At 35.9% G+C, this 255,033-nt stretch overlaps 3 protein-coding genes across 8 annotated transcripts; 2 read left to right on the top strand and 1 right to left on the bottom strand.

The window, feature by feature from the left end:
* The first annotated feature begins 14,472 nt into the window (after positions 1-14,472).
* Positions 14,473-108,677, top strand: LOC127795046 (MMS19 nucleotide excision repair protein homolog). Of its 5 annotated transcripts, none has more exons than XM_052326466.1 (21): positions 14,473-14,607; positions 14,825-14,887; positions 15,003-15,057; positions 15,854-15,951; positions 47,950-48,108; positions 48,289-48,348; positions 55,132-55,320; positions 70,675-70,728; positions 73,684-73,770; positions 73,859-74,570; positions 75,847-76,226; positions 77,320-77,390; positions 81,192-81,297; positions 81,405-82,288; positions 84,060-84,135; positions 84,223-84,334; positions 99,849-99,925; positions 100,602-100,682; positions 100,940-101,019; positions 101,124-101,188; positions 108,381-108,677. In XM_052326466.1, the coding sequence occupies exons 1-20, from the start codon at positions 14,536-14,538 to the stop codon at positions 101,140-101,142; spliced, it is 3,435 nt and encodes a 1,144-aa protein (XP_052182426.1). In that variant the 5' UTR covers positions 14,473-14,535; the 3' UTR covers positions 101,143-101,188; positions 108,381-108,677. The 5 variants fall into 5 exon arrangements, 4 of the variants coding, with proteins under 4 accessions (XP_052182426.1, XP_052182425.1, XP_052182427.1 ...); XM_052326465.1 differs by having other exon boundaries at positions 100,602-100,723; XM_052326468.1 differs by lacking the exons at positions 14,473-14,607; positions 14,825-14,887 and having other exon boundaries at positions 15,039-15,057; positions 47,954-48,108; positions 100,602-100,723.
* A 211-nt stretch (positions 108,678-108,888) lies between these two features.
* LOC127795047 (protein PAF1 homolog) lies at positions 108,889-139,989 on the bottom strand. Its single transcript, XM_052326469.1, has 12 exons — positions 138,156-139,989; positions 117,583-117,651; positions 115,495-115,602; positions 115,202-115,385; positions 115,038-115,114; positions 114,802-114,921; positions 111,354-111,459; positions 110,018-110,104; positions 109,829-109,897; positions 109,667-109,738; positions 109,433-109,576; positions 108,889-109,290 (listed from the first exon to the last, which is right to left on the bottom strand). Exons 1-12 carry the CDS (start codon positions 139,163-139,165, stop codon positions 109,168-109,170), a joined length of 2,169 nt encoding a protein of 722 aa, XP_052182429.1. The 5' UTR covers positions 139,166-139,989; the 3' UTR covers positions 108,889-109,167.
* A 13,788-nt stretch (positions 139,990-153,777) lies between these two features.
* Positions 153,778-157,799, top strand: LOC127795664 (uncharacterized). 2 transcript variants are annotated; one of them, XM_052327474.1, is made up of 6 exons: positions 153,778-154,119; positions 155,889-155,967; positions 156,036-156,201; positions 156,296-156,419; positions 157,230-157,334; positions 157,434-157,799. In XM_052327474.1, the coding sequence occupies exons 3-6, from the start codon at positions 156,062-156,064 to the stop codon at positions 157,491-157,493; spliced, it is 429 nt and encodes a 142-aa protein (XP_052183434.1). In that variant the 5' UTR covers positions 153,778-154,119; positions 155,889-155,967; positions 156,036-156,061; the 3' UTR covers positions 157,494-157,799. The 2 variants fall into 2 exon arrangements, with proteins under 2 accessions (XP_052183434.1, XP_052183433.1); XM_052327473.1 differs by having other exon boundaries at positions 155,889-156,201.
* Positions 157,800-255,033: the final 97,234 nt, after the last annotated feature.

Below are 255,033 nucleotides of genomic sequence, written 5' to 3'. Positions count from 1 at the left end.
TGGGGTGAAAGCCTGTGAAATAAATTTTTCGGTGGTAACCTAACCCAGTTGACTGGAGATCCCAAGATCTGGGTTAAATAGGCAAACTGGTTGGAATAATTCGTAGTCTACACACTGAGGAACTTATAGTTCCTTCCCCAATTCCTGATAACAAGAGTGTGTATTATGTCCATGGTACAAGTAATATTGGTATCTTGTTATAAGATGAGTAGTGACAGAGTGCTCTTAATCAATGATTACCTATGTGAGAGTAGAAGTGGGTCGCTTCTATGAGAATTGTTCTAAGGGCTTGGGTTCTCTAAAGCTCTCATGAATTCATGTTTCTGTCCAGGATCAAAATGGACACAATCGTATAGAACTCAAAAGTGTAAGACGAGTTGTGTGTGATATCTGTTGTCTTGATTTTTCACCATGAGGGTAGTTCAAGAGCTGGGCTCACTACTTCTTTGGTAAGTTCGACAAATACTCATTAAGGGAGGTTCAAGCTCAAAAGACACATTGCCTGATGCACAACTTGTTGCTTGCTCTCTGTGGCGTCGTGTTGGTCTGTTTGGTTTAGCACACTTACACTCATGTGGGGGATTGTTGTGTTTTATAGTGTGTGAGTGTAAGTGTGAGTGTGTGAGTGGTTGTCCCACATTGGTTGTGTAAAGAGATGGAGTGGGTATTTATACTCCACCTTCCCACTTGGGTTTGGGCCCTAAGGGGCACCCAAATTTTGTGAGCGGGCAAACCCCTTGCGCCTCGCGAGCCGCCGCCATCCGTCCGGTGGGACAAGCGAGTCTGGTCGACATGTAGATATTTATATATCTTTAATTTTATTTTTGCTTCTTTCTAGAAGCGGTTCTGGATACCCGAAGCGACATCCTTTATTTTGTGTTGCATGTTCGTCTTCCTGAAGCGTGGGTGTTCAACCCAACGATTAATGTCGCCTTAAAAGCTGGGACCGTTTGGTACCCCATCTCAGCCTATAAAAGGCTGGCCGAGCCTTGTTGTTGTAGTCAGTCTTCCAAAGTTCTGCCAGATCCAACCGATCGTGGTTTCCGTTCGTCGGAGATAGAGCCTTGTAACCTGTGTTGACAGTCGTCGTAGCCTGCCAGTAACCAGAGCAGGGCGTATCTGTTTTCAGGCCAGCGCTTTTGGGCATGTCTCGGTCGTTCTCGCCTTCTAGCCTTTTGCCGTGTGTGTTTCTCTACCATTGCCAAAAGCTGGGTTTGAGTCTCTATTACTCCTTGCTTGCTATTGTTACTTTGGAGAATATATTACTATGAGTTTCTTGTGTTCTCCGTTTGTTATAATTGGAAAAACTTTATATATATTTTGTTGCTGTTGGGGGGTTTTGGTAGCTCCAATATAATTATTATTTTTCCTTGTTGCTGTTGTCTTAACAACCTGCATATATTTTGCGCTATAGTTCTTACAAGAAGAAGAGAAGAAAACGAGACAAAGACGCTGAGAGAGACGCACACCCAACGTGCTTTCTGAAATTAAACGAGAGTCAGAGCTCCTAGTGCATTCCACGCACACTGAAATGGGAGAAGAAGGTGAAGCCATGGACATGAAATTCAATTTAAAATTAAAATGAAATGAAGGCTCAAGCCTGCTACCCATAAATCCCACATTTATTGTTTCTTTTTTTTTAATATATAATATAATATAATATCAATCTTCTTAGTACATAATATAATCCATTTTCTCTTGTTATATAATATATATATATATGCACCCTATTATAGATATATATGTGTGTGTATCACAGCAGTCTTCACCAAAATGCCTCCAATTTCCCAAAACTTCTTACTAAATGGTGCATTTGATGATTAAATAATTAATTTAATTCATTAATTATTTATTTTTATAATAATAAATATATATTAATTAAATAAATTATATATCACATAAATATATATATATATCATCACTCGGCAGCCCTATTTTTCAATTTCCATTTCTCAATTTAATTTTCACTATTCAAAATGCCAACTTAAAATCTTTAGCTTGACTTTTCCACATTTTAATACCTCATTTATTTTTACTTTCCAATACACATCAAATTTTATTTATTTAACTTTTCAAGCATAACACATTTAATCCCTCATTACTTTAAAATAGTAGAAGGCCTAAGAAATTAACCTAGTAGAAAACAGTCGACAGATTAAACGAAAACGAGTGATCGTTCATAACCAATCGACAGCTCCTTGCCATTGGTTGACACCTTGTTGTGCCTTTTTCCTCATGTCTTTTCATTTCAAATCCCAAATTTTCTTTAATTGATTGTCAACTCAATCATCATCTTTACTTCCTTTTTACATTAACTCCTCAAACATATTATATGCATAATCTCCTATTTATATGAGCATCAATTAATTAATTATATATTGAACTAACTCTCAGACTCCAAAATTATACTTAGATTTTGAAAATTCCAGAAACTTCCGACCACCGCTCTATTCACAATTACAATAATATAAATTTTTCGTCATTAAGCTCCTTAATCCACAAACCTCAAATAATCAAATCATTTCAAACTTAGAAATCAATAGTTATTATTTTTTTCCAAAATATAGGAATATTACAATTTGCGAGTGACTTGTCTCCCCTGAAAACACCTAGGAGACCTTTATGGGCCACCTAAAATCGGGAGCCTCTTTCTAGGCCATGCAAGAGACCCTCTTAGGGGGCTACAAAACCCATGGGACCCAATCAAAATCACTTCCTGGATGCTTATCGAAAATATTGGAAAATATGCTATTTGTCGATCTTTTCCACCTCTATAAATAAGAGTGTCGCCTCCTCACATAAGGTGCGCTCACTCTCATATTTGAACTCTTTCATTGCGTTCTTACACTCGATATTTTTCAGAGACTAACTTAGGTATTGGAAGGTTTACGTGAAGACAGTCATCCGCGCCCCTAATCAATTTCTTTCTTAACAGGTCACTCATCATGAGAAAGTCACCCATCATCCAAGAAGGTCATTTATCATCCACGAGGTCACTTTTCTTTTAGCTTGAGACGGTCTTCCATATCATAAATTTATTGTTGTAGTCAAACAACAACAAAAATAATAGATATTTTTTTTATTGTTAATCTAATTGTCGGAACTACTCGTCGTTGGTTGACAACCACATGGAGGAAGGCCTTATTGGTTACGTGGGTAGGAAAAAAGAAGATGATGATGACTTTTGAGCAAAGATTAAAAATTGAAAAAGAAATGAGTTTAAAATCCATTCTATTATTTTCATTTATTTCCAAAATTTATTGTCAACATTTTAAAAAATAGAACATAAAAACAAATACCAATTCCACTGTTTTCATTTCAAATTTTTGAAAAATTGCAACATTTTCAAAATTTTATATTTTATCAGAAAGCGTGTAGTGAAAAAAATATGTGTAAGAAATAAAATACACTAAATAGAGGGGTGAATTTGCTGCTTTAATTTTTTTAATTTAAAATTCTTTTATAAAAAGAAATTTTTTTGACCTTTTAGAGTCCTTTCACACAAGATTTTATTGAAAACTTTAGATGGTGTTCTCTTTGTGTTTCAGTTTTGAGTTTTGAGTTTTGAATTCATTTTCAATTTTGTGTTTTGAGTGTCTGTTTTGAAATTTTTAAAAACACATTCTTTTTGTCATTTTGAAAAATCATTTCTCAAAATAGAAAACTGGAAAACGTGTTTACTTTGGAATTTTTTTAAAAAAATATTTTATAATAATTTATTCAATAAATTTTATTCAATAACAAAAAAATTCAAAATCTTATAAATATCATACTTTAAACATTAAAATCTGATAACAAACTTTAAATATTTATTAATAAATTATAAATTACAAAATAACAGAATATTTAATTTATCATATGTATAATCCAAAATCTTAAAAATATCTTTAACAAAATTAATACAAAAAAATTACATTACATATTTAGTTTAATATTCAAATAAAATAAAACAAAAAAAAAATCAAATCGCAGAAAAGAAGGGTAGCCGCAACAATCAAGAAGAAACCATTGTTGAAAGGGAGACGATGCTCGGTTGTTTGGCGGTGGGCGGTGGCAGATGCTGGGGTTGTTCGGTGGTGGGCGATGCTGGGGAGTGGAAAACGAAACCAAAACAGAAGAAAGTTGCAGCTTGCCGGGTCTCGTCTCATTCTGCCATTTGTTCCGTTCTTTCCAGAATCCACTCTTTTCCCCTGCGCCCGCCTATACATACATATAATCCCATCACAACTTCTACAAATTTTAATACTCCACATAAACCATAAAAAATCGTTTCCAGATTGAGACTTCATCTCTTGGTTTGCGTTTCGCGTCTCGATTGATCGTCCGAGGTTAGTTTCTCCAGCTAATTCTTTAGCTCCAACAGCTTTTGCTCTTCTCGATTTTAGGGTTTAAGAGATGGGGGCGATCGATGGCGGTGGTGGAAGCGATTAACGATTGTGATGGTAATGGCGATCAACGGCCAGAAGAGAAGAGATGAGAGACAGAGAGAGGAGAGATTTGGGTGTGTGTAGTGAGAAGATAGGGGAAAGGTGAGAAAAGATAGAGATGTGGGTATGTGCGCCGATGGGGGGGCCGTTTTCCGTGTTTTGGTAATTTGGCTGTGTTTTCATTGAAAACACCCAAAACAACATTTGTTGTTTTGGGTTTCCTTTACAATTTTTTTTCTTGTTTTTGAAAATATGTTTTTGAAAACAGAGAAGAGAACGCGTTTTCAGTGTTTTGAAAAACTGAAAACTCAAAATGGGTTGAAAACAGCAAAGAGAACAGGCCCTTAACTTTTGGTGCTTAAAGAAATAATTATGCAAATATGTGTTGAATAAGAATGAATTTTACAAGATCAAATTATATAGTTGTGACCGCAAACTTTGAATGATGAAAATAAAAACTTGACTTGTTGAAATAAAAAGTGAAAATAAATAATGTAACGCACATAGATTTTATAATAGTTTAGTTCACACAATCTACTCTACTACTTTAGTTTCTCACCAAGGATTTCAACCAACACACTAAATAGCTTTTTAATTGGGTTCAATTATAACCACTTTACAACAATTTTTCAAGATTCAACTAAAACCCTGCCTTTTAAATGATGAGGCGTAAACGTTATCTTTTTAAGAGTTAGGCGAAACCTCTTACCATTTAGTGATCAGGTGGAACCACATAAAACTATTGATCCCTTAAGGTATGACCACTCAAGAGGAGGTGAACTGAGTGACTAATTTTTTTTTAATTTTAATAAATATTATTGATTAATAATTTTATTAGAGAATATATATTTTTGATAAATATAATAAATGTAAGACACAAAATATAGAAAAAAATAAATAAAATGAGACAGTAGGCAATTTTAAGTGGTTCGGTGTCTCCACACACACCTAGTCTACTCTCTAAAGGTCTAACCACTCTTGGAGTTCCACTAAACCAATCTCATGAATGTTTTCACACTAGTTCACATTGAAAACTAGATACATACTTAAATTACAACGGGTTCTAAGCAACGATTACACCAAAGTTTTCACCCTAACTTACCTTGAAAACTAGATTCACTTAAATTTTAACTACTCTAGGAAACCTATACAATTCACAATGATAGTTTAAAAGTTTATAAATAATTGTCCACACTTGGACACAAACAAATAAGCAATTAATAACAAATTATATAAACCAAATGAAATCTAAATAAAGTAAATAAATTTGTAATCTCAAATGGAGAAATTCAGATTTGTCATAGAAGACTTGAACTATTTTTCTCCTCTTATCTTGTGGCTCTTCGGTGGATGTGTAATAATACTTCAAGAGCCTCGAATTGCTTTGATATTTTACTTCAGAGCATTTTGGTGCTTTTGATATGCAATGGAAGTACTTGGATATCTCAAAAATGAGTTTAAGGACATAGATATTATGGAAAATACTGTTCAAAACGATCGAATTACTGTTCACAATGGTCGAAATATTGTAGCGCACTGTAGAGTACTATAGCAATAGTGAAAAAAATTAATTTTTGGTCCAAATTTGGAAGAAAAATATTTGTATGAATTTTTACTTATTTGAAAAATAATTTTAATGAAAAATACTAATTTTGATATTACATATATTATGCCAAAGTATTTTATAAATTAATAAACAATAATTAGGTTCAAAATATCATTTTTATTAATCATCAAAACTCAATTGAAAATTAAATAGAGTAAGTTGGCTCAACAAAAACTTACAAGAACTAAAGGTGAAAATGATACAAATGAACTTACAAAGAAAACTCACAACAAAAAAATAATGCTTCTCTCAATCAACAAAGATTTAAGTATAGGAAGTTAAGGTCACTCTTTCTATTTGTACAACTTAATTCTTTAGCTTAAGATTGGAGTAAAATAAATTATAACTGCTTCTTTTTGTAACCTATTTTTCCTTTGATACTTGTTAATGGTCATATACAGAAAAAACTTTTTGTTCTCTGTCCAAAAAATGATTAGAATATTGAAATATCATGGTAAATGTGTGAGAGAAAAATTAAAATAAAATATGTGTCTTATAGTCAAAATTGTACATTTAAATGCACTTGCAACAACTAATTTAACGGCTAATTCAATAGTTTTTTTTTTTTTTTTAAGTTTCATCACATTTTTACTCAAGTAAACAAAATTTGTAATGAACTAATCTTAACAGTTACTCGAGTACATACAATTTGTAATCGACTAACTTTAACCGTTTATGTAACATCCTGAAATTTGAAAAATAAATAATGATTATTAATTTTGGTGTTTGAAGTCATTATGGAGTATTTGAGGATTATTTATGTTATTTTGAGAAAATGGATAAATAAGGTAATTAATAATTTTTGTATTTATGGAGACTATTGGTTAATTGTGAATTTAAAGAAAATATTAAATTGTTGTATTAAAAAAAGAAATTAAGGCAGTTAATATTCTTTTTGGGAGTATTTATGGAAATAGTAAAATAAATTACTTTAGTGGATTTTCTGGAAATTATGGGGTAGAAGTGAAATAAGGAATAAAAGAAGTAGGGGTGTGAGTGTCAATTTCTGGAAGTTATGGGGCTTTAATGTAATTTTCAGAAATGACCGAGGGTTCACTTTAAATTTAATGCACGGTGTATATATGTTGAAGATGAGCGCGGGCACGAGCGGTCGCACCCGAGGGCGGTGTGCGACAAGTCGCGGGATCGATTCCGCGTGGGAGTGCACGTGAGGTTGAGGGTTTTGCTAATTTAATTTAGCCAAGAGAGGGACAGAAACGATGTTGTTTCGGCCCCAAAGGCCAGCCTTTTGTGCAGCCCAGCGGCTGCCACATGGCCGCATCTTGGCCGTTCATTTTTGGCCAATTTAAGGCCTATTTCGGGCTGATTTCGCCCACAAAATAGAAAGAAAATGGAGAAGATGCAGCATGCAAAATGGAGGAAAATAGAGAAGAAATTGAAAAGTAAAAGAGGTTTAATCGCAATTTAATTAGCAAGTAAGTAAAGAAATATGTAATAATTATTTTGTACAGTTGGAATTTTATTTTGGGTCCGATTTTGTTAATTTTGGGAGTTTATGTTAATTTGCAGTGTGTATTATTTTGGTGGTGTTCAAGCATAAAAACGTCGTAAACAACTAATTAGAGGCAAGCTCTCTTCTATCTTTGCGATCTCCTTTTATTTTATGAACCCCTCGCCTTCTCTTAACTCATTTCGGTTCTGCGTATTAATTATACGAGACGAAGATTTTATTAGCGTGATTTAATTTACATTAAATATGAGACTCGTTGGGATTTTATTTGTGGTGTGCCTACGTGGGTAAAAATTACTCGAAGCCGTATATGTTTAAGAATTTTATACGGCTAAATTATTTATATTACATGGTTATATTCACTTAATGGAAGCTACGATTTTATTTATTGTCAGGAAACATTTTACTTCGCAGCGAGAGTATAAGAAAGGTAAGGAACGGCCGTGTAAAGGTAAGTTCCTAACCCTCTCCTCATGTTCTTTAATTCTCGTGAGAGACTCCGTGGTTGCTCATATTTTATCCCTTTCCTTACTCTAATTCGACGCCTAGCATTATTTATTGAGTTATTATTCATTTGTTTTAATTTAAATTAAATCCGGAACTTTTAGAATTTTATTTGTTGTAAACCTACGGGGGGTTGTACCGCCCCTATTCTTTTCAAAATGATGTCGGACCCAGCTTGGAGACTAGGTTTTTAGAGGTACGGGTTTATTTATGGATTTCTCGGGTTTATTTATGGTTCAGCTAGAGCTATCGAGTAGTGGGGCAAGGGTCGACTATTTGGTGATGTGGAGCAGACTATTGTACGGCCCTGAAGTGGACTGTTAGGTGGACACTCCTAGTCACTGACCGTCGACCAGTGTTGGGCACTGCTGACTAGTTCTGCCATTATGTGACTTACTGCATGATTCAATATGTTGTTTTATTGTTTATGGTTTGATATGCGCATGGGTACGAAATGCATGTCGGGATATTCATTTATTGAGTATGTTTTAACATGGGTATTCTAGTTTGGTTAGATTGCATCCGGCACGAGCATATGCATCGCATGTGGTTTATTATGTGAGCAAAGCATTGCCTAATGCCTGGATGTATGTGCGCTAGTATATCACATTAATGCTCATTACACCATTGCATTTTATGTGCATTGCATGGTTACTGGTTGTACTCAGGTCTCGGACGGGAAGACCGTTCCGATGGAGCCTATGGCTCGATTATTCTATTGCTCGGGTGTAGGGAGGACCGACGCGAGCATTCGGGTGACGAGAGCACCAACCCGGGACAACATGCACATGTTTGTTGGAGATATATGTTGCCTTTCAAGGCAGCCGCATGTTGGTATGGGAGTTGGATGCCGTGTATCTTATGTGGGCCCAAATGATCGATATGTGCTTTATTTATGGTTTTATATTGTGTTGTGAGTCTCATGACTTGTGTGTACTTTACTTTTCATCATTCTAGATAATGACAATGTGGGTCAAGGGCATGGGAATCAGCTTCTAATGGCAGTGTCGGTATGGTGTACAAGCAGTCCCGTTAGTCCCTATCAATTCTGATGGTTGAGTAGGATTTACTCTATTATTTTTATTGTGCCAAGTCATTCCTCGAGTCTCATGTATGTTGGCACAGGAGTCTGAATTCATTTATTTATCTTGTGACCGCTGTGCTAGCGGTGTTCCCGTAGTGCATGCATGTATATAGCTTCGCTTCCACTATTTTCATTCTTGTGTATGCATGCCAGGGTGGTTTCTGTCTTAGGTTTCATTCTTTCTCCTTCTGTAGGCGCTCCCGTTCTGGTAGTTCGGGTGGTTGAGATATCCAAGCGAGGGTGTTTACAATTTACTTGATTACAAAGCATTTATACTTGATTACATTTATGGACAAAAATATGAAATAATTACTTGATTACAATTTTAATTTAATCGATTATACTTTAACATTTACTCAATTACAAAAGAATAATACTCGATTAATTTTTACATTTACTTAAGTGAATTAAAATTATAATCAATTAAACTTAAATTCTTACTAGATTACAAAATTTACATAATTGATTAATATTTCAAATATAGAGACCAATCTTTGTCAAAGTAAATTTACTTAACTATAGTATAGAAATACTCGATTAAGTTAAGATTTTACTTGATTATGTTAACTTTTAGTCGATTATGTTCAAGTGATGAAACTTGACATTTCTCTTAGATTAATTACTTGATTACAAAAACATATTTAATTGAGTATGTTCTGGTATTCACTGAATTACAAATTAAGTTTACTTTGTGTATAAATAGACATTTACTCGATTATAAACTTAGGCACTGATTACTTTTGCTCTATCAAAAATTTGCAATGATCACTCAATTACAAAAACATATTTAATTGAGTACAAATTCATAAATACTCAAATACATATTAGCTTGTAATCGATTATATATCATGTATAAATGAATTACTTGATTAATTACAATATAATTTTACTCAATTGAAGGATAAGCATACTTAGCTAAAATCGATTCAGCTCACTTGCTTACTTCAAATGAGATTCTTATTCAAGTAAATAAATATTTTACTTGATTATATAAAAAAGTACAAAGATGTACTCAATTACAATTTTAATATGCTTGATTAATTTTATGCCTTATTCTATTAAAACTCTATCAATCTTCATCTCTAATGTATTATTATTTAAATATCATAATCAAAACATCAAAATCTAATATATGAGTTAACATAGCACAACAAACCCAAATATTTATGACATATAATATACAAGTATTATTTGTGAAAGTTGGTTCAAACTAACTTTTCAATCACATTCACTAATTAGTTACATAGAAAATTTTAATGTATCAAGATAATGAGATATTCTCATATAATTGAATTTCACTAGATTTTCAAAAAATAATAAGTTAAGTACATTGCTTTATACTCAATTAAAAATATTCCTTTCTTGATCAAAGGAATATCATTTTATTTAATATACAACACAACATATTTCATAAAAATACAATTATCAAAATAACTTTTCATTCATATTCGCCTTATCAAATACACTCTCGTGAAACACGCATAATTCAAATAGCTTACTTGTTAGTACATATAAGATTTTTATTTTACAAGATCTAGAACATCATACTCATATATCAATATTACATATTTTAAGTAATACCTAAAAGATGGATATTCCAAAACATTACTACTCGAATGCATTTAAACTTCTACTTCAAGTGATTTATAAAACATCACTTGATCGACATATTTGACTAGACACTTAAGAAGTCACAAGAGCTTGATCAAATATTACTTAATTCAATAAAGTCTAAATTCTTTTAAATACTTGAATAATTTCGCTTATCAAGTAACAAACATTCAATATTATAAGTTTTTCAAAAGTTTCTTCTTAAATTTCAAGATTTGAGAACTTTAAAAATTTACTATTGAATATCAAATAGACAATCTAAGCTCTATGGATCGCAATTCAATAAGTATCTAACGAGTATATGATTTACTATCATGACTTTGATATGAGTTCTTTAAACATGAGATTGGCATATAACATACTATTTGAATCAAAACACAAATATTGATCACATAGGATAATAAGCTTAATGCTGAGCTTACTCTAAGAACCATACACAACATGGGTATTTAGAATATCCATAGAGAAATAAAACAACTTTTGACATATAAGATATCAAGCATATATCTACTATTAATATTCTTTTAAAAATATTAATAGATAAATTTATCAAGGTTCCTTGAACTTATTTTCAAAACATTATTAACATATTTTATCGAGACATTGTTAACATAGAATATGTCTTACATTACAATTTTGTATAAAATAATTATTATCAAAACATTTAAGAACAAATTCAACAATATGAAACAATAAATGACGGCTGATAAAAAAAATTTGAAGTCAATAACAAATTTAAATTTTATAAAGTTAAGGTTGTTTAACACAAAAATATAAATTTTCATTATACCGATATTCAATTTAAACAAAAATATAATATTTTAGAGAATAATGGATAAAAGGTAATTTCACCTGTTTTTATCTCGAATAATAATAATGAATATTTTTAGAATAATTATATTAACACCGTATAAAAAGCACTCACCTATTACTAGACATGATAATGACTTCCCTTTAATTTTGTTAAATTTTATTCATTTTTCAATTACATTATTTTGATACATTTAATTTTTTAAAATAGTCGAAATACTCTTAATTTTTTTATCCCATATTGAATCTTTTATTTTTTTCTCTCATTCTAATAGATGAAACTCTCACTATAAATTTTCTCAACAAAATCTCTGTCCATCTGTCTTCGAATAAATCCCATTTATCTCAAATTATTGTTATTGTTATTTTTAGAGTAATTACACCAACACTCTTGATATTTAGTAAAAATACATAAATTACTCGTATTTTTGTAATTGATAAGATTTCCTTTGATTTTATTAAATTGGGTTCACTTTTCAATATCATTATTTTGCTGCCATACAAATTTTTAAAATGGTCAAGATGTTCTTAAGGTTGCGTTCTCTTTACTTTTTAATTTTTAGTTTTGAATTTTAAATTTATTTTTAGTTTTCTATTTTGATAGTCTATTTTTAAAAAATTAAAAACGCATTTTCTTTCTCATTTTGAAAAACTATTTCTCAAAATAAAAAATTAGAAAACGAGTTCTCTTTTAAATTTTGAAAATAATTTTTTAATAATATTTTATTTAATAAATTTAATTATTCAGTAAATTAAAAATATTTAATATTAATATATTATTAAAAAATATATATTTTAAAATTAATGAATTTTGTAATATTTTTTTATTACAATAATAAAATATAAATAAATAAATATGTTTTTCACCCCATCCCATCTCTCTTTTATTTTCCTTTCATTTTAGCAAATGAAACCTTTATATGGTTAGATTTTTTATTGACAAAATCTTTCTCCTTCATCTTTGAATGAAAACCTTGTTATATCAAATTATTATTATTTTTATTTTTAAAATAATTACACCAATATCCTTTTATATTTAATAGAAGTATAAAAAATGATCGCGTGTTTATGAAAAAGGGCTTTATTTGATTTTATTAAATTTGGTTCACTTTCCAATGTTATATACATTTTTTAAATGGTCAAAATATCCTAAATTTTATTATTTTTTTATCTATATCTCTCTTATATGTTTCTTTTATTTTAACAAATGAAACCTCTATCCAGACTTTTTCTCGACAAAACTTATTTCCGTTCATTTTTTAACCAAAGTCGCAATTGTTATGTCAAATAATCATTATAATTATTAGGATAATTACACCAACATTTTTTATATTTGGCAAAAATATGTCTTTAAAAATTTTATAGGGCTTCCGTTGATTTTATTAAATTTGATTCACTTTTCAATGTCATTATTTTGAAGCCATACAAATATTTGAAATGACCAAAATACCCTTAAGTTTTTTCCCCTTATTTGTATCTATTATATCTATTTTCCTCTTCATTTAACGAAAAAAACCTCTTTTTTATTAATTTTTTTTGACAAAATCTCTGTCTCTTAATCTTTGAATGAGAACCCTCATTGATGACGATATCTGATTGGGATGTCGGCTAGCCACTGTTATTTTTATTTAAATTTTATATACTTTATATATATTTGTTTATATATATGCAAATTATATATATATTTGGTTTATATTTGTTGTTAGTTTATGTTTTTTAGTTTTTTTAATGTTTACATATTTTGTGTAGAAAATATATTTATATATATAGTTTAAGTTTATATATATTTAATTCATATTTTTGGAGAATATATAGTCTATGTTTATATTTATATTTTAGGAACAATATATTTTAGTTTATATTTATATGTATTTAGTTTACTTTTTTAATTCATAGAAAATTTTAAGGCTTGTTCTCTTTCCCGTTTTCGGGCCGTTTTCTATTTTCAATTTTTGAAAATACTGAAAAAACGTTCTCTTTGTTATTTTCAAAAACGCGTTTTCGAAAATAACTAAAATTTTTGTAAAGGAAAGCCAAAACAATATTTTTGTTGTTTTGGGCGTTTTCAGTGAAAATATACTAAAAACACAAAATAAATGCAAAACGCGAAAAATAACCCCCTTCCCACCCGCGCACACACAAACCCACTTCTCTCTTTCTCTCTCCCATCTTTTCTCCTCTTCTTTTCTGGCCATCGACAACCACCGCCACTGCCACCGCTGTCGACCTTCAACTCCATTGCCATAGCGACCAGCGTCCCCTACCGCAACCACGGTCATCGACCTAGCCCCCCACCGCCACCGTGACCAGGTCCCCCCATCACCACCGCGACCAGTGCCCCCATCGCCATCACGACCAGTACCCCCACCACCATCGCGACCAGCGCCCCTACCGTGATCGTGACCAACACCAACGCCTTCCACCGCCACCACAACCAGCGTCCCCCACAGAAAACCTTATATGAAGAAGATGGGCTGCGGCTCCCTGATTTTATTATTTTTTTTGTGTGTTATTTGACTTATTTTATTTATTTATTAAACTGAGTATGTGATATGTTTTGTTTATATTAATTTTTTTAAATGATATTTCTAAGGTTGTTGATTTTTTTTATTTTATTTGAATTTTATTTTATAGTTTAAAATATTTGAATCAAATTTATAATTTATTAAATAAAATATCCTAATAATAAAAAAAACTGTTTTTAAAATTTCAAAACAAATACGTTTTCTAATTTTTTGTTTTGAGAAATAATTTTTCAGAATGATAAAAAGAACGCATTTTCGAAAATTTCAAAACAAACACTCAAAATATAAAATTTAAAATAAATTCAAAACTTAAAACATAAAATTGAAATACAGAGAATACCACCTTATATATTTTTAGAAAAGTTATTTAAATACATATGTTTAGTTTATCTTATATTATTTTAGACGGGGGCGAGAGAAACAAAACCCCAAAACCCCAAAACCAAAACCCTTGCTCGTCTACGCTGTACCGCTCTCTCTCTCTCTCTGCCCATCCAATGGCCGACTCGAATCAATGGGTTAAGCACATCGAATCGTTCGTCGGCTCTTCTAGCTCTCCTTCCCAGCAGGTCCAATGCTCACTATCTTCACTGCTCCAATTTTGGTTTATAATGGGAAGTTCTGAAAAGCAACTCAAACTATAGATTTTGGTTGTTGAGATGGTGAAACATATATAAAACATTGAAAACTCAAGATTCTATCTTTCAAAGATAAGGTGAATGAATTTCCACTATGTAAAGTGCTGAATTTGGACATTCTTTGATTTTCCTTTGCGTTTGTCTGCAGGCTGCTAGTTTAGATGCGATTGCCGCTCTTTTGAAGAATGATGTGATAACTATGGAAAAATTTGTAGGCGTCTTCTAAATTTGTGCTATTTCTTCAGTTATTCTGTTAATAGTGGTTTTCTTTTTTTATTTATTTATTTTGTATACTCTCTCTATGAATGTTGTTACTTTATTTACAGGTTAGAGAGATGGGGATGTATTTGACCACTACAGACAGCATCATTCGGGCAAGAGGTACTTAATTGTTTGTTTTTTTCTTATGTATTAATTGTTTGTTGTTTGCTTGTTTTTCTCAAAGTGAATCAAGGAATTTGTTAATGAACGTATGTGCTTTACATAAGCAACTTCTGTAGTTCGTTGCTTTCATAAAATTGTATTTGTAGGTAGATTTAGTGGCTTGGTCTAAGTATCTTTGCTGACATTTTTACTACATATTTTTGTTGTGGTACTAAATTAGACCTGACTCAGTTGAACAACCACATCAATTGTTTTCCTATACTTGAATGGAGCAAGAAAATATCTATTCTTTGTTGAATTTTTAGATGAGAATAACATATAGTCTATGGGATATGAAAACCTAAACGGAAAAGCATCCAAAGTTTAGGTAAAAAGTGTCAAATGTGTTTGTACATAATCAAGGTCAAGTGAACATAGACTTTCATGTTATGTTATCCTATTGAATACAGTTGAAATGTAATTGATCTAAAACTAAAAGGACCTCAGATTGGATTAATAATCCTTATATCTCTAGCCAGGTCAAATCACCTTGTAAAATCCATCGTGTGCCATGTTCTTGTTCCTATTCCCGGTTGACATACTAGGATGATTTGCTTTCTAGGTAACATAATGTGCGTTGGTTTGCCTTTTTTGAGGAAGTAGGATACAATGTAAACTGAACATTTCAAATTTGCTATTCCTTTTAGCATGTATCTACCAATTCGAAATGTATATATGCGCATATATATTTGTTTATGAATTATCTTATAGTTTCTAGGATTTATTATGTGTTATATATCCTGTTGCACTGCAGGTATGCTTCTTCTTGGAGAGCTACTGACGCTCCTTGTATTAAAGCCACTTGATGATGCTTCCCTGCGTAGCTTGATAAAATTCTTTGCAGAAAGGCTGGTAAGTGGGCAATTACATAATGAGTTACCATGCATTAACAGGAATGGCTATCTGTTTTATTATGTCTTTGTGCTTCAGTTCATCACTTTGTTGCTTTACCTTTTCTGGTCTATATCTAGAGTGCTAATTGTTTTTTTCCTTTTGTTAGCTGGTTAGGTAGTCAAAAATCCTCTCAAAAATGAATAGTCAGACAATTTCCTAGATGCCATTTTGGGCACCTGTCAACAAGCTTGCATAAATTCCATTAAGCTTTGGAAAATATATGAAGAATTGGGTTTAGTTTCGCCAGAATGCTGGCTCAATATTTAGAATTCCTCAGCTTGCAAACAGATGCCCCATGGAGATTCTGGATTATTACACTATGACTGCCTCTTAGGCAATGAAGCCTTTTTGTCATCAACCGTCTTTAATACAAGCATGCCTGTCTTTAGACTCACAACCTTGTTTCATGCCTCTAGATGAATCTTCTTGTCTCTCAATGACTTCCACAGATAATCACACTTGTTCAGTTCTTTCCACTGTTTAAGTTGAAAGGATGGTGTCACTAATTTGAATCAGAGTATCCTTTGGTGGTTTATTAATCTCTTATACTTACTAATATGGGAAATAATGGCCTGTCCCATGAATAAGAACTTTTACTATCAATGGGTATTTTTCCATAAACTTCTTCTTTCAATGGGTACGCTTCTCTGGGGACTGCTGATAGGTAGGAGGAAGTAGGAACTCCAATGTGATGGGAATCGACAAAGTTCTCCAACATTCTTTTAAAATCGTAACAAAGTTTGGCAAGGCTAATTTTGTTCCCATTCCAGTCTGAAAAATCCTTTAGATGCTTTATGACTGCTGCTGCTTGGTTACATGACACTTCTGCAAAAAACATAAAAATATCTGCAAGAGGGATGTGAGGAGAACCTACCACAACACTTTCTGATATTTCCATTTCTTTTCAACTGAAAGTTGCATTAACAGTCTGTCCAAGCTTTTGAAGGCAGAGACAGAGAGAAAGAATCTGCAAGGTTTACCTTACTGGTGGCTCCCCTTACCTTACTGATGGCTCCCCTAAGTGACAACAAAGTATGTTAGTCATCTCCCTATTCCTGAGAAGAATAAATCGTGTAAAAAAATTTAGACCATAGTCAAATAATTCCATATCTGAGGTAGACCATCTTATCCGTAACTCTTCATAGGAAGTCCAAATCAAGTCTGTCCAATGCCTAGTGTTGATTAATATTACTTCTAATGTTTCTGATTGTTTGTGGATGTTGTATTTACATATAAAGCTAACATGAAATTAGTCAATCTAACTTATTTAAGTCTTCCTGACAACCAAAGGGTTGGCTAAAAGCTTCCTCTTTTGCCATCCTGCTTAACCTAGTGCCATAGGTTTGGTTAGGCTGTAATGCATTATATCTTTATTTATTATCCATAATTTATAAAACTGTACAGATGCAAAACTTATTTTTTAATCCCAGTCATATGTCCACATCTTTGTTTGTGTCAGTGACTGTCCGTGCTAATGTTAGTGACATGGTGCTTGTTGGCCCTTCATCCATTTAGTAGAGATACCAGTGCCTTTCATTTTGCTAATTGAATCCTGCAAACCTTGCAAGGTGCAGTCTTTCTCGTATTTAGATGTGGAGTTGGACTTAGAATATTGTTCTTGGGCCTGAACATTTGCCCAGAATATTAGGTAGTGTTTTTTCGTATTTCAGTTTTGAGTTTTGAATTTATTTTCAGTTTTATGTTTTGATTGTCTGTTTTGAGATTTTTGAAAATGTGTTCTTTTTGTTGTTCTGAAAAATTGTTTCTCAAAACAAAAAACTAGAAAATGCGTTTGTTTTGAAATTTTGAAAAACTATTTCTTTTTTGTTATTATGATATTTTATTCAATGAATTTAATTATTAAATAATAAAATTAACTCTTTTTAATAAAATTCTACTATTAAAATAAAATAATAAATTTGATTAATAAATTACTAACATAAATCTTAACAATAATTTATATTAAATTATACACTTAATAATATAATATATGTTATCTTATATTTTTAATTATAATATAGATATACTATATTTTTAAAATTTTAAATAAATATATAATTTTATTTCAAAATTTAATACTAATTTTTTTAATTCTTTTTTTCTCTTCTTTTATTTTTTTCCCTTTACTTCCTTTTCTTTTTTTTTTTTTTTTTATCTTTTCTTCTTCTCTGGTGCCTTGCATCTTCTCTGACATTGACCACCGTTGGCCGGAGATTCACACGATCAGAGCTTACCATTATAATCTCCAAGTCAAGGGGGTTGACATACACAAAAATGAGCCAGATTTAATGGTTGGATTTGTGTAGATCTAATATTTAATTTTCAGCCACAAACTCAAAACAACACTGCCAGTCGCCACTAGACACCGTGGCCGGTGGTTTCCGACTATCAGAGGCAACCACCTGACACCCAAGGGCCCATCGACCATCATACCCAAAAACTAGCAAGATCCAACGGCCAAATCTCCTTAGATTTAATGGCAGGGGCGATCGAGAAGATAAAGGATAGAACTAGCAAGATCTAATGGCAGGGGGCGGTTGATGGTGGCTTGTGGCGGTGACGGAGATGACGGGGGGTAGTCGAGAGAAGGGAGGAGACATGAGAGAAGATTGAATGGCGTGGGGGAGCGGGGCGATCCACGGCGGCTTTCGGCGGTGGCGGGCGAGGTCATCGACGACGACTCATGGCAGCGACGGAGATGGCGGACGCGGTATTTGGGCGAGGCTTCATGACGGACGCGTTTTCAGTGTTTTGAAAAATTGAAAACTCAAAATAGGTTGAAAACAACAAAGAAAATAGGCCCTAAGATTTTGCCACTTGCAATCACCCACTCTCATTCCATATCCACCTCCTATTGTCCCGTCACATGGATAACCTGCCATTTTAAATAACATAAGTAATCAATTTGCAATTATTGTCATTGTTAATAATGAGTGTTCTAGATGAATTTTTTCTCTTAGCTTTATCTCTCTCATTAATGAACTTCTTATTTTTTTAAAATAACAAAACAACAACACCCCCCCCCCCCCCAAAAAAAAAAAAAAGAAAAAAAAAAAAAAAACTGCCTTGAGGAGCCAAACCCTTTATGATGATTACCTCAAAACTATTAAAACTATTTACAAGCAAGACATCTCTAAGAACTTTACAAAAGATTCAAAAGAACAGAAAATTTGGCTTTGGCCCACAAAAGGGAAAAGGATAATGATGCTGATGGGTGAACCCAACTTATGTTGCTGAACCGGAGAAATGACATTTCTACCCTTTCTTTCAATTTCCTGTGCCCATCTTTTTCTCTTCACTGCCATGACATCATTGCTAAAAAATGGAGTGGGGACACTTGGCCAAATCCCAACACACTGCTGCCCCACACTTCCACTAAATTGCTAATATTAAGCAACACAAAAGAAAAATCATATTTTATTTACAAAATACTATTAAAATAATTATATTTTTATATTTCAATGAATGTTTATTAATATCTAATTATCAATAAATGATATTTTAATATATTAATTATTCAAAATTGCATTCTATATATTCAAATACCATTCCATTTACCCAAGGTGGTAGCTTCACTGTTGACACCCTTTGCACCGAGACTTGAGGTTTTAGGTTTAGATAGGCCAGTTCATTTTGTTGTTAATTTTACGTATTTATTTTTGGTTTAAGTTCTCAAATTTTTGTGTTTAGCTTTCACTCTTATAAATTGAACATGTTTGATTTTTTTTGTCATATTAAAGAATTTGAACACAAATACACAAATTGTCATTTGATCATCTATTTGTGTTATTTTTTCTCATATAAGGACAAAGCTTTTGTAAATTATATAAATTTATTTTTTTACTTAATATATGTAATTATTTATGAAAATAAAATTTTGAAAAGTTATTAAATAAAGCAAACTCAAAAAATGGAGGAGACAAAACAAACAACACAGAAACACATTTTGTTGCCAGTTTTCAGAAATGTGTGCATTTTTATGGAAACAAAAAAAATCTAAGAAAATTACATTTTCTATTTTCATTTCACAGTTTTAAGAACAAAGACATTTGGTGGACCATATGGCGAGCAGCCACCCAAGTAACCACTAGACAATATACCTGAAGTTATAACCTCAAGTCTGGGCACAAGGGTTGTCACCAGTGGAGCTACCGCCATGGGTAAATGAAATTGTATTTTAATATATGGAATACAATTTTTAGTAATTAATATATTAAAATATCATTTGTTAATAATTAGATACCAATAAACATTCATTGACACAATTTTTATGTATATAATCATTTGAATAATATTTTGAAAATAAAAATGTGATTTTCTTTTATTTTTTTTTTGTTGCTTAACACCAACAATTTTGTGGAAGTGTGGGACTTGACAATCTATTGGGATTTGACCAAGTGCCTCCACTCTTGTGCAATGGTGTCATGGTAGTGAGGAGAAAAAAGATGGCCACTGAAAATTGAAAGGGTATAAATGTCATTTCCCTAGTTCGGCAACATGAGTCGGGCTCCCTCATTGGCATCATTATCATTATCCAAATGAAAATTAGAATGGCCGCCCTAAGATAAAAAGAACTTTTGAATTATCAAAAGCTCTCTTATTTGTCTCTCTATACCACTTCATAACACAAGAAGGAATAAGGTAAAACTGCAACAATCTTATGCTTATAGTTGCCTTACCCAGGAAGAAAAATGTCTAAAAACAAAGCTGACCCACTGGATACCAAGAAATGAAACAAAGATACTTCAAATATTGCGAGCAACAAACAACAGGGAAGCAAAAGATCATTTGATTTCCCATCCTTCTACAGAGTTCGGACCAATTAGTCACATAAGACTCCCTTCCCCTAGATATCAGTTCTAAGCTGTGAGCATGGTGTTGAGTGGGGCAGTCAAACAAAATGGCACTTAGGGAGAAGCTTTTGACCTTTATGAAAATATCCAAAGGAAGTTCAATCTACTTTTGTCAATAAAAGCCTCAAAAAATGGGAGAAGTGAGAACATTCCTTGATCTGATGAGGTCTAGACCCATTTGTCTTCCTTTGCCTACCATAGGATGAATGCGAAGAACTTGATCAAGACCAAAGGGAATGAAACTTCTAGACAAGAAGATTACACCTAAAAATAGGGAACCAAACACACTACCAACTTGCTAGTTAATTGATTCAAATCAAGGAATAAGTCACTAAGGGGACTAGAGTTGTGCTTCCCTGCTTACCCCCGTCTCCTATTTGAAAACAGAAAAATTTAAGAAATGATCCCAAACTTTTTTAATGCCTCTACGTAATCTCATAAACTAATCCCATAAAAGGAAACCATATTTGATTTCAATGATTTTTTCCCCCCAAAAAGGTCATATTCATATGTTAAATACCTTTAGATTTCTTATTCCTAAACCACCTCCCTACTTAGATACACAAACCCTTCCCTAATTAATGAAATTTGAATTTCTTCACCTAATCCTCCCTTGAGAAATTCCACCATGTAATTCCTCTGATCTAGATGTGACTAGAGTTGGTATTAGGAACAAAGACAAAGTAAATAAAAATACTTGAAATGGTTCTCTTACTAAATGTAGTTTTCTTTGATGTACCAAGGGTTAACCTAGGGTTTAGAATGGAATTTGGGAGAAATCGGGGAAGATAGAACAACAAGATAGGGAGAATTAGAGCAGAAAAGGGAGAGATAACAGACAGAATTGAGAGGTGATCAAGAGAGAGAACAAAGAATTGAGAGGGAAGAGTAGAGAAATCAGAGAGGAAATTGCGGAGAGGGAAAGTTTGAAATTCAAATATCATTCAACAACATAATATTCTCTAAGTGATACAACCTATTTATAGGTTGTTTCAACCTATTCAACTGAAAGGTACAGACTGTTACAACAAAGTACAACTAAAAGAAATACATATAGTACATATTACTAATATATCCTTGGGGTCGTGACAATTCCCCCCTCCTTGATGGTTATCCCTTAGGGTATGGCTACTTAAGGAAGGGGGGGGGGGTGAATTGAGTGGTTATCCTTGGGGTCGTGACAATTTTAATTAATATTCTTGATTAATGATTTTATTTAAGAATATATATTTGATAAATATAAGAAATTATGTTTGAGATTAATAATTAATGCAAGTTACAAGATATAGCAAAAATAAATAAAATGAGGTACAAGACTATTTATAGTGGTTCGGTGTCTTCACACACACCTAATTCACTCTCCCAAGATCTAACCACACTTGGGGGTTTCACTAAACCAATTTCACCAAGGTTTTCACACTAGCTCACCTTGAAAACTAGATACACACTTAGATTACAACAGGTTTTAGGCAACCACTACATCAAGGTTTTTACCCTAGTTTACTTTGAAAACTAGATTCACCTAGATTTTAATGGTTCTAGAAAACCTATGCAATCCACAATGATATTTTAAATGTTCACAAATAATTGTCCACACTTGGACACAAATAAGTAATTAAACACAAAATATACAAGGCAATAATATTTAAATAAATAAATAAACGGTGACCTCGGTTTGAATGGAGAAGTTCGGATTTGGCTTTGTGATATCTTTTTCTCCTCTTGTCTTGTGGCTCTTCGGTGGATGTGTAACAAATCTCTGAGAGTCTTGGAATGATTGGAAATTAGTTTGAGAGCTTTTGGGAGCTTTTGAGTGCTTTGGATAGGCAATATGAGCAATGAATGATCTCCAAAATGAGTTTGGAGATATTTATAGGCATTCTGAAAATTACAGTTCACTGTCACTGTAGTACATTGTTCACCAACGGTTGGATTACTATTCCAACGGTCTGAATACTGCAGAGCACTGTAGCAACAATGAAAAAAATTGATTTTTGACCCAAATTTTAGAAAAAAATATTTGTATGAATTTTTACTTACTTGAAAAATAATTTTAATGGAAAATACTAATTTTGATAATACATATATTGTGCCAAAATATTTTATAAATTAATTGAAAATAATTAGGTACAAAATATCATTTTTGTTAATAATCAAAACTTAATTAAAAATTAAATAGAGTAAGTTGGCTCAACACTTGAAAGAGTTCTTGTCCCTAATAACTTACATCGATTGGCCATTGCTCTTTGTCACAGGACGTAAAGGAGACTTAATTTTGCTGCTGATTTTTGTTGCTACTTATTGTATTGCTAATATCTTTTACTGCTTTTAATTGTATTTTCCTTTTCCGGTTGGGTAGTTTGTTAGTTAGTACCGCTAGGTGTAAAGGTGACTAGAATATGACTAAATAGTTGGTTATATGAGAGGTGATTTGCTGTGGCAGCACCCATAGAACAAACTATATATGTTCTTGAATCCAACTGTAAGAATCTATTGAAAATCAATCAAGAAATCTGATCTCTTCTTTTCTCAAACTTTTCTCTCTTTCTCCCTTCTGCATTCTCCCTTTGTTCTTCTTCACTGTTCTCCCGCACACCCTTCTAATCCACACTGAATTAGAAAAGTTGCTATTGTCACAGCATAGCAGTTACATTTGGTATCAGAGCCTCGATTCCGGCAAGAAGCTTGTTAGCGACATGAGAGATGGCTGAGGGGGCTCACGTGAAGAATATGGAGTTACAACTCCAAAAAGTTAATTCGGCCATGGGGGAGTTCCAGAACTAGGTTGACCGATTGGAAGGCACCAAGAAGAACTATGATGCGATAGGCGGACTAGAGCGGAGGCTAGAAGGCAGACTAATCAGATGAGGGAAGAGATGGGAAACCAATTTCAACAGTTCATGTTGATGTTTACCTAGCAAAATCAAGTAAGAATGGCCCTTGACTTTCTCCCTAGATCTAGAACAGAGCCGATTTTACATAATGAGAGGGTGAACCGGGAAAATGGGACATCTGAAATTGAATTAGAACAGGAGGATGAGGTTGAAACTATGACAAGAGGTCATGAGGACCGGGTTAATCCACCTCAACCGGGGTTTCTCATACCCTGGATGGAAATACCCGTGTTTGAGGGAACTAATCCTAGATGGTGGGTTAGGAAGTTTGAACGATTGTTTGAATGGTACAATGTGCCTGAGGAGAGAAGGGTAGCTTTGGCTGTGCCTACTTTAATAGCATGGTTCCAAGGATGGACACAAACAAGGGAGAATTATACATGGGGGGAATTCACTGCAAAGCTATGTGAGAGATTTGGAGAAAGGAGCATGTCAGATACCATAGAAGAGTTCAACAAGTTAAAACAAGTTAGGGATGTTCGGTCATACTTGAGGAGGCTCAAAGAGTTGAGGTCATTAATGAGAAATCATGACCCTCACTTGTCTGAAACATATTTTGTTTCTAGCTTCCTTAGTGAGGATTTGTGGCCTATGGTGAAGATGATAAGATCGTGAACAGTGGAGCAAGCAATTGAGAGTGCCAAATTGTAGGAGTTGGTAGTTGAGGCCCTGATGAAAAAACATAAGTAGCAACAAAAGGCTGTAGCTATGGGGAATTGGCAGCAAAGGGGAAACAAGAGGGGGTTCAACAGAGATTCGATCAAGGGAAATGCAGGGGGAAGAAATTTTGGAGGTCCATATTCTGGGGGGAGGCCAAATGAACCAAAGAGGCAACTTGGTGTGTGTTACAAGTGTGGGGATAAATACTATCCTGGGCACCAATGTAAACGCCAGTTGTTACTGTTAGAAGGAGATAAAGAGGAAGAACTAGAGGAGGAAGAAGGAGAAGAGGTGGAAGGTTTCGGAGAAACTGGAGGAGAGGACAATGGAGAGATGTCTCTCCATGCACTCAAAGGAATCGCCAATAACAAGATAATCAAGGTTGAGGGCAAGGTGAAGGAGGGCAGCTTGCTAATCCTTATTGATAGTGGAAGCACCCACAACTTCCTAGATGAGAGCATCACCAAGAGATTCAAGTGTCCACTCACAGGCACACCGCCTTTGAGTGTGACTGTTGCTAATGGGAACCGAGTATTGAGTAACTCGGCTTGCCTTAGATTCATGTGGGAAATGCTAGAGGAGAAGTTTGAGGCAGATCTCAAGTTGCTTCAACTAGGGGTGTGTGATGTTGTTTTAGGGGTGGATTGGATGAAGGGGGTGAGCCCCATAAGCTTCGACTTCAACCAAATGAAAGTGTCCTTTGAAAAGGGGGGTAGAAGAATGACTCTTACTGTCAGCAGCTGATATGGAATGATTCAATCATTGATTGGTGATTGATTAATTGATGATTGATTGATTGATGATTCAATCATTGATTGGTGATTGATTAATTGATGATTGATTGGTGATTGATTGATTGATGATTCAATCATTGATTGGTGATTGATTAATTGATGATCGATTGGTGATTGATTGATTGATGATCGATTGGTGATTGATTATATATGTTTCCTAGATTGATTGATTGTATATATTATTTCCTAAAAGAAAAATTGTATCCTCTAGATTAGATTATGTTTTCTATCTTGGTTGTATCCTAAATTGTATAGATTCTAGGATTCTTTCCTAAAGTTAGTTGTTTCCTATTTTTGTAAAGAAGCTTGTATAAATCAAGCTTTTCTAGTGAATGAAAGGTTGAGACAGTAAGGTTATTTTTTTTTCCAAAACTTAACACTTACAAATGGGAAAGAGACTGCTACCTACAAAATGATTACATGTAAGAGGCTGTAGAGAGTCCTTAAGAGCAAGTGGAGTTAACTCACACAACAATTTTCTATTGTGGAAATAAAGGAGAAGCACAACAGAGGAGAATATGGGGAGCTACAATTGGCTGCCAGCCACCAACAAGGTGGCCCTAACCAGGTATACACACTACCCCTTATTGATGAACTATTGGTAGAATTTAAGGACCTTTTTGTGGAACCAAACATCCTTCCCCCTAGCTGTGTCTTAGACCATGCAATTAACCTTAAACCAAATGTTGAACCGATTAATATCAAATCCCACCGTTATGCCCCTTTTCAAAAAACAAAAATTGAAAGAATGGTGAAAGAAATGTTGAACCAATCATTTATTAGAACAAGCCAAAGCCCTTTTGCTTCCCTAGTCCTTTTGGTAAAGAAAAAGTATGGTTCTTGGCTTTTTTTTGTGGATTATCGCCAATTTAACACCTTGACCATCAAGGATAAATTCCCCATACACTTTGTTGAAGACCTAATGGATGAGTTACACCAAGACAAATTCTTTTTAAAACTTGACATGCGCTCGGGCTGCCATCAAATTATGATGAAGCCCGAGGATATCCACAAAATGGCTTTCAGAACCTACCATGGCCATTTTGAGTTCTTGGTGATGCCCTTTGGGCTCACCAATGTCCTGGCCACCTTCCAATCCCTAATGGGCCAAATATTTGAGACCTACATAAGAAAAGTCATACTTGTGTTCTTTGACGATATCCTTGTCTATAGCCCAACTTTGGACTAACACCTTACCCACCTACGAACCACCTTTGAGGTCCTTAGAAGCAACCAATTATTCATCAAAAGGTCTAAGTGTGCATTCGGTTAGAACTAGGTGGAGTACTTGGGACACTTAATCTTAGTGGAGGGGGTCAGTACTGATCCAAGAAAGGTGAAGGCTATGCTGAATTGGCCCAAGCCCACTACAATACGAGCTCGTAGGGGTTTTCTTGGGCTCACAGGGTACTACCACATATTTGTTAGGGGTTATGGAGTTATTAGCAAACCCCTCACAAATTTATTGAAGAAAGGGGAACTTCCATTGGGGACAAGAGGCGGAAGTGGCTTTTGAAAAGTTGAAAGTGGCAATGAGTAGGGTACAACGTTGGGGCTGTTTGACTTCGACAAGCCTTTTGTGCTTGAAACAAATGCATGTGGAGTGGGTGTTGGGGTTGTCTTGATGCAGGATGGCATGCCATTGGCTTTTCTAAGCCAAGCCCTCATTCCAAGGCACTTAGGCCTAAGGATATTCGAGAAGGAATTCTTGGTTGTCCTCATGGCCGTTGAGAAGTGGTGACATTACTTGGAGATGGGGAGGTTTGTAATCAAAATTGATCATGAGTCTCTAAAGTTTTTGTTACAACAAAAGTTGCAAACTCAATTGCAAAAGAAGGGAATGGCCAAGTTAATGGTTTAGATTACTCCATACAATATAAGAAGGGTAAGGAAAACTTGGCAGCGGATGCCTTATCGAGATGCTAAGAAGAAGGGAGTGCAGTCGCCATGACTGTGATAATTCCAGAGTGTAGATCGGAAGCTATTAGGCCGAGCTGCCGAGCTAATGGAGGGCCGAGCTGATGAAGGTCGAGCTGCCGAGCTAATGGCCGAACTATCAAGCTATTGAGCTCGTTATCTGCTGATTTATCCTCCATGATTTATCTTGATTTATATTACTATTATATCTTATCTTTTTTTGTTATTTTTGATTAGATTTGTTTGTTTTTAAGGTTGTTGTAATCTAGTCCTACAAAGTAGGAATCTAATCTCTAAAATGTAGGAAAAGTCTTAGGGTCTATTGTGTATATATTAGTGGCATTCCTAAGGGAATCTGTCATGACTCTATGAACAATAAAAGGGTATTATTATAATAGGATAAAATAGTTTGTTAGAGATATTTTATCAAGTGGTTAGAAGCACATGGGAGCATGTGCTAGGCTGTTAGAAGGCAAATATGCCTATAAAAGATTGCTGTAATGGTTTGTTTTGTTATCCAAGAAATTAATGAATTGAATTATGATTTTCTCCTCTTCCAAATTCTCTCCCCTTTCTTGATCTTCATTCTCCCTCTTTTTCTGTTCTCTAATCTCCCTAACACTTCTTCTAATCTCTCCCTCATTCTTCCCATTTCCTCCTTAATTCCCTTCTGTTCTTGGCTTAGCTGAATCGAATTCTTCTGATTCCCAAACTGATCCTAGGTTAAGCCCTAGGATCATGACAAATTGGTATCAAAGCGGTTGTTCTTCGGTTGTGGTTCGTGCAATTTTGGTAGTCGATTCTCAGCGGAATTGATTGAGTAGAGTAGTACCATCCTGGCTGTGTTTTTGTTGCGATTCTCATTTGAAGGTGAATCCGACTGGGGCTTGGCGGTGTGCTGCTCACTTGGGTTGGAAGGTGATCTCGACTAGAGCTGATGGTCTTGCAGTCGAACGAAGTTGGGTCGACTGGCGAGCACGCCAAAGAAGCGGACAATGGGGTGACGCGAACGGACGTCGTTCGTGAGAAGCGGTAGTCCGTCAGAGAGTTAAGCGGACCACCGAGCGTCCGCGACTATAGAGGACGTCCCGAAGAGGGGTGAGTCCAGCGAAGGGTGAAGCTGACGACCTATGCGCGTGCGACTGAAGCGGAAGTCAGGTTGCAGGAGCTCTGCCGAAGTTGACGACAAGGGTGAGGAAGGCTGTCGCAGCCAGTTCAAATAGATTCGGTGAGCAAGCCCGGGGGGGGGTCTTTGCGGCTAAGTCGAGATTTTGGTGAGGTCGGCTAGGATTTGAAGGAGACGTAGGAGGAGTGACCTCCAGCTAAGACGCTAGTCACTTGTTCGACATTGAAAACGAGCAAGGTAGGATGTTCCAATTGATCCTTGGTGGAATTCCTTAGTCACGGCTAATAGCGAGCAGTGATTTTCGTTGGTGATTTGGAGGCAACTACTAAGAGGTGAGATACGGCCATGACTCTTGGTGTGAGGCTCTGGATCGAACTCTAGAAAAGCTTCATTGATCTATCAGAGACGGATTTGGTGAGAATCAGGAAGCCTTTTAGCAGTGATTAAGGAAGAATTTGAAGGTGACTTCCAGAAATGAATTCTGACCTAGACAGACGGTGATTGGTGGAATGTAGCAGAGATAGCCAGGTGAGTTCCGACCTATTCTAGGCTATTACTTTCCAACGTGATTAATTCTCAAAATAAGAGTCTCGATTTAAATTGTGGAGGAGGAGTGGAAGCTGCGAGTAAGGCAGGCGGTCTAAATTGAAAGTAAAAGCAAGACAAGTGACTGCCATTGAACTAGATAGTGGGTGCGGTGACTTTCGGCATGAATCTGAAAAAATTATAGCAATCGCATGGTAGTCGACTAATATTGGAGGCGAATTTGGAGCAGCCAATTATAAATCAGTAAGCAATACCAGAAGGGAAAGCTGTGGAAAAATATCAGAGGGGGATTCTGCTTGAGAAGCGAATTCTTCCAACTTATTCTGCTCGTTGAGTGTTGGTGCTTTAAGCTGTGAGCAAAGGAAACAAGAGGTAGATTTTAGCTGTAGATTCTTCCAGAGGTAGATTCTTCCAGCTAAAATCTACCTTTTGTTTCCTTTGCTCACAGCTTAAAGTACCAACACTCAACGAGCAGAATAAGTTGGAAGAATCCGCTTCTCAAGTAGAATCCCCCTCTAATATTCAGACAGAGGTGTCATGGTATATGCTATTTGTAGACGACATAGTGTTGGTGGATGAAACAAAAGAAGGAGTGAACACTAAGCTTGAGTTATGGAGAAACAATTTAGAATCTAAGGGATTTAAATTAAGCAGAAAGAAAATAGAATATATGGAATGTAAATTTAGTAAGAATGCAAGAGTGGAGGATGTTATAATAAAATTGGAAGACCAAATCTTACAAAGAGAAGACAATTTTCGATATTTGGGATCAGTGATTCAAAAAGATGGAGAAATTCACGAGTATGTCACACATAGAATTAAGGCAGGTTGGCTAAAATGGCGAAATGCATTGGAGGTGTTATGTGATGGTAAAATCCCATTAAAATTGAAAGGAAAATTCTATAGGACAGCTATAAGACCAGTTTTGTTGTACGGCTCAGAATGTTGGGCAGTCAAATACCAACATGAGCAAAAGACGAGTGTAGCGGAGATGAGGATGTTAAGATAGATGTGCGGCCATACAAGAAAAGATAAAATTAGAAATGAAGTTATTCGTAATAAGATAGGAGTAGTGCTAATAGAGGAGAAGATGAGAGAGACTAGACTAAGATGGTTTGGTCATGTGAGAAGGAGACCAAGAGACGCTCCTGTGAGGAGAGTTGATGAAATTGAACAATTAATCAAAAAAAGAGGTAGATGCAGACCTAAGAAGACTTTGAGGGAGACATTAAAGTTTGATATAAAGTGTATGGATCTCAATGAATATATGACAAAAGATAGAAATACATGGAAGTCTAGAATTCATGTAGCCGACCCCACATAGTGGGATAAAGGCTGGATATGTTGTTGTTGTTGTTTGAAGAAGAACAGTATGTATATAGCTCCTTGGTCTTCAAAGTATGTTGTTGGTGAAAAGGCAGCCAAGGGGAGTAGTGCATATATGAGACCATTAGAGTCTCAATTGCAGCCGAAGGATGCTGCGTTTTCAGTGGGATGGCCTGCTCATGAAGCCTTGGGAAGCAGTGCGCACTTGAGACAATTGGAGTCTCAATTGTAGCAGAAGAGTGCTTCATTTTCAGCTGAAATGGAGTCTCAATGGCAGCCAAAGAAGGCTGCATTTGCAGTTGGCAGCAACAGGGACAAAGGAACAAGCAATGGGATATAGGATATGAGTAAGGAATTCAGTCGAATGTTCTGCGAGAAGCTGCAAGAATTTGCAATGATACTTATTAAGAAGTATCATTACAACTTTTCGGTGGAATATTTTGATGATTATCATGGAAGCTTTAACAAGGAGGAATTCCTTAGAATGGAGCAGCAGGAGGAGAAGCTGGAAGAAAGAGCAAACAAGGAAGCAAGGAGCATTGATCATTTTATGGAAGAGTGGGAGCATGAATAAGAAGTGAAGGAAAGGCGGAACCAGAAGCAGAACTACTATGAAGATGGCCTACTTGTAGATGAAATATCTTCCAATGTTGTGAAGGTGTGTAGAATTGATCCTAAAATGTGCCACAATGTTGCTGTAAATTTTGAGGTTGAGGAGCAACAACAATTGAAGGCTGAAGGATTAGATAATGTGGAGGGATTTTTATCAAAAGATAAGAGGGAGACAGCCCCAGTAGAAGGAAGACTTGCTGATCTTAAACAATGCCACCATATTGCTGCCAATTTTGGAGATGATAAGAAGAGGGGAACATATGTGGTAGCTGGTTGATTAGAGTTTCAGAATGATCGACATTTGAAGGCTGTAGGGTTGCAGATTTCAGCTGCTACCTGTGACAAGGAGTGGCTAAATTCATTGAAGGCATTTGATGTGGACACTTTGACAAGTTTTGGCATTATATTGGATCCCCAGACTATGAGTATTAGCAACCTTAATTTGGTAGCTATTACAAACCCAAGGGAAGTAGTATGTTACTTTTTGGAGGAAGATGCAGCCTTGTCTACAATGATTATCATTTTTGTTTCAATTGAGAACCTAAAAATGAAGAAGAAGAGACCTAGAAGGAGGAAGAAGGAAAGAAGGATGAACTAGATGGAAAAGGCTGGAATTGGATGAAGAGCCATGGCTACTTGTTGCAAGTTCTTGGGGACAAGAACTCTCTTAAGGAGGGGAGAATTGTCATGACCCTATGAATACTAAAAGGGTATTATTGTAATAGGATAAAATAGTTTGTTAGGGATATTTTAGCAAGTGGTTAAAAGCACATGGTAGCATGTGCTAGGCAGTTAGAAGACAAATATGCCTATAAAAGATTGCTGTAATGGTTTGTTTTGTTATCCAAGAAATTAATGAATTGAATTATGATTTTCTCCTCTTCCAAATTCTCTCCCCTTTCTTGATCTTCTTTCTCCCTCTTTTTCTGTTCTCTAATCTCCCTAACACTTCTTCTAATCTCTCCCTCATTCTTCCCATTTCCTCCTTAATTCCCTTATGTTCTTGGCTTAGTTGAATCGAATTCTTCCGATTCCCAAATTGATCTTAGGTTAAGCCCTAGGATCATGATAGAATCAATAGAGAGAATTATTCTCCCCAAAAGGGGATTTCTCCACAGAGTGGTGCAAGGAAGTGGTGGATGGCTATGAGGGAGATGATGAAATAAAAAGCATGCTGGAGAAACTTGCTTTGGGAAATAAGGAAGTAGAGGGGTACACTTTGATGGATGGTCTGTTGAGATATAAAGGCAGGGATGGTCTGTTGAGATATATAGGCAGGATAGTAGTGGGAAACAATGATGAACTCAAGAGGAAAATTTTGCAATCCTTGCATGAGTCCCCTTTAGGGGGACATTCGGGCTTCCAAAATACTTATTTGAGGGTGAGACAACTATTCCATTGGCCCTAGCTCAGGGTGATAGTGAAGGAATTTGTTTTGGGGTGTGATACGTGCAAGAGATGCAAACATGAAAATGCAGTGTACTTAGGGCTGCCGCAGCCCTTACCAATTCCAGAACAGTCACGAACAAGTGTGTCCATGGACTTCATTGAAGGGCTGCCAAAATCCGAAGGGAAGGATTGTGTAATGGTAGTGGTCGACAGACTTACTAAGTATGCACATTTTGTAGGATTGGCCCACCTCTACATAACCCAAGAAGTGGCAAGGGCATTCATGGATCGGGTGGTAGCTCTGCATGGGGTTCCTAAGTCCATTATATCTGATCGAGATAAGGTGTTCACGAGCCATTTTTGGAGGGAGTTGATGAAAAGCATGGGCACTAAACTCAACCTATCAATAGCCTACCATCCCTAATATGATGGGCAGACAGAGAGGGAAAATCAAAGCCTAGAAACCTACCTCTGATGTATGTGTTTGTTGTAGTCCAAGAGTTAGTCCAAGAGTTGGCATAGGTGGCTGGCTTTGGCACAATGGTGGTATAACTCCAGCCACCATGCCTCTATTAAAATGTCACCATTTGAGGCTGTATTTGGGTATAAACCCCCTATCCTACCAGCCACTGAAGGGCATACCATGACCACAACAGTTGAGGAGTATTTGCAGCAGAGGAGGGGGGTGTTGCAGCAACTGAAGCAAGAGCTGGCATCAGCTCAAAACTGGATGAAGCAATATGTAGATAGGAGGAGGAGTGACTGGGGTTCGAAGTTGGGGGAAATGTTTACCTAAGGCTCAGGTACCCTCATCTAAAGTCCATCTCCTAAGGGCAAGTATCTAAGCTCAGCCCTAAGTAATTCGGCTCATTCACCATAACTAGGGTAGGCAAAGTGGCTTACTGCTTGCAGCTACCTGAGGGATCCAAAATCCACCCAGTCTTTCAAGTTTCTTTATTAAAGAAGACAATCGGCAATGAGCTGGTTAATCTGGAGCTACCCGCACTTCCTAAGGAGAAGGAAGCCACAAAGGAGCCAGAGGCTATAATGGAAAGAAGAGTAGTCTACCACTAAGGAGCCTCTCTCATCCAAGTGCTTGTTAGGTGGCAAGGAGGATCTTTGGGGGAGGACACCTAGGAATACCTTCCCCAATTGCTACAACAGTTTCCAAGGGTAGCCAACCTCTTAAATATTTCTTGAGGACAAGAAATTGTTGAAGGGAGGGGTATTGTCACAGGACGTAAAGGAGACTTAATTTTGCTGCTGATTTTGTTGCTACTTGTTGTATTGCTAAAATCTTTTAGTGCTTTTACTTGTATTTTCCTTTTCCAGCTAGGTAGTTAGTTAGCTAGCATCGCCAGGTGTAAAGGTGACTAGAATAGGATAAAATAGTTGGTTATATGAGAGGTGATTTGCTGTGGCAGCACCCATAGAACAAACTATATATGCTCTTGAATCATGTTGCAAAGATCTATTGAAAATCAATCAAGAAATCTGATCTCTTCTTCTCTCAAACTTTTCTCTCTTCAATCTTTCTCTGCCAAAATCAGCACCAGAAATTGTTTGATGCCTGTTTTAGCCAAAGCTATAACTCCTCAACTTTCACCGGAGCCAAAGAATAAGGAACAATATTCTCTTGTCGTTCTCAAAACCATTTCTCTCAACTGAAGCTATCTCCTTAGACATTCCAGAATCCTTTTTCATAAGAATAGTTTTATCTCTCTGAGTTGAACTCTGAGATTTGACAATGGATTTATGATGGAATGGACTGTTATTGGAATACTGATTCCATGGATGATTAAGGTAAGGATCTCTGACTGAAACAAGATTTGATCCATTTCTTTGAGGAGAGTAAGGATTTTCGCCAATCACAGGATCTGGTGTTTCTTTATAATATTTGGATCAGAATATTCTCTAAAAAGCAAACAAGTAGGTAGTCTAACTTGATTCTATCTAGCGATCATTATCATGAAATTTTGCATTTGTTCCCGAATCTGATTGTTCTATTTGCGCATTTGATTATCGATTTCCTCACGCAACAGATCGACTACTCTGTCCAATTTCTTCTCCACCAATTCTATAGATCCCTCTATGGATTTGCATCTCTGACTTCTTCATCGACACTTGCTGCAATTGCAACTCCATCTATTTCATCCTGGTGCCGTCCACCATCAGGATTAAGATTGCTAGTAGAATTACCAGCTAAGGAATTGCTCTGAACAATTCTCTTGAGGATGGAATAACAATCATTGATGATCACTATCGCCAGAACCTCCTAAACTTGCTTTGCCTTCCTTGATCGATTGCAAAGATGTGTAGAATCTCAATCGAAAGCTGCCTGCAATTTCGAGACTAGAATTGCTTCTCCCTCTCGGTTATGATCGGTCTTTGATTTCAATAGCCGAGACCAATTGAAAATGCCAAAATTCTTGAATTTGCCGCACAGGAATCACATGAATCACTGCTCGATCAATTCGACCAAGATTCATTGGAATTCACTTGGCCTTACATTGTTGCTAAGATAGCCTGAGTTATCTACCAAAAGTGCAGGAATTGTAGCCAAGGAGTGTTGGCTTTGATACCAATTTGTCATGTATCTAGGGTTAACCTAGGGTTTAGAATGGAATTTGGGAGAAATTGGGGAAGATAGAACAACATGATAGGGAGAATTAGAGCATAAAGAGAGAGATAACGGACATAATTGAGAGGTGATAGAGGTGATCGAGAGAGAGAATATAGAGTTGAGAGGGAAGAATAGAGAAATCATAGAGGAATTGAGAATAGAGGAATTGAGAGATAATTGATGTGAGGGGAAGTTTGAAATTCAAATATCATTAAACAACATAACATTCTCTAAGTGATACAACATATTTATAGGCTGTTCCAACCTATTAATCTGAAAGGTACGGATTGCTACAACAAAGTACAACTAAAAAGACATACATATGTCACGATCCAAGGGTTTAGCCTAGGGCTAAAATGGAAATCGGAAGGATCTGATACCGTTGAAGTTAAGAACATATTGTATAGAAGGGAAATTGAAGAAGAATAGGGGGAGAAAATTAGAGAGAATTGAGGGAGAATGGCAGAAGAACGAGGGATAGAGATTAGAGAGAAATTGTAGAGAGAAATATTGAGATTTCAAATATCATTCAATATGTAAAACCCATCCATTTACAGCAGCCTTATATAGGCATATTTGTCTCAAAACAGCCTTGCACATGCAGCCATGTGCACCTAACTTATTGCTAAAATATCCAAAACAAACTATTCTACCCTATTACAATAATACCATTTATTGCTCATAGGGTCATGACAATTCTCCCCTCCTTAAGAGAATTCTTGTCCCCAAGAACTTGCAACAAGTAGCCATGACTCTTCATCCAATTCCAGCCTTTTCCATCTGGTTCATCCTTCTTTCCTTCTTCCTCCTTCTAGGTCTCTTCTTCTTCATTTTTAGGTTCTCAATTGAAAAAAAATGATAATCAATGCAGACAAGGCTCCTCCAAAAAGTAACATACTATTTCCCTTGGGTTTGTAATAGCTACCAAATTAAGGTTGCTAATACTCATAGTCTGGGGATCCAATATAATGCCAAAACCTGTCAAAGTGTCCACATCAAATGCCTTCAATGAATTTAGCCGCTCCTTGTCGCAGGTATTAGCTGAAATCTGCAACCCTACAGCCATCAAATGTCGATTATTCTAAAACTCTAACCGACCAGCTACCACATATGTTCCCCTCTTCTTATCATCTTCAAAATTGGCAGCAATATGGTGGCATTGTTTAGGATCAACAAGTCTTCCTTCTGCTGGGGCTATCTCCCTCTTATTGTTTGATAAAAATCCCTCCACGTTATCTAATCCTTCAGCCTTCAATTGTTGTTGCTCCTCAACCTCAAAATTTATAGCAACATTGTGGCACATTTTAGGATCAGTTCTACACACCTTCACCACATTGGAAGATATTTCAGCTACAAGTAGGCCATCTTCATAGCAGTCCTGCTTCTGGTTCCGCCTTTCCTTCACTTTGGATTCATGCTCGAACTTTTCCATAAAATGATCAATGCTCCTTGCTTCCTTGTTTGCTCTTTCTTTCAGCTTCTCCTCCTGCTGCTCCATTCCAAGGAATTCCTACTTGTTAAAGCTTTCATGATAATCATCAAAATATTCCACCGGAAAGTTGTAATGATACTTCTTAATAAGTATCATTGCAAACTCTTGTAGCTTCTCGCGGAACATTCGACCAAATTTCTTGCACTCTTCATCAAACCCACTGCTGGTTCCTTTGTCCAATTGGCTGATCCCCTTCTTATGTTCCTTGTTGCTGTCAATTGAAAATGCAACCTTCTTTAGCTGCCATTGATGCTCCATTCCAGCTGAAAGTGAAGCATTCTGCTTCATGTATGCACTGCCTCCCCTAGCTTCATGAGTAGGACACCCTATTGAAAAGGCAACCTTCTTTGGCTGCCATTGAGGCTCTATTCCAACTGAAAATGACGAATTTTTCTACTGTACTTGAGGCTCCCATGGTCTCCTACATGCACTGCTCCCCTTAGCTGATTGTTCACAATCAGCATACTTTGAAGACCAAGGAGCTATATACATTTTGCTCTTCTTCAAACAAGTTATCCCAAAATTCAAAATTAACCTTTGTTTACCTTACTAGCAGCCTAGGATTTGATTGGAATTACCACCTGAAATTACTACTTCGTTAATGAAGTCGGATCAGAATTACAGCAAAAGAGTGCTGGAATTCACAACCAATAATCACCCATCCAAATTCACCTTCCACAATCCACTCCCAGCTCCAAACCTTGCTAGAATCAGGTACCGAAATTGCTGGGCTTCTTAGCCGAGATCCAAGACCTATTCCGCCACCTTTAGAGCCATCAAGAACTGGTCGGAGGACTTGCCTAACCTACTTCACCTCCCAACGACAAACAAGAATTGCCACTTCCGTCGAACCGGCTTTGATTACCCTCGAAGCCAATTGGCTAGTGCCACTGTGGGTTCTCTATCGCTGAAATTGCCTGGCCTTGTTCTGTTGCCACAAGTTGCCTGTCTCCGCTTACCGCAACGATCACTGGAATTTCTCGCAACTCCCTGATTCTTCTTCGTCTGCAATTTTCGATCAATCTGAACCGCTCTAAGAGTCGCTGGAAGCTCTGTCGGAATCGGCCCAGTCCCCTTCAAATTCCAAACAGAAATGACAATCAATAATGGATTGGAATTCACCAGCGAAATTGCCTTGGCTGCTCGGTCAATAGTTCCCAGATTTCTCAAGCCGAAAGCCAATCCTCCTGCTTCACGTTCAAAATGCACCCATCCACTTTGAACAAACTTACTGCAATTCACGGCTGAGCGTCAACCTTCTGCTCGCTTCCAAGAAAAGTCGAACAACTCTTCCAGATCACAAGCCGTGATTGCTTGTACCTTAGCTTCCCAACCGCTCCCTACAACTTGACCGGTTCCGTGATGCCCGAAAGTTGAACTTGGTTCCGTGACGCTTGCAAGTTGAACTGGATGTGAACGACAGGGCCTGCACCTTCTTCGATTGGTTCTGTTACCAGAATTCCGACATTGAACTCGCTGCTATAAACAGCCTACCACAGTTGCGATCAACCAGCTTTAGGACTTCCAATTCCGTTGGATTCACCGGACCACTTGGATCGTCTCAAGCCCCGCTGCCTCAATCACGTAACTCCTTGAGAATTGGTCGGATGTTGCTTCCCTCTTAGATTGTTGACAATCGCGGCCTATATCGTCGGAATTGCTTCACCTTTCCCTTTCGAACCGTCTCACCGGATTTCATCACCGAGAGTCCTTCGTTGGAAATTACCTGCGTCCAAAAGCCGTAACCCCTTCCCAATCGAAATTCGTCTGGCTAGCTCGCTGCTAAGATCTGCCTTACCACAATCGCCAAGGGAAACTGCTCACCTCACGGTAGTCGCCTTAACTGGAATCAAATCCACAGTCAAGGATTGACTGCTCCGATACCAATTGTCACGATCCAAGGGTTTAGCCTAGGGCTAAAATGGAAATCGGAAGGATCCGATACCGTTGAAGTTAAGAACAGATTGTATAGAAGGGAAATTGAAGAAGAATAGGGGGAGAAAATTAGAGAGAATTGAGGGAGAATGGCAGAAGATCGAGGGAGAGAGATTAGAGAGAAATTGTAGAGAGAAATATTGAGATTTCAAATATCATTCATTATGTAAAACCCATCCATTTACAGCAGCCTTATATAGGCATATTTGTCTCAAAACAGCCTTGCACATGCAGCCATGTGCACCTAACTAATTGTTAAAATATCCAAAACAAACTATTCTACCCTATTACAATAATACCATTTATTGCTCATAGGGTCATGACAACATATAATACACATTACTAATCTATCCTTGGGGTTGTGACATTCTCCCACCCTTGCACAAATATTACCTTGTCAACGGTGTCATTCTTGATCCTTACTTTTCAGTAACACCATGCAGCTTTAGATTTAAATCAAGCCAAGAGGTACACACCTAAGTACTTGGTTGGTAAAGTCCTCACTTTACAAATAAGAGAACAACAACAACAACAACAACCACAATTCTTAATCCCAGATAAGTAATGGATGCTGCTACTCTTACACATAAAAATGATATCTTATTGTAGAACACAATAAGATATTGCTCAAATAATTTAATATTCTTTCACTAGGATCACAAAACATAATCTTATCATGTTATGACAATTCCTATTCACACTCACTGTTAAAATACATTTGTACTAGATTAGGGTTTGTAATGTAAGAGAAGTGTCATGTTGTATTTTTTGTATTAGTTTTTCTAGAAGGGTACGTTTTCTAGAAGGCTGACCGGATTTAAATTTAACTGCCATCTTGGGGCAGTCGGTTAGATTGTAATTTCCGCCCTTATAGCTTATAAATAAGGGCTGGGAGGTAGGCTTTTAGAGAGCGCTTTTAGTTGTGGTTTACAATCTATCTTGTGCGAGTATGTGCTGTGTGAAAGAGGGGACATCTTTCGGGCTTACAACTCTGTATAGCTTCCAGGTTTATGGGCTGTGAGAGAGTTGGGTTTTGTGGCACATGTAATCAGGTATTGACATTCAAAGATAGTGGAGAAAGCTAAGGCCAAAGCCAATCTGGATGTAGGCCTCATTTGAGACTAAACCAGGATAAATTTTCTTGTGTTGTTTGCTGTTCTTGATTATTTCTTGTTTGTTTTCTGCTCTATTGTTGTGTTGCGGATCAAAGAGATTGTCAGGGAGTGTTTTGAGTGATCATAGTGAGAGGTGAGATCTAGTTTAACAACTTGGTATCAGAGTCGGTCACCTCTGGAATTGATCAAGAATTCAAGAACCTCAAGACAAGGGAGATGATCTCGGGGAAACAAGAATGACACCAATCACTTCTCGATCAGACATTGACAAGTTTGATGGGAGCAACGATTTCGGACTATGGAGCATCAAGATGGAAGCACTCCCTTGCAGTCTGAGTTTGGAGGAGGCGCTGGAACAAGAAGATATGACCAAGGGAGAATCAACCGGGAAAGAACTTCAGGTTCTAACCGTAGAACAAAATGAGGCACGAGTACAGATTAAGAAGAAGGCCTACAGCCTTTTCATTTTGAGCTGAGCCAGGGAAGTGCTTAGGGAGGTGTCAAGGTTGAAGTTTGCGGCAGAAATCTGGAAGAAGTTGGAAGATTTGTATCTCAAGAAGACTCTCTCAAGTCGGTTATTTCTCAAGGCTAGGTTTTTTAATTTTAAGATGCACGATAATTAGAAACTCTGGGATCATTTAGATGATTTTAACAAACTATGCTTAGACCTAGAAAACATAGACATTAAATATGAGGAAGAAGACAAAGCCCTAGTTCTCCTATATTCATTACCTAAAACCTATGAGAATTTTGTAGATATTCTCTAGCATGGTAGGGATAAACTCTCTTTAGAAGATGTAATAGGGGCATTAAACTCTAAAGATTTGAGAATCAAAATGGATAGTAAATCCTCACCAGCTGATGCTTTAACAACAAGGTGAAGAAGTTCTAAGAAAGATTCTAAGAAGAGAGGTAAATCAAGATCTAAATCTAGAAATGGAAAAGGGCCAATAAAATGCTATTATTGTCAACAAGAGGGTCACATTAAGTGGCACTGTCCTAAGAGGAAGAAGGACTATGCTGATAAAGAGAAATCTGATGGGGGGTTAATATATGTGATAGCGGGTATGATAGTGCAGATGCACTAATAGTAAGTGACAAAACAGGCAACCAAGAATGGGTCATGGACTCAGACTGTTCTTTCCACATGACTCCTAGGAAGCAATGGATCCAAAACTTTAAGGAAATTAATAGGGGAAAAGTCCTATTAGGAAACGATTATGAATGTAAGGTTCAAGGGGTGGGGGATGTTAGATTAAAGATGCATGATGGAACCTTTAGGACCCTCACATTCGTGAGAGATGTCCTTGAACTCAAAAGAAACTTGATTTCCCTTGGGGAATTGGATAGGAGTGGATATAAATTCAAGGGTGAGGGTGGAGTGATAAAATTAAATAAAGGCTCCCTAGTATGCATGAAAGTTGTGTTAAGGAATGGAATTTATTTCGTGCAAGCAACCACCTTATGTGGTGAAGCTGCAAGTGTAAGTTCGAATTCTCGTGATAAGGCAAGATTGTGGCATCTAAGGATGTCACACATTAGTGAGCAAGGGCTCAGGGAACTTGCTAAACAAGGGATATTGGAGTTAGGTCAGTCCCTAGATTTAGCAAGTGTGAATGTTGCATTTATGGGAAAGCAACCAAGAATAAATTTAACAAAACAACTATCCATTCATCAAAAGCACCCTAGACTACATCCATTCAGATCTGTGGGGCCCAGCCCAAACCATGACTCATGGGGGCTCTCGGTACTTTCTATCCATAATAGATGATTTCTCAAGAATGCTATGGGTATATGTTCTAAAGGCTAAGGAAACACCTTTAAAACTTTTAGGACTTGGAAGAAAATGGTAGAGAATCAAATATGCTGGTCAGTGAAGGTTATTAGGACTGATAATGGGTTAGAGTTTTGCAATAGGGATTTTAATCAAATGTGTAAGGAGGGAGGCATAGTTAGACACTTAATAGCCCCTGGAAACCCTAAGCAAAACGGGTTGGCTGAGAGGATGAACCAGACTCTTTTGGAGAGGGTAAGATGCATGCTCTTTCATGCACACTTGCCCAAATCTTTTTTGGGGGAGACTGTTTCCACAGCAGCCCATATAATTAACAGGTCACCCTTTGTAGCAATTAATTTTCAGATTCCATATGAAAGATGGACGGGGCACAAATCGAGCTTAACACACCTTAGAATATTTGGATGTTTAGCCTATGCCCATGTGAAGCAAGGAAAATTAGAACCTAGAGCCAAGAAATGCCTATTTATAGGTTACCCTTCAGGTGTTAAAGGTTATCTAAGCTTTGGAATCTGGAATTAAAGGGACCTAGGACTATAGTCACAAGAGATGTGACATTTGATGAGTCATCTACCATAAAATTAGATAACCTTCAAACCCAGCATAGCTTAGGAGAGGAAAAAGAATCTGTCCAAGTCGAAATCTCAGGATTTAACCCATCTAATACCTCAGAACCACCTGAAACTGCATGTGAGTTTCAAGGTAGTGACCATTTAAATGATCAAATCCAAGACCAGGCCCAAGAATCTTCTCATCATGAAGAAGATGAAGTAGATAGTGATGTAGACTCCAGCCTAGGTGATCAACCAAATCCGGACAAATATAGTGTTGCAAGGGATAGACAACCTAGGGTCCGCAAACCACTTAAGAGATTCGGTTATTTTGATCTGGTAGCCTATGCTTTTACTAGTGCAACCGAAATAGGAGGGGAAGAACCACTTACCTATGAAGAGGCAATGTCCTCTAAGGATGCTAGAAAATGGCAAGAAGCCATGAAGTCTGAAATAGATTCTTTAAAGAAGAATCAAACTTGTGAATTGGTTGAAAGGCCAAAAGGGCAACGCATAGTAGGTTGCAAGTGGTTGTTTAAGATCAAGGAAGGGGTAGGAATTAACCCTAAGCCTAGGTTTAAGGCTAGGCTGGTTGTTAGGGCCAGAGGGTTTACCCAAGGTCAAGGCATTGATTTCAATGAGGTATTCTTCCCAATAGTGAGATATACATCTATAAGGGTTCTATTAGCCATAACAGCCCACTTAGATCTAAAACTAGAGCAGATGGATGTTATAACTGCTTTCCTCCATGGGGACCTAGAGGAGAAAATTCTAACGGATCAACCAAAGGGTTTTGAAGCTAAGGGAGAGGTGGAGAAGGTATGCTTGCTTAAGAAGTCCTTATATGGACTTAAGCAGTCCCCAAGGCAATGGTACCTTAAATTTGATACAGTAATGGTAAGCCAAGGTTATTTTAGAAGTTCCTATGATAGTTGTGTGTACTACAAGCATGTTACACCTAGCATTTCAGTGTATTTACTATTATATGTGGATGACATGCTTATTGCAAGTCAATCCTATCAAGAAATCTAGCTTCTCAAACAAAGTCTGAAAGCTGAATTTGAAATGAAAGAGTTAGGTGAAGCTAGGAAAATTCTAGTAATAGAAATTTCTAGACATACACAACATAGGAGGATATACCTATCTTAAAAGTCCTACTTAGCCAAGGTTTTATTCAAGTTTAGAATGTCAAATGCAAAGGCAGTTAATGTGCCTTTTGCACCACACTTCAAGTTGTCCTCTGTCCAATCCCCTAAGAATGAGGAAGAAAGAAAGGAAATGAGTGATATTCCATACTCAAGTGCGGTAGGAAGCCTAATGTATAGTATGGTATGCACTTGACCAGATCTAGCTCATCCTATTAGTGTTGCAAGCCGTTTTATGGCCAATCCAGGGAAAGATCACTGAACAACATAGTTGTTAAATCGAGATTCGAATCGAGAATCGAAATCCTTATTTTATAAATCGTGAATCGTATCGTAAGATTCGAACACATTCTCAATTTCAACTATAAATAATATATATCCATAGAAAATAAATAATGTGCCCACTATGATCAATTCTTTTAAATGTAAATAGATAAATAAACTTCTAAATATATTTGCTAAGTTTAAAATTATACCAAAAGGAAAAAGTATATTAATGTTGCCTTTAAATTCAAATTGCACCAAACCAAACCACTTTCAAAATAACAAGCTAGAAAAAAAAAAAAAAATCCTACAACTATAAGGTTACTAATAAACTCCATTGTCCATAATCTTCACTAGTTATCAATCATCTTCATCTTTAAGTTCAAGAGCATAATCATGTTTATCATTTTCATCATCTTCTTTGTTTTCAAAGATAGCCAAATCGAACGAATATTTGATTAAAGCGCACATGCAGACGAAGTCGCACGAATTGGATGAATCAGACGAATCGAGCTATTCATGTGATTCACGGTCGATTTGTCCGATTCATAGTTGATTCTAAGGGATTTTTGATTCACCTTATAAATTTGACTCGATTTCTATATGAATTGAGTTGAATCGTACGATTTGAATCGTGAATCGTACGATTCTAAGGGATTTTAGATTCACCTTATAGATTCGACTCAGTTTCTATATGAATCGAGTCGAATCGTACGATTCGAATCGTAAGATTCTAACAACACTGTTGAACAATAGTTAAATGGATGTTTAAATATTTAGCTAGAACCCTATGTGTAATATCTCGTTCGAGCGATAGGAAGGACCGGAACAACTTACCCTGATGGACCTACACGAACTTCCCAGGGGGGTCACCCATCCCTGGATTACCCCAGGTCAAGCACGCTTAACTTGGGAGTTCTTTGCCAACATTCAGTCCAAAAGGTATCCAGCTGGTGTTGTTTCCTTCCTTACACTATCCTCGATATATACTAACTTCTCTGGGCTCTCGGGGTATTACATTCTCCCTCCCTTGAGCACATGACGTCCTCGTCATGCGACCTTACAACCGGTCCCAGATCTCCCCCCGATGCATGGCCGATGTGGGATTCGCCTAAGGTGCCTACACGCACCCCCCTTCGGGGACTCAGTGTCATCGTTGAGGTTTGCCCCACCACCGCGCTCAGAGGCTCGGGGGTCGGCTCTGATACCATTTGTAACATCTCCTTCGAGCGATAGGAAGGACCGGAACAACTTACCCTGATGGGCTTACACGAACTTCCCAAGGGGGTCACCCATCCCTGGATTACCCCAGGTCAAGCACGTTTAACTTGGGAGTTCTTTGCCAACATTCAGTCCAAAAGGTATCCAGCTGGTGTTGTTTCCTTCCTTACACTATCCTCGATATATACTAACTTCTCTGGGCTCTCGGGGTATTACACTATGTCATGTCCTAACATATGGTGGTGCCAAGATAGGAGTCCAACCTAGTATTCTAGGGTATTCGGACGCAGACTATGCTGCTGATATAAACAAAAGGAGGTTCACAATTGGATGGGTATTTAGGTTGTGGAACTCCACAATTAGTTAGAAATCAAGTCTCCAACACGTAATAACATTATCTACAACCGAGGTAGAATACATAGCTTTTTCGGAAGCTTTTAAAGAGGCTATGTGGCTTAAGGGATTAGTGAGTGAACTCCTAGGTTTAGAAGTTAAGGCTACCTTATTATGTGATAGTCAAAGTGCCATACATCTATTTAAGAATCAGGCACACCATGAGAGGACAAAACATATAGATGTGAGATTTCATTTTATAAGGGAAATGATTGAAAATAAATCTGTTTTCTTATCTAAAGTGGCAGATGAAAATAATGCAGCAAACATTTTTACAAAAGCAGCTCCATCAACCAAGCTTCAACATTGTTTGAAGATCCTATAGATGGGACAAGTAGGTATCTGAAGATTGCAGGAACTGGGAGAAGCCTAATCAAGTCAAATAGGTGAAGAATTTGTTAAAATACATTTGTACTAGATTAGGGCTTGTAATGTAAGAGAAGTGTCATGTTGTATTTTCTGTATTAGTTCTTCTAAGGCTGACTGGATTTAAATTTAACTGCCATCTTGGGGTAGTCGGTCATATTGTAATTTCCGCCCTTATAGCTTATAAATAAGGGTCGGGAGGTAGGCTTTTAAAGAGCATTTTCAGTTGTGGTTTACAATCTATCTTGTGCGAGTATGTGCTGTGTGAAAGAGGGGACATCTTTCGGGTTTACAACTCTGTATAGCTTCCAGGTTTATGGGCTGTGAGAGAGTTGGGTTTTGTGGCACATGTAATCAGGTATTGACATTCAAAGATAGTGGAGAAAGCTAAGGGCAAAGTCAATCTGGATGTAGGTCTCATTCGAGACTAAACCATGATAAATTTTCTTGTGTTGTTTGTTGTTCTTGATTATTTCTTGTTTGTTTTCTGCTCTATTGTTGTGTTGCGGATCAGAGAGATTGTTAGGGAGTGTTTTGAGTGATTGAGTGATCATAGTGAGAGGTGAGATCTAGTTTAACACTCACACTCAAATCTCCCTCAAGATGGATATAATCTCTCACACATGAATAGGACAGAAAGTAGGATACAAGGAAAACAATACAAACCAAAGCACTCTCTCACAAGACAAGAGATTTATCCTGGTTCGGAACTCCTAATGGAGAATCTACATCCAGACTGGGATGATCTCGTTCTTCACTATCTTGAAACTAGAAAACCAAGATTACATGCACTGATTACACTTGCAGCCTTATTACCAAGCTGCCTTGATCGGAGATTACAAAGCAATAAACACTTTCCTCTCTCGCACATACACACAACACATACTCTTTCTCAAGATAGAATGAAAACAGATTAGGAGAGAATGAGACCCTCCTGGACCCTCTATTTATAGACTATAGTGGGCTGGAATTACAAGGACACTAACCTCAGTAACCGCCTTATACACATGGTGGTTACCGTTACAATCCCTATCGGTCTTCTAGAAGCCTTAATCTAATTCCTTCTCGTCGGCTTTCCTCTCCCGTGACCATATGTCTAATCCTTAGGCAAATACTTCAAAATATCATTTGCTAAAAAGTAGATGTGAAATCTCCATCTTAATTTGACAAAGTATAACCCACTTGAAAGCAATTAATTGTCCTCAGGTTGTCAGGTTCTCACCTCTAAAAACCTTAATGACCATTGTGAAAAGGGAAGGGGATAAGGTTCCCCTTGCCTTAATGTGAAAAATAAACTGTTCTTATTCTTTACGTAAGCAATACAGCACTATTTATAGGGTCTAAGATTACATCATAGGAAAGATTACACTTGCTAAAAAACTAGGAAAGATGTGGCTGTACAAACATAGGAAAGGTTGACTATACAAGAATAGGAAAGTATCCTAAAACTGATTTAAAGGATAATTTTAGCAGTTTCCAAAAAACTAAAGATAATATTAGCTTCTAAACTAAGGATGATTTGACTAACAAATCTCTTGAGATTGTAGCCAATCTTCTTTATCTTTTACCTGGGAATCAACACTTAAACCTCTTGTGCTATTAAAGAAATTGTTAGGTATTTCATTTACTAAAACATGGGAAATCTGATGGTTGTTACACAAAACTTAATCCAGGAGCATGATTTAACCTTTAAACATATTCCATTGATAATATATCATAAAACTCCAACAAACAAGGTCATAAGCTGTTTCTATATTCAACAGACAAATTAAACCTGGAATTTTATCATTTCTTTTTTTTTTCCCCTAAAATCTAAACATTTGTTTTCCTCCAGAATAACATCTGAAATTTAGCTGTCCACAAAATCATTCTGGAAATCAGAAATTGCAAAAATGGATGATTGATCTTGCTTTCTTTGAAAGAATTTTAGCTGTAATTTTGTACATACTTTGAATCAAACTATTAGTTCTAAACTTTTTAAGCTATTCATGCCCTCCTTTCCAGGGAACCAGAGCAATAAATTTGTCGTTAAGGCTTTTTTCAAAGGAGCAAGAACCATAGAATTCTTTAATTATGGCTAAAACCTCAACACCTAGAATATCCTAACAATATTCCAATACCTCCCAAAGCCTTAACAACCTCCTTGTCCATAAAAAGGCCTTTCCAGTCAAGTCCTGGAATCTTGGACAGCATTCTAAGTCTAAACTTTGAAGGGCTGGTCTTCAACTTTCCTCTTCCAGATAAACATGACTACAAAAATCAACAATCTTAGAAGAAATTACATCCTTCTTAATGATCTTGATTTTCTATGAAAGATTTTGTATTTCTATCTCATATTTTTTTAGTACAAGTTTTTGCTTCCACTAACCATGTTCTTTAGTATCAAATCTCTTAACTTCCTTAGAGGAAATATCTATTCTAGATTAGCTCTTCAAAACATCCCTATTCCATTTCTTCAAAAAACTCTTTTAATAATTTAAATCTTTAGTAGGAAGATAGCTCGAGGCACCAGGCACCTCATAACTAGTCCACCAGTTTCACCACATTTATAAAACCCTTTTCTCTAAGTCCATATTTTCAAATTTGAATGGGGTCAATCTCAACCTTATACCACCACAATCAAGTAAAATGGGAGAACAATCAGACACAACAATCAATTAATGTTCTTTAGCTCAATAAACTTTAATTAGGATTTTGAAAAAGATCTGTTATTGGTACTACAATTCCACACAAAACTTTATGGGTGATTGACAAGTATGAGGTGTGGTCAAATATTTTACATTGTATGGAGGGTCGAAGTTTGTATTCATGGACTTGAAATCTACAGTCTCTGCCTTTTACTTTCAAGCATTTTTCAATTTGTTATTGAGGGCTACTTTTTTGTTGCTTAATTTATTGAAACTACATTGTAAATATGGATGATATTATATTTATGCCAGGCAGATTGGAAGGGCTTGCGTGGTGCCATTGTTGGTTGCTTGGCACTAATGCATAGGAAAAGTAATGTTGGTATGATTAGTGTTGATGAAGCAAGAGCAGTTGCCCAGTCTTATCTACAAAACTTACAAGTTCAATCCCTGGGACAGCATGATAGGAAGGTATGGCTACTTCTTGCTAAATGTTAATGTAGTGTTGTTCAGTAATTTGATTACCTATCAGAGTTAGTTATATTGCTATCATGACATTTAGAAAGCTGGGGAGGGAGCTAAAAGCTATTGTTTTAACTAATTTTGTCTGAATTTTGTCATTCAACATTAATATCTTAACGGTTCTTGCAGCTTTGCTTTGAACTTCTGGAGTGCCTATTAGACCGCTATCCTGATGCAGTTGTCATACTGGTATTCTTTTCAATCATGCCTCCTTGCTATTTGGCTTTTGTAGCAAATAATTTCCATTGGGAAAGATCCAGTATATTTTTTCCCGAACTATTGTCTATTTAACTGTTCTTTCTTTCTTTCTTCTTCTTTTTGTTGTAAGCATCTGATTTAGTCCTGTTAATGCTGGGTTTAGTATGGATTGGATACAAACTGCAGGCATGCAGAACCAGAGGGGTGAAGCCAAGAAATATAGTGATCAAGTCTGGAGTTGACTGAGATCCACAGCTGGTGTGGTTTGCTTGGATTGAAGTTTGGAGATTAGGATGGGTCTTGGAGCTGTTCCATAGGTGTGAACTTTAATATGCAATTTGAAACCTTGGTGTTTTGAGACTTTGTAGTTGGCACTGTTTAATTATAGTGGAGGGGGGATTAGATTTACTGGAGTAAAACTGAATACATAGAGTAACTATCCATAAGGATGCAGGATACCATGAGTGCAAACATAGTTAAAGTAAGAAGGGATTCCATGAGTCACTTGGCATGGGAGATTGAATCTCAAAGAGACATTGACTTTTGTGTTCTTTGTTATTGAAAGATTATATTGAGCAAAGTAAGGAATTTGTAGCCTTTTTTTTTTTTTGATTGATTAATTAATTGATTGAAAGATTACAGACACATTGATCGAAAATCCTTCATCATTGTGGAAGATGAGGATGCCCCCTTCACAGCCATGTAGAGAGAGCTGGGTTTTAGATTTCATTGACCAAGTCAGAGGTGTTGTGGTATTGTAAGGTGTTAGTAGATATTTCTCAGTTAGTTTGTAAAGATGGCATTAGAGGTAGGCCTGACCACTGTTTGCGTCGAATTGTGAATCGAACCGGAACCGTTTTTCTAAAAACTGAACTGAAACTGTCTTTTCGATTTTGGTTCAAAAACCGGAACTAGAATTGGAACCAAAGACTTATGGTTCGATTTCGGTTCTTAAAAAATAAGGAATCACAACCAAAACTGGTTCAAACCATTAAAAAATAAATTAAATAAATATAAAACATATAATACTATTGAATTAGAGAACTTGAGAGAGCCAAATCCTAGTTGGAGGAAATAAATTCCTCAACAAACAAATACATTGTACACCTATTTATACTAATACTAAGTGAGTCATGACATAAGCATGACATAAGTATAAATCTAACACTCCTCAAGCTAAAACATATATATTATATGTTTCAAGGTTGTTACAAATGTAATTTATCCGAGGGCACATAGAGATATTGCTGTAGATGACGACTTGCTTTGGGTTGGTTGCAAACGAGTAATAGAGGCAGCCGGTGATTGGAGGTAGATCTTAGTGACGACAACGATGATGGCAAATCGACGATTCAACGGTGACGCAAGATCTGTGCAATGCACAAGATCCGGAGAAGAGGCCGCAAGATTTGAGAGACGCGTTGGAAGGAGAAATAGGTGTGAGATTTGAAGGCACGTCGATTTGAGAGCTGCGCTGGAAGGAGACGAGATCTGAGAAACCAACCACGAGATCTGATAAGTAGCTGCGAATTTTGAGATGGGAGTGGCTGGATCTGGACATGAACGACTGGATTTGGACGGGAGCAACCGATCTAGAGAATTGACTGCCGGATTTGAGAGATGATGGCTGGATCTAAAGGATTGACGGCCGGATTTGAGAAATGATGGCTGGAGGGACAGTAGTCGAGGAGGCAGATTCGATGAGAGACCAATGAAAGAATGAAGAGGCAGATCCGGTGAGATCTAAAACAATAGATTAACGGAGATGGTGTTGGCGGGAGGCGGCAGCGGAAGCAGGTGGCAATGACAGAAGTTGCAAACGCAGATTTGGGTAGGAACTAGCACGACTGGATCTGGGAAGGAGCTAGCATGGCCGGATTTGAGCATAGTAGATAGGGGTAGCCGGATCTGGGTAAATGAGTCACGGTTGGATTTGGAGGAAGCGGCGGTCGGAGCTGGGCAACAACGGCAGTGACGGGAGCAAATCTGGGTGATGAGACTGATGAGGCAAATTCGACGAGAGACGAGGCGGCCAGTTGACGGGATCTAAAACGGTCGTGATAGACCATATTTGAGAAATGATGGAGTTGCTGCAAACGTAATGGTGGTCGGCTGGAAGTTTTGAAAAATGGGTCGATTGTGAGGAGGGCAGCAGCTGTGAGCTGCTAGAAATGGTTGCAGGCAATGACATTGGAAGCCGCGAGCAGCAACGTGGGCGGCGACAATAGCGGCGGTCGGATCTGTTTAGATTTGGTTGGATCTAGTTGGATCTAGGCGGTGCGCGGAGGAAGCCACGAGCAGCGACGACGATGGATGGCTGTGGCAGTGGAAGATCTAGAGAAGGCAACGGTGATGGACAGTTGTGAAGCGACAGATTTGGAGAAGGCAGCGGTGATGGATGGTTGCGGGGTGGCAGATTTAGAGAAGGCAGCGAGATTTGGTGGCGTCGGCGAGATCTGCGGTGGTAGATATGGAGAAGACAGCGAGATCTGGTGGCTGATGCGGCAGCGACAGACAATGCAACGAGGAGCTAGAGGTTGTTGCGGCGGGAAGGGGATGCACATCGGAAGCTGGTGGTGGAGATTGGCAGCGGTGTGGTATAGGCGGTGTTGAGGTAACGAGGAGGCTGCGGTTGCAACTAGAGTTTGAGTTGTGGCTCTGATACCATGTTGAATCGAAGAATTTGAGAGAGAGAGACCTTAGTTGGAGGAAATAAATTCCTCACTCAAACAATAGATTGTACACCTATTTATACTAATACTAAGTGAGTCATAACATAAGTATGAGATAAATATAAATCTAACAAATACAATGCACAATAACCGATACTTTCGAAAATAATTTTGATTAAGGTAAAGGGGTTATAAATTCAAATGGTAAGTGAACTGCGTGGACTTTAATTCCTTTAAATCCCAAAAGACTTGATTTATATAAATTAAGTCCAAGCCCCCCCCCCCCCTGCCCCCTCTTTTTTTTTTCTCTTTTTATTAAATCGGTTTAGTGGGATAAAGGCTAGATATGTTGTTGTATTAAATCGATTCGAACTAGAATCAGAGCCGGAACTGTTGGCAACTAGAACCGAACTATCAAGAAATTGGAATTGGAAGAATCAGAACCGGAACTGTTGGGAACTAGAACCGAACTATCAAGAAATTGGAATTGGAACCACTTATAGACGGTTCTGTGAAGTTTAGATCTAGGGCGGAATAGAATTACAAAAAAGAAAGAAACTATCCAAGAGCAAAGAAACTTGAATTACAGAAAAACAGATCACAAGGATCAAACATACATACTAAACGAATATAGTTGCTCTCCTTATATAGGCGCATAATACCGCATATCAGCTAAACAAATAACTGAGTAAACCATACTAACTTAAACATAACAGAATTAACAAACAAACTGACAGCATTAACTATTTAACTCTTCCACACTTCTCTTCAATTTAGACTCCTGTTGCTGAAACATTCTTGTAGGTGTCTTTGTAAGGCCCAATTTAGTGCACAACAAATGAAACCGATCTCTAGGCAGCCCCTTAGTGAAAACATCCGCAACTTGTTCAGCAGTAGGAACATACCTGATCTCCGCCTCACCATTTTCTACTTTCTCCCTTACTAAATGAACATCAACACCTATGTGTTTTGTCCGTGAGTGATATACAGGATTTTCTGCCATACTTTTGGCAGCTAAATTGTCATACCACACAATAGGAGTAGCTTTACAAGGATATCCCAGCTCTTGCAATAGATTCTTCAGCCACACAATTTCAGTTACTCCCAAGGCAACAGCTCTGTATTCAGCTTCACCCACTGAACGAGCGACAACCGACTGCTTCTTTGATCCCCATACAACAAGATTTTGTCCAAGATAGACACAAAACCCGGTAGTAGATCGGCGAGTTACTTGGCAGCCAGCACTAACTATTTAACTCTTCCATAGGTTCAGTTCCGGAATCGGAACCGCCTGTTTCGGAATTGTGGTAAAGGCCTAATTAGAGGCACCTTTTGAATTGAGCCTGGTAGATTAGAGGCCGGAAGTTTGGCCAGCAAAGATGGCTAGTATTTAGCCTTTTTTTATGGTTTGTTGATAGCTGATGAACTTGGTTGCATATCGAAACTTGGTACATATGGTTGGGAAGCAGTGGCTAGCCCTAGAATGGAGCTTAATAGAGTCATGGTTGGGACATCTTTCTAGGAAGTAGAGACTACACTGTGTTGGGGCCTGAGCTACCTCTGGAAGTGCTTCCTTCTCCTAAGGATAATGTTTGTGGTGCAATGTTTTCTATGAGGATAAAATCTGTGTGAATTTCTTGGAACTTTCTGAAGGTTCAACCAACACAGATACTTGTTATGGGCAAGGATTCGTGCCTAGGGACGTAAAGGTGAGATTTTGGTGTGATTGAAGTTCTAGAGAGGAACTATGTATGCAAATTGCCTTTCCGGATGAGTAGAGGTTGCCTGGTGATGACAGCGGCTGGATAGGGGTTTCTGAAGAAGGGAGAAGAGTCTGCATGTTTTGACAGAGTTTTTTGGAAGATGATGGTCAGGGTTCAAAGCTGCATGGGGGACAAGGTGACAGCTGAATAAAATTCCACCAATGTTAGCTTAGAGACACGTGGAACTCTGGGAGAAGGGCTTGTATGGTGTGTTCTGCAAAGGGGCTGCCGGATGCTTGAGGTTTGGGGCAAAAGGTTGGGGTTTTGGCCTGGTGCATGGCCAAGACCTTTCATTCCTGGCCCTTATGAGGCTCACTGAGTGCTCTTCATGCATTGGGCCTCCTATGAACTACGGAAGGAAGCATCTAGATGGCTACTGGATAGAAGCCTAAGCCTGTCATTTAAAGGGCCCGTTAGGCCTCCTAGGCAATACAGAGGCAACTTAAGACCTTATGGTTTCTTGTAGGCCTTCTAGCACTGTTGGAGTGACAAGTTGTCTTGATTGAAGATTTTCTTCATAGTTCTTGCTCCATTTTGAAGAGTCTTAATGCAACCCTTCTAACCTCATCCTTGAGAATGAAGGTGCCAGGGTCATAATGCCACCTTTACAGTTCTCATCCCTATGAAGGTAGGGCCTAGGACCATAAATATTTGAGACCTATTAGCTTAGTGTCTATAAAATTTTAGCAGAGGCTTTTCAAAGAGATCAAGATAGGTTGTATTAATTTAGAGATCTTAGTTCAAGTTGGACTTTGACTTTGTAGTTTCGAATTTAAGTCTTATGAAAATAGTTTAAATAAACTATGAATAATTTTTAAACATTTAGTGTTATAAGCTGTGGATCATGCGGCAATCATCACTTTTTTAGCTTCCAAGTAAGGATTTGTGAACAGTGAATACTGGCTTTCTTTTGGAGCAGCAAATGAAGATATTGATTGAAGCCTGTCACTACTATAAGTTTATTTTATGTTCTTTTGCTTTATGTGTTGATTTTGTGGACTTATATATCATGTCAACCATTAAGTTTTGCCCCAATCTATTTATTTAAGCCTCATCAAAGTGAGAAAGAAGCAGATCCTGTATTTCTCAAACTGTGTCACAACCCTCAGTAAGCTTTCACTAGGACACTAGATTTAAGCCTCATCAAATTTATTTATTTAAACCTCATCAATCTATTTATTTAAGCCTCATCAAAGTGAGAAAGAAGAAGATATAGTCTAAAATTGTTTCACAACCCTCAGTATGCTTTCACTAGGACACTAGATTTAAGCCTCATCAGAGTGGGAAAGAAGCAGATCCTATATTTCTCGTCACAACCCTCAGTATTATTTCACTAGGACACTAGCTTTGGACAGTATGGCAAAATCTTAAATAAATAAGATAGCTGATATTAGCATCCTTGCTTTGACAATCGCACTCAATGCCAACATTTTTTTGGCAAAAATACCAATATGAAATAATTCAGATTAGAAGAAAATCAAGGAGAATTGAGCGTCACTGAAATAGTAGAAGAGCGGCAGGGTCATTTCCACAGCGAGGATGTTGTAATTAATGTGCTGTTTATATTGTTTGTTGACTACTGAGACTTAGAATTAGTTGTGTAATTGACCTTTTGAAGCAAGTTTTTATAGCAGCTCAAAATAGGCATTTGAGTGAATGCCATTTTAGCTACTATCTGCTTGTATGCTTCTGGACTATCACAAGATGCATCTTAATGATGGCTAGCATTATTGCAGGTCTTGTAAATAAGGCTGGCATCCATGAATTTATCCTTTTTCTGAAGCTTATTTTTTCTCTCGCTAGTTTATCAAAAAAACTAGGTGACTTAACACTGATTGATGTAAATATAATATCTTAATGTGTTAAGGTTTGGCCTTAAAATGTTTCTGGTGTTTTGCTTTGTCTATTTTTCTTCCATCTTTAATGATTTCCATGGTGACTCACCACAGTATCCCACTTCTGGGGTTTCCTCTTATAAATATTGTTCATGGCATTTTTATTGGATTTTAATAAGTCCTCCTTTTACCTGGTTTATGATGGCTAGCATTATGCAGGTCTTGTAATGCAATGAATTTATCCTTTTTCTGAAGCTTATTTCTTCTCGCTGGTTTATTTACAAAGCTAGGTGACCAACTCTGATTGATGTCAATGTAATATCTTAATGTGTTAAGGTCTGGTCTTAAAATGTTTCTGGTATTTCATATTGTCTATTTTTCGTCCCACTTGCATGGTTTCCATGGTGACTCATCACTGCGTCCCTTTTCTGGGGTTTTATCTTATAAATATTGTTCATTGGAATTTTATTTGACTTTAATAAGTCCTCCTTTTACCTGGTTTAGGGTGATGACCTTGTCTATGGAATCTGTGAAGCTATTGATGGAGAAAAAGATCCCCAATGCCTAATGATCACATTTCATATAGTGGAAGTTTTGGTGCGACTATTCCCAGATCCATCTGGTCCACTAGCAAGTTTTGCTGGGGATCTTTTTGAAATTTTGGGCTGTTACTTCCCCATCCACTTTACACATGTAAGATTGTGGATACTACTAGTCATTTACTATTCTTTTCCATTTCTGTTTTACATGTATGTGCAGTTGCCTTAATACTAGTAGTCATTTGTTATTCCTGTCTATATCTTTATTTTTATGCATAATTAGTGGTTTCTAGGATCATGTATTCTGAAATGAAAGTGGATCTGTTTTATATTGTCTTCTAGATTCCTCCCTTATAACTGAAGATTGATAATTTTTCAAGTTACTAGCTGATGTAGGATACTTATTCTTTAGTTTTTGGCTTCTTCTTAACTGAATTATGGCACAACATGAGGTCATAGGACAAAGCTATTCTTGTCGGTATCCAATAAAACTTTCATTTTTTTTTTTAAACTTTGGGTTCACACTTTTTTTCTTTTTCACTGTCCTTTTCCTCTTTTATTAATAGATAATGATAAAATTAGAAGGAACCATCATAAAGGGGGAGAACATATAGATAAAAAACCAGCTCAGAAGATGTATATATAGGCAAGAACAAATTATCCAAACATTGAGAAAATATGTAAATGGTTCATCCTTCCTAAATCACAAAATAGGGAAATGAGAATTCTCCCTTCAAGCAATGAATAGAATGCTCCAATCTTTTGTTAGGCCTTACTGTTCCTCTGGGGCCAAATTCACCTTATAAAGCAACAAGGAGTGTCATCTCTGACACTTCTTTGCCCATGCCTTGAGCAACTGCAACCCCATGAGCAAAGAGAAACTAACACTCAGAGTCTGAGACTGACATCAGCTGTTTGTTTGCCAAAAGCATAACAAATATTCCTCTGCTTCTCTTCGTCACTTGGTAGATAAGAATAAGATCAGTTAATTCTCCACTCTCCTTGTACACATGACCTCCAATTTACTGTCACGTGCCTAGTCCTTGCCAAGTGCTGTACAAGAAAGGTTATCCTTTGCAGTGCTGTTAATCTCTACAAAGCTGTCAAAGGGAAGTCCACCCTCCTTTTGTCATAATGTGCCTCATAGAAGAAACAAGAATAAAATATGTCACATAGGGGATACTTCTGCAAGCCACATCCTTCTCCCTTGCAGATTGAGAAAGGTCAAGGGACGCCTAAAAGAAATGGCATATGACCACAATCTATTTTAAGCAGAATCTAACATTTTACTCTTGCCACCTGGAAGAAGATAATTTGTTGAACTCATTTGACATCTGTCCTTCTCGGAAGGAACGTCTCACAACCATACAGGATTTTAGAACTAATTCGTCCCTGTTTAGTCAATTTGGAAGTGGATAACATTCTCTCTTGTTACCTAAGTTACGACATTCAACAACCATAACAACTTATCAAGCCTTAATCCCACCATGTGGGGTTGGCTACATGGACTCTAGCTTACCAATTCTATTTATGGTCTTATCTTTTATAAGCCCCTTATAATTCATATCATACCTAAGTCTCAATATGTTTTTCTTGGTCTTCTTTTACCTTTTTTGCTAGAGACTTCTTCCATTCCATCCACTCTCCTCATATGCACTTCTATTGATCTTTTGACATGACCAAACCCTCTTAATCGTATCTTACACATCTTATCCTTAATAGGAGCCATTACAACCTTATTACAAATATTCTTATTTCAAGTTTTATTTTTTCTTGTATAGGAGCACATCCATTACATTATCTTCATCTCCATACAACCAACTTGATATTATAGTTGCCTTATGAAACTTTCCTTTTAGCTTTAATGGTATCTTGCTATTACATAGAACGCTAGATGCCCTATTCCATTTTAACCATCCTACCTTAATTTTATGGGTAATATCCTTATTAATCTTCTCATTTTTTTGGATGATTGATCCAAGATATTTGAACTATTCTTGGGATGGTGATTTTCAAATTTACCATAATATCATCCAAAATTTTATTTTTTACTAAACTTGCATTCCATATAATTGATTTTCGATTTGCTTAACTTAAAACCACCAAATTCTAAAGTGTTCCTCTATATCTCAAGTTATCCGTGCCTTTTTTTTTTTTTTTTCTCATTCGTGAAGACAATCTCATCTCACTCATTTGCCTATAGCATACATCAAGGCACCTTTGCGTGGATATTTTTGGTGTGTTCATCCATTACTAGAGCAAATAGATTAGGGCTTCATTGAAGTACTTGATGTAAACCAATTGATGTTGGAAAAGCTTCAATATCTCCTTCACATGTTTGTCATGTACCTAGGGTTTAATCTAGGGTTTGGATTGGAATCTGGAAGGATCTGAGGGGATTAAGACCAATAATAGAATTGTATTGAGGGAGAATTGGACAAGAGGGAGATAATAGACGTAAATGAGGGAGAGTTGTAGACAGAAGAGAGAGGGGTAGATAAATTAGCAGAAAGGGAAGGAGAAATCAGAAAGAACTGAGAAAGGGATAGAGAGAATTAGAAGGAAAGGGATTTCGATATCATTTCACATAATAATCCCATCCTCTTACAATAGCCCTTTTATAGGCATAGCTGGTTGCTAATTGAATTCATAACACCACCCATGTGCTCCTAACAAATTGCAAAATATCAACAAACTATTTTAAATAACCCTATTACAAAATTGCCCCTCTATTGCTCCTAGTGTCATGACAATGTTCTAACCATAGTTGTCAAATAAAGGCTCAAGGAACATTGAGGTGCACAAGTGCTTGGAGTTCCTTGAGCCTGGGCTTGGTGAGAGGTGCAAGGCACAAGTGTGGGCCTTTTGGATCCGAGGCACACATTTATTAAAAATCTGTGTAAAAATATACATCATTATTTTCAATATCTACCTATAAAGAGTTAAATGTACACTCATAAAATCATAAATGACAAAAATCCAATACAGTATTATTATAATAACGACTAATATTATTTCAACCACTATAATAAGTTAATAACAACTAATATTATTCCAAAAAAGTACTAGATGTCTAAAATATCACCAGAAAGAATTGTTTCAGATTCAAATTTCATCATGAGACAAATTCATAAAATGATAAGCAAGTATTGCAAACGTAACAAATCACAAGTAATATTTAAAGCATCCTGACATAACAAAACATTAACATGAAGCATAACAAATTAATAAAAGTTGACATACCACTGTTGGGGATCTCATACGGTATGAAGCTTAGGTGTTTTAGCAATATGCAATAACATTGAACAAAACTGAACTATTCAGTAAATGTTACCTCCTTGAAGAACCAGTGTTTGATGTAGAATATGCTGGACAAGCTGACCTTTTCCTTCTCAAGTGTGAAGGGCCTAGTTGGTCCACACCAAGCAAGCTTCCAAGACCCTTGAAGATCCTTTAGTTCTAGCTGAAGACTACAAGGGGATGTACAGGCTTGAATCTGTTCTTGGTTTCAGAAAACTAAGCTCATCACACAAGAAAATTGAGAGAAGAAAGAAGAACAAGAACAAGGAGCTGGCAAGAGAGAGTAAAAATAACAAAAAGAGCAAAAGATCCAGCATTTCTTCTTCTTTAATCTCACTATTTATATGCAAAAGTGGAAGGGATTAATAGAATTCTGGATTAATCTGTCATGACCCAAGGACATAGTAGTAATTAGATAATAGATGAATTTCTTTTAGTTGTATTGTAGTTGTAGTGATTGGTATCTAAAAGACAACTGCTTTCAACTGTACTTGATTTGAATATTTTGCAGTCCTATTGACACCAAATCTTAGCTACCAGATCAATATATAAAGCTAATCCAATCTAATTCAAGACACACAAGAATATTATTGAATGAAATCTGATTTCAAACTCTCTCAATTTCCCTCTCTTTCTCTCGGATTCTCCCTAATCTCTCATTGTTTCTGTTCTTCCCTCATGCCCTCCCATTTCTTCTGATGTATCTTCCCAAATTCCTTCCAATTATATCTTAAACCCTAGGTTGAACCCTGGTACATGACAATTTGGTATTAGAGCAATTGTTCCTTAGTGGAGAAGCAAATCTTGCACTAAGATTTTAGGTGAATTTAGTTTTAGAATTTTGATGAGCTAGGTGGTTTTTGGTGTTTTAGATGAGTTTACTTTGGTTGGTAATCGAAGCAGATCCACGCAAGCTAGGCGAATTTTCGACAGTTCGCGTTCGAATTTTGTAGGTGAAACAAGAGGTGATTTTCAGCTGCATGTTCCGACCCTTCATGATGATTGTGAATTTTGGTAATTTGGTTTGGAATTGAAAGGCAATGCAGACTTCGATATTCTTGGAAGCTGGGTGTAGACGATTTTCAAGGAGTTGCAAGAGAGGCTATCAATTTTAGGAGGTGCGATCAATTTCAGGAGACTACTTTTGTAGATCTAGGCGATTTCAAGAAACAATTTCATAGGCGAATTCAGGTGGCTCTAGATCTAGGCGATGATTAGAATTAGTGTCAAAAGCAATTTCAATGCCATAATATAGGTGATTGCTGATCTCAAACGATCAAACAACCAATGGTTGACGACATCCAAATGAATCAAATGGGGTCTCAAAAGCAGCAGGTGACGATGATAGTGGCAGAGATGTAGGCTCGTATGGGATCCATGGAGGAGACGATTGGAATGGTGGTGGATAAGAAGCTGGACGATGTCATAGATTGGTTGCACGGGATATGTGCAATCAGATTCAAGAGGAGATGCAGGAGCATAGCAACATACTGCATGAGCAGATGCAACAATTCATGCTCGTGTTCTCCTACCAGAATCAAACAAGGATCTCACCTGTTTCCTCTTGGAGATAGGCTGGAACTAATCCTCCCAAGAATTGGAACCAGCCACAGGGCGACGAGATCCTCAGAGTTTAAGGTTGAACTGGCCACGGTGGGAGAAAATGTGGTGGAGAAGAGACAAGAGATACAGATGACCACCCACCAATCCAGTTTTTTGGTGCCAAAATTGAAATTTCCTCTATTTGAGCCTCTATTTGATGGGCAAAACCCTAGATGGTGGGTGAGGCGATGTGAAAAAATTTTCAGCATCCATCAAGTGCCTGATAACCAGAGGGTTCCTTGGCACCTGCCTACCTAAACGATGTTGGAGATGTGTGGTTCCAGGGATGGTCTAGAGTTAGGGACGGTTGCAATTGGGATGAATTTGTTGGAGGTTTGTGTAAGAGGTTTGGAGATTGTGACATGATGGATATAGTAGAGGAATTTAATAAGTTGAAACAAGATGGGACAATATAGGAATATCTACTTAGATTTGAGGAGTTGAAATCACTCATGCTGAGCCGTAACCCCTAAATGACCGAGGAATATTTCGTCCCAAGCTTCATCAGTGGCTTGAGCGATGACCTTGGGCCTATGGTGAAGATGTTGAAGCCTAAGATAGTGCAGGAACCAGTTGAGGGTGCTTCATTGCAAGAGCTATCGGTGGAAGCCCTTATGATGAAACACCAGCTCCTAACTGAAATTCATCTTGCAAATAGTTTGTAGCTGGAAGGAAATCCCAGTCATAGGGTTTATACTAACCCTAATTCAGTCAACCCTCTTTTGATAGAACAAATGAGACAAACAGGGCTGTGCTACAGGTGTGGAGGACAATTTACCCCAGGTCATAGGTGCATGAAACAATTACTATATTTGGAAGGATTAGAGGATGGAAAAAAAGAAGAAGAAGAGCGAGCCGGGATTGGGTGAAGAAACGAGACCAATTGTAGTAAGTTCTTGGGGATAAGAACTCTCTCTAAGGGGGGGAAATTGTCTTGACCCAAGGACATAATAGTAATTAGATAATGGATGAATTTCTTTTAGTTGTATTGTAGTTATAGCAGTTGGTACCTAAAGACAAATGCCTTCAGCTGTACTTGATTTGAATATTTGGCAGCCCTATTGGAACCAAACCTTAGCTATCGAATCAGTATATAAAGCTGATCCAATCTAATTCATGACACACAAGAATATTATTGAATGAAATCTGATTTCAAACTCTCTCTCAATTTCCCTCTCTTTGTCGAATTCTCCCTAATATCTCTCAGTGTTTCCGTTCTTTCCTAATTCCCTCATATTTCTTCTGATCTATTTTCCCAAATTATTTCCAATTATCTCTTAAACCCTAGGTTGAAGGGGTACATGACATAATCCACTAACTCCCACGCCACATGTCATTCTATTTAATCACACTAGCTATACAATTGTGCTTTCATATTGACATGAAAAAAAAAAATAAAAAATCTCCAATGATAATCAAGCTAAAACCTTTGGGAAATAAAAAACAAAAAAAATACCTCAAGTTTGCGCTGACAAATTTAGTACTGAGATTTAATTGTAGAATCTGCTTTTGAATCCCTTACAATCCTTTCCCCATTCTCATTTTAGGGTTTGGGGTTTTATGTTGTATAGCTTATGGGTGTTTTATTGTTTTATGAAATTCCTTTTAATTTTTTTTTTTATTATTGTTGGTTAGGTTTTAACAAATCCATCAATATATAAATATATATACCTATTTATGACATAAGCGCATGTCATGTCTCTAAGAGCAATAGAGGGGCAATATTGTAACAAGGATATAATACTTATTAGGAGTACAGTTGTATTGCACATGAGTGGTTGTGTTGCACATGCGTGCAATGGCTGTGAGGCAATAAATAAGCCACTATTGTAGGGGGATAATCATGTTTGAATTGTTGAATGAAATCTCTCATTTCCCTCTCTTGAATTCTCTCAATCTCCCTGCAATTTCCCTCTAATCTCTCTTAATTTCCCTCTCTTACGATTCTCCCTAATCTTCCTCTCTGTTTTGTTCTTCCCTAATTTCCTCCCTTTTCTTTGGATCTAACTCCCCCAATTCCTTCCAATTACCTTTTAAACCTATCATGAACCCTAGGTTCATGAGAATTTGTATTAGAGTAGTCGCTCTGCGACTGTAATTTCAATCGATTCTAGACATGAAGACAAGGCAAAGGCGTTTGCGGAAACTAGTAGTAGTAGACGAGTTCGAGTAGTGATTTTTTTTCCACATTTCTAATCTCAGTTGGAAGGAAACAAGGATTGATCGAAACCGAGATTCACTGGTGAATTTCGATGTTCGGGACAAAAGCAACCAGACAATTTTTAGTTGAATCTCGGAATTTGATTCCAAGACTTGAGGAGGAAATTGTTGCAGCAGGTTTTACTTGAAGAGGAACAACACTTGCAGTTCGCCACTCTTAGAATCAAAGTCGGAGGTGAGTTAGGTTGTTGAAGGCGACTTTGAAGGATCGAGGGAATCACATGAAGTTGATTCTTGGCGGACCGGTTGCCGGTGGTTGCTATAGTGTGCGATTCAGATAAAGGCGCTTGAATTCTGAAGCCGAGCTAGGGTCCTTCGGCCATTGGACGGTGATTGGGTGTGGGTTGTGGCCGTTGTAAGTCTTGATTGGTGGCGGCAATTACAACAATTCTTAGGCTGTTGATTCTCCATTCCATTGCTGCAATGTAGTTTCGGCTCGAAGCTGTAGGCGGATTCTGTTCGGAGAGACGGATTCCTTCGACTTCGTTTGCTTGTGAGTTCCGACACCCTAGGTTGCTAATTTCCAAATCAGAAGGCATTTGAGGTGAGAATAGGAGACTTTTGCAGCAGGCGAGCCAGGAGGTGGAGTTGGACCTATTGCCTAACAGTTCATTTTGCTGGGAAAATTGAAGATTGTTGATCCATAGTGAAGCAAATCTTGAGCGATAGTTGATACATAGTAACTAGCTGCACTAATTTCCAGAGATCAGCTTGGGATAGGAAAATTGTGAGTTACGGCTGCTTTTAGTTCTGATTGGCGATCAATTATAGATAAAAGAAAACACCAGTTGCAAATCAGAGGAGGCTGATTGAGTTACAGAAGGAGTTTTAGGAAGCAGTTGTAGGATTGATCGAACAACTAAGTCGATCAAGTGCAGGTGGGAGTGAGCTGTAGGTGGAACGAACTAAATTTAGGCGTATTCAGTTTCACTGATTTTGACGGAGGAAGTTTGGAAGTGAGTTTGTAGGCGTTTGCAACAATTGCTTCTCAATTTCGATGGTTAATAGTGGCCATTCGATCCTCTGTAGAATCATCCAGAGTTGTTTCTCGGCCGACGATCCCATCAGTGATTTGAATTCTGATGGTGGATGACATCAGGGTGAAACCGAGAAGATCTCAATTGTAGCAAATAACAACAACAATGATGGAGAGGCAGATCCATGTTAGATCTGTAGAATCGGCGGTGGATAGGAAGCTAGACAGTGTTGCCGGTTTGCTGCGAGAGGAGGTCAGTCACAGGCGCGAAAATATTGATGAATTTAGAAATTGGATGAGGGACCAGTGCATGATAATGTTAGCCAAACGGGATCAGGTTAGACTACCTGCTCGTTTGCTTTCCAAAGAATATTCTGATCCAATTATTATAGAGAAGCTACTAGATCCTACAATTAATCCTTACTCTCCTCCAAGAATTGGATTAGATCCTATTCCAGTTGGTAACCCTTACCTTACTCGTCCTTGGAATCGGAACTCCATTGATAAATCTTAAGAGTCCGATGTAGGATGACAAAACTGTTGTTTCAAAGTGGGATGTTGGAATATCTAAGGCATAAAATGATAATAAGAAAGAGGCGGTTAAGGAAGCATGACTGCCTCAGGAGTTCCCTAAAATATAGGAGCCTAAGGAGGGGTCAAAACTGTGGGAAAATGATTCACTGCCTACTTTAGATTTTGGGTTGAAGAAGAAGTACTCTAATTTTGGCAGCCATGACAAGAAGGATGACTGCAATATCGGGAATAATTGTGGCGGTGAAAAGCATAATCTCAAGGAAAACTGTAACGACCAGGTTGCTAGGGCAGCAGATCCAAAGGAACCAACTGATCCTTTTGAAGGAGAAGCTCATGTAGAGGGACATTTCGGCAAACACAAAGAAAAAAGAGTTGCTGAATTGTTTGCATGGAACCAGGAGGTTCCAATTGAAAATTTAGTCTATATTAATGAAGTTGGTACTGGAACTTAAGTAAAATTATCAAGGGTAACTCAGGATCTTGAAGAAGAAAGGAGATGGGATAAGGAAATCCAGGTAGACCACATTTTACAAGAGCAGGAGGCTAAAGATTTGGTTGAGAATCATTCTATAAATTGGATTGGGGATGGGAACTGCTGTGAAGATGGCTTCCATGCAGCTGATATTCCAGTTAGGGATATTGTTCCATTGGATAATTTGATTATAAATCATGTTTGGGATGAAGGTAGTGATGGAGGCCTGGTTTTAGCTATTGAGGAACCTGTGGGACTTTCTCATCACTTTCTATGCAAGCAGTATGTCCGGACAGGAAGGGCAAGGAAATTTGAGTCCCTTAATATTGCTGGAAATGGTATGTTTGGAGGTATGTTCTTAGCTGAGATATTTTCTAATGTTGTGAAGGTGTGTGGATTTGATAAGGAAGTATGGGGACAACTTGAAATTGAAGGACAACTACCAAAAATAATTGATTCAAGCTGCATGGTCGGAAATGAGGTTTTGCATAAGTTGGACAATGCCAGTTCTCAAGGAGGGTTATATAATATTTTGTACTGATAAAGCAAAATACTGTTTTGCAAATGCAAGAGAGCATGGCTTCAACAAATAAATTCCTAACAAGATTTCAGCTAAGGGAAAGGGCTAAGGAAGCCAAGAGTTTTGTGGTGGAGAACAAAGCTCCTGCTGCTCTGTTCGTTCCTGCTACAACCAGTCGCTTAGGATTTCTGTCACCTCTGTTGAAGGGAGGATTGAGGACTGGAGTTTGTGTTGCAGCAACTTCTAAATCTGACATTTCTACATTGCTGTATTTAAAGGCATTTGTAGATATTGTTGTGAAGGGTGATGAAATATTAAAGGACATGAGAACCACTGCAAATTTGTTATGCATACAGAGGTTTTTCAAAACTTCTCCATCCAAGCTGTGGAAGAGAAGGAAAAAGCATCCTAGAAGCTGTGGAGGTTTGGCATTTCTTGGGAACGAGAAATGTTTCAAGGCAGGGGGAATTGTCATGTCACTAAGAGCAATAGAGGGGCAATATTGTAATAAAGATATAATACTTGTTAGGATTACAATTATATTACATATGGGTGCAATGGTTGTGAGGTTATAAATAAGTCACTGCTGGAGGAGGATAATCATATTTGAATTGTTGAATGAAATCTCTCATTTCTCTCTCTTGAATTCTCTCAATCTCCCTCTAATTTCCCTTTAATCTCTCTCAATTTCCCTTTCTTACGATTCTCCCTAATCTCCCTCTCTGTTTTGTTCTTCCCTAATTTCCTCCCATTTCTTTCGATCTAACTCCCCCAATTCCTTCCAATTATCTTTTAAACCTGTTATGGGTTCATGACAGTGCAATGCCTTGCGCCTCAAGGTGAGGTGCATGCCTTAGAGCCTAGCGCACACCTCAAAGAGATAGAGAGGCACCCTCGACTGTTCCATGATATATGCCTTTAATAACTTGTACATAAGCAATTTGGACTACTAGCTTATCTAAGATATTCCATAAGACTCCTTTAGGAATTTTGTCATAAGTTTTTCGGTGCCTCGACTGGGTCGAGGCAAGGTGTTTTCCGGGAGGCGCGCGCCTTGCATAGCGAGGCGCACCTCATGAAACCAGCTATCAAGCAGCCCGTTGCCCATCGAAATTAGCTGCCATTCTCGGTTCCAGCTTCCCCTTTTCTCGATTCCAGCCTGCTCTCATGAGTTTTTTACTTGTTTTATTTGATTAGAATTAGAATTAAACAAACTCGATCACAATCGAGTTCAACTTTGCCTAGGGCTACTCCATACCATGGGGGGTTCCCCCCCCCCCCGAGTAGTGGTGGGCTTTGGGCTTGGGCCATTAGCTACCACCACAGCTCTCCCTAAAAAATCCACATTTGTGTCTTGTCCCAAATTATCCGGGCCAAGTCAAATAACGAGTTTCATTTTGGAAATCAGGACATACTTCAACAACTTCTTTATTGATTGTAGACTTGTAGTGTTTATATGTTTGTTTAGAACTTTGCATAATAATTGGTACTTGTTTAAGTTTGAACTTTGATGATATTTCTAGTTTAGAATTTGCATGATAAATGAATCAACTTTGATGATGTTAGTTTAAAATTCGAAGATGATGAATCATAAATGATATGCATGTGTTATTATTGATAATTTGATATTTGTTTATGATTTTGCAAGATTTTGAGTTTTTTTTTCTAAAAGGCGCGCCTTGTTTTGCAATGGCGCGCCTCAGGCTCTAGGACCCTTTGCCCCTCAATGCGCCTATCGCCTTTTAGAACTATGAGTTTTTTCTAAATCTATAAATGCCATATGCAAGTCCTTTTATTTATATCGATATCTTTCCATCAAATCTATGGCTTCCATTGTTAACCGACCAAGCATGAAACACTCTCTGCCCAATCACTCTCTGTCAAAGTTTTAAGATATGAATTAGCTTGATTCCTCTATCAGTTCCACTCTTTTGAGCATTTCCTTTATTCTTGTAAATAGACACTAAGGCCCTGTTCTCTTTGTCGTTTTCGTGCCATTTTCTGTTTTCAATTTTTCAAAACACTCAAAACGTGTTCTCTTTGTTATTTTCGAAAACACATTTTCGAAAACAAGTAAAAATTTTGTAAAGGAAATCCAAAACAAGAAAAACTCGTTTTGGCTGTTGTTAGCCAAAACACGGGTAAAAAATGAAAACACGGAAAACAACATTTCTTCTCACGCAGTGACAGACGCTCCCCCTCCCCCCCCGAGCCCCAACCTCTATTCTCGAATCTCCTCTCTCTCTCCTCTCTTCTCTTCTGTCTCTCTCTCAAACCTCTGCCAAACACTGCGCCCGCCATCTCCGTTGCAGCCAGAGCCGCCGTCGACCTCGCGTGCCATCTCCGTCGCTGCCAAGGCCGCCGTCAACCTAGCCCGCCACCACCGAAAGCCGCCATCGACCCACCCCTCTCCCCCCAAATCTGGTAGATCCCATCCATTCTCTCTCTCTCCTCTCTTCTCTCCAAAACACCCAAAAATCGCAAACCCAAAAACAGAGCACCGTCTCCGCCACCGCCGTCGACCGCATCAGCCACTACCACCGCGACCACCGCCGTCGACCGCGCCCGCCACCGGCCGAGAGAGTCCCCGTCTACCCCCCACTGTCGCTCCCCTTGCATCTCGCGTCCACCATCATCGCCTCCCCTCTGTGCGAGACCCCATCCATTCTGTGTTCTTTGTTTTGAATTCTTTTTTTATTTGATTTTTGTTTTGTTTTGTTTTGTTTTATTTGAATACGAATGTGTAATATGATATGTAATATATTTTTTTTATTAATTTATAATTTATTAATAATTGTTTATAATTTATTTTAAATTAAATTTATTGAATAAAATATTACAAAATGATGTTTTTCAAAATTTCAAAGCAAACGCGTTTTCTAGTTTTTTGTTTTAAGAAACAGTTTTTCAAAATGACAAAAAGAACACGTTTTCAAAAATCTCAAAATAGACACTCAAAACACAAAACTGAAAATGAATTCAAAACTCAAAATTGAAAACTGAAACACGAAGAGAACACCACCTAAATTACTCTTTTTCTACTTGTCTATTTTAGCTTTATTTCAAATAATAGCAGCCATTTCGATTCGTGTTTGGTAGCCTCTCAATCTAATGTCCAATCTCTTTTATAACAAAATCTTTCCTTGAAAATAGCTTTTTTTTTCACCTTTTAGGTCCCGTTATCTAATTTTTGTGCTTCACTTTGTATCCTTTTTTGTCTTCTATCTTTTTGATATGGATGCCAATGACCATAAGTCTATGGTGAGTGGTCAACCATTCTATTGGTATAACTTCAGAATCCTGACAACATAACTGGTCCTCTTGTCTTATAAGAAAGTACTCTATTTGGGTAGTTGTTAAGCCACTTTTATATGTGATGAATTGTTGCTTCCTATTTCTTAAACCTAGTGTTGGTTATTATGAGATCATATGCCGTGACAAAATAAAAAATAGCTTTACCCTCATTATTTTTTTTTCCCAAATCCATAATCTTTGTGTACATCTTTATACCTTTCCCTTCTCTACACAAATGGCTATTTAAGTTATCTCTTGTAATGATTTTTTCTCTCTTTTAGGTATTTCTTGTACCAACCCCTCTAAATCTTCCCAAAATTTTGTCTTTATCTCTTCTACTATTGCAATTTGTGGTTCATATGTACTAACAATATTCATAGCCTCATCTCCTAAAACAACTTTATCTACAATAATATCCATAGTCTCATCTTTACTTTAGAGTACCCAAGTTTACATCCAAGTCTATCAACCTTTTAGCTTTATCTCCAATCCATATTGTCTCCTAGAGGCGCATAATTTTAATATTCCTTGAGTACATCATGCCCATAGATTTTCCTGTCAATGTCTCAACATTTCTAAACTTCCATCTATCCATGAAAAGATGAGAACTTTTGCAGATTTAACACCATATCCAAGCACTATTAAAATGGCCCTAGCTCATTTTTCACTGCACTTATGAAGGGAGTGTAAATGATAGAAGATCTATAAGTAGTTTTTGTGTGTTCTTAGGAGGAAATCTTGTGTCCTAGAGAAGTAAGAAGCAAAGTGTCGTGGCGAGATCAAGTGCTGAGGCGGAGTTTAGGGCTATAGCTATTAACCTATGTGAAATCTTATGGCTGAAAATTATCCTCGAAGATCTAAGGGTTCCAATCCAAGGCACAATTGAGTTTTGGTGTGATAACCAATCTGCAATCAGTTTAGCCCATAATCTAGTTCAACATGACCGTACCAAGCATGTTGAGATAGACCAACACTTCATAAAGGAAAAGTTGGAAGTATGCCTCATTCATCTACCATATGTTCCATTTGAGGAACAAATTGCAGACATATTGACCAGGGGATTGCCGGTAAGAAGATTTGAAGATCTAGTAGGCAAGCTAGGAATGTGAGACATACATTCTCTAGCTTGAGGGGGAGTGTTGAAGAAATAAAATAAGACTAGATCGGGCCTTGAAGATTCCAAGAGACGCATCCATTATCATCTTTCTATTTATTTTGATATTTTGCTTATTTATTTTGCTTTGTAATATTTTGTATTATTTCTTAGATTATCTTCGTATTATCTTTTAGTGTTGTAATCTAGTAGAATAACATCTAATCCTAGATAATGGGGTTGTAATCTAGTCCTAAATTTTAGGAGAATTCTTGGGAGGATTCTTAAGAAACTTCTTGTATAAATATTTCTGATTCATATCAATAAAGTGTGTGGGAACACCACTTCCCTTTCTCCCTTTCTACAAATTGAAGTAACAAAAAGTTCAGGGGTGCAATTGATTTCAAAATTGCATAGTTTAGGGATGTCTTTGAAACAACAAAAGGTTCAAGTGTTTAAATGAAAAAAAAAACGTACAAGTATAGGGGTTAAAATATGTATTTGGCCGACGAGTTTTACATTGCCTAACACAACCCTACTTTATCTGGGATTGGGACAGTCTATTATAGGAATCCACAGATGGAGTTTAAGTCACACCAGTCAAGGAAAGAAAATTAATGGTTCAACTCACTGCATCCCACTATTTGGGTTTCAGGTTTCATTTTCGTTACCTGGAGTGCACTTGACTTTGGAACTTGGTAGAAGCTAAAGCTGCCAACAACGATGAAGTGCTAAGCATCAGGAAATTTAGGTTAGATTTTGTGTGAATTTGTCTTTGAAGTTAAAGAATTTCCTTGCAAAAACTTTATGAATAATGCTAAGTTGTAAGATGGTTTGATTTATTTTATATTTTCACTTATTCATGGAATTTAAGAATTGTTTATTGCAAAAGTTAATCTGAGCTGCGTTCTTTAAAGTTTTGAACTGTGTTGAATGTGAGTCACTTCATAACTGGAAGCAGTTTGAGAAAGTCTACAGAAGGTTAATGTCATGTTGATTGACAATTTTTTTATTACCTAGAATTGACTTGGAAAAAGCTCACTAGCTCTGTAATGTATACGTATTCTTGCTTCTGTATGTAACTTAGTAGGTGGTTTCACATCAAGGTGATTTCCAGATTCTAGCAGTTAAAATCATTTTAACTCCAGCAATTATAGGGATTTTCCTATAGATATGCACAAAGAATGTCAACAGGGAAGAGTAGATTCGTCATTGTTGCAAACAACCTTTATTGCTGAACTTGTTCATTATGCATGTATCCTTGAAGTTGTTTATTCTTAAAATTTTATAAATTATAATTTGTAATATGCCTAATATTTGTATGATATTAAGCACAATTTAAGTATTGGGATGTCGTTCATGCTTACATCATTTGAATGATATTGCATAGCGGATCTTTTTCTTTATGGCGAGGAAAGATTGGAGTACATGGCCTTTTCGTTTATAAGCTTACACTTCGCTATTTTTGTCTAACCCCCCTTCCCCCACTTTAACTAGCCTAATGGTGAAGACGTCGATGTGAATAGGGATGAGCTATCAACGTCACTTATGGTATGTAATTTAATCCCAGTCATTTTCAATGAGATAGTTACCTTTTCTTTTTCCTTGTTGGTTAGTGAGATTTTCTACTTACATTTGCACGAGACTTACCACAGTTGTTTACCAAAATCTTTATGGACAAGGTTAGCAATTATGGTGTTTGATTAACTCCTATATGAACTTTAAATTAAATGTTAGGGTATTCTTTCCAACACTAGGGAAACGGTTGTGTATTGGTATGTTGATAAGAAATAGATAGCAAAATATGTTTTGGTTATTTAGCTAGAGTTGTAAATTGATTTTTTTTTTTTTTTAAGTTATCTTCAGTTTTCTGAATTTGATATTGTAAGAATGTCATTAACCTCACCCACAAAGATGATTCCCTTTTTAGAAAAATTAATCCTAAGGTCCAATAAAGCCTTGGAAATATGGTAAGACAATGGTCATAGAATATACTTTGCTTTCATTAGCATTAGAAAAAAAAAAAAAAAAAAATCATTGGCAGAAAGTATATGCAAAACATTCAACTAATACCATCTTTATCTTCTACTTAAAGCCATACATTTACCAAATTCTCAGCTCTGCAAATAAATTGGCTAAATGCCTCCATAACTATTAAGCTATGGAAACTGGATAAGGGATTCCCTTGCCTCAATCCTCTTGAACTTTTACAGAATGTTACGGACTATCACTGACTTTAACTGAACATTTGACACTCAAAATACCAAAGTTGATCCAAGAACATCATTTGGCCCTGAAACCCATCCTATTCATGCTACATGATAAAAAATCAACAAATATGATCATTAGAAAATTTCTATATATACAGACCAACCTTGAATCAACACATTCATTTCACCAACATAACATCTAAAATTTGCCAACCTTGCAAAAACATTTTTAGAATCAGAAACTACTAAATGAATAACTGATCTCGACCTTTCTGAATGCATTTTACCTATGATTCTATAAATGCTTCCAGTCCAACCTACAGGGATGAACTCTATAGCTCTTCAATCTCACTTTTCTTAGGGATAAGAGCAATGAATGAAGTGCTCAAGTTTTTTTTTTTAAACAGATTCATGATACTAAAAACTCAAATTCCACTGTAACCCAACAATGGTTGGGGAAAAAAAAGTCCGTATCAGCTGGGGGTTTTCTCCCCATTCAACTCTTTTAGTGCCTCCTTGATCAAGAAAGGACTTTCCATCTAATACCTCAAAACTTTTGACAACCTTTTAAATTCTAAACCAGGCAATGATGCTCTCTGGTCTTCTTCTTCTGAATATGGATGACTAAAAGAGTCAAAATATAAAAACCTCCTTAGCAATTTCCAAATCTCTTACCTCAAGTTTGCTAATAAAATTTGCTTTCCTAAGAGAATTTTTTTCCAGTTCTATGAAAGAATTAGTATTTTGTCTCCTTCTATGAAAGTAAAATAATAGATCAGTCTAGATTTTTGCCTTTGACTAACTTCTTTTGAGGTTAGAGCATTTTTAGTCCTTGCCAACCAAAATTCTTGAAAGTTTCTCTTCAAAAGGTAAGGAAACCCTTCCTTGAAATCAAATTTCTTAATTTCTTCCATTAGAGATACAATTCTCAAATTAATATTCCCCCTAACATCCATATTCCACCGCATATCAGAGATACCTTCAGATCCAAAAGGTGTATGACACAATGTAATGCGCCCCAAATCAAGTAAACTGGGGAATGATCAGATATGATTACAGCCCAACATAATTGAGAAAACTTGGGTACAGGTTTTCCCAATCCCAAGAGATTAGAAAGGAGTCAATGTGTGAAATAGGAACTTATGAATGCAGATTCCACCCAAAGAATTATCACCCACAAAATGAAGATCCATAAGCTCCTCGTTTACCATAAGAGAAACTTTCATAGCCTTACGGAAACCCTTGCATCTTTATCTTCCATGAGGGTAAATAATTACATTAAGATCACCTCCAAATGCCAAGGGTTATACCATCAAAGCTATAGAAAACTTTGACCTGCATAATAATCTATCCTCATCTTCATGGAGTCCATAAACCCAAAAACTACTAGAGAAATGATCTTCCACATACTTCTATTGATCTTTCATTGAATAAGAAGAATCAGTAAAAGAGCCTGCATTTTGGTTAATCTTTTGAGTACTCCAACATCTCAAAGGCAATCCCTCCTATTGACCCCCTAGGTTCAAGGGTGGCCCAATCAACCTAATCTTCACCCAAATGCTTATTTTGTTTCTTGAAGACAAATTGAACTCCCTTTTCCACTTCCTAACTAAATTCTTAACAAATAGCCTTTTGTTGTGGGTCATTTAATTGTCTTACATTCCAAGAAATAAATTCTTCATTAAAATGACAATAAATTACCATCTCTGTTCCCTATCATCTATGATACCTGCATGGGTTAGGGTTAATACAGGTTTTTGTGCCCTTTTTCTCTAAGTTTATACCCCTTTTTGTGCTTTTTGAGTAAAAATATTATGTGCTTGGCACAAAAACAATGTGCTATTTACAGTGGTTTACTAATGCCTTTGTTTCTTACAACAATTTGTTTCAAACGTTTCTTCATAACATTGGATATGCAATGCAACATATTCAATATTTGGTTAAACTTTCCAAACAGATTGAAAAAGAAATAAAAAATTCCAATCAGATTTAAAAAATAGCAACTTGTTGGTTACTTAATGTGGTCTTTTTAGCTGAGTAAATCCATGCTGAAGTAACTTGTTTACAGTGGTTTACTCGGTGAATCATTTTGAAATGAATGATCTTACTTTCTCTAGATTCCGTTGAATTACATGTTCAAATGTACATTTTACAAAGAATACAATGCTCTTTCTTTCTGATTGATTTATCCATGCCAATGATTTTTTTTTTTTTTTTTGGGCATCATGCCTGCTTGAAAGTTACATTTTTCCTGCTCAAGTTTTTAAGCTAAGCCTGTTTTGCATTCCACCTACAGCTGGCTTTTGCTTCTACACCTCTTTTTGAACCCTTTGCCATCCCGTTGCTTCTTGAAAAACTTTCTTCTTCTCTGCCATCAGCAAAGGTTAGTAAGCTAAGTGCATCTCTATTCTTATGCTTGTGTAACTATTAGTATGTGCATCCATTCCTCCTACGAGTTTCTGTCCCTGCAGGTTGAGTCTTTGAGATATCTTAGCTATTGTAGCATGAAGTATGGATCAGAAAGAATGGCTAAGCATATTGCTGCTCTTTGGCCTTTATTAAAAGAGACAATTCAATACTCATTACAACCTACTTCATCTGTGGAGTCGGAAACGTTTGATGGTGTTGGTTTTCAGGAGAATCAAATTGTGAGTGAAGCTCATAAACTTTTGCAGAAGGTTGTTCAGCAAGATGATGGTTTGTTCTCAAGTTTGATTGTTGGTGACGAAGAAATAAACTCAACTATCAAGTCTATTTCTAGTTTTAAGAAGTATGTTGATATTCCAATGCAAAACAAACATAAACTACATGCAGTTGGTCGAATTTTATCTGTTTCTGCTGGAGCTTCTGTTGCTTCCTGCAATAGAGTGTTTGAAAGTTTCTTCCAGACCTTAATGGATGCCTTGGGACTTTCAGGTTCATCTGGGGATAGTCCTCAAGAAGGAGATTATGAATTTTTTGAAAATCTTAACTATGGAGCCTTATTTCTATGCATTGAACTCCTTGATGCATGTAAACATTTGGTTGTTAGCTCTAAAGAACTTAATTCAATTACTGTGTCTCCAAATGAGAGATGGTGCTGCATGCTTCAGGGCTTTTGTGCCTCATTAATCAAATCATTCAGTTGTGCCTTAATGATCAACACAGACAAAGAATCCCAGAATGCATATATCCGCTCTGGAGGTAAAAGTTTTGTCTAGCACATCAAATTGATGATATGGTCCCTATATTGAATTGTTGATCACATCTGATTGACTACTCTATAATAATTTTATTCTATTTTTTTATTTTGTTATGTTTGTTTATGGATTTTCTTCCCTTGAGAAGCTTGGGCAATAGAATTCACAAGGATTACACATACAAGTCTTTTTAACTCAGCAAGTTTGGCAGCAGCATTTTTTTTCCCACTTGGCATGCCAGTCTAAATGATTGATTTTATGAAGTCATTACATGACTGACATGTTAGAGGAATATGATTTTATTTTTCAGATATGTCATGAATGAGGTGTCTCACTGATATGGCATCTCCAGCATGTATAGTTGATTTGTCTGAGATCATACTTATATGGGAAAGTTTCCCTTCTTTGTTCTGTACTTGCTAAGTTTGTGTGAGAGGCCAGGCCTGCCAAAAAACATGGCCCTTCTATGGCATTTGTGTCCATTGTGATTATGTATTTGTGGTCTCCACAACTTGCAATATGGTATCTTCTGGTATATGATTTAGTTGCTTCTTGTTGCTCGATAACATAAAAAGTTGATGAGGTGTACAATTAGGGAGACTGTTCACTAAATATGCTTCATTGATGATGTTCAATACTAACCTTAAGTATATTTTACTTAGATCTTGTCCAGGCATTATCTTTTTTTATTTTTTTTATTTTTATGTTTACCATTATATATCTTATAAACCTTAATATGAGATACATAGTATTGTTAACCACCATTTCATCAAAAAAAAAAAAAAAAAAAGATTGAGTTGTTAGATGGGCCTTGTCTTTTTCATGTAAAACAAGCTGAACATACTTTAACTTTACATTGCATTGTGATAGTCTGTTTTCCTCTTCTTTCTTAATATGGGCCTCTGTGTAGTCCATCAGAAGTGGAGCATCTATATGTTAACTAAGCTACTTTGGCTTCGCTCAAAACGTGTTATCAGCATATATATATTATCCTTGATTAACAATAACTGTATTTTTTATTTGTCTGAACAGCATATCATCCCACTTACCATTAGGTTTTGTCTCTGTTGTCCTCCTCTAAAGGAAGGGAAAAAGTTTTTGTTCCTTTGGCTCTCCTTTCAAGATATTCTTTTGTGAACATTATAACATTATGTCAAATCAGCTTACCGTTGTTGTGATTAATCATGTTTAATGATTTTTAAATATTTGGATTAATGATATTAAAATATAGCAGTCTATTCTGTACACTGATTCTTCCTTCCCCCTTGTCATGGATACAGTTAAAGGTTTGCAGATTTTGGCAACATTACCCGGAAACTTCTTACCTGTATCGAAGTCCATATTTGAAAATATTTTGAAGCAGTTGATGTCAGTCATCACTTTGAATTTTAACAAGTCATTTCTGTGGAAGTTGTCCTTGAAGGCCTTGGTGGAAATTGGATCATTTGTTGATACATGTCACGAGTCTGACAAGGCACAGAGTTTTAAGGGTATTGTTGTTGAAAAGATTGTTTTCTTGATCTCTTCTGATGATTCTACTATATCTTTGTCACACAAACTTGAAGCAATATCTGAGATTGGCAGAACTGGGTTGGACTCTATGCTGACAATTGTCAAAGGGTTAGAGAATACTATATTTGCCAAATTATCTGCTCATCAGGTATGCCTGTCACATGAAACGCTTTTTTGTATGATTGTAACACTATTCATTTAACTGGGATGCCAAGAAGCAGAACCATACTAACACTGATACAGACAGAGAAATGGATAAAGATATGGGATTACGATGGTCAGGAAAGAAAAAGAAACATGAACTATATTTATTAACATAATAACGAAAAATACTAAAAAAATACTATTACTTTAATATGAAAAGGCATTCAATAAAAAATAATGATCATATATTATATTGAAAAATATCACTGTAACATGAAATACCTTTCAGTCTATAACAATTATAAAGTAACCATGATTCAACATACAAAAAAGAAGTAACTTTATTTTTGCTCCAGCATTTTTTTTAATTCTGCTGAAGTTGGGCTGGTTGGAGGTGATGAGGGAAAAAAATAATTTTGTAGGGAAAGGAAATGGAGAGGGGAGTGAGATGAAGGAAAAGAGAGAGAATATAGCTTAATCATCTTTCCTTTCACCATTTTTTGTTTTTTTATTCCTTGCCTGAAAGCTTGATGTATCCATAAATGCAAATAATGTAAAAAAAAATTAAAATATCATTAAGAGGGTTTGACATGTATCCTGGAAAGTTCTACATGTATCTATGCCCTATTTGTGTTTGAACTGGATGGCACCTAAAATGAAGTATCATACTTATTAGTTAGGATGTTACATGCCATCCTCATCGTATAGAATGGAGTTATGGCAACTTTTTTCTGTCTTGTATTACTAATTTGTTTGAACTTTTGTGTGTACTTTAGAGGTTGAGCCTTGGTAGCAATGGAAATGTTGCTCCTTTGTGATTCAATTGTGGAAAAAAGCCAAAGGCTGCATAAAAAAATGACCATTCCCTAACTCTAGCACAGAGAAGAGTTGCGTGCATTGCCTTTTTGTCCTTTATATACTTTAAACTAATCGAACCATGTTGGTCTACTGTGAAAGTAAAACACCTTGTAACAAACAATGAGGATAGCGCATTTTTCTGCTTTTGCTGTTATGCAATTTTTTTTTTTCTGTTTCCTTCTCCAAGTTATTTTGGAAGTGCTAATATTTGGTTTTGACATTTCATTCTGCTTATGTAGGTACAGGGAACTGTTGAAATTGAGTCTACCATAGAGCTTTTGGAATGTTTGTCAAACAAGCTGCTTCCATGGTATGTGAATGTTCTCCAAACATTTTATTTGGTCTTTTCATTGTCATCCTAGCCCTTCTTGAATTTCTGCAGCCTTTCTGAAACAAGGATCAATTTATTATTTCCCTGTGCAATTTTAGTTAGCTTAGAAACAGAAACAATTTGGAAACATGTCAAAAATATAGGGAAAAGATAACAGATATTTGAAACATGTGAAATTTATGAAAATATAAATTATTAATAAAGGGTCAATTACCAAAAAGATACACAATTTTCATTTGTTTTGAAATCTAGACTCAACTTGTCAATTGGGGCATCTAACTTTCAGTTCTGCTTCAATTATAGACTACTTGATGCAGTCTGGGAGGAAGAATCAGCAAAAATACAAGTGCAACAATAGGGTGAAAATAGTGTAAGATCAATTCTGGAGCTGAGATTTTAAAATTAGGGTTTTAGAAAATCTCAAAGTTGAAATAGAATAAAAACAGCTGTCTACAAAGTCTCTTAAAAGACTATTTATACTAGGTTACTAGTCCTTGATCACATAGGAATCCTAGTCCTTGATCACAAGGACTCCATCTAATTTAAGGAATCTATATTTTTATTAAAAGTCGCATGCTACTCACATGACTACTTATTAGAACTAATAAATAAAAAAGTATTTACTACCTAATACCTTAAATACTAATCATAATTCTTCAAAAGTAAAATAGTAATCCAATCTATTCTCTTAGGGTAGCATTCCCCGGATATATACAGTTGGTGGATGAAGAATAGAATAGGAAACTAATTTCTAAATAGGAAAGTTCCTAAACCTAATTTCCTATAATTAAGTGTACCGAAATTAGGAAACAAAGAATTGAAAGAATAAACTGAATCAAATGTCTAATGGCCTATAATATAATCAACCAAGATACGATTTCCTAGGAAAGGGAATTGTATCTCTGCATCTTCTAACACTCCCCATCAAGATGGTGAGTGAATGTCTTGCATTCCAATCTTGCTCATTAATCTCTGACACACGGTGCTAAGAAGTCCCTTTGTGAGAATGTCGGCAAGTTGATCACCAGTGGACATGAACGGGGTGCAAATTAAGACCGCTATCAAGTTTCTCCTTCATGAAGTGTCTATCAACTTCAAGATGTTTTGTCCAATCATGCTATATCAGGTTATGAGCAATGTTGATAACTGACTTATTATCATAATAGAGCCTCATAGGTTACTTCCACTTGATTTTCAGATCTTCCAAGATTATCTTGAGCTATAGTAATTCACATATTCCTAAGGCCATTGATCTGAACTCGGCTTTTGCACTTGATCGAGCTATAACATTATGTTTCTTACTTCTCCAAGTCACGAGATTACCCCTTAGAAATGTGCAATACCCTAATGTTGATATTCTATCAACAATTGACTCTGCATAGCCTGCATCGGTATAGGCCTTAAGAGACAACTCTTCCCCTTTCCTAAACAATATTCCTTTGCCCGGTGCCCTTTTAAATATTATAGAATCCTGTGTACTGCTTTGAGATGTATTCCTTTAGAATTATGCATGAATTGACTTACCACACTCACAACATAAGTTATGTCTGGTCTCATATGTGACAGGTAAATAAGCCTTCCAACGGGCCTTTGATAGGACCCCTTATCCATTGCACCATTTTTTGGGACATCTCCAAGTTGGTGATTAGCCTCTATGGGTGTATTAGCAGTTTTACTTCCCAGCTTACCAGTTTCAGTCAACAAGTCTAGGATGTATTTCTATTGGGATATGAAGATCCCCTACTTAGAGTAAGCAACCTCAATGCCCAAAAAATATTTCAACCTTTCTATCTCCTTAATCTCAAATTCTTTGACCAAGCAACTTTTTAATTTTTCCATTCCTTCCATATCATCTTCAGTTACTATGCTATCATCCACATATACCAGCAATGTAATCATTGCCCCTGAGGCTGAGTGGTTACAAATAGAGTATGATCACTCTGGCTTTGTTTGTACCCTATTCCAAGCATTACTTTGGTAAATCGCCCAAACCATACTCTCGATGGCTGCTTCAATCCATATAGGGCATTTTCCAACCTACACATCACATCTTCCCCTGTCTTTGATCCAAAGCTAGGCAATACTTCCATTTAGATTTCCTCCTCAAGATCGCCATGTAAGAACGTGTTCTTGACATTATGAGAATGGAATACTTTCATTCATTACTTACACACAACAATACAACCCTAGCTATAGGGTTGAGGAATTACAACATAAGAAAGATTACAATAGTTTAAATTAGGAAAGATTGCCTATACAAAGTTTTAGGAAAATATCCTAAACTGGAATTAAGAAAGTATTCTAAACTGATTTTAGAAATTTCTAAAAAACACAGGTTTTGAATAAAGTATCCTAAAATTAGGACAGTCCAAGAAGCGACCGCTCTGATACCAATTAACAAGACCCTAGGTTTTGAATCTAGGGTTTTTAGTTGACAGTTGAGAAAGAAGAAAGAAAGATAAATTAGAGAATTTAGGGAGAAAACAAAGAGAAGAATAGAGGGAAACAAAGAATGGATAGAGAAAAAATGAGAGAACTTCAATTAATTCATTCATAATCTCGGTACAAAGTGGCATAGCCTTATTTATGGCTATGCATAGCAGTTTTTTATAGTAGTTATTCAGTTATTTGAAGAAGTTATTTGGTTATATTGTTAACAGATTCTGCTGACAATTGTAACTGTATAAGAACACTTCAACTGCTGCTTTCTGCTATCTCCTAATTTTTCAGGTCATGACAGGTATTTAGTTCTTGATATCTTATTACTGGTTTTTTGTTAGTAGATAGAAGTCCAAGAAATTGGTCTGAAATGAAGACTTTATTGGTTGTCAAAAGCTACTAAAACTGACACCATAATGCATCCTGTAGAAATTATCATATTGGTCCATCAATCCTTACACCACCATTGTTTTTGTATTTTGGCACCATAAATATCATATTATTTTCTATTAGTTTTTATGGGGTTCAATAATTCTGCTTTCTTGTTTCTTGAAAGCCTATAAATGATGTGCATTAAACTTTCCGTTTAACAATGTTCAGACTGATCACTAGAATGAAGGGACAGGTAGACATGCTCATGAGATGGTCATTTGATCTAAGTTTTGGGGGCTTAAATGTCTGAAATCTTATTATAACCATATTAATGAATTTCTCAAACTTGAGAACGTAAATACTAAATCCAGTGTCCATTTCTGATGGTTTAGTTAGTTTCCATGTTTTGGTAATCTGGATTTGTGAAACCAAAATTATACTTCTGTACTTTTAGGTAAGCAGTATCTTTCTTGTCAAAAATATCCTAGGTTTAATGGATGCTGGATAATTGATAAACCAAAAATTTGACACAATGCTTCTAAAGTTACATCTTGTTGGCGGACAGCTACTTCTTTCCTATTTGTTCTTCTTTCCTCATTTAGTGCACACTGATATTATGCAAGATCAGTGTGATTGATTTCCTTAGGTGCTCTTTCCTTATTTGCTTGATTGCTTTGTTCAATTGTATATTTTTTCCTTTTGTATATATTTCCTAATGTAATCTAGATATCATCTAATTAGGAAAATTCCTAATTAGACTTAGGAATGTTGCCTATTATGATAGGCATGTATGTGTATATATTGGCTGTTGCTTTAGCCTTAATGAATATGAATGGAGATTATTTTTTCATCCTTTGGACACATCTGTACAAGGGTTATGGTGACTACTAGTTCTGCAAAGTTAATAGAAATGATTTGTGATTTCTCTATTGTTTGCTGATGATCTAGAACACTTGTTGGATGGGTCAGGTTTGATAAAATTGGAGGTCTTGATGAAGTCCCTTTCCACTTTGTCCTTAATTTCTGGGACCACATTGAAAAAAGCATCAATTTCAGCATTGGATGCCAGGAAAAAGTAAGTAGACTTGCGTACTTAGTTGGGTATAGATAATGACTTTTTGTATGTTTTGTTAAGTTAGGATCTGAATCCAATTCTGGCAATTGTATAATTACATGCTTTAGGGACTTCTTGATCCAATAATGACAGCAATGAAGCAAGCTGTTGCAAAATGTTCAGAGAAAAGTCAAAGCATCATTATCCAGCGAGCCTTCTATGTATTTATGTCAACTACTTCTTTCCCATTAAAGGACTCCATGTCTGTAACCACTCCAGCCAAAATTGAAGCCTCAGGGCTTAATCATGGTTCAAGCTGTTTTCTGCCAAGAGATGAGTGGATAATCTCATTACTGGCTTCTGTTATCATAGCTCTTCGTCCTGAAACACACATCCCAAATATTGAATTAATATTGCAGAAGTTCACGGCCGCCCTTCTTAGTGGTAATGTTCCTGCAGCTCAGGCTTTGGGTTCCATTGTTAACAAACTGCCTTTAAAAGTCAACACAGTAGAGACCTCTGGTGGTTGTAGTTTAGAAGAAGCACTGGACATAATCTATGGCAATAGCTTGTGGACTTCTGATGGTTACAGTCTCTCGAGGATTTGTGGTGGAATAAGTGATGGCAGTGAGATTGGTCTTAGTGGTTTAAGATCAAGTACCCAAGAGAGTTGGTTGTTTCATGTCCATGTGGTTGTTGGACTAGCATGGATAGGTAAAGGTTTGCTTATGCGAGGTCATGAAAAGGTCAAAGGCATAACAATGACCATCTGGAGTTCTTTACTGTCAAATGGCGGTAGTGTGGCCATACCTCGTCCCAGTACTGAGCAGGATATGCTTCCGTTAATGAAATCTGCTGCAGATGCATTTCATGTTCTTATGAGTGACTCTGAGGCTTGTTTAAACAGAAGTTTTCATGCAATCATTCGACCGCTCTATAAGCAACGGTATTTCTCTACTATGATGCCAATTATGCTATCTTCAGTGGCTAAATCCGATTCGTCAATTAAAAGGTACATGCTGGTATTAACTATTAAATAGGAATTTTCCTGTCCTTTGAGGGTGGATAATATTCAGTCTATAGCTGTTCAGTACTGCATGTAATATCATGCTAACAATTCATTTATATTAATTACTATGTCAATTTCTGTTGTTGCTGTTGTCATGCTACAATAACAATATGCCAAGATTTAATCCCACTGGGTTGGGTAAGCTACATTAATTCTAGCTCTCCAATCATCTCTATCTATGGTCATATATGTGAGGCCATTATAATGCATGTCATGCCTAAGAGTTTTTCACTAAATGTTTCTTGCTCTTCTTGTATCCGTTCTGCTATTACTTTTTCCATTTCATTAGGAGCCTATTTGTTTTCTTCTTAATGATCAACCATCTTAAATTGCATCTGATATATCTTATCTTTAATAAGAGTCAATTTGACTGTATGATGGATAACCTCGTTTGTAGTTGTATTCTTTCTTGTATGGCCACACATTAACATTCTCTTCTTGTTGCGCTCATATTCTACACGACAGTGCTTGTTGTCTTGCTAGTTTGCTCTAACTTATTATCACATTTTATAATATTTAAATCCTTTTTCAAATGAATATTTGTTAAATGGCTGATATTAGCTTATTATTTTTCCATGTCCATCAACATTACTATTAGGCTACTGATTTGACGGTCAAATTCCACGTCTCACCCATTTTTTGTCTCTAGCAATGCATTACATTGGAAAAGTAAAACATTATGTGTGAACTTAATCAACTGTCAGCTGTACCGTATTTTCCCCCTTTTTTGCTGCAATATTTCAAAAAAGTAAAGAATAGCATGCCAACTGCACAATACATGTTCTAAATGATCAAAATGCTGAATATAGTATGAAATTAAACCAAATGTTTTGGATAAAGGGTGAGATTATAAACAGAATTCATAAGATCTGACAAGTGAAATGCCCCATCACAATTAACAAATAATGCTCTAAAATAATCAAGATGCCTAGTGTTATGTAAAGTGTATAGTTAGCAATACATACATATATATATATACCCATGTTATTTTGGGTTGATTGAAAAGGCAAAGAAACAAATTTGAAGCCAAAAAGTTAAAAAATATATATCGGGGCATGGAAAAGGGTTGGAGACAAGGATTTTATTTTAAGGGTAAAAAGGCAGAAGGAGCTTTAAAATTAGTCAGGAGAAAGCATTGGGAGACATGAAGAGGGTTCATTCCTTCTTTTTTATCAGTAACATATGTATTTTTCTTGCCAGGATTGATGTATTTGAAATTAATTTATTATTTCTAGTCTGCATGGGATGTACTTCCAGATTGGATAGACATTAATTTTCTATTTTTAGTCTACATTGAATTTACTTTGGATTGTATGACTCTGCCCTGTATGCAAAAATAGTGTAGAAGTCAACTATTTTAGAGTTAATTTGGGCATGTGTATGCATTTATGTTCCATTTAGTTACTTTTCTAATCATTTTCATATGTTTTCATTTTTTTTTTTAGATTTTCTTCTGTTTCAAACATTTCCTTAGTCGTTATGATATGCAAACTGAAACAGCATGATGAAACACAATTTTTTTATTCTTTTTGTCTGGTCGAATGTTGATCTGCTTGATCAAACTCCAGGTTTGTTTGTTAAATGGATGCATTAAACATGATTGACTACATTGTCAGCAACCTTATATATCCTATACGTTTAGCTTTTTAAAAGAATAATTAGTTTTATTTAAGCATTTATGAATTATGATTGTCAAATTGCTTTATGATTTCAGGTCCATGCTGCATCGAGCCTTTGTTCACATCCTATCTGATACGCCACTTAGTGCTGTCTTGACTGAAGCTAAGAAGGTTGCTTTTGATAAGCTCAAAATTTGCACTTAAAAAGTTCTCTTCTGTATAATCAGCTTTGGTGACCTGTGTGCTTCTGTTTTGCAGCTCATCTCAGTATTGGTGGATAGCTTATCCATGTTGAGCAAGGATATTTTGAATAAAGATATCCTATATAATGCCCTGCTAGTGTTGTCAGGAATATTAATGGACAAAAATGGTAAGGCCATTACTTTACAATATGATCTGTGATAACTTTTTTAGTTACATCTGTATCTACTCATCTTCTTCCATAATTCAAGTCTGGGAAAAACAACTGGGGAAAGATAGCTTGTAATATTTGTGTTCCATTCATAGGTTTAGCCTCTGGGAAAATAGCCTATCAACCTGGAGCTAAGTGGTGCAGAAGTTTTATTTAGGCATCCCATGCTCACTGGAAACTTTTGTTTATTACACTATATGTGGTTTAGTTGAGCCACATGTTGACTGGTTGCATAGTGCTCTTGTAAGAGCCTGCATGAGAATCTTGCACCTCTCGATCCTCCTCTTCATAAAGAAAAAATAAAAGACATAATTTGACTTTAGCTGGTGACTGTTGGGTATCTGGGATGTAATGGACTCTCTGGACATTTGGGAAACTGTCACTGGAAGTCTGCTAAAAGCTTGTTTTAGGGCTTGGATTTCAGCTAAGCTTGTTTCATAAAGCTTTGACTTTTGGGCTGTTGATGGGCAGTTATGGATTTTCTTTTTCTCCTCTAATTGATGCTGTCAGGTGTAAGTGAGTGTCACGAGAAGGACCAGGGTTTATGGAATTTTTTAAATTTTTACTGCTGTAACTTTTACTGTTATAAAGTTTGTTAAGCATAGGGGGTATCCATGTGCAAGTGGCAGAGGATTGTTACAACCATAGAAGAGTGTAGAATCTGCCTTGGCAGGGTTCTCCCCTCCTGACAATTTGTATAAATTCCCAACGATCCACACGGATTGGGCATCGAGAATACTCAAGGGAATTCTACTCTCTCTCCCTCTCTCTCTTTCTCGTTCTACATTCTGTTCTCTATTCTTTGAGTGTGCCTTCCTAATTCATACCAAATTAGGAAAAAGATCATTGTCAGGTTTAGGCCGTGACAATTTTTGGTATCAGAGCACGATTCTTGACCAAAGCTCTATAGAGATTGAATCAATGGCGGAGCGAACCCACATGAAGATTCTCAAGTCACAACTGCAACAAGTCCGCTTGACTATGACATAATTCCAGAATAGTGCTGATCAATTGGAGATTGGAACTACACGGAATCACGAAGCAATCATGGCGATGGATCGCAAGATGGAGAGCTCAATTGAGGGGTTGGAACGAAGATTGGATGGGGCTCTCTTGCAGATGCGGGAAGAGATGGGAGCACAATTGCAACAATCCATGGTCATGTTCACTTGCTAGAATTTGGTAAGGATTTCTCCCGATTTTCCTCATAGGGAGATAACCAGGCCTATTTTACAAGGTAATAGGATGAATCGAATGAATGGAACCTCTGAAATTGAGGTGGATCTGGAAGAAGTATAAGTAGTGATGGATAGGAGAAGGGATGGTCATGCCAACCGTCACCATCTGGGGTTTCCCATGCCCCAGATGGAGATCCTAGTGTTTGAGGGGGACTAACCCCAGATGGTGGTTAAGAAAATGTGAGAGAATGTTCAATTGGTATAACATACCGAAGGGCCAAAGAGTATCCTTAGCCATGACATGCTTCAATGATGTAGTAAATGCCTGGTTTCAAGGGTGGACTAGAGTAAGAGGGAACTATAATCGGGAGGAATTCTTTGAAAAATTGTGTGAACGTTTTAGTGAGAGGAGTATGATGGATGTAATAGAGGAATTCAACAAATTGAGACAATTTGGGGATGTGGGGGCCTATCAACGAAGGTTTGAGGAATTGAGATCTCTTATGATCAACCACAATCCTCATCTTTCGAAGGCCTATTTTGTGCCCAGTTTCATGAGTCGTCTTAGTGATGAGTTTAGACCAATGGTTAAAATGATAAGCCCTTGAACAGTAGAGTAGGCAGCTGTGAGTGTTAGGTTGCAGGAGATGGTGGCGGAGGCTTTAATGAGGAAGCAAAGGCAATAACAGAGGGGGGTGACTCTTGGGGACATCCAATCAAGGAGGAAGAGGGCTATAATTGAGAGTTGGTGAAGGGAAATAACAGGGTAAAGAGTTTGGGTGGACCAAGCTCAGGCCACAACACAAGACCACATGGAGGGAAATTAATTGAGCAGAGGAGGCTTGCTGGCCTGTGCTGTGCTTTTTGTGTGGGGATAAATATTATTCCGGACACCAATGCAAAAGGCAAATATTACTGTTGGAGGGTGAGGATGGAGAATATTACTGGAGGAAGAAGAGGTGGGTGAATGTGAAGAAGTAGGGGAGGACAATGGAGAGATTTCCATACATGCCTTGACGAGGGAGTAGCCAATAACAAAATTATCAAGGTAGAAGGTAAGGTGAGGAATTGTAGTCTTATGATCTTAATAGACAATGGGAGTGCCCACAGTTTTCTAGATGAAGGCACAGTTAGGAGGTTGAAGTGTCAACTCATGGGAACCCAACCTGATGCAACATATAGCACGTGTGTAGAGAAAACACATGAAAGAAACCTTGAAAGAAGTAAGTTTCAACATCGAAACGTGTCCCTCAAGTAGGCGCAAAACTGAATCTAGCTTGTTGATAAAACTGAATAGGCTTATAGAAAGTTCAATTAAGAGAAACCGTTTACAAACCCTAATTAATAAGTATATATAGTGTTTGGCTAATCCATCTAATATTGTAAATAAAATCCAACTAGAATCCTAATAGAAATAAAACCCAAACAAATATGAAGTAGAATTAAAATCCTAAAACATATGAAGTAAAATAGAAGTAAAAGTCCTAAAAGAATATAAAGATATGAAGTTTCAGCCCTTGTTTGGGCTGGTTCTTGACTGGCTGGGTTGGTCCAGTCTGTCCGCTTTTGGGCCAATTTGGACTGGCTCTTGAATTGCCTTCCATCTTGTCTCTTGAACCGGTTTTAGGACCGGTTAGTAACTTCATCATTCACCTCAATTTGAGAAGAATTTGTCCTCATAATTCGGGTATGATAACTCGACATTCGTCAAATACAAAGAAAGAACAACAACATTAAAGGTTTTGAAAATATCCATATGATTAGGCAAATCCACAATATAAGCATTGTCATTAATCTTCTTTGTGATGTTACAAGGACCATACTTCTATGGCTTGAGCTTGTTTTGCTTTCTTGCTAGAATCCTTTCCTTATACAAGAATACCATGCTTGACAGCTGCCGCCTATGTTGCACGGAAACGGAAACGGAAAACGCGGAAACGGAAACGCGGAAACGGTATTTTTCAAAAAAGTTAGGAAACAGAAACGTGGGGTAAACTGTAATTTTAAAAAATATAGGGGTGTATGTGAAATTAATATATAATTTATATACTATAAATAATATTAAGTTATAATTTTGCAAACCTAGAAATACTATAAATAATGTAATTTACAGTATTACCCTAGAGTATTACCTATAACTTGCTGTCAATGGCCATTTCGATTTTGCAAACCCTAGACCCACGCCGCTTCTTCCGTCTGCCCTCGTCGCCGACTCGCCGCCTCTCTTGCCGTCGACGTGTCTGTTGCCCTCATCCTCGCCCTCGCCGTCAATCTCGCATCTCTCACAGTCGATCTCTGCCATCGTTGCTGCCTCTCTCAGTCGCCATCGACGAGTCTCTTGCCCTCACCCTCGTCTTCGTCTCGCTTCTCTCACAGTCGAAGCATCTCTGCCACCGTCGTTCGCCTCTCTTGCCATTAACGAGTCTCTTGCCCTTACCATCGCGTTCAATCTCGCTTCTCTCACAGTCGAAGCGTTTCTGCCATCGTCGCTCGCCTCTCACTCTCGTCGCTGCCCACCGCTGTACACCATCTCTCGCCTCGACTGTCGCTGCACACTCCATATCTGGCCTCGCCGCCAACTGCCGTCGCCTCGCCTCTCGGTGACCATTGTCTTCCTCTTGCAGGTGAGCGACCGTGGTCGCTGGAAACACGTTTCAAGTGTGAAACGCGTTTCCCACATTTTGTGTAAATTGCGAAACGGCCCCCAGAACGTTTCGCAATTTACAGAAATGTTTCGAAGGCCGTTTCGGGCTGTCTTTGCGTTTCCGAAATGGGAAACGGTTCGGAAACGTCGAAACGGCGCCTCCGAGCCATTTCCGTGCTTCATAGGCTGCCGCCTTGTACTTCTCATTTGCTTTGTGCGACTTTTGCTTGACATCTTCCTAAATCGCTTGAACTTGCTCGGCTATGTCGCTAGCTGCAACACACATCCTCCAACTCCCATCTTTCTTTGGTATCAATAATGTTGGCATTGCACATGGACTCATACTAGCCTAAATGTGCCATTTTCTCAACAATTCTTCTACTTTCTCCCGTAAGATCTCATTCTCCCTAGGACTCATCCTGTAGTACGGTAGGTTAGGTGAACTCTAGCATTAGGAACCAAATCAATGTGGTGTTGAATATCCCTCATAAGAGGTAGCTCATTAGGCAACTCCTTAGGAACCACATCATGAAATTCCTCCAACAATCCTTGCGCCTCCACTGGAATTTGATTCGCCGTCACTGGCTCACTCATGCTCTCCTCTTTTACAACCAACAAGTGAACCTCTCGGGTATCCTTACACTCCCTCACAAACTTAGTGTGTTTATGTGTGATGGTAAGAAAATTCCTCCCCTCCACTTTAGAAGCTTTGGTTTGGTTCTTTTCTACCATAGGTAACAAGGTATAATGCGCACTCTCTTTCTCAAGCTGATATGTGTTCTTCCTACCCGAGTGCTTAGCATCCACATCAAATTGCCACGGCCTCCCAAATAAAATATGGCAAGCGTCCATATCAACAATATCACAATAAACTTCGTCAAAGTACTTACTAATAGAGAAAGACACTTTGCAGCGTTCATCCACACGTATGCCATCAACTTCTTTGATCCATCCAATCGTGTAAGGGTTTGGATGTTTTCTGGAGTTAGCTACAACTTCTCCTCCACATCTCTTCCTATGATGTTCCCCTAACGTCCACTATCAATAATCAACTCAAAAATCTTCCTCTTCACCATATATCTTGTGCGAAAAAACCTATGCCACTGAGTATTGTCTTCATTCTCTTGAGACAACATTAACTTCCTCACTACACATGTATACTCGTCATGCCCATACTCCCATTCATCATCCTCTCCATCAGGGCCACAATATACTTCACCATCAACAACATCTTTCTTCTCCCTTTCTACAATATTAATCGTCTTTCTCCTTGGACAATCATTGGGCCTATGCCCAACCTCATTGCACTAGAAACACTTTAAAAGAATAGGCTTTGCATAAGGATTAGTGGATTTTGGAAGATTGGAAGTAGTACGTCGAGTGTTTCCTCCTATTGTAGCCTTATTAGGGTTGACTACATTAGGTGGTTTGGAAGGTTGCACTCCTTGAACCGTCTTACCTTTATCAAAAGTTACTAGTTTATTGTCATTCCCACTATACCGGCAATAATTGTCATTGCAGGTCCTCTCACTTAACATCAACTCAGCTTTTAAAGCCAAGTTCCTTGCTTCTTGCACACTCATAACCATTTGAACCCCAATTTTATCACGAATAACAAGTTTCAGTCCATTCAAATAACGAGCTGTTTATTGATTATCATTTTCTGACAATTGGTTCCTCTTCGTCAATCTCAGAAACTCAGAGATATATTCATTCACACTCTTCATTCCCTATGCACATCTTTGATAGGCTTCAAACATGTATTATTCGTAATTAGTGGGTAAAAACCTACCTCTTAATAGCTGCTTCATTCGTCTCCATGTTTGAACTGGATGTTGGCCTTCCCTCAATCGAGTCTCTCTCAATCGTTCCCACCAAACATATGCGCCTCCCTTCAATCCATAGGCTACTAGCTTGACTTGTGTTTCTTTTGGGATTTTCATGTATTCAAAAAAACAGTCAACCTCAATGATCCAATCCAAGAACCCCTCAATATCAAGATCTCCACTAAAGGTAGGAATGCCAACCTTTAGTTTATACTCATTGTTTCCCCAATGGTTATGCTGCTGTGCATTCCTCCTAACCCCTCTACCACCAGGTTTAGCTATTACACGACCAAGATCATCTTCATCATCACTATCCTCCATCATTGGTCTTCTACGATTAACAGGGACAAGATTAATGGCTGATCTTCCTTTTAACTCCTCATGCGTGATTCATTCCATTATTCTGGTCCCTGTTATCATCACCTTGTAATAAAGTACCCAATTAGTTGCTGACCTGTTCCAATTCTTGTTGCATAGTACGAGTTATTTCCTGCTTTTCTTCGATTGCTCTCCAAACTACAGGCAACCCCTGATCACCGTTGCGAGGTTGGTTGCTATTGCCTTCAAGATTGACCATCTGATTGGTTGATTAACTGCTCTGATATCACCTGACGCAGTGTGTAGCGCTTGTAGAGAAAACGCACGAAAGAAACCTTGAAAGAAGCAAGTTTCAATATCGAAACATGTCCCTCAAGTAGGCGCAAAGCTGAATCTAGCTTGCTGATAAAATTGAATAGGCTTGCAGAAAGTTCAATTAAAAAAAAAAAAAAACTATTTACAAACCCTAACTAATAAGTATATATAGTGTTCGGATTATTGTAAATAAAATCCAACTAGAATTCTAATATAAATAAAACCCTAACAAATATGAAGTAGAATTAAAATCCTAAAACATATGAAGTAAAATAGAAGTAAAAGTCCTAAAAGAATATGAAGATATGAAGTTTTGCCCCCCCCCCCCCCCCCCTATGAAGTTTCGTCCCTTGTTTGAGTCGGTTCTTGACTAGTCGAGTTGGACCGGCTCTTGAACTGCCTTCCATCTTGTCTCTTGAACCGGTTTTAGGATCGATTGGTGACCGCATGACAACCCTTGAGTGTGACAATGGCTAATGGAAACTGGGTGGTAAGTAAATTAGCATGCAATGGCTTCTGTTGGAAAATGCAGGGGGAGGAATTTGAAGTTGATCTAAGACTCCTATGGCTGGGAGGTTGTGATGTAGTACTTATAGTGGATTGGATGAAGGAGGTGAGCTCCTAAGTTTTGATTTCAATCAAATGGAGGTCTCTTTTGAAAAAGAAGGAAGGAAGATGACCCTAACTCGAGAGAAATAAGCTGGAACTTGTAAAATGATCACTAGAAGAAGGATGCAAAGGGTATTTAAGAGCAAATGGAACCAGATGACACAATTATTCTCTATTGTGGCAATGGAGGAGGGCCGTGACAGCAAGGCAGTGCAAGGAGAGTTCTATTTAATAGTCAGGACACCTTTAGAAGACTAGGTACACTATTTTGACCTTCTTGATAAATTGCTGGTAGAGTTTAAGAATCTTTTTATTGAACCTGCAACCCTTCTTCCTACCTGAATGTTTGACCATGCTATTAACCTCAAACCTAATGCTAAATCTATCAACATTAGATCCTACCGTTATCCCTCAATCCAAAAGACAAAGATTGAGAAAATGGTTAGGGAGATGCTACAACAATCTATCATTAGACTTAGCCAAATCCCTTTTACTTCTCCAGTCTTATTAGTCAAGAAAAAAGATGGATCATGGCATTTTTGTGTGGACTATCGCCAACTTAATGCCATGACCATCAAGGACAAATTTCCTATACCCCTAGTGGAAGACCTTTTGGATGAATTACACCATGCCAAATTCTTTTCTAAGCTTGACCTACGCTCAGACTACCACCAAATCAGAATGAAGCCCGAGGATATACCCAAGACAACTTTTAGAACACACCATGGACACTTTGAATTTCTGGTGATGCCATTTGGGCTCACCAATGCTCCAGCCACTTTTCAGTCCCTTATGAACAGAATTTTTGAGCCCTATCTTCAAAAGTTTATACTAGTATTCTTTGATAATATACTTATCTACAATTCTACCTTTGAGCAACACTTGGCTCACCTAAGAACCACCTTTGAGGTCCTCAGGTCTAACCAGCTCGTTATCAAGAGGACTAAGTGTGCTTTTGGTCAAGATCAGGTGAAATATTTGGGGCACTTAATTTCAGGAGATGGGGTCAACACTAATCCAAGAAAGATGGAAGCCATGGTGGCTTGGCCCAAACCTACTACGGTAAAGGCTTTGAGGGGTTTCTTGGGCTAATCGGATACTACCGTCAATTTGTGAAGGATTATGGGGTTATTAGTAAACCCCTAACATAACTCTTAAAGAAGGGAAGTTTTAACTAGGGGCAAGAGGCAGAGGAAACTTTTGAAAAATTAAAGGGGGCTATGAGCCAACTGCTTGTCCTAGCGTTGCTTGATTTCAACAAACCCTTTGTTTTGGAGAAAGATGCATGTGGGATAGGAATTGGAGTAGTATTGATGTAGGAAGGAAGGCCATTGGCATTCCTAAGCCAGACATTGAGCCCTAGGCACATGGGGCTCAGCATATGCGAGAAGGAGTTTCTAGTAGTGTTAATGGTTGTTGAAAAGTGGAGACATTATTTAGAGGGGCACGTTTATAATCAAGACAGATTACGAGAGGTTGAAATTTCTATTATAACAGAAATTACGTACTTAACTATAGAAAAAGGGAATGGCTGAGCTGGTGGAATTGGACTATGCTATACAGTACAAAAAGGGTAGGGAAAACGTGGTAGCAAATACACTCTCACGGTGCCACGAGGAAGGAAGTTCAACATCAATAACTATTGTAGTTCCTGAGTGGTGCCAAGAAGTAATAGCCAGCTATGAAGGAGATGAAAAGGTAAGGGAATTGTTGGAGAGATTGGTTGTTGGTCATAGTAAGGAAGATGGATACACGGTGGTGGAAGGCATGCTGAGGTTTCAAGGCAAGTTGGTGATTGGGAACAATGAAGATCTCAAGAAGAGAATTTTGCAGGCCCTACATGAGTCTCCATGGAGGGCATTCTAGAATCCAAAATACTTACCTTTGAGTGAGGCAATTGTTCTATTGGCCCAAGCTTACAACAGACGTAAAGGAGTTTGTGCAAGCTTGTGACACCTACAAGAGGTGCAAGTATGAGACTGTGGCTTACTTGGGCCTCTTACAACCTCTACCCATCCTTGACCAAGCATGGGCTAGTGTATCTATGGATTTTATCAAAGGTTTTCCTAAGTCAGAAGGAAATGACGGCATACTAGTGGTTGTGGATAGGCTAACAAAATTTGCCCATTTTATAGGGTTTACTCACCCCTATGCAGCCCAAGATGTGGCTAGTGTTTTTCTAGATCAAGTGGTGAAATTGCATGGGATTCCTAAGTCTATAATTTCAGATCTTGATAAGATCTTTACTAGTCTCTTGTGGCTAGAGCTTATGAAGGCTTTATCTAACGAGCAAATAAAGAGGGTGAACCAGAGCCTGGAAACTTACTTAAGATGTGTTTGTCTCTTGCATCCTAAAGGTTGGCATAGGTGGTTGTCCTTGGCCCAATGGCGATATAATTCTAACCACCATACCTCTCTCAAAAATGTCCCCATTTGAGGCCCTATTTGGGTACAAACCCCCCATTTTACCAGCTGTAGGAGAATACACTACAGTAGCAACAGTTGAAGAATATCTACAGCAAAGGAAGAAGGTATTACAACAGCTAAAGTACGAGTTAGCATCAGCTTAGAATGGAATGAAATAGTTTGCTGACTGAAGGAGAAGCAAGAGAATTTGCAGTAGGGGAGGAGGTGTATTTAAGGCTGAGGTATCCTCATTTGAAGTCTATCACTCAAGGGCCAGTGTCCAAACTTTGCCCCCAGGTATTATGGGCCATTTCCCATAATCGCTAAGATTGGGAAGGTGGCCTATCGTCTATAGCTTCCAGAGGAATCACATATTCACCCTGTGTTTCACGTTTCTCTCTTGAAGAAATTTGTGGGTGCACAACAGGCGAGTCTTGCACCACCCCTACTTCCTAAGGAGATCAACAAAGTGGTGGAACCTGAAGCCATAATAGATAGGCGAGCAGTGTATAAGCAAGGGGCACCACTTATTTAGGTTTTGGTAAAATGGCAGAACAACCCTACAGATAACAATACTTGGGAATATCTGCCCAACTTGTTCAAGCAATTTCTTAGGTCTGCTAGCCTCCTCAGCATTTCTTGAGGACAAGAAATTTGTAAGGAGGGGGAGAATTGTCATGAGAAGGATCAAGGTTTATGGAATTTTTAAATTTTTAATGTTGTAAATTTTACTGTTATAAAGTTTGTTAAGCATAGGGGGTATCCACGTGCAAGTGGTAGAGGGTTGTTACAACCATAGAAGAGTGTAGAATCTACCTTGGCAAGGTTCCACCCTCTTGGCAACTTGTATAAATTCCCAACGATCCTCACGGATTGGGCATCGAGAATATTCAAGGGAATTCTACTCTTTCTCTCCCTCTCAACATTCTCTCGTATTCTCTCTCTCTCTCTCTTTCTCATTCTACATTATGTTCTCTGGTATTTGAGTGTGCCTTCCTGAAGATCATTGTCAGGCTTAGGCTGTGACAGTGAGCTTAATAGGTTATGTATTATTGCACATATACATATTTGCTTGTTGCAATGCATGCAAGTCATATATTCTATTGCCTCCCCTATCTTCTGTTAGATCCTTCATTATTGCATATTTTGAGCATATATATTCATGTGACTTTAGAGTCCTTCTCTTGATGGAGGACATATCCATATAGAGGTCCAAGATATTTATGTTCAAGAGGCCAGCAAAATCAAGAATTTCCTAGTCTCTGATGTCAGCTGTAGTCAACCAATCACCTTATAAGTTCACTTCTATAAGTAAAATCTGCCTTGCATGTTTTGCTTTTTCTTGGGTAGAAGTGAAACTTCCTTATTCTCCTTCTGGGGCCAACCACTACAGGGAGATTTGATCTGCAAAGATTATTCCACTACTTCAAACAATCGAGCATGCGTGCATGAATGCTATTTGATTAAATTTACTGGGAAAGCAACCAGTGTAAATGGCACGACAAAATCTAGCTAGCTATCCATTCCCATCTAACTGGGTGAGTAATTAATTCTGGACATATCTTTGGTTGCTGAGGTTCAGATAGAACTTTAATTCTTCTGTCAGCTGTATTTCTTTAGAAGAAAGGATCTTGAATATTCTCAGCATGAACTGAACCAATGATTCTTCATTATCCATTTTGTTTATAGTTTAAAAATTGCTAACCACCATTTCATCTAAAAGCTTAGGTTGTTAGATAGAGGGTTAAGTTTATTTTTTATATTATCATTTTTACTCTCAACAGTTTACTCACATTATAGCTACCTCAAATAGTAAGATACAAGTTTTGGGTCTCTGAAACTTTTGGATGAGGGCAATGAGTAACATACATTTGGAAGGAACAGTTTGCTGTCAAATAATTTAGATAATTCAGAAATAGTGATCAATGACTCATGGTTTGTGACTGCTGTGTTTTATTCTCTTTTATTGTTTGCCCTCTTCCAATGATCATTATGGAGCATTTGGTGCCATCAGAGATGCTTATTTGCGTTTTCTTCAGGAATGTTGTTAGATCTATGAGTTATTGATGTAAGATTGTTCTGGGAAACAATGATTTTCTGGAGTTTTTAGGGCAATAAGAGATTCTACAGTTGGGTTCTAAAATTTAGTTGAATAATATTAGGTTCTGTGGAAATGGATATTCCAAAACTGGCCTGTTTCTTACAATGGCTTGATGTCCTCCAGAAGTGACCTGTCTTTCAGTTATATTAATTTCATTATTATAATAACCAGTGATGTTACCTGTAGGATTTCAATTAAAACTTGTGGGTAATCTTCTCTCGCAGCTACTTGTTCAACATGAAAATTGCTTGGTGAAAGCATAGCCTTGGCCTTCCAAGCCGCCACTTCCTCTAGGGATCTTGATGGAGCATTTCAGGCTCCTGTCAGGATCTCGAGATTATTTGCTAAAGGAGGTATTGGAACGTCCATTGACTGAGTAGGTATGCCCTTAAGATATTTTGGTGGAAGTGCAGACATGTTTTCACAAACTGAGTCAGTCATGCGTCACCTTGTGACATTGGTGCTAGACCTGTGGTACCCATCTATACATGTCATCTATGGGGCTGACACATGGTGAGCAAGAGGGATCACCTACAACAAATTACCAAATTTGTACTTGCACTTCACAATTTGCTGAAGTGGCATATTGCATATTTTGGAGTCTTGCATTCTTGCTTATCCTAGAATTTTTTTGAGTCTAAAGTTACTCCCTGAAATTCTAATTCAACATTAACAATTTTGTTGTTTCGTCCATTAAAATAATATTATTAACGCATAGGATACATATCTAGTCAGTTTGCCCCAGAGTTACCTGGAGTGGGGATTGCTCTGGATTGGGAACGTTTAATGGGAATGCAATGCTTCCTGCTAAAAATTTAGAACTTGGTTTCTTATTTGATTTCATTAATGGATTTATAAATTCTATTTCCTTTAATTAGGAAGATCAAAGGATTGCAGAAATAAGAAATGGGCCTCATATGGGCCAATTCATTGAGGAAATAAATGATTTATGGTTTAGTTGACCCCCAACTCAAGTAAACATGGGTTAGAAATAGAAATAAAGAGAACTACGTAATCTAATTCTAAAGCCATGAAGACTGAGTAGGGAATTTTCTTTTTCAAGTACAACTGTTCATCTCATCTTTTCCAACTCTTCCTCTTCAGCATAGTGGGATCCACTTCCTCCTGCACTACTGCCTGTTCTTAATCTCTGATCTGCTTTTGCTTTATCTCTGTTCTTCATCTATGATCTGCATGGATCACCACATATAACATTCAAGAATGGAATCATTCCCAAAAAGGGAAGGATTGTTACTGGAACACTGTGTGCTGCTAGGAGACAAATCATGGTAACACTGGTTTGCCATGACTAATCAAAAAGATAAGTTCTTAATGAAGACCTTGATGTAAACTTATTTACCAGAAAATTAACCAGTTTCTTCTACAGTTGTCTTCCTTTGGCCATAGCTCTATCGTACATTTCTTGGATCACTTGATTCTATCTATTTGTGTTGTGTTTCTTTTTCAAAGTCTTACCATATTAGATCTATAGAGGCCCTTTCATACACCTTATTCTGGTGTATATATCTAGGCAAGTTTTCCAAAATAATCAAAGAGGTAACTGCTTCATGTAGACTACTGATGTAAACTTACAGTAACAGGAAAATAACCAGTTTCTTCTGCAATTGTCTTTGTTGTGGCCATAGCTCCATCATTTATGTCTTGAATCACTTGAATATATCTGTGTCATGATTCTTTTTGGTTAAATTGCAACTAGGCCCCTATGATTTATGTCATTTTTATGGAGACCTCTTGCAGTTTAAATTTAGTATTTGAGGTCCCTGTGGTTTACTTTTCTTTCTAACAACCCTTTTTGTTAGGTCAAGCTACTAATGAGTAATGACATTAAAATAAAGTAGGGTAAATTCCACACAAACCCTTTGTGGTTTCTGTTTAGCTTTATAGAGACCTCTTGTGGTTTAGGTTTAGTTTCATAAAGACCCACTGTAGTTTAAATTTAACTTTTGAGACTTATTGAAAGTGGTGTTGTTTTGATTAGTTTGCCAACGACGTTAAACTCCAAACTAATAGAAGGGGTTGTTTGAAAAAGGGTCTCTGTAAAAATGTTCCAAACCACGGGTCCAGGTGAAATTTTCCCTTTTATTTCAAAGCCCGTCATATTAAATCTATAGGGGCTCTTTCATATGAATTATTCTGGTGTGCATATCTAGTCAATTTGTCCACAACTAGTCAAAAAGATAATAATCCGTACCCTTGATGTAAAATTATAATAACAGGAAAATAACCAGGTTTGTCTTAAGTTGTTCTTGTTATGGTCATAGCTACATCATATATATGTCTTGAATCACTTGAATATATCTATTTGTGTTGCATCTATTTTTCAAAGCCTACCATTTCAAATCTATAGGGGCACTTCCATATGCTTTATTCTAGAGTACATATCACTTTGTTCATACTAAGTGATGTAGAAACCAAAACAAAAACACAAGAGCAAACCCAATTACTCAAATCAATGTCAATAATCAAAGCCACCTTCAATTACAGCCTAAAGGACTATTTATAGGTTACTAATAGATAAAAATCTACCTTAACTAGGATTCCATAATCTGACTCCAATTAGGATTCTAAGGGATCCTACTACTAAATACTACAAAAGAAATTGGCCAAACCCATAGTTTTGTCCTTGTACTTTTATGTTTTTTTCACATGGCCACTCGAACTTTTCATTGTTTCAATTATACCACTGGACCTGCATTTTTGAGTCAATATAACCTTGTACTTTGACCTTTTTTTTCATGTGGTAACTTGAACTTTTCATTATTTTGATTACACCCATGTACTTGCATTTTCTAATCAATTTAATCCCAGTACTTTAAAGTGTAAAACAAATGGAGGATTAAATTGACTTATCTCACTTTACCCTTATTTTTTTTATACGTCAAAGTATAGGGGTTAAATTGACTCGAAAATGCAGGTACAGAGGTACAATTCAAATAATGAAAAGTTTAGGTTGCCATACGAAAAAAATGTCAAAGTTCAGGGGTTAAATTGACTCGAAAATGCAAGTACATGGGTGTAATCAAAACAATGAAAAGTTTAGGTAGCCATTTGAAAAAAAAGGTGAAAGTATAAGATTAAAAATATAGATTTGGCCAAAGAAATCAGAAAACAAATGTAAAATAGGAAATAATAAAGAAAATAGAATAAATTAATTTGTAAAATCTACTCTTTTTGTCTTAAATTACCAAGTTGTTCTTGACTAATCAAAATACAAGTGCTTATTACAAACCTGTGATATAAGAGTACTAGGAAAATAACAAGTTTCTTCTACAGCTGTTTTCATTATGGTCATAGCTTGCATCATATTTGGTTTGAATCACTTGAATCTATCTATTTGTGCCATGTTTCTTTCTTAAGTCCACTGTATAAATCTTTAGTTACTCTGTCATACACTTTATTCTAGGTTTCAAAAATCATGTGGAGATCTTTCTTCCCCTTTATAACTTTCTATTAGTCTCCATTGCTGACCTCCTGGATGTGAAACTAATGTCTCAAGTCTTAATCCTTGCTCTACCATTATCTTCCAAAGTTTCATAATACAACTCGGAACTTTATTTGAATATAATTTGTTCAATTTTGATTTATGCTCCTCATTCTTATAAATAGGCCATAAAATACTTCTGCACTATTAATCTCACACTTTTCGATGAGGCGAAAATACATCTAAGTCTCCAATGCATTTCCAGCCAAAATATATCTGCCATTGGGTCCTAAAACGTTCATGTTTTCATCTTCTTTGCACGAGCTCACTTCAGACACATGAAATTGTGGAAACATAAAGATGCTTGGAATAAAAATAAACATATTTATACAATTTCATAACTGTAAGCATGGGAATACAACTTCCTGGCGTTATTCCATGTCAAATTCCAATAAGTTCCTATTTGGTGGCACGCTCAACCTCATCTGGCTTATGAAACATATTTGATGAAGTTGTCATGCACCTGTTGGATTGTTACGTTTTTTTTTTTTTTTTTCGTCCATTCCTGAATTTCATTGTCCAGCCAAATTTTATGACTAATTTCTCTTTTTTTTTTTTTAATTGTGGATGCAGGACAAGAAGCTGTTGTAGAGAATGCACATATTATTATTAACCACCTTATCAGGCTTACATTTTACCCCCATATGATGGTATAAGACATTAATGCAGGAACTCAATATTATTGGTCTAGGATTTGATCTATATTGCAGTTCTATTATAAGATTTGATTTATATAGGAATAGTTCTGAACCTGCACTTTGTGTCTGACTCATTCATTCTTTTCTAGTCCAACTTTTTGTATCCTGCTTTTCACTTCAAATGCCTCATTTTATGCTGACCACTATAGATCATTCAGCAATGCATTTTTCACCAATCTAGATTTAGGTAGAAAGTGCGCATTTTAAACATTTAATGAGCTGCTGCAGATGGTCATCACCCAAACTTGAATCTGGTTAGAGTTGGAAAATATTATTTGTTGGTGTGTATCTGTGTTCTTATATATGCACACATGAATGCATGAGAGAGAGAGAGAACTTTTGCTATATTGACTTTACACGGACTCTTCTAAATATGTGAAGTGGTGTTCGGATACTTAGTGTATATTGACTTTACATGGCCTCTTCTAAATATGTGAAGTGGTGTTCAGATTCTTGGTGGAAACCATTCTAGGATGGTGTGCATGACATATATTTGAAATCTATATTCTGCCGTCCAGCCAACATGCATGTGTAGTTATTTGTGTTTACAACATTTTATGCATAAATTGCTTAAATTTATTACTGAGCTTGAGCACTAATTTTCTTCAAAATTTTATATTCTGTTCAGCTTGTTCGAGAGACAGCAATTCAGTGTCTTGTTGCAATGTCTACTCTGCCCCATGCAAGGATATACCCCCTGAGAACTCAGGTTAGCTGTCATATCAAATGGCAATCAGCTACTGGCTCTTTGTATGTCTTCTCTGTTTTTCCATTTGTGGAACTTGTAAGACTAGTAGTTTGTTTCTTTTTAACCTTACAACAAATGTTGTAAATCTACTGGAAAATATTGAAACAGTAGAGAACATTTTTCTCAAGTGTCTTCAATACTATCTTGTTGATCCAATGCATCTAGCATCTCTCAGCATTGTGATGCATGCGTGCGTTTTTTCCTTTTAATTTTTTCAGGTGCTACGAGCTATATCAAATTCTCTCGATGACCCAAAAAGAGCAGTCCGGCAAGAGGCTGTCAGATGTCGTCAAGCTTGGTCAGAGCTTTTGGATCTATGCTTCTGTTATTCTAAATTAGTTTTGCCTTGATTTTTAGGCATAATTATGCTTTCTTTCTATTGGATTCTGTTTAAAAAAACAGGGCATCAATTGCACCTTAAAGTCTTCATTTTTGAGTAGATGTGCAAGAGCTCATCTGGGATCTAGGTAAGACATTAAGAGTCTTTTCAATATTTTTTATATTATTTTAATACAAGAACTTAAGTATATCTTACTTATTCAGAAACTGATAACTGATGTTTTAAATTTGATGTTGATTTGCTGGCTTTCTTTGAATTGGTCGCTTTGAGAAGAGCTATGAGTGTCTCATTCCAAAAAAAAAAGGGAGGGGCCAGGGAGTTGAAAATCTAGCACCTGTACTTCTTTGCATAGTAGATATTAAGAAGGTTTACCATTATGTGTGTTGAGTTTTTCTTTTGCGTGTCTTAGGTCTTAAGTAGAAGGGTTGGATTCATTGCTTTATTTCTCAGTTGGTTTTTCTGTGCCTGCAAATAGCATCATTCCAAAGATGATTTTGACAGGTAGAGGTTTAGGCAAGGTGATCCTTGATCACTTTTCCTTCTCATTCTGATAATGGAAGCTCTTAGCCTCCTTGATAGCTTTCTATGGCCTCCATTATTTTCATTTGACTTCTAGTCAAAGGGAAGACTGTTGGGTTTGGCATCCAGTGAGGGCAGACCATTTCTGTTCACTTTATAATGGGTCTCTTTGCCACCATGCAGCTTCTACTTTAAAATCGTAAGCCTTTTGGAGAGCAGGGGCCCCTCCTAGCGTAACCACTTTTGCTTGGGCCTATCCCTACTATAGACAAAACTTATGCAAAATTAAGCAGATTGCTTTAGATTGGTGTTTCTTGTGCAAATGGAGTAGTGAAAAGGTGGTCTAATTTATGGAATTAAAAGTAGAGGACAGCTGGGCACTTTAGGTGGTCTAAACCAAAAATCTGCTCCAGGAAGGTAGTTTGCTTGTCCAGTTGAGGTGCTGTGAAAAGGTGCATAATTTCCTTGATAATGACACACATTCTGTTCTAAGCTATGGTGAAGATATCTTCACTGATATTCTAGTCCAAGACAATAGTTTTGAATATGGAAAGATGGGTGAACTGTCCAAGACAATGGAAGGTGGTTTCTCTTTTAGTTTGATTAAGAAAAAAGAAAGGAGGGAGTACCATGTAGTTTTAATGATTACATTCTTACCATTGTAAAAGCAAGAGCTAAGTTTCCATGGTCAATTGAAAACAGAGAATAAGTTATGTAGAAAGAAAATATTTGATTCTAGAGCAAGATTCCCCGTTCCTTTCTCTCTCTTTTATCAGTATATGAAGCAAGCAAATCCTCTCATCATTCTTTCTAATTGTCAATTATCGCTTTGTCGGAAACTTGTAAAATTTGTTTAGTTAAGGATTTTCTTGGACTTCTTGCATACTTTTTTAGATTGTGTTAAATTGTACTCTCATAGTTTTTAATTACAATTACACCTTCACATTTTCCATCTAATTACACCTTGCCCCTGAATTGTTCATTGCATCAGTTAACTCCATATACTTATGGTCAAGTAGCAATGTCTTCTAGAGTTTGTCAATTCTCTTTTGAAATCTTAAAAGTTGGTCGTACTGAACTCAACAGAGCCTCCATAGCGAAAGTTCTATTTGAATTCTCTGCTGTAACATGTTTGGTTTTACTGCTGTAACATAACATGCCAATAACATTATTGAGACAAAGGACGTAAAATAATACCTCAATTCTCATTATGAGAAACAAAGTCGAGCAAGCCGTATAAATACAAATAACAGAGCAGTAGTACTCTGCTCTACAACAACTAACTCCTAACTGCACAACAAAGAATTACAAACAATTAACAAAGCGTATATAAACTCTAATACTCCCCCTCAAGATGGACTATGAACATTAAGGATGGCCATCTTGGCTCGTAAAGGGAACAGTTGGGCAGCCTTGAACAGCTTGGTGAGCACATCTGCCAGCTGATGTTGGGTGCAAATAGGGAGAAGCTTGAAAACGCCATCTGCCAACTTGTCTTGAACAAAGTAGCAATCTAACTCGATGTGCTTGGTGCATTCATGAAAAACCGGATTGGAAGCAATGTGGACGGTTGCTTGATTGTCGCAAAAGAGCTAAGTAGGAGGTTATAGGAGAAACCTGAAAATCAGTGAGAAGTTGATTAAGCCACACAATCTCACTAGCTGTAGATGCGAGATCTCAATACTCAGCTTCAACAAACGATTGAGAGACAGTCCCTTGCTTTTTAGCCTTCCATGAGACTAAAGACTCCCCTAGAAAAATGCAAAAGCCTGTGACAGACCGCCTAGAATCCAGACATGAACCCCAATTAGCATCAGAAAAAGCACGAATTTGCAAGGAAGAAGCTGCAGAAAAGAATAACCCTTGGTCAGGAGCAGCCTTAAGATATTGCAAAAGATGATGTGTTGCATCAAGGTGAGGTTTTCTGGGCTGAGATACATATTGACCGAGTTTATGAACAACAAATGTGATATCAGGCTGAGAAATAGTCAAGTAAAGCAGCCGGCCAATAAGACGCCTAAGAGGCATCCTCAAGTAACTCACCATCAAAGGAACTTAGTTTGACATTAGGAACCATAGGTAAAGTAGCTGGTTTACTAGATAGGAAACCAGTGTCCTCAAGAAGTTGCAAAGTGTAATGCCTTTGAGAAAAGAAGATACATTTGGCAGATTGAGCAATTTCAAGTTCAAGAAAATACCTCAAGCGGCCAAGATCCTTGAGCTTTAACTGACTGTGAAGAAAGGACTTAAGAGAGATTATAGCTGCAAGGTCAGAACTCGTGATGATGATATCATCAACATAAACAAGAAGTGCCACAAAAGAGGAACCAATACCCTTAATAAAGAGAGAATAATCAAACTTAGACTGATGGAAACCATGCTTAATAAGAGTAGTAGAAAACTTAGAAAACTACTGCCTCGAAGCTTGTTTAAGCCCATATATGGACTTATGAAGTCTACACACCAATCTCTTCCCCTGAGTAGGAGTAGCAACCCGAGGCTTATAACTGAGGGGAGCGTCCATATAAACTTCCTCTAAGAGATCACCATTGAGAAATGTATTATTAACATCAAGCTGAACAAGAGACCATTTATGAATGCAAGCCAAAGCAAGAAGCACCTTGACAGTGACTAACTTGGCAACTAGGGAAAAAGTATCAAAGAAGTCCATTTTTTCTTGTTGGGTATACCCTTTAGCCACTAATCGAGCTTTATGCCTTTCAATAGAACCATTAGACTTATATTTAATCTTGTAAACCCATTTACACCCAATAGCATGCTTATCATGCGACAAGGTAGTAACAGACCAAGTATGATTCATATGCATAGCATCCAATTCAACTGTCATAGCATCTCTCCAGTGAGCATAGTGCATTGCTTGATGATAATATTGGATTTCAAAATTAGAAGAAACATTGAGAAGAAAAGCTCTGTGAGGGGTAGACAAATTGGAATAAGACATGTAATGGTTCAAATGATAGGAGGATTTAGAAAGGGGAAGAGGTGTATTGGTCAACAAATGACAATGAAAATCCTGTAGATAAGGAGGCAAACTGATTTGAGAAGATCTACGAACTGGAAGAGAAGGAATAGAAGTGGGATTAGGAGAAGAAGCCCCAGCTAGAGCTAAAGGAAGAACATGGGGAACATGTTCGGAGAAGGATGCAAAAGAGTAAGACAAATCAGGATTAGATTTGGGTAGGACTAAATCGGGGAAAGGATCCACCATTTCAGTAGGAGAACTGACAGAATGAAAAGGGAAAATATTGAATCTTGGATCGGTTTCCTCGCAATAAAAGACACTATCTCACACCCAACCCTCACCCGATAGAAATAGAAATTGAACAAATTACAAAGCAATAATAGAAATAAGAGAGTTAAGAACTTATCTTGGTTTAGGCATAAAAATGCCCTACATCCAGACTGTCGAAGCCTTCATACAACAATTCCCTCTCTCTTACACCTAGCTATGAATCAATAGCCTCACCTCTAAAGAATACAAGGACCGAGCCTTTGCTCTCTCTCTATCCTCTAGAACTCTCGCAAGACAGAAAACAATGAATGAATCGCTGAAAATCTCATACTACCCAAGAACCTATCCGCCTCTATTTATAAGATATAGAGACGGTTACAACTTAAGGACTGAAATGAAATATTTGGAAATACAAGGTCTATCCGAAAATATCTTTAAGTTAGTTATTACCGTTGTATTCTAAACACAAAATATAAGCATACAATTATTCCCCAACTGAGAACACAACCCTACACAGAGACTAAATAGCTAGACTAATACAAATTCTAACAGAAAACATTCTCATGAAATACAACATCTCAAGACATAGATATTTTTAGTAACAATATCATAAAGCTTGTAGCCTTTCATTTTAGGAGGGTATCCAATAAAGACACAAGCAGCAGCATAAGGATGAAATTTTTCCCTATGAGAAATCAATGTAGAAGCAAAAGAAAGACTACCAAATATTCGAAAAGAATCATAATCGATAGGAGTTTGATAAAGGAGATGGTAAGGAGATTGATACTTCAAAATAGGGGGTAGGAGTTCTATTGATCAACAAGGTAGCAATTAGAATGCAATCACCCCAAAATTGAATAGGAACTCGAGATTGAAACAACAGTGCCCTAGCTACACTAAGGAGGTGTTGATGTTTACGTTCAACTACTGAATTTTGCTCAGGTCTTTCCACACAAGAAAATTGATGGATCACCCCCTTGGTAGCAAAATAATCATGAAATTTTAGTTTAGGGGCATTGTTTGATTTAAATTTCTTCACTCTTGTGTTAAATTGTGTCTCTACCATAGAGAAAAACTTGGAAACAATACTCCTAGCATCAGATTTTTGACTCATCAAGAAAATCCAAGTAAACCGTGTACAGTCATCAACCAAAGTAAGGAAATATCTATAACCAACATATGTTGGTACATAATATGGCCCCCAAGTGTCACAATGAACAAGATCAAAAGCATGCTGGGATAAATGATTGTTGGAAACAAAAGATAATCTTCTCTATTTGGCTAAGGGACATGTTAAACAAGAAACAACCTGAGTGTTCTCATAGTTCAACAAATCTTTCAATTTTTTCATCTTATGAAAAGAAATATGTGTAAGTCTACTATGCTAGGTATGTTTACTTACAGCATGAGCCATATGACTAGTAGAAGTACATGTACTATCTACTGGCTAACATATAGAATCAAGAGAGGCAACATTAATGATATATAAACCTTCTTGAAGACTACCCTTGCCAATCATCTTTGAGTGTTGGATATCCTGGATAATACATGTCTAGAAAAGAAACTAAGACTCATATGATTTTCCTCTGCTAGTGCACTCACAGAAATCAAGTTAAACTTGAACTGAGGCACATTTAAGACATTTTTAAGCACTAGATAGTGACCAAGCTTCACATTCCTAGCATATGATATAGAAATCCGAGAGTGATCAAACAGTGTAATATAGGTGTTCTAAATAGACCTCAAGTGATCAAAAGAAGAATGATTGAAGCATATATGACTCGTGGCCCCTGAATCCACTATCCAATACCTAGGATTGCTAAGTACTTGACTAACAGAGAGAGAGAAACAGGTACCTGATGCTTGATCTGGAGGAGCATCAAGTTCTGCCCATGTCTTAGCTGCCCTAAGGTGAGTGCTCAGAATGGTCAACAGGTGCTGTTATTGTGTAAGGTTCAATGACTACATAAAGTTTCCCATGACCTGATTACTGTTAGATAAATTATGATGAATCTTAGACACTTGGCTAACTATAGAAGAATTCACTTGATTATGATTCATTTGACTAGGGTTCTTCTACTTGAGTTTATATCTCGGGGGTTAACCATGCAACTTATAGCACTTTTATAGTCAATGGTCTGACCATGATATCCATAGTGTGTGCATAATGGCCTTTCTTTCTTTGAAAACTGACCATGACTAGATTTATTCGCATCATGTTTAACATTGAACAATGCAGAATCATTCCCAGCAGCCTGACTAACAACATTCCTTTGATTTTCTTCTTGAGAAATTAGAGCAAAAACTTTATTAATGGGAGGGATAGGATCCATTAAGAGTAACTAACCTCGAACTTGAGCAAAAGAATCATTCAATCCCATTACAAAAGACATCATATATTCCATGTGATAATGATTTGGAAGTGCCCTAGTACCACCACATGAACAATTTCCATATGTACATACAGGCCTAAAATTACCAAGTACATCCCAAATAGTTTTGAGTTTGGTGAAATAAGCACTTACAGACAATGAACCCTGAGTTAGGTTCATCAATTCTCACTTTAGCTAGAAGATCCTAGGACCATTGCTCTATTGATACCTCTTTGAGATCTATCCAGATATTGTGTGCTGACTCGAAGTGTATAACACTTGGAGAAATCTCCTTAGACAAAGTTAAGAATCCAAGATATGACTATGTTATTATTCCTGATCCAAGCATTAAGAAGAGATTCATCACCTATCGATCATGGAATTGAACCATTGATAAACCCTAACTTGTTCTTCACCGACAAGGCAATCACCATCGCACGACTCTAGGTCGCATAGCTATCTCCTGTTAATGGTTGGGAAACCAAGAGAATGCCAAGACTATCAGAATGATGAAGGAAGTAGGGACTCGATCCATCATTGATGGCGGAATTGCTCATCAATGGGGATGATAGATCTGGATGTATTGTCGCCACAGAACAAGTATGAATGAACAGAAAAGATTCAGAATAAATGTAAAGAAAGCAACCTCCGAACAAGGAAGGATGCTGTGTGAGATCCGTCCGGTCGTCGAAAAATCGCTGGAGATAGCGAAACAGATCAGCGGAAGGAAATGAGCTATTGCTCTGATACCATTTTGAGACAAAGGATGTAAAATAATACCTCAATTCTCATTATGAGAAAGAAAGTCAAGCAAGCCGTATAAATACAAATAACAGAGCAGTAGTACCCTGCTCTACAACAACTAACTCCTAACTGCACAACAAAGAATTACAAACAATTAACAAAGCGTATATAAACTCTAATAAACATGTTTGGTTTTACTCCTCTCCAGTATACTTCTTTCTTTACCAGAGGGAAAATCTGTGCTTCATCCATGAAGTCATCCTTCCCACATTCTTACTGATGATAGGAATTTATCCATCTTCAGTACTAACATAGCCTCGTCCAACTGTTGATCGAGTGGCTGCTGTTGTGTTTTGGCATTGGCAATGTATAGATAGATGCAAAGAGCTGAAGGATTTGTATCATCTCGTATTTGCATTTTGATTTTACAGGTAACCACAGGTACAATGCAGGACAGGTGTACATGTCTTCGACCATCATCCGAGTCTCCTCACCATGAGATTATCTTATAGAGACCTCGTGCCCCTAATTTTGTACCATATGTAGTTCTGTATCATATTCAAGTAGAAAAATCAAAATCCTTGGATTATTTAATTTGAAATGGACTTCCTTTATTTCTGTGTAATGACGATATGTTTTCCCCGGATAACAGAAAGTTGAGCTGCCAATGTATATCCCAGTTTCTTTGGTCAACAACATCCAGAATATGGAATGAATCGGTTATCAGCAGTATTTGTGTCAATAGTTGAGGGGAGGGATTATCGGCTGTCAATTGACATTTGCTAGTGAACATAATAGGAAATGACCAGTCGAACTTTGAGATAGTAACTTTATGGTGGCCTACTAAGTGGCAGATGACAGGGCTCCGAAAGTGCAATTTACGCCCTTTTGCGGGCTCAAGATAGCATCCCAACTTTAAGAGCCACCTACATAAATGCATTGGAAAGAAGGAAATTCTCTTGTAAAAAGACTCAAGGAGCATGTACTTCACAACAATCTGACTGGTTTATTTTTCATACATGGTGCTCAAGGAATTGGCCAAAGCATTCTCTGACCCCAAAAAAGGTAAAAAGAGTAAAATATCATTGTTGGTAAATACTTGGCATTGAGGAAAAAAGAAATTTCACCAGATACAAGACAAAGTTCCTGCGTATCCAACAAAATTTATACCGTGCTCTTACTACCATTCTATACGTTTTGCAACTTCCTAAACAACAATCAATCAGACATGTCATACTCTCCCCCGCTGGATTGATCCATGTCTTGGTCTTGCACAATCTTGTGCTGCCTCCCCAGTCCATCCTCCATGTCGGTCCTCATTCTTTTAGAAGCAGGGTAACTCTGCAGCACCACAAAGCAAAGTAATACCATGAATTGGAGACAGGAGGGAGCAGGGCCTATGCCGGTCCATAAATAAAATGCAGAGCAACAAATGTCAACATATAATACATAAAAATCCCAAAATCATTTTTCTGTGCCGTACCTCTGGTTCCTTCAACTCTATTGCAGCAACAGTTGATCTCCTCCTCACAGTTACTCTTGAAGGTACTGGGAAATGTTCAACTTCCTCGCTTGATTTTCCTTCTTTGGCTCTCTTCTTCCTTAAAATGAGTTTTGTTGGAAGAGGCTGCATTGGGGAGTGGGAATACTAGTAAGTAAAGTTACGTATTAAAACATAACTGGCAAATAAATGAATGACAGTTGTCCAAGTTGGTACCACATAGCGTGCCACTGATTCACCAAATGCCACAAGATATGTTGTAGGGTCATCAGCATCATCACCGCGTACCTGTTGATGCATCAGAAAGCAAAAGTTCCAGCAACAATATAGCCTAAAACCATAATTTGAAATAATGTTTCAAAGCAATTTGTCACATACATCCCAATGGTACTCCCGAACCCATGAAAAGGAAACATCTTCATTTTCGTCATACATGTCCTTTGGTAGCTGCCACCAAAATAATTTGCATATATAAAGATAAATTAGCGTCTGGAAAATACAAGAATGCAGCTTGGAATTTCATTATCAGATTTGCGTGTTTTCAAGTTAATAAAAGGTAAATTATACCTCATCTGGTGATGGTGCCATGTATGCTAGGAACTTCTCGGACCTGGATGAGTCCGCACCTGTTGCCACAAAGCTTTTCATGACAGCCTGTGGGAGAAGACACGAGTCAAATGTATAAATTTGAGAATTTGTTCCAGTTGCCTAATTTTGAAGTAACAATTATTTGGATAGTAAAGCCTTATTTTCCATAAGAACATAACAAACCTTAAAGAGCATATACACCAAATGCAACATCTTTAAAGAATTAAGTCATTGATAAAAATAACAGCAGGATAGACCTTGCAAACAAAGATGGCAAACGCTATAAAACGTGAATCAAAACGGGTTTTCCTCATGAAAAGGATTTAGAGGACCTCTGGGAGGTGGTCCTATAATGTAGATCAACAAGAGATTTCCTCAAAGATTAATAGTAAGGTTGGAAGATACAAAAAGATGAAAAGGAAAAACACACTAAAATTATAGAGTTCATCGAGTGCAGACAGCCTAACTACGGATAATCTTTCAAGGAGTACAAACATTTACTGCTGCCATGCTTTCTTACAACCAAAAACCACTAATACTTCAAGGAACAAGGAGATGAATATTGAAATTTGTTAATGAGATTAGAGTGCCCTAATTAGTAAAGCTCCAAATAGTAGTGACTAACTTCAAATGCCCTAGAGAACTGTCTTCCCATTTAAGACTTGCTTTTGCACATAGAAAAATGGATACACGTGTTATAGGGTATGTTCTCAGTGCATAAAATTGACAGTGAGAAAATGATACTCCTTCCACAAAAATGCTGGAAATATCATTGCAAGTGAGGAATCAAATTCTAACATTTTTAAGTTTATTGATGGTTAATTTTTCACATGCAAAGTAGCAGCCAAGTGTTTTTAAAAATACCACGAGGATCTACTGCCAAAAAGGAACCAACAATACTTGTTGGCTAGGTTAAGGGACAGAGGAAAATATTCAGGACAAGAAAACTGTCGGGTAGGTCTAGGTAAGATCAGTGGCAAAAAATTTCATTGCTATTTCTTTGTTTAATATTTTTTTGTCTCCAATTTTGCAAGTGTTCTTAGATAGGCAAACTGACTGCCCATTACTACCCTAGGGATATATTCAGCAGCAAAATTATCTGCTATTTCTTCTTTTAATTTTTCTTTGTATCCATCTTTTCAGGATTTCTGTTGTAGACAAGCATGCCCTAGAATTGCATCTGGGTGCCTGGTATTACACTAGGGCAAATAACATGATGGACCAGATACTTAAATCTGGCTACACAAGGAGTGTCTCATAAGTGGGTTACCACTGTGCCATATCTATGCCAAACAGCAACCCATGCATATCTTACCCGAGATTCAAGGGCATCATGAACAGATTTATCCAATTTGCTGTATGTTTCTGAATCAGCAGTAGGAGCACTATCAAATGTGGCAACGACAAATTGGTCATCATACCTGCACAAGAAAACCATAAGAAATCAGTAAGGAAAACTTCTAAGCAGGCTACAAATGAACATGCCATGACCTAAATAACAAGTGGAAGCAAATGCTAATTCATTCATTCTAAAAACAAGTTTTTTGAACAGAAAAGGGAAACTAAGGCCGCATTGTACAGAACACCTTGTAAACACAATATTATAAAGACGCCACTGGCTAACCCCCAGGTAAAGTTGCTCCCTGACCCTTGCAAAGTAGGGAGTCCTGTGCACTAGACACCCTTCTACTTTTAAAATAAGATGATAGTTAAATCATATGTGAAAAGATTACATAAAATGTGAAATATAACTTATTTTTTTCACTACATTGGAAAAAAGTAAAATAAATAACATTTCTGGTGCCTTTTGTTTTCTTTTTTAGCTTTTAGTGCTACTAGCCCAAGATCAATTAGTTCATATTCGATGTGAGATCAACACACACCCTGTCATAGTATACTAGCTACAACCCCATCCTTGGGAATAATTTCCAAATATAGCTACTCTTAGACTCCACCACTTTCATGTTTGGAAGTTATCAAGGGTATGTCAAAAGTGTGTAGAACAGCCAAAACAGAAAAGATTAACATGAGGAGAATTTGGACAAATCCATGGCAAGTTACCATTCAAATTGGAAACCATTTATGAGGTCCCCTGCAATGTCCTAAAACCAGACTCAACCTGGCACTGGAAGCTAGACATCCCAACTTAAACAAACAAGAAAAATAAAAAATGCTTTACCTCATACAATTCATTCAGATTACGGGGCAAAACCTTGAACCATTGCAAACCAAAACAGTTTTGGATCTTTCATACATGACCCGAGAGAAGGAGAAGAAGAGATAGAAAGAATCTCACAGGCATGTCGAATTTTAGGATTAAATTATACATGGATTGAATTTTAGGTGCATCAAACATGTCAAACAAGCCATGCAGGTTATGCCAGCAGTCCACATCCTTCTGTGCCCATAATGGAAAGGCATCTGCCCATATGGGTCATGCCATGTGGCTCCACATAGGCCCTGGTGGGCAACTGCTGTTCGTTATTTTTATACATTTTGTATTACTTTTTATTAAAAAATAAAAAAATACAAATTTCAAATTTCAAAAGTACACATTTTATAAAATTACATTGAGATAATGCTAAGTACTAAAAGATACTTTAATTTATTTTTATTGTCTCAAGATGTCGAAAAATTACAAAGTACATACAAACTTAAAATTTACAAATAATACACTAAAACAATGTTTCGACTAAAGAATAAATCAATATATATTTTTTTTGTTTCAAATTTTTGATAAATTAAGACAATGTACAACTATAAATTTTGAAGTTCTATATATATTTTTATGTACATGCCAGCACAGCCTGACACTGTTCATGCCAAACTCACTGAGAGTAGATAATTCATACTTTGATGGATTTTTTATTCATTAATTCCTTTAGCATGCATCACTTAAATTTTAATCTATATAATTGATGTTATATTTAAATTCTTGGCATGAATCATTTTCGTCCCCTTTATTTTTTCTTAACTAGGAGGGAGACAAGAAGTAAATGAGACTTGAAAATTACAACTTGATACATCTTGATAAATGGTTCTTCACTTGAGACTCCTCAAATATAGAACTGTGGCATGATTCACAACATTGTTAAATCCATGATTGACTTTAGAGATGCATTACATGACTAAGATTTAGACATGATGATACATGTTTACTAAGTCAAGATTTTTTTTCCCAATTTAATTCATGCATGCATACATACTGAATAGAAGAAAAGAGTCCTGTGTGCTCATTTATTTTTATTTTGTACTAAATGCCTGGACCTAGATAAGGTATAAGACAGTCCTTTTTGTATATGATATAGATATACAGATAACAACATATCCAGCCTTTATCCCACTATGTGGGGTCGGCTACATGAATTCTAAACTTCCATGTATTTCTATCTTTTGTCATATCTTCATTGAGATCCATACACTTCATATCAAACTTTAATATCTCCCTCAAAATCTTCTTAGGTCTGCCTCTACCTCTTTTTTTGATTAATTGTTCCATTTCATCAACTCTCCTCACAGGAGCGTCTCTTGGTCTCCTTCTCACATGACCAAACCATCTTAGTCTAGTCTCTCTCATCTTCTCCTCTATTGGCACTACTCCTATCTTATTACAAATAACTTCATTTCTAATTTTATCTTTTTTTGTATAGCCGCACATCCATCTTAACATCCTCATCTCCGCTACACTCATCTTTTGCTCATGTTGGTATTTGACTGCCCAACATTCTAAGTTGTACAACAAAACTGGTCTTATAACTGTCCTATAGAATTTTCCTTTCAATTTTAATGAGAGATATAGATATACAGATATACGAAAATATATTGACAGCAATAGTTAAAGTCAGATTCGTAGATTAAGTATTTGGCTCCATTGCGTTTTGTTATCCAGATGTAGTCCGTTGTGGATCAGATGATGATGTATTTTGACATTTTATTACTTTATATACATAAGGTATATTCATGGTGATTCATAGTCATAATAGCTCATGTATAAAAATGGATTCTTCAAAGGCTTGCACCTTGCAGGTCCCTGGGGGCCCTCTGCCTTTCTAGGGATCCATGCCAATCATGGACCCTAGGTTAGGTCATGACAAATATAATATTAAACACTCCTAATCAAATAAAACTAATAACTTCATTTGTTATCTTGTGGGTCAACCATCTTGAAAGCACCAGACAATTTGTTGCGATGTGTACAACTACTGTTGAGGCCCTGATAGAATAGATGAATTTTGTACATCATTGGTATCCACTTTTATCACACACACACACACACACAGAGAGAGAGAGAGAGAGTGGTTGAATCAGGATAATGGTAATTGCCAGGAATGGGAGAGGCTTTAAGCATTATTAGAACTATAAAAGAATGTAGAAGATTGATAAAGTTCTAATACCATTTCACAATTATAGTGCACTTCCTGAATATTTTAACTACTTGTGATAAATGGATTTTTCATCCTCCCATAATTATAGTGTTTATTTTTTATTCATAACGTTATTCATTATCAAAATCAATTTATGGTCAACAGTTTGAGTATTTATCATGGCATATGATAGATTGCAAAAAGAAAAGGATTGCAGGAGACAAGACATCATGACTTTTTTTATCTAAACAGATATAATGGGATTAGAGCCCAGGATGAAACGAATGTATATTGCGGCAATGTTGAATTTAAGACTATTTTACTCACAATTATCCATTTATACATTGAGCAGAGCATTCAACATTGTACAACAAAAGATGCAAGAAATAAACATCATACCTGTCAAAATCAGGCAGTAACGGCAGAATTTCAACAGGCTGCAAATTTCTATTTGTTGAATGAACAGGGCGTGACTTGCAAGCCTCAAATGAAGCCTCAATTTCCTGTATTCTCCTTTCCCTGAAAAATTAGGGACAAAACCACATTATTTAATGGACAAAAAATAGGTGCTGCAGCCTGCATATATGTTTATGCTTCGGTATTTTCCCACAAGGTACGGGTGGAATATAACAGACCTGTTGTTCAAATTCTCCAAAATGTTACGGCCTCCCCGAGCTTCTCGCAATTCTTTTGCCTGTTTTTCAGTCATTGTCTGCAAATGGAGAATGAACAGCCTTTAAAACATTTGGTTAACAAAACATGTAGAAGCATCTTAAATGACACTGTCTTCATAGATTACCTGTTTTGTTGCTTCCATGCTTAGAGGAGAGATGTACTGTGTTTTAACCAGCCAAGAAACACCTTTATCAGTAGGCCTTTCCTTCCTTCTTATGCCATCTTTTTTGACAGGGGTTATTGGATCATCATCTCTCAACAAATCCTCATCTTCAGGATCAAGGGGTAATCTTTCACCCTTGGGAGGACTAGTTGAAGGGGGAAACGAATCCAAGTTTCAACAGGATTGTGTTGCTAAAAAAATAAATATATATAAACTGCTGAGGTAATTAAAAGCTGGCTATCAAGAGTCAATACTTGTATACACTGAGATCAAGCAGGTCGAGTGGTATCCCAAGATCTGGCTCAACATATAGTTGGGGCTTGTGCATTTTCTCCAATGATGTAATTGTATATTTTGTGAATCTGTGGATACAGATCGCAACTCAGCAATAAAATAAACAAAAAATGGAAAACTTTAGCAACAAATTATAATTCAGAGGGCATTCACGTAGATCATGCAGTTACCACATTGAATGAAGGTCCATGTCATATGGCAGTAAAAGAAAGAAATGAGTGAGAGCTATACAATCAATTGCAGAATGTCTAGAGAAGATAAGAATGGAGGACAAAAAAAGACTCCATTGTATTCAGACTTCATTCACGTACTAAACATATTGAAATTGATGTTCACTTTGTTCATGAGAAAGTTGAGAAAGGTGAAGAAAGAAAGCAGAAGAAACTAAGAAGGAATACGAAAAAGGATCGAGAGTTTTTACTGAATGATAATATCTGTTCTCAAGTTACAGAAATAAGGATTAGCTAAGTATTTATATTCAGCTAATCCTTGTTAACAACCAACTTGCAAGTTGCAACAAGTTACAACAAACTAACTAACAACAACTAACTGCCACAACAGAATTAAACAACCTAACAGCATCCTAGCCATAGCATAACAAGAAATTACAGATAAAACAAAATTATTTCTCTTCCACAATCTTCATTTCTATTATGCTCATATCTTGCACAAGTCGGTGCTTTACTACCCAACATTCTATGCCATGTGACAAAGCTAGTCTTATAGCCATCCAATAAAATTTCTCTTTTAGCTTTAACAAAATTTTACTATCCCATAAAGCTAGATGCACTTTTCATTTGAACCATTCTATCTTAAATATATGAGTAAAATCTTCATTAGTCTCTCCATCTTTTTGGATGATTAATCCAAGATATTTAAATTGATTTTTTTAGTGACTATCTTCAAGTCTCACCATAACATCATCCAAACTTATATTTTCAATAAACATACATTTTATATATTCAATTTTCAACATTCTCAACTTAAAACATTTAGATTCTAAAGCATTTCTCCATATCTCAACCTTTAGTTTTCATACCTCCCTTTATCTCATCTACCAAGACAATATCCACAAATAGCATACACCAAGAAGCGTTTGCCTAGATGTGTTCGGTAAATTCTTGTATTACTAGGGGAAAGAGATAATGGAACAACGTAGATCTTTGATGTAATCCAATTGTAATTGAAAAAGCCTCAGTATCTCCTCCACATTTTCTGACATGTTTCTATTCTATGATACATATTTTCAATAACCTGTACTCCTTTCTTCTCCAGAACACTCCATAAGACTTCCCCAAGGACTTTGTCATAAGCTTTTCCTAAGGCTATAAACATCATACATAAATCCTTTTGTTTAGCTCAAAATCTTTCCATCAAAGTGCCTTCGCAAGCATATAAGTTCTACTATTGTACACAATCAAATCATCTTAATTAATTTTCAACCAATGCTTTCCTATGTCATCTCACGCTGGCACCTATTTATCCTAGTTTTCCAATATATATACCTTAAAACTTGTCATTTTTTTTAGCTCTGAATATGCATTCCTAGTGGCATTTTTTTGCACAACCAGTCCCAAACTGGAGAAAGAAGAATGCTTGGCTCAGTTGGCTAACAGTGAGCCAAACTGCCATGAGCTTGGATCTGGGAAGTCCAACTTTCTTTAGGCGGGGGGATTATAAAAGAAAAGGAACAAGGAAATCCCTCCTTAAGACACATACATCAAAATGAAAGGAAAAATACGAAGAACATCCTTTTAACTCCACAACCTCTTAATATCTGACATTTATCTCCCTACTTAAGCACACTCATATCCATGTAGTCTTACAACAAATGTTTGGAACTTAAACAAACGAATTTTAAGGAGTTAATCAACCATAAGTAACAAAAAGTGCACACCTTATAACATTTGATTTAGCATTCACCATCAGCCCATCAAACTAAACTATATTAAAGGAGCAAGTATAAGAACAGGTTTGACCATGGTGCACATGTATGCATAAGTTTAAAGTTAGCGGCTATTAAGATGAGTCCAAATAAAAGTGCATACCTGTCTTTGTCTCTCCTCAAAGACAAAAGCTTGGGTTGTGCAGTTGGATCTGGTAACTCATTCCGGAATCTTCATGAAGCACATAAAAAGGAAAAAAGCCATAAGCAAAATAATATAAACAAACAGACTTGGACTCAAAGATGCAAGAATGCGGCCATTAAACTTAAAAAAAACAAAAAAAAAACTAAAGAATTACTAAACAATTTAGGTTATCAACAACAAGAGACAACTTTAAAATGGCAAGCCATCAACCCAAGGTAACAATAATGAAACATACACATACGACAACACAGAATCACATGCTTAGACAAACGAAGAAAAGACATTTTAGACAATAAAATTGAGTCGGCAAAAGAAAACCATACTTTTGACATTCACTACTGATTTACCATACTCAAATAGTGCACAGCATCAGCAGTTCCAAATAAGAATATGGACTTTTCTCGAAAAATTATAGTTTAAAATATTTAAATTTAAAAAAATGAGGTGTGTTCTTTACGTCAACTTTTTTTTTTTTTTGTGCGCGCGAGTGCACGCACTGGGTCGACGAGTAAGAATGTAATCAAAAGCCACGGATGAACCCTGTACTTCTGTCAACACTTTCATCAAAGACTTCCTTCTGACTTCTGAAATTTTAGTGTCCCCTATGTTAAAAAAGTGTGCATAATTTTAAGTGTTTCAAAGCTTTGAGGTTAAAACATGTAAAACGAGAATGAGTTGTTTCCATATGAAGGTCCACATACCATATCATCCACTAAATCAATCCTCCCACCCAACCCTCAGAAGTAAACTGCAGTTTTCCTTAGAACTCCAAATACTGAGAACAAGCTCAATAATATTACTCCTAACATCAAAAATCACAAAACATAAATGAAAAAGCGTTTAAACAAGCAAGGAACTTCATTAATAAAAAAAAAGTAACAGATCAACAATTTTCATTAGAACTCCAAATATTGAGATCACCACCAAAAAAAATATTACTTATACAAAACACAACATATAGACACAAAAGATAACAAGCAAGCAAGCAAATGACATTATTCATTAATCAAAAAGAAGTTACGGCAGGGTCAATCTCCATATAACAGTGGTAAGCATAACGTTGCATTATTTATTGCAATATCCAGACATAATTACTGCAAAACCTGGAGTTATGCATGCAATCAAGTTCAATGGTGAGATAAGGCACACAGAGAAATAGGTATCAGTTTATTGTACATATTGGGAACATACCATAAATAAGGAGGCAACGCTCAGTGATTTATTTTTTACCTGCCTACATTTAAAACCAAATATTACAACATGAAAGATCTTTCAAATTCCATAAAAAACTATTTATGTAGGAATTGTTATAGCTTCAGAAATTTTGACTCAAGAAAAGCAACCATGATGATTATGCCTTGTATTTTACTAGCAGATCATATAAATTACCATCGCATAACACAAAACACAAATCCCACATCTCATTGTATGACTCAGCAGATAAACTGGAAAACAAATATATCAAATTTTTTAAAAGCAGGAATCGTGCTTTCAGTGGACAGAAGTTGAGCGACCAAAAGAGGAGGAAGAAGGAACATCTTCTAGGCACATGGGATTAATTTGATTTTCTGGATGAGGATATTGGAAGTATCTTTTAGGGGAGCAAAGTAGGGGGAGACCTATATTGATTTAAGTAACAGAAGCAAAATTGCTATGGATAAGTGATTTCTTGCTCGAAGTCTCTTATTCTCCCTGGATTGCAATGCCCAAATCATTACCTCTAACAACCTATGAAAGCATAAACAGGTAGTTATTGATTGGCACAGTGATTCATGCATAAGGAGACTGGTGTGTCATGATCCTAGGGTTTAGCCTAGGATTAGAATGACAATCGGAAGGAGCTGATGAATAGAATCAAGAACAGAACATTTGAGAGGAAGAAATGGACAGAAATTGGGAGAGAATGTAAATGAGGGAGAGAAGTAGAGAGAAAATGAGAGGGAGATTGTAGAGAATTGTAGGGAGAGAATTAGAAATTCATTTAATCAATTCAAGCATGCCTTCAATCCTCTCTAGCTGTGGCTTATATAGCCTCCAGCCTTGCACATGCACCCATGTGCAGTTATAACAATGACTATAACTGCCTATAGCTAAAACAATTAGCTATAACAGAAAGAAGAAAGGAAATTACAAAGTATAAGTTAAATACTCATATTTCATACTCTATCCTTGGAGATCCTCGGGGTCACGACAAATCAGTGGCTAGGAGTTCCAATGTATATGATTTTGGGTGTATGGTAGGCAAGGTAGTCAGGGGCGAATGGTGCCCTTAAGGTGCTATGATGTTCCATCGCTCAAGGCACTAGGTGCCAAAAAAGCACTCCCCTAAGCAAACCGAGGTGCTAAATGGGAAAAAAAATAATTAATATTAAATATATTTAATATGAAAGAGAGAATCAAATAATGCATATAACAAGAAAACATCTCAAATTACTCATAAATACAAATTCTTTTAATATTTTTCAAACGAAAACATAAAATGTAGAAATAATACATAATAACAAAGCATATTGTTAACTAAGTTTTCTTCCTCTGGGAGCACTATTCAATATTAACAGCTCTAAACAAACACACAAAACATATATTAAAAAGCACAATGAAAACTGAGCAGCAAACAGCCTGAGGACTGAGACTAACATAGCAGACCAGATCCATAGGGAGATTACAGTATGGCCACTGGAGGCTCACCTGTTATAGGTGAGTCAATTGGTGAAGAGCAATCACCGGAAGGGCAATCCACACGTCATCATGCACCAAGGGTTCCAGGCACGTGACAGCTCCAACCGACCTCCAGCACATACTCTTGACCTCACCTCACTCAGATCTACTTGATGGTGGCCTTTACAGCTATAGAAAGGTAGAAACATTGGAGAAATCAAAAGAGAGCTGCAGTTCAGTGTCAGTTTACTGCAGCAGCAGATATTGAGCTTGATTTTGCTTTCCTCTTCTTAATTTCTCATTTTTCCTCTTCCTATTAGATTTTTTGTCATGTTCCTAGGGTTTGAATAGGAAAATTGGAAGGATTCAGGAAGATAGAATCAGAACAGAGGGAATTACAAGGAGAATTAGACTGAAAGAGAGGGATAACAGCAAGAATAGAGGGAGAAATACAGACAGGAGAGAGAGAGAGAGAGAGAGATCAGAACAATTGAGAGGGAAATCAGATTCAAATTATCATTCAACTATATGTGATTTTCGAACTACTCTAACCTATTTATGGGCTGTACAATTGAAGGTACTAACAGCTACAGCAACCTAGAGTACAATGTAGTAACTGCATCAAAACTAACTACTGTTATAATTACAATTACAGCCTTGGGGTCGTAACAATTCCCTGCTCCTTGAGTCAGTTCTTGTACCCAAGAACTGATAGTGACTGGCCACTATTCTTCAACCAATCCCTACCTTCTCTATCAGATTTATCCTTCTTTCATTCTTTCTTCTTCCAGTCCTCTTCCTCTTCACTCTTATATTCCTTTGCTTTTGCTTTCCCTGCAAACATAAAATGTAAACCTCAAGGATCTCCATAGTCCATGTCAAAGCTCCCGAACCATATGGCAGCAACCTTCTTTTCCATCATCTTCCGAACCATATGGTTGTTCTTCTGTGCAATCAGTTTCAATTGCTCCTTTTCTGCTAGTAACTGGTCTACACCACTTGAAATGACAGCAAGATTGTCATGTTGGCCAAGATCAAAAACACTCAAAGCAGCAGTAATATTGTTCAAGTCCTCAACCTCCAGCTTCTTTCTTTGGTCCAAGTCCTCATTGAATGTCAGTCTATGCTCATCAGCCTTAGGATCAGTTTCCTTATAACCAAAATACGGTTGTTCAGGTCCTAATTGATTGATCAGAACTTCATAGACAGCATGTGAACTGTCACAAACTTGATCCATCCTAGGGTAGGTGTCACAGGCATACCTCTCATCAATTGCATGGAAGCTATCTTCATCGCAATCATCCCCTTCCAATGCTACTTCAACAGTTTCTTGCAAATATGAAACGTGATCCTCACCGATATCCTTGTCTAATCTCTCTTCCTTGCCAGAGTCTTTAGTTACAACTGGCCGGTCCAACTCTGATTTTTCTTCAGATTCCTGCTCTACTTGATTTGCAGCCTTAGAAGCTCCTTCAATCTGTTGGCCACTCTTAAAATAACTTTTAAGCACCAGTCCATGCTTTTTGTAAAATGGCTTCCAGCACCAACTCTTGCAACCTAACCTTCTCAGTTGTTGCTTGTATCGTGACAAGACACATCATTTTCACAATAGACCTCAACGCATCGTCAAGACCATTAATGAATCTTGACACAAAGTAAGACTCCTTCAAGGTCAAATGGGAATTGAGTATCAGCACCTTCAATTCCTCAAACCTGACTGTCACGTCCCTAGGAGGATTAGAAAGGTAATGTTGTGATAGGGATATAATAAAAGGGTAATATTGTAATAGGCTTATATTAGTTTGTTAGGAGATATTTGGTTGTTTGTTAGGAGTACATGGATGCTGTTAGAAATTAGTTAAGGAGCTACCTAAGCATATATAAAGGCCCATTGTAAGAGGAGATGGATATGCTTGAATTGATAATTGAAAACTCTTATTCTCTCTCTAAGAATTCTCTCAAATCTCCCTCTCATTTCTCTCTTCTGCTCTCCCTCAATTCTCTCTAATTTCTCCCCCATTCTTCTTCAATTTTCCCTCTAATACATTCTGCTCTTGACCTTAATTCAATCGGATCTTTCCAATTGTCCATTCCAGCCCGTTATGAACCCTAGGTTCATAACAAATGGTATTAGAGCAGTCAATCATTGGCTGTGGATTTGATTCCAATTGAAGGCGACTACTGTGATGAGCGGTTTTCCTTGGCGATTGCGGTAAGGCGGAATTCGGCGACGTGTGGATTTGATTCCAATTGATTGGAACTTCCAGACAAGCAAGCAAGCCCAACCCAGACAATGAGAAACGATTCTGGGTGAGGTGAAGCATTGCGAACAGACAACGCTTGCGATTGGTGAGGGAGTCCATCAAATGCGTTCTCGAAAGCTCGTGGCCAGCCATTTGCGCATCATCTGGCAAAGTCAAGTAGTAGTGTCGGAAGCGAGTCAGGTTGCTTAAGACGAGGACGAGACTCACTTCAGAGGCGACTTTGAAGGACGGTAATGGAGCCGACCTCAACCATCCAAGCAAGCTTAGGGAGCGACAGTAGTGACGCGAGTTGGTCGAACAACTGGAGTGGGTGACCAGAGGGTGACGCAAACGGCCATGAGGTCACGATTTGGACTTGGAAGTGTTGCAACTGTCCAAGGCGAGCGTGAGTCCGTCGAAGGTGAAGCAGACGACCTAGGCGCGTGTGAGCGAAAGACAAGTTGCAGGAGCTCCACTGGAGTTGACGAGCAACCTAGGAGGATTCGCAAACTAGAGTTTGAAAATTCTTAGCGTCTGATCCATAGTTGCTACGGGTGACCCTCGAAAATTGATTCTGGAAGCAAGGCGACTCCAACTAGAAGCGTGCGACTCAAGAGGGTGACCTCAGAAGCAAAGTTGTGCAACAGGTTTCCGAAATCTACGGTAAGCAAGCAAGTCCAATCAGGTGCATTGCTGATGCTGCTGCTTTGATTAGTTGGGGATTCCGACCCAGACGATGACCATAGTGGACATTTCGTGAGGTGAATCTGGAGGCCGAACCGATTCAATCAAGTTCTGGAAATATTTGCACAGCAAAAACGTTAAGATTTGGAGCAGCTGGGAGTGGATTGTGGAAGGCGAATTTGGATGGGTGATTCTTGGCTGTGAATTCCAGCTTTCTTTTGCGGTAATTCCAATCAAATCCTAAGCTGCTAGTAAGGTAAACAAAGGTTAATTTTGGCTTTGAATTTTGGGATAACTTGTTTGAAGAAGAGCAGTATGTATATAGCTCCTTAGTCTTCAAAGTATGCTAATTGTGAAAAATCAGCCAAGGGGAGCAGTGCATGTAGGAGACCATGAGAGCCTCAATTGCAGCAGAAAATTCTTCATTTTCAGTTGAAATGGGGTCTCAATTGCAGCCGAATGATGCTGCATTTTCAACGGTTAATTTTCAAGCAAGAGAGCAACCTCAATTGCACCGGAACAGTGCTGCATTTGTAGTGGGATGTCCTACTCGGGAGGTTTTGGGAAGCAATGCCCGTATCAGACAATCAGATCCTCAATGGCAGCAGAAAAATGTTGCATTCTCAATTGACCAGAAGCATCAAATATGGGGAAAGAAGTTTGAGAATGAGTCTAATCGAAAGGACAAAGGAACCAGTAGTGGGTTTGATGAAGAGTGCGAGGAATTTGGCCGTATGTTCTGCGAGAAGCTGTAGGAGTTTGCGATGATACTAATCAAGAAGTATCATTACAATTTTCCCGCCGAATACTTCGATGATTATCGCGGGAGTTTTAACAAAGACGAATTCCTTAAAATAGAACCGCTAAAGGAGAAATTGAGGAGGCAGGAAGCAGATTCATTGCTCACCTCCAATGTTGAGTAGAAGAAGTATATTGGTTTAGGCAAAATTGACAAGGAAGATACCAACTCATTACCCTCGTTGGCTAGTGCATGGGCTAAAAGATCTGGGGGTGTTTCGGATCAGAAGTTTGTGGGAAATGAAATAGCATTAGATCAAGAAAATCTTACTGAAGGACCCTCAATCTACACAGATATTGGGACTGGAATCCTTCCTCCTATTTTGGACCTACCAAAAGCTAAGGATTCTTTGACTTGGGGTAAAATGGGCAGCGAGAAGGTGGAGAGGGCTCAGGATTACATGAAAGAAGAGGGTGAGGAAGAGGAATTGGAGAATGGCAGTCTCTCAAGCACTCTTACTAGTGATGAGACACTTGATGCTTTTGATTTTGATTTCTAGAAACAGCAGAAGAGGAGCCAGAAAAGCCTTTTCACCAAGTACTTGAGGAGAAAAAACAAGGGATTGCACTGGGCACCTTGCTTGGAACATCTCACATGTATGTCATTGGCACGGGCACACAAGACAAAGCAAAGGTAACATTGCAGCAAGAAGAGTTGGAGGTAATGTACAAATTTTTACATGCAGAGAGGATTGAAATTATGTCCATAATTGAAAATGATGGGGTTGTAGGGCTGACGGTACATTTGGAACCATTTTTAAAGGCACTAAGGAAGAGGCGGATGGCTGAAATTGGTGTGATAGCAAGACATAATGTTGTTGTTGCTGAGGAGAAAGAAAAGAGAAGGCAAAAAAAAAGGGAAAAACAAGATAAGAAGGAGGAAAAGCGAAGAAGAAACCACTGGGTGAAGATGGACATTGGATAAAGAAGCAACGGCTAGGTGGTAATAAGTTTCTTGGGGACAAGAAACATTTCAAGGGGGGAAAATTGTCATGTCCCTAGGAGGATTAGAAGGGTAATATTGTGATAGGGATATAATAAAAGGGTAATATTGTAATAGGCTTATATTAGTTTGTTAGAAGATATTTGGTTGTTTGTTAGGAGCACATAGGTGCTGTTAAAAATTAGTTAAGGAGCTACCTATGCCTATATAAAGGCCCATTGTAATAGGAGATGGATATGCTTGAATTGATAATTGAAAACTCTCATTCTTTCTCTAAGAATTCTCTCAAATCTCCCTCTCATTTCTCTCTTCTGCTCTCCCTCAATTCTCTCTAATTTCTCCCCCATTCTTCTTCAATTTTCCCTTTAATACATTCTTGACGCAGCGTGTAGCGCGAGTGTGAAGAAAACACACCAAAATAAACCCTTGAAATAGCAAACTTCAATGGTCGAAGCTTGGCTTTCAAGAAAACGCAAAAACAAGACTGTTTTGCTAAGAAAACCCAAATAAGTTGCTGAAATTTGATTAAGAAAAACTTGATTACAAACTCTAGATCCTAGGCATATTTATAGTATTTGACTAATCCAAATCCATCTAATATTTGGAAAACAAAATCCAACTAGAATCTTAATAGAAATAAATCCTAATCCAACATGAAGTAGAATCCTAAATCAAGTAGAAACAAGAAATTGAATCCTAAATTAAGTAGAATTCTAAAAACTTAAGAAGTATTAAAATAACATAAAGTAGAATCCTAAACCAAGTAGAATTCTAAAACTTAAGAAGTATTAAAATATTGTTCCGGCGTGGTCGAGTCGGCTTTGGATCGGGTCTTGATTGGTGACCACATCATTCACCTCCACTTCAAAAGAATTCGTCCTTGAATTATGATCTGGGTATGATAACTCAACGTCCGGCAAATACAAAGAAAGATCAGCAACATTGAATGTTTTGGAAATACCCATATAATTTGGCAAATCCACAACATAAGCATTATCATTGATCTTCTTTGTAATCTTGTAAGGACCATACTTCTTTGGCTTGAGCTTGTTCTGTTGTCCTGTTGGAATCCGTTCCTTCTTCAAGAATATCATGACTTCATCTCCAACCGCAAATAACTTGTGCTTCCTATGCTTGTCAGTTGCTGCCTTGTACTTCTTATTCGCCTCGTGCAACTTTTGCTTGACATCTTCCTGAACTGCTTGAACGTGTTCGGCTAAGTCACTAGCTGCAACACTGAAACCTGGTACCCTTGGTAATTTTACCAAATCCAATGCATGATTAGGAACTTTCATGCATACAATAGAGAATGGTGATCTTCCTGTTGATCTATGCATGGCGTTATTGTAGGCAAATTCCGCTTGAGCTATGACTAGGTCCCATTGTCTTGGCTTGTCTTTGCAAACACTGCGAATCAGATTTCCTAAAGTACGATTCACCACCTTTGTCTGTCCATCAGTCTGGGGATGTGCTGTGCTACTGAAATTCAAAGATGAATCGAACATTCTCCACAAGGTAATCCAAAAGTAACTCAAAAACCTTGTATCACGATCCGAAGTAATAGTTTTTGGGACTCCATGTAGTCTAACAATCTCCTTGAAAAACAGTTTGGCTGTAACTACTGCATTTGCCGCCTTCTTGCATGGGAGAAAGTGCGCCATCTTGGAAAACCTGTCAACCACTACAAAAACAGAATCCATACCTCGTTGGGTTCGCGGTAGACCCAACACGAAATCCATAGACAAATCTTCCCAAATAGCATTGGGAATAGGCAATGGCATGTAGAGACCGGCGTTGGAAGAGTGCCCCTTAGCTGTTTGACATATATAACACCTCGCCACAATAATAGAAACATCTCTCCTTGCTCTTGGCCAATAATACCTTTCCATAACAGCTTCAATAGTCTTGTCTCTGCCAAGATGCCCTGCTAAGCCACCACCATGCAAATCCCGAATAATTTTCTCACGAAGAGATGTGCAAGGGATGCACAACTGATTTCCTTTCATGAGAAACCCATCATGCACATAGAAATCTCCTGATGGTTGCTGAGACATGCATTGTTCCCACACATGTTTGAAATCCTCTTCTGTCGCATATAATTCTTTCAAGCACTCAAACCCAACAATCTCAACACTAAGGGTCTTGATCAAATCCACACGCCTACTCAAAGCGTCTGCCACTCGATTATGCTGTCCCGACTTATGTACAATTTTATATGGAAATTTATCAATAAAAGCAAACCATCTAGCATGCATATCACTCCTCAATTGCCTTTGGCTACTCAAATACTTAAGAGCTTGGTGATCCATGTAAAGAACAAATTCTTTGGCAATCAAGTAATGTTCCCATATCTTAAGAGCCCTCACTACTGCATAAAACTCCTTATCATAAGTAGACCACTTTCTTCTGGCTTCACACAACTTCTCACTGAAAAATGCAATTGGTCTCTTCTCTTGGGACAACACAGCACCTATACCCATTCCACTCACATCACACTCAACCTCAAACAATTTGTCAAAGCTTGGCAAAGCTAAAACAGGAGCGGTACATAATTTATCTTTTATCAAGGTGAAACTTTGCTCTTGTTCTTCACCCTAATGGAACTTTCCTTTCTTTAAACACTCAGTAATTGGAGCCACAATACTACTAAAGTGTTTAATAAACCGCCTATAGAAAGTTGCTAACCCATGGAAACTTCGCACATCACTGACATTTTTAGGAGTTGGCCACTCTCTAAAAGCTCGCACTTTTTCCTCATCTACCTTTACGCCCTCTTTACTTATAACAAAGCCCAAGAACAACAAGCTCTCACTCATAAAAGTATACTTCTTCAAATTAGCATAAAATTTGTTTTCCCTCAACACCTCTCGAATATGCCCCTCATGCTCATTAATAGACTTACTGTATATCAAAATATCATCAAAATACACCACAACGAATTTACCAATGAAAGGGCGTAATACTTGGTTCATTAGTCTCATGAAAGTGCTTGGTGCATTGGTTAGTCCAAAGGGCATGACTAACCACTCAAACAACCCATCTCTTGTCTTGAAAGCTGTCTTCCACTCATCTCCAGGTCGAATTCTGATTTGATGATAACCACTTCTAAGATCAATTTTGGTAAAAATCACAGCCCCATCAAGTTGATCAAGCATGTCGTCGAGCCTAGGAATTGGAAATTTGTACCCAATAGTAATTTTGTTGATGGCTCTACTGTCAACACACATCCTCCAACTCCCATCTTTCTTTGGTGTCAATAATGCTGGCACTGCACATGGACTCATGCTAGTCTGAATGTGCCCTTTTCTCAACAATTCCTCTACCTGCTCACACAAAATCTCATTCTCCCTAGGACTCATCCTGTAGTGTGGTAGGTTAGGCAAGCTAGCACCAAGAACCAAGTCAATGTGGTGTTGAATATCTCTCATAGGAGGTAGCTCATTAGGCAACTCCTCAGGAACCACATCATGAAATTCCTCCAACAATCCCTGCACCTCCACTGGAATTTGATTCACCTTCAGTAGCTCACTCACACTCTCTCCCTTGATAACCAATAAGTGAACCTCTCGAGTATCCTTACACTCCCTCACAAACTCAGTGTGTTTATGTGTAATGGTAAGAAAATTTCGCCCCTCCACTTTAGAAGCTTTGGTTTGATTCTTTTCCACTATGGGTAACAAAGTATAACGCACACCTTCTTTCTCAAGCTGATATGTGTTCTTCCTACCCGAGTGCTTAGCATCCACATCAAATTGCCAAGGCCTCCCAAATAAAATATGGCAAGCATCCATATCAACAATATCACAATAGACTTCGTCGGAGTACTTACCAATAGAGAAAGGCACCCTGCAACGTTCATCTACATGTATGCCACCAACTTCTTTGATCCATCCAATCATGTAAGGGCTTGGATGTTTTTCAGGAGTTAACTGCATCTTTGCCACCACGTCTCTTCCTATGATGTTCTCCTGACTTCCACTATCAATAATCAACTCAAAGATTTTTCCTTTCACCGTACACCTCGTGCGAAAAAGCTTATGCCGTTGAGTAGTATCTTCATTCTTTTGAGATAGCATTAACTTCCTCACTACACAGGTATATTGCCCATGTCCATAATCTTTTTCGTCATCCTCCCCATCAGGCCCGCAATATACTTCCTCTTCAGCAACATCTTCCTCTTCCTTTTCTACAACGTTAACTGTTTTCCTCCTTGGACAATCACTAGATCAATGCCCAACCTCATTCCACTTGAAACATTTTAAAAGAATAGGCTTTGCATAAGGATTAGGGGATTTTGGAAGATTAGAAGTAGTACCTCGAATGTTTCCCCCCATTGTAGCCTTATTAGGGTTGATTGTATGGGGTGAATTGGAGGGTTGCGCTCCTTGAACCGACTTGCCTTTATCAAAAGCTGGTTGTTTATTTTCATTCCCACTATACCGACGATAGTTGTCATTACGAAATCTCTCACTCAACATTAACTCAGTTTTTAAAGCTAAGTTCCTTGCTTCTTGCACACTCAGAACCATCTGAACCCCAATTTTATCACGAATAGCAGGCTTCAATCCATTCAAGTAACAAGCTGCTTGTTGATTGTCACTTTCTGACAATTGGTTTCTCTCCGCTAATTGTAAAAACTCAGAGGTATATTCATTCACACTCTTCATTCCCTATGCACATCTTTGATAAGCTTCAAACATATATTGTTCATAGTCAGGGGGCAAAAACCTACCTCTTAACAGTTGTTTCATTCGTCTCCATGTCTGAACTGGCTGTCGGCCTTCCCTCAATCTCGTTTCTCCTAATCGCTCCCACCAAACAGATGCACCGCCCTTCAACCTGTAAGCCACTAATTTTACTTGTCGTTCATCTGGGATCTCCATGTATTCGAAAAAACGGTCAACCTCAGTGATCCAATCCAGGAACCCCTCAATATCAAGATCTCCACTAAAGGTGGGAATATCAACTTTTAGTTTATACTCATCGTTGCCCCAGTGGTTGTGCTGATGCGCATTCCTCCTAACCCCTCTACCACCAGGGTTAGCTATTGCTCGACCAAAATCATCCTCTTCATCGCTATCTTCAATCACTGGTCTTCTAGGATTAACAAGGACATGATTAATGGGTGGTCTTCCCGCTCCGGCTTGAGTCACCCCATTATTCAGGTTCCTGTCATCATCAACTCATAGTAAGGTGCCCAATTGGTTGCTATGTTGCTTCAATCGTTGCTGAATAGTATGAGTTACTTCCCGCTTTTTTTCGATTGCTCTCCAAACTGCGGACAACCCCTGATCACCGTCACGAGACTGGTTGCTACCGTTACCTTCAAGATTGGCCATCTGATTGGTTGATTAACCGCTCTGATACCACCTGACGCAGCATGTAGCGCGAGTGTGAAGAAAACACACCAAAATAAACCCTTGAAAGAGCAAACTTCAATGGCCGAATCTTGGCTTTCAAGAAAACACAAAAACAAGACTGTTTTGCTAAGAAAACCCAAATAGGTTGCTGAAATTTGATTAAGAAAAACTTGATTACAAACTCTAGATCCTAGGCATATTTATAGTATTTGGCTAATCCAAATCCATCTAATATTTGGAAAACAAAATCCAACTAGAATCCTAATAGAAATAAATCCTAATCCAACATGAAGTAGAATTCTAAATCAAGTAGAAACAAGAAATTGAATCCTAAATCAAGTAGAATTCTAAAAACTTAAGAAGTATTAAAATAACATAAAGTAGAATCCTAAACCAAGTAGAATTCTAAAACTTAAGAAGTAATAAAATATTATTCCGGCGTGGTCGGGTCGGCTTTGGGCCGGGTCTTGATTGGTGACCGCATCAATTCTATTCTTGACCTTAATTCAATCGGATCTTTCCGATTGTCCATTTCAGCCCGTTATGAACCCTAGGTTCATGACACTGACCTTATAATCCATTATGGAGCCTTCTTGTTTTAGGTTATTGAATTCTTCACTACACCTCTCATCTCCAACTTGATTTACTGCTAATCCATCTGCTGTCTGCAAACTGGAAGCATTATGTATGCTTCTAACGCATGCTTGAATTCATCCTATAGTGGATCTAGTGTTGTCCTTTATCACTGAAAGCTAACTCCATGGACGAGTAATGTCAAGATCTCCACTTGTCGCCAAATCTAATCCTTTTCTTTGAATAATCAGATTTGAATACTCCTTAGAAAGTAACTTAGCTGGAAGGAAAAATTGAAATCGTTTAGTCACCATAATCATAATTTCATCCAGCTGTCTATCAAGTTTAGCGCATGTTTCCTCGAGTCTTGTGCCCATGGCTTGCCTCTGAAACTACTTTCGCTGCGCAACTCTTCCTCCTAAACTTGATCAACTCAATTGCAGCTTCTTGAGAGTCACCTACTATCCGATTCAATAACTTAGATCCCACTGCTCGGAAATCACTAGTGTGTCAATCTAATTTGAAACCATTTCCTGAATTGATTGACACTAAGATCTAACATGACTTTGTCACTGAACTTCCTTCAAATGCAACTAGGATTAGGATCGATTGCTCTGGATCAATCAGCAATTGCCGATGGTCTGCATGCAAATCAACAATCCTCCGATTCTGCTTTCGATTCACAATTGACTATCACCTAGACCTTAATTCATCGGGATTCCGCTAGACTTTGCTTCACCTTCCAATTTCGAACCGTGACCTAAGTCACAATGAAGTTGCTAAGAATCGCTGCTATGAATCCACCTCAATTTGATATAGCTTTGCCAGAAATGCTTATGATTAATCGAGAATCAACCTTCTGTTTCGCCTACAAGATTCAAACATGAACTGTAGGAATTCACTACTAAGGAATGATCGGCTCTGTTCACCTTCAATTTCGACCCGAGAACTGCACTTATCTCTCTCGGTTATGATCGGTCTTTGATTCCTTCAAAATTGGATTAGAAACGATTGCCTATCAATAGCCGAGAATCACCGTCAGAATCTGGCTTTGATTCCTTCAAAATCATATCGAAACAACTATTGAAATTTATGCCCTCACAACCGAGAATCGTCGGCTCTGATACCATTTGTCATGTTCCCAGGGTTTCCTAGAGTTTGAATAGGAAAATTGGAAGGAATTAAGAAGATAGAATCAGAACAGAGGTAATTAGAGGCTATGTTGCATGAAAACCGCTCAGAGGAGTTGTTTCCTCATTTTCGAAATGTTTCAAAAACGTTTCTCATTCCCATTTTGAACCCTGTTTATACCTATTTTTTTAGAAGAATGTTCGTTTCCGTGTTTCCGTTTCGTATCAGAAACGTTTCATGTTTCTATTTCTATGTAACCTAGATTAAAGGGAGAATTAGACTGAAAGAGAAGGAAATAACAAGAACAGGCGGAGAAATACAAACAGAACAAAGAAAGAAAGAATCAGAGAGATCAGAACAATTGAGAGGGAAATCAGATTCAAATTATCATTCATCTATATGTGATTTCTAACTACTCTAGCCTATTTATAGGCTGTACAACTGAAGGTACTAACAGCTGCAGCAACCTAGAGTACAATGTAGTAACTGCATGTAAACTAACTACTATTATAATTACAATTATAGCCTTGAGGATCCTTGGGGTTGTGACAATTTTCCGAGACATTTGACATGCCTTCTTTAACTTTTGAAGACAATGATCTTTCATTTATACATGATATTTTTGGTTCCAAATTATGGATAGTGAGAAATCTGGTTTGGTGGTTCCTATCTTCTTTTGTATAGGGTTTGCCCCCTTCCCCCTTTAAGGCATCTCCCTCCAACTTTTGAGGACAGCGATCTTTGATTTATTGACGATATTTTTAATTCCAAATTATGGATAGTGAAATACATGATTCGGTGTCGTGTTTTGAAAAGTGTTAAGCACATTTAAGCATAGAAAGCCTACAAAGCTTAAGCACAAAGTGAAGCGCACGCTTAAGTAAAGTGAAGGGCATCTGAATAAAATAAAGAGTATAAACTTTTATAAGCATAAAAAATATAAACTATTAAAAAAGCAATCAATCATTAAAAAAAGAAAAAACTAAATAAGTGAAAAATTTAACAAAAGATGATATACCATTTTTAATTTAAATTTTATACCAGTTTATAAGTTCATGCAACCATAGTAAAAACACATTGGGGATGCATAAAAGGATACAATTTGGTTAGTGTCATGAACTCTAGAGTTCATAATGGGCTGAAATTGGCATTCAGAGAGATCCGAAAGGCTTAGGATTAAGAACATAATATTAGGACAGAAATTGGGGAGAAATTAGACAGAATTGAGGGAGAGCAATAGAGAGAAATGAGGGAGATTTGAGAGAATTGTAGAGAGAGAGAATCAGATTTTCTTTCATTCATTCCAGCATATCCTCTCCTCCTATAATGGGTCTTTTTATAAGCATAGTAGCTAGTTAACTAATTTCTAACAGCATCCTAACAGCACCCATGTGCTCTAACAACTTGTAAAAATATCCTAACAAACTATTGCAACCTTATTACAATGATGTCCTTCTATTATTCCTTGGGTCATGACAATTTCCTCCCTCCTTGAGAGAGTTCTTGTCCCCAAGAACTTGCAGCAACTATTCATTGCTTTTCATCCAATACCTGCTTTCTCAATCCGTTTCATTCTTCTTGCTTGCTTGCATCTTTTAGGCCTCTTCTTCGTCGTTCTTAGGTTTCCAAGATCCATCCCAAGCATACTCTGGCCTAGAGCTTCAATTGAAGAAATATGATCGAGTTCAAGTTCGATGCCCCCACCTTCTGCAATAGTTGGTCGACCAAAATTAGTCTCCCTTTCCAATACAAGGATGGATAACGAATCTACAGCCATAGCTGCCTTTACTGTGTTCCCATTCAACCCATGGCCAATCTCTGTTGTAAAAATATCAACAATATCCTGGAAATATAGTGTGATCTTTAGGGGCTGCTGTGATTTCAATCCTCGATTTATCCGCTTCCAACACTTGTAAAGTGTGATCTTTACAGATCTCCTCATCCAATCTACTTTCATGTTCTGAATCCTTAGTTACCATTGATAAATTGGCTTTGATTCCAACAACTTCTTCCTTAATATTGATTGATTTTTCAATTGGTTCCTCTTGATTCCATGCAAGTAATCTAGCAGCTTCTTTTTCCCTATCTTCGTTGAGATATTTCTCTACATGCACTTCTTCAAAAGGATTCGTGGGCTCCTTTTGATCTGTTGTCCTATCAACCTGATCAATATAATTTTCCTTAAGATTATGCTTTTCACCACCAAAATTACTCTCAATATTGCAGCCTCTTTCTGGTCACTGTTGCCTCCGTCAAAATGTTTCTTTTTTTGCCCAAAGTCTAGAGTAGACAGTGAATCAATCGTTTGTAATCTTGTCTCCTCCTTCGGCTGCTCCACTCTAAGGAATTCCTTCTTGTTAAAACTTCCGTGATAATCATCAAAATATTCCACCAAAAAGTTGTAATGATACTTCTTAATAAATATCATCGCGAACTCTTGTAGCTTCTCGCGGAACATACGGCCAAATTCCTCACACTCTTCATGAATCCCATTGCTTGTTCCTTTGTCCCTATTGCTGTCAACTAAAAATGCAGCCTTCTTTAGCTGCCATTGAGGCTCCATTCCAGCTGAAAATGAAGCATTCTTCTGCTGCAATTGAGGGCTCATCTGCTCCATGTATGCACTGCTCCCAATGGCCTCACGATCAGGTCGTCCCCCTAAAAATGCAGCACCCTTCTGCTGCAACTGAGACTCCAATATCCTCGTGCTTACATTACTGCCCCTAGCAAACTTCTCACAAGCAGGACAACTCGAAGGCCAATAAACAAGACCTTTGTACATCCTAAATCTCTCACTTCTCTTCAGTATGTACCTCTCAATAGTCACCCTGAAGCTGATCCAAGAAGTGGTATATTGCAGCCACTGTTCTGCTTCGGAGTCAGTCCTATTTTAGGGCCAGAATAAATAGCACGTTACAGCAACTTGATCGGCCTTCAAGAGTCGCCTAGGGCTACCGAATATCCTCTCTCGCTTGTTGAAATAATACCTAATGCTTGCTGGAATCAGCGTCAGAATCACCGACCTGCAACGCCTTCCAAGTCACAATCGCTTGGCCTCGAATCCGCTTCAGCTTATGGCTAATGATGCACCAAGCTTACTTCCCTCGGTTATGCTCTGAGTTGGCTCTCTAGAATGGTCGGAATCTCCTTCCGATCAAGGAGGAAAGCACGTTGTGACACCCCGGTCGCTTCACCAGCATGGGTCAGAAGGCAACCCAAACCATAGCACACACAGTGCCTTTCGATTAAAGAGGCAACACCCGCAAAACTCCGGTCGGAATTCCAATTAAAACCACCACACCACAGCCACACCTGTAGGAAACTTATCAATCTGGGTCGGAATTTATCAATCTGGGTCGGAATGGTCTTCCAGTTTGGTCGCAACTCTCTGGGTCATCCGCTTCACCTCCGACGGACTCATGCTTGCCTCAACAATTGCACTTCAGTGGTCGTGGACCACCCTCCCTTCGATGCCTTCCAGCCGAACCAAGAATCACCTTCAATGATCATATCTATCACCGTCCAGAATCACTGTCGAGGACCACCGTCAACCCAAAGATCACCGTCGACTCTTCGTTGCCTCCCGAGGTCGAGGATCACCAACTCAGCGACCCAGACCTAGTCGCTCTAGAATCACCGTCAAAGTTGCCTAGGTCTGTTTTGCCTTCACCCGCCTTCCTCATTCGGTCTCCTCCTCCACTCAATTAATTGATGCTTCCGATCAGGTTGGGTGTTCAATTCGTTCACCCGAAATTCTGTCTTAGGCTGATGACCGCCTGAGTTCCAACCCATAGCTAGGACTCACTGCACCCAACCACTATCAACTATCGTTCGAAATCTACTTCACTATGGATCAGTAAGCAAGGTTTGCACCCAAGTCGATTAACATGTTCAGAGTGGCAGAACCAATTGAAGAAGGTGCAGAGCTTGATCGATCAAGGAAGGCGATTGTGATGCAACCAGCGAAATTCTCCAAAATTGAGAATCGATGGTTACGGTTTCTTCGAAATTCACTTGCAATAGCTCCGAGGATAGGAAGGCCTTGCTCGTCTGGGAATTCCAATCAACTTGAACTCCCCTAGGAGTCACTTGAATTCGCTTTCAATTACCGATTTGCTCTACTTCAAATCTGTTCGAACTAAATTGATTTTCGTAACTCACAGCCGAGGAATGACTACTTTGATACCATTTGTCATGACCCTAGAGTTCATAACGGGCAAAAATTAGCATTCAGAGGGATCCGAAAGGCTTAGGATTAAGAACAAAATATTAGGATAGAAATTGGGGAAAAATTAGAGAGAATTGAGGGAGAGCGGTAGAGAGAAATGAGAGGAAGATTTGAGAGAATTGTAGAGAGAGAGAATCAGATTTTCTTTCATTCATTCCAGCATATCCTCTCCTCTTACAATGGGCCTTTTTATAGGCATAGTAGCTAATTAACTAATTTCTAACAGCACCCATATGCTCTAACAACTTGTAAAAATATCCTAACAAACCATTGCAACCTTATTATAGTGATGCCCTTCTATTATTCCTTGGGTCACGACAGTTAGTTGTTGATCCTGATGAAACTTGGAAAACAAACTGGTCGGAACTCTTGGTTGAAAGGATCTGAATATGCTAAGGTTTCTTTTTATTTTTTTAATTTGTTGAGTTTTCTTTTGTTTTTTTGTTTTTTTTTGGTAAAAATTTGGCAACAAAACCTATTCTATTTCATTAACACAATTTATACAGAGAATTGGATAGAATAATAAGGGAAAAAAATCATCCCTAATTTACAACAATCCCAAATTAATCAACTGTTGATTTACAGCCATCCCAATCAATCAGTAATCCCTCATTTAGGGCAATCTAGAATCAATCATCAATCCATAATTTACAACAATTAGGAATATATTAGCAACCCCAAATTTACACCTAATTACATCTTTCCTTCAATATTTTTTGCTTAACAAATACAACTGAGTCTTCTTTTTTTAAAAAAAAAAAAACAAATGTATATATGATTTTATTTAAATTCTTCTAAAGATCTGATAATAGCTTTTTTTGGGTAAGGATTTCATATAAGCAGCCATACTATTCCAAAAATTTAAACAAATCCAACCATTTTTATTGTTTGATTAAAAAAGACCCAAGTGTATGCTGAAGCGTGCTTTATTGCACTTCAAACCTCAAGTAAAAGCGCAGTTTAATCGCACTCGGCTAAAGTCACTGAGCTTCACAAAAAAAAAGTCCCAAGCATGTTGCGCTTTGCTTAAAGCACACTTAAGTGTGCTTTCTTAAACACTGGTTTGGTTGTTCCTAACTTCTTTTGTACAGATTGCCCCCTTCCCCCCCCCCCCCCCCCTTAAGGCATCTCTCTCTCTCTCTCTCTCTCTCTCTATATATATATATATATGTATGTATGTATACATATATTGTTTTTATTTATCAAAAAGAGAAAAAAACATTTTGAAAATGCCATCCTGCAGGTTTATGTTGCATCATGGTATATCTTTACAGTCCTTGATCAAACCTACTTAATTTGGGCTAAAGAAAATGACACCATGTTCATCAGCAAAGAGTGCTCTACTAGTCGGTGTTTTAGAAGTGCAGAACCACCTGTAGTTCTTTTCTAGGATTTCAGTCCCTTTTATCAATTCTATCAGACATGCAAAAGACATATAACCAAATATTAATGTTTAGCTATACAACTGAATAGAATAATTATACTAAAAGGAAATAGTTAAAGAATCACAACATAAAACAATGAATATAGATCAAACTACAATTCAATCATTCCGTTATAAAATATTCTTCCATCATTAACTTCAAAAACTTTCATACTACGCATAAGAATGGTGTAATTACTTGAGCAACTTCAGGAAAAAATACATCAATAAATTTAGCCTTCACTACCCAACAGCTCAAGAGCGTAAACCTTATAAATTTTAAACCTAAACCACTGGAACCTTTATCTAAAGGCAAAATAGAAAAGAAAACAAGTTAAATCAAACTTAAAATACATACAAGTAGTTTATAATCTTTTAGGGATTATATAGAGGCCATCAGTCAACCCAACACAAATTATGTGTAAAAGGAGCAAAACAACACACACAAATCAAGGAAACTTAAACCAAAAATGGTGTAAGACATACTCACTTCAACTTGCAAAGAAATGTTGTAGGCTTCTTTAACCGGTTTTCAGTCCTCTCCCCACTCAAAAGTGGGGTAGCCCTCCTCTCACCCATGCGTGACCCACTAATTGACCCATGTCCCTTCACCCCGGAAGATAACATTTGGGTCTTTTGCAGCACTGCATTCTGGGATTCCTTCAACTGTTGCCTATGTTTTTCTTCCTGCCTTTGTTTCTCCAACTCTCTTTTCTTCCGCAACCTTCGCTCCTCCTCTGTCTCGATCCTCCCAGAAGGCCCATTTGATTTCTTTGGTGGCATCAAGGCAGGAAGCTTATGCTGCTTAAGGTGTGCACCTTGATTTGAATGCCCGGGTTCACGCCACCCAGACCCCATTGCATCCTTGGATGGCCCCTTTTCACTTTCTACTTTGATTTCCTTAGTTTGACCAACTGTTGGAGCTGAAGAAGGGGGTGGCGGTGGAGATGGAGGTTGTGATGGAGGTGGCGGAGGAGGAATTGAAGAATTGGGGGGCGGGGAAGAAGGAGGTGGCGGTGGAGGAGGTGGTTGCATCGGCTGCAATGGCTGATGATTGAATTGGGAATACTGAGCCGAAGGGTAGTACATTGGAGGTGGTGCAGGTGGTAAGTTCATTGAATTCTGAGGCACTGAAGGAGGAGGTGGAGGCGGGTATGAAGATTCTGGTGGAGGTGGTGGCAATGGATACGGATATTGTGGTTGGTGCTGTTGATGATTTTGAGGAGGAGGTGGAGGAAGTTGATTCCTAGAAGGTGGAGGACCATAATGTTGCGATGATGATGATGATCCATAGCCTCCATGCTGAAACCCAGCATTCGGGTGCATCTGACTGTAGTTCTGAGAATTGTAAGACCCATCTCCCCCACTGTAACCCCAATTCTGAGAATACTGGTTTCCCGGAGGTTGTGTCCCTGTCGGTGGCGGAGGAAGAGGATTCTGATTAGGGGGCGGAGCAAAAGTGGACTGTGGAGGTGGAGGGAATGGCCTGTACGACGCCATGCCCAGCTGTGGCTTCCGACCAACTGAACACAAGTTCTTGAAGTTTTGATTAAAACCGGTCGAGCAAATCAAAATAAACCCTAGGAGACAAAATTGAATTCCACAAATTCGTTCTCAGGCTTAAACAAAAATGAGACCCGCTCGGGGATAGAGAAGTCGCAAACTACGCGTGTTCTTATTCACGCTTGAAATCAGAAACCCTAGGAGAGACAAAACTGGAGTTATCCTACCAAGTAATCCAAAGGGAGTACCAAAATCCCAACACAAGCGACACGAGGAATTACGGTCAATCGAAAGACCGAGGGTCCCACTTAGTACAGATTGAAACCAGAAAGAGCAGCAATTATAATTACAAATGCCAAACCTGGATTCACCTTCACCTTTATTTTTTAGTAGCAAACCCTAGGAGACGGATATTCGATTGAAAACTCCCCCGCCACAACAAATTAAAACTCTAGGAAAGCGATTCTGAGATTGAGAGAGGGATAGAAAGAAAGAGAAGCAGACTTCAAAAAATCAACGATTCTATGAAACCCTAGCTCGGTCACCGCTCATCGCCAGCTAACTACCCTCCGGATCAACAGACACCGTAGAGACAGACACACACACACGCACAGAGAGAGAGAGAGAGAGAGAGAGAGAATATTTGAAGAGTAACAGAAGAGAGACTTTATAGTGAGACCGGAACTCGGATTGAGCTGCTGCTGCTGCCGCCGGGCGTCGGATTCGTGGCGGTTTCCGGCCCGACCGGGGGGTCTTCCCTTCTCCTTTTCGTTATATTCCGACGAAGCCCGAACTTATAATCTTTCGTACGTTTATTCAAATTTCTCTTCCACGGCGAACCCATGGATTTCTATAAATCTCGTGACGGTTGAATAAATTACCCCCTGGTCCCCCAATTTTGCATTTATAATACAAATTTATTTTTGTATTTTCACTTTGTTCCTTGCATAATCATAATTTGATTTTCAATAAGCTTGCATCCCTCGCTTGATTTTCTGTTAAACTCCCTGGGAAAATAATTTTTTTATATTTATTATAAAATATTAATACATCATCTAAAATAGATAAATTGGGTTTTTTTAATTCAAGAATGGTAATTTGATAGATACTATGTTATATTTATTTACTCTATTTGAGATTTTAAATACAATTATGAATGAATAGTGTGGTTTTTATATTTTTAATATATATCTAAGTTTGAGAGATTATTATATAAGTATATTTTTAAATTTTACAAATATATTAAAAATACAATTATATATATATTTGAATTATACAGTTATATTTTTAATAATTTTTTGAATTTAATTTATTTAAAGTCAAGTCAATGCACCCTAACCTTGTCGAAGAACGAGCTAGAGTACGAGAAATAAAATACTTAAGACCTGTCTTGTGGCCAACTCTGTTAATAATACTGTATAAAAATTGTGAAGCATCAATCTAAACATAATAAAGAAACACTAATTATAAATAAAATAAATCAAAATTAAGAAATTATCACATTTGTCCAATCAGTTATTATCATACTAAAGCTGGTTATGTTAGATGAAGTTAAGAGATATATTAAAATGATTACTATTCAACTTAGTTCCGAGAAGTTAAACAGAGTAAGAAATGAATTGGCACATAATTTAAGAGAATATATTGGGATGATTACTATCCAACTTAGTTCCCAACCCAACAATTGAGACTTCAACAATATTTGGAATCATCTAATGAGTGAGGGGGAAATGGAATGAGAGAGAGTTATTGATGGTTTTAGAAAATTGAAATCAAATTATTTATAAAATAAAATCAGACTTATTTTGTATAGCGGAAGTCGGATCGGTTAAATTGAATTACTAATATCTAAAAAAATGAAATCACAAATGGAAATTCTTTGTTTTCCACAGCACAAATACCTCACATACATAGAGATTACTTTTGAATTTTTGAGAGTTTTTCTAGCAATTTTCAGACTTGTTTTTAGAAATTTTTCGATCGTTCCTACATCATTTCTCTACTATATATACAAATAATATATATACTAACATGTACGAGAAATCCTCATTGATCTGTCTACTTTTACTATAAATAGAGAAATTGGAGTTCAATTGCCAATTGTAGTTGTTTTCTCTATAATTGCACATAGCGGTCGTAAATTCAATTATGAATTTGGATTCGAAAACCCTTTTGGGTAGACCAATTCTGGTACATAACCTGTATTTACTGCATATGGGAACATGGGAGGCTCAAGAAATTAAGAGTAAATTACCAATAAATTAACAAATTTGGACTTAATTTTATAACAAATTTTGATACTACTTAATTCTGTATTTGAACTTTAAAATGTGCACCAAATCTATGACACCATTAAATACAAAGTAACAAAATTGATTGTCATAAAATGGTATGTTCAAGTGAAAATAATTTGATTAAATATCTAAAACTAATTAACTTAAAAGTCATTTTGGAGAGAAAATTAAGCAAGGGGGGAATTATGCAAATGAAAAATGCCAACATCATATTACACAATTATTAAACAATTCCGAGGTAGGTAGAATGATAAAATTTAGGGAATGAAGAAATCTAATATCTCATATATAGAATGCAATTTCTCTTTTCTATAAGACGAGAGAGTAGTATTGAAATCTGTTGGAGATGCCTACCAATTAAAGAAAATGATAATATGTAAGAGCCCTGTTTTTCTCTACTAAGGAATCTACTTTTTAGAATAAGCATGTGATGCTAATATTATATCACAAAATATTAAATTGGGTTTTCTATTGGCTTCTAAAAAGTTTGAATTTTTAACAAAAGACAAAATTTAAGTGAATATAATTGAAAAGATTATCTCTCACATAGCTTTTGGCAAAAACAAAAAAAGACAAACTCTAAATTCTAGATAATAAATATATTTTACACTAGAGCTTATGTCAAGTGCATCATCATAAATTCTCAAACACTATACACAACAACTTTGAGGCAAAGATTATCTTTTTAAATGGAAGTAAAAAACTTAATGAAAATGAAAGTGAATAACGTGTTTGCTTGACCAACAAAGTTCTTAAACATAAAATGTTTTTGTTTTCTTTCTCGATCGATTTGGATTTGTATTACTTGTTATAGAGAAATAAACCTTTATGAAAACTATCACTCAAATTTCAAGAATATTCATGTCAAACCACCAAGAATAAATAAACACAATAGGTGAAAATGTACCTAACACTACAAAAAAAAAAGGTCTTTAACAAGGGGAAAACTAGTCGTTGAAAGTTGATTTTTCATTATTAAAGAGTTTTAATGATAGAAAAAATCTCATCGTCGCCCGTCGTTAATACTATTAACGACAGAAAAAAATACTGTCATTAATATAAGTAGTGAGAGGCAAAAGTCCCGTCATTAAAAATAATAACAACGACGAATATTTTCGTCGCTATAACAATGTGTATGGTCGTTGAAAATATTATTAACGATGGATATTTCCATCATTATTGCAATATTTATCAATCACTAAATATAATATTAACGATAAATATTCCCGTCATTATTGCAATATTTACCGATCACTAAAGATAATCTAAACAACAAATAATCTCGTTATTATAACTATATATATATTTACCGGTCATTAAACATAATATCAACGATAAATATTTCTGTCGTTATATCTATATTTATTTGTCATTATTCCTATTATTACAATTCTAATGACTATTTTTACTATTATATAAAAATTTATTTTATACCTATTAATTTTGGCAAGAGAGATACTAATAATAAAAATGTGATTCTCAATGAATTTAATAAAAACAAGATATATGTAAAATATTATCATCGACATTGATTATGTACTAATTACAATCATCTTAAGAACTTCCATACGTCCACAATCATAGAAATGAGAAAAAAAAAAAAAAACACGGGTTTCATATTATCCTAATCTCTCCTTATAATCAAAATCAAAAAATTGTTACAAGTGTCATTAGAATCCATGTATTATAGTCACAACCAATATCAAGTGTTCCCTGCTGGACTTGTATCTTCAAGTACCTACAAATTGCAAAGAAAAAATCATATTATTCATCATCCTCTAGAATAATAGTACTAAATTTCTAACATTATTCATTCAGCTCAAGTGTCTAAAAGCATACGTCACAATGGAACTTCTCTACAAGTGAGATTTGAGTTAAGTAGTGGAGCATGAATGGATAACGCTTGTACGAGCTGAGAAACCATAACACAACGCATTTGTCAAAGCCCCAGCTGCTCAATATAAGCAAATATCTTTTGAATTCAACCCCAAGAGCAACAAATATTCAGTTTGACTGGGTAAATTATCTCAACAGCCTTTTTGGTAGGACCAATAATAGCTAGGAGTCTCATAAATAAAACTTGGAAGAGCGATAGAGAAACTTACATGAAACCAAGATCGATAACTACACTACAAGCAATAGCAATATGCAGGAGCTTCGATCGTCGATTGACAGATATTGATTGACGGGAAGAATGCGATTTTTGCAGAGAGTAGTGTGATTTGGATTGACGGGATTTTATTTGGCAGGGATTTGGATTCGATGGGAAGAGGCAGAGTTGGACGCGCGGGAAGGATGAAGATAGATATATATATATATATATATATGGAAGTGTTGTGTTAATTAGAAGAAGGGTTTGGAAAATTTAGAACAGAAATTAATAAAATAAGATTTTAAAAAATAAAGCTGAAGTGTTGAAAGAGAAATTAATAAAAAAAAATTGCCTAACTAAGATTATGGGTATATATTTGGCGGGAAAAAAATTTGCCTAATTAAGATTATGAGTATATATTTGGCGGGAAATATTTAAGTTAATTTTTAAGATTCAATAATGACAGGATTTTTAATTAATAGCGAGAACTTTAAATATCTGTCATTAAAAAACTAATTTTACACCACATTTAACGAGAGTATAAATAATCCCTTGCTATAATCATGAAAAGTATGTTTTTAGCGACGGGATATTTGTCCTCTCGTTAAAAGTCATTTTTTTTGTAGTGTAAATCCATAAAGATTATTCCATCTAGAGATATGCAGTTGGCCTTCTAGATCAATACGATTTTTGAGAGAACCATTTAACTTTCTTTTTTTAACCTGTCTCTAATGATGGGATATAAAAATAGTAGAATCATTCGTATGATCCGAGGACCAATACCACTATTTATATATAGATAACTTCCATGTTAACTTTTGGTATTTATATTTCAACTCATTAAGAAAATAAAAATTACTTTTTAGGTCTTTATATATTAAAGGCTCACACCATATCAGATACATTAAAGCTCAAATAGCCCAAAATTTAATATATCACTTTTAATTGGGCTTAACATTATTTGACAGTCCGCAATACATAATTATTCCTATATAAACCTAATGTTGGATTAAAGATCCAACAATCTCCCACTAAGGCCATATGTGTAACCTCACAATTATGCTTTGCAAAAATAACCGAATGTGCTCAACTTGCTGTCATTATTGATATGTATCTTTAACCAATCTCATCCATCAATCATACCAACATAGGATTAAAGCGGCCTTTGTTACAGCTGTCTTAACTCAACCCATCAATAGTCACGTATGTCGATACAACTAAATGGCATGGATCATGATGTGAATGCGTAGCATAAAAAATTCATGTAATGTGATTTTAACATGCTTATTTCCAACTGGTCCACCCTTAAACCTTAGTAAGATCAAGCCATATGTTGGTGTTGAAGCACCAAACAGTGTCATTATACTTAGCAGATTGGATGGCCGCATGTGGCAACCGTAGGTTGTCATGTGGCACCTGCTAGATGGTAACATGCGATAACCATCTGCTACTCCTTGAAGACGACTGATTGCCCTTATGCCCGATTGTCCTTTCGCCCGATTGTTATCAGTACCCGCTTGTCTTTCTGTTGGAATAATCGATCGTGTTGCACGATCTGATCTCAGCTGCTCATCCAAGCTTTATGAGATGCAATCCCAGCTATCTATCAACGCTATTAATCTCTCATTGGGATATGAACAATCAGACGAAGAAAATAGAAGAAAATGTGAGAAGAAAGATTGAGGATGAGGGTTTTCTGTCTGGTCTTCGAGCTAGGGCTTTCTGGTGGGTTTTCTCTTTCTCATACTCTGTAAATGCTCTATATAGATTTGTTGAGTTCTCAGGTTCGATACGATATGCCCCTAATCTGTATTTGTGATTATTAGGCAATTTTGTTAACGAACCATTGTTATACAGAAAGTAGTTTGTGAGGGTAAGAGGTTGTAATCTCTGATTCATCATTTTAGTGCAATGAGCTATTCTTACCAGAGCTCAACGTGGACGTAGCCTCTTTTGGAGGTGAACCACGGTAAAAATCTTCGCATCTTTTCGTGCTTCGTTTCCTTTTTGTTTCTATTTGTGTATGTATGTTTTATGCTTTCTGTCTTGGCTATTGTGAGTCTATGATTGAACATATTCTGTGAATACCCTAAGGTTTGTGTTGTCTGTTCTCAACACCATACCAAAATCAGAGTGTGAATTAAACCAAAATTTTATTTCTGTAGAAAATAACCTTAACATATCCATAAACTGAAATAACTGAAAATATGTCTATATCATAAAAGCATTTGAAGTCACAAACTCCCACTAAACCTAAATATCCTTAATTAACATGACACCCATATGAGTAGTGTGTTCATGAAACACTTTGGGTGGTAATCCCTTAGTAAGCGGATCCACAACCTTAGAGTTTGTTCTGATGTGCTTTATAGACAATTGTTCACTCTGAACTCTTTCTTTAACAACTAGGAACTTGATGTCTATATGTTTTGACTTCGTCGAGCTTCTGTTGTTGTTGGAATACAAATTGCTGACTTATTGTCACAAAATAATTTAAGTGGTCTTTCAACACCATCCACTATGCGCAGCCCCGTGACAAAATTCTACAGCCATATTCCGTGATTGGACACCTCATAACATGCTATGAAATTTGTTGCCATGGTAGAAAATGCTATAATTGATTGTTTAGCACTATTCCAAAAGATAACACCTCCAGTAAGTAGGTAGATATAACCCGACGTAGATTTCATACTATCTTGGCATCCAGCAAAATCGGACTCAGTATACCCAATAATCTCAAGCTGACCCGACCTCGCGGATACGTGAGTATGTAGTCTTTCATTCTTTATAAGTATTGCAAGACCCGTTTAGCTGCTTTCCAATGGTCTACTTCTGGATTGTTTAAATATCTGCCCAACATTCCAATAACGTACACAATATTTGGATGCGTACAAACTTGAGCATACATTAGACTCCCTACTGCTGAGGCATAAGGAATCTTCTACATTTCCTTTTCCTCAAAATCATTCTTAAGGGACTGGTTGAGACTGAACTTGTCTCCCTTAGCCACAAGGGTATCACCTGGTTTGCAATTCTGCATGCTATACCTTTTGATAACTTTTTCGATATAACCTTTTTGTGATAATCCAAGAATACCCCTAGAGCAATCCCGATGTATCTAAATGCCCAATACAAAAAGAGGTGTCACCAAGATCTTTCATCTCAAAATTCTTAGATAAAAATCTCTTGATTTCGTGCAATAAGCCTATATCATTGCTGGTAAGCAAGATGTCATCAACATATAAAATCAAAAAAGTATGTTTGCTCCCACATAACTTATGGTATATACAATTATCGACCAAATTCATCTCAAAACCAAATGAGATGATCACTTGATGAAACTTGCACTACAAGAAAACAACAATTTAGAGACGGATTTTTTTCATCTCAAATTTGAGATGTATTATTTTGAGACGGGAAAAAATCCGTCTCTAATTTGAGACAGATTTTGAGACAGAAAAAATTCGTCTCAAATTAGAGACGGATTTAGAGATGGATAAAATCCATCTCTAATTAGAGAAGGATTAATTTCCGTCTCAAAATCTGTCTTATATTAGAGACGAATTTTGAGATAGATTTAATTCGTCTTAAATTAGAGACGAATTTTTCCCCCACTCTAAATCCGTCTCAAATTAGAGACGGATTTTCCCCCCTCTCTAAATCCGTCTCTAATTAAAAATATATAAAAAATATGTTAAGTGACAAAATAAAAGAAACTACAAAACTAAAAAACTCCAAAATATATAACAAATTTAATATATATATATTAAGATTAACAATATATTAAGTTAAAAAATTAAATATAAATAAAAAATAAATAATTGATATAAATATATTAAGTTAAGATGAACCCAAAATATTAATTTATATTTATGTGTATAAAAAAATAAAAAATATATGAACTATGCAATAGTTAACTATCGGTAATATTTATTAAATGTAAAAAAAACTTATATTTTAATATTATAAAACTCAATAAATAAAGTAATTGTTTAAAAGATAATTTGTATATATTTTACATATAAAATAAATAATTTATTGTTAATAATATTTAAACTTAAAACTATTTCTAACATAGATTTAGTAGTTAATGATAATTTTTTTAAAATTTTACATAAGTATTTATTTAGCATATATTAATTAATATTTGTCATTTCACTCAATAACTTTGAGTTTTGGCATAATTAATTAATCATTTGCTTAAAAATATGAAATACTAGTTTTTTTTGTTTTCGTCCACTATAGTTTAGTAGCACTTCACATACATATGTTTCTATTTTTAAATTACATGCATATGTTTCTATTTTTAAACTACATGTGCAACGACCCTAAAGTGGGTCTAGGTGTTTTAATATTTGACGTCAGTGTTTTCGCAATTAAAATGTTGGACTAAATATTTTTTTAATGCTTAATGTTAATTTCCTTGGTGGCACACAAATAATTTAGATTATATAATTTTATTTTATGGTGCATGGAATTAGAAATTTAAGTGAAAGTGCCTCAATTAAATAGTTAATGAGATGTCTAACCCAAGTAGAAAATTAAGCCTAGTGGGCTTGGAATATATGTATATGGGATATATGTGATTTGAGCTTAGGCCCATGGTGAGAAATAATTTGGAAATAATGGGCTTGATGGTGTAATAAGAAAATGGGGAAAGAAAATAAATTAAATAGCATTTGTCACTCAAGTCCCTGGATATTTTTGTTTGTAATATGAAAAGAGAGTCATTTCAGTAAATTCTGGAGCTGGCGTGCAGACTTGTACGCGCTCATTTTTCCCAGTAGCCTCTGTGCACAAATATCCTATTTCAGTGCAAGGTGTATCCCTTCTTTTTGAATGCACTGTTCCATTGCTTCTTTAGTCCATCTCCGTGCTCTTCTTCTTTTTCTTCTTCACCTTCTCCATGCTATTCCCTTACTTCTGTTTGCTGTTGTTGTTTACTTCCTGTGCGTGGGTGGAACCTCTATCTGATTTTGCATTCTCAACAGGCAAGTTCTCTTACCCATTTTTATTCCAATGCAAGTTCTTCTGCACTTCCACGTTATCTTTCAGTACGAGCTCTCTTTTAGATATGTTCTATATTACAATGCAAGCTTCCTTGATTTGCAAACTGTTGCTTATTGTGTCACCTCGCTATTAGTGTTTTCCACTGTGTTTACTTTGTGTATAAAGTTCCTAGTTGCTGTGAAGTTCATTTGATGTCTCAAGCGGGGTTTGATTCACCCTAATATTTGTTCAGTGAATGGATTTTCTTCTTACTTATAATTGGGTTTTGTTTAGCTTGTTGCTCCCTGTTCAAGCATTTATATATGTACATGTTGCATCACTTTTGGAAGCTCTCACCCATAGCTGGATGTAAAATGCTAAGTCACCATTAAATGATTTCATTGAGGTATTTGGAGCAAACAGCAAAAGCATCAACTGAAAATATATATATACTGTTCGCCTATATATGAGACCCACTTATAAATACATATATGCATACATGCTTAACGAGCTGATACCCCTTACTAATTTGTAAAGCTTATTCGATCCATGCCCTGCCTAGCCAATCCATCATATACCCATGCCTAAACAGTCGTTCGAATGCCCCTGCTTTGTTCTGCAAACCCAGTTATATATATATATATATTCACGTTCAGCTTCATTGATGTTCTAGCGATCTCGTTCCTGCGAGCTCATTTCTCAAGCTCATGGCCGTGAGCTCTTGCTGGGCGCCTGACCTGAAGCTCGTCCAGCGAGCTCTTGCTCAACCCCTTGGCCGCGAGCTAGTTCACCTCATGACCTCGAGCTCGTTCGCTTGTCCTTCCCGCGAGCTCTCTTGAGCTCTCTCCGTGAGCTGCGACCTCAAGACCTCGAGCTGTTCTCGAGCTCGTTCCATATGCCTTTGAATGAGAGCTATCAGCTCTCACCCTATTTATTTACCTTTTCTTAACTTAAGTAAATGTTTGCATTTTCTTTAATCTTATATTTTACTTTCATTTACTTTAATACATAAATGTAAATAAGAAAGTACCCCCGATTTGGATTCAATAAAAATATAAAAAAAATCAAAATCCATAAAAACAAAAAGTTAGAATTTTGGTTTTAGTACAAATCAACGAATTTGCAATTTTACCACCATCGAAATACATAGTTTCCGTTTCTTGAAAAATTCATTAAAAATCATTTTTACAATAATGAATGCTACTTATCAAATTACCAGGAATTTGTTTTCCAAAATGAAGACATTCTCAAAATATGTTCTATTTGGTCCATTGCCTTAGAAAAATTTCAGGTTTATGTTTTGTCAGCAATTTCGTCTGGTGTGGTCATTTGATTACATGTGGACTAATCATGAATTTGAGATATGAGCACGAATGCAAGTAAATGCATACTATCACTAGTTAAATAAAATCACAACAATCATATGGTGGGAAAAGTAGTTATTAAATTTATAATACTCCTCAGCTGGTGAATCGATATTTAATATTAAATGACATCTCTCAAAGAAGTATTCTTGTGTTGTAAATTACATCAAGCATTTATGTGTCATAAATTACATCTTGAATGTGGTCAACGTTATGAAGTAAGATATATTGAATTTATCTGATGATGGAAAAATACCCAGTATGGGTAAGTAATGTTGAAAGTATGAATATCGCGAAAACAAGAATTTAAATACATGTGGTTGGGAAATGCATACATGATGCATACATGTACATATTACACATATATATATATATATGTTTTGCGCGCCTATTATTTTGCGCGGAGGGAGAAAAGGGTACCATAGAGCACCTGGCACGGGACGAGGTGGCCATAGCCCGACAGATTGGCTCCATATTTATTGTGAGGTTTTGTCTATGTGATATACTTTGGCATGTGTTGATTTATGGCTTGCGAGCCTATGAGACTTGATTCTGATATTACATTTATATGCACATTTGCATAATAGTACATGGTGGCATGATACATTTAACTTGGAATTGATCAAGTCTTAAATTGTGATACTTGTATACATCAGTGATGTTCTGGAGTACTCTCTTTGATGTCACCTTATTCTTGGTTCATGATCATTGTTTATTATCCTAGAACTTGCTGAGCCTTGTGGCTCACTTGATCTTTTTTGCCATTCTAAATAAAGGGAAAGCTATTATTGAGGGCGAGTCCAGTGGGACTAAGGCCTAAGGATAGTGGTGTACGGGAACGCGTCATAACTTGAAGATTCTGTTAGCATTTTGGTGAGACTTTAGATGAAATTAGTCTTATTTTGTTAGTTGACATTAGAGTCTCTTATCTATTTTGTTTGGCCATTGAGCCCGAACTCTTGAGCTATTGGAAGTGTAATTGAACTTAAACATAGTTTCCGCTGCTAATGAATGAAATGAGTTGTTTGTTTAATTATGGTTTGTTCTATATCATCTCTGTGATGACCTCCTTTCGAATATTCTATGCTAACGGGAATATTCAAGAGTGGGTCCTTACAACATGCATATGTTTTTAGTATTTATTTTGAATTTTGTAATAACATTTTAAAGTAAGATTAACAATATATATATATCAAACAAATATAATGAGACTGTATATTTCCCTATAAATTAATGTCTATGTAGTATATATCGAACATGCATGATCTTGATTACTCATCAAATTATACATAATTTTAAATATATTTTTTTATAACCACATTAAGAAAACAATTCATAAGTTTTAATATATTTGTTTATAAATATATTAATAAAATGATCCATAATTTTATAAAGATATTGTTTAATATAAAAGAATCAAACTTGATATTATTAAATAATATCAATATATCATTAATAGAATGTGTTGATAAAAATATGGGTCAACCAAGACCCCCTAATAAAGCTTTGTTCGGTAAAGCAAACGATTCATTCCGACAACTTCGAACCAGATGAATCCCTTTGAATTAGCTGATCTTACACAGGCGGGCTGGTTAGGAAGGGGTGAAACGTGGAGAAAAGAATCATTGAGAGATAGATTCTGGTCAGGACGGGCTGTAAAGCATGCTCCGGAGTAGATTGACCCTTCCCTAAGTCAGTCCAATCAGAAAGAGGAGGGCCCGCTATCTAAACTGTATTTCGGGAGTTTGAACACCATCCCATTTCAACAAAAAATACAACCCTGTCAAAGATATCTAACCATCATTCCTTATGAGTGGAAATTCCATCTCGTTTTCTCTTTTTTGCATAAAAAGCAGCCAGTAAATATATATTTATACTCGTTCTTCCGTTGTGACTTAAAATTAATCAACTAATGCATGACTTTATTGTACTTGATTAATGTTTTATTTGTAATGAAATAAAACATAAACATTTAAGGTGTCAATTGATTATATACTTGTCTTAATCATGTGATAGAATGACATTAATATATTAAATATAAATAGTATTCTTAAAGTAAAAAGATGAAACCAAGAAAAATACATCAAAATTTAAAATCTTGATATATTACACAGTTAACACTAAAAATAAGACCTTTTATTAGTTAATAATAATTTTTAATTTCTATTTGTTTAATCAATTTTCTTTTAAAAATTCTTTCAGAATAATTTGGTTTCGAAGTAATCCTAAATAATAAGTAAATGAAATTCATATGGTCGAGGTACATTACTAATATATGTTTATTTTAATTAATATCTAAAATAATAAAATAATTTTTTAATTATAAATACTTAATTCATATTGAATATATTTAACTAATATCATTAAATATTATACATTATAGAATTAAAGGATTACATAACAATTTAATTAGGCTAGGCTAGCACTCGTTGATTTATTCTATTGGAACGATTTAAATCTAATTATAATTTATTTAATAATCTTATTAGTCATTGAAATAGAAAAAGTAAATAATTCGTTAGAAAATAGAATGATAATTATATTTTTTCTGTACAACAAGATTATAATTAATTACTTAACAGATTTATTTGAGCACTTATATATAAATTATTGATCTTAATTTCATGAAATTTCTCAATTATTCATATCAATTTGTATACTAGCATAGCACGTATATATTATTCTTTTAGTATAGCATTTTAATTAATTGATTAACTTTATAAATATATTATTATCCTAATATAATATTTTTATAATTTAAAATTATTCTAATATTTTTTTTCCTCACGTGCATGTGTTTATATTTTGATCTTATATCAATATACTTTGAATGTTATATTAAGATTTTGAATTAATAGTATACTTTATATATATCAAACATAATCAGCTTGTACATTTATGTAATAATGTATTTTGAGATTTTAATTTTTTATTAATTCAACAAACAAGTTAGACAGTTAATTTTGATACTATTATTATCCTTTTTATTTATATCCAATTAGTAGAACAAACACATATATTTAATTATTATTCATAATAATATGAATAGTGTACTTAAAAAATAAATTTAAAAAATTGTAATTTTTAAATAAGCCTATAAAAAAGTTATAAGTTTATAAATAAATAACATATCAATATATAATATTTTAAATATGTTACCTTTTAACATATAAAATTATTAATATTATTATTATTATCTTAAAAAATACGCTTTTCAAATGTTACAAATATGTGAGTAATTTTTTATAAATTATCCACACATAATTACAAATGTTATATATGTATGAGTATCCATGTATTTATGATGTTATACTTAAATTAAAAAATTAAGTCATTTTAATTTTTATAATTTAAAAATATTTATTTAATTTTAATTTATTTATAAATACAAATAATAAACTATCAAATTTTATTTCTTATAAAACATGAAAGGCAAAATGTGTGCATATGATTTTTTTTTTAATTTTATTACAATATTTTTATAATAAATTTTAGATATATAAAAAAATATTAATAAAATAATAAAATATTTTCATAATTTAAAATATGTATTAAATTATGAACCACACCCAACCCCCCCGAAATTTTTTTCCCTCCCAGGCAAGCACATCCCCCTCCCCTACAAGCCTATTACCCTCACATTCTCCTGATACTCTCAAAATAATAAAATATTTTTTTAATATAAAATATGTATTAATATTTTGTTAAAATTTTAAAATATAATATTTCTTATAATTTTTTTTATAAAAAAAGACTTTAAAAAATATTCAAATTTAATTAATAATTAATTAATTAAAAATAATAAAAAAATAAAAAAGCCTGCCTACAAACCCATCCCCTTTTCTCTCCCGTTTCCCATGTACTTGCAAACCCATCCCCTTCCCCTGTCAATCTCGAAATCCCCTCCCTCCCCAAAAATTTTCCATTTCCCTCCTTCCTGCAAACCCATCCCATTTTCCCATCTCCCCTACCAAGCCCCTCTCTATGTCCCTCACCACTCGCCATAGGCGCCCTCGCCTACCCTTGCCACTCCTTCCCTGGCTGCAGTCGCTCGTCACCTAGTCATCCTCAGCTTCGTCGCTCACTCGTGCTTGCCGTCGCTGCCCTCGGCCTCGCCGCTCACCGTCGCTGCCCTCACCTTCTCCCTCGGCCTCTGTTGCTCATCGTCGCCGCCCTCACCATCCCCGTCGCCCCTGCCAACGCCACTTTCTGGTATATGTGTATGTATTTTGTGTGTGTTTACATACATATATTTCTGTGTATGTATGTATGTACGTCAGAAATGATGGTGTTCGCTACTCATTTTTGTGTCTATATATATATTTTGTGTGTTTGCTGCTCATTTATGTATATTAAATGTATGTACCCTGTATGTATGTTTGCTGGAATATTGTATGTATACAAATTGCTGTATGTATATTAATGTTTGCTAGAATACTATATGTTTGCTTATTTATGTATATTAATGTTTGCTGGAATACTGTTTATATTTTGATTTTGTGTGTTTGCTAGAATTAAAATTTTGTGTGTGTATAATTTGGTTTAAGATGTATGTATGTATATTAAGATTTACATACATACATCGTTTAAGATTTATGTATATTTAATGTATGTATGTATATGTACAAACATTCTTTCATCTAAATGAGTTGGTTTAAGTGACTCATTTTTATGTTGTTTTTATGAATTAATTTGAAATTATTGAATTATATCTTTAGAAAAGGGATTCTTTGTTACCTAACTTTCTATAAATTAGTAATCGATCTCAATCTTTGTTCGTTGTTGATGTTTCGGTAATTTAATATGTATTTTCAAATGTAAGTTAATTAGAGAGTTATAATAATTTATATTGTAAATCTCAATGTATTGTTTGGGAGACATCTAGTAATGAAATAAAATAGATTAAAATTAAAATAAATAGTATGAAAAATATTGTGATGAAATAAAATAAAGATTAGCTCATCAAATTAGTGAACTGATCAATTCAATCTATTTTTCTTTAAATATATAAATCTATTAAAGTAATTAATTGGGTTTGTTTGGGTGGTCTTGAACAAACATTCTGATTTGTTACTTCATATAATTTTAACAGCAATTAGTGTGTGTATATCATGAGTTGGGTAGCTTTTTGAAAACTTTGTTTGGAGTAATCAAGAGTTTTAGTTACATATGAAAATGGTGGTTTCTTTTTTGTTTTTTTAGTTTTTGGTTAAGGCAAAAGGAACTCATAATCAACTATGTAGCTGTAGTCAAACACTTGGAAATTAGTTTTTTTTTTATATATATTTCCAAACATTGGAAACTTTTCTAATCTTTTTTTTTTTTTTGGGGGGGGGGGGGGGTTGTTAAATGTTCAAATACTAGTATAGTAGCATTTGTGTTTTTTCCAACTTTGAATGGAGTTTTTGACTTGTCAGTAAACATACGCACAAATTATGTAGTCAAATAATCAAAAAATACTTTTTGTTAAATGTAAAAGGAATGCTTTGGTTGAAGGGGCGACGCACTGGGATTATTTATAAAGTTATTGAAATTGGAGGACTAAACATTATCTGAGAATATATTGTCTACATAGGATATGTTACTGTCGCTTATTCATTTGCATGTTCTAGTTTCATTTATCTGTTATTAATATATTTTTTGTTATAATATCACTAAAATGATATTTTTTGTTTGATGAAATTATAGTATAATGACTTGTTGAGATATATGAGATGAATTTTGTTGTGATTTTATGAAGTATCTAATGCATTGAGAATTGATGATGTTGCATATATTGAATTGTAATATTTTTGTGGGATGTTTTTTTCTTATAAGATGTTGAATTGTAATATTTCTATTAGTTCAAAAACACAATTTTAAACACGAGATCATAAATATAATATAAACCATTCTTGTATATGATAAATCATATTTTATTTTGAAAGTATTTAAAAGTTTTCATCACATGCCTATTAACTGTTCTTTGTCTTGTATGGCAGAATATGACACACAGATCATCATATGGTCAGTCTATGCGTCGTCGTTAGTTCAGAGACATTGATGTGGAGGACCACATTGGTACACTCTATCTTTAACTTATTGATTACTTTGCATGTTAAATCCTTCACAATTATATGTTTTTGCAGGGGGACATTCATCTCCGTCCACTGATATGAGATTTGATTTCCCTAGCCCACAAACACCCCACCCCAACTATGATGGGCCTTCTTCCATGCCTACTGAAGTCGGGGGTTCATCCACACCCACTGCCACCCCTGATAATCGTCCGATGATATGTCCATTGGGTTTTTCGTAAGTATCCCTTATCTTACTAATCAATTTTAACTTAAACAAAGAAATTTTCATTTTAACACATTACTTTACAAATTAATGTGTGTTTTAACAGGTTTGATAATAATTTGTGCAAACGAGATATTTTCCGAATTATCGAAAGTAAGTTTGAGGGGCCATACCCGAGTTGGAAGAAGACAGATCCTGCTGTCAGGGAGATGTGGTATGACGAGTTTAAGGTAATGTGTTTCTTTAGTATATCTATGGTTGATGGTTTGGTTTAGTAATGTCTAAATTTAAATTACCTATGGCTTATAATCAAGTGAATGGTATGGAGATAGTTTGGTAAAAACTGATCCATATTCATAATAAAATAATATTCATGTCTTTTATTTAAACATTTTTTTATTATCTGTATCCTTGTATTTTTTTAATTATAGTATCCATTTATGCATGTCTAACTCTGCTATTATTACTTGGAAAATGTTTTTCTTAGTATATGTATTTAACCTAAAGTCTCGAGAATAAAAATGCTTAGAAATAAATGTCCCACAAGTGCAGACAAGAATATTTTTTATCATGTGTATTATATGAGTTATAGATGCTTGCTATGAAAAACCCTTGCATTTTGATATATAATTGATTTTTTTAAACTTTTATTTTGTCTTAACATTTTAGAAAAATTGGTCTTGGGATAGTGCTTTAGAGCATCAAATTAGGGCTAATTTTGAAAAGACGGCTTTCGATCGTATGACCGATATTTTATTTCGTGTCAGAAAGGATTTGAATAAAAAACCCTCGTGGATGCTGCTTTCTATATTTGAAGCCCTAAAAGAGTATTGGAATTCTGCAGAATTCAAGGATAAGTCTGAAAAAGGAAAGAAAAATAGGGCTTCAGATGTAGGAGATAGTATGCATACATGTGGTTTCATACCCATGTCTGAGCATAAAAAGAGATTGGTAATATTTAATATTTAATATTATATTTTATTTTAGGAATTTTTAAGAAATAAAAATTTTTGCATTAACACTTTCTTTTTTCTTTGTAGTTAAGACAATTTGGTCGCCCACCTACACAAGCTGAGTTGTTCCTCACGACACATAGAAGGAAAGACAATTCTGGATTCGTTGATAAGAGGTCTGAGGATACTTATGTAAGTATACATTACTTGTGTCTTTATATTATTTTATTATGCTTAATTGGCCTTTTTATAGTATAATGTATTTCATATATGTATCCATGATGCTTGCAGGCTAACTTTCAGACGCGACAACACGAGCATCATCACAGTCATCGGCTGTTGGCCATTTAGAAGATAGTGATGCTGGCCAGCCGTCACACCCAGCTATTGACGATAGATCCTTATGGTTGGAGGTTGCGGGCGGTAAGAAAAAGGGTCGTGTTTATGGAATGGGGTCAAAGGCATATATAATCCCCGGTTCTTACTATGTACCGACACCACAGCCACCGCCACAACCGTCGTCTTCCGTCTCACTATCAGATCAGATACAAGAAGCTGTTCGGGTAGCAATAGAACCCTTCAACCAGCGAATCTCGGCTATTGAAGATAGACTACATCATTGTTCTTCATCTTCGTCGCCCCAGAACCCTTCGGATCATTAGCATGATCCATTATTTGTATGGATATGTAATATGGAATTGTAGACGATTATGGATTTGTAGACATTATTTGTATGCATGTTATTTGTATGTATGATATGTTATTTGTAATTGTTATCAGGTTGAATTTTAATTTTTTTAAAAAAAATATTTTATTTTTTTAATTATATCTAAATTTGAGACGGATTTAGAGACATATTTTCTTTGTTTCTAAAATCCGTCTCAAAATGCGATAAAATTTTATTTTATTTTTTTAATTTTTTTAAAATTTGAGACAGATTTTGAGATGGATATTTTCGTCTCTAAATCCGTCTTAATACTCGTCCTCTAAATTCGTCTAAATTTTGAGACGAAAAAATCCCTCTCAAAATTTGTTTCAAAAATTCGTCTCAAAATCTGTCTCAATTAGAGACCAAAAATTCCGTCTCAATTAGAGATGGAAAAATTTCGTCTGAAAATCCATCTCAATTAGAGACGAAAAATTCCGTCTCAATTAAAGACGAAAAAATTCTGTCTTAAAATCCGTCTCAATTAGAGATGGAAAAAATCCGTCTCAAATTCTGTCTCAAATTTACCGAGGGGCATTTTATCGACGGACCAAAATCCGTCTCTAACACACTATTTTCTTATAGTGTTGAAATACCATTGTCGAGATACATGTTTGAGTCCATAAATGGATTTCTTAAATTTGCAAACTATATTTTTTGGGTCTCCCGACACAGTTTTCTAGTTATACCATATTGATCGTCTCATCAATGCTACCATTGAGAAATGTTGTCTTAACATCCATCTGGTATAACTCAAGATTGAAATGTGTCACTAATGCCATTATAATCCTGAAAGAGTTTTTTGAAAAGACTGGAGAAAAAGTCTCTTTATAGTCGGTGCCTTCTTTTTGTGTAAAGCCCTTTTCGACAAGACGATCCTTGTACCTTTCCACATCGCCTTTCGAATCCATTTTGGTCTTAAATATCTATTTGCAACCAATGGGTTTCACACATTTTGGTAATGGGATAATGTAACACCCCACTCTCCCAGAAGGGCGTTACGTAACGTAAGATTTCGGGGATATAAATTTTTTTTCCAAATAAACAACAGAAACCCAACACAAACACTGTTCCCCAAAGATCCCGTTACACCTTCTCAGTATATCAATTATGAACTATTAATAAACTAAGACGGGTTCATCAACTCAAATGCGGAAGCTAGATCAAAACCTTAACAGGTCATAACCGAAACCACTTTATTTATAATATAAAGTTGCACCAACCTTTACATGATATTCTCAAAATAAACAACATAACTAAAAGGACATAATATAAAACATCATCTAATCGCCGTCACTCCTCGACAATTCCTTTTCCCTTCGCACCGCTGCCTTCACCTGGAATGTTTGAATATTCTAGGGACATAGTCCAAATTAGATGATAAATCATCTAAGTGAGAGTTCAAAATCACATTTTTCATGAATGAATGCAAGACATGAAATAAACCAGTACACTCGGTAAGCCCTAGCCCAAGAGAATCCCCAACTCTTAACCCTACCACGGGAAAAGAGCAATATCTCTAAAAGCTATGCCACCATACCGACTCGACGACACGACGACGCAACACGATTCTAGCTTAAATGGGGTTGCCAACGCATCTCACCAGAATATGTTCCCACCTTAAGCATCCAGGAACCACCATACAATTCCAACTCCAAAATTTCACATGGACCACCTAGTCATCCTAGTGTAACTTCCTTGGCAAAACAGCCTGGCACGGAAACCAAGACGACTATCCTGACATGCATACTAGCATCAGATACCCCTATTATTCCATCACGCCCTTGGAGAATTACGGCTACACTATCCAAAAAACATCCTAGGCTGACATCCCACATGAATAACACAGTATGGACCACTTAGTCGTCCTAGTGCAACTCCCCTGACCAAACGGTCTGGCACGAAAACCAAGGTGGCTATCCTGACATGCACACCAGCATTAGATACCCCTATTATTCCGTCATGCCCTTGGAGAATTATGGCTACACTATCCAGACAACATCCGAGGCTGACATTCCATACATACACACAAAAACGCAAGACAATGCCACATGTCACAGTTCAATGCATCATATAAATAATATTTTATAGAATGCAATGCACAAGTTCAAAACGTTTAGGAATGAACCTCTCTCATAAAATCAACCGTTACTGGTTATCATTTGCATGCAACAAAAACCATTTTGCATGAATTCTCAACACGTTCAGATAGAACAAGCACAATAAATCAAGTTTTGGGGGCGAACACTCACAACTTAAAGCCAAATTTTTCAGTAGAACACTCACCTCGACGTATTCGGATTGCCTCGATCCTCGTGCAAAATCTCATTTTGCGTGCCAAAACACAAGTACTCGAATCTTACAGTCAACCTCGAACCACAACACTTCCTAAACACCATATTTAATTAAGGAAGCATTAAAATCTATTTTCCTCAAATTTTCCTTAATTTCCTTTATTTTCTTCCAATTTTTACCTCGATAATTCCAAAATAATTATTTCCTTAACCACTTTCCAAAATATTTCAACATGATAAATCCTTAAATAATTAAATAAAAATTTTGGAATTAAAATTACCAGAAAGCCCTTGCTCACGCGCTTGGCGCGTGTGTGAGAGTGAAGGCTGGCGTGTGGCTGAACGCGCCACCGTCTTCTTCCTTGAACTAGTCGCCAGCGGTTGCTCTGATGACCCCGAAATTGGTACCCCCTTAAAGCCCTTGAAGAATCGATCTTGATAGTGCCATTTTCAGGCCGAAACAACACCGGAAAATGCCTCGAAAGGCGAGTTGTAGGTCGGCGGTGGCGGACCACCTCCAACCCTCGGCCAAGCTTCGAATGGCCACCAAACTCACTCAAAAATACCTCAAAATGCTCCCAAAGTGATCCTTGATGCCTCGCGACCAAAAGCCCTCTATCAAAGCTCCCAAAATCATCCAAAAATGCGGTCGATGTCTTGCAAAAACTTCAAAACCCTCGGCCCCCTTTTATAGCATTTTTCGGCTAACTCTCGGCCAATCACTGGCCAAGCTTGGTCCCCAAGCATTCCCCCGGCCGTATATGACCTCCCCCAAGCCAGCCTCAGCTGTCCCATCATCAAAAACGGCAGCCACGTGCGGTGGCTGAAATCCTTCACTGTGCGTTCACACTGCAACTTCTATTAATTACACTTTGACCCCATGTTTTCATCTAATCTCATTTTGACCATTTTCATGCTACCACTGATCTTTCCAACACCATCATCAAGGCCCACAAGTCTTGTATTCTTCATTTGATTCTTGAAACTTTCGAAAAATTACCGTTTTGACCTTCCTCGGGCAAATTTAGAAAACTGCACTTAGGCTCGGCTAGTTGTTCTGACCATAAATCAATTCGTTTTAACCCGAAATCACTTAAGGGTTGTTCTATATATAAAATATAAGTTCTTGACATGTCCGTTGACTTCTCGGACGTCTCTTACGTCGATTTGGTTTCCTCAGCCCGGTCGATAGCTATACCGAAAACTGTTCCCGATCCAATTTCTTTCATCACTAAAAATCATAACTTAAATCACTTGTCGATACTACACCATTTTTCTTGGATATCTAGGGTTCGGGGTACTCCCTCTGACTAATTCGGTTGTTCAAAGCTGCGTCAGTATACCCTATGGCCTCATTTTTTTGAAAATTCCATTTATGTCCTTCATTAAATACTGTTCATATCCTCAAATCATTCCCGGGTATTATAGATAATATCCCACACGTCATTATCTTTCATAGGCTTAATCTTCTTATTCACGGCATCAATCAACTTTTGAGAGTTAGAACTTTTCATGGCTTGATGAAAGTTGATCAGATCATCTTCTGTCACTCCAATGTCCACCTCATGTTCTTGAAGAAATACAGTGTAGTCATTTGTCACTGCATTTCTCTTCTCTCTAGTGGATCTTCTTAATGGCATAGGTTCTTGAGGCCTTAAAGTTTGTTCTTTTGGAACAATTTCTTGAATGAGAGGTTCTCTGAGATTGTCCTGATCTGTTGTGTCTTGAATAAGGTCAGGAATGAAATCCTGATCAATACCAATAACACCTATGGGAATATCAACATATTTCTCTTCAAAAACAATGTCCCTACCTGCATCTTCCCTAGCAAATTGGGCATCCTAAAAAAATCAAGTATTTCCCGACTTGAAAATCAACTTAGTTGTGGGATCATAAAAATTGTACCCCCTAGATCTTTCAGAGTATCCAATAAAATAACGACTCATCGTCATTTAGTCCAATTTTGTTTCATTCAGCCTATAAGGTCTAGCTTTAGGTGGACATCCTCAAATGTGCAAGTGCTTTAGATTAGGCTTCCTGCCTGTCCAAAGTTCATAAGGGATTTTGACAGTCATTTTAGTTGGAACTCTGTTAAGAATATATGCTGCAATCTTAAGCGCTTCTCCTCAAAATGATTTCGATAAGGTAGAATGATTAATCATACTCTTCACCGTGTTCTTAAGTGTCATGTTTTGTCTTTCAGCAACACCGTTTATAGTGAGTGAACCTAGCATGGTGTACTATGGACGATACCACATTCTTCTAGGAACTTAGCAAATGGGTCTGGACATTATTCACCTAAATTGTCATATCTGCCATAGGACTCACCACCACAATCATATCTGACACTTTTGATCTTTTTGTTAAATTGGTTCTCAACTTCAGCCTTATAATTTTTGAACACGTTTAGTGATTGTGACTTTTCATGAATGACATATATGTAGCTATATCTAGAAAAATTCTCTATGAACATTATAAAATATTATTGACCATTCCAAGCAACCGTAAGGAATGTTCCACAAATATCCGTACGTATAAGTTCTAAGACATCCATAGTCCTATTGCCTTCAAATCTCCTTTTGTTGGTTTGTTTTCCCTTTATATAGTTAACACAAACATCAAATTTTGTAAAATCTAAGTGATCTAGAATTTTGTATGACACAAGTCTCTCCATTCTCCATCTCGAGATATAACCCAATCTCTTGTGCCATAACGCAACTGAATTCTCAGTGGTTAATTTTCTTTTTACACATCGTGTACTTAATTGCAGGGATTCATTATATAAAACAATTGTATCAATTAAATAAAGATTATCGTAGCTTGACAATAAATCAGAACCAACCAATTTTGAATCATGAAACAAACTAAATTTTTCATTTCCAAATGAACAAGAATAACTAGATTTGTCCAAAGCAGAAACAAAAATCAAATTTTGTCTAAAAGATTGTACAATAAATGTTTCATCAAGATCCAAATAAAATCCAGTCTTTAACAATAATCTAAATTTTCCTATTGCTTCAACTTTAACCATCTTGCCATCGCCCACATAAATGTATCTTTCAGCATCATTTGTCTTTTGACAACTCAAACAACCCTGCATAGACACACTGATATGAGCTGTTGAACCAGAATTTATCCACCACATGTCTAGGTATCGAAGTTAAATTAACCTCAAAACAAACCAAATTAAGAAGCATATATTTTTGAGCACGCCATGTATAATAGTTGGTGCAATACTTCTTTTCATGCCTTTCATCTCCATAGAAGAAACAACCCTTACCAACTGAGTCAGTCGATTTCATTTGTTGTTTCTTGTGATGTGTTGTACTTGTAGCTTTTGTACCATTTTTCATTTTCCTTTCTTTGTCCTTAAAGGTTGAGGCTAGGTAAGCACTCTCTGTTTTATCTTGCTTTAGTCTTTCCTCTTCCTGAACACAGTGTGAGATAAGCTCATTCAGAGACAAAGTCTCTTTCTGATAGTTGTAGCTCACCTTAAATTAATTAAACTATGTCAGAAGTGAAATCAAAACTAAATGCATCAACAATTCCTCTGAGAGTTTAAGCTTAAGTGCTTTCAACTTAGAAGCAAGATGAGACATCTCCATGATGTACTCCCTGATATTGCCTTTGCCTCTATACCTTATTGAAATTAGGTTTGTCAAAAGTGTACCAATTTCAATCTTTTCATTCTTGGCAAATATTCTCTTTTCAATGTTCGCAAAGAAATCCTTAGTCGTGGTGATCTTTTCAGATATTGTGCCTTTGAATGCTTCCAGAACGACCTTTTTCATGACCATCATGTACATGCGATTTGATCTCTCCCACTTTTTCATCTCCCTCATTTGATGAGAAATACTCGTATCCATAAGAGGTGCGAGAGAATCAACCTTTATCGCAAGGTCAAGATCCATGACTTTGAGAACTATCTTGAGGTTATCTTGCCATGACTTGAAGTTAGAGCCATTTAACATAGGAATAGAATTGATGGTGGCAGTGATATTAACAGACATATAACAAATAAACAAAACAAGCTCATATAAGTCTCAAAACAAAAATAAATTCAAATAAAGGCAAATCCCATCTCAAGATACCAGACACTCTATTAATAATTTCGTCTTTGGACAAAATATTAACTTGTAATTGGTATCTTAGTATAGTAATCAAACACTGATAATAATAACATATCAAACAATAAATCTTCCTTTAGGCCAATGTATTGGTCATATGTAAAATTGAATAATTATCACGCATATATTACCACAGATGCACATACAATTATGTTAAACATTTACTTTCTTTTGGGTTAATAAATATTCACATAAGTTACATGGACACAACCATTTATATTTCAAGACATTAATTTCCACAAGAGAGATCACTTTGGCGACATGTTGTTTCAATTAATTTATCTCAAAATATATATATAAAACCATGCCAATAATCGAATTTAAAATTGCATAAAAAATAATTAAAAATTTTGTTTTAATTTACTAAATTTACTGCAGGCTTAGCCCGTAGCCCAAACCTTCATGGGCCTTATGAGCTCGTGTCTGGAAACCCTAGGGGTTTCCTTTCTTAGGGAGAGAGGCGGTTACCTCTGCTTGAACGCCACGACCAGATGTTAGCGACTCTCCTTAATGCCGCAACTAGATGGCCACGACTTTTTTTTTCTTACCAGCGGCCAAGGGCCTGAATTCATTACTTAATCCATAATATATATATATATATTTAAAAAATGGTGTTTCTAGAGTCTCAAATACCATAACACCAAAAGCAAATCATGGATCAAAAAATACAATTCTCAATGATTCATCATGAAAAGGGCTCTGTACCACTTATTGTAGAGAAATAAAACTTTGTGAAAACTCACTCAAATCTCAAGAGCATTCATGTCAAACCACCAAAAATAAATAAAATAATAGGCGAAAATGTACCTGAATCCATAGGAATTATTCTCTCTAAAGCTGTGTAGTTAGCCTTTCAGATCAATACGATTTCTATGAGAACCCTTTAACTTTCTCTTTTTAACCTGCCTCTAATGATGGGATATAGAAATAGTATAATCATTCGTATGATTCGGGGACCATAACTACTATTTATCTATAGATAACTTCTCTGTTATCTTTTGATATTTCTATTTCAACCCATCAAGAAAATAAAAATTACCCTTTAGGTCTCTATATATACATTAAAGACTCACACCCTATCAGACATATTAAAACCCAAATAACCCAAAACTTAATAAATCACTTTTAATTGGCCTTAACATTATTTGACAGTTTATAATACATAATTATTCACATATAAGCCCAATGTTGGATTAAAGATCCAACATTACTTTCTCTTAACTTATCTATTAGTTTCTACAATCAAGAAACCTAATTTACAATAATGCATCATGCACCTTAGTTTAGTTCCTCGATTGATTAATTTGTAGTTTGATAGTTGCACAAGAGACTAGGGTTCAATCATCATATTTTTCCCTTTCTATTTGTAGTTTGAAATTGTCTACTTGCTTTGAGATTAGGGTTTTTTCTTTAAACAATTTCCTCATTTTTGCTTAAATTTTTCTCCAAATAATTGATATGTTGATTCATCACATGTCTTTAATCATGTCATTTTCATGGCTATAGAATTGTTAAACGAGTTAAACTGATCAACTTGTTAAGTAATTGAGTTAGACTTAAGCTTGACTCGTCCATAATCTCTCTTGAGTTGGACTGAGCCTAAGGTGAGCCTTTTTTTTCTTTCAATTTTAGAAAAACTTATATATTTAAAACTCTTTAAAGATGATTATGAGAGATAATTATTTATTTTACACTAAGCACATTTTATACGACAATCAACTTTGTTAATTTATATATATGATGATAATATAAAATTAGTACACATTAAAAGTTTACATATAAAATTAATAATATTTAAAGTTAATACATGTCCCTTGTTTGGTTTAAAGAAGGTATAAATATGAGATTACCTTGAATTAATACCTCAATCCATTGGCTTTAATGACAAAAATGAATTACAAATGTAAGATTACCTCTTATTTATTAATTATAAAAAAATTAGAACTTCCCTCAATTTGAACTAAAGGGGCATTTTTATCATTAAAGCCATCAGGATTAATTTATTTCGAGGGGAAGGGTGGGACAAATATATCCCTTTTGCACGAGACTAAGTTGTTCCAAGGATTAACTAAGCCTAACCGTTGCACTACACCAACAAGGGATAAGATTTAAGAGTAGAATTAATTAAGTGAATTCGTTACCAATAATGCTACTATTTATAGGTACATTACATCCCTAAGCTTATGTACTCAAAAACTTTTTAAATTTCAGAAAATACTTTTATAAATTATTGAATGTACTTAAAGTTAATAATTTTATTTAATTATTATACATTTATTATTTATATGTTTATTTCTTATTATATCAATTAAATTACATTAAAATGTCTGAGTGAAATTATATTGAAATGTTGGAAGGTATGGTTAGTATTCTAAGGCCGGCCAAGGAGCATTCAATCGCCAGTGCCGCTTTGTTAGAAAAATATCTTGTTGTAGCTACTTGAGTAGTATCAATAATATTAAGTGTATAGTGTGTGTTATGTATGTACAAATAAAAAATAAAATATTATAAATAAATATTTATTAGGTGATAATTAATAAATAATAGTTTTGATTTAATTTTTATATTTTTAAAAACAGAATTTAGATAAAGACTAAACTTACCAAAATAATAATAATAATAATAATAATAATAATAATAATAATGGCAACAGAATTTGGGGTGGGCCAGTTTTGTTAATGAATAGGCCCAGGATGCAACTGGAGTGGCCCAATAATAGTATCTGGCCTGGGGCAAGAAAAAGAGGTCCATCTCTCAAATTTTTATAATAATAAAATTTTTTGTTTTTTGTTTTTTTAAGGTTAAAATGGTGCCTTCAAGCGTGTACTGCATATAAAATTTATAAATTACAATAATACTCTATTCTTAGTGATCCACAACTCGATCAGAGTCACCAGTAGTTTCTGTAGCTTGAACTTGTCTTCCCAACTAAACAAGCAGATTAACAATATATAACAAAAAGATAAACATAAGTTAAACACAAAAATATATAATTATGGATTTATATATAATTGATGTTAATCCTGCAATTAGCTAGAAGGAAAAGACCAGAAAATAGGCTGTTGGAGGGCCATCTTGCATCTGCTTGTGTTGATGCATGCAAAGGAAAGCTAGCAAATTAGCTCGTGAAGAGAAAGGTTTTCAAAATACAAATGCACATGCAAATGAATCTAAACACTAAAATGCTCTATAATTTTGTTCTTTTTTCATCCAAAGATGTCTTTTATTTTCATTTCAAATCTGAAGCAATCACAAATTCTGTGCAAATATAGTGATATGAGACAAAGTGGTCAGAATTTACCCTTCTAGATCTCCATTTCCAGCCCGGCAGTACTGCCTAAAATCTGTACATTTATTTGTGATCCTCCTGGATCCAAAACTGCATCCATGAGAGAGAGAGAGAGAGAGAGAGAGAGATGTTATATATAGGAACATATACACATGCTATTATATATATAGATTTCTATTACTGAAAGTTAATATTGAGTTTTACATTGCACAGTATACACCTAACCGAGCCATAAGGTTGTCCAACTCAAAGAAATTTACAGGAGTTTTCTCCCTGAAAAGAAATCGCACAATCAAACGCCATTATTAAACAGTATACCACCAACTTCATCATTCCAAACTAAAACATGATTTGTATATGAACATTATAATCAATATAACGAAAATTAATAAGCATGTACACGCGTGCGCACACACACACAAACTTACTAGCTAGCATCCATGGTGTTGAAATGTAGAATGTTGAAATAGCTTCTTCGATGAACTTAGGGTCAGTCTCAGTTTGCAGTCTCTCGAACTGAACAAATGATTCACCAAGAAATCCCTGTGAGATAACTCAATACTCAGCTTTACTGTATTCAGTAGAAGAGGGATAGTTTTTTTTTTTTCTTTTCTTTGTTCCATAAGAAGAAGATTAACTTCAAAAAATCAATTTGGTAATTCTATAATTTATGTGTGGGCATATTCCTTTTTGGAAATAACTTCATATCTTTACAAGTCTGCATTAATTCATATGAAGCACTGCATTAATATTTAGAGAAACTCTCTCAAACTTATATTAGGTAACGTTTTACCAATTAAAACTGGATACATGTCTTCTTTGTACCGATTAACAATTATAAAGTTTCGTCACATTATTTCAGTGACATTTTCTATTTTTTCACATGCATGACGCACATATATATATTTTAAAAATAACCCACGTTCTCACATATATATATATACACAAAATCAATGAATTTTGATGCATGTAGTTAGTGCATCCTTTTGTATATATATACAAAAGGCAGCGGCTGAAATGACACAGCTAGAGAAGGTTTTGACCCAGCTATCTAGGCTTTCTTATGTTAGTGCATGCTCGAAGCCATTGGTATGAAGAACATAGAGTAAACCTCATGAAGAAGGGACTGCCTCATGTTGTCAAGTTGGCCCCTCTCCATTGCACAAGTAAAAGCAAGGGGCGAGAGAGAGAGAGAGAGAGAGCTGAACAGAATAGCTGAAAATTAAAGTCTAGTTGAGAATGTAATGTATGTGTAGGAAAGGAAGGGCTATATTATAGCCAGGAGGGGGGGGGGGGGGGGGGGGGTGGAGAAGAGAGAAGAAATTATTTTATAGGGAAATTCTAAATAAATATATTAAATTTCTTTTCATCAATTTTGTTAAGGTTTGCAATACATTCAAGTGGATTTTATTTATTTTTGTAATTACTTTTTTTATTTGAAGTTTAGGGGTATAAATAAGACGTGTTGAGCAAAATCAAACTAAGTTTAATTGTACTTAAATTTAACTCATTTATTTATTAAAGTGTTTAAGTTTTGCTTATTCATAAGTTGAGTTCTATAAGAAATATTCGATTTGTGAACAAATTTCAATATTTGGCCTTGGCTTATTTAAGCTAAACAAGTTAAATTTGAATTTGTTAACAAATTTGTTCATGAATAAATTATCAATTGTGTTCATGAATAAATTATCAAGTTCATTCATAAATAAGTAATTGTGCTCTTTTGTAAAAAAATGTTCATTCATGAATAACATCAATTCTTCAAGAGGACTGAATATTGTGTTAACTCCAACAATTATTTGACTGAAAACATTTTAACAAAATAGCACAATGTGTAAGTTTAAAACACAAATTTAAACACATTTGCTTCATGACTAACATATTTAGAAGTTTAAAACACAAATTTAAACGTTTGTAACAATTGGAACATATTTGTAGAACAAAAAATTCTAAATCATCTTAGAAGTATATGTATATATATTCTTCTTAATCAACAAACAAGTGAACGAGTTAGTTTTAAATGAATTATAAACAAACATGTTCATGAAAATAAATAAATTCAAGAGATTTCTATGATCAAATCGACTCATTTATTAAACGAGTTCTAAATTTTTGTTTGAATTCGTTTATTTATTTAATAAAGGAATTCAAATCAACCCACTTCACAAATTAAATTGATATATATTTTTATTTTATTCATTTCAATGTAAAAAAAAAAAAATAAAGAGCCTAATAATCTAAGGACACATTTTATAAAATTAAAATGAATGCTAATGATTTGTTTACTGTAGTTCTTCCTACTTAATTTCATTTTCTAATATGTTACTTTGCAGTATATAAATCCATTAAATCATGTGAAGGAAAGATAGCTATTTAGCATTTGATATGCCATTTTAACTTTTTTTCTTTTTTTTTTTATTAACACACCATCACGAACGCTCCCTGCTATTTGGTCCCACGATTTTAACTTCTTTTCTTTGCAATTTGGAAGTCATGTAATATATATGAAAATATTAGCATTGTCATCACTGTAATTTATGCAAGAGACGGCCATCTCCCCAAAATATATACTCAAACATATAATTAAAATATTACATTGCCCCTTTTAACATTAATAGAAAATTATTTTAATTGCAGCAAGCAATTCAAGTTTTTGTCACACTTTATCCTAAAGACCAATTTAATGTTTTAATTATTCATCAAATTAAGTTTCATGCCTAACTAACTAGACTGCTGAGCTGAGGCGCCAGCACAAGCTGGTCTTTCGACATCATCAACTCAAGCATCAAAATTTCATGCTTAACTAGTAATAGTGGATAGTAAAATTATCAAAATGCCCATGTGAGAAAGTAAATTCAACCTCACCCTGTGGTCAAAATTCAAGCTTATAAGGGGTGACGTGTGTCATCTCCTTTAGCCCAAAACCATATCGAAAGAATTAATCTGAGTCTAATTTATAGATTTAAATAAAAAAATATTTAGTCAGATTTAATAAATTTATTTTCATTTAAACTCAAATCAGAGATCTCGTTATCTAATAATAGTAGAATTCTAAAACAAATCTCAAGAATTCTAACTATTTTAAAAATAACTCTAAATTTCTCGCCTCTTTCAGTGTATATGGGAGAACCCCTATAAATAAAATCATTTAGTTATAATCTTATCATTATTTATCCTAAATTTCATCATTGACTTAAGCGTCAGAGAGCATATCAAAAGATCTTACCCTACCTCATTCTCTTTCTCTTGTAAGTGCAGTCTCCAAAGAGTCAATCTTGCAAATATAGATCTCAAAGTCTAATTTTTAAGATAGTGCGTGGAGTCCTTCATTCTATCATCAACTAGATAGTTGAATTAGCTAAATACAGCTAATCATTCAACATGATCAACTCAACAAATAAAGCCCTTTTTATTTCAATTATTTTGCAACAAGATTATGTTTGCTAATTACAAGATAAAGTAATTAACCTAGCTTAATTAATCCCTATAGAACAATATAATATAACAAATTCTTTGACCAAGTTAGGGTTTAGCATCATCTTGCAATTCCTCTAGTTGAACAAGTCTTTGTTCTTCAAGAAATCCCGGCACAATAGCCCAATGCTTGGCTTTACAACATGCAGCAGAGCAAGTTTGTTACTCTATCTTTTTAATAGGAAGAAGATTATTAACTTTAAAAAATTAATCCACTAATTCTACATCTTAGGTGTAAACATATTCTTTTATAGATGGAAACAACTTCCATACTTTTAAAAGATATATACTCATCAAAATAAGGTATAAGATACTCATCAGAACAAATGAAGAGATATATTGGAATGATCACTATTCAACTTAATTCCCAGAAGTCCAACCCAACAATAGAGACTTCAACAATATTTGGAAACATCTAATTAATGAGAGAGGGGGGAAGGGAATGAGAGAGAGTTATTGATGGGAAGATGGGAGGCTCAAGAAACTTTTAAAAGTAAATTACCAATAACTCAACAAATTTGGACTTAATTTTTTAACAAAATTTGACATTAATTAATTCTACATTTGAACTTTTAAATGTGTATTACTTCTATAACACCATTAAATACAAAGTAACAAAACTGATTGTCATAAAATGGTATGTCTGGGTGAAAGTGATATGATTAAATATGTAAAATAATTAACTTAAAATCCATTTTAAAGAGAAAATTAAGCAAAAGGGGGGAAATTATGCAAATGAAAAACCCTAACATCATATTACACAATTATGACAATTCTGAGGCAAGTAGAAGGAGAAAATTCATGGATTGAGAAATCTAATATCTCGTATATAGAATGCAATTTATCTTTTCAATAGGAGGGGAGAGTGGTATTGAAATATGTTGAAGAGGCCTACCAATTGAAGAAAATGATAGTATGTAAGGACCTTGTTTTTCTCGACTAAAGAATCTATTTTTTAGAATAGGCATGTCATACGAATATTATCTCGCAAAATATTAAATTAGGTTATCTATTGGCTTTTATAAAAAGTTTGATTTTTTAACAAAAGACAAATTTTAAGTGAATATAATTGAAAAGATTATCTCACACAACTTTTGGCAAAACAAAAAAAGACAAACTCTAAATTATCGATAATAAAAATATTTTACACTGGCTTATGTCAAGTGCAACATCATAAAATTCTCAAACATGATAAACAACAACTTAGAGGCAAGGATTATCTTTTCTAATGGAAGTGAAAGACTTAATGAAAATGAAAGTGAAATAAGGTGTTTGCTTGACGAATTAGTTCTTAAACATAAAATGTTTTTGTAATGACCCTTTTTTTTATTATGAATTAATGTAAATTTGTGTGTGTGGAATTAATTAGAAAAAAATTAAATTTATGTATTTTTGGTCTAGGGTTTTAGCAATTATTCAAAAATATTAGGGTTTAAGTATAATTTTAAAAATCAGTGGCCGAATCATGTTAAATATAAGTTATGCGCTATGATAATCAGGGGAGCATGTAGGTGAGATGGTCACACATGTGAAGGGGCTGGGGGAGGTCATGGGATCAAACCCGCGGCCAAACATGGAAAAAGGTTGGGTTTTTAAACCCAGCCAAGCGCCAAAACGACATTGTTTCAAGGCGCCATCTGGCGCCCATGCACGTGGGCACACGTGGCCACACATGCAGCATACACATGGTCGCACCCAGTCAAGAGCAAAAATGGCATCGTTTCAAGGCACCATCTGGCACCCATGTGCGTGGGCACACGCGATCACACGTGCAGCATGCGGGGCCCATGCACGGCCATATCGCACCATGCGACTGCCAGTCGCGGCCACCCACCGTCACATGTCCCAGCCTTTTTTTTCCTCCAAAAACTACCTTCCCTTGCTGCCTAAATGCTCTTGCCACCTACCTTCTCCTTAGCTTATATATATGGGATGGAAGGTTAAGTGAAATGTGAGAATTTTGGGGAGAAATTGGCAAAACTTTGGTGGCAAGCTAAATTTCGTTAAGAAAAGGGTTGAGTTACGATGTCGACGACCCTAGTGCATCACAAGAGTTAAAGGAAAATATTTGGGGCAAGTTCATGTTTCCTAAGTTCCTAATTTGCAAGTTCATGCTTCTATTTTTGCAAATTTAGTTCCTCTCTTTGCAAGTTCTCTTCCTATTTTTGCAAATTCATGCTTCTATTTTTGCAAGTTATTAATTTCCCTTTATAGTAAATTATGTCATGGCTCTTATTTATACCTTCTGAGTCTCAAATAGGATTTTGTATCACTCTATCTTCCTTTGGGAATGATGATTTATTAAAGATATGCAAGGGTTTGATGTTGTCTTGCATGGGTTATGTTATCTCATGTATGTTGCTTTGGGTCATCGTATGTCAGTTATATATGATAAGTCATTATAATATGCATAGTGTGATGATGCATAGAGCATGTACACGGAAATGGTTTTAAAATGTGCAAAGATTTCATGATGTGCGCAGCGGATGGGTTTCGCAAGTTATATCCACAGAGAAACTTCGGCTCAGAGGTGGACTTCGGTCCCATGGTTATGATATGGACTTCGATCCCATGGCAATGGTTTTTAAAAGATTGCATAAAAGAACGAATACATGTTTCATCATGTAGAGTGATGTGAAGAAGTGTGGCGTGAGTGCCTTAAATGTCATTCATGATTCTATTTTCCTCTTGATACCCATAATTCTTATGCTTACCTTCTTTCAGTTATACTTGTTGGGTCTTGTGCCTTATATTTGCTTACATCATTCTAGGTAAGGGTAAGACTAAAGAGGTAGCCGAGTTAAGTAAAGTTGGAGCCATGGGGTAGAAGTGTGTACAGAGCCGTCTCAATCGAAAGGTCCCCAGGGGGTGTTTTTGAGATGTGTAATACTAAGTTATGTTATATTTATGTTCTAAGTTGTACCCCTGAGGGGATATGGTGAGTATGTGGACCCTAATATGTATATGTCTATGAGTAATGATGTATGAGCATGGCTTATGTTGTTAATAGCAAGGAATATGCGTGACGCTTCTAATTGAGTTTTGCGTATATGCTATCTTTTCTGAAAGACCCTTCTTGGATTCCTCGAATGCGGGGTCTCTGGTGATGGGAACGCTATAATTATTAGAACTTGTCTAAAGGAGAAATTTGGAGAAATTAGGGGCATTGCAGTTTTTCTCTTTCTCGATCGATTTGGGTTTGTATTACTTTCTCTTTGATCTATTAATTAGTTTCTACAATCAAGAAACCTAATTTACAATAATGCATCATACATTTCAGTTTAATTTCTTCAATTAATTAATTTGTAGTTTGATAGTTGAATAATAGATTAGGGTTCAATCGCAATATTTTACCCTTTTTATTTGTAGTTTGAAATAATTGTCTATTTGCTTTGAGATTAGATTTTTTCCTTCAAACAATTTCCTCATTTTTGCGTAATTTTTCCTCCAAAATAGTTGATACATTGATTGATCACTTACTTTCAACTATGTCATTTTCATAGGTATAGGGTTGTTAAATGAGCTAAACTCGACGTGTTAAGTAAATGAGTTAGTCTCAAGCTTGGCTTAATTTATAATCTTTCTTGAGTTGGACCGAGCTTGAGGTGAGCCTTTTTTTTTTTTTCTAATTTTAGAAAAATTTATATATTTAAAAATCTTTAAAGATAATTATGAGAGATAAATTATTTATTTTACACTAAATAATAGTATCTGGGTTGTTTTAAAATAAAAGTGTAACGACTCGAATTTAGTGATGCAATATTTTGTTTTGTCTCGGGGTTGTGTGGGTTAGTCGTGAGGTGTAATAAATTGTTTTTGGCGATTATTAGTTAAGTGTTGGGTCTAGTTGGAATACCCGAATGTATATAAAGTTATATTTGAATTGGAGCTTAGATATTCGGATGGATGGTGATATATTCGGATAGGGTGGTGAGGCATCCGAATGAGGTATGGTGATATTCGAATAAAGGCTTAAGCATTCGGATACCCCTCTATGCATTTGGATAAGCCCTTGTTTGATGTGTCTAGCATTTGGATGAGAATGAGGCTAATCCAGATGAGTTTTGTAAGGTTTTGGGAGTGTGATTTGAATGCTACAGTGAGTGATTTGAATGAGAGTGAGTGATTCGAATGGCCCATGTTTTACCATTGCAGTTACCACTTTCCATCCCAATTTTGACCTTGATGTATCTTGAATCTCTCAAAACTCAAAACATAAAAGTTGTAGACCTTTATCTTGTCTTTCCATATCATCTTGAATCACCTCAATCAAAGCTCAGACGAGAGAGTTATGTCCATAATTTGAAAGGGTTTCGAATTTGTCCAAAATCTGCATTTTTCATTTAAAGCCTCTCATATCCAGATATAAGCCTAGGCTATATCCGGATATCTTCTTAATCCAGCAGATGCGTCTTTCTAGAAATGAGTTCCAAAGCCATTTTCTCAACCTAGATTCTTCTATACTACACGTCAGAGGACTTTTCCTCCATGCTTCCTATGTGTTTAAGTCCATTAATCCCTGTCTCCTGCCTATATAATCAGAGGGAATATTGAGAGAGGGGGGTTTTTGTAGATAGTTGGCTGAGACCACTGAGAAAGAAGAAGAAGAGGTTGGGCTTAGATTCTGGAGTTGGCTTCATTCTCATTTCAGGCAAGCTTCTGATTCTTTTTTCTTTCGCATACGCAAGTTCCTTCTTCTTCTCCTTCTTTGTTGCGAAGTTATTATCTTTGATCCCTTAGCTTCAATTTTCTCTCTATTTATCAACTGTGCATATATAGGTTACGAGTTATTCTTGCTAGCCTTGTTGGGATGTTAAGGGGGACTTTCCCTCGAGTTAGAGTAGGTGTTTCAGAGGATTAATTGGAGTTTTTGTTGTAGCATAGTGCAAGTCGAGAGGAGTCCATATTTCCTCATCTCTTCCATTGTGGTCTTAATAGGGTATATATGTTTTTATGAACTGGTGGTTCTGTGAGGTACCGTACCATGAGCTTTAGCCTTTGGGTTATTTTGATTGTGGGTCTCATATTGAGCATGTCGATCCTTGCAGATTGTAATTTGTTAGCCTTATATGTTTATTATTCAGTCTCGTTTGGACTCATACAAAGGGGGTATCGTGGTCAGGTGACCTAGGTTATAACATAAACATGAGCTAGAAAGAGGCTTACAGTAGGTATACTGTCTAGGGCCTATGAGTTTACAGTGGGTACAGTGTCCATGGCCTACAAGTAAAATAAATGGTGTTATGACAAAGACAAGGAGATAAGAGACACCTTTAATATGAAAATGGTTTGATGTTGTAGGTTGACTTTCGAGGTTAACCTTAAATATTGGCTAGTATAATTGTGAGTATGGAGTCATCGTTGTGGTTAGGGAGAGTTTGTTCACCCCCCTCTCCTTGTGGAATGATGCTAGGCTTCGTGGGGTTATTCCCAGCCTAGGCATTGTTATGGGGTTGGTTACCCAGGTTCTCTATTGAGGTCATGGCACTGTGTTATTCATTTAAAAGCATGCATGACTGGGGGATATCCATTTGGGGGTTTCATGTGATTGGTATGCTTAGCCACAGGCATATTGCATTAGATGTGTCTTCTTAGTGGGGCGAGTAGGGCTTGATGCATCGCTTATGGGGGCTATGTATCATCGTTTATGCTCACTATGCCTCTGCATTATATTTAGACACGAGCACTACATTGTATGTCATTTCCTATATGGGCGAGCAAGGCTTGATGCATGGCTTATGGGGGCTATGCATCATCGTTTATGTTCATTATGTCACTGCATTATATTTGTGAATTGCATCGTTATTGGCACCGTGTGGGTGTGTTGTGATGGGTTTACAATCCCTGCTGGCATGCCTAATTTACGTACGTAGTTGCTCCAAATTTATGGACGCTTAGGCGTGCCCCAGTTTAGACTATGGATGCTTTGACGTGCCCCATCTTAGGGTATGGACGCTTTGGCGTGCCCCGGCTTAGATTATGGACGTTTATGCATGCCCCAGAGGGTGTTAGTTGCTCCCACCCGAAGGAGTTATGTCTTGAAATGTTACTTACATTGCCTTTCAAGGCAATGACAGGTTTGTGATAGGGACTTGGGTGTTGTGTGTCTTATGTGGGCCCCAAGGACCAGTATGTGCATATTTTATTATGCGATGTTTATATATGTATCTATCATGTGATTCATGAACATTTGGCGTATGGTTGCTTGTCATGCTTTGCATGAGTTTTGCACTTGGGTGCGAGTTATCTTTAACTTCCATACTTTTGTTAGCTTTTCTTTTCTTATATGCTTGCTAAGTCTTGTGACTCACTCTTGCATCTTTTCATTCTAGGTAAGGGTAAAGCTTAGTATAGGGGCGAGGCTAGCGATCTTGAGCTATCCCGATAGGTGGTGTACATGGCAGTCGTAGTAGATCTTGATTTGGTGTGTACCTTGTGATGTTGTTCCATGGATGTTTAGCACTTGAGTGCTTGGCATGATTTTGGATGTGTATATGTATATACACCATGTAACTCGGTGACCAATTATCTTTTGTATGCATGCCTAGGATGTGAGTTTTGTTTCTGCTGTTGTTTCTTATGTATGAGTATGGGTGATCCTAGTTGAGCATGCATAGCAGGTCAGGGTAGTTTTTATCTCGTTTTCTTTACCCCTCATGGGGCTCTTGCTCGGGTTCCTCGGCTTGGCTGGGGTATCTGGGAAGGGGTTCCACATCTCTTGGTATCATAGCATGTTTGGAGTTATTTAGGATAAGATGTCCCTGTACACCTAGGTTGTCGGGTAGAGTTAGGTTATCTCTAAGAGCAAGTTAACATTCGAGGTTTAAATTATTTCTAAGTTCTATTGCTAATTTTGTAAGGAGATGAAATCCAGCAGTGGTTAAGAGCGAGGAGGATCACCTCGTAAGGATTGTGGGAAAGATGTTCCCTCACTTGAGATGCTAAGTGACGCAAGTAGAGCACAACAGCAGGGGACTCCGAATATGTAGGATACCCTGTGAAGCATTTTGTGTGTAGTAGAGGTATTGGTTACCGTGCAGCTGAGGTAGGAGTAAGAGACTATTGGGAAAATAGCCAGACATAGTGGCAAGAAGAGAAGTTGGAAGTCAAGTTCCAGTAAAAAGGCAAGAGAACCTCCGAGGTGCAAGACTTGTAGCAGGTTGCATAGGGGGCAGTGCAGGGTAGCTCAGGGAAATGTGGGTTGTCATTGTGGGTAGCTAGGTCATGTGCGGAAACACTGTCCACGTAGATCTGATGCAGCCCCTAGTCAAGGGATCGTCTGTTATTATCGTGGCCAGTCGGGTCACAAGGCTAACGTGTGCACTTAGTCAGTTCAGGAAGGTGAACCCAGGATTGTAAGATCATGCCCGGGGCAAGCTTAAAGACCAACTATTCCCAAAGTGCAGGATGCAGCCGCATTGATATCTTTGCCAATAGCACAACCTCAAGATCCAGACAAAATATGTGCACTATCAGCTGTGGAAGCAGAAAAGGGGAATGAGAAGAGCACCACTTAATTTAAAGGGCAATTGTACTGGACTACAAAGGTTAGATGATGCTAAGTTGGGGTACAATAAATGATGTATGTATCTATTCGCTCTAGCTAGTGGTGTGGTTGTAAGTTGTTTTGGTATGCATAATAGATTGAAATGAAATGAGGATTTTGAGTTGAACAATCTAAGCATGTTTGATGGATATTGGTTTGAAAATCTTTCGGATATGTATAAAAAAGAATTAAGTAATGTGTTAGGACATCAAGTCATAGGAATTACGTTTTGACAGACCTGAGTGCACTGGGGATTTAGTATTTTGATATAAAAAAAAAATTGGAGATGGATTTCTTATTCCAATAACAAGTGCAATTAGATTGGGGAAAAAATGGTTACTTTAGTTAGCTCTAATAGGCGAGTTGTAGCATATAGTGGTTCACAGTTGGGAAAATCACTAGAGGTCATAGATATAATAATAAGAGCTCAAGTGTGCTGAATATTAGAGTCTGTGGATGTGCAATACAAGTGATGGCTGGTGAAAAGCCACAAAAAGGTGGATAACGTGGAGATAACAAAAGAATACTCAGATGTGTATCTAGAGAATTTAGTGGCTTATCCCATAGCAAGAAGACGCAATGGGCTGTCGATCGATGGCAAGGGACTGCCGACTGGTCGTGAACGGTTGCCCATTTCCTTTAGTCTATTGACTGTCCTAACTGAGTCTAATATGCGAAGTTCCCTATCTTATTAAGCGATGGAAATTTATTTAGTGCCTAAGTGGTTGATGTGAGTGAGACAAGCGGCAATAAGGGTTTCATACGGCTTAGTACGTTGCCATGGGGAGCACTGGTACTATTTGTGCGTAAGAAGGATGGTTCCATGTGTATTGATTACTAGTAACTTAACTAGGTAACGGTGAAGAACAAGTATCCATTGCCTCATGTGGATGATTTGTTAGACTAGCTTCGAGGAGCCTCTGTGTTTTTCAAGATTGATTTGCGGTCGGGGTACCATCAGGTGCGTGTGAGAGACGAGGATGTCTTGAAGACAACATTTCACATGAGATATGGGCATTATGAGTTTGTAGTCATGCCATTTGGGTTGATTAATGCACTAGTAACATTCATGGACTTGATGAACCAGGTTTTTGGGAAATATTTGGACATCTTTGTCATCATCTTCATTGATGACATCCTGGTTTATTCGCCTAGCCCATCAAGTCATGAGGATCATTTGAGGTTAGTGTTATAGAGACTTTGGGAAGAGTGGTTGTATACCAAGCTTTCTAAATGCGAACTCTGGCAAACTTCGGTAGTATTGGGTCACATAGTTTCTGGCGAGGGTATAGCAGTGGATCTTAAGAAGATTAAAGCCATGTTAGATTAGCTGAAGCCTACTACTGTGACAGAGGTTTAGAGTTTTCTGGGTCTTGTGGGATATTATTGACGCATCATTGAGGGGTTTTATCGTTTGGCTCCCCCTATGACTAAGCTGACACATAAGAGAGTTAGCTTTATTTGAGGCGATGCCTATAAGAGTTGTTTTCAGGAGTTGAAATAGCACTTGACTTCAACACTTGTATTAGTCATACCCAGGAGTGGTGAGTTGTCTACAGTTTATAGTGATGCCTCGTATACAGGTTTGGGTTGTGTTTTGATGTGAGGTGGTTGAGTTAATGCTTATGCCTCTAGGCAGTTGAAAAAGCATGAGGCGAGTTATCCTACCCATGATTTGGAACTTGTTGCGGTGGTATTTGCTTTGAAGATTTGGCGTCATTATCTTTATGGAGAGAAGGTACAGATATTCAATGATCATAAGAATTTGAAGTACTTATTCTCTCAGAAGAAGCTGAACATGAGACATCGTTGTTGGGTGGAGTTGATAAAGGATAATGACTGCGAGATTATGTATCATCTAGGCAAGGCAAATGTGGTAGCTGATGCCTTGAGTCGTCGAGGAGATTTAGTGGTGACGATGCTAGTTCAGGAATGGTCTCTGTTGGAGCGGATTAGACCATTGGCATATCATCTAGCATTGCCTCCACAACTTGCTCACGTGCATGACGTCTTGCATGTTTCTATGCTCTATAAGTGTGTGGTGAATCCAAGGCAAGTCATTGATTATTCTCCCCTTGAAGTGAGAGAAGATGCCTCATATACCGAATTGCCTATTTGTATTGTGGATCATAAAGAAAAGGTACTTCAAAATTATTCTATTCCCTATGTTAAGGTGCAATGGCAAAGGCACAAGCCAGAGGAAGCTACGTAGGAATTAGAAGAAAAGATAAGATGAGTACATCCCTAGCTTTTCGAGTGATCATGTATGAATTTTGGGGACCAAATTCTTTAAGGGATGAGGATTTGTAACGACCCGAATGTAGTGATGCAATATTTTATTTTATCTTCGGGTTGTGTGGGTCAGTCGTGAGGTGCAATAAGTTATTTTTGGCGATTATTAGTTAAGTGTTGGGTCTAGTTGTAATGCCCGAATGAATATAAAGTTCTATTTGAATTGGAGCTTAGATATTCAGATAGATGGTGATATCCGAATAAAGGCTTAAGCATTCAGATACCCCTCTATGAATTCGAATAAACCCTTGTTTGATGTGTCTAGCATTCGGATGAGAAGGAGCTTAATCCAGATGAGTTTTGTGAGTGTGATTTGAATGCTACAGTGAGTGATTTGAATGGCCTATGTTTTAGCATTGCGGTTACCACATTCTAGCCCGATTTTGACTTTGATGCAGCCCGAATATCTTAAAACTCAAAACATAAAATTTGTATACCTTTCTCTTGTCTTTCCATATCATCTTGAATCACCTCAATTAGAACTCGGACGAGAGAGTTATGCTTGGAATTCGAAAGGGTGTCAAATCTATCCAGAATCTAGGCTTTTCATTTAAAGCCTCTCATATCCGGATATAGGCCTAAGCATCCGGATATCTTCTTAATCCAACGGATGCATCTTTCTGGAAACGAGTTCTCAATCCATTTTCTCGACCTTGATTCTTCCAGACGACATGTCAAAGGACTTTTCCTCCTTGCTTCCCACGCGTCTTAAGTCTATTAATCCCTGTGATCTTCTACCTATATAATTAGAGGGAATATTGAGAGAGGGGGTTTTTGCAGAGAGTTGGCTGAGAATAGTGAGGAATAAGAAGAAGAGAAAGAAGAAAAAGAGGTTAGGTTTAGCTTCTGGAGTTGGTTTCATTCTCATTTCAGGTAAGTTTTCCGTTCCTTTTTCTTTCACATACGCAAGTTCCTTCTCCTTCTCCTTCTTTGTTGCGCAAGTTATTTTCTTCCCTTAGCTTAAGTTATTTCTCTATTTATCAACTGTGCGTATATAGGTTACGAGTCATTCTTGCTAGCCTTGTTGGGATGCTGAGGGGGACTTTCCCTCGAGTTCAAGTAGGTGTCTCAAAGGATTAATTGGGGTTTTTGTTGTAGCATGGTGCAAGTCGAGAGGAGTCCATATTTCCTCATTTCTTCCATTGTGGTCTTAACAGGGTATATATCTTTCTATGAACTGGTGGTTTTGTGAGGTGGCAGTACCATGTGAGGTGGCAGTACCATGAGCTTTGGCCTTTGGGTTATTTTGATTGTGGGTCTCATATTGAGCATGTTGATCCATGCGGATTGTAATTTGTTAGCCTTATATATTCATTATTCAATCTTATTTGGACTCGTACAAAAGGGGTCTCTTTGTCACGTAACCTAGGCTATAACATAAACATGAGCTGGAAAGAGGCTTACAATGGGTACATTGTCTAAGGCCTATGAGTAAAATAAATGGTGTTATGACAAAGACATGGAGAGAATGGACACCTTTAATATGAAAATGGTTTGATGTTGTAGGTTGACTTTCGAGGTTAACCTTAAATATTGGCCAGTATAGTTGTGAGTATGGAGTCATCGTTGTGGTTCGAGAGGGTTTGTTCACCCTATTTCTTTGTCGAATGAAGCTAGGCTTAGTGGGGTAGTTCCCAGCCTAGGCATTGTTATGGGGTTGGTTACCCGGGTTCTCTACTGAGGTCATGGCATCGTGTTATTCATTTAAAAGCATGCATGACTGAGGGATATGCATTTGGGAATTTCATGTGACTAGTGTGCTTGTCGTGGGCATATTGCATTAGATATGTCTTCCTTGTGTAACGCCCCGCTCCTACTTACGGGTGTTACTCGTGAATAATCAACTAACTATTCATACGCTAGGGCAAAGATGAAGAGACAGCTATATTTTAATGAGAAACGACCTAGGTGGGAACTAGGCTTTGCCCTCCCTTTGCTCCACTCAAGGATCCGGGAAATATCGAAACGACCCTGCGAAAATAAAACCCGAAATCTCGCAAAGTGTCACCCCTTCTCAAGCTCTTAATGAAGAGCTAAGGATAACTTCACAGGATTCGACAAAATAAGCTAACTCACTTGTTTCATATAAATTATGGCATAAGGCCTTAATTATAAGAATAATTTTTCTTTACCCCAACTATTAATCCATTTTTCTCACTTCCAAATCCTTTAGAAAATATTTGGATTAATATTTTTTTGGAAAAATTTAATAAAATTTTCCTTATCAAATCTCCATTGATTTTTCTTTTTAATTATTTCAAAATACCTCAAATTTCCAACCTTTAGGAAATAAAATTTTGAAATTCAAACATCAAGCATCCTCATCCATTTTTCAAAATTCAAGGAAAATACTCCCTTATTTATTTTCCAAAATATAGAAAATTTCTCACAATTGCCTCAAAATTTATATTAATTTAATAATTAATTTGGAAGCTTAAATACTCATTTATTTATTTATTTAAACATGCTTTTATTTCAGAAAATCTCAAAATAGCATACATAATTAAATAAACAGAAAAAATAATAATTTTTTTTTTCAAACAACAGCAGAGGGGTAGCGGTAGCCCAATCATGCCCAACGCGCGTTGGCTGCCTGGCGGCGTGCGCTGGCCACCTGCCACGCGCGCGCGCAAGCGCGTTTACTACGGGCGGCCGCACCTGCCGCGCCCAGCTTGCTGCCACCCTCATTTTTATTTTAAAAAAATATTTTTTTTTCTTTTTAACTCAAACTTTCCAGAATACATAGATACATTAAATACCTTCCAAAACATCTAAGTTTTCCATTATCCATCCACATTAAGCATACATACTTAAAAAGCTAAATAAATACATCCATATACAAAACGAAAACCATACACTATCACACACATTCTTCTTGCTTCATTTCCTTCAACCTTCCAAAACCTTATTTCCCTTAGAAGATTCCCCACCTACAAAGAGGTCAAAGGACCTTATGAGCCATTGCTCAGTAAGGGTGCTGTGCAAAAGTAAATGTAACATGAGAAATAAACATGTAATGCAAATGCAATGCATATAATGGGTAGTCCTCCATGCCCTCATAACCACATAGGTTAAGGCACCAACCAACCCCTCCCACATCACTAGTCCTCCATATGGCTATAGGTCCACTAGAACACAAAACATGCAAATATGATCATTACATGCAACTCATACAAAATATTTACAAATGCAAGCAAACCCCACCACTTGGGGTCATCCCTTGCCTCTATTTCCTTGAAACTTCAAGACTTCACTTACTAAGACTCTCTTTGGTTCAAGCCACCTTAGAAGAAAGAAACACAACCTTAGCTTATACATAAAATAAAAACTACTACATGAGAGGGAAAGAAGGCTAAAACTTACCTCTTGCTTGCCTTTCTCCTTCCTTCTCCAAATCTTCTTCTTCCTTTCTTTCTTTCTCTTAACAAGTGGAAAAACTTTGGACTAAAATCTCAACTCCCTATTTATAAAGATTTCCTACTCAATCCATGCCAAAACTCAAGATTCCATCTTAGCCCTTGGTTTTTCTTTGATTTAAGAGACTCAATCTCAACCCTCAAATACAAGCACAATCCTTGTGCTTTTGCTAAATTCAATCCTAGCCTTTGATTTTAAGGGAACCAATCTCTACTCTCTAGAGAAACACAATCCAAGAGAACTAGCATCTTTAAATCTCATCCATTGATTTTCTTTGGAGGTTAAATCCTCACCCTCCATTAACTTTCTTCTTGAAATTATCCTACCCATGTGGCAATCCATGCCATTGGTAGGCTTAAATCCCAACCATTGGATTTCTTCAAATTTCAAGATTTAATTCCCACCATTGGATCAAGGTTCCTATTCCCATAATTAACCAATTTCTCAAAATTAATAAATATTGACTAATTTCAAGATTGACTATTTTCCCTATTTCTCATTTAATTTAAATCCGATAAATTTTCAAGCATTTAATGGAGACTAATATCTATATCTATTTTGATTTAATTTAAATCACTCTTGAAAGACATAATCCCATTTAATTTACATTTACTTTAATCCACCATTTTCTCACATAAATGCATGACTAATTTCTATTTAATAAGAAATTTCTTTAATTCACACCATGATAACTCTCATTTAATGTTTGAGAGACTAATTTTCTTTTCTTTTTGAATTACTTTAAATCCCATTCTTGCTTCATAAGATCATGCCAAGTGTCTCACTTACACTTAATCCAACAATTTCTTATTCCCATATTTAATTAAATCATTTTCCATGAGATCTTGCCAAGTGTCACCAATCTACCGTATTTGGCTTCCATTTTAATTTCTAATTATCCATGCATTTTTCCATACATTTAAACAAGAATTTAATTCTCCCAAAATCAATTCTCCCATATAAATATTTTCTCCACAAAATAATTTATCTTTTATGGGACGGGACTCCAAATTACCGTTTTGCCTTTCTTAAGGCATCCTATATATTATGTGCCTTCTCTTTCATTCAAGGGCAATTATGAAAATTTTCATATACCATTATTCCCTTCATTGAAAATTTTGTCATGACTTGCCAAGGGTATTACACCTTGTGGGGCGAGCAGGGCTTGATGCATAGCTTATGGGTGCTATGTATCATCTTTTATGCTCACTATGTCTTTGCATTATATTTAGACACGAGTATTGCATTGTATGTCATTTCCTATATGGGCAAGCAAGGGTTGATGCATGGCTTATGGGGGCTATGTATTATCGTTTATGCTCATTATGCCATTGCATTATATTTGTGAATTGCACGGTTACTGGCGTCGTATGCGTGTGTTGTGATGGGTTTACGATCCTTGCTAGCGTGCCTGATTTACGGATGCAGTAGTGCCAGATTTATGGACGCTTTGGCTTGCCCCAACTTAAACTATGGACGCTTTGGCGTGCCCCAGCTTAGATTATGGACGCTTATGCGTGCCCTAGTGGGTGTTGGTTGCTCCCACCCGAAGGAGCTATGGCTTGAGATGTTACTTACATTGCCTTTCAAGGCAATGACAGGTTAGTGATAGGGACTTGAGTGTCGTGTGTCTTATGTGGGCTCCAAGGACCAGTATGTGCATATTTTATTATGTGACGTTTATATATATATATATATCTGTCATGTGATTCACGGACATTTGACGTATGGTTGCTTTGCATGAGTTTTGCATTTGGATGCGAGTTATCTTTAGCTTCCATACTCTTGTTAGCCTTTCTTTTCTTAAATGCTTGCTGAATCTTGTGATTCACTCTTGCTTCTTTTCATTCCAAGTAAGGGCAAAGCTTAGTATTGGGGTGAGGCTAGCGATTTTGAGCTATCCCGATAAGTGGTGTACAAGGCAGTCCTAGTAGATCTTGGTTTGGTGTGTACCTTATAATGTTATGCCATGGATGTTTAGCACTTGAGTGCTTGACACGATTTTGTATGTGTATATGTATATAAACCATGTAACCCAGTGATCGATTATCTTTTGTATGCATCCCTAGGATGTGAGTTTTGTTTCCGCTGTTGTTTCTTATGTATGAGTATGGGTGATCCTAGTTGAGCATGCATGGCAAGTTAGGGTGGTTTTTATCCCGTTTTCTTTACCCCTTATGGGGCTCTCGCTCGGGTTCCTCAGCTTGGTTGGGGTATTCGAGAAAGGGTTCCACGAAAAGAGAGAAAAATTGATTAGACATAAATTAAACATTTTCATATAAAAACAGACCCTATAAGAAGTAATCGATTAAGTTATCCTTTTAGACTTCAGCAATCTAGAACCCTTGATTCCTAATATATATAAATTCATTGAAATAAAATATATATCAGCAAATCTCTAATACATGTGGCAGACCATATAGCATAATAAAAACCAGCGAGCCTACTACAACCTTGCTTCTAGAAGTCAACTTCTTTTTCTTCCTCTATTTTTGTTTTTGTTTTTGTTTTGTTTTTAAGGTTAAAATAGTGGCCTTCAAGACTTCAAGTATACATTGCATACGAAATTCATAAATTACAATGATACTCCGTTTTGGTAATTCACTGCTCGATCAGAGCCACCAGCAGCCTCCGTAGCTCGAACTTGTCTTCTCAACTGAACAAGTGGATTAACAATATTTAACGAATACATAAACATAAGTTAAATACAGAAGTATATAATTAAGGAGGAGTTGTATATAATTAATGTTAATCCTGTAATTAAATAGAAGGAACAGACCAGAAAATAGGCTTCAAGCTTCCCTTTGATAGTTGCCAGTACTTCCTTGAGCTGTTGGAGGGCCATCTTGCATCTTCTTGTGTTGACGCATGCAATAGGAAAGCTATCAAATTAGCTAGTGAAGAAAAAGGTCTTCAAAATGGCATTTTTTTTCCTAAACACTAAAATGCTCTATAATTTTGTTCCTTTTTCATCCAAAGGTGTGTTATTTGCATCTACATGCCTAACCAACTAGAGAGCTGAGCCACCTAGTACAAGCTGGTCTTTCAACATGATCAACTCGACTCAACTAACTAAGCCTTTTTAGTTTCAGTAATATATTTTGCACCGGAATTCTACGTGCTTAATTTCATTTCAAATCTGTAGCCACCACAAATTCTGTGCAAATGTAGTGATAAGAGGCAAAGCGATCAGAATTTACCCTTGTAAATTTTCATTTCCCGTCGTGCAGTAATCCAAAAATTCTATGCATTTAGGTCCGACCCTCCTGCCTCCAAGACTGTATCCATGAGAGAAAGAGAGATGTTATACATATGCACATATAATTGTGTTCTTATATATACATAGATTTCCATTACTGAAAGTTAATATTGAGTTTTACATTGAACAATATCCATAGAATCGAGCCATAAGGTTGTTCAACACAGAGAAATCCACAGGAATTTTCTCCCTGGAAAAAAATCACACAATTGAACGCTATTATTAAACAGGAATTGCCACCACCCTCATCCTTCTAAACTAAACTATGATTTATATATGAACATTATAATTAATATAACGAAAATTAATAAGCATGTACGCACACACTTACAAGGCTTGCTCTATATTTTGAAGACATCTAACTGAATCCCTGGTGAAGAATATTGAAATCATTTCTTCGGCGAAGTTAGGATTAGTCTCAATATGCAGTCTATCTATTCCAACAAATCTTTCACCAAGAAATCCCTGTGAAATAGCTCAATACTTACTCCATAAGAAGAAGATTAACTTCAAAAAATCAATTTGGTAATTCTATAATTTATGTGTGGGCATATTCCTTTTTGGAAATAACTTCATATCTTTAGAATTCTGCATTAATTCATATGAAGCACTGCATTAATATTTAGAGAAACTCTCTCAAACTTATATTAGGTAACGTTTTACCTATGGTCAAATTTTATATAAAAAATAATTAAAACTACATTCATGTCTTCTTTGTACCAATTAACAATTATAAGGTTTCGTCACATTATTTCACATTTTCTATTTTTTCACATGCATGACGCACGTATATATATTTTAAAAATAAATCACACACACACACACACACACATACACAAAATCAATGAATTTTCATGTATATATATATATATATACATGTTAGTGCATCCTTTTATATATACAAAAGGCAGCAGTTGAAATGACAAAGCTGGAGAAGGTTTTGACCCAGCTAGCTAGGCTTTCTTATGCTAGTGCATGCTTGAAGCCATTGGTGTGAAGAACATAGAGTAAACCTCATCAAGAAGGGACTGCCTTATGTTGTCAAGTTGGCCCCTCTCCATTGCACAAGTAAAAGCAAGGCAAGAGAGAGAGAGAGAGAGAGAGATCTGAACAGAATAGCTAAAAAATTGAAGTTTAGTTGAGAATGCAATGTATGTGTAGGAAAGGAGGGGTTATATAGTGCAAGAGAGAGAGAGAGGGGGGCAGGTGAATGGAATTGTAGAAAGAAGAGATAAGAAATTAATTTCTAGGTAAATTCTAAATATATATATATATATTATTTCTTTTTATCAATTTTATTAAGGTCCGCGATATATTCAGTGGATTTTATTTATTTTTTAATTATTATTTTTTATTTGAAGTTTATGGATATAAATGAGGTGAGTCAAGTAAAATCCAGTTAAGTTTAACTTTATTTGAGTTTGACTTGTTTATTTATTAAGGTGTTTGAGCTCCACTTATTCATAAGCCGAGCTCCATAAAAAATGTTCAAATTTTGTTTATGAACAAGTTTTTATGTATAGCACCCTTGATCTATTTAAACTGAACGAGTTGAATTCAAACTTGTTAACAAATTTGTTCATGAATAAGAAATCATCAAGTTCGTTTAAGAATAAGTTAAGAATGAGTTATTGAGTTTGTTCATTGAATAAATTATTAAGTTTATTCATAAAAAAAAAAGAGCTCATTCATGAATAATATCAATTCTTCAAGAGGAATCAACATATATTATCTCCACTAATTATTTTGCTTAACAGAATAGCATAATGCTTAAGTTTAAAACACATTTGTTTCGTGACTAATACATTTAGAAATTTAAAACACAAATTTAAACATTTGTAATAATTCTAACATATTTGTAGAACAAAAAATTCTAAATCATCTTAGGAGTATATATATACTCTTCTTAAACAAACAAACGAGTTAGTTTTAAACGAATTATAATTAAACAAACTTGTTCATGAAAATAAATAAATTGAAAAGACTTCTATTCTGTTATGAGTATTTCTCGAACTGCTTCTTATGGGCTGGGCTTGACCCAGCGGGCCACCCCAATATTCTCCTGAAGCCCAATAAGCCAAGGCTGAGCTCGTCAGAACAATGTCATACGTCGCTGAGACTTGAATTTAGACCACGGAACCAAACAAGCTCCTAGGGATACTCCCAGCTCGCTGGCCTAACCAAACGAGCTCTCAGTGATGCTCCCAGTTTGTTGGCTTAACTGTTCAACTCGCATAGCAAGAAGATCACAGGACAACCAGAGAACAATCGTGGACTAGACATTATTTTGGCTGGGGCCGTCCGGGCCCGATCTGACCCTACCTTCTCGGCCCATCTCTTGGCCTATGTCGGTCCCATCCTGGCCTTGTACCAGCCTGCAGCAACATCATTGCGGCCTTTTTTGGGTATCCACACACCAGCCTCAGATCCTATCCTCATTAATGCACTACAAAAAAATTGATTTTTAGCGGCGGTTTCTAAAACTGCCACAAAATGAAATTTTGCAGCGGTTTACAAACCGCAGCAAAATACTATTTTAGCGGCAGTTTTGAAAAACCGTCGCAAAATTCATTAAAACATTTAATTTTGCGACGGTTTTCAAAAAATCGCCGCGAAATTTAGAAAATAATTAAATAATTAAAAATAAAATTAAATTTAGCAGCGGTTTTTGAGAAATCGCCGCTAAATTAAAAATAATTAAATAATTTAAAATTAAAATTAAATTAACATTTACGGCGGTTTTCAAAACCGCCGCAAAATTCATCAAAAAATTTAATTTAGCGGCGGTTTTTCAAAATCGAGCGGCGGTTTTTCAAAACCGCCGTTAAATTAAAAAATAATTAAATAATTTAAAATTAAAATTAAATTAATTTTAATTTAATTTTAAATATTTGAAAACCGCCACAAATATTAATTTAATTTTAATTTTAAATTATTTAATTATTTTTTAATTTAACGGCAGTTTTGAAAAACCGCCGCTAAATTAAAAAATAATTAAATAATTTATAATTAAAATTAAATTAACATTTATTGCGATTTTCAAAACTGCCGCAAAATTCATCAAAAAATTTAATTTAGTGGCGGTTTTTCAAAACCGCCGCTAAATTAAGAAATAATTAAATAATTTAAAATTAAAATTAAATTAATATTTGCGGTGATTTTTAAAAACCGTTGCTAAATTCAAAAATAATTAAATAATTTATAATTAAAATTAAATTAATATGTGAAAACTGCTGCAAAATTTATCAAAAAATTTTATTTAACTGCGGTTTTGAAAAATCGCCGCTAAATTAAAAAATAATTAAATAATTTAAAATTAAAATTAAATTAATATTTGCTGCGGTTTTTAAAAATGGTCGCAAAATTCATTAAAAAATTTAATTTAGCGGCGGTTTCTGAAAAACTGTAGCTAAATTCAAAAATAATTAAATAATTTATAATTAAAATTAAATTAATATTTGCGGTGATTTTTCAAAACCGCCACAAAATTCATTAAAAAATTTAATTTAGCGGTGGTTTTTGAAAATAATTAAATAATTTAAAATTAAAATTAAATTGAATTAAATTAACAAAAAGAAATATAAAATCTTAAAAGAAATTTAAAATTTAATTTAAATTAATTACAAAATCTTTATATATATAAAAGTAGGATAGTTTTCAAAAAAGAAATTTCTCCCCAAAACTTTGCATTAATAATTTACAATTAATACTTATTGTATTAATAATTTATATTTTATAATTTGCATTAATAATTTAAAATTTTCAATTGTTTTGAAATAATAAGTAGTAATAAAATTTTCCCCCAGAACTTGCATTCATGATTTGCATTTAATACTTATTGCATTAATAATTTACATTTTGTAATTTACATCTTTATATATATAAAAGTATGATAGTTTTCAAAAAAGAAATTTCCCCCCAAAACTTGCATTAATGATTTACAATTAATACTTATTGCATTAATAATTTACATTTTGTAATTTGCATTAATAATTTAAAATTTTCAATTGCTTTGAAATAATAAATAGTAATAAAATTTTTCTCCAAATTAATGATTTGCGTTTAGTACTTATTGCATTAATAATTTACATTTTGTAATTTGCATCTTTATATATATAAAAGTATGATAGTTTTCAAAAAAGAATTTTCCTTCCAAAACTTACATTAATGATTTACAATTAATGCTGATTGCATTAATAATTTACATTTTGTAATTTACATTAATAATTTAAAATTTTCAATTGCTTTGAAATAATAGGTAGTAATAAAATTTTCCCCAAAATTAATGATTTGCATTTAATACTTATTGCATTAATAATTTACATTTTGTAATTTGTATCTTTATATATATAAAAGTAGGATAGTCTTCAAAAAATAAATTTTCCTTCAAAACTTATATTAATGATTTACAATTAATACTTATTGCATTAATAATTTACATTTTATAATTTACATTAATAATTTAAAATTTTCAATTGCTTTGAAATAATAAGTAGTAATAAAATTTTCTCCCAAATTAATGACTTGCGTTTAGTACTTATTGCATTAATAATTTATATTTTGTAATTTGCATCTTTATATATATAAAAGTAGGATAGTCTTCAAAAAAGAAATTTCTCTCTAAAACTTGCATTAATGATTTACAATTAATACTTATTGCATTAATAATTTGTATTTTGTAATTTGTATTAATAATTTAAAATTTTCAATTGCTTTGAAATAATAAGTAGTAATAAAATTTTCCCCCAAATTAATGATTTGCATTTAGTATTTATTGCATTAATAATTTATATTTTGTAATTTGTATCTTTATATATATAAAAGTAAGATAGTCTTGAAAAAAAAAATTTCCCTCCAAAACTTGCATTAATGATTTACAATTAATACTGATTGAATTAATAATTTGTATTTTGTAATTTGCATTAATAATTTAAATCTTTCAATTGCTTTGAAATAATAAATAGTAATAAAATTTTCCCCCAAAACTTGTATTAATGATTTGCATTTAATACTTATTGCATTAATAATTTACATTTTGTAATTTGCATTAATAATTTAAATCTTTCAATTGTTTTGAAATAATATATACTAATTATTGTAAAATTAATAATAAATTTTAAATATACGAGTTTTTCAATGCTAATTGTTTTGTATTAAATTTGCATGAGTTTTATGAGAAATATTAATAGACAACTTAAACTATTAATTAAATCATAGAAAAGTATTTATTTATTTAAAATATTATTTTTGTATCTTTATTCTATGTATATTTATATAATATTAAAATATGATAGTCAAATAAAGTATTTTGCCAAGTGTCAATCAATGGTGAATTTTTTTCTTCAAAAATTATTATAGTCATATTATAGTCTTGAAAATGTGATGTCTTAACAAATTCATAAAAAATTATTTAAGGTTGTCAAATACTAGGGTTTTTCAATGTTAATTAATATTTAAGGTATCACATTTTTAAGACTATGGAAGAAATCAAAATTTATTTTTTTAAAATTTTGTTATTATTGAAAAAACTTATTCTTACTCATATTTAAGAGTTTTAATTTATATTTATAATTATAATATAATAAATAGAAAATAACGAACGTCTTTAAGTGAAAATATTATAGATTTTATAATATTTATTTATAAATAAATATAATATAATAAAAATTATAAGTATATTGAATTATAAAAGTGTTCTCCATTAGCATATTGAATAGTGAATAATTAAGTAAACTTAAATTTTTTCAACATGATTAAAGATTAAAAAAATTATAATTATCAATTTTGTTAAAATTATTTAAAATAATAAATTTATTTTCTTATTTTTAAATTAAACTCTCCCATATATCATACGGGTTCACCACTAGTTAACTAAAAATTTAATTTTAAAAAATAAAAATAAAATAAATTTAACAAAATTTTAATAATTTTAAAAAATATATAATTTTTTTTATTTTTAATAAATTAATTTAGTTAATTTAATTCAATTAATTTATTTTTAATTTATTCCTTTACTCTTTTAAAAAATAATAAATTAATTAATATTTTTCTTTCTATATTAAAAAATATAAAATATAATTCTAAAAAATAGTGGTATATAATTTATATATGTGGTTATATAATAATGAAGGTTGGTAGATCAGGTGGTTACAAGCATGCATATGCATAGGGGAGGTTGTGGCGTGCGGACATGCGGCCACGTGGCTGGGCGGGCATAGGCGGGTGGGCGCGGGCGGGTGGGTGGGGGTCCAACCGAGTGGGTACGGGCGGGTGGGAGAAATTAAAATTTTTAATTTTGTTTTAATTTTTTAATTTTTGCGACGGTTGAAAAACCGCCGCTAAAATAAAAAATTTTAATTTTTTTTAATTTTAGCGGCGGCGCTATATATTTTAAAAACCCCCGCTAAATCATTAATTTTGCGGCAGTTTTAAAATCGTTGCAAAATTAGTGATTTGCGGCGGTTATTCCAATGGTTGGTCAAAACTGCTGCTAAATGCCAATTTTTTTGTAGTGATGGTGGATCCCATCCACATTAATGAGGGTCCCGTCGACACCATGCCTCCACCTTGGGTACCTCCACCGACACCGAAAACTCAGTCCTATCACCTGCAACCGCACGACGCATGCAGAGAAGAGGACATCTCCTCATCTTATATGAATCAGCTCTCGGGAGAGAGGTCTATTTTTCCTCTGACCTACTGATACACAACCTTCTCTTTACTCTTTTACTTACTTGAGCGTCAGAGTGCTTGCAGGTGCCGGTTATCGGAACGCTGACTAAACCACATCAAATCCCTTGGTGTGCCTTATCTTCTTCCCTTTCGTATTCATTTCCTCAGTACAGGCAAACGAATCACGGTCGACTAATTCCCAACGTTGACATATTCGAACTCGACATGTTTATTAAATGAGTTTTAAATTTTTGTTCGAATTCGTTTATTTATTAATAAATGAATTCAAATCAACCTAGTTCATGAATTAAATTGATATATGTATTTGTTTTATTCATTTCAATATAAAAAAAAAAAACCTAATAATGTAATATCCTAAGAGCCCAATGTCAGGTTTAAGAAGGGACTTTAGAGAAGTTAGTATATATATCGATGATAGTAAGGAAGGAAACTGTAATACCCCATGTTCGTATGAAATTGCCACGTAATTTCGATAAGTTTAGGATACCGAAAAATTGGTTTTATAATAATTACAAATATCAAATCAACTACAGGGAATGCCTTGGAGTGAAATTGTCTAAGGAAAATGATATGGTCTCGATATGTGTTCCAAATTAGAATTTATGGTATCGAAAGAAATCGGATCAGGAATAGTTTTCGGTACAGCTAAAATATAGCTGTTATTTAGGCTGTAAAATCGAATCGTTATAGGAGACTCCCGAAAAATCAACGAAACCCTAGGGGGGCTCCGATTTTGCGTAAGGATCAACCCTTCAGTGGTTTCGAAATGAAACGAGTGAGAACATTGGGGAGGAATGGTCTTTATCGAGTAAATTTGGAATGTATGTTACGTAACCCCTGTATTTAAGTTCTGCTACTTTAGGTTCTGAACGTTTTGAGGAATGTTGAAGATGTAAGAATTTATTTATGATTAATGTTAAGATATCAGGTTTCGATCTTTGCTTCTGCATTTGATATGTATAATGATTATCTCTTGAGATTAATAGATGGGAATTCTGGGATGAATTCGAGAAATGATGTGGTTTAGCTTTAGTGTTTGAAAGAAATTTTTTTTTTGTTCCGAAATTATCCCAAGTTATAACGCGCCCAGGAAAACGGGGCGTTGCAGTTGGTATCAGAGCTTAAGATTATTGGAAGCCTTAAGTGACTCGGATGTAGTTGATATCAGAGTTAAATCCTATTTGAAGATTAGGGAATAACAATTTGGAGACTTAAGGGTATCCGGTATTGATGGAACCAGTTAGTAGGAACCCCAAGTGGAGGCTTAGGGAAAAGAGATAAGGGTTCATAAGACGAAATCTCTATTTAGGAGATTCAGAGATTGTCGGTTGAAGGCTTAGAGGTTACTGGATTTCAGTGTTGAGTAGTGGAAGTGCATGTCTAGGGAAGTTCTGACTAAGGAAAGACTTGGTATTTAAGTGTGTCCATTTGTGACCCACCTCTCTTTCCTGGGAACTTACGTGGTATACTATTCATGTATAAACACTATTCCAGTATACGATTACTATTCTCGATGAATAGTAAAAACCTGATGGAAGCTAATACAACGATCTAGCTATTAAAGTTAGAAACCAATGATATGATTCGGGTGTAAGGTTGACTCGATAAACCGTGATTATGGATCCGAGAGATTTAGAGACTATTGATTTGAGGTCATTAGTCGAAATCATGGCTAGAAATGATAGGATAACTGTGGTTATCAAGGATGATTAAAATCAAGAATGATTAGTCTGATGTGACATGGCTTAATTAAAGAGTTAGGATCAAATGATAAATATTTTCGAGGATCATTTAGTGTCTCGGTAATGAGATGTAAAGATCAGGGATCCAATGAATTGGATCAAGTAAGAGGCCGAAGATGGCCAAATGATAGCGTATGAGTTGCACCAATCGATGAGGTGACAGTGGTACGATCGATGTGACTCGTAGAGAGGGGATAAGGAACCCTAGCAGCGTAACGGCACTACTGGTTCGGTGTTTGCAGTGACAGATCTGGATCTAGGGACCCACGTGCAGATGGTTGATGGATGGCTTGCGATAAGGTACGAGAAGCCGTCGATCGAAGCATCATAACAGACTGCCTGGGAGACGATTAGATGATTAAGATCTGGGACAGCCCAGTAGGGTCTGTACCTTGTATGGGTCTAAGCCTAATGGTTTAGGAACAAGGTGTATCACTAGCTGTGATTGATTGAGGCCGGAGAATCAACTCAAAATAAAATGGATTGAGTATGGACTAAGTGTCATATTTAAAGAAATGTATCAGGGTTCGCGGTCATCTTGGGAGTAGGGTGACACGATGAACAGTGTGAGACTCGAAGAGTAGAATACCTCGGTATCTAGTATGACAATGGGGTTATGAATGGTCGTGCATCGATAGTTAGCGGGATCTAAAGATAGAAATGCGAGAGTCAATGAATTCTCGATAAACGGTATTTTGGGAAGTACAACATGGCCAGTTTAAGGCCCTGACGATGAGTAGTAAAATAGCAATCTCAGTTCAACGTAGAGTTTGGGTATTGAAAAATGAAAGAGTTGTTTGATAGGTCGTATCGACCCTAAAGGAGGAATGATAAGAAAGTCTAGTCAATAGAGACTGTGACCTGCGAAATCAGGTAAAGTTGTCAGTGGTCAACCCGACGAAAAGAACTCGGAAGCACCATGATGAATGGTGGATTGAGAGCAATCATTGCAAGGAAATAGAGTTCTTGGAAGATAATTAGAACCAGATATCATGATCTGATTTGAGATTTTTGGGAGATAAATCGGTTTATGATTCTTGAGGAATTTAAAAAAAAAAAAAATTGAGGATCTAAGGAAACTTTAGAGCTTTTAGGAAGAAATTTGGTGAGAATTGGAGTACCGTAGGTGACGAAAGTACCTGCCTACCCTAGCTGGCAATATAGTTACGGATTATTGTCTTGAAGATTATGCGAATCTTAGACGTGATTGAGAGAATCAAATGATGTCAAATGTGCTAGGATAACGGGTCGCAGTAGGAAAAGCTACAAACCTAGATCAATTAGAAATCCGAGATTTTCGATTTTGGAGAATAGAACTCGTATGGCTAGACGGTTAGTCCAGGTAGCCTGGTAGGCAAATTGGGAGATGTATAGCTAGATAATCATTAAAGTGATGTTAGCAAGGAGCCTATTGATCTATTGCTGTCAGTGAAAAACCATAAGAAAAATGGAAAATATCATGAGGTATTCTCGAAAGATTTAATATGATTATTTTTTAATGATGAAATTGATAATAAATAGCTTGAGGTTATTAGATGCTTAGTTATAAGTAGCTTGATTGAAGACGTAAATTATCGAGCTTTGAAAGATGTGATAATTAAGAGTCGATATTTTTACCTCGAACTTGATGAATTATTAAACAATTGCAAGATGCTATAATACTTTCTAGGATTGATGTGCAATCGAGAAGTAAAGTAAACCCTTGTAATATTAAGGTTACGTGTGATGCTCTTCATTGTGATGCTTGAGGGTAAATGGTCTCGAGATTTAGATTGGATAATAATGATGTCATAGATTGTGTAGACTAAGAGGCTAAAATAGTACGAATAAAGTTAATAACCCTGTTACCAAGACAAGTAGACAATAAAGTTGATGAGCAAGTTTAGAGATTGTGAGTTGGCAAGTGAACTTGTGCTACGGTTGAATGGAAGTCAAAAGAGCCGATGGTCAAATGCGAGGAAAGAAATTAGGTGATTTCTGTATGATAAAGTATGATTGGCATGAGATGATACCTTAAGGATCGAGCAGGATTAGAGATGTTATCACTCGAGGATTAGTTCAAGCAAATGTGAGGATTAAATGGTTAATCTGACGATATAAAATGTTATTTGAGGATCACTTTAAAAAGTACAAAGACTTATTTGAGTTATGGGTATAGATGAATAGATATTAGTATTGTTAGGTTTGGAAGACAACGTTAGATTTCGGTCGATATTAAAGGTTAAGTTACAGAAAGAAGTTTTGGAGATAGATAGAATCTATTAATAAAGATTTCTTGAAGTTACATGACATGATTAGAAGATGATTGTGGTCAATTGGCAGAACTTTGAAATTATATTGTGTGATGAAAGTCTACAAGAATGAGGAAACAACATAAATCTCAAATAGATTAGCACAAAGATTAAGCAATGACCAAGTTTGAGACGACCTAAGGTGAGGCATAATTATTTTCAAGGATATGTGATGACGTATATTTGTGATATTTTTGGATCCAAGGGTAAGTGAAATAAGTTGATGACATAAAAATAATTCTTTAAGGATCAATTTGATAAAGGTCAAAATGTATCGAGATCAGGGACTTTTGTGTTAAGGTTGGGAGACTATCGAAGCATAATTGATTAGTATAAGAGAATTAACGTCGTGAAAAAATTGGTAATTAGAAAAGTGTCGTGATTAAGGATATCGATTAGATGACTTAGAGAAAAGCAAATTGGAAATTGATGATATGGATGTGAGAGTTGTAGGCTCATTACGACGATGTGTGTATTGACTTGGATAAGAGCTCGAGTTGAGACTCGTGGACCTAGGATGAAATTTTGAGATTTAAGACATATGGCAAATTTTGAGGATGAAATTTTTGTAAGGAGGGGAGAATGTAATACCCCATATTCGTATGAAGTTGCCACGTAATTTCGATAAGTTTAGGATATCGAAAAATTGGTTTTATAGCAATTACAAATATCAAATCAACTATAGCGAATGCCTCGGAGTGAAATTGTCTAAGGAAAATGATATGGTCTCGATATGCATTCCGAATTAGGATTTATGGTATCGAAAGAAATCGGATCAGGAATAGTTTTCGGTACAGCTAAAATACAACTGTTATTTAGGCTGTAAAATCGAATCGTTATAGGAGACTCTCGAAAAATCAACGAAACCCTAGGGGGGCTCCGGTTTTGTGTAAGGATCAACCCTTCAGTAGTTTCGGAATGAAACGACAGCCTGGTGAGAACATTGGGGAGGAATCGTCTTTATCGAGTAAATTTGGAATGTATGTTATGTAGCCCCTGTATTTAAGTTCTGCTACTTTAGGTTCTGAACGTTTTGAGGAATGTTGAAGATGTAAAAATTTATTTATGATTAATGTTAAGATATCAGGTTTCGATCTTTACTTCCGCATTTGATATGTATAATGATTCTCTCTCGAGATTAATAGATGGGAATTTTGGGACGGATTCGAGGAATGATGTGGTTTAGCTTTAGTGTTTGAAAGAAAAAAAAATTTGTCCCGGAATTGTCCCAAGTTATAACGTGCTCGGGAAAGCGGGGCATTACAGAAACAACACTAACAGAAACAACACTAATTGGATATTTTTTAGGCTAAATAAGGATAAAAAGAACTCCCGGGTTAAGCGTGCTTGAGCTAGAATAGCTCAATGATGGGTGACCCCTGAGAAGTTCGTGTAGGCCCATTAGGGTAAGTTGATTCGGTCCTTTTTATTGCTCGAAGCAAAATGTTATAGGTGGTATTAAAGCTGACCCTTGGAGAAGGCGGTTCAATAAGGATGGGAGTGGTGTTGGGGCATGAAGGCCTAAACAAGGAGCTGCTCTTAGCAGGCTTATAGGATAGTAGTCCCCAAATGGGAGAAAATTTGGGATCAGTTGTAAGGTCACATGTTGATAATGTCATGTGCTCAAATGAAAGAGAATGTAATACCTCGAGAGCGCAAGGTCAGGTCTAATAATAGACTCTAGAGAAACTAATATATATATCGAGTATAGTAAAGAAGGAAACAACACTAGCTGGATACTTTTTTGGCTGAATGTGGATAAAAAAAAACTCTTGGGTTAAGCGTGCTTAAGCTAGGGTAGCTCAAGGATGGATGACCCATGGGAAGTTCTTGTAGACCCATTAAGGTAAGTTGATCCGACCATTCCTATCGAGAAGATCTAAGACCAGTTGTAAGATCACATGACGAGAACGTCATGTGCTCAAAAGGGGGATAATGTAATACCCCGAGAGTCCAAGATCAGGTCTAACAATGGATTCTAGAGAAGCTAGTATATATATCGAGTATAGTAAGGAAGAAAACAACACTAGTTGGATATCTTTTGGGCTGACTGTGGATAAAAATAACTCCTGAATTAAGCGTGTTTGAGCTAAAGTTTAGGGTTTAGAGTAACTCAAGGATCGGTGACCCTTGAAAAGTTCGCATAGGTCCATCAGGATAAATTGATTCGATTTTTCCTATCGCTTGATGCGGGATGTTATAAATAATCTAAGTGCACATTTTATAAAATTAAAATGAATGCTAATGATTTGTTTACTGTAGTTCATGCTACTTAATTTCATTTTCTAATACGTTACTTTGCAGTATATAAATCCATTAAATCAGTAGAAGGAAAGATAGCTGTTTAGCATTTGATCTGCCATTTTAGCCACTTTCCTGTGCATTTTGGATGCCATGTAATTAATATATATGAAAATATTAGCATTGCCATCACTGTAATTTATGAAAGAAGAGACGGCCCATCTCCCAAAAGCATATACTCATACATATAGAATGTTACATTGCCCCCTTTAAACCGGAATAATCTTACATGAAATGTTAATAGAAAATTATTTTAATTGCAGCAAGCAATTCAAGTTTTTATCACACTTTATCCTAAAGACCAATTTAATATTTTAATTATTCATAGCTTCTTCTTGGACACCTAAATCATCAAAATTTCATGCCTAACTAACTAGACTGCTGAGCTGAGCCAGTACAAGCTGGTCTTTCAACATCATCAACTCAAGCATCAAAATTTCATGCTTAACTAGTGATAGTGAATAGTAAAATTATCAAAATGCCCATTTGAGAAAGTGAATTCAACCTCACCCTGTGGTCAAAATTCAAGCTTATAAGGGTGACACGTGTCATCTCCTTTAGCCCATAACCAGATCTAAAAGATTAATTTCAGTCTAATTCATACATCTCAATCCAAAAATATTTGGGTTAGATTTAATAAATATATTCATATTTAAACTTAGATTAGAGATCTCGTTATCTAATAATAGTTAAACTTCAGAATTCTATAAAAAAATCTCAAAAATTCTAACCATTTAAAAATAACTCCAAGTTTCTTGTCTCCTTCAGTCTATATGGGAGAACCCCTACAAGTAAATTTTTTTAATTATAGTCTCATCATTATTTTTTCTAAATTTTATTGGTGACTTAAGTGTTAGAGGCCATACTAATTAAGGGCCTCATTCTCTTGTAAGTATAGTCTCTGAGGAGTCAAATTTAGCATATGTAAATCTCAAAGTTTAATTTCTAAGACAGTGCATGATGATCAGTCATTTATTTTATCATCAGCTACATAGCTGGATTAGCCAATTACAAGCTAATCATTCAACATGATCAACTCAACAAATAAAGCCCTTTTTATTTCAATTATTTTTCAACAAAATTCTGTTTAAATTACAAGATAAAGTAATTAACCTAGCTTAATTAATCCCTCTACAACAATATAACAAATTCTTTGACCAAGTTAGGGTCTAGCATTATCTTGCAATTCCTCTAGTTGAACAAGTAGTTGTTCAAGAAATTCCTGCGCAATAGCCCAATGCTTGGCTTTACAGCATTCAGCAGCAACAGGGCAAGTTTGTTACTCTTATCTTTTTAATAGGAAGAAGATTATAAACTTTAAAAAATTAATCCACTAATTCTACATCTTAGGTGTAAGCATATTCTTTTATAGATGGAAACAACTTCCATACATTTAAAAGATGATATACTCATCAAAATAAGATATAAGATACTCTTCAGAACAAGGTTAGAGGGGCTATCGCATCAGTAATTAAAATATAATTTGTGCTAGAAGGTGAGGGATATTTGAAAATACATCAAATAATTTACTTTATATTTACTATTGTAAATTATAAGAAGAGGTGACAAATATGATATCTAAGTAAATAAAAACAAGAATACCCAAAATCGAGATAACAACGATTCAAAATTAAGAAATTCTATTGGTATCAAATTTCCAACTATAACAAATACATGCATGGAAATACATGTTCCCATAGGTACATTTTACCATGTTATTTTGGGTTCGTGTTTTGTTCAATCTTGTCTGGCGATCATCTTAGTAGACTAGTTAGGTCTAATTTAGATGCAGTCTTGTCTGGCGATCATCTTAGTAGACTAGTCAGGTCTAATTTAGATGCTTTTAGTGATTATTTTTTGACCTTTGTTTATAGTTCTGTTTTTCTTTAATCTAGAGGGTGATTGCTGGTGTTTTTCCCCTAATTTTTGGTGATCTAGGATATGCCTTGTTCTTCTTTTATAGTTGTTCGACATTGATTTTTTTATTTTATAATGTTCCTACTTATAAAAAAAAAATATTAAGATAGACTTTCTCTCAAATTCATTATGAAGACAGGAAAAGAATAATTATGAACACTCAAATCACAAAAAGGCACATACTTTCGATATAATATATGCTATAGATGTATAAAGCACAAATACAAAAATTTGAGGTTTTTCTCTGAGTAAGATTCTTTTAGGAAATGTGTGTATATATATATATATATTTCTAAATTTTTCATTTCAAAAATCATAAAATATTACATTACCCCATTTAAACTGGAATAATCTAACATGAGATGTTAAAAGAAAATTATTTAAACTGTTAGCAAGCGATGCAAGTTTTTTATTCCTTTTGAATTTAATTCTTTTATTCCTTTTTGAATTTGTTGTCTCAATTTGTTTTTTTTTTTGGACTCACTTTTATGTTCATTTTTTTTAATTAAAATGTTTATTCATATTAATTATTTTAGTTATTATGTGAGAAATATCTATGCTACTATCAGGAGAATTTTGATTCATGAGTTTTATACACTGGTTTTGCAAGCAAAGTGCTACATAATAATTAATTACCAACTTTAATGTTGGCCAAAATTCTGGATTATATCAACCTATTGGCAATATTCATTTAGTATAAACTTTTTGTGCTCAACTTCTGTATAATTACCAGCTTTTTATATAAATTAAACATTTTCCTGTGAAAACATGCATTATAAAGAACTAATTGATTAGGTAAATCATTTGCCATCAAATTTAAGTCAAATGTTAATGCAAGCTTTGTGAATGGGAAGGCCTTTGGAGGTATACTCGCAGGACACAAGGGCGGAGATGTACTTTGGGCCTCGACCCCGACCCCATTTCTTGGGAAGCCATGCTAACAGTGGACAAGCATGACTAGATTAGGTTGCACTTCCAATTAGATCCCATGCAAGTTGGTCTCCATGCTCAATAAGCAAGGAGGACACCAAATTGCATTGGTTAGAATACGCTTTTATCAGGGATGAAAGGTATATCATGTCACGATATCTTAACCACAATTTATAAATTTCATAAAAAAAACAATTGAGAAAAGACAAAATAAGAATTTAAAATAGGTTAGGCAAGCCATTTTTAGAAAATTATCTTTAGGATAGTAATTTTCTCATTAAGTGCAAATGATTTATGAAAATTTTAATCTTAGGATGCAATGCCTAATTTTGAGAAATTAAAATTGTACTTTTTGATCTCTTCTATCACCAAAAAGTACTCAACCCAACAATAAAAGAAAATAGAAAAAATAGAGAGATAGATACTAGCAATTGAATGAAGAAGTATAGACGGCTTATTGTCTCTTTACATCTCAAATGTCCACACTATTTATACACATTGAATGGGTGCTACCAATAAATATTAAAATATTAAAAATATACAACAAAAAACACTTATTAAGGCATTATTTTTAGGGTATTTTTTAAAAAGTGCCTTATAAAATACTATTTTAAGGCATAATTTAAAGAAGTGCTCCAATAAAATAATTCTAATGAGATGGAACAATGTAGTGGCTTAATAGAAAAATATAATAGGGCAGAATTTTTGAATCGCCCTAATAAAATAATTCTAATGAGACACTTTGATGAAGTACCATAATAAAATAATTTTAATGAGAGACACTTTGATGAAGTGCCTTGATAGAATTGATTTACTATAAAATTAATATGGGCACATGTATTAGTGAGGAGGCTTGCAGATCAGGCGGTCACACTCGCGCACCAAGGGAGGAGAGGTCTAAGGTTCGAGCCAAAAGGGAAGTGAGCACATTGGAGTTATTTTCTAGCCTACCAAGCGGGCCGTTTCATGGGGCGCCACGTGGTAGTGTGAGGAGAAGGCCTTGCGGGAAGTATCAAGTGGGGGAGAGACAGAGCCTGCCCAATGAAGTTGGGGGCCTTAGGCAAAAAAAATTGTCGAGGCATTTTCAAGAATATTATTTTTTTATAAAAAAATAAATAATACACATTTTTACACGAACATTTTATCATTTTATTAAATAAAAAAGAGTTAAAATTCAATCAACTATAAAGTATAATAAGACAATAAATTTTTAATTAAAATATAATATCTTCGAGATAAAAAAAAAACCAAACAACTTACTACAATAAACAAATAAACAAATAAAAACAAAACTAATTTTTCTTAAAACGCTAACAAGATTGGTGCGAGCAAAAAATTATACATTATTGATTCTCTTATAGAAGAAAACAAAATAAATCATTAAACTGATAACATTAATAAAAAGATAAAATTTACCAATAATGAGTAACTTTTCATTCTACAAACATGTATTGAACTATGTTCACCTTTATGTAAAATTAAATTTTCTTATCTTTTAAGATGCAAAATTATTGAATAAATCTCCATAATCAAGTTTATCTAATAAATCATGTTCAATAGATAATATAGCTAATCCATTCAACCTTTCATGCGACATAGTTAATCTCAAATATGATTTTATCAACTTCAATTTTGAAAAACTTCTTTGTAACAGCCCACTTCTTCAGGGCGTGTTATGCCTTAGGAAATTTGGTCTATTTTTTTTTATCTTTACATTATCCCGAAATTCCCTAAGACCTTATCTAGTGCGAGATATCTACACTAGAAAATAAATACAAAGCGGAAGCTGAATTGAACCTGCTCATATAATAACCAGACATGACATTCATTACAAAGTTGATTCATAAGCGTCTGACAATAAATACATGTACATAATTCTTAAACTACTCATATTACAACATAACATGGTACATTTACTCGCTTCTTGACGTCTCGCGTCACTACATATCACCAATCTCGGAATCATCTCTGCAAGTCCCGACTGGAATGTTGAATGTTCCAGGGGCGAACCCAAGTTAGATGATGAATCATCTAAGTAAGGGTACATAATGCTATGTCATGTGTGTATGTAATGTCTTACCTCGTAGGTGTCAACTGCACCCCTTATGCTACCTACCATTTTAGCGGCCCCATTCTTTCGAAGCCGAGGTGTATGGGTGCACCCTTGGTAAAGTAGCGGTGCTAGTTCGTACTCCCTACGGCCTCAAATGCGGGTGATCAATGATATCAACGTGTATTTATGCATTTCATAGTCATATCATGGATGCACTCTACGTGTTGGATACATATCAGGACATGTCAATATGATGTATACATTTTTGAGGAACATAAACCAAGCATTTTTCATAAAACTAACTTTAATTGGGGAGTACCACTTACCTTCTCAAGTTTATCGGGCTACCTCGAAATTCGTGCATCGCCTCAATTTGCGCACATCGTCTCGATTTGCGTGCCAACCTCAAAATTCGCACAAGCTACTTCAATTCAAGCCTCAAAGCATCCTAATCACCATATTTATTTAATAAACATTAAAACGTAATTTTTCATAATTTCTGGTATTTTCTATAATTTTCTCTCTATTTCTTCCTATTTTTCCTTAATAAATCCAAACTAAATATTTTTAAAATATTTTCTCCAATATTTCACTACGAAAATTCATAAAATAATATTTTGGAATTTTTAGACTTTTTCTAGAGAATTTACTCACCTTAACTTAGCATCTCCGGCTTCCTCGGTATGCGTGCCATATTCTCGAAACGCGTGTCCGGTCCGCTTTTCTCGCCAAAAATTCTGGAACATTAATAAACCACTATTTCCTATTTTTTTTGACATTTTTTGAGAATTTTTCCTATATATATTTTTTATTTTTATTTTTCTTCCTTTCTTTTCTTTTTCTTTTTTTTTTCTTTTTCTTCCCTGCAACTGCAACTTGCGGCCGCCGCTGCTTCGCCCTCTATCAGCCTCCACCTGACCCTTCGCCGGCCGCCTGGGCCTCGCCGGACCGCCACCGCCCTGCTGGGCCGTCATCGAAGCTGCTGGCCGCCCTCCGCTAGTTTGCTGCTTGCTGGAGCTCGCGGCCATGGCTGCCATGGCCGCGGCTCAGCTGCTCCGGGTCGCTTCTCGGGCCTCCACCAGGCTCTGCAACTGCGTCCACGAACGCACGCACTGCCGGAAGCCTTCGATCCCTGCTCGTGCGTCGCCCAGCCTCGCTCGAACTTGTGACCATGGCCGCTTGAAGCTTGCGGCTATGGCCGCTTGCTGTTTTGGGGCAGCCGATCGGCCTCCCTCTCTCTCTCAACTCTCTTCCTCAGCTTCTCCTCTTGGTGCTTCTCCATCTCCCAAACTCCCTGCCTATTTATAGGCAGCATGCTTGCTCTCCAACGAGCGCACACACACACACACACACATATATATATATATATATATTATACATCTCATTAATAACAAAATCTCACAAATTCGGCTTCCATATCTTCTTCCTCAAATCTCGCTGCTGCAATCTCCCAATTTTCAATCAAAAATCTCGGCCATTAAAGCTTCACAGAAGCTGCCTCTGCCATTCACGCACACACGCATTCTATATATATATATTACATATATTTTATACTATATTTTATAAATTAAATTAAGAGAAATTACACATTAAATTCCAAATTTCATCCCTATTATACTTGTGCAATTTCCTAATTGCAATCTGCCCTTATACCTCAATTTAATTTGTATTATAATACTGAAAATCCACGATTAATAATCTAAATCTTAGCTGAAAATGACGATTTCGCCCCAGTGTCCTTACCGGGCTGTCGTTTCATCCCGAAACCACTGAAGGGTTGCTCATTACTCAAAACCGAAGCCCCCCTAGGGTTCCGTTAATTTTTTTGGGAGTCTCCTACAACAATTCGGTTTTACAGCCTAAATGACAATTGTATTTTAGTTGTACCGAAAACTGTTTCCGATCCGATTTCTTTTGATACCATAATTCCTAACTTGGAACGCATATCAACACCATATCATTTTTCTTAGACAATTTCACTCTGAGGCATTCCCTGCGGTTGATCCGGTAGTTGAAATTGCTATAAAATCAATTTTTCGGTATTCTAAACCTATCGAAATTACGTGGCAGCCTCATACGAACATGGGGTATTACATTCTCCCCTCCTTACAAAAATTTTGTCCTCAAAATTTGTCACATGTCCTAAATCTCAAAATTTTATCATTGAAATTAACACCTGACTGATCAAATAACTAAAAAAGATCGAAACTTGTGAATACCAATACGCATATCAAAACCCGAACCCTTAAATTGACCATGCTCATCAACCCATAGACAAGTTCACTTGTCAACCATGCATACCTTTCAAATTTTCTCTTTCCAAAAATCATAACCGCATAACTCGGTCATTGGGCCACGAGTCTCCACTTGAGCTCCTATCTAATTCGGTACTCACATCATCATAGTGAGCCTACAACTCTCATATCCACATCCTAAATTTTCAATTTGCTTTTCACCAAGTCATTCAATCGATATCCTTGATCACGACACTTCTCTAATTCCGATTTCCTATGACATCATTTATCTTGAACTAATCAATCATGCTTTGATAATCTTCTAACCTTAACATAAGAGTCACTGATCTCGATACATCTTGACTTTTATCAAATTGATCTTCAATGAAATATTCTTATGTCATCAAACTATTTCTCGTACCCTTAGATCCAAAAACATCACAAATATACGTCATCATATATTCTTGAAAATAACTATGCCTCACTTTAGGTCATCTCAAACTTAGTCATTACTTAATCTTTACTCGAGCCGACCTATTCGAGGTTTCCTATAACTGTTGTTTCCTCATTCTCGTAGGTATTCATCACCTGATATATCCTCAAGTTTCCTTCTATTGCCCATAACCATCTTTTAATCATGTCATGTAACTATTTCCTCAAGAAATCTTTATTAATAGATTCTATTTGTCTCCAAAACTTCTTTCCATAACTTTACCTTTAATATCAACCGAAATCTATCGTTGTCTTCCAAGTTTAGCAATACTAATATCTATTCATCCATACCCATACTCAAATAAGTCTTTGCATTCTTCAAAGTGATCCTCAAATTACATTTATATCATCAGGTTAATTATTTGATCCTCAAATTTGCTTGAATTAATCCTCGAGTAATAACGTTTCATGTAACTAACTTTAATCATGCTCGATCCTTAAGACACCATCTCATGTTAACCATATTTTATCATAAAGAAATCATTTGATTATTTTCCTTGCATATGACCATCGGCTTTTTTTTTTTTTTTTACAGCTTTTCACTGATCGCAACTGCCGGTACCACAAATCAACAGGCTCCTTATAACTATAACTTGCTGACATCACTCAGCTATATATCTCCTAATTTGCCTACCAGGGCTTACCTAAACTAACCGTCTAGTCATACGAGAGTTTCATTTTTCAAAATTGAAATCTTGGATTTCAAATCGATCTAGGCGTGCAGCATTTTCTATCGCGACCCGTTATCCTGGCACATCTGTTATAACTTGATTCTCTCTATCATATCTAAGATTCGCACAATCTTCCAGATAACAATCCATTATACTGCCAACTAGAGCAGACAGGTACCTTCGTCACCTACGGCACTCCAATCCCTTTTTTTTTCCTGAAAACTCTATAGTTTCCTCATGAATTCTCAGATCCTTAATCAATTCCTCCAAGAAATTCTCAAGAATCCTAAACCGATTTATCTCCAAAAATTTCGAATCAGATCATGATATCTAGTTCCAATCATCTTCCGAGAACTCTATTTCCTTGCAACGATTGCTCTCAATCTACCATTCATCATGGTGCTTCCGAGTTCTTCTCATCGGGTTGACCACTGACAATTTTACCTAATTCCACAGGTTTATGTGGCACACCGAACCGTAGTCACAACCTTTGTTGACTAGGTCACCTCATCATTCCTTTTACGATCGATACGGCCTATCAAGCAATTCTTTCCTTTTAGGTACTCGATCTCTTCCTCGAACTGATATTCACAACTCATCGTCAAAGTTTTAGACTAGCCATGCTTTATTACTTGAAATCTCATATACCGAGAATCCACCGACTCTCACATTCCGTTCTTCAGATCCAGTTGACTATCGGCACACGACCATTCATGATCTCACTAGATACCGAGGTACTCTACTCCTTGAGCTTCACACTGTTCGTCGTGTAACCTACTCCCAAGATGACCGCGAACCCTGATATAATTCTTTACTCAATCCATACTCAATCTTATTTCATTTCGAGTTGATTCTCCGGCCTCGATCAATCACAGCTAGTGGTACACCTTGCTCCTAGACCATTGGGACTTAGACCCTTACAAGGTACAGACCCTACTGGGCTGTCCCAGATCTTCAGCATCTAATTGTCTTCCAGTCAATTTGCTACGATGCTTCGATCGACGGGCTTCCCGTACCGTATCGCAAGCCATCCATCAACCATCTGCACGTGGGTCCCTAGACCCAGATCTGTCACTGCGAACACCGAACCAGTAGTGTCGTCACACTGCTAAGGTTCTTATCCCGTCTTTGTGAGTCATATAGATTGTACCACCGTCACCTCATCAATTGACTTAACTCATACGCCATCACTTGGCCATCTTCAACCTTTTGCTTGACCCAATTCGTTGGATCCCTGATCTACTCATCTTATTTCTGAGATACTAAATGGTCCTCGAAATACTTTTCATTCGATCCTAACTCAACATCTAGGCTATGTCATATTAGACTAATCATCTATGACTTAATCATTTTTGATAACTACCGGCTATCCTATCTTTCATCGCAATGATTTCGACTAATGACCTCAAATCAACAGTCTCTGAATCTCTCGGATCTATAATCATGGTTACTGAGTCATCCTTACACCCAAATCATCTCATTGGATCCTAACTTCAATAGTTAGATCATTGTACTAGCTTCTATCGGGCTTTTACTATTCATCAAGAATAGTAATCGTATACCAGAATAGTGTCTATACGTGAATAGTACACCAGGTAAGTTTCTAGGAAAGAGAGGTGGGTCACAAATGGACACACTTAAATACCAAGTCTTTCCTTAGCCAGAACTTGTCTAGACATGCACTTCCACTACTCAACACTGAAATCCAGTAACCTCTAAGCCTTCAACCGACAATCCCCAAATTTTTAAATAGGGATCTCGTTTTACGAACCATGAATTTCTTTCCCTTAAGCCTCTACTTGGGGGTCCTACTAACTGGTTCTGACAATACCGGATCCACTTAAGACTCCAAATTGCTATTCCCTTGTAATACCCCGAGAGCCTAGAGAAGTTAGTATATATCGAGGATAGTGTAAGAAAGGAAACAACACCAGTTGGATACCTTTTGGGCTGAATGTTGGCAAAGAACTCCCAAGTTAAGCGTGCTTGACATGGGGTAATCCAGGGATGGGTGACCCCCCTGGGAAGTTCGCGTAGGCCCATTAGGGTAAGTTGTTCCAGTCCTTCCTATCGCTCGAACGGGATGTTATAAATGGTATCAGAGCCGACCCTAGGCGAAGGCGGTCCGATGAGGGCGGGGAGTGGCGCCGGGGCTTGAGGGCCTATACAAGGAGCGGCTTCTGGCAGGCTTCTAGGATGGCAGCCCCCAAGGGGAGAAGGTCTGGGACCAGTTGTAAGGTCGCATGACGAGGACGTCATGTGCTTAAGGGGGGGAGAATGTAATACCCCGAGAGCCCAGAGAAGTTAGTATATATCGAGGATAGTGTAAGAAAGAAAACAACACCAGTTGGATACCTTTTGGGCTGAATGTTGGCAAAGAACTCCCAAGTTAAGCGTGCTTGACATGGGGTAATCCAGGGATGGGTGACCCCCCTGGGAAGTTCGTGTAGGCCCATCAGGGTAAGTTGTTCCGGTCCTTCCTATCGATCGATCGGGTCGTTACAGGTGGTATCAGAGCCGACCCTTGGCGGAGGCGGTCCGATGAGGGCGGGGAGTGGCGCCGGGGCTTGAGGGCCTGTACAAGGAGCGGCTTTTGGCAGGCTTCTAGGATGGCAGCCCCCAAGGGGAGAAGATCTGGGACCAGTTGTAAGGTCGCATGACGAGAACGTCATGCGCTTAAGGGGGGAAGAATGTAATATCCCGAGAGCCCAGAGAGGTTAGTATATATCGAGGATAGTGTAAGAAAGGAACAACACCAGCTGGATACTTTTTGGGCTGAATGTTGGCAAAGAACTCCCAAGTTAAGCGTGCTTGACCTGGGGTAATCCAGGGATGTGTGACCCCCCTGGGAAGTTCGTGTAGGCCCATCAGGGTAAGTTGTTCCGGTCCTTCCTATCGCTCGAACGGGATGTTACATCCCTAATCTCCAAATAGGGTTTAACTCTTGATTTCAACTACATCCGAGTTACTTAGGGCTTCCAATAATCTTAAGCTCTGATACTAACTATAACAGCCCACTTCTTCAGGGCGTGTTATGCCTTAGGAAATTTGGTCTATTTTTTTTTTTATCTTTACATTATCCCGAAATTCCCTAAGACCTTATCTAGTGCGAGATATCTACATTAGAAAATAAATACAAAGCGGAAGCTGAATCAAACCTGCTCATATAATAACCAGACATGACATTCATTACAAAGTTGATTCATAAGCGTCTGACAATAAATACAATGTACATAATTCTTAAACTACTCATATTACAACATAACATGGTACATTTACTCGCTTCTTGACGTCTCGCGTCACTACATATCACCAATCTCGAAATCATCTCTGCAAGTCCCGACTGGAACGTTGAATGTTCCAGGGGCGAACCCAAGTTAGATGATGAATCATCTAAGTAAGGGTACATAATGCTATGTCATGTGTGTATGCAATGTCTTACCTCGTAGGTGTCAACTGCACCTCTTATGCTACCTACCATTTTAGCGGCCCCTTTCTTTTGAAGCCGAGGTGTATGGGTGCACCCTTGGTAAAGTAGCGGTGCTAGTTCGTACTCCCTACGGCCTCAAATGCGGGTGATCAATGATATCAACGTGTATTTATGCATTTCATAGTCATGTCATGGATGCAGTCTACGTGTTGGATACATATCAGGGCATGTCAATATGATGTAAACATTTCTGAGGAACATAAACCAAGCATTTTCCATAAAACTAACTTTAATTGGGGAGTACCACTTACCTTCTCAAGTTTATCGGGCTACCTCGAAATTCGTGCATCGCCTCGATTTGCGCACATCGCCTCGATTTGCGTGCCAACCTCAAAATTCGCACAAGCTACTTCAATTCAAGCCTCAAAGCATACTAATCACCATATTTATTTAATAAACATTAAAACGTAATTTTTCATAATTTCTGACATTTTCTATAATTTTCTCTCTATTTCTTCCTATTTTTCCTTAATAAATCCAAACTAAATATTTTTAAAATATTTTCTTCAATATTTCACTACGAAAATTCATAAAATAATATTTTGGAATTTTTAGACTTTTTCTAGAGAATTTACTCACCTTAACTTAGCATCTCCGGTTTCCTCGGTATGCGTGCCATATTCCCAAAACGCGTTCCCGGGCCGCCTTTCTCTCCAAAAATTCTGGAACATTAATAAACCACTATTTCCTATTTTTTCGACATTTTTTGAGAATTTTTCCTATATATATTTTTTATTTTTATTTTTCTTCCTTTCTTTTCTTTTCTTTTTCTTTTTCTTTTTCTTTTCTTTTTCTTCCCTTCTCCTTCCTCCCTCTTCTTCCTCCGCGCAACCTACGCCTCTCGCACGCCTGCAACTTGCGGCCGCCGCCGCTTCGCCCTCCGTCGGCCTCCACCCAACCCTCCGCCGGCCGCCTGGGCCTCGCCGAACCGCCACCGCCCTGCTGGGCCGTCACCGAAGCTGCTGGCTGCCCTCCGCCAGTTTGCTGCTTGCTGGAGCTCGCGGCCATGGTTGCCATGGCCGCGGCTCAGCTGCTCCGGGTCGCTTCTCGGGCCTCCACCAGGCTCTACAACTGCCTCCACGAACGCACGCACCACCGGAAGCCTTCGATCCCTGCTCGTGCGTCGCCCAGCCTCGCTCGAACTTGCGGCCATAGCCGCTTGAAGCTTGCGGCTATGGTCGCTTGCTGCTTTGGGGCAGCCGATCGGCCTCCCTCTCTCTCTCAACTCTCTTCCTCAGCTTCTCCTCTTGGTGCTTCTCCATCTCCCAAACTCCCTGCCTATTTATAGGCAGCATGCTTGCTCTCCAACGAGCACACACACACACACACACATATATATATATATATTATACATCTCATTAATAACAAAATCTCACAAATTCGGCTTCCATATCTTATTCCTCAAATCTCGCTGCTGCAATCTCCCAATTTTCAGCCAAAAATCTCGGCCATTAAAGCTTCACAGAAGCTGCCTCTGCCATTCACGCACACACGCATTCTATATATATATTACATATATTTTATACTATATTTTATAAATTAAATTAAGAGAAATTACATATTAAATTCCAAATTTCATCCCTATTATACTAGTGCAATTTCCTAATTGCAATCATGCCCTTATACCTCAATTTAATTTGTATTATAATACTGAAAATCCACGATTAATAATCTAAATCTTAGCTGAAAATGACGATTTTGCCCCAGTGTCATTACCGGGCTGTCGTTTCATCCCAAAACTACTGAAGGGTTGCTCATTACGCAAAACCGAAGCCCCCCTAGGGTTCCGTTAATTTTTTTGGGAGTCTCCTACAACAATTCAATTTTACAGCCTAAATGGCAGTTGTATTTTAGCTGTATCGAAAACTATTCCCGATCTGATTTCTTTTGATACCATAATTCCTAACTTGGAACGCATATCGACACCATATCATTTTCCTTAGACAATTTCACTCCGAGGCATTCCCTGCGGTTGATCTGGTACCTGAAATTGCTATAAAACCAATTTTTCGGTATTCTAAACCTATCGAAATTACGTGGCAGCCTCATACGAGCATGGGGTATTACAACTTAAATGATCTATGGTGCAAGGAAATTACGTTAACTGTACTAATTGAGCTTACATTTCACCAAGATGATAATAGCATATTAAATGATCAACTGATCATTAACTTCTCAAAAAAACCCGATGAATTATGTTCAATGAACATTGTATCAAGATGATGATATGAGAATTTTGATAACACAAACGATTGGTCTTCTAATTCTAAAAAAAATATTTAATTTTGTGCCTCTCGTTGTTAGTAATTAAATGTCCTTCCATTTTTTGCATATGTGACCACAATTATATATAAAGAATTTAAAAGAAAATGATAATAGGCTAAACTTCATCGAGACTCTCCTTAAACCCGATGTCCTATGTCTCTACTAAGCTTGATCTCTTTCTTTATAAACCTGACCGCCGCTGTGAAGCTGTCACTGCCGAATCTTACCGCCGATGGTCGAAAGGTTAGATCTCCTCTTATTTTGTGTGATATTTTGTAGAGGGGATGGATGTGTTTCATCACGATGGGTTTCGTCGCGATGAGTCGGGCTGCCTGGCTAAAGGAAGTCATAAGGAAGGTAGATGAGCATCCTCGTTGACGGGGGTTCCTTGCGCGAGGAAGCCCCATTGGCAACGGTGCCCATTAACCTTCCTGGAAAGGCTCCTAGCTGGAGGAGGAAAGGAAGGCCGATGGTCATGCGATGCTCTACTAGGCTTAATCGACCTTTTAAGCTCCGTGAGAAATCGGGCAATGAAGGCTGGGCATATGTTTCTGGGCTACCTCACTCTTGATGAAGGCCATTGAAGCCCGGGCTTCATCAGGCTTCAAAAGGGCATGAGGAAGGTCGACCTCTCAGGCTTCATCCGTCCATTAAGCCCGGGAACATGCCTCTTGGGCTTAATCGCCCGGTGAAACCATTAACCCCATTTTCAAATCCACTTCCTGATTCAATAACTGTTCTTGTATGGTTTTCTATTTTCCTTACAGATGACTTGCCATCAGTCTGAGCAATTTACCTATGTTCACGCTCAATGGGTAATTTCGCCAGGGACATGGGTCACTACACACTATGGAATCAACCAGCTTTCGACAGTTCGTGATGCTCTTAGATATCATGGGGTCTTGGATAGATTTACTCAGGGCCTACTTGGACATTTCCTGAAGATCCCTATGTTTGATTATTTGTTTACACCACAATTGATATATGAAGTCCTGGTGAGGGAAGTGACATTTTCAGGTGTCCGTCACAATGAGATGTGGTTCGAGATTGGCGGCATGCCATATAAGTATGACAAACAGGAGTTCATCCTCATAAGTGGACTCCGATTAAGGCCAATTGACAAAAAAAGATTTCAAGCTAGGCCTATTGAGTCAAGTAGCTTACGGGTGCGTCTATTCCCCCAGAAACGAGTGGTGACTGTGGCCCAGATTAAAGTACTATTTGGTAGCACGGATCTAGATGTAGAGGATGTCCTCAAGTTAGGTAATATTGCTGTGGTGAATATGATCTTGCTTGGCCACGATGAGCGCACACTCGTGAAAGATTTCGTATGGACTATGGCCGAGAGCCTAGGGGCATTTGAGGCATTTCGGTGGGGGACGTACGTCTATAACTAGAGTCTACATTACCTTCGGCTGGCCACGAGCGAGAGGAAATTGAATGGTGAGGTGGGGAAGAAAGTCAACATTTATGATTTTGTTTGAGCATTTCAAGTATAATTACTTAATCTTTCTATATTATATTACATCAAATTATTGTATATGATTTGTATATACTAACTGAACGTTTTATTTATTTTTTATTACTATTATAAAAATTATTTGCCATTTACAGTGGTGGTTAATTGAGACATTTCCATTGGTGGAGAATAAATAAGCCATAAGACTACCCATCGCAGTCACCATTCCTAGGTGCAGAACATGGTTATCTAACAAAGGAGTGGTGACTGTGGCTCAGATTAAAGTAGTACATGGTAGCATGGATCTAGATGTAGAGGATGTCCTCAAGCTGGGAAATATTGCTATGGTGAATATGATCTTATTTGGCCACGATGAGCACGCATTCGTGAAGGAGTTCGTATGGACTATGGCCGAGGACCTAGGGGCATTTGAGGCATTCTGGTGGGGGACGTACGTCTATAGCTAGAGTTTACATTACCTCCTTTTGGCCACGAGCGAGAGGAAGTTGAATGGTGAGGTGGGGAAGAAAGTCAACATTTATGATTTTGTTTGGGCATTTCAAGTATAATTACTTAATCTCTCTATATTATATTACATCAAATTATTGTATATGATTTGTATATACTAACTGAACGTTTTGTTTGTTTTTGTTTACTATTGTAAAAATTATTTGCCATCTATAGTGGTGGTTGATTAAGACATTCCCATTGGTGGAGAATAAGTGAGCTGTAAGACTACTTGTCGCAATTACCATTCCTAGGTGTAGAACATGGTTATCCAACAAAACGTCTCACAAAATCAATTACGATGAATGCCTTAGGGATGTAAGTGTCTAACCTAACTTCAAATTTAGTTTATTTTGTTATATATAATATCTGACCAAACAATTTAATATTTTGCAGGCACGAGGATCGAGCACGACGCTCTATACTCAGTTGGCATCGATGTGTACAAAAATAGGGGCAAGAGGGTAGACAATGATGAGAAGGCAAGTACGTCAACCGAGGATAATGATGAAATTAAGGGGTCCAACGAGGTGAGAGATGGGGGTGAGGAGGAGGAGGAGGAGGACGTTGAGGCTCAACACAAAGTGAGAAACTCAAAGTCTCAACAGGAGGTGAAACCCCCTCCTAGTTCCCACCTTGGACAGTATGCTAGGGTTGATTTTTATTATAAAAATATTTTTTGATTTGTAATTCTTTGTAAGTGTTTGCAATTGTTTTTTACTGTTGTAACTTTTTTTTCCTTTTGCAAATCACTGAGATGCTAACCCTCACGCTGGAGATGTTGCATAGGATGGATCGAGAGATCAAGCAAATTAGCACTCGGCTGGATTGGTTTGACGGGAAAATGAGTCGAATGGACTCACAGATGATGCGACAAGAGAGGAGACTGAGGCAAGTAGGTAAGGTGCAGGTAGCACTATTTACTCATCTACACGTCCCGCCTATTAACGATTTCCCAAAACACTTCGAGGATGGTGATGAGGAGTAACGAGGTGGTCATCAAGTAGATCCAGCTCATGATGATGTAGATGATCGAACATCTCAATCCTGAGTAAGCTCTAACTTCACTTTTATTTATATTTCATTATGAAATACATATTATCATGTAATGGATAATATTTGTACAATTTCAGAGGAAATAGTTATGGGTGGCGAACAAACTGTGAGCGATAGATTGTCATCGTAGTGTCATCAGCCACCATACACTGAATACACTTGGCAGTGAAAGAAGAGCAAGATTGATGTTGTGATAGACATGGCAGACGAAAACAAATCGCCACCGGTGGAGGGTGAGAAAACAGTGCCACCCTTGACATCAGCTAGGACATGAGAGAATGTTTTATTCTTGGCCTGGAAAGTGTAGGGGGCATTATGATGCAGATAATGACTGAAGTAGCTGAGCATCACTTGGACTAATAGGGGGTCGATGATCTTAAGCCCCCTGAGGGGTACACTACATATAATCGCAGAAAGACATCGAGTAAGTATAAAATGTTAGGAAATTTTTTAATTATTATTCTATTTACATTGGTAATACAATCTCAACCTTATAATAACCACTACAAAAATTTCGGATTTTAGCGACAGAATATTTTGTCGCTAAATCCAAAAATCCATCACTAAATCAATTTAGCGATGGATTAGCGATGGACTTTTTTCATCGCTAAAGCAATCAAAGCTATCATTTTTTGCGACGGATCCGTCGCCAATTTAGCGATGGATCAGCGACGAAAAATTTTCGTCGCTAAATGTATTTTTTTAAAATTTAGCGATGGAAATTTCCGTCGCAATTGTTTAAAAAAAAATATAAAAACATTAAAATTTATTTTAGCGATAGAATATTCCGTCGCTATTTTTAAAATTTTTTTATAAAATATATTTTTTTATTTTTAAAATATAAAATTAAAAATTAAAAATTAAAAAAAAATTTAGCGACGAAAAAGCATATTTATAAATAAAAAAATAAAAAATAATAATAATAATTAAAAAATTAAAAAATATTTACACTACCATCTGACAAACATAAAATTATTAAAAAAGAAGATAATTAATTAATACTTAAATATTTAAACTTTAAATATAATCAAAAATAGAATAAAATTAGAATCCTAACAAATATTTCTAATAATTTACTGAAAACAAATAAAATATATAAATAAATAAAATAACACACACAAAAAAAAAAGAAAGAAGCATAAAAAATATACGAGCAGCAAACAACATAATAAATAATTTTTTAATGAAATAACATAAACAAAAACATATAAAAGAAATAAAAGAACATTTCTTTCACTGAAAAAACATATAAAAGAAATAAATAATTTATTTCTTTTTTGCTTGGAAAGAAAGAAAAATAAAAAAAATTAAACAGAAAAAAATAAACTAATATTGAAAACAGTTCAAATTTACTTAAATTTAACATGAGTTGTAAACAAATTTTAAAAATAAAAAATAAAATGAATATCCAAAAAATAAAAAAAATAATTTAACCTTGGCGAGGGTGAGGGTGAGGGCGAGGGCGAGGGGCTGCAAGCGAGAGATGCGGGCAAGGGCGAGGGGCAGGGAGTGAGGGTGAGCCGCGAGAGACAAAGGCGAGCCGCAAGCGAGAAATGAGGGCGAGCAGCGAGAGGCGAGGGCGATGCAGTAAGTGAGAGCGAGAGAGCGATGGCGAGGGTGAGGCCGCCAGAGAGAGCGAGATAGTGAGCGAGAGGCGAGATCGAGCGATGGCGAGGGCGAGGCTGCGAGCGAGAGCAAGGCAGTGAGCGAAAGCGGGGGCAAGGGCGAGAGATGAGGGCAAGAAGCCAGAGAGAGTTAGAGAGGTAGAAATGGTTAGAGATTTGGGGGAGGGGGGACTTAGGGATTTTTGGGAGGAAAGGAGAGGGAGGGGGATTTGGTTAAGAAAGAGGCGGGGAGTTTCTCGTCTCTTGGATTTATTTTTTTTAATATTTATTAATTAAATAAAAAATATATAATTTATAAAAATAATAGAAATAATTATTTAATTGATAGAAATAATATAATTTAAATAAAATTTTATTATTAAATAATTTAAATAAAATCTTATTGTAATTATCTAAAAATTTAATTATATTATAAATCTAATAATTATAATAAATTAATTTGATATATTGAATTATTTATTAATAGTTTGTTATCTTAAAAAATTAATTTTTTTCTATAAATAAAAAGTATACTAAACGAATTTCAAATTGTTGAATTTCATCTATAACTCAGAGACAAAATTAAAAAGCACAAATAATAAAGAGATATATTTATTTTTTTCTTTGTCAACATTAATGTTTTATACATAACACTTAAACTTTAAAAATAAAAATTAATCCCTATAGTTTTGTTATAGTATAACTATTAAGGGGGAAAATCATTCTATATCTTCGTCCGAAAATCATTTTGGACTTATTTTGATACTCTGTTATCCTGATCAACACATGTCATTTCTTTAGTTGTTTATTATGAATGACTTAATTATATATTTAATTGTGTTACAATGTCTATATATTAGATAATAACATATGATATTGTTATCAAGTATAAGACATAATGTCATCCATATATTATGGTTTTTAAACTTTTTAGCTTAGAAAAAAATTCTCCTATTTATAAAGAAAAAGAGATTGACAAATAGCTCATAGACTCCTTTTTATATAATGTAATCTCTCAATATTGTTTCAATTTTATACTTTCTAAAATTTAAAATAAAGAAAATTTCAATAATATTATGATTTTAAAACTTTTTATTTATTTTTCAAATGTAGTGCTTGTTTACATTTTGTACACATTTAATAAATATTACAAATAATTAATTATTATACATTTAATATATTTTTTATTTTATACACATGAAATATATTAATTGATATAGTTAGAATTTAGCAATATTATGATTTTTAATATTAATATATTTATTAAAATTTTTATATTCATCTCATGTTTAAATGTATATTTAATTTTTTATAAAATTTAAATATTTATATATTTAAATATTCATCCCAAATTTAAATATTTATAAATTAATTAAATAAAAAAATTTAAAATTAAAAAATTAAAGCGACGAATTTGGACAATCTGTCGCTAACTTTAATTTTTTATTTTTTTTGTTATTTAAATTAATTTTAATTTTAAATTTTTTATTATAAAATTTAGCGACGAAAGTCTATCTCTGTCGCTAAATTTTAATAATAAAAAATTTAAAATTAAAATTTTATTTTAATTATTTAAATTAATATTAAAATTAATTTTTTATTTTTAAATTTTGTGACGGAATTTATTTTCTGTAGCTATATAATTTTTTTTATTTTTATTTTTTATTATTATTAAAATTTAGCGACGAAAAATTATTTATGTTGCTAAAATTAGCGACAGATTATTGTTTCCGTCACTAAAAATATATATATTTTTTATTTTTTTAGCAATGGAATTTTTTTTGCAATCCATCGCAATTTTGCGACGGAAACATCCGTTGCTAAATCCTGTTTTTCTTGTAGTGAATTATTGGTTATTGTAGGCATTACACACGTTATATTGTCCATCTATTACCTGTCGACTTGCGTTCAATAGAGGATGTTAAAACCTAGATAGAGGGGACTCACATTGACAATTACTTGTGTTACATCCGACAAATAAAAGATACGCAGGCTCATACTATATATGATACGAAATACGCTATTATGCCCACTATCATATTTGTGAGTCCTAAACACAAATATTAGGTTACTCCTTTTTTTGTTGCATAAATATTTAGTCCATAGCAAATATAATATTTTCCTCCTCTCTAAGCACTTTTGAACAAGTGGTGGATTGAGAAATTCGCAGGCAAGCGTGTTGTGCTACCTGCTACGACGAATGTTCCAGACGGAATATGTGATCATATTTGTAGTGTCAATGATGAGACTAGGCCTTGGTGGACAGTGGACTTCATAAGTGTTCACTTATTTTATTAATGGATTAACTCCTGACTAATGTATTCTCAAAATATGTAGGTCATCATCCCATGCAGTCCGGGGAATAATTTCCACTGGGTCGTAACCATGATTTGCTTGAAAGAGGGCAAGATTGTTATGTACGACTCTGTGGCGATTAAGGAGGAAAGCAAAAGGGTCAAGGCCAAGAGCATCAAGCGATTGGTAAGACTCCTACCCATTCTCCTAAATCGCAGTGGATATTATGACCATATCTCCACAGCTGCCACTCTACACAAAGAATGGGCATTGGAGCAACTCGATCCCAACATGGTGAAGTTGCCTCAACAACCGAATACGTACTAAATTAAAATAAAATATTTAATTTATTATTGAGTCAAATGTTTGTTGTTATCAATTAAAGTTTGACAACATTTGGTTATTTCTAATACGGGCACAGCTGCAGATTGTATGTTATTAAGTACATCAATGACATCATAGGCATACCGAGGATTAGTGGGTGACAAATCAGAGTGAGGATGAAATACATACCTTCCGCAGGTAGGTTGCCATGTATTTGTATAGACATAGCAGAGTAGTTGATACTTGACTCTATATGTAATTTGTTCATATGTTTTTGTATAGCATAACAGTGAAGTTGGTATATGTAATTTGTTCATATGTAAAATGTATGTTATGCTGATATGTAATCAATATATTTAGCGAGCTCTTGTCCAAAACGTTGATTTCTGTACACATGTTTGTGGATAAACTATACACAGGTACAAAATGATTTGTGATCTTGATTTGATTAACTTGCATTGGTGTATGACGTATTTATTAACAAACATGAAGTTTGTTGTGCATTCTAGGCTCAATTCACGTGGATAACGTTATTTTCAAGCACCAGATACCATGTTAGGCTAGTTAGAACCCATGGGTTTGTAGGAAAAGAAGAAGAAAAATGCCAATTTTGTTTGTTTCGGGCTGATTTGGCGGGCTAAACCTGTTTCGAGTTTAATGGGCACATGAAACTCGAAAATATTATACCTGTAACGGGTTTAATAGGCCTTTTAAGCCCGATCAAGGTTTAATCGACCTTTATACGTATAATATAGTATTAATCCGGTACGAATTTTATAGGCTTATTAAGCCCAGTCAGTGTTTAACCCACCTTTATATGTATAATATAGTATTCAACTCGGTACGGGTTTAATAGGCCTATTAAGCCTGTAAGGGTTTAACTCGCCTTTATATATATATATATAATATAGTGAGCTTGTATTTATTGTTAAGTGTTGTGGCCAAAAATTATTCCACAGAGTATAAACAAATTGAACAATATATAGAGAGAGAATGCAAACTTTTGTTGAAATTTGCATCTACTATCTTAAATTGCTAACTCTTAAATCTGTTGCATTTGATTTGAACATTTTTTAATCCCACTTTTATTTATTTATTTATAATATTTTTGGATGAGGGAGCTCAAAATGATAATAAATTAATATTTTATGGAATAATATAAAAAGTACATAATATAATTACATTTTAAAATAAATATTAATTTGATGCAATATAGTAAAATATTTGATTATCATATTTTAGATTATCATCATAAATTATTTAATAATTGAATTATTTTATTTTTATGAACATATATTAATTATTAATATTATTTTCATAAATTTCTTTTTTTTGATTTAACAACTAATTCAATGTTTCAACAAAAAAAAAATTCAGACAGAAAATTAGATCACAAATTCGGTCCGTAATTATCGACAGACATATTTCAGTGGCAAAGTTGATCGGAAATCCACCAACCAAAAATTCAATCGCAAATTTTGTGGTCAAAATCGGTCACATAATTAGCAACAAAAAGATTCCATCGTTGAATCAGTCAAAAAATAATTCGATCGTGAAATTTAAAAATTGGTATCGTTAATCCATCGCTAATTACCGATCGAATCAGTCGGTCACAAAACAACATTTTTTTTGCAGTGATATGTGAATTAATGTAAATTTGGGTGTAAGGAATTAATTAGATTAAAATTAAAATTAATGTATTTTAGATCAAGGGAGTTTTAGTAATTATTGGTAAATAATGGGGTTTAAATGTAATTTCAAAAATTATAGCTGGATCACCTTAAATATAAGTTGCGCATAATATTAATTGAGGAAGCTTGTAGGCGAGATGACGCACGTGCAAGAGGGGGATAAGGGCAGTCGCAGGTTCGGTTCCCAGGTTAAGCGCATGGCTAAGGGAAAATCCAACATTTTCTAGCAATAAGGGCCCCAAAATGATGTTGTTTTGGGGTTGAGTCAGCGTGCGTGCCAAGTGCTTACCATGCACGGCCTTGTCATGCCACGCAGGGCCCTACGTGGCCCTGCTGCGCACACCACACGGTGTTTTCACCTTGCCATGTGTCCAAACCTCTTTTTTCCCTCAAGAATTTACCTTCTCTTTCTTCCACAATACTCTTGCCACCTTCCTTTTCTCTTGGCTTATATATATGTGATGGATACTTGAGGAAAATGGGGAATTTTGGAGAGATTGGGAGGATTTTTGTGGCGTGGGGACTTGGGCTATGAAGCTAGCGACCCTGGTACATTACAAAGGTTAAGGAAAAATATTTAAGACAAGTTCTTTTCTATTCTTACAAGTTCTCTTCCTATTTTTGCAAATTTCTATTTCTTAATTTTCTAAATTGTAAATTCAGTTCTTTTTTTTGCAAGTTGATGTTTACTAATTTCCTCATTTGCATGTTCATACTTCTATTTTTGTAAGTTCTTCTCATTTATACCTATTGAGTCTCAAATAGGGCTTTGGATCATCCTATCTTTCTTTGGGAATAATGCTTTATTGAGGACATGCAAGGGTTTGATGTTGTCTTGCATGAATGTTTCCCTCTCGTACACATTGTTTCGGTAATCGTTTGTTAGTTATATATGAGAAGTCATTACAAATATGCATGGTTGTGATAATGCATAGAGCATGTGCACAAAAATGGTTTTAAAATATGTAAAGGCTTCATTATACACGCAGCGGACAAGTCTGCAGGAGATCCACAGAGAAAGCTTCGGCTCAGAAAAGAATTTTGGTCCCATGTCTAAGATATGGACTTCGATCCTATGTTTATCAAATGGATTTCAGTCTCAGGGTTTTGGACTTCAGTCCCATGATTATAGTTTTAAAAGATTACATGTGAGCATGAATGCATGTTTCATCTTGTATCATGTAGAGTGATGTAACTGGTGTGGCGTAAGAGCCTTAAATGTCATTCATGATTCTATTTGCCTCTCAAAGTCCATGATTCTTATGCTCACTTTTTTTTAGTTATACTTGCTGGACCTTATAACTCATATTTGTTTGCATCATTCCAGGTAAGGGTAAAGCTAAAGGGGTAGGCGAGTCAAGTGAACTTGGAGCTGTGGGATAGAAGTGTGTACAGAGCCGTCTCAACCAAAAGGTTCTCGGGGGGTGTTTTTGAGATGTGTAATACTAAGATATGTTTTGTTTATGTTCTAGGTTGTACTCTTGAGGGGATATGAAGGGTATGTGGACTCTAATATGTATATGTCTATTGTAACGCCCCGCTTCTCTGGCGCGTTATAACTTGGGACAATTTTGAGACAATAAATTTTTTTTTTTCTTTTAAACTAATGGTAAACCATATCATTCCTCGAAATCATCCCAGAATTCCCATATCTTTATCTCAAAAGAGAATCATTATACACATCAAATGTGGAAGCAATGATCAAAACCTGATATCTTAACATTGATTATAAATCAATTCTTACATCTTTATTAATCATAAGGATATACATCAACATTCCTCAAAACATTCAGAATTCAAAGTAGTAGAACTTAAATACATGGGATACTTAACATACATTTCATTCTTCATGTACTCTACTAAGTCCCATTTCATGCCTCAATTATCCTCGTATTTGCTACAATCTCCATTTGGAATGTTTGAATATTCCAGGGACAAAGCCCAAGTTAGATGATGAACCATCTAAGTAAGAGTACATAATGTTATATTATGTGTGTATGCAATGTCTTTCATCGTAGGTATCAACTGCACCCCTCATGCTACGTACTGTTCTTACGGCCACATCTTTCGAAGCCGAGGTGTCTGGGGGCACCCTTGGTAAAGTAGCGGTGCCAGTTCGTACTCCTTACGGTCTCAATGCGAGTGATCAATGATATTAACGTGTATTTATGCATTTCATAGTCATGTCATGTATGCAGTCTATGTGATGAGTACATATCAGAGTATGTCAATATGATGAAAACATTTTCGAGAAACATAAATCACTTACAAACCAACCATTTTTCATAAAACTAACTTAATTGGGAGGTACCACTTACCTTCTTAAGCTTATCGGGCTACCTCGATATCCGTGCCTTGCCTCGTACATCGCCTCGATTTGCGTGTCAATCTCAAAATTTGACAAGTCACTTCAATTTAAGTCTCAAAGCATCCTAATTACCATAATTATTTAAATAAATATTAAAACCTATTTTTTCATAATTTATGGCATTTTCTTTAATTTTCTTTCTATTTCTTCCTAATTTTTCTCAATAAATCTAAACTAAATATTTCTTAAATATTTCACTACGAAAATTTATAAAATAATATTATGGAATTTCTGGAATTTTTTAAGGAATTTTACTTACCTTGACTTAGCCTCTCCGGCTTCCTCGATATGCGTGTCATATTCCCGAAATGCGTGCCCGAAGCATTTTTTAGCCCAAAATCTTCGAGATAACCATAAAACTCTATTTCCTATTTTTTCAAATTTTTTTTCCACATTTCCTCTATTGTTTCTTTCATTTTCCTTTTCTTTCTTTTTCTTTTCGTTTTTCCATCATTCTTCTTCCTCTCTTCTTCTTCCTCCCGCCTCCTGTGCGCAGCACCATGCCAACTTCCTCATTTCTTCTTTTTCTTTTTGTTTTTGTTTTTCTTTTCTTTCTTCTGTCTTTTTCCTTTTTTCTTTCTTCTCCTTCATTCCTTCTTCCTTCTTCTTCTTCTTCTGTTTCTTCCTCCTCCTCATAGTAACGCACCAGCTTGCGCATGGCTTCCAGCCATTGCCCTTGCCTCCTCTAGACACCGTGGCCAGCCCTGACACCGTTGGCTGACACCATCGGACCACCGACAATAGGCTGCCCCTCGCCATGAACCATGGCGAGCATTTCCCCTACTTCATCACCATGCCGCCCAGCTGCTGGAAGTTTGCGGCCATGGCAGCCACAAGCTGTTACGGCCTGCTCCGGCCGCCTTCAGCCTTCTCGTGGCTGGCTTCGGCCGTTGTCACGAGCTCCCAACTTCTCCTTCGCGATCTCTCTCTCTCTCTCTCTGCTATTGGCCAAGCTTGCTGCCATTCTTTGTGGCCAAGCTCTCTCTCTCTAAACTCTCTCTAATTGCAAGCTCTCTTTCTCTCTAAACTCTCTCTGATTGCTTACCCCTTGCTTCTCAATTCCTCATCTCTATTTATAGGCAATTCCATTGCCTCGTGCCTGACATAGCGCCATCCCTCAATGCGTAAAAATCTCCATTTGCAGAAGAACAGGTGGCCATCAAATTGCAGGGCATGGTGCATGGCTGAAGCTTGCAGGGTATGGGCTATGGCATGGCTGTCATTACTCATGCGCACACACACGTACAAATATATATATAATTATATATTGTATTATAGAAATTAGAAAATTATATATTTAAATCTCATTTTTAACCCTAAATTTATTAGAATAATTCTCTAATTGCAATAATATCCGTAAACACTAAATTAATTGGCATTATGATACCGAAAACACAGAATTAATAACTTGAAACTTAGTTAAAAAGGACGATTTTACCCCAATGTCCTCACCAGGCCATCGATTCATCTTGAAACCACTGAAAGATTGATCCTTACGCAAAACCGGAGCCCCCCTAGGGTTCCGTTGATTTTTTGAGAGTCTCCTATAACGATTCGATTTTGCAGCCTTAATGACAGCTGCATTTTAGCTGTACCAAAAATTGTTCTCGATTCGATTTCTTTCGATACCATAAATCTTTTCTCGGAACGATCATCAAGACTATATAATTTTTCTTAGACAATTTCACCCCGAGGCATTCCCTGCAGCCAATTCGATACTTATAACTGCTATCAAGCCAATTTTTCAGTATTCTAAACTCATTGAAATTACGTGACAAGCTCATACAAATATGGGGTATTACATCTATGAATAATATTGTATGAGTATGACTTATGTTGATAATAGTAAGGAATATGCGTGATGCTTCTAATTAGATTTGCGTATATACCATTTTTTTTGACGAACCCTTCTCGGATTCTGTAAATATGGGGTCTTTGGTGGTGGGAACACTATAATTATCAGAATTTTTCTGATCGAGAAATTGAGAGAAATTAGGGGCGTCACAAACATAAACTTACAACTTAATTAATATTTAAATAATTACAAGATCAACTCTCTTTGTGTCGCTAAAATCAGTCTTAAAGGACTTATATCCAACATGTGCTACACTAACAAGGGATAAAGGGAAGAAAAAAAAAAGAGATAAGATTTAGAATAGTGTTAAGATTCATGATTGTGATGGTATCATCAATTATGTGGCACATTCTCATTAGAGGAGGTTAAAGAGACCATGTGCAATTATTTCCTCTACCTAGCACCTCATCAGTCATGACTCTTAACTGTTAGGTTTATGTGTCTCAAATGGGTTGCTTTATTTTATTCATGTGACATTTGAATGTGTATATAATATGTTCTAATGTTGTTGTTAAGTGGGTTGAATTATTATGTGGGCTACATGTTTCATTCTTGATTGGTTCGTGTGTTTCTTGATGTGGGCTGAAAGCCCATGTCTTTTGGCTCATGCATTTATCTCTTGCTGGCCTGATTTTGCCTGTTGCTATTTAAGGGCTTGTGTTGCTCTAATGTCATCAAATGGTCTTCTTCCCATTTCGCACACACTATAAGAAAAATATATTTTAGCGACGAAATTTAGTGACAGAATTATTCCGTCGCTATTTTTTTTAAATATTTTTTAAATTTAGCGACAGAAACCTCATCCCTAAATTTAGCGACGAAATTTCTATCGCTAAAAATAAAAAATATTAAAATTTAGCGATGGGACCAACCTCGTCGCTAAAAAATAAGAAAAAAAATTAAAAACTTAAATAAAATAATTCAAATTTAGCGACGGGCTCAACCCATTGCTAAAAAATAAAAAAAATTAAAATTTAATGATAGGGCCAATCCCGTAGCTAAAAAGTAAAATAAAATAAAATTTAGCGACAGGCAAAATCCCGTCGTTAAAAAATAAAAAATAAATAAATTAATTAATTAAAATTTAGTGACGAGTAAATAAAAAATTAATTAATTAATTAAAATTTAGCGACGAGCCAATCCCATCACTAAAAAATAAATAAAAAAATTAAAATTCAGCGACAAGCAAAGCCCCATCGCTAAAAAATAAAAGATAAATAAATAAAATTTAGCGATGGACAAAACCCTATACCTACAAAATAAAAATAATTAATTAATTAATTAAAATTTAGCGACGGTGTCAACACGTCGCTAAAAAATAATTTTTTTAATTAATTAAAATTTAGTAATGGGAAAAACCCTGTCGCTAAAAAAAAAAAAATTAAAATTTAGCAATGGTCTCAACCCCGTCGCTAAAAAATAAAAAAAATTAAAATTTAACGATGGGGCCAACCCATCGCTAAAAATAATAAAAATAAATAAATAAATTTAAAATTTAGCGATGGGTTAACCCAGTGGCTAAAAAATAAAAATAAATAAATAAAATTAAATCAAAAAATTTAAATTTAGCGACGGGTGCTCCCATTGCTAAAAAATAAAAATAAATAAATAAATAAAATCAAAATATAGCGACGGCGTCACCCTGTCGCAAAAAAAATAAAGTAAAAATTAAAAATTTTATATTTAAACATATCATAATAATTTTTACTAACATTAATATTATTAAAAATTAAATTAATAATTTTTAAATATATTACAAATTAAAATTAAAATAAAAACATAATTTTTCACTGCTAATATAATAATTAATAAATTTTTATTTGAAGTAATAATGAAATAAAATTAAAATTAATATTCATTTCCCTTTACTAATATTAATATTAAAATTAATATTATTAAATAAGTTTAAGAAATTTTGGTGTATAAATATAATTCTGAAATATTTAGAAGAGAATACCATAAATATATTTTATGTATAACAATAAACAAGAAGGCTTCCAGATCGGTTGGCTTGTGTGCGAAACTTTGTTATGAGAGATTGGGGCTTCGAATCCGGTAGAAAGTTTGAGAATAATAATTGGGGGAGTAATATCCCAGCATTGCCACGTGGCGAGCAGAGGTGTAACCACGTTGTAACACCCCGCCTTCCAGGGCATTAGCATATGCTAGGATTTTTTTTTTTTTTTTTACATCAAACATAAATCGACAATAAATCCTCAACATAACTTTTATTTAATAACACTCCCAAACATAGTAAAGGAATGATACACTTTAAACATAGCGAAAGCAAGATCAGAATCTGTGAGAAACCTTGAAAACATAACATATGCGGGTACATACATATCGTTCACCCAACATAACATTACAGATAATATTAAAATCTAAACAGTACATCCGAATAAAACAGATAGTCCTAGCCCCACATGGGACTCACAAAATTTCAACCACGATCATGCCTCGACCACTTCCTTGCCCTTCCGGCTGCTTGTCTCGCCTGGAACGTGAAATATTCCAGGGACACAGTCCAATATTAGAAGATGAAATCTTCTAAGTGAGGGTTAGATAAACATGAATGAATGATGCATGATGCATGGATATTTATAAACATATACCCATAATATAACTTCCCAGGCCCACCGGCCTGACATGGAACCCTAGGCAGAATCTCGAACCTCTGCAGGATAAGCCTAATGTTGTTCCATTAATTGCCCTAGGGGAATTACGGCTACACTCTGAGGGTAACATCCCAACCCTATGCACGAGTTTCAATATGACAAAAATATCGTGTCGTGCAAGTATCACGTTTTCTCATGTAACAGTATATGTACGAAAATGATCATAACATATGAAATTATCATGCATAGAAAGGAAATCATATCATATTTGGAATATAGGGACATAACCACTTACCTTTCACAGTTATCAGGATACCTCAAAAAATGTGCAAACTGCCTCGATTTGCATGTCAATCTTGAACTTTGCACCAAATGTTCCACCTCACTTCCCAAAGCACCCTAGGCAAGATATTTATTTAAATAATCAATAAAACCTATTTTTCCTCATTTTTTTTGCCTTTTTTTCTATTTTTCCTCAATTTTTCCTCACTAATATTCCAAAATAAATACCTACACCTATTTTTCTCCAAATATTTTTACATAGGAAATTATAAAAAATTTTCTAAGTTATTTAAACAAATTGCACGAAAAACTAAGCTCGCACGCGCACACACGCGCTGGTGCGTGCTAGGGCGAGTGAGACTGGAGCGTGGGGCACACGCGCCGGTCATCTTCTCTGGTAACGGCTTGTCGGAAAATTTCAAAAGCTATACCAAAAGAAAGCTTATGAAGAATCGATTCTAAGGGTACCTGAGATGGCTCAAAAGGAGGTCGGAAGGCCGGCCAACGGAGGCCTTGAAGTCTCGGCCAACGGACCGCCTAGGGTTCCGACGAAGTTTCAATTCGCCTTCGTTTCTGCTCCGTTGCTCACCAAATGCTCCAGATATGATCTTAAACCTATAGGCAACAAAAGCCCTCTATCCTTGCCTCTCAATTCGTTTGAAATGGCCCTCGATTTGAAGCTTCAAGTTTGAAAATTTTCAGCTTCTTCAACCTCTATTTATAGGCGATCATCGAGATTCCAAAAGGCCTTGGATGGGTTACCCATTGCCTTAGGCATTCATACCTTCCCCAGATGGACCTTGAGGCTGCCTCGAGCGACCAGAAAATCGAGTTGCAGGTGCCAACACCGCGGCCAGCTTTTCTTGGTCGGATTTCTTAAAAACTCGGCCATCCCAACGCCCAACGATGGCTCATGAGTGCTCCTTGGTCTCCCCCGACCATTGCTCGTGCGATCCCTGTGCTCAAAACGGCCGGTCGGCGACCATGCGTGGCCTAGTCAAAAGCCATGGCCGAATTCTCCATTTTTTTGCATTTTGGCCCCTCAAATTCGATTTCTCCTATTTTGGCCCTTTTTCTCACAACCCCTATACTTTCCTTAATTTCCATTGAGCCCCTTAAGTTCCAATCTTTCAATTTCCTCTTTGCCACTTTTTTAAAAATGACATTTTGACCCCCTCGGGCAACTTTGGAAAACTAAACTTAGGTCTGTTTTTTCGTTTTGACTTTAAATCTATTCATTTCTTCCTGAAACCTCTGAAGGGTTGTCCTACTCGACCAACCGAAGCTCTCCATAGCTTCCATCATCATTTTGGAAGTCTCTTACAAGAATTCGATTTTGCAGCCCAAATGGCAGCTGTATTTTTGCTGTACCAAAAATTGTTCCGGATTCCATTTCTTTCAGTCCTAAAAATCATGCCTCGAGATTCTTGTTAGAAGCCTTCCTATTTCCTTAGAGATTTAAGCTTTAGGGTACTCCATCCGGCTGATTCGGTAAATTTTTCGGGTTTTTCAGATACCTAATTTCTCTGAATTTCCATTTTTCCTTTAAAATAATAACCCAAAGTTCTTGGGTATTACACACGTGGAACACATCAGGGAGGTCGTAGGGCCAGGCTCGTGTTGAATTTTGAAATTTGGGGTTGAATTTAGCGATGAGCTAAACCCCGTCGCTAAAAAATAAAAATAAATAAATAAAAAAACTAAAATTTAGCGACGGCATCAACCCCGTCGCTAAAAAAATAAATAAAATAAAATAATTCAAATTTAGCGACGGGTTAACCCCGTAGCTAATTCCGTCGCTAATCAGCGACACCCCTTTTAGCAATGGAAAAGTACCCGTCACTAAATTCGTCGCTAAAAAATTTAGCGACGGAATTTTATGTTTTAGCGACAGAATTTTTCGTCGCTAAAACGTTGATTTTTTGTAATGACATTTGAAACCCTAATCGGCGCCTCTTTAAAGGGAGACACTTCTCTGGTGAATTCATTGTTCGATTGATCAGCTTGTTGGAAAGATCTATTGGTAAGTGTTGGTATTGTTTAATCTATGTTGGAAATCGCCTGAGCGTGAAGGATTAAAACTGATAAGAACGTAGATACTTGTCTTGATCGTGAGATTAGGTTGAACAAATTCTCCCTTGTTCTTGAAAGTGCATTTGTTTTCAGTTTGTATTCAATACCGTTGTACTTGTATATTGATCTTGATTTCTTTATTTTAAGTTGATGTAATCTCTTGTAATCGAAACCATTCATAGTAAATTGACTAGAGGCGGAACCACTGTCGTGAGTAAGATTCGTTTGGATCCGAACACGTAAAGGTTTGTGTTCTCGTGTTTCTATTTTACTACGCTTGCTCTTAATTGGTTTGACCGATTGAACATGGTTGCAATATATTAACACTAACATTACTCTAAGATTTAAGAATTGAATTAATTAAGTCAATCGGTTACCAATAATCCTACTATTTATAGGTACATTACATCCCTAAGCTTATGTAATCAAAAACATTTTAAATTTAAGAAAATATTTTTATAAATTATTTAATGTACTTAAAGTTAATAATTTTTTTAATTATTACATATTTATTATTTATATGTTTATTTCTTATTTTATCAATTAAATTACATTAAAATATCTGAGTGAAATTATATTGAAATGTTTAAAGGTATTGTTAATATTCTAACTAAGGTGAAGGAGCATTCAAGTGCGAGTGCCGCTTTGATAGAAAAATATATAAAATTAAATATTTTTATTTGTTTGGTCTTGAAATTAAATTTTGATGATTAAGTTTATTTTTACTTTTAAATAAAAATATTAAAAAATATTTTAAAAATTCACTTTGTTGATATAATTTCATAACATTAAAATATCCTCTTTATTTTATAAAGTAGTATAATATGCATACATTACAAATAAATAGATGTTTATGACTTTGTTAATGAGCACTTGAAAGCATATAATAGTTTGGTTTAAAATAATATATATTTAGAATTTAAAATATTTGATTCTTTTTATGTTTCATTCTACGTCTAAATACTTTTTGATATAATGTCACCAAATAAAGCATATGAAATTTAAAATGGAAAATTCCAAATTATAACTAGAATACCTTTATTGTTTGTCAAAAAATAATTAATTCTAACATTTTAGACATAAATTAAACATTTTCATATGAAAACAGACCTTATAAGAAGTAATCGATTAGGGTATCCTTTTAGACTTCAGTAATGTAGAACCCTTGATTCCTAATATATATATAAATCCATTGAAATAAAATATATATCAGCAAACCTCAAATACATGTGGCAGCCCATATAACATAATAAAAACCAACTAGCCACCTACAACCTTACACGTTACTTCTAGAAGCCAACTTCTTCTTCTTCCTTTTTTTTTTTGTTTTGTTTTATTTTTAAGGTTGAAATGGTAGCCTTCAAACCTATACTACATACGAAGTTTATGAATTACAATAATACTCCATTCTGGTAATCCACAGCTCGATCAGAGCCACCAGCAGCCTCCGTAGCTCGAACTTGTCTTTTTAACTGAACAAGCGGATTAACAATATTTAACAAATACATAAACGTTAAACACAAAAATATATAATTAAGGAGTTGTATATAATTAATGTTAATCTTGCAATTAAATAGAAGGAAAAGACCAGAAAATAGGCTTCAAGCTTCCCTTTGATAGTTGCCAGTACTTCCTTGAGTTGTTGGAGGTCCATCTTGCATCTTTTGTGTTGACGCATGCAAAAGGAAAGCTATCAAATTAGCTGGTGAGGAAAAAGGTCTTCAAAATGGCATTTTTTTCTAAACACTAAAATGCTCTATAATTTTGTTCCTTTTTCATCCAAAGGTGTCTGTTATTTGCATCTACATGCCTAACCAACTAGAGAGCTGAGCCACCTAGTACAAGCTGGTCTTTCAACATGATCAACTCGACTCAACTCAACTAAGCTGTTTTAGTTTCAGTTATATATTTTGCACCGGAATTCTACATGCTTAATTTCATTTCAAATCTGAAGCCACCACAAATTCTGTGCAAATGTAGTGAAAAGAGGTAAAGCGATCAGAATTTACCCTTCTAAATTTTCATCTCCCGCCGTGCAGTAATCCATAAATTCTATGCATTTAGTTTCAACCCTCCTGCCTCCAAGACTGTATCCATGAGAAAGAGAGAGAGAGAGAGAGAGAGAGAGAGAGAGAGAGATGTTATACATATGCACATATATATACATAGATTTTCATTACTGAAAGTTAGTATTGAGTTTTACATTGAACAATATCCATAGAATCGAGCCATAAGACTGTTCAACACAGAGAAATCTACAGGAGTTTTCTCCCTGAAAAAAAATCACACAATTGAACTAATCACCCTCATCCTTCCAAACTAAACTATGATTTATATATGAACATTATAATTAGTATAACGAAAATTAATAAGCATGTACACACACTTACATGGCTTGCTCTATATTTTGAAGACAACTAACTGAATTGGTGGTGTAGAATATTGAAATCATTTCTTCGGCGAAGTTAGGATTAGTGTCAGTATGCAGTCTTTCTAATCGAACAAATGCTTCACCAAGAAATCCCTGTGAAATAGCTCAATACTTAGCTTTACCGTAGAAGAGGGATAATTATTTTTTCTCTCTTCTTTATTCCATAAGAAGAAGATTAACTTCAAAAAATCAATTTGGTAATTCTATAATTTATGTGTGGGCATATTCCTTTTTGGAAATAACTTCATATCTTTACAAGTCTGCATTAATTCATATGAAGCACTGCATTAATATTTAGAGAAACTCTCTCAAACTTATATTAGGTAACGTTTTACATATGGTCAAATTTTATATAAAAAATAATTAAAACTACATACATGTCTTCTTTGTACCAATTAACAATTATAAAGTTTCGTCACATTATTTCACATTTTCTATTTTTTCACATGCATGACGCACATATATATATATATATTTTAAAAATAAATCACACTCACACACACACACACACACACACACACAAAATCAATGAATTTTCATGTATATATATATATATATGTTAGTGCATCCTTTTATATATACAAAAGGCAGCAGTTGAAATGACAAAGCTGGAGAAGGTTTTGACCCAGCTAGCTAGGCTTTCTTATGCTAGTGCATGCTTGAAGCCATTGGTATGAAGAACATAGAGTAAACCTCATCAAGAAGGGACTGCCTCATGTTGTCAAGTTGGCCCCTCTCCATTGCACAAATAAAAGCAAGGGAAGAGAGAGAGAGAGAGAGAGAGAGAGATCTGAACAGAATAGCTAAAAAATTGAAGTTTAGTTGAGAATGCAATGTATGTGTAGGAAAGGAGGGGTTATATAGTGCAGAAGAGAGAGAGAGAGGGGGGGAGGTGAATGGAATTGTAGATCAAAGAAGAGATAAGAAATTAATTTATAGGGGAATTCTAAATATATATATCTTATTTCTTTTTATCAATTTTATTAAGGTCCACAATATATTCAAGTGGATTTTATTTGTTTTTTAATTATTTTTTATTTGAAGTTTAGGGATATAAATGAGATGAGTCAAGCAAAATCGAGTTTAGTTTAATTGTATTTGATTTTGACTTTTTTATTTATGAAGGTGTTTGAGCTTCACTTATTTATAAATCGAGCTCTATAAAAAATGTTCAAATTCTATTCATGAACAAGTTTTTATATATGGTGCCCTTGATCTATTTAAGTTGAACGAGTCGAATTCAAACTTGTTAACAAATTTGTTCGTGAATAAGAAATCATCAATTTTGCTAAAAAGTAAGTTATCAAGTTTGTTCATGAATAAATTATCAAGTTCATTCATAAAAAAAGAGTTCATTCATGAATAACATCAATTCTTCAAGAGGAATGAACATGTGTCGTCTCCAATAATTATTTTGCTTAACAAAATAGCACATATGCGTGAGTTTAAAACATATTTGTTTCATGACTAATACATTTAGAAATTTAAAACACAAATTTAAATATTTGTAATAATTCTAACATATTTGTAGAACAAAATATTCTAAAACATCTTAGGAGTATATATATACTCTTCTTAAACAAACAAACGAGTTAGTTTTAAACGAATTATAAATAAACTTGTTCATGAAAATAAATAAATTGAAGACATTTCTATCTGAACTCGACACATTTACTAAATGAGTTTTAAATTTTTGTTTGAATTCATTTATTTATTTAATAAATAAATTCAAATCAACCCAGTTTATGAATTAAATTGATATATTTATTCATTTCGACATAAAAACAAGAGCCTAATAATCTAAGGACACATTTTATAAAATTAAAATGAATGCTAATGATTTGTTTACTGTAGTTCTTGCTACTTAATTTCATTTTCTAATACGTTACTTTGCAGTATATAAATCCATTAAATCATTAGAAGGAAAGATACCTGTTTAGCATTTGATCTGCCATTTTAGCTTCTTTCCTTTGCATTTTGGTAAGTCATGTAATTAATATATATGAAAATATTAGCATTGCCATCACTGTAATTTATGCAAGAAGAGACGGACCATCTCCCCAAAATATATACTCATACATATAAAATGTTACATTGCCCCTTTTAATATTAATAGAAAATTATTAATATATATAAAATATTAATAGAAAATTATTTTAATTGCAGCAAGCAATTCAAGTTTTTTTCACACTTTATCCTAAAGACCAATTTAATATTTTAATTATTCATAGCTTCTTCTTGGACACCTAAATCATCAAATTTTCATGCCTAACTAACTAGGCTGCCGAGCTGAGCCAGTGCAAGCTGGTCTTTCAACATCATCAACTCAAGCATCAAAGTTTCATGCTTAACAAGTGATAGTGAATAGTAAAATTATCAAAATGCCCATTTGAGAAAGTGAATTCTACCTCACCCTGTGGTCAAAATTCAAGATTATATGGGTGACACGTGTCATCTCCTTTAGCCCATAACCAGATCTAAAATATTGATTTCAGTCTAATTCATAGATCTTAATCCAAAAATATTTGGATTAGATTTAATAAATTTGTCGACATTCAATTTTAGCCGATCGTGATTCGTTATGCCCTCAGTAAATGAGTAAGTACCAGATACAAAGAGAGAACAAAATAGAAACAACACAAAATTTTCACATGGTTTGGTCAAAAATCATACCTATTCCATAACTGTACCCTGATTATTCTTTTAGAGTGGCAGTCTCTGATTATTCCTATTGGTCTCTCTTTTTTCATGATGTTTCTGACCCCCTATTTATAATAAATGGCCTTTACAATTTGCATATGATATAAAAATATAAAGATGATATAATGGGGGACAAACAATCTTTATCATCTGCATAAAATCGTGAGTGGGATCTTCATTACGAGGTATATGGCTCGCCTCAGATAAAGTGAGTGGGTCCCATACATCCGGCAATCTAGCAGCTTTGTTGCCTATGGGCGCTGAAGGATTTTAGACCAACGAGCTTAATGGTTAGACTACCGAACTAAGAGCATTGCTAGAAGCTCGTTGGATATACCACTGAGAGCTCGCTATAAACCTTGTTGAGAGCTTGCTTGAAGGTAGTTTGGTTCCGTGATCAAAGTTTGGATTTTAGTGACGTACGAGCTCGTCCTAGCGAGCTCACTTGGGCCTTTTGGGCTTTAGGTAGTTGGGCCGGCCTATTGGATTGGGTCTAGCTTATAAGAAGTGGTGCGGGAAATACATATAACAAAATCTATTCCCATTTAAACTTAGATTAGAAATCTTGTTATCTAATAATAGTTAAACTTCAAAATTTTATAAAAAAATCTCAAAAATTCTAACCATTTAAAAATAACTCTAAATTTCTTGTCTCCTTCAGTCTATATAGGAGAATCCTTACAAGTAATTTTTTTAATTATAATCTCATCATTATTTTTTTTCTAAATTTCATTAGTGACTTAAGTGTTAGAGGCCATACTAAGGGACTTTACCCGCCTCATTCTCTTGTAAGTGGAGTCTTTGAAGAGTCAATCTTGTATATATAAATCTCGAAGTCTAATTTTTGAGACACTGTGTGGTGATCAATCATTCATTCTGTTGGGAAGAGATGAAGCTCAACCCTCCTCAACCCTTTGAAATAAAACAAACCGATTTCATACACGAATCATTCAACAGAAACAACCAAAAACATGCACAGAAAAGTAAAGCAGATTAAAGCAGAGAACACAAGCGATTTACCGTGGTTCACCCGTTAATGAAGGCTACGTCCACGTTGAGTTCCAAAGAGGAGATGCTCACTGCACTAATCGAAAATGGTTATGGCCTCCACAAATACATCACAGTCTCAATACTCTATACAAGAACAAAAAATACCCTTTAACAGCAAATCTCCATAATCACATACAAAGATCAGAGGCAAAGAACCCTAGACACCAGAGAGAAAACGAAAACCTATACGGAGCTTAATGCAACAAAAATATCGAGAATGAACAAAACAAAACACAATCTAATAAGGCGGAGGCTGCAATTGTTCAAATATCGAGGAGCCAGCAGAGATAAATAGACGATTCAACGGCTAGGATGAGATCGGATGAAGACAAAAGGACAACGGGCACCAGGAGCATGAAATGACAAAGAGGGTTGTCGTTTTGGTCCTCCAGCCCATGACTTTCCAAAACGTTGTCGTTTTGGGAGGACCCATAGATGGTTGCCGAAAGGCCGTCCACCTCTTGGCCCAAAGCGAAATTGGATTGGAGCTTCACATAATGCCAACACATTCTATCATCAACTATATGGATGTGTTAGCCAATTACAATAAGCTAATCTTTCAACATGATCAACTCAACAAATAAAGCCCTTTTATTTTAATTATTTTTCAACAAAATTCTGTTTGTTAATTACAAGATAAAGTAATTAACCTAGCTTAATTAATCCCTATTGAACAATATAACAAATTCTTGGACCAAGTTAGGGTTTAGCATTATCTTGCAATTCCTCTAGTTGTTCTTCAAGAAATCTCTGCGCAATAGCCCAGTGCTTGGCTTTACAACATATGCAGCAGCAACAGGGCAAGTTTGTTATTCTATCTTTTTAATAGGAAGAAGATTACTAACTTTAAAAAATTAATCCATTAATTCTACATCTTAGGTGTAAGCATATTCTTTTATAGATGGAAACAACTTCCATATATTTAAAAGATGATATACTCATCAAAATAAGGTATAAGATACTCATCAGAAAAAGGTTAGAGGGTCTGTTAATTAAAATATAATTTGTGCTCGAAGGTGAGGGATATTTCTATAAGTTGATGGAGAAATAGTTAGAAAATCAACATCACCGACTTGAAAAGAAAATATATAAGGAAGGCTCTTCACACGTCCTAACAAAGGCATTATTTCTCTCTCAAAATTTACAACCATACAACTCTATCAACATTTCATTTAACTTAAGCATTAAAGGACAAATTTGAAAATACATCAAATAATTTACTTAATTTATATTCACTATTGTAAATTATAAGAAGTGGTGACAATATGAGATCTAAGTAAATAAAAACAAGAATACTCAAAATCAAGATAACAACGGTTCAAAATTAACAAATTCTATTGGTGTCAAATTTCCAACTATAACAAATACATGCATGGAAATACATGTTCTCATAGGTACATTATGCATTTATTTCACATGCATGATGAATGCAACAACACACTGATATTAAGGCAGACTTTCTCTCAAACTCATTATGAATACAGGAAAAGAATAATTTTGAACACTCAAATCACAAAAAGGCACATACTGTCGATATAATATATGCTATAGATGTATAATTAAAGCACAAATACAAAAAATGAGGTTTTTCTCTGAGTAAGATTCTTTTAGGAAATGTGTGTATATATATATATTTAAATTTTTCATCTCAAAAACCATAAAATATTACATTACCCCATTTAAACTGGAATAGTCTAACATGAGATGTTAAAAGAAAATTATTTAAATTGTTAGCAAGCGATACAAGTTTTTGATTCCTTTTGAATTTAATTCTTTTATTCCTTTTGAATTTGAGGTCTCAATTTGTTTTTGTTGGACTCACTTTTATATTCGTTTTTTTAATTAAAATGTTTATTCATATTAATTATTTTAGTTATTATGTGAGAAATATCTATGCTACTATGAGGAGAATTTTGATTCATGAGTTTTAGGGAAAATGATAAAAAAAAACAACATAGGAAAGACAAAATAAAAATTTAGAATATGTTAGGTAAGGCATTTCCAGAAAACTAGTTTTTGGATAGTAATTTTCCTAGTAGGTGCAAATGATTTATGGAAATTCTAACCCTAGAATGCAATGCCTAACTTTAAGAAATCAAAATTGCATTTTTTGATTTCTTCTACCACCAAGAACTCAACCCAACAATGAGAGAAAATAGAAAAAATAAAGAGATAGATAATAACAATTGAATGAAGAAGTATAGATGGCTTATTGTGTCTCCTTGCATCCCAAATGTCCACACTATTTATAGAAATTGAATGGGTGCTACCAATAAACATCGAAATATTAAAAAATCACAACTTATTTGAAAGATCATGTCTTTTGAGAATAGACTTGTCCTTTGAAAATGTCACATCTCTTCAATATATTAAAAACATGATTTTAAAATTTGAAAGTGAAAGGAATTGGATGTATGGCGGTACGAGCAAAAATTTTCGTGTATCAGATATACGTATCGGAATATAATATACACACCATACACTAAGTTGGATATTTAAGTAACATGCGCATATTCTACAAAAGAATATAAATAAATGCATACTTGTTGTTCGATGTAAAGTTGGGGTATAGAAACAATTTCTGTATTGAAATCGTATTCACATCACGTTATGGTGGTCCTAGTTTATCCACGCCTAGTATGTCGAATGGTACCATTTTGATCACTTCTTTCCATGCTAGCCACAGAAATTCTGCGTATCACTAGTGCCTGTGTTTCAAAATTCTATGTGTGACCTTTACACGTATAATTTATGGCAGCAAAAAAATTTACAGAGGAAGAAGAAGAAAATAAAGCAACAAACATAGGGAGAGAAACAAAGAGAAAAAAATAGTTCAAATTCGCCGCCACCCCTAATAATCCTCTGTAATCATTCAATTTTATTATGTATTTTTACTATGCAATATGCATTTTAACTATGCACTATTGACAGATAGGGCTAAGGGTCAACTTTTGATCAATCACTTCCAAGGACATTTCGAGTATATGATGGTGATACCAAAACACAACACTATATGGTATGTGACTTTCTAGATTCATTACCTTCTAGCAATCATATAATAGCAAAACTCATTTTGGTATCGATCAACCCTTTGACCTATCACCGAAACTTTTCTAAATCTCAATGATGTTCTGAGAGTTATTGAATAGTGCCTAACAGCGATTCATGACAGTATAGGTGGTAATAAAGTTTCACTTCAAGTGAACCTATTATAGTTGAAGATTATTGTGTGCTATAATTCTTCAATCACCTAACATAAGCAAGACACTACAAAAAATAAGAGTTTTAGCAACAGAAAATTCTGTTGCTAAAACATTAAAATCCGTCGCTAAATTTTAGCAATGAAATATAGCGACGGATCTATGTAACGCCCCGTTTCTCGGGCGCATTATAAACTTGGGACAATTTTGGGACAATAAATTTTTTTCTTCCAAACTTAATGCTAATTCACATCATACCTCGAATCTGTCCCAGAACTTCTAATCATTTTTCTCAAAAGAGAATCATTATACACATCAAATGAGGAAGCAATGATCGAAACCTGATATCTTAACATTGATAAGAAATCAAATCTTATATCTTTATTAACCATAAGGATATACATCAACATTTCTCAAAACGTTCAGAATTCAAAGTAGCAGAACTTAAATACATGGGCTACATAATATACATTTCATTCTCCATGCACTCTACTAAGTGTCATTTCATGCCTCATTTATCCTCGAATCTGCTACAATCTCCATCTGGAACGTTTGAATATTCCAGGGGCAAAAACCCAAATTAGATGAAGAACCATCTAAGTAAGGGTACATAATGCTATATCATGTGTGTATGCAATATCTTTCATTGTAGGTGTCAACTGCACCCCTCATGCTACCTATCATTTTTGCGGCCACCTCTTTCGAAGCCGGGGTGTATGGGTGCACCCTTGGTAAAGCAGCAGTGCCAGTTCGTACTCCCTACGGCCTCAATGCGAGTGATCAATGATATCAACGTGTATTTATGCATTTCATAATCATGTCATGTATGCAGTCTACGTGATGGGTACATATCAGAGTATGTCAATATGAGAAAAACATTTTCGAGGAACATAAATCACTTACAAACAAGGCATTTTCCATAAAATTAAATTCAATTGAGAAGTACCACTTACTTTCTCAAGCTTATTGGGCTACCTCGATATCCGTACATCGCCTCGATTTGCCTGCTAACCTCAAAATTTGTACAAATCTCTTCAACTTTAATCCTCAGGCATCCTAATCACCATATTTATTTAAATAAATATTAAAACCTATTTTTCCATAATTTCTAGCATTTTCTTTAATTTTCTTTCTATTTCTTCCTAATTTTCCTCAATAAATCCAAACTAAATATTTTTCAATTATTTTCTCAAATATTTAACTACAAAAATTCATAAAATAATATTCTTGAATTTCTAAAATTTTCTAGAGAATTTTACTCACCTTAACTTAGCATCCCTGGTTCCTCGGTATGCGTGCCTTGATCTTGAAATGCGTGCCCAAACCATTTTCTTGCATAAAATCTCCGGAATAACCATAAAACTCTATTTCCTATTTTTCAGAAATTGTTTCCACATTTCCTCTATTTTTCCTATTTTTTCTTCCATTTTCTTTTCTTTTTCTTTTCTATTTCTTTTTTTTTTCTTTCTTTTATTTCACCTCTTCTTCTCCACCTTCTTCTTCCTCCTCCCGCCCCTGCCATGCGCATATAGCCATGCTCCTTTTTTTTCTTTTTTCTTTTTTCTTTTTTTTTCCTTTTCTTCTTTCTTTTTCTCTTTCTTTTCTTTCTTCTTCTCTTCTTCCTTCTTCTTTTTCTCCCTTCTCCTTCTTTTCTTCCTCTTCTTCTTCTTCACCCGCGACTGCTTGCAACCAGCACTTGCGCACGCACAACATCGCATCCGCCTGCACCCGGCCCTTCCGCCAGCCGCCACTGCTTGCCCGCACCACCGCGCGCCTCCGTTAATCGCCTCTCCGCGCTTCCAGCAGCCCATGCTCGCTGCCATGGCTCTTGCGCGCTGCTGCCACGTCGCCAAGCTACTGCAATGGCAGCTCCACGGCTACCATGGTTGCTTGCGCCAACGCCGGAAGCCTTTCGCACCTCGACCAAGCTCGCCCGCTACCTCAGAACCACCGTGGGAGCTACTCCGCGCTTGCAAACCAGCCGTTGAGCTCGCAGCTGCTCTCTCTCCTTCTCTGCAACTCTCTGTTGCACTTACCCATTTGCTCACAACCTCCCCCTTTTTATAGCAGATTTTCATCGCCTCACCTCACGCTTTTGCCCATACCTTCTTTGCGCAAATCTCAACCGATTTTCAGAGGCATGGCTTGAATCTTGCAGGGGTGTAGTTGATCTGGAGTTGCAGGGCATGGGATTTGAAGTATGGAGTGGCAGCGCATGGCCATTGCGTTTTACAGAGGCATGGCCTCTGCCATACGTGTACACATATATATATTTATATATCATATATTACATTAATATATATATAAAATTATGCATTAAATTCCAATTTTCTCATATTATCACTTGAGTAATTCCCTAATAGCAAATACGCCCTCAAACGCTGAATTAAATTGCATTTCAATACTGAAAATCCATTATTAATAACTTTAAGGTTACTCGATTTGGACGATTTTGTCCTAGTGTCCTCACCGAGCTATTGTTTCATCCCGAAACCATTGAAGGGTTGCTCATTAAGCAAAACCGAAGCCCTCCTAGGGTTCCGTTGATTTTTCAGGAGTCCCCTACTACAATTCGATTTTACAGCCTAATTAGTAGCTATATTTTAGCTGTACCGAAAATTGTTCCCGATTCGATTTCTTTCGATACCGTAAATCCTATCTCGAAACGCTCATCGAGACCATATAATTTTCTTTAGACAATTTCACTCCGAGGCATTCCTTGCAGTCGATTTGGTACTTATAACTATTATCAAGCCAATTTTTTCGATATTCTAAACTTATTAAAATTACGTGGCAATCTTATCTAAACATGGGGTATTACATTCTCCCCTCCTTACAAAAATTTCGTCCTTGAAATTTGCCACATTCTAAACCTCAAAATTAGAACTCTTGGGTTAATCACACTTATCAATCCCTAGACAAGTATACTTGTCAACCATGCATACCTTTCAAATCATAATTGCATAACTCGGTTCTTGGGCCATGAGCCTTAACCTGAACTCCCATCTGAGCCGGTACCCACATCATTATAATGAGCCCACGGCTCTCATATCCACATCCTCAATTTTCAATTTGCTTTTTACTAAGTCATCCAATCGATATCCTTATTCTTGTCACTTCTCTATTACCTATTTTTTCACGACGTCAATTCTCTTGAACTAATCAATCATACTTTGATAATCTTCCAACCTTAGCACAATAGTCCCTGATCTCGATACATCTTGACTTTTATTAAATTGATCCTCGAAGAAATACTCTTATATCATCAACTATTTCATGTATCTTTGAATCCTCAAACATCACATATCTTATCATCACGAGGTTGTTTCATAGGCTTCCAGACAACCTCAGCAAGTCAGTGGTCCTACCATATCATCTCGTTTATCAAATGTCCTCGAACGATTTTTTTTTTTTACTCAAGCTAACATATTCGAGGTTTCTTATAACTGTTGTTTCCTCATTCTCGTAGGTATTCCTAACCTGATATGACCTCAAGTTTTTGACAATTGACCACAATCATCTTTTAATCATGTCGTATAACTATCTCATCAAGAAATCTTTACAATTTATAGATTTTATCTGTCTCCAAATCTTCTTTTCGTAATCTAACTTTTAATATCAATTGGAACCTAACGTTATCTTCCAATTTAGCAATACTAATATCTATTCGTCCCTATTCACAACTCAAATAAGTCCTCGTACTTTTCAAAATGATCCTCAAATAACATTTTATATAATCAGATTAATTATTTTATCCTCAAATTCGCTTGAATTAATCCTCGAGTAATAACGTTTCATATCAATTGACTCTAAATATGCTCGATCCTTTTAGAAGCTACTTACTTAGGTTACTGATATTTGCTCAGACTAATCTTTTCCCAAAACTTTCAATTTGTCTCCCGAAATCTTATCAGGACATTTGACTTTTCAGAACTTCATAAACTTATGGTGCTTACGACAATCAGCTTTATTCATACTATCCTAGTCTTTTAGTCCACACATAGCTCAGCATCTATTAACCTCAAGCCATCATTGGTAAATTCAGACTCATCATTTAAAAAATAGTTGGCTGCACTCCCACCCTGCAATTAAAACACAAAACAAAACATAATAAAAATTTTATATTTTTTTTTCTTTATTTAGGTGAGAGGTTTATACTCGTCAGTGTACGAGTGCAGTTGTAGTCCAAACTTAAATTTATATTTTCTAAATGAGTCCAGGTCGTCCACTGAGAGATTTATTTATGGCAAAATAAAAAAAATGTCACACAAGCACACACGCATTTGGACAAATTAGCAACAAGGTTTTTTATGGTTTTTTAAACAACAGATACTAGGAAATAAATTAAGGCAGTAATTGAAATAAATACTTTAAGTGAGAATATAAAATTGGATAGTACTTGAGTTAAGACAATTTCAGTACCAACCCGTTGATTCCCAAATTTTAGCATAAAAGATTAGCAACATTAATTTAATTTCAGATATGAGGGTTTGTTATTAAATGCAATTAGAGATGATGATAGTTCTAGGTTAAGCAATCCCCATACATGATATGCGGGATTCTAATTTAAGCAACCACCATAAATTCAATTGCAATTAATACACAAAATAACTAAATTAATCATCCGGGTTTGGGTATGATAGCGTTTCCAGTTCTAGTAACTCTCATACATGGCATGAAAGCTCTAAGTTAGGCTTACGCTCCAATCCAAACCTAGTGATTTTTCAATAATTAATACACACTCATACTGAAATTTAAATTAATATTACTTATTTAAAGCGCAGCTTTCTTTGGGAATCATTGGCATTGGACACTGTCCTTATCTTAACCCAAGATTAGATTTAGCTACTCATCTTTATTTGAAAGTTAATTAACAGGAATTTAAATGACGTAATTTAAATAACATAATTTAAATGACAGGAATTAAAATAGTAAAAACTAACCGGCCATTTAGGAGGTGGATAATTAAAAGACAAGAATTAAAATTACATAAATTTAAAGGCATAAACTAAACGGCCATTTAGGCAGTGAATAATTAAATGACAAGAATTAAAATTGCAGAAATTTAAAGGCATAAACTAACCGGTCATTTAGGCGGTGAATAATAAAGTAATAATAAATGACATAAGAATTTAAAAGAAGAAATGAAGGAAGTAAGATCACAAGAGAGAATACTAAAGAAAAGGGGAAAGAACAAAAACAATTCTCAAAGAGAGAATTATAAGGAAATAACTAAATTTTGATTCAAGAATAATAATCACACTTACAAATGCAATCAAGTGAGCTATTTATAGGCCACAAGATGCAGTACAAACCACACAATTTCAATTATTCAATTAGACATAATTATATCTAATGGGCACTCACACACTTAAAGTTAAATAGATTTTAGCTATAATACACACCTAATATTAAATGGATTTTAACTAAAATACATACCTAATAAAGCACTCATAAAGTTAATATCCACCTAATAGTTAAATTGATTTTAGCTAAAAAACACACCTAATAAAGCTCTCACATAAAAAATAAAAATAGATTTCTATAAATTAGTTTTTTAATCTTCATTAGGATTAAAAATAATCCTTGAGCCTTCTCCAAATAATATCTTCCATGGGTTGCTCAAATTGGGCCTTAATTCTTCATGGGTTTGAATTCTTCATGAGCTTGAATTCTTCATGGGCTTGAATTCTTCATGCCTAAAAAAAATAATTTAATGTTATTAATAAATTATATATTATATATATGTATTACACATGGCACATATATATATTAGATTATATTATATATATATATTACATGCATGTATATAATGATGTATATGTATTATATATAATTTTATATATTATTATTATTATTATTAAATTTTACTTTAAAATTTCATTTCATTCATTTTTCAATTTAAACTTGCATATAACCATAAAATATATATTAATATCTAATTTAAACCATTTTTAAGATCAAAAGAAAGGTATAATTATAACAAAATTTTTACAAAATTAACCATTAATCAATAGTCCCAATAAATTTTTCGGGAATACGTCCTAGTATTTCTCTTGCTTACTATATATCCACAGGCTCATTATTTTTTTTTTCAAAGCCCGATAATTTACGTCCTCAATCAAGCCACTTATAGCTAAGCATCTAATAACCTTAAGCTATTATTAGCAATTTCATTACTAAGAAATAACCCCGATAAATCTTCCGTGAATATATCCTAGAATTTTCTGGCTTTTCACTGACTACAAGTGCTTGTACCACAGATCAATAGGCTCCTTAGAATCATAACTGGTTAACATCGCTCAGCTATACATCTCCCAATTTGCCTACCAGGATTACCTAAACTAACCGTCTAGCCATACGAGAGTTTCATTCTCCAAATCGAAAATCTCAGATTTTTAATCGATCTAGGTTGTTATCCTGGCATATCATCCAATCACTTGATTTTCTCAATCACATCTAAGATTCGCACGATCTTCCAGACGACAATCCATAACTATACTGCTAGCTAGAGCAAGCAGGTACTTACGTCACTTATGGTACTCCAATTTTCACTAGATTTCTTCTTGATAACTCTAAAGCTTCATCATGAATCCTTAGATCCTTGATCAATTCTTTGAAAAAATTCCTTAACAATCTCAAACTGATTTATCTCCGAAAATCTCGAATCAAATCACGATATCTGGTTCCAGTCAGCTTTCGTGAACTCTATTTCCTTGTAATTATGGCTCTTAATCCACTATTTATCATGTCACTTCTGAGTTTGTCGGGTTGACCACCGACAACTTTACCTGATTCTGCAAGTCTATTTGACACACCGAACCATAGTCACAACCTCTGTTGACTAGATCTCCTCATCATTCTTTTTACGATCGATACGACCTATCAAGTAACTCTTTCCTTTTTGGGTCTCCGAACTCTACTTTGAACCGAGGCTACCATCTCATGATCTTACTAAATATCGCGATATTCTATTCCTCGAGCTTCGCACTGTTCGTCGTGTCACCTACTCCAAAGATGACCGCGAACCCTGATATAATTCTTTACTCAATCCATACTCAATCTATTTTATTTCGGGTTGATTCCCTAGGCTTCTAGCCTTAATCAATCATAGCTAGTGGCACACCTCGCATCCTAGGCCATTGGGACTTAGACCCATACAAGGTACAGACCTTACTAGGCTGTCCCAGATCTTCATCATTTGATCGTCTCCCAAGCAGTTTGCTATGATGCTTCGATCGACGGGCTTCCCGTACCTTATCACAAGCCATCCATCAACCATCTGCACATGGGTCCCTAGATTCAGATCTATCACTACGAACACCAAACCAGTAGTGTCGTCACGCTGTTAGGATTTCTTATCCTGTCTCTACGAGTCACCTTGGTTGCACCACCGTCCCCTCATCACTTGGCGTAACTCATACGCCATCATTTGGCCATCTTTGGCCTCTTGCTTGACCTAAGTCATTGGATCCCTGGTTTTTACATCTCATTTTCGAGACACTAAATAATCCTCGAAATATATTTATCATTTGATCCTAACTCTTTAGCTAAGCCATGTCACATCAGACTAATCATCTATGATTCGATCATCCTTGATAACCACAATTATCCTATCATTTCTCGTAATGATTTCGACTAATGATCTCAAATCAACAGTCTCTAAATCTCTCGGATCATGGTTACCGAGTCAACCTTATACCTGAATCATATCATTGGTTTCTAACTTCAATTGCTAGATCATTGAACTAGCTTTCATCAGGTTTTTACTATTCATTGAGAATAGTAATCGTATACTGGAATAGTGTATGTAAGTGAATAGTACACCAAGTAAGTTCTCAGGAAAGAGAAGTGGGTCACAAATTGACACACTTAAATACCAAGTCTTTCCTTAGCCAGAATTTGCCTAGACATGCACTTCCACTACACAACACTTAAATCCAATAACCTCTAAACCTTCAACCGACAATTCCCAAATCTCCAAGCAGGGATTTCGTCTTATGAACAATTAATTTCTTTCCCCTAAGCCTCCACTTAGGGGTTCCTACTAACTGGTTCTATCAATATCGGATCCTCTTAAGTCTCCAAATTGTTCTTCCCCAATTTTCAAATAGGATTTAACTCTGATATCAACTATATCCGAGACACTTAGGGCTTCCACTAATCTTAAGCTCAGATACCAACTGTAACGCCCTGTTTCCCGGGCGCGTTATAAACTTGGGACAATTTTGGGACAATAAATTTTTTTTCTTCCAAACTTAATGCTAAATCACATCATACCTCGAATCTGTCCCAGAACTTCCAATCATTTTTCTCGAAAGAGAATCACTATACACATCAAATGCGGAAGCAATGATCGAAACCTGATATCTTAACATTGATAATAAATCAAATCTTATATCTTTATTAACTATAAGGATATACATCAACATTTCTCAAAACGTTCAGAATTCAAAATAGCAAAACTTAAATACATGGGCTACATAACATACATTTCATTCTTCTTGCACTCTGCTAAGTGTCATTTCATGCCTCATTTATCATCGAATCTGCTACAATCTCCATCAGGAACGTTTGAATATTCCAGGGGCAAAAACTCAAATTAGATGATGAACCATCTAAGTAAGGGTACATAATGCTATATCATGTGTGTATGCAATGTCTTTCATCGTACGTGTCAACTGCACCCCTCATGCTACCTACCATTTTTGCGGCCACCTCTTTTGAAGCCGGGGTGTATGGGTGCACCCTTGGTAAAGCAGCGGTGCTAGTTCGTACTCCCTACGGCCTCAATGCGAGTGATCAATGATATCAACGTGTATTTATGCATTTCATAGTCATGTCATGTATGCAGTCTACGTGATGGGTACATATCAGAGTATGTCAATATGATGAAAATATTTTTGAAGAACATAAATCACTTACAAACCAGGCATTTTCCATAAAACTAAATTCAATTGAGAAATACCACTTACCTTCTCAAGCTTATCGGGCTATCTCGATATCCGTGTATTGCCTCGATTTGCGTGTTAATCTCAAAATTTGCACAAATCTCTTCAACTTTAATCCTCAGGCATCCTAATCACCATATTTATTTAAATAAATATTAAAATTTATTTTTCCATAATTTCTGGCATTTTCTTTCTATTTCTTCCTAATTTTCCTCAATAGATCCAAACTAAATATTTCTCAAATATTTCACTACGAAAATTCATAAAATAATATTCTTGAATTTTTGAAATTTTTTAGAGAATTTTACTCACCTTAACTTAGCATCTCTGGCTTCCTCAATATGCATGCCCTGATCTCGAAATGCGTGCCCGAACCATTTTCTTGCCTAAAATCTCCGGAATAACCATAAAAGTCTATTTCCTATTTTTTGGAATTTTTTTCCACATTTCCTCTATTTTTCCTATTTTTTCTTCCATTTTCTTTTCTTTTCTTTTCTTTTTCTTTTCTATTTCTTTTTCTTCTTTTTTTTGCTTTCTTTTATTTCACCTCTTCTTCTCCACCTTCTTCTTCCTCCTCCCGCCCCTGCCATGCGCATACAGCCATGCTCCTTCTTTTTTTTCCTTTTCTTTTTTCTTTTTCTCTTTCTTTTCTTTCTTCTTCTCTTCTTCCTTCTTTTTTTACTCCCTTCTCCTTCTTCTCTTCCTCTTCTTCTTCTTCACCTGCGACTGCCTGCAACCAGCACCTACGCACGTACAGCATCACGCCCGCCGGCACCCGGCCCTTCCGCCAGCCGCCGCCGCTGCTTGCCCACACCACCGCGCGCCTTCGCCAATCGCCTCTCCGCTCTTCCAGCCACCCATGCTCGCTGCCGTGGCTCTTACGCATTGCTGCCGCATAGCCAAGCTACTACAATGGCAGCTCCATGGCTGCCATGGTTTCTTCCGCCAACACCGAAAGCCTTTCGCGCCTCCACTGAGCGAGCTCGCTGCCTCAGAACCACTATGGGAGCTACTCCACGCTTGCAAACCAGCCGTTGAGCTCGCAGCTGCTCTTTCTCCTTCTCTGCAACTCTCTGTTGCACTTCCCCATTTGCTCACAACCTCCCCCTTTTTATAGCCAATTTTCATCGCCTCACCTCACGCTTTTGCCCATACCTTCTTTGCGCAAATCTTAGCCGATTTTCAGAGGCATGGCTTGAATCTTGCAGGGGCGCCACTGATCTAGAGTTGCAGGGCATGGGATTTGAAGTATGGAATGGCAGCGCATGGCCATTGCATTTTATAGAGGCATGGCCTCTGCCATGCGTGTACACATATATATATTTATATATCATATATTAAATTAATATATATAAAATTATGCATTAAATTCCAATTTTCTCATATTATCACCTGAGTAATTCCCTAATAGCAAATACGCCCTCAAACGTTGAATTAAATTGCATTTCAATACTGAAAATCCATTATTAATAACTTTAAGGTTACTCGATTTGGACGATTTTGTCCTAGTGTCCTCACCGAGCTATCGTTTTATCTCGAAACCATTGAAGGGTTGCTCATTAAGCAAAATCGGATCCCTCCTAGGGTTCCGTTGATTTTTCGGGAGTCCCCTACGACAATTCAGTTTTACAGCCTAATTAGTAGTTGTATTTTAGCTGTACCGAAAACTGTTCCCGATTCGATTTCTTTCGATACCATAAATCCTATCTCAAAACGTTCATCGAGACCATATAATTTTCTTTAGACAATTTCACTTCGAGGCATTTCCTACAGTCGATTCGGTACTTATAACTATTATCAAGCCAATTTTTTCGGTATTCTAAACTTATTAAAATTACGTGACAATCTTATCTAAACATTTGGTATTACAATCTGTTTTGCGACGGATTCAACAACGGGATTGGGGCCCGTCGCTGACTAATTAATTTTTAAAATAAAAAATAATTAAATAAAAAAATTTAAAATTATTAAAATTTAAAATTTAAATGTAAATTAAAATTATTAATAATTTATATAAATAAAATTTTTTAAAACATTAAAAAAACAAATTTTTTAAATTATTTTCTATAATAATTTTAATAGATAAAATAAAAATAAAATTTTTAACGTAAATTAAAAATAAAATTTTAAAAATTTACAATAAATAAAAATATATTTATAAAAAAAATCATATTTAATTATTATTCAAATTTTTTTATCTTTTATATTTATTTAAAAGAAAATTTATATATAAATGAAATTAATGATAATTAAAAATTTATTTTAATTAATTATTATAAATTAAAAATATATTATTTTAAAAAAAATCAAAATTCATATTAAGTCAAACTAAATTTATATCAAAATTCATAACAAAACTAAATTTGTAAGTCAAACTGATTAATTCATAAATATTCAGTTACAATCATCATCATTTTGTTCCTCATCATCAAAAAACTGATTACTCGATCCTGGTTGAATCGACGATCCAGGTTGCTGATAAGACGGGCCAGGTTGTTGTAACGCCATCATTTGTCTACTCATCTGCTCTTGTCACGCCATCATCTGTTGCTGCCACTGACGCAATTGCACATTCTCATTTCTCACCTCTGTCACCTCCGCATTCATCCGAGACTCGGTGGATTGCAGCTGATTTTCCACCTCGACGACCTTGGTTTGAGCAGAATGTAACTCCTTGTTCAACTGGGTGACCCTTAATCTCATTTGTTCTAATTCTGTCGACAAACCATATGAACCACTGGAAGTGCTATCAGATCTAACAGGGAAGGACTGTCTACCTTGAGAGCTGAGACCGTAGATACGACCCTTCTTGTTCCTACCAGAGACAGCTTGATAAAAAATCTGACGTTCGTCGATTGTAGGTGGAGAGGACGACTCATTACCACCGGCTGATGCTGAAGATGTCTCTGCACTTAATCTCTCGAATGGCTCCTATATAAATTAAAATATTGACATTGTCAACTAATTAAAAAATTCATTAAATTGTAATGTTTATTAAATTGTACAAAATACAATTACCGCGACGGTCTTTAATCTATTATCAACCCACACTTCTTGTCATTGATCATTCTTTCGAGTACGGGTTCTCCTAAAAATCTCAAATTCATTGGGCTCGCAGTTTAATTCCCTTGCCTGCATGACAAATATATGAAATAAATAAAAAATAATATAAACCATTGTATAAATTTATAAAATTTACATTTAATTAGTAGAAAAACTAATTACCATGCTTCTTCGGCTCTCTGTGAAAGGAATGGATCCACCTGTGTGGATTAACCCACCAGTCTCGGATGCGCAAATCGTTTTGTTTTATTCTACTCTCTTCTTGTATTCATCTTCATCCCACTTGGCCTGTAAAGCTCGCCTCATCATCGGATCCATCCATTCCCTCTTATCTGCACCTCCTTTAATTTTGTTCAAATTATTTATAAAACTTCTCCGACCAGATTTATTCCAAGTGATACATATACGATCACTCTCATCGGATTGCCACTTAAACTCCTTTTACAAGAAATTAAAAATGAATAAATATGTATACAATTTTAAATTGAAACTTTCTATAATTAAGAATTGCAATTAAACTTACGCTAAATTCGTCTAGCCACATCAGTCGTGTTAATTCAGGCATGTCATCCCAATAAAGCCAAGCTTCAGTGTACCGTCTCTTCCAAATTTTAGATTGTACACCTAGTGGGCCAACCTCGAGGAAAAAACTGTAAAACCAATATTTATCATGTAATAAATTGCATTTATATGTAAAATAATAACAAACAATTAATTAAAAAGAATATAATTAAGATACTCACTGATCACAGTTCTGATTGTAGGATAATTCTACTCGGTATCAGCTTGGTCGGTATTAATTGGATCAGATGGAGTAGGGTCAACATTTTGCGTAGGAAAAAATGTCAAAGGATGTGCATGTGGTGTCGGCATAAATGAGTATG

The sequence above is a fragment of the Diospyros lotus genome, chromosome 2 (assembly GCF_014633365.1).
Source record: "Diospyros lotus cultivar Yz01 chromosome 2, ASM1463336v1, whole genome shotgun sequence".
In the NCBI taxonomy this organism is placed as follows: Eukaryota; Viridiplantae; Streptophyta; class Magnoliopsida; order Ericales; family Ebenaceae; genus Diospyros; species Diospyros lotus.
This window is presented reverse-complemented; position numbering and strand designations above follow the sequence as displayed.

What these genes read in the sequence shown, in the direction of transcription:
- LOC127795046 (XM_052326465.1), top strand. Translation starts at nt 14,536, where the DNA reads ATGGCCGACTCGAATCAATGGGTTAAGCACATCGAATCGTTCGTCGGC. An exon ending in TGGGACAGCATGATAGGAAG is followed by an intron (nt 48,109 to 48,288) that starts GTATGGCTACTT and finishes CGGTTCTTGCAG; the next exon opens with CTTTGCTTTGAACTTCTGGA. An exon ending in CCAAATTATCTGCTCATCAG is followed by an intron (nt 76,227 to 77,319) that starts GTATGCCTGTCA and finishes CTGCTTATGTAG; the next exon opens with GTACAGGGAACTGTTGAAAT.
- LOC127795047 (XM_052326469.1), bottom strand. Translation starts at nt 139,165, where the DNA reads ATGGCGTCGTACAGGCCATTCCCTCCACCTCCACAGTCCACTTTTGCT. An exon ending in TGGCACCATCACCAGATGAG is followed by an intron (nt 109,898 to 110,017) that starts GTATAATTTACC and finishes TTTTGGTGGCAG; the next exon opens with CTACCAAAGGACATGTATGA. An exon ending in TAGAGTTGAAGGAACCAGAG is followed by an intron (nt 109,291 to 109,432) that starts GTACGGCACAGA and finishes GTGGTGCTGCAG; the next exon opens with AGTTACCCTGCTTCTAAAAG.
- LOC127795664 (XM_052327473.1), top strand. Translation starts at nt 156,002, where the DNA reads ATGTTAAATCCTTCACAATTATATGTTTTTGCAGGGGGACATTCATCT. An exon ending in ATATGTCCATTGGGTTTTTC is followed by an intron (nt 156,202 to 156,295) that starts GTAAGTATCCCT and finishes GTGTTTTAACAG; the next exon opens with GTTTGATAATAATTTGTGCA. An exon ending in TGTGGTATGACGAGTTTAAG is followed by an intron (nt 156,420 to 157,229) that starts GTAATGTGTTTC and finishes TTTTCTTTGTAG; the next exon opens with TTAAGACAATTTGGTCGCCC.